The sequence below is a fragment of the Podarcis tiliguerta genome (assembly GCF_965153285.1).
Source record: "Podarcis tiliguerta genome assembly, chromosome: 14".
Lineage (NCBI taxonomy): Eukaryota > Metazoa > Chordata > Lepidosauria > Squamata > Lacertidae > Podarcis > Podarcis tiliguerta.
This window is the reverse complement of record NC_139547.1, coordinates 48,485,602-48,751,318: the sequence shown is the minus strand read 5'-3', so window position 1 is coordinate 48,751,318 and position 265,717 is coordinate 48,485,602. Positions and strand designations below refer to the sequence as shown.

Here is a 265,717-nt window from a genome sequence, read left to right as displayed (position 1 = left end):
GTATTTTATAAATTCAATCTGCGCGATGTTGCCCTCTTGTGAGCCGTTTCGAACCGAGATCTCCTGGATTGCCACTTGCCTGCCAAGTGAAAAGAAGGCACCTCCTCAAACTTTCCTCCGCCTCTGTGTGTGTGTGTGTGTAGGAAGGCAAACTCACAATTCCCCCCCCCCCAACACCCACACCCCGGATTTGGGACAGTTCAGTCTAGATCCAGGCTGTTCCCAGGGAATTTCAGCCCCAGGATGGCGTTGGTCCCCGAATCATAAGAGAGGAAGGCGGGGTGTGTGTGTGTGTGTGTGTGTGTGTGTGTGTATTCCTTCCTGATCCGAATCTCCCTTTGCTTTTTAGTTAAGACCAGACAAAACACCGGAAGGGGAGTCCCTCTCCTCCCTTACCCTCCAGCCCGCTTTTTTGTCTCCTGGATCAAAGGCGCGCACCGCAGAACGAGGCTTTAGTTATTGCAGAAACCAAATCGCTGCCCTTTTAGCCCGGGAGAGTCAAAATAATCATGACAGATAGCCAATAAGGGGAGGCAGGGGCGCTGGACGAGGGGAAGGCGAAAGCGGAGTTAAGCAGCTGCGCGGAGCGGAGGTGGGTCCTCGGATGCAAGCGCACGCGCACGCGCGCTCCCCCGAACGCGCGCAGATGGACAGACAAAAGCCACCAGTCCTGGATGCGCGGCCCCCTGAGTTCATTTCCGGATTCACTCCGGGGTGAAACCTCTCAAGGTTGCGAGTTAATTTTCCTACTCCGGAATAATTTCCTGGCACTCCAAGGGTTTCACTCCGGAGAAAAGGATCTGCTTCCTCCGCTCCAACGTAGTTCCCTCGAAATCTCTCTTTCCCATTTTAGAGATCCGAAGGCCTAGCTCAGGAATAAAAAGACCTGGGTTCGCCTTTCCCTAAAGGAAAGTCCTGATCCTTGTTCCCCACGTCGTTAAAACACCAGAGGCTTTAATGGGGCTTCTGGAAGCGCCTTTAGAGTAGAATGGGGAATCGGTTTAGCCGGCAGTAAACCTAGCCGCGTTCAGACGGCTTTGCCCCTAGGAAACGTGCGCCTTAATCGATTCTAATCTCCCACCCATCTCTGATTCACCCAAGGGTGTTCCATACAGGGTCTGGTCACAACCACACATTGCACAAAGGCCATTTGTTTGGAGGTGTAAGCGCCATTCATTTCCATGAGATTTCCTTCCGAGTAAAGTCAAGATAATATCGCTTCTCCAGAGGCCTAACGTTGGTCAGAATATTCACGTATGTGGATTCCTCAGTGTCTAATCCAGAAAACGCCTCTCGTGAGTAAGAGGACGCGCTGCATGGAATAAGGGCTGCATGCCCGTTTCCGACTTTCATTAAGAACAGTCACACGTGCACGCGGAAAATGGGGAGGAAAGGCATTTCGGGCAGCCTCACGTGTGAAAGTGCATATGACTGAATAATTCCTACAGGATTCCCCACCCCCACCCCCCTTCCTTCAGTTTATAAACAGTTTTGGATTTGGAATCCTTCGGGAATTTATTCTAACCCTGAGGCAGTTTAGCCTGAGATAATGTGTTTATAGTGCTTAAGGCGAACCAATTTGCTTTCTCGCTGCAGCAGGATTCGAACTCGCTTCTCTCCCCCCCAAAAGACGCCTCTCTATTCAGCCTGTTCGCCGACAGGCGCAACCTTCCTTCACGTAACCGGCAGAACCGACTTCTTTTTCGCAAGCGAGGCCCTGAGCTTTTCGTAGCCTCTGACGCCTGACTCCGGAAAGTCAAACTGAAAATGGCTCGTTTTCACTGAAACACACTTTCCAGGCGAATTGCTGCAGCGAATGAAATGTAAAATGTGAATGCGCGAGCGGGTGTTAGGAAAGACGCGTGTCATCCCGCTCAGGGGCCCACTAGGCTCCGAGAGCAAACCCTGGATGCTTCCTGCTGCGCGACTCGTGTGTGTGTGAATCGTCTGAGGGCTTTCCAAGGCGGCCGCAAAACAGCTCGGATGTGTTTTGGTTTGCAAAACAGCTGCAGGCCAGTTTTCACAAGTGACATTTAAATGGGAATGTATTCTTTCATTCACTGAATTCCTCGTTTTGTCATTCGCCTCGAATAAACCCAGGACCGGCTTTGAGGTTGAGAAACGGCGCTTTCCTGCATTGGCCCGGTTCAGAAAAGACGAGAGAGGAACCCCCATAACGTGTGAAAACGTCTTTTAGCGAGGGACGCTTTTTGCTCGAGTTTATACCTTCCCTGGTCGTTCGCCAGAAAGACTTCCAATTGCCTTTGGGTTTTTGTCATATATAATATATATACTCTGTGTGTGTGTGTGTGTGTGTGTGTGTGTGTGTGTTCCAAAAGGGAGAAAGCCTATTTATCTGCGGAATCTGATTCAGATTTGCTTGGGATTGGGTTTAAAAAAAGATTTACCCATGGTAAATCAAAGGCGAATCCCTCTCAGTACCGCTTCAATTCGTATCTGTAAAGACTCAACTTTCTCCCCTGCCAAAAGAAAATTATGTAGCCTTATTTCCATGAAAACAGCTAATTGAGATCAACAAAGTTCCCTTCATCCGTTAATTTATTTTTTGTGTGTGCGTGTGTTTTAACCAGCCTTTATGCAGGTCTTTCGTGGTCCAAACTATTCAGGCGCTGTCCCTTGTTGTCGTGCTTACAACAACCCCAAGAGGTAGGCCAGTATAATAAGGTTCCGTTTGACCAGAGAATGCAGATCTAGGGGAGTCCTCGACTGGCCCCTGAGTCGGAAGTTTCTCCCCACCTTCACTTCGCCCCGCCCACCCCATTTGCTCCTCCCACCGTCGAATTTCCGATTGTAAGCCCTGGCGGGGCAGAGACCCGATTCTGATTTTGCTTTTAAATCAAGTTATTTATCCTCGCGCCGCTGTGCAAAAGCGCCCTGTTTTATGAGCGTGGTGAATGCAGCGAGGAATGGTAATGATTAAGGAATAAGAAGACTGCTAAGAATTTATTAGGAAAAAAAAGGGAAAACTCCGTCTAACAGCGTGCCGCCTTCTCTGGCCGACCTTCTGTTTTCTTCTGACACCTCTCTCTCTTTGCCCAGAAAGGAGAGAGAGGGAGGGAGGGAAGGGAATAAAAAAATAAACCCTCTCTCGGACGTGTTCCCGGTTTGCACGCGCGCCCGGCCGTCCCCCCCCCCCCCGCTCCTCCCCGCCTTGTTTGGTGTCTGTAACCTGCACTCTAAAGGGTTAACAGCTCTTTGTTCGCCTTAATTTTAATCCGCGCCTGGGTCGCCAGCTCACGTTGTTCGGATCTGCTAGAGAGAAAGCGTTAACTATTATCTGCCTCTAGCTTGACCATCTGCTGTTGTAGAAAATTCAAAACCCTGGAGATCTACTTATATCCACATCGTAAACGAGAAAAGATGTTTTAATTAAGGGAAATCAGGTTAACTTAGCTCTAATTTACAAGCCGCCTGCCTAATGAATTGTCTGCGCAGTTCCCTCTTTGTAGAGAGTAAATCTGAGGATCTTTTTCCTCTGCAGTTCAGACACTAATTAAGTAACCAAGATTTTAGTAGCAACCCGACTTTTTCTCCTCTAATAGTTTTTACCTAAAGCCAGGCTGGTCATTGCTTATACAAATTGCCAATTAAATTTGATTGATATAATGAAATTGGATTTTATTTTCACTTACCTTATCCCTCACACTGTCTTGCTGTGCTCACCCCCCACGCCATCGCCCCCTCCCCCAGTTGCACACACGCGCACCCTGGCCTCCCTCGCCCAGGAAAACAGCATTTCTCTCCCCAAACCAAACCTCTTTTTATATCTTAGCCCAGGACAAAAAGTTGCCAACTTAAGTTTCTCTTGCAATAAAGCCAACATTTCTATCAGTGCGGGGGAGTTCGTGTGCGCATATATATATATATTTCTCTCTTACATCTTTTAAAACATATTTATCCTGGGTTTTTTCTAAAAGCTGTACTTTCTTTTTTTAAAAAAAAATTAAAAAATCATCTTGTTTTTTGAAGTTAGCAGCAAAAAGCAGAGATCTAAAGGAACCGTTCTGGAAAGATATTAACAGTTTCCAAAATCTATATCGCTGCTTAATTAAATATGTTATCCTGTTTATAGGATCTGTGGCTAATTATTTAGAGTCATTTAATCTACTCAATTTGCACGTTAATTAAACAGCACTGGGTTGGAATAGAGAAAGGGAGCGCGCGGGAGCAGCGCTGCTTTGAAGGGGTGCAGCGCCCCCTAGAGGCTGAGCGCGCGTCCTGCGGTTCCAGCATCCACAATTTCAAAACTTTGCTCTCACGCGCACGACGCGGATTTCATTTTATTTATTTATTTTGTCGAGATGAGCGGGAGCGAGAAGTATACAGAGTTTGAAAGTCTAATCTTCAATAGATTTGAAATTAAACTGCGAAAAAATGGGTGTGTTTTAATAGTAGGCAGTACATCTTAAACACCTCATAGGAAGAAAACGTGGAGATGGGCTTTAATAATAATAATAATAATAATAATGCTGCATATGGTCTCAAGCACAGGATTAAGGGGGAGAATAGAGCTTGGCCTAAATGACCTCCCTGCTTTTTTTCCTTCCACCCCCCTGCCCCCCCCCCCCCCAAGAATTTCTAAACTCCAGAAGGTTCAACACTGAAAGTCGTAATCCCCATCTCACGTACTTCGGAGTAAGTTCTGCTGAATTTAGTATTTTTTAAAAAATTACTTACATATATTTGTACTGTATTCCTCCAATGAGCTCAATGTTGTTTCTGTAGTTCTCCCCCTGCTGCATTTGATCCTCACAAGAACCCTCTGAGGTAGGTTAGGCCAGAAGACAATGACTGGCCCAAGGTCACCCAGTGAGCTTCATGGCTGAGTGTGGATTCGAACCCTAATCTCCCAGGTCCTAGTCCAACACTCTAACCACTACGCCACATTGGCTCAGTAGGACTTACTTCTGAGCAAGCTTAGCTAGGACTGCAGCGTAACTTGTTACAAGTTGGTACAAAAAATTTAAAGTCATAGATATATTCGTTTGGCCTCACTTTGGGGGGGAAAGCGAAGATATTTCTTGCTGCTTCCTTGACCGAGGCTACACATGTCTACCCACTTAGGTGAGGACTAAATGCATTTGGCAAAGTAGATTCAGACCTATGACGAACTGCTGGTCTGGCTCAGTCTAATGCAGGGGTCAGCAAACTTTTCCAGCAGGGGGCCGGTCCACTGTCCCTCAGACCTTGTGGGGGGCCAGACTATTTTTTGGGGGGGAATGAATGAATTCCTATGCCCCACAAATAACCCAGAGATGCATTTTAAATAAAAGGACATATTCTACTCAAGTAAAAACACGCTGATTCCTGGACAGCCCACGGGCCAGATTTAGAAGACGATTGGGCTGGACCCAGCCCCCGGGCCTTAGTTTGCCTACCCATGGTCTAATGTCATGTCATCAATGTGCTGGATTAAACCTTTGCTCGGTCTAGTCCAGTTCTGGATGTCCAAGATCTCAGGCACAGAGAGGTATTTGCAAGAAAACCTATCCTTTAATTCTGGGATTGCAGAAGATGTGGCTCTCCACGTGATTCCATGCTCTCCCTAAGGAGATTCTGTGATTCCCATCATCTCCCATTAGCATGGCCAATAGTCAGGAATAATGGGAACTGTAGTTCAGTCACATCTGGGGGGGGGGCACAGCTCCCCCATTATGTAGAGATGCTGAGCATTGATCCCAGGACCAAATGTACCGCCTATGTTCTTTGCCTATGTTCTCAGCATTTTTCATTAGATTTCTTTTGCAGAGTACTTGCACTTGCAAACAGCCGACTTCCTGGAGCAGAATACAGCCTGCAAGAGGCAAAGTGTAAACCAGGGAAGCACAATGTTCCTCGCTTCAGGCATTGAATTACTATCTGTCTTGAAAACACACAGGCACACACCCCTTTGGAAACAGGAGAGAGCACCCAGCAGTAATCAAATTTGAAGTGTAGAGTGGTACTCTGAACATGCCAACTAAATGAAATTCCAGTTTGTCACTGACCTAGTTAGAACTATGACGGCACCTCCTGGATCGGACCAAAAAAGTCCATCTAGTTCAGCGTCAAGCCAGCCAACTTTTATTATTTCAATTATAGCGCATCGGATATTAATCCTTATATTTTTGTAACATTCCCTGAAACCACTAGGCAATAACTACATTTCCATAGTGTTGGTTAAAGCCCATACGGCCTTGGCCCAGTATACCTGAAGGAGCGACTCTACCCCCATCGTTCTGCCTGGACACTGAGGTCCAGCGCCGAGGGCCTTCTGGCAGTTCCCTGCCTTCTCGGTAGTGGCACCCACCCTGTGGAACGCCCTCCCATCAGATGACAATGAAATAAACAACTCTCTGACTTTTAGAAGACATCTGAAGGCAGCCCTGTTTAGGGAAGTTTTTAATGACTGATGTTTTAATGTATTTTTAATCTTTTGTTGGAAGCTCCCCAGAGTGGCTGGGGAAACCCAGCCAGATGGGTGGGGTATAAATAAATTATTATTATTATTTGTTGTTTAGTCATGTCCGACTCTTCCTGACCCCATGGGCCAGAGCACGCCAGGCACTCCTGTCTTCCACTGCCTCCCTGGTCAAACTCATGTTCATAGCTTAGAGAACACTATCCAGACATCTCGTCCGCTGTCGTCCCCTTCTCCTTGTGCCCTCCATCTTTCCCAGCATCAGGGTCTTTTCCAGGGAGTCTTCTCTTCTCATGAGGTGGCCAAAGTTTTGGAGCCTCAGCTTCAGGATCTGTCCTTCCAGGGAGCACTCTGGGCTGATTTCCTTCAGAATGGAGAGGTGATGGTGGTTGTTGTTGTTGTTACTACTACTACTTGTAGGCTTTTCATTGGGGCATCAGGTTGACCACTGTGAGAGCAGGATGCTGGCCTAGATGGGCCATTGGACTGAACCACCAGGCTTGTCCTATGTTCTTAATTTTTCTGCTCCCAGAGGATGTCAGCCAGGGTCTGGGCTGTCCCACTGCAGAGAGGAAGCGTAATATAACTGAATGTTGCAACAAACTTTAAAAAGAAAAAAGCTAACATGATGAGGAGGCAGGTTCTAGCTTTGTGCTCTCCCTGACATGCTTGTTTTCTGTGTGCAGCCATTTATGTTATTTTATTGTTTGGAATGGAGAAGCATTAGGTCTAGTCGCTTTCTGAACGGGTCCAGCCCAGCCCCCATCTCCACAAGAAAGGGAGGCACCCAAGATGGGTGGCAGGGCACGTCCTTCCTTTGCGTGCAGAAGGTCCCAGGCTCCATCTGTTGACTACCCTTTGCAAGTTAGCAGACAGCTTGGAAGCTGGCTGCCTTCTGCACACTTGGTTGTATGCATACTTAACCTCAAGGCAACCCCACAGAGACTCCAAGTGTGGAAAATAAGAAAGCTGAGCTTATTTTAAGAAACACATACTAGATAGCAAAGAGTTCCCAGCTCTTGCTAACGAAGTTGGAGATGCTTGCTCTTTGTCATCTGCTAGAGAGAGAGAAAAGGAAGATGGCTCTTCTCTGCTCTGCTTCAGATGTCAGAGAAGAAGAGAATTGTGGGGAGCAGGAAGGGAGGTTAGCAACCCAGAGAATCGGGGCCCATAACCTGTTGATTACTTTGCAGAGTTAGCACCCAGCTTGGGCGCTGGCTGTATGCTGAATAACTTGGGGGAAGGGCCCCATTTTAAGTCTGGATGGAGACATACAGTCCACACATGGAAAGCACTGCTGTGCTCCTTTAGGCTTCCTTCTGCCCAAGAGTCTTTGGGAAGTGTAGTTTGCTGGGGGTTGTCAGGCAACCCTCATTTCCCTCACAGCGCTACAATTCCCAGAACAGTTAAAAAACCCTCCCTCTGGGAATGGTAGCTCCACGAGAGGGCTTCGCTTAGCAACTCTGAAGCATCTGTAACAGACTGCAGCTGATTAAAATGACACAATGCCGTTTTAAATGTATGGTGCAGATGCGTCCTCAGAAAAAGCAGCCTTTCTGAAGCAAGATGCAGAGACCTCTTGGTGTGTGTGCAGTGGCATAGCGTGGGTTGTCAGCACCCGGGGCAAGGCAAGTAATTTGGGCCCCCCCCCCGCTGCACTGTCCCTCCCCCAGATAGTCCCTCGCTCTGTCTCCGCACCGCACGCCTGGCACCCTCCCCTCCACAGTGGGCGGCGACCCGGCGGCTTGGATCGGATTCGCACAACCAGCACTGCAGTGAGAGAGAGTGAGCCAGGTAGGGGCAGAGAGCTGCGAGTGCGAGCGCGCGCCCCCCCCAGATGTTGCGCCCGGTGCGGCCGGACCCCCCTGCACCCCCCCACGCTACGCCACTGTGTGTGTGTTAGCAAGCATCAAGAGGTGTGTGTGTAATGATGGCCTCATCTGCACTTTACATTCGGAGCAGTATCAGATCACTTTGAACAATCATGTCTCGTCTCCCCCCCCCGCCCCCCCAAAGAATCCTGGGATCTGTAGTTCATTGGGGGTGTCAAGAGGTGTTCAGAGACCCCTATTCCTATTTAATAAATTTAATTTAATTCAATGCAATGGCAGAGCATGTAAAAGGCCCTGCGCATAAAAGGAAGCATTCTGCATACAGTCCAGCTTCCAAGCTGTGTGCCACTTCTGCAAAGTAACCTGCGTAATCCGCAGTTCGAAGGATCAGATAGCAGGAGACGGCAAAGACTTTTCTCTGCCTAAGGAAACCCCGGAGAGATGCTGCCAGCCAGAGGAGGCAACGCTGGGCTACGAGGACAAAGAGCCCAGCCTGCTAGAAGGCAGCTTGCTCTGTCTGGGCTGCACATGGGTCCAGAGTGCCCAGAGCCTTAGGCCCCCTGCCTTGCCTGCAGAAGGTCCCAGCTTCAGTCCTCAGTGAAAACGACTGGACCGCAGGTGCTGAAGGAAGGCCTTAGCCTTCCCCACAAAGGCTGGGAAGCAGGCAGCTAAGCTCACAAAACAAAGGGGGGCATGGGCAAATACTCTGATGGTATTTAAGGCATAGGATGGAGCCCAAATTGATTTCCTGGCCTTTGGGGGGGGGGCAGAGAAGCTTTCTTTTTCAACAATTCCCCTGAACCGTCTAATAATTTCACACCATTCCTGGAAAATGGCCTCCCCCTTGTGCTATCTTTGAATTTTGGGGTGCAAAATTTGATATTGCAAAGGGTTTGGTGCTCACCCCTCCGTTTGAACTATAGCAACTGCTTTCCAAACAGTTTAAATAAGCTGAAATTCCTCAGAAGAGTTTTCCGGGGGTGGGGGGTAGAGAAAGTGTTGGAGAATCTCACTCACTCACTTGCCCGCAAGGATATTTTGCAGAAAAGCCCTTCCTGTTTCTCACTGCCTTCTCCTTGAATGGCCACCTTGCAATTGCCTTGTTGATTTGGCCATATTTAGGTTTTGGTTCAGGGATGAAAGGTCGTTTGTTGGTCGTTAGTGCTGGTTTATTAATGCTTATGAGCTGCGATGGCACATCACATGCTAGCGTGATGATGTTCACATTGCACGTGTACATTTTAGAGGACTGTGAATAGTATGATGAAAATTATTGGGGGTTTCCCCCCACAACCTGTCTTGTAGGACATTGTTAGGGGGTAGCCCAGGTATCCCCAAGCCCCTAATATTTTGTAGCCAGCCCTAGATCTCCTGCCCCCTTTACAAACACGGTGGTGTCTCTTTGTTTCAAAGAAACTTTCCTAACAAGGTAGCTTTCAAATTTCTCTCTAGAAGTAGGTCACATCACACCAAACCGCTTTGAGGGTTTTTTTTTTCCTGCAAGCAAGCGGTATATAAATTTTATGAAATAAAATAAATACATCCATTTAAAGCTTTGGCTTCTCCTAACGAATCCTGAGAATTGTAGTTTGTTGAGGTTGCTGGGAATAATAGTTCTGCGAGGGGGAAAACTACAGTTCCCATGATCATTTCTGCTTTAAATGCATGGGTGCAAGATGTGATCGTGGCTTAGAGGCTCAGAGGCTTAGAAACCTGCAAGTGTGTTCTGCCCTCGGCCCTCCAGATGTTTTGGCCTACAACTCCCATGATCCCTAGCTAACAGGACCAGTGGTCAGGAATGATGGGAACTGTAGTCCAAAACATCTGGAGGGCCGAAGGAGGTTAGGGATGCCTGATCCAATGGCTGCAGGGCACCCTGAGCTCCAGATCTGGAAGGGAGGGGTCTGTATGTCTCCGAACCTTGCATGAATAAGCTCTCTTCCCGCAGAAGACTTTTTCCTGGCCAGGAAATGCTGACCCACACAGGGCCGGATTGAGGTTTGACAAGGCCCTAAGCTACTGACGCTAATGGGCCCCTTTCTATGTCCAGCTGTCCTTTGTCAACAACAAATGGTCGCTGTTTTTTGTGCTGAATATATGCTATATGTTAATTTATGGACCTAATAGGTATCTAAAGCCATTTGCACATGTTGCCGTGCAGCCAGTCCATGCAGAATGTAGGCACCCTATATACAGAAAGGAGCAAACCAGTGATATTTTAGGGAGCAAGCTAGCAGGCAGGGCCCATGACTTACATCATAGGAGCCGACACAGCACAACACAAAACACTGTTGCTTGTGTTGTGTTGTGTTGGCTCCTATGATGTAAGTATGTAGGTTTCAGTTTATTTGTTTTTTATCTTATATTTTGGAAATGTACATCAAGGTGTTTTTTTTCTTTAATATTTTTGGGGAACCCCCCAAAAAAGTGGGGCCCCAGTGGCGTAGCGTGGGGGGTGCAGGGGGGGCCGGCCGCACCGGGCGCAACATCTGGGGGGGGCGCTCGCAGCTCTCTGCCCCTACTAAAATCCACGGGTTAGGGGGCGCAAATCATTTGCCTTGCCCCGGGTGCTGACAACCCACGCTACGCCACTGTGGAGCCCTAAGCTATAGCTTGTTTAGCTTATACATAAATCCGGCACTGCTCTGAACCTTGCATGAATAAGCTCTCTAGGCGCAGGAGACTTTTTCCTGGCCAGAAAAGGCTCACCCACATGTATCTGAAAGAATCGAACAGGCCGACCGCCATCCCCATCGAGCTTGGGGGGGGGGGCTATTATTTGGGAGGAAAGTAAGTGATGCCTCTCTGCTCTAGAGGAAGGTTCGCTTTCCATAGGGTCCTTGCAACCTGGGGGTGGGGGACCTCAGGGCAGTGGGGTGGGGGGTTATGAAAAGGGACCCTCCCCAGAGTCTCTCTCTCTCTCTCCCAGGCTGAGTGGCCTCTGAGTTACATACAGCAAAGGCCAATGAAATTGACGAGGCGGGGTGGGGGTGGGGGCGGGCTGCGACTCCGGTCCCTCCCCCCGCCACCTCCTTTTGTTTTCTTTTATTCCAGGGAACATGTTCGGTAATAAAAGGGAGGGTGAAAAAAACCTGTCCGCCCCCGGCCTGATTAACTGATAAATGATAAAGCCTCCTCTCCTAATTGTTTTTCTCTATAGCCCCCTTCTCCCCCCCCCCCCGTGGTCTCCTTTCACTCCCATCTGTCTCTCTCTCTGCCTCCGCTGCCTCTTTGTCCTCCGATCTCTCCAGGGACACGTCCACCGCGCCCGGCCCGCGGCTGTCGCCGGCCCGGCCCCCCCCCCTTTCCTCCCCATTAACCCATCGGCACGAGCCGCCGGCCACAAAAGACCCGCGAGCGGAGAGCGCGCCGTCGCCGCTGCTGCTCGCATCCCTCCGCCGCTCGCTGGGAAGGGGCGCCCGCTTCTCGCTAAAGCCCCCCAGCCCCGGAGCAGGCACCTTAACCGAAGCCCCCCCCCAAAAAAATAGAGGATTTGTTTATTAAAAAGTCGTATTATAGGTTTTGTTTTAATGGGGGGGGTCAGAACATCACCCCCGCCTCGTTTACTCCGAAGTAGGTTCCATTGAAGTGAATGGGGCTCCATCTCAGGAAAGCCTCTAGATTTCCAACCCCCCACCTCTAAGGGGTGTTTACTCTGAAGTAAGTCCCATTGAAGTGAATGGGGCTCCTTCTTAGGAAAGCGTCTAGAGTCCCCACCCCACTTCTAGGGCGTGTTTACTCTGAAGTAGGTCCCATTGAAGTGAATGGGGCTCCTTCTTAGGAAAGCGTCTAGAGTCCCCAACCCACTTCTAAGAGGTGTTTACTCTGAAGTAGGTCCCATTGAAGTGAATGGGGCTCCTTCTTAGGAAAGCGTCTAGAGTCCCCACCCCATTTCTAAGAGGTGTTTACTCTGAAGTAGGTCCCATTGAAGTGAATGGGGCTCCTTCTTAGGAAAGCGTCTAGAGTCCCCACCCCACTTCTAGGGCGTGTTTACTCTGAAGTAGGTCCCATTGAAGTGAATGGGGCTCCTTCTCAGGGAAGCCCCATCTAGAGTCCCCCCCCCACCTCTAGGGTGTGTTTACTCTGAAGTAGGTCCCATTGAAGTGAATGGGGCTTCTCAGGAAAGCCCCATCTAGAGTTCACCCCACCTCTGTTGTTGTTTAGTCATTTAGTCGTGTCCGACTCTTCGTGACCCCTTGGACCAGAGCACGCCAGGCCCTCCTGTCTTCCACTGCCTCCTTCAGTTTGGCCAAACTCATGTTGGTAGCTTCGAGAACACTGTCCAACCATCTCGTCCTCTGTCGTCCCCTTCTCCTTGTGCCCTCCATCTTTCCCAACATCAGGGTCTTTTCCAGGGAGTCTTCTCTTCTCATGAGGTAGCCAAAGTATTGGAGCCTCAGCTTCAGGATCTGTCCTTCCAGTGAGCACTCAGGGCTGATTTCCTTGAGAAAGGATAGGTTTGATCTTCTTGCAGTCCATGGGACTCTCAAGAGTCTCCTCCAGCACCAGAATTCAAAAGCATCAATTCTTCGGCGATCAGCCTTCTTTATGGTCCAGCTCTCACTTCCATACATCACTACTGGGAAAACCATAGCTTTTACTATATGGACCTTTGTTGGCAAGGTGATGTCTCTACTTTTTAAGATGCTGTCTAGGTTTGTCATTGCTTTTCTCCCAAGAAGCAGGCATCTTTTAATTTTGTGGCTGCTGTCACCATCTGCAGTGATCACGGAGCCCAAAAAAGTAAAATCTCTCACTGCCTCCATTTCTTCCCCTTCTATTTGTCAGGAGGTGATGGGACCAGTGGCCCTGATCTTCGTTTTTTTGATGTTGAGCTTCAGACCATATTTTGCGCTCTCCTCTTTCACCCTCATTAAAAGGTTCTTTAATTCCTCCTCACTTTCTGCCATCAAGGTTGTGTCATCTGCATATCTGAGGTTGTTGATATTTCTTCCGGAAATCTTCACCCCACCTCTAGGGTGTGTTTACTCTGAAGTAGCTCCCATTGAAGTGAATGGGGCTCCTCAGGAAAGCCCCGTCTAGAGTTCCCCCCCACAGCCCCCCACCACCACCTGTAGGGTGTGTTTCTTCTGAAGTAGGTCCTGCTGAGGACGGTGTTTCCGTATTTATTTTTATTGCATTTAATACCTCACCTTCTCTGCCAAGGAGCTCAAAGTGGCCTATACGCTTCCAAGGTCACCCAGTGAGCTTCATGGCTGAGTGTGAGGATTTGAGCCCCAGTCTCTCCCAGGTCCCGTTCCGGTACTCTAACCACTGCACAACACTGCCACAACAGGCTCCCCCTTCCCGTTTTAAGTGGGTATAGGATTGCAGCCTGATCCTCCCCAACATGCTAGATTTCTGTGTGCAGATTCTCATGTGTTTTTATTTTGATTTGGTGCAGCAGGCAATTATGGGGATCCGGTGCCAGTATCTTTCATGTACACAAGTGCCATGAATCTGGGAGGTGTCCTTAAGCAAGCCCCATCGTCTCAGCCTCAGTCTCTGCCCCATTCTTCTGCGATTTGCGGGCGCTTATAATACGGACCTGCCTTCCAAAGTTATAAGGCTGAGAACAAGAAAAAATGGTTGTGGAAGAAAAGGGTTGTGGAACATTTTGAGGACTCCAGAGCGCTGCCTGAGCTTTGAGGGCTGGCCAGAAAGCAAAGTTCAGGGGGGCTTGCTTCTGAGTAGACAGCCATAGGATTACACTGCACTGCCACACTCCTGTGCATGCTTACTCGGGAGGAAGCAGTGGCGTAGCGTGGGTTGTCAGCACCCGGGGCAAGGCAAGTAATTTGCGCCCCCCCCCCCGCTGCACTGTCCCTCCCCCAGATAGTCCCTCGCTCTCTCTCCGCACCGCACCGCACGCCTGGCACCCTCCCCTCCACAGTGGGCGGCGACCCGCGGCTCGGATCGGATTCGCACAGCCAGCACTGCAGTGAGAGAGAGTGAGTGAGCCAGGTAGGGGCAGAGAGCTGCGAGTGCGAGCGCGCCCCCCCCCAGATGTTGCACCCGGTGCGGCCGGCCCCCCCTGCACCCCCCACGCTACGCCACTGGGAGGAAGTACCATTAAACTCCATAGGACTTCCCTCTGAATTAAACACTAATAGGATCAAGCTTTACAGCTGTGATCCTGGGCACATTTGCTTGGGAATCAATCTCACTGAAATGAGTAGGATTTTTTTACTTTTAGTTGGCATGAATGGACTACAAATCTCTTCTCTTCTCTTCTCTTCGTATTTTACCAAGGTGCTTACTTGCAAGTAAGGTGTCTGCAGAGAAGACGATTGCAGCCTTCTAGTCTTAACTTGTACACATTTACTAGGAGATGGAAGGTCCATGATGTTCCGTGGGGCTTTACTCAGTGGGAAGCCACCAGGCCCTGTCCACAATCTTAGGGACATGTACAGTGGTACCTTGGTTCTCAAACTTAATCTGTTCCGGAAGTCCGTCCCAAAACCAAAGCGTTCCAAAACCAAGGCATGCTTTCCCATAGAAGGTAATGCAAAATGGATTAATCCGTTCCAGACTTTTAAAAGCAACCCCCCAAAAGGCAATTTAACATGAATTTTACTATCTAACGAGACCATTGATCCATAAAATGAAAGCAATAAACAATGTACTGCAGTCACACAGTCAATCAATCGGTAGCGGAACTGGGTTCCATATAGTCACAAAAACAAAAGAGCCACAAAAATGCAAAATAAACAGCAAAAACAGACAAATCTCAACGTAACATTCAAAACGGAAGTGTGGCACTCAAAATGGAGCATGTTCGACTTCTGAAAAAAGTTTGCAAACTGGAACACTTTCTTCCGAGTTTGCAGTGTTTGGGTTCCAAATTGTTTGAGAACCAAGGCGTTTGAGAACCAAGGTACCACTGTATTCAGAACTTACAATGCAGATTCTGGCCTCTTCTGCTACCAGCCAGAGGAAACTGGGCCGTTTTAGACAACGTAACGCCCTCCAACTGTTTTGGACTACAACTCCCATGAGCCTCAGCCAAGTTGCTGAAGGCTGGCCTTCAGCCATTTGGGAGGCTGAACCCATAATATACCCAGGAAGGTGGTATTTTGGATCCCATCCCTGATTTATCTCTGAGCCTCTGCTGCAACACTTGCTTTTCTCTTCCCTCCCCATTCCTCTTTCCCTTTTCCTTTTGTGCTGCGTCTCTCGAAGGATGAGCCTGCAAAAGGGGGGCTGTGTTTACTTCTGATACTACACGCAGCACTTGGAACACTTTAAGCCCTTTCAAAGTGTTAAAATTGACAAATGGGGCAATAAAAGTCTGGCTGGTGTTCAAAGCTTGCCCCCAAGTAACCAATGGATTTAATTGAAGACTTATACAAACTCGCAACATATGAACAACTTGCATATAAACGCAGACTTGCCACGGACAAACTCAATGATATTTGGAATCCATTCTTACAAATACAGTAATAGGTTAAGATCTGGTGAAGTACAATAACAACTTTGTAAAATAAATAGTTTTATGACCCTCCCCCCTTTATTTTCCCTTGTACACGGGTTCTGTTTCTCTTTCTTTTTCTCTCTTTTATTTATGTCTCACCATGTTTGGTGCACATATAATTGTGTGCTTTTTGAATTTTCAATAAAGATGTTATTTTTTTTAAAAAAAGTAACCATTCAGCAGAAATATCCATACAGAAAAAGGTACTGTACAAAATTGTATAATAGGGAGATGATAGGTTTGTACCTAAGGAACTTGCAATCTACATACACACAATTCTATAATTCTATGCCAGTGATGGCCAAACTTGGCCCTCCAGCTGTTTTGAGACTACAACTCCCATCATCCCTAGCTAACAGGACCAGTGGTCAAGGATGATGGGAACTGTAGTCCCAAAACAGCTGGAGGGCCAAGTTTGGCCATCACTGTTCTATGCATTTAAATGACCTTAGAAGAACATTTCCCCCTTCAAACAATTCTGGGCATGGTACTTTATCCCTCACAGAGTTAGAATTCCAAGCAACCCTTAATAAACTTCAGAGCCCAGAATTCTTTGAGTGGGAAGGGAAACGTGCTTCACAATGTGCTTTAAAGGAATAGTGTGTGCACAGCAAAGCAGCTGAATGGGCTGGCAGATTCCCGAAAGCACTAGGTTGGTGCGCTGGTTAGACTAGGACCTGGGTTCGAATCCCCAATGAGTCATGAAGGTCACTGGGTGACCTTGGAAGCTGGTCACCAGCTCTCTCGGCCTAACCTACCTCACTGGCCTTGTTGTGGGGTTTAAATGAGAAACTGGGAGGGCAGGAGAGATAAGCACATATATCTGCCCTGAACTCCGTGGAAGAAAAGGTGGGATGTGTAAATGCGACAACAGCAGCATCAACAACAAAAGTTTGGGTCATGGTTCCAGACTGCAGCTGTGAAAATCACAATTTTGAATGGGGGGGGGGGGACGGCAAAATTAATTCCTTCCCGAAAGCAGACCACCAGCCAAACAGGGAGGAGACTTTGACAGAAGGACTGCAAGAGAGCTGTCTTCTCGCTTGCATTGAGGGCCTGGTTTTTAAAAAACAAAACTAGGGAGCATTGAAAAATGGCGGGCGCAGCCTTCCCTGACACAGTCCACTCTGCTGATTCAAAATTCAAAGATGGCGACGAAGGCCTTCGTCACCAACATCCCTTTCCCTTTGTATTTAATAGGTTAGAAAGATTTGTCTTGCGCCGAGGGCATATGATGAGGTACAAACAATAGAGAACAATCGTGTCCGACGCTCTTGGAATATGCTTCTCTTTCTTTCCTGCAATCAGTGTACCCGTCAGTGGGTCAGTGGGTCTTGCTGAAAACGGCCCTCTCTGTATCAAAATATCTTGACCCCCCCCTCCCCGCCTTCCTGCACCCCCCCCTACTGAAATCTAAAATTACGTCCCTGGATCTAAGAATAAATAAGAAGAGAAAAAGAAAGAGGTTTAATTCTGCTTATCGCAACTGGGGAGCATCTCTTGAATTCCAAATTTGGGTCCAGGCAAAAAGAAGAAAGGGGTTTTTTTGCGGTGGGGGGGGTGGCGGCAGGGAGAGAGGTGGGGGGAGGCAAGCCAAGCATGGCTCCAAAGCCCCGTCAAGGAGAAATCACACAGCTTTTAAAGAAGGGATTAGGGAAAGTGGTCACTTTTGACTCAGTGGGAAAAATCTTTCCCTGACAGTAATGAAAGCTTGGATGATATAAGTATCTTCTGGTTCACAATAGCAATTAATATGGTAATATTCTCCCATTAAAGATGCTAACTGCTAAGATGGAAGTGGCAACATGGATAAAACATTGAATTGGGGGGGGGCGGGCGGAGGCGGGATGCGTTTGTAAGGCATCAGGTAACAAAGTCAAAAGAAAGATGAGGCAGGAGGGTGGGGAGGGGGCCGGGAGAAGACCCCTTTCTTCTTCAGAACTGTATTCCGCAGGCCTCTTGCGGAAGAGGCTTTCCTTTCCTCAAGGACACAGAACAGTAAACCACTCGGCCACATTAGTACCACTTCATCCTTCCTTTACATCCCCATTCCTTGCCTCTCACAGCACAGCTGGTTCCAGTCGAGGGTGTGTAAGCTCCTCAGGGGCAGAGGCCTGCCACTCTGGGGGTGGGGGTGGGTTTGTTTGTGTGTGTGTGTTTTGCAACTGATTCATTCCAGTTTTAGGGTTTGTTTTGAGAATGCTGGCTTTCACTGAGTCAGGCCCTTGGTCCATCTAGCTCAGTACGGCTTACACTGGCTGGCAGCAGCTCTCCAGGATTCCATGCAGGGTCTACTCCTAGCCCTATTTGCCACTGAGCTACAGCCCTTCCCCAAACAGACAAACCCGACCGCAAACCCTGAAGTGGCTTTACAGCCAATAAAATGGAAGGAAGGACCCAACGTCAGCAAAGGGCGAAACTGTAAGGAAATTAATGCAGAAATTGGAAAAAAGGAAAAGAAAACACTCACCATCTCTGCAGGAACTCCCGAAATGCAGAGCGGAAGAGTCAACACCAAGAGCTATAAAAACGCAGACTGAAAGACCTTGCAGTGGTACCTTGCTTCTCAAACTTAATCCATTCCAGAGGTCCGTTCCAAAACCAAAGCGTTCCAAAACCAAGGCACGCCTTCCCATAGAAAGTATTGCAAAATGGATTAATCCATTCCAGACTTTAAAAAACAACCCCTAAAACAGCAATTTAACATACATTGTACTATCTAACGAGACCATTGATCCATAAAATGAAAGCAATAAACAATGTACTACAGTCACACAATCAATCAGCAACTGAAGTGGGTTCCACACAGTCATAAAAACAAAACAAAAAGAGCCCCAGAAACAAAAACGCAAAATAAATAGCAAAAACAGAAAGACCTTAGCGTAACACTCAAAACAGAAGTGTGGCACTCAAAACGGAAGCATTAACACTCCAAATGGAGCACATTCGGCTTCCGAAAAAAGTTTGCAAACCGGAACACTTACTTCCGGGTTTGCAGTGTTTGGGTTCCAAGTTGTTTGAGTAGCAAGGCGTTTGAGAACCAAGGTACCACTGTATTTTGAAAAAAAGCAAGATTTAGGATTGGCATGTAACGTTGAGGCTCAGTAGGCTTCCTGGGAAGAGAGTTCCATAAGACAGGGGCCGCCACTGAAAAGGCTCTGCTGTTACTCCAGTCCTACATGAACAGTGGTGGTTGGTGGCCACTGGGACCGATAGGGTGGGAGGGAGGGAGCTCAACAGTAGGTGGAGCCAGAGAGGCAGCGAAAGCCAGAGCCAAGCAAGTCTAGACCCCACTCTCCTTCCTGCTGAGTTCTACAAGGGCAGCACTGAGACTAAGGAGGGAGGAGTGAACAGCCAGGGCTACCTCCTGGGCTGGTTGTAAAAGTCAAGCAAGCGGTTGGGCAGTGCCCCACTTGCCCTGGTGGAACCAGCCTCCACTGTGCATGATCAGACATGCTCGGGGCTATAGCGCGGTAGTAGACCTCATGCTGTCCATGTGCAGAGAAGGTCTCCGGTTTAGTCCCTGGCACCTCCAGGTAGAATAACAGAATCATAGAGTTGGAAGGGATTCTGAGCGTCATCTAGTCCAATACAGAGCCGGATTTAGGGTAGGATTACCAGACACCCCCAGTTCGCAGGGACTGTCCCCGGATTTGCAAATCTGTCCCCGGACAAATACCCAGATTTGCAAATCTGTCCCTGGGAAACGTGGCAGCCTGGTAGCGCAGTTGGCTCTGGCTGGCTTCAGGAGCTACTCGCTGCCGTGGCACCCGCCATTTTTCCTCGCCGGAAGCAGTGGCGTAGCGTGGGGGGTGCAGGGGGGGCCAGTCGCACCGGGCGCAACATCTGGGGGTTAGGGTTAGGGGGCGCAAATCCACGGGTTAGGGGGCGCAAATTACTTGCCTTGCCCCGGGTGCTGACAACCCACGCTACGCCACTGGCCGGAAGGCCTCATATGATATGTCTTGTGCACAGATGATATGTCTTGTGCAATCTCCTGTCCCCTTCCCCCTTTGTTTTGACTGATCAGGGGAGGCTTGGGAGTCGTAGCCGGCCAGCCATTGTCCAGTTTTTAAAAAAACTCTGCGCATTTATGTTTCAGAGGGTGCGAAAGAAGGGCTTTGCACCTTTATACAATATGCATGTGTGCTTGGGCCCAGGGTCTTTTGCCTCACCATCCCCACTACTGACGCCCTGTTGTTGCTTCAAAAAAAAAAAAAAAAGTATCCCCGGATTCATTGAAAAAAATCTGGTAACCATAATTTAGAGCAGCTCAGCTGGTTTCCCCATACTGGGCGCCAGGCCTAGGGGGCGCCACAAGGCACCACAACTATGATTTGGTGGATTGGGAAGAATGGAAGGGGAGAAGCTGGGGGTGCGCGTGCCAAATTTTGGCCACGCACAGGGCACCACTGAAATCTGAAAGACCAAATTCCGCCCCTGCTCCCTGCAATGGTAGAATCACAGCTCAAGGATCCCAGACAGGTGGCCACCCAAGCTCTGCTTAAAAACCTCCAAGGAAGGAGAGTCCATCACCTTCGCATGGAGTCCATTCCACTGTTGAACAGCTCTGGTCAGACCTCACCTGGAGTACTGTGTCCAGTTCTGGGCACCGCAGTTCAAGAAGGACACTGACAAACTGGAACGTGTCCAGAGGAGGCCAACCAAAATGGTCAAAGGCCTGGAAACGATGCCTTATGAGGAACGGCTAAGGGAGCTGGGCATGTTTAGCCTGGAGAAGAGGCAGTTAAGGGGTGATATGATAGCCATGTTCAAATATATAAAAGGATGTCACATAGAGGAGGGAGAAAGGTTGTTTTCTGCTGCTCCAGAGAAGCGGACACGGAGCAATGGATCCAAACTACAAGAAAGAAGATTCCACCTAAACATTAGGAAGAACTTCCTGACAGTAAGAGCTGTTCGATAGTGGAATTTGCTGCCAAGGAGTGTGGTGGAGTCTCCTTCTTTGGAGGTCTTTAAGCAGAGGCTTGACAACCATATGTCAGGAGTGCTCTGATGGTGTTTCCTGCTTGGCAGGGGGTTGGACTCGATGGCCCTTGTGGTCTCTTCCAACTCTTCTATGATTCTATGATTCTACTGTCAGAAAGTCCTTCCTGATGTTGAGTCAGAATCTCCTTTCTCATAACGCAGCCATTGGTTCTGGTCCTATCTTCTGGAGCAGAGGACAAGCTTGCACCATCCTCCATGCAACAGCCCAGGAAGCGTCTCTAGTTGAGGTCCACCTCTGTTTTGGGGACTCCAAATCCCATCGGCATAGCCAACAGTCAGAACTGCTAGGAGTATTAGTCCACCCGCAGGATCAGAGGCTCCCCCATTCTGCTCTACGGTCCCTCCTGTTGAGGAGAGCTGTGGCGCTATCAGAGAAGGAAGAGGAAGGAGGAAGAAAAGGACTCTCTGGGTTACCTCCAAGTCCTATTCAGAGTCGCACACCCTCCAACATTTCTGCAATGTAAATAGGGGATGTCCTATTCTATCAACCTTGATGACAGAAAGTGAGGAGGAATTAAAAAACCTTTTATTGAGGGTGAAAGAGGAGAGCGCAAAATATGATCTGAAGTTCAACATCAAAAAAACGAAGATCATGGCCACTGGTCCCATCACCTCCTGGCAAATAGAAGGGGAGGAAATGGAGGCAGTGAGAGATTTTACTTTCTTGGGCTCCATGATCACTGCAGATGGTGACAGCAGTCACAAAATTAAGAGACGCCTGCTTCTTGGGAGGAAAGCAATGACAAACCTAGACAGCATTTTAAAAAGTAGGGACATCACCTTGCCAACAAAGGTCCGTATAGTAAAAGCTATGGTTTTCCCAGTAGTGATGTATGGAAGTGAGAGCTGGACCATAAAGAAGGCTGATCGCGGAAGAATTGACGCTTTTGAATTATGGTGCTGGAGGAGACTCTTGAGAGTCCCATGGACTGCAAGAAGATCAAACGCATCCATTCTTAAGGAAATCAGCCCTGAGTGCTCACTGGAAGGACAGATCGTGAAGCTGAGGCTCCAAGACTTTGGCCACCTCATGAGAAGAGAAGACTCACTGGAAAATACCCTGATGTTGGGAAAGATGGAGGGCACAAGGAGAAGGGGACGTCAGAGGACGAGATGGTTAGACAGTGTTCTCGAAGCTACAAACATGAATCTGACCAAACTGCGGGTGGCAGTGGAAGACAGGAGTGCCTGGCGTGCTCTGGTCCATGGGGTCACGAAGAGTCGGACACGACTGAACGACTAAACAACAACAATTCTATCATTATTATCATTATCATTTTATTTATACCCCGTCCATCTTACTGGGTTGCCCTGGCCACTCTGGGTGGCTTCCAACATATATAAAAACATAATAAAACATTTTAAAACTTCCCTATATAGGGCTGCTTTCAGATGTCTTCTAAAAGTCAGATGATTGTTTATTACTTTGACATCTAGTGGGAGGACGTTCCACAGGGTGGGGCCACCACCAAGAAGGCCCTCTGCCTGGTTCCCTGTAACTTCACCTCGTGCAGGGAGGGAACTGCCAGAAGGCCCTCAGCGCTGGACCTCAGTGGCCAGGCTGAACAATGGGGGTGGAGACGCTCCTTCAGGTATACTGGGCTGAGGCTGTTTAGGGCTTTCAAGGTCAGCACCAACACTTTGAATTGTCCTCGGAAACGTACTGGGAGCCAGTGCGGGCCTTTCAGGACAGATGTTATATGGTCTCTCCCAACATTTAGATTCATTGAATGTCCATGAGTTCTAGTGAGGGAGACAAAACTTTCTCTATGCATAGGGTTGCATAGTTGTTTATCTCCTTGGCTCAGGGGTCACATAATTACATGCTCTCCAACATTTCTCTGATGAAAATAGGGACATCCTAAGGAAAAGCAGGGATGCGGGTGGCGCTGTGGGTTAAACCAGAGAGCCTAGGACTTGCTGATCAGAAGGTTGGCGGTTCAAATCCCCGCGACGGGGTGAGCTCCCGTTGCTCGGTCCCTGCTCCTGCCAACCTAGCAGTTCGAAAGCACGTCAAAGTGCAAGTAGATAAATAGGTACCCCTCCAGCAGGAAGGTAAATAGCGTTTCCGTGTGCTGCTCTGGTTCGCCAGAAGCAGCTTAGTCATGCTGGCCACATGACCCGGAAGCTGTACGCCGGCTCCCTGGGCCAGTAAAGCGAGATGAGCGCTGCAACCCCAGAGTCGGCCATGACTGGACCTAATGGTCAGGGGTCCCTTTACCTTTACCTTAAGGAAAAGTAGGACATTGCAGGATCAAATAAGAAACCGGCTTCTGTAAATCCGGGACTGTCCTTGGAAAATAGGGACATTTGGAGGGTCTGCTACAGGGCTGCAAATATAGAAAGTGTGACTCATGCAAAGCAAAGCATGAGCCTTGGTTGTGTGTGTGTGTGTGTGTGTGTGTGTGTGTGTGTGTTTAAAATAAAACAAGAAAGCCCAGCCAAGCTCAGCTGCCTGGATCTCCAGGTCTTCCTAGACAACAGTTCGATTTTCATTAGCCGGGACTGTTGTTTCTTTTTTGCTTTGGTGGGCAGGCATTAATTATTTATATTTAATTTTCCGAGGCGAGAAGGGGGCACCGTCAGCGGGACGGGAGAAACCTCTCTCCCCAGCCAGGGCTGCTGTTAAACATCCTTCTTCCCGCTGCCCCCAGCTGCCCCTGGGGGCTTCCTCCGTGCAGCGCCGTGGCCTCATCTTAATTGGCCCGGCAGATCGCACCTTTGGCTCCATCTCACCTGGGTTCCTCCAGCTCGTAATTCCTGGATATTAAATGCGGTTATCGGGGAAGAGCCTGGTGAATTAAAGCCAGGAAGTTTTCCTTGCCCTCCTCTGACCTTTTCCCCTTTAAACTCCTTCCCTGGGGGGGTGCGGGGGCCCCGCGCAGGGCGGCTTAATTCATTCATATTTGTGTAGCGCTTTGAAATACTACAAGAGGCCAAAGTGTTATTATTGTTTCTGAACCCGACATCTTTGCGTGCCGGAGTAGTCAATGAGCTCGGTTCAGGTGCGTGGGAAGCTGGCCTTGCACCCGAACCTCGCGTTTTTATTGATAAAAATCGTTCTGCGGTAATTAAAGTCTGGAGGGAAAGGAGGGTCAGGTCTGGAGGAAACCGACTAACTTGCTGCATGGGAGATGCAAGCGGCTGCTGGGCTCAAATAGAGGGTGGTCCGGGGGTCCGGACGACCAGGGACCATTAGGGACAAAGCGGTGGAGAATCTCAGGCCCTGGGGGCCAAATATGACTCCTCTATCCGGACCTTGAGACTCTCTATCCTGGCCACACCCTCTCCCCCTAGGCCACACCCTCTCTGCAAGGGCCACTCCCCCTCACCTGCCCTGCCCACTCCTCAAGCTGAGCAGAAACCAGGATAATGCCCTCTGCTTAGCTGGATGATGGATGGAGAGAGGTGGTCGGTTGGTGTAGAAACCAGTGGCGTAGCATGGGGGGTGCAGGGGGGACCGGCCACACTGGGCGCAACATCTGGGGGGGGGCGCTCGCACTTGCAGCTCTCTGCCCCTACCTGGCTCACTCACTCTCTTTCACTGCAGTGCTGGCTGTGCGAATCCGATCCGAGCCGCCAGGTCGCCGCCCACTGTGGAGGGGAGGGTGCCAGGCATGCGGTGGGGTGCAGAGAGAGAGTGAGGGACTATCTGGGGGAGGGACAGTGCAGCGGGGGGGGGCGCAAATTACTTGCCTTGCCCCGGGTGCTGACAACCCACGCTACGCCACTGGTAGAAACACCTCAATCTTGAGCAGCGAGAAGGAACCATCCTGAAAGCTGCATCCGTTGCTCCGACTCAGCCTCAGTCCAGTATACCTGAAGGAGCATCTCCACCCCCATCACTCAGCCTGGACACTGAGGTCCAACTCCGAGGGCCTTCTGGCGGTTCCCTCCCTGCGAGAAGCCAAGTTACAGGGAACCAGGCAGAGGGCCTTCTCGGTGGTGGCACCAGTCCTGTGGAATGCCCTCCCATCAGATGTCAAGGAAATAAACAACTACAGTGGTACCTCGGGTTAAGGACTTAGTTCGTTCTGGAGGTCCGTTCTTAACCTGAAACTGTTCTTAACCTGAAGCACCACTTTAGCTAATGGGGCCTCCTGCTGCCGCTGCGCCGCCGCTGCACGATTTCTGTTCTCATCCTGAAGCAAAGTTCTTAACCCGAGGTACTGTTTCTGGGTTAGCAGAGTCTGTAACCTGAAGCGTATGTAACCTGAAGCGTATGTAACCCGAAGTACCACTGTATCTGAATTTTAGAAGACATCTTAAGGCAGCCCTGTTTAGGGAAGTTTTTCATGTTTGATATTTTACCATGTTTTTAATATTCTGTTGGGAGCTGCCCAGAGTGGCTAGGGAAACCCAGCCAGCCGGGCGGGGTATAAATTATTATTATTATTATTATTATTATTATTATTATTATTATGCCTCAGGCACCTCCTACCACTGGTGCGCCTCGTGAATTTGTCTGAATATGTTTCGAAGCCATCCAAGTTGGTGCTATCTCTTGTTGAAGCAGGTTCCATAATTCCGCTGTGTGAAGAAGGGCTTCCTTCTGCCTGTCCTGAAGCCCTGACTACGCACTACTCAGCATTTCATAGAATCATAGAATTGTAGAGTTGGAAGGGACCTCAAGGATCATCTAGTCCAACCCCCTGCAATGCAGAAATCTCAACTCAAGCATCCATGACAGATGGCCAGCCAACCTCGGCTTGGAGGCCTCCAAGGAAGGAGAGTCCACCACAGTGGCGTAGCGTGGGTTGTCAGCACCCGGGGCAAGGCAAGTAATTTGCGCTCCCTAACCTGTGGATTTTAGCACTGATTTTAGCACTGCGAGTACGAGCGCCCCCACCCAGATGTTGCGCCGGCCCCCCCTGCACCCCCCACGCTACGCCACTGGTCCACCACCTCCCAAGGGAGTCCATTCCACTGACGAACAGCTCTTACTGTTATATGTTTAGTCAGAATCTCCTTTCCTCTAACTTGAAGCCATTGGTTCGAGTCCTACTCCCAAGAGCAGGAGAAAACAAGCATGCTCCCTCCTCCATGTGACAGCCCTCTCAGTCTCCTCTTTTCCAGGCTAAACACACCCAGCTCCTTCAACCGTTCCTCATCAGGCTTGCTTTCCAGACCCTTGATCATCTTGGTTGCCCTCCTCTGCACACATTCCAGCTTGTCAACATCCTTCTTAAATTGTGGCGCCCAGAACTGAACACAATATTCCAGGTGTGGTCTGTGAAATATACTCAGAGTCGCAAAGTGATTTCATGCTCTTTATTCAGCTCATAGTGGTGAGGAGGAATGAATGAAAGTCCCCTCAAAGTATCTGCTTTATATACATTGTTTACACAATGGGCTGCACATGATTGGCTAATTCTGGAATTCTACTGTAAGCCAATCAGGTTGTGGATTCACTTATATCTGGAGTATGATTGGGTGGTTCCTGCCAACCAATCATACTGCTGCATTGTTCTAGGACCAATCAGACTGCTGCAGTTTGGATCCTATTCAGCTCAGTACATAACAGTCTGACACATCTCTCCCTACCCCAAGCAAGAACCCATTAACCAAGCAATGGCCAGAAAGTGTCGGTCCAGTGGCATCCCCTTTCCACAAGCTGCTTCGGAGACCTAGGGTTGAAATGCAGGGCTTTTAAAAAACAGTATTGCGGTATTTTAGGCATTGTAGTTTCACTGTCATTTTTATTTATTATCATTTAGTAATGATGCACCGCAATTGCGGAGAGCGAATTTCTGTTTAATTATTATTTTGAGAGTTAATTTTATTGTGTACTATTGTAACCCAACAGATTATTGAATATTACTCTGTTTATTTTAGGCCATATTTTTCACTATGGCTTATTCATGTTGGATGGGATGTACGACCTCGTAAGATGTACGACCTTGCATGTTTTGTTGTTTCTTCGGCTTGTAAACCGCCTTGGGTACAGCAATATAGAAAGGCGAGATACAAAATTAAAAGTGAAATGGAATGAAAGAAAAATGAATGATAATAGACCTCCTTCCTTCCAGCTGTGACCCCCTTCTTTGCAAAATGTCAGGACCGGGGACCTGACTGCCCTCTGGGAAAACAGTCGGTGGTAATAGACTGGTGCCTGGTAGGGTGAGAAACAGAAAGTTGGCTTTCAGACCCTCCAAGTGTCCCTATTTTTCAGGGACGTCCCTGATTTACAGAAGCCACCCCAGTTTCTGATTTGATCCCGGAATGTCCCGGTTTTCCTTAGGACGTCCCTATTTTCATCAGAGAAATGTTGGAGGGTATGGAGTTATCTGATCCCTGAGCCGTCCGAAGGCAACCCTGTACAGTGGTACCTCGGGTTACAGACGCTTCAGGTTACAGACGCTTCAGGTTACAAACTCCGCTAACCCAGAAACAGTACCTTGGGTTAAGAACTCTGCTTCAGGATGAGAAGAGAAATTGTGCGGCGGCAGCAGGAGGCCCCATTAGCTAAAGTGGTGTCTCAGGTTAAGAACAGTTTCAGGTTAAGAACAGACCTCCAGAATGAATGAAGTCCTTCACCCAAGGTACCACTGTATAGGCAAGGTTTTTTTTAATGTTTAAGGTTTTATTATGTTTTTATAGGAGGGACGCGGGTGGCGCTGTGAGTTAAACCACAGAGCCTAGGACTTGCCGATCAGAAGGTCGGCGGTTCGAATCCTCGCAACGAGGTGAGCTCCCGTTGCTCAGTCCCTGCTCCTGCCAACCTAGCAGTTCGAAAGCACGTCAAAGAGCAAGTAGATAAATAGGTACCGCTCCAGCGGGAAGGTAAACGATGTTTCCGTGCGCTGCTCTGGATCGCCAGAAGCGGCTTAGTCATGCTGGCCACATGACCCGGAAGGCTCCCTCGGCCAGTAAAGCGAGAGGAGCGCCATGACTGGACCTAATGGTCAGGGGTCCCTTTACCTTTACTTTTTGTTTTTATATATGTTGGAAACTGTCCAGGGTAGCTGGGGCAACCCAGTCAGATGTGTGGAGTATAAAATTATCATTATGGAATGGGATGACCCTATTTTCTTTGGAGAAATGTTGGAGGGCATGGGCTTTGTGTGTGCATGCCTAGCCTTGAGCCACTGAATCTGAGGAAGGAAGGAAGGAAGGAAGGAAGGAAGGAAGGGGGTTGGAAGGGGGAGGAAGGAAAGAGGAACGGAGGAAGCAAAAACGCCACTTCTCTCTCGATTGGCCTTGCTAATGCTGAGGCCTCAAAGAATATTCCTGTGCTAAGAAAGTTTCCTCCCCGTTATCATCACCGACGTGGAGGAGCCGCGTTGTTTCAGTTCTTCTCCCGGAGCCATGGATCGATTAAAGTTGTCAACACATAGGCCTCCCCTTTTCAAACACCCCACTGAGAGTTTCTGGGGTCTGCAGACTGCTTAAAGCAAACGGCGTCGCGGCAGCCGCGTTTTGTTATCTGCCCGCGGAACTGCGTGCATTTTTTAATACTTAATTGCATAATTGCTGCTGAATTCCTAAGCAGCGGGTTACTTGTGTTTGTTTTTTCCTCCCAAAAGGCACACTGGGGTTGGGTATTTTCTTTAAGTGCTATGGGGAGCAGGGATATGGCCCCCCGGAAGCCTTCGCTTGAAGAGCACAAAGAGGGAGAATTCAACCTCCTGATGACGATTGAAAAAAGTTTCTGAAAAAAGGCACGAAATGGTATAGGCAAGTGGTGCTGGGTTGTGTCATTTGTCTAATTGGTGATATCATGGGCACTATCCAATAGGTCCCCATGATGCTAATGATCTCATACAGCACTTGCGACAGCAATTAACAAGCCAGCTTAGGAATTACGCTTACCATTCCTAAATTGGGAACGGAGTAGTTGCTTTGGAAGATGATAATCAGGCATCCACACAACATGACTAGTCCAAGGAAGTTGATGTTGAAGAATCATTGCTTTGACACTGGTGATCTTTGCTTCTTCCAGGTCGCCAAAGAAGAAATAGCTTAGGAATGGAGTTTCCCCCTACCCAAAGTGACAATGTATAGGAGTTTGGGCGCAGGGAAGGTATCGATTCTCTGCAAGACGAGTGAAGTCTACATCCCAGGAAACACCTGGGATCTTGGATTTCCCAAAGGGGTTTGCACAGAGGGAGGCGAGGACATAAATTTTCTGGAGCATAGCTATTAGCAGCAGAATCCTAAACATGTCTACTGCAAATCCCATTGAGTTTAATGGCGCTTACTCCCATGCAAGTCGGTCTAAGCCTGGCAGTGAAAGTGATTGAATCAGTGTGACATTTTGCCCCTCCTATTGTCTCAAGAAGCACCCTCAATGCCTCTCAGACTCAGTTTTCCCATCCATGATATGGGGCTAATGATACTGAGTTTCCGTAGGGATTTCTGAGATAATGTATTTATACGCAGTGCTTTGAACACTCCAGGGCTGCAGTATCATACCCAATGTTCCAGAAGCAAGCCCCATTGAACTCCATGGAGCCAAGCAGAATTGTATAGGATTGGGCTGGGATACTGGGCACCAGTTCAAGAGGGTGGACCAAAACATGACTTTGGAGGCAGCGGATACAAAAAAGCATTTCTCCCTCTCTCAGAACACAAGAACTCGTGGAGACCCAATGAAGCTGCAGGTTGAAAGATTCAGGGGGTGAGAATATTTAAAGAATATAAAAAAAATATTGTAAGAATAAGAATCTCCTGGCAGAACTAGAGTGATTTTTGTAAATAAAAGGGGGAAATGATATTGGGTCTGGACGTACGAAAATAATTAAGCTAATTTGAGACTGTGTGTTATAAAGGAAAGAATAGATTTAGTAAATGAAAATATTTGGAAGTATTTTTTAGCTAATTCACAGTAATGTTTTTGTTCTTTTTTGTGAGTTTGTAAATAATGGCATTTACATATATGAAAGGTATAGTATTATGCTTTTTCTTTTTTCTTTCTCTTTTTCTCTCTTTTTATTTTCTTTCTTCTTTGTTTTTTCGCTTTCTGCCTGTATTAAATATCGTTGCATTTTGATATTTTTTTAATTCAAATGAATAAAGATTTAATTAAAAGAAAGAAAGAAAGAAAGAAAGAAAGAAAGATAGATTCAGGCTGGGTAAAATAACTTTGAAGCACATAGTTAAAGCTATGGAAGTCGTTCCTTCCAGAGGTGACGATGGTCACCAACTTGGATGGCTTCAAAAGGAGGTTGAACAAATTCACAGAGGAGAGGGATATCAGTGGCTGCTAACCATGGTGGCTACGCTCTTCCACCACAGTTGGAGGCACCAATGCTTCTGAATACCATTTCATACCCTCCAACCATCTCCCAGGACATTCCCAGAAATGCAGAAGGCACCCTGGCTTCTGATTTGATCCCAGAATGCCCCGGGGATGAGCTGCTGCTGCGCTTCTGTGTGAGCCAGCTGACTTGTGCAACAGCGCAGCAGCTGAAGACGTATGTCCCAATTTTCATCAGGGGAATGTTGGAGGCAATGCCAGATTTACGTATAAGCTAAACAAGCTATATCTTAGGGCCCCACTCTCTTAGGGGCCCCCAAAAAATTTAAAGGGGGGGAAAAAACCTGGATGTACCTTTCCAAAATATAAGATAAAAAACAAATAAAATTAAACCTACATACAGCAACAGTGTTTTGTGTTGTGTAGGCTCCTATGATGTAAGTAATAGGCCCCGCCTGCTCGCCAGCTCCCTAAAATATCATAGGTTTCAGTTCAACAATTATGTGAATAAAATACATACAGTGGTGCCCCGCAAGACGAATGCCTCGCAAGACGGAAAACCCGCTAGACGAAAGGGTTTTCCGTTTTGGAGGTGCTTCGCAGGACGAATTTGCTATGGGCTTGCTTCGCAAGACGAAAATGTCTTGCGATTCCTGGGGGTTTTTTTTCGCTCCCTACCCCCTTTATCCAAGGCACTAAGCTGCTAATAGCCTTTTAGCAGCTAATCCGCTAATCCCTTAAGCCTTTAATAGCCGCTAATAGCCGCTAAACCGCTAATAGCGCTAATCCGCTAATGGGGTTGCTTCGCAAGACGAAAAAACCGCTAGATGAAGAGACTCACAGAATGGATTCTTTTCGTCTTGCGAGGCACCACTGTATATTGTTATGCACAAATGTCTTTAGATACCCATCAGGTCCATAAGTTACCATAAAGCATCTATTCAACACACAAAACAGCGACCATTTGCTGTTGACAAAGGACAGCTGGACATAGAAAGGGCCCCATTACCTTCAGTAGCTTAGGGCCTCATCAAACCTCAATCCAGCCCTGATTGGAGGGTATACCAGATGGTTCCTTCACATCACACAGTTTGGGGAAAGCTACTTTAATCGGGGAATGGGCAGAAGTTAGACCAGACTCCTCTTGCAGACCTTTCAGTGACTTCCTGTACATCAGTATGGGCTTTTGATTTCCAACTGTTTAACTTTTAAGTTAGGCTGCTGAAATGAAGGAAGCTTGAAGGGAAAACCAGGAGTGGATTTCTATGCGGAAGGACTCTAAGCACAAGAGCTCTAGGGCTGAAAATAAATTTGTGGGCCCAGCATGCATTGAGACACTGTGGTCCTCGGTTCTACATTCTTACCCACCCCTCTGAATTTTGCACCTGGGTCCAGTCGGTCACCCTTGAGGTCTCTGATGGCCAGGGCTGCTGGGAATTGTTGTCCAAAACATCAGAAAGGCGCCAGGTTGAAGGTGTACTTTCATATGGACCCTGGTATGGATTCTGGTTCGTGTTCCTTGGACTTTCCTAGGGAAACAACTGCAAACTTCCAGAAATCCAAGATACTGTTATCTCCTAATATCTCTCTCTCTCATACACACAGGCTAAAAAAGCCACGAACTCATAAAAACAACCTAAAACAATAAACAGCATTAAAGTCAGATCCCCAAAGCTTAGGGAAATAAAAGGGGCTTGTTTGGTGCCAAAAGAACAATAACAGGGGTGCCACCACTGAGAAGGCCACGCTCTTCACCCTAAATGATGGGGACACCCATAGGAGGACTACCATTGAACATCTGATGGGCACCAGGTTGACGAAGGCTACTGTACTTTCATATACAATCAGGTATGGATTCTGGTTCATGTTCCCTGGGCTTTCCTGGACAAACGACTGCAAAGTTCCAGCAATCCAAGCTATTGTTATCTCCTAAGCGCTGCATGCATTATCTAGCTATCTCTATAGGCCCAGGGCACCTGGCTAGCCTGATTCCATTTACCATGTCCTTATATTTATTATTATATCGGTGCCCTGGAGCAAATTGCTTTACAACTCTGAGCATTAAATATAATTTGTCCATATTCCAGTCGGCCCAAGCTATTATGAATTTTTCATCTGGCGCAAGCGCCTCAAATTATCGGCCATCAGCAAAAGTTTACTGTTGTTGCTAAAATATCAATTTGGCAAGGAGGCCCGCAATATACTTCCAATCCAGCTCTGTGATTTACAAACTTACATTTTATGATTAGAGGGAGACAGGCAGCATTAACCGGAGAGGCATCTCGGGCTAAAGGGAAGGCGCTGCTGCCACCTTTTGGCCAAATCTCTCTCCTCTTTCCAGTGGATCAGTTTCTGCCCATTGGAAAGCAGCTAATGTGGGTTAAACCACAGAGCCTAGGACTTGCCAATCAGAAGGTCAGCGGTTCGAATCCCCGCGACGGGGTGAGCTCCTGTTGCTCGGTCCCTGCTCCTGCCCACCTAGCAGTTCAAAAGCACCTCAAAGTGCAAGTAGATAAATAGGTATCGCTCCGGTGGGAAGGTAAATGGTGTTTCCGTGCGCTGCTCTGGTTCGCCAGAAGCGGCTTAGTCATGCTGGCCACATGACCCAGAAGCTGTACGCCGGCTCCCTCGGCCAATAAAGTGAGATGAGCGCTGCAACCCCAGAGTCGGCCACGACTGGACCTAATGGTCAGGGGTCCCTTTACCTTTGCTACCCATTGGAAAGCAGCAACACACATCGTGCTTTGGGTTTCTCAGTGTTGAAGCAACGATTCTTCAACATCAACTTCGTTGGACCGGTCATGTTGTTTGGTTGCCTGATGATCATCTTCCAAAGCAACTACTCAATTCCGAACTTAAAAATGGAAAGCGTAAAGCTGGTGGTCAACAAAAGAGGTTTAAAGACTGTCTCAAGGCAAATCTTAAAAAAGGTAGTATAAACGCCGACAACTGGGAAACACTGGCCTGTGAGTGCTCCAGTTGGAGGACAGCCTTCACCAAAGGTGTCATGGGCTTTGAAGACACTCGAACTCAGGACGCAAGGGAGAAACGTGCTAGTGTGGAAGGACGTGTGGATCCAGAATCGGCCTCCGCAGTCACTTACGGACTCATTGTTAAAACCGTGTTTATGGAAGACAATCTTACTCGGCTACGAGTCATTGCCAAAGAAGTGTGTTTGTTAAAATTGTTCACAATCCATCTTTGGACCAAACTTTTCCAAAGATGGACCCTTTCTCTCATGGAGAATAGCCTTTCCATTCTGGAAGGTGTGCAGAGGAGGGCAACCAAGATAATCAAGGGTCTGGACTTATGAGGAATGGTTGAGGGAGTTGGGTTTGTTTAGCCCAGAGAAGAGAAAACTGAGAGGGGACAGAATAGCTATCTTCAAATATCTGAAGGGCTGTCATATGGAAGAGGGAGCAAATGGCCAGAAAGGAGATTCCAAATAAATATTAGGAATACCTTTCTGATGGTTAGAGCAGAATGGACTGCCTTGGAAGGTCCTGGACTCTCATTCTATGGAGGTTTTCAGGGGTTCTTGAGCTGTGATTCCTGCACTGGAGAGGGTTGGACTAGATGACCCTTGACGTCCCTTCCAATTCTACAGTTCTACGATTCACGGAATAGAATCTTCTACAGTACAGTAGCCTTCGTCAACCTGGCGCCCATCAGATGTTCAATGGTAGTCCTCCTATGGGTGTCCCCATCATCTGGGGTGAAGAGCGTGGCCTTCTCAGTGGTGGCACCCAATTATTGTTCTTTTGGAACCAAACAAGCCCCTTTTATTTCCCTAAGCTTTGGGGATCTGACTTTAATGCTGTTTATTGTTTTAGGTTGTTTTTCTGAGTTCATGGCCTTTGGCCTCTGTCTGTGTGTGTGTGTGTGTGTGTGAGAGAGAGAGAGAGAGAGAGAGAGAGAGACCGAATTTTTCCGTGTATAAGACTAGGTTTCCCCCCCTTAAAAATAATGTCAAAAATGTGGGGGTGTCTTATAAACAGAGGCCATCTCCCCCTATTTTCTTAAATCCAAGTTCCCCAAAATAGGGGGTGTCTTATACATGGGGGCGTCTTATAGACGGAAAAATATTTTTATTGTTTTAATATTTTTGTAAACTGTCATGGGGATAGATTTGAAAAATACCATAAACAATACATGAAAACAGATTATTGTCAATATGATCATTTAAAAACTGAAGCAGTTAAGATGATGCGAGGATGATAACTGCAAAGGTAATGCCAATACTTTATGATAACCAATGACAATAAACCAATATGTTCATACCAATATGTTCCTATTAAACAGAGGCAAGACTTTAGAGAACCCATCAACAATGAACTGGCGACACCTAGTGGGTGATAGGTGCAAATGCAATGTACACACTCATGCGTGGTTCCTCCGCTTTCAGGCGTCTATCCTGTAATAATCATTCAGTGGCCTCCAGGATCGAATATTAACTGGGTGAAAAAGGGCAGAGCAGTGCCGTCCCTAGCAGAAAGCTTTTATACAAGAGCACACAATTTTGTGACGTTGTTCAAGCGAAGCACATCTTAATTTGCTCAGTGTCTGGATGTTTGAGTAAACAGGAGCCCATTTAAAGCAACACTGAGGTTGCCGAGGAAAATTCAGATTGTAGCCCTATCGCCAGTTGCCGGATCTCTAGGGCTGATCCAAAGTCTCTGGGTGGTAAGCAGAGGACTTGAATCTCTAGCTTGGAATTTCAACTTTTTAAAAAATTAAGAGGACCATGTTGCAGGAATTTATGTATGGGGGGGTGTTTGCCCCTCCAGCAGATATCATGCACATGCAGCCCACTACCAAAATCAGCACAATCGCTTTTCTGACTTTTGTGATTTGTCCCCACAAAACACTTCATCACAGTTTCTTCCGATCTATTCAAAGGGCCTCTGCTGCACGATACCAAATGTAAGAATTCACTGATAGATGTATCTTTGTACTGGCTCACTGGGAAAACTTCAGAAATTCATATAGACATGTGAGCTCAGCTACTCAGCAGCCCCTCTGCCTGAGTGATAATCCCTGGCATCCTGATACCTGAGTGCCAGACAGGCAGTGGCGTAGCGTGGGTTGTCAGCACCCGGGGCAAGGCAAGTAATTTGCGCCCCCTAACCCGTGGATTTGCGCCCCCTAACCCGTGGATTTGCGCACCCTAACCCTAACCCCCAGATGTTGCGCCCAGTGCGGCCGGCCCCCCCTGCACCCCCCACACTATGCCACTGCAGACATGTAGCCATTCCAGAAATAACAAACCCAGATGAAGACAAAAGGGTGTGATGAACTTGACTGGGAAACAGGGAAATGTAAATATCATTTTTGTTACGCTTGATGGGTGTTTGGTGGAGGGCAAGGGGAACCATGGGGCAGGGTCCAGGATGCTCAGATTACTGCCACCAGACATCCCCTTTCATGAGGTAACCATGATGTATTAGTGATGTAGTTTTGGGGGGGTGTAACATGGGGATTAGTAGCTAATAAAAATTTGGGGGCTCTTTTGTTCGGGGCTTCCATCTTGTTCCACCTTGTGGCAGGTGGGAGTCCTGTTGCGACAGTCTTCAATAAAGACCAAGCCTGCTGGCTGCTGTTTTGCTCTGGTATTCCTGGCTGGTGTCCTTGTTTTTTGTCCAAAGGAGCCCTCAGATTTCTCCGTTAACAACCATACTCCCCACTTGCAAGCTTCAACCCTATCAAAAGCCAGTTGCAAATTATTTCATAGACTCTCACGTGCGGAAGGCCTGCTCTCCTCTGCGGCCTTCTCCCCAATTAACCTCCGTCTCCACGGCGAAGTGGTGAGAGGGAGCACAGAGCGAAAATCACCAGGGCCCTCCCCTAGGTCTCATGTTTGGTCCCCAAGATCTCAGGTTCTGGGAGGCTCCTGGCCTTTGCAACCCTGCTGATCAAACACATCTTTAGGCTACAGCCCTATACCACTCAGTTGGCTAGAGTGTCGTGATGATAGTGCCAAGGTTGCAGGTTTGATCCCTGTAAGGAACAGCTGCATATTCCTGCATGGGGGGGGTGGACTAGATGATCCTCAGGGTCCCTTCCAACTCTATGATTTCAATGGGAATGTAATAATAACATTTAAGGTCTTATATATATAATAAATGTTCATAACTGTACCAACTAAGCACGTACATAGATCAGCACAGGAAGACAGTCCTGAAACCATTTTGACTCCCAAACTGACCAAATGTTTTCTCTGCAAGGAGAGAGGGGATCAGAGAACATTCCCATTGACTCAGGAACTGGGAAATCACCATCTCAAAGGTATGACCAGACTACCAGGGAAGGCAATCAGATAAGGCATTATCAGATAACCTGGCAGACAGGAAAAACCACAACACTCAAATTTCTGTTGTAGACCACCTTTTCTGTGATGTAGGTATGATGTTTGTGGGGGGTGGTCTTGGGTTACACCCCTTCTGTGATGTGTGTATGATGTATGGAGGGGTGGTCTTGGACTCCAGGGTGGGCAATTTTAAATGTCTATATAAGGGCGGGCACACCTGGGTTCTGGGTCCTCCTCCTCTCCTGCGTGTGAGGGGAGCACTCTGTTGCAACAGATCAATAAAGATCAGGCTTGCGAGCTGCTTTGCTTCTCTATATTCTCTGGTTGGCCTCTGTTATTTTCTCCTACCAATAGGGAACCTATGTAAGGACTCTATACGGTCTCTTGGATACCCCATAACGGAAAAAGGGCAGATTTTGTTTACAACAGGAGTTACTTTTAAGTCCCACGCTTAGGATTCCACAGCTAATCTCCTCTCCAAGGCCCTTCTTTTTCTGAAGCATCTGCTCACATGCTTTGCTGAAAGTCAAGTATTCAAGTGCTTGCTCCAGGGATAAGGAACTGGTGGCCCTCCAGATGTCGCTAGACTCCAATTCCCATCATTCCTGGCAATGGGTCATGCTGGCTGGGGCTGATGGGAGCTGGAGTCCATCAGCCACAGGGAGGCGACAGGTTCCCCACCCCCTGGGTTAATCAAACCATGTCCCTGCTTCTAGATTCAGGTAGGTAGCCGTGTTGGTCTGACACAGTCAAAATAAATTAAAAAAATTGTCTAGTAGCGCCTCAGAGACCATCTAAGTTTGTTCTTAGTTGGTCTCTAAGATGTCCCTGCTTGTTTCAGCTGTCCCTGAGAAGTCAAGTTCCCTTTCTGTTGCCGCCGCTGTTAGGTGATAAATTACACTCCCTTGTCCAGATGCCGTCCAAGAGCTTCTGTCTGCAAATTTGTGGATTTGTGTGTATCTAGGAGGGGGGAGAAAGAGAGAGAGAGGAGAAAAGCTATTTTCAAAATAATGAATCTTAAGAAGGCCATTAAAGTTGTAGAACTCCTCTTCATTATTTCTCTTTAAGGTTATTTATTAACCCAGAATTGCTCTTCTCATATTTCTCTTTTATTTGCAATCTTCCCCCCGGGCTAAAGTGTTATATATTTATCCTGCAGGTTAGCATTCTTTTTATGGTGTTACTGGAGCTATATACTGCCCTTAATTTTATTAGTTTGTGTTGTATTTTAAATTATGCTAAGCAAAATGTGCGGCAACAGAAAGGAATCTGTCGTCACTCCTCCCCTAAGCGTAGGTCTGATCCTGTTTTCCAGTTACTGCTGATCAGGCAACCTGGAGGCCATGCCTAAATTTACAAGGGGTTGGGGGGGGGGGACAAATAAAGCCCACCCAAACAACTTTCCCTCCCCCCCTTGAGGCTGGAACCCCATAAAGCTCACCTTAATAATAATAATAATAATAATAATAATAATAATAATAATAATAATAATTTATTTGTACCCCGCCCATCTGGCTGGGTTTCCCCAGCCACTCTGGGCGGCTTCCAACAAAGATGAAAAATACACTAAAATGTCACATATTAAAAACTTCCCTGAACAGGGCTGCCTTCAGATGTCTTCTGAATGTCAGGTAGTTGTTTATCGCTTTGACATCTGATGGGAGGGCATTCCACAGAGAGGGTGCCACTACCGAGAAGGCCCTCTGCCTGGTTCCCTGTAGCTTTGCTTCTCGCAATGAGGGAACCGCCAGAAGGCCCTCAATGCTGGACCTCAGTGTCCGGGCAGAACGATGGGAGTGGAGACGCTCCTTCAGGTGTACTGGACCGAGGCCGTTTAGGGCTTTAAAGGTCAGCACCAACACTTTGACGTAACCCCCACTGTAACAAATTACAGCATGATCCAGGAGTGGCAGTGACTTCTCTAAGAGGAAAGGCAGAGGCTGAAACTAGGGGTTGCTGAAACTGGCCCATGCCAAGGGCACAGGATTGGGTGCAAAAAATCACCATATCAGACTATGTAGTGTATGACCTAATTGTGCATGGCGACATGACACGGCTGTCGTGGGCGAGGTCAAACACAGCAGTAGCACCCTGTGCTTCTCACCCCACAGCACAAAGGCATGCAACATTTTCCCACCTTTCCCTCACCTCGCCCTCCCTCTGGGCGCTTCAAGTACTCAGGTCATGTAAAGGTAAAGGGACCCCTGACCCTTAGGTCCAGTCATGGCCGACTCTGGGGCTGCGGCGCTCATCTCGCTTTATTGGCCGAGGGAGCCGGCGTGCAGCTTCCGCGTCATGTGGCCAGCATGACTAAGCCGCTTCTGGCGAACCAGAGCAGTGCACGGAGACGCCGTTTACCTTTCTGCTGGAGTGGTACCTATTTATCTACTTGCACTTTGATGTGCTTTCAAACTGCTAGGTTGGCAGGAGCAGGGACTGAGCAAAGGGAGCTCACCCTGTTGCGGGGATTCGAACCGCCAACCTTCTGATCTGCAAGTCCTAGGCTCTGTGGTTCAACCCACAGCGCCACCCGTGTCCCAGGTCGTGTAAAAGGTAGCAATTTCTAAGTGTCATGGGCCAGAAGTCAGCTTCACCTGCTGAACAGCTGCCTGAAGGGGGGAGAAGGCCAAGTGACTCCACCTGCAGCCTTCAAGGACTCAGAGGAGAAGGCACTGATGAGAACCAGCTGGCTTCAGCCTTCATAATAATAATAATAATAATAATAATTTTTTATTTATATCCCGCCCTCCCCAACCGAAGCCTGGCTCAGAGCGCCTAACAACCCTAAAAACAACACAGTTTACATAAAATCACAATCAATTGATCAATTGATTGAAATACATTCTAAAATCAATTCATTCTAAAATTAATTCACAGTCAAATTAACAGCAACCATTGGGCTAGAGTTCTATGGGGATTACAGAAGGAGGGGGTCAGACTGTGCCTTGGCCAAAGGCCTGGTGGAACAGCTCTGTCTTGCAGGCCCTACAGAAAGATGTCAAGTCCCGCAGGGCCCTAGTCTCTGGTGACAGAGTGTTCCACCAGATTGGGGCCACGGCCGAAAAAGCCCTGGCTCTGGTTGAGGCCAGCCTAACCTCTCTGTGGCCCAGCCTCAGTTAGATGCTAGAAACAACACTCGCTGTTCCTGGCCCGACCTTGCTGCTTCTTGCTCCTTTTGATCACCGGCTTCCCTGACCCCTGGACTGTCTGACCATGTGAACTGCTGTTTCCTGACCCTAGGACTGGACATGACTTTGGATACGGACTCTGCCTACAGGCAAGTGCGCTGTGGTCTAAACCACTGAGCCTCTTGGGTTTGCCAATCAGAAGGTCAGCGGTTTGAATCCCCGTGACGGAGTGAGCTGCTCCTGTTGCTCTGTCCCAGCTTCTGCCAACCTAGCAGTTTGAAAGTATGCCAGTGCAAGCAGATAAATAGGTACTGCTGTGGAGGGAAGGTAAACGGCGTTTCCGTGCGCTGTGGCTTCCATCACGGTGTTCCGTTGTACCAGAAGCGGCTTAGTCATACTGGCCACATGACCCGGAAATCTGTCTGTGGAGAAACACCGGCTCCCTCAGCTTGAAAGCGACATGAGCCCCACAACCCCATAGTCGCTTTTGACTGGACTTAAACATCCAGGAGTCCTTTACCTTTACCCCTGAGACTCTGTTGCTTGGCTGGTCTCCCACTCGCAAGCTGACTCACTGTTGCTCAGCACGAGACTTAGACACTAACGGGGCTATTGCATTAAAGTGATTTCTTTTTCTGGAGCCGGGGGTGCTGTCAGGGACTGGCTAGATGACAAAGAGTGCTGGGAGGTACCAGGTGGGGAATCCCCAAGGGAATCCCTAGAGGAGGAGGGTTCACCGCCCAGGGCTTGGTGGTGGGACACTAAGGAGAGAATTTTCTGTAGACTTTCTTTAAACTATTTCTATACCACTTTTCCATAAGAAGTTCTCAAAGGGAAAGGTAGGTTACAAACATGTTTCCATTGCTCTTTTATAGGCCAGGGTAAAAGTTTACTTCCAGGCCCAAAATATATGGGACACCTTGTTCTAGTGGGCTACCTTGCCTGAAGGAAGATTGACTTCCATTTAGAAGCAGGGCCTTTTTGGTTGTGGCACCTCCACTGTGCAATGCTCCCCTGCCTGATAAGTTATTGACACCCTCCTGGGCTCAAGTCAAAGATGCCTTGTTCCAACAAGTATTTAATTGCCTGCTGTCTTTTTCTTCCTGTGCCCACTTCTCATAGACACCATCTCTGCAAGGTCCAGGGGCCAAGGCACCTACAAAATTTTTACTGTGGGTGCCCAGCCGAGCGACCCCATGCGGTGTGCGCATGACATCACATGGTGCGCCGAAGCCCAATGGGGCTAGTCACAGCTACACCATGTGATGTCATGCATGTGACATGCTGTGTGATGTCATGAGTGTGACACTTGTGACGTCACTCACGTGCCCTAGGCATCCACGATGTGCGGGAGAACCCGGCGTGTCTGCCACCTCCTGTCGCTGAACAGATCTGACATGTTTTAAAATTTAGAGGAATATCAAAACAAAAAACAACTAGAGAATGGATAGTATTCAAGAATTATGTAAAACTTTATTGTACAAATAATTCCACATTAGCAGAAATTGAGTGATATTTGTAAAGAGAAAGATTAAAGGAGTGTATACAAACTAGAAAGAAACACTATGACAAATACAAATCTGTGTAAAAAAAGAATGTTTATATAGCAGTATAATGAGAAGGATGGGAGGATTGTGTCGATGACATACTTTTACTATGTAAATAATTTTGTCTTGTCTTTTTTCTTTTTTGACTTCTCTACTTTTTAATCTTCCTTTTTTCCTTATTCTCACTTCTTGTTTTTTCTTTCTTCTTTTTTTAATACTTCATCATCTATTTTCTATATAATTTTCTTTTTCTTTGTGTATTAGAGATAATACACAATGTTTGTATAGACATGCAAATTTTTAATCAATAAAGTATATATATTTTTTTAAAAATTAGATTTTATGAAGCTGCCACCTGGACCCAGTGGATAAGGGCTGCATCAAAGAAGAGACAATACAAGGACACATAAATTCAACCTCCCTAATGCACCTTCTACCTACGCAAATACCCCTCCAATACTTGGGCGCTTGTTAGGTGCAACTTTCCCCCTTCTAAATTCAGGCTGCCTGCCGCTAATTAAATTCTGCTTTTCAGGCACTTTCCCCCTGGCTTAAATCCCTGCAAATCATTTCTAACTCTTTCTCATTCCTCAGCCGCTAAGCTAGCCAGCCTGTAATCCTTCACCTCGCTGTGTGATCCTTTCCTGAATGAAGCCGGGTCTGGAGCTTTTTCCTCTGGATCTCAGGAGCCCAACCTGTCGGGAGAGGGGAAAGCATCTAAAAATACCACTTAAGACCTCAGCTAATTTCTAAATCCTCCTTTTTCTCTTTAAGATGCCTGCTTCTGCCAGATGGGTTCCTTCCGCGCTTGGATTTGCAGTCTTCCTTAAGAATCGCAAATCCGCCGCACAACCGTTCCCTTTGTTATCTGCATAGGGGCTCCTCCTCTATCAAACCCCACAGGCCGTGATCCAGGTCTTAGCCTGGGTAACAACATAAGCCAAATAACTTTCTCGCAGCCGCTCCACCTCCTTTCTCTTCCCTCTCTAGGGGGACGAATTTAGGCTGGATTCAGGCAATTCCCCCATCAGCTGGGTGTGTGAGTCTCTGAGCCCAGGGATGGGCCACTGTGTCAAATTTGGTTCCTCTGCCCTGGTCATTTCCCCGGTCTTGCATTCAAGTTCTACACATTGCCAGATCTCACGGACGTCCTCCTAGAAATTCATCGGCGCATGAGTGCAATTTTTATCCTACCGCATTCATTTTTGCCTAATATGCACACTTCTGCGAAGCAATTTCCCCCAGCAGAATGCATTTTTGCATATTGTTTGCATATTGAAAATACTTTTTGCATATTGAAAATACTATTTTGCATATTGAAAATACCAATGTATTTTCGCTAATGTACACTCTTTTACCCCCGGTATATGTGCTTTTTGGCTGGAGACATGGCTGGCAAAATTCATCAAATGCGAATTTAGAAGGACAGCCAAGGTTAAATTTGCATATTGTTTTAGAAAAAGTGAATTGGGGAAAATGGCTTTTAAATAGGGCTTGGCTGAAAGATTGTATCTCCCTATATCAGGCACCCCCCAAACTCGACCCTCCAGATGTTTTGGGACGACAACTCCCATCTTCCCTAGCTAACAGGACCAGTGGTCAGGGGTGATGGGAATTGTAGTCCCAAAACATCTGGAGGGCCGAGTTTGGGGGTGCCTGCCCGATATAAGGTTGGCATATCTCAAAAGGCGAAAATCTGGATACAAAAGCTGAGCCTTTTTTTTTTTTGCCAAAAGACATTCCATACTTCCTGCCCAGGTGTCAAGATCCTCAGATGAGCACCTTTCTCAGTAGCACTGAGGGCCACAGGGTCATTTACAACAGACAAACACGGAAATACATAGCACAATAATAAACAAAAACAATGTCCCACCCAGTTTAAAAGACTATAAATTGTTTCATCAGCCAGAGGCTGAACAGAGCAACGTTTTTGCCTGGCATCTAAAGATATATAATGAACCTGACAGTTGAGCTCCCACGGGAGAGCGTTCCACCAGTGGCGTAGCGTGGGTTGTCAGCACCCGGGGCAAGGCAAGTAATTTGCGCCCCCTAACCCGGGGCAAGGCAAGTAATTTACGCCCCCCCCGCTGCACTGTCCCTCCCCCAGATAGTCCCTCGCTCTCTCTCCGCACCGCACGCCTGGCACCCCCCCCCCTCCACAGTGGGCGGCGACCCGGCGGCTCGGATCGGATTCGCACAGCCAGCACTGCAGTGAGAGAGAGTGAGTGAGCCAGGTAGGGGAAGAGAGCTGTGAGTGTGAGCGCGCCCCCCCCCAGATGTTGCGCCTGGTGTGGCCGCCCCCCCCTGCACCCCCCACGCTACGCCACTGCATTCCACAAATGGGAAGCCACTGCGGAAGAGGTCAATATTCATGTATCTCTTCTTGTGGGGCACATGAGGCAAAAGTGGGCTGCAAATTATAGCACAGACATGGGTGGGGGGAGTAGCTGCCCCCTCAATCCCATTGTAGCATTTTCCCCCTTCTGCCTCCAGGACAGTCTTCCTCCCCAATAATCTGATTGGGAACCTTAGACATGGGTGCAGGAATTTACAGTGCCGGATTTACGTATAAGCTAAACAATCTATAGTTTAGGGCCCCACTCTCTTGGGGGCCCCAAAAAAAATTAAAGGAAAAAACCCCTGGATGTACATGTTCCTGTTGTTCCGTCCCAGCTCCTGCCCACCTAGCAGTTCAAAAGCACGTCAAAGTGCAAGTAGATAAATAGGTACAGCTCCAGTGGGAAGGTAAACGGCATTTCTGAGCGCTGCTCTGGTTCGCCAGAAGTGGCTTATTCATGCTGGCCACATGACCCGGAAGCTGTCTGTGGACAAACGCTGGCTCACTCAGCCTATAGAGCGAGATGAGCACACAACCCCAGAGTCGTCCACGATTGGACCTAACGGTCAGGGGTACCTTTACCTTTTCACATTTCCAAAATATAAGATAAAAAACAAATAAAATAAAACCTACATCCAGCAACAGTGTTTTGTGTTGTGTGGGCACCTATGATGTAAGTCATGGGCCCCGCCTGCTAGCCTGTTCCTTAAAATATCACTCGTTTGTTCATTTCTATATATAGGGTGCTTACATTCTGCATGGACTGGTTGCATGGCAACATGGGGAAATGGCTTTAGATACCTATTAGGTCCATAAATTACCATATAGCATCTATTCAACACAAAAAACAGCGACCGTTTGTTGTTGACAAAGGACAGCTGGACATATAAAGGGCCCCATTACTGTCAGTAGTGTTGTGTACTGAAGTTCTCACCCTGGGCCAGCAGGGGGATGCTGTAGATAGTTTTCACTCAGGTCCACATATGCAAATAAGGGATTGAAAGTGATTGAAAGTGACATTCAGTGATTGGATTACAGAAAGTGGTTACTGTTGCCTTCTAGTGGAGCTCTATATAAGCAGTCTGGCTGAACCCTTCAGTTCAGTTCTGTTCTGGCCTGTGAATAAACAAGAGCTGTTTGGAGAATCGCTGTGTCATCTGATATGTTCACCCACAACTTAACAAGTAGCTTCTTAGGGCCTCATCAAACCTCAATCCGGCCCTGGTAGGAAATCATGCTGGGAGGGAATGGAATGGAGTGGTGGAAGTTTAAGAAAAATGGAGGAGTTTTGCAAGCTAAAATCTGGATTGAAGACAGAGCTATATAGATTGACAAAAGGGGCTTTCGCCAACCCAGTGGTGTTTTTGGTTCCCTCACCACCCACCGTGTCTTAAATATGGAGCTTGGAGAATAAAGAGAGAGTGTGTGCGTGTGTTTCTTTTGAAAGTAGGGACTGGGAAGGGTAATCTACTTAGTGAGTTCCCACTCCCTGCTTCCGCCACATTGCTTAATACGCAAGGCAGGTAGATGTGTATATTGGTGATCTTGTATATCAATATTAATAGTATGTGTTCCTGGGAACTCTTTAAGGTGTTTTCTTTGGGGGACGGTTTTCTGAACAAGCAGCAATGTCTTATGGCAACTTAAAGGGTATGATTCTATGAAATTGTATAATATTATAAGTACTGGTGAGGATGGTGCAGATAGTGAGGTCAGGAGGAAATTAAATGCATCCAGAACTGACCAGCAAGTGCATCGTTTACACTACTGTTCACAAGAAGACGGGGAACAACCCCCCTTTAGCTAAGGTTTCTATCTTAATTTCCAATCAGTGACACATTTGCTGATTTGTTAGATTTTGGATTTTGCTCTGGTTATCTCCTGCTTGGACTACTACAATGCGCTCTACGTGAGGCTACCTTTGAAGGTGACCTGGAAACTACAGCTAATCCAGAATGCGGCAACTAGGCTGGTGACTGGGAGTGGCTGCCAAGACCATATGACACCAGTCCTGAAAGACCTTCATTGGCTCCCAGTATGTTTCTGAGCACAATTCAAAGATTGGTGCTGACCTTTAAAGCCCTAAATGGCCTCAGCCCAGTATAGCTGAAGGAGCGTCTCCACACCCATTGTTCTGCCCGGACACTGAGGTCCAGCGCTGAGGGCCTTCTGCTGGTTCCCTCCCTGCGAGAAGCCTAGTTACAGGGAACCAGGCAGAGGGCCTTCTCAGTAGTGGCACCCGCCCTGTGGAACATCCTCCCATCAGATGTCAAGGAGATAAACAACTACCGGTATCTGACTTTTAGAAGACATCTGAAGGCAGCCCTATTTAGGGAAGCTTTTAATATTTGATGAATTATTGTATTTTAATATACAAGAGTGGCTGGGGAAACCCAGCCAGATGGGCAGGATATAAATCAGGAACAGGCAAACTCGGCCCTCCAGATGTTTTGAGACTACAACTCCCATCATCCCTAGCTAACAGGACCAGTGGTCAGGGATAATGGGAATTGTAGTCTCAAAATATCTGGAGGGCTGAGTTTGCCTATGCTTGGTATAAATAAGTAAATAATGTTGTTTATTATATCTCCATGCCGCTTTTCATTCAAATGAATCTCAAAGCGCCTTACAGACAATAAATAACAATGGCACGATAGAACATCACCAATACAGCACAACCACAATCTATAAAGCACTGTTTAAAAAGCAACAACTAAAAAAAACAACCTCATGCCTGTTATCTGTTTGCTCAATGTGAAGACATGAGTCAGTGTCTTGTGAGCATGATGTAAGGCCATAGGGAGATCACATGACCCCCGTGCCCTGATTTTACACAGCATCCAGCTTGGTCAGCGTCACTGAACACGCTGTCCTGGTCATGGTGACTTCCTGACACCAACTAGTTTAACAAAATATTCGTAGAAGACTGTGCTTTCAAGGGAAGCTTGCTAACTGCCCAGAAAATGACAGCCTAGTCTGCTCTGAAGCTTTTCATACCTTTAACCTTCTGCTTAAAAAACCTTCAAGTAAGGAAAGTCCACCACCTCCGTTCCACAGCCGAACATATCTTACTGTCAGAAAGTTCTGCCTGAAGTGTAGTCGGAATCTCCTTTCCTCTAACTTGAATCCATTGTTCGGGCCTTACCCTCCAGAGCAGGAGAAAACAAACTTCCTCCCTCTTCTATCTGAGAGCCCTTTAAATATTTGTAGATGGCTTTTATATCACCTCTCTGTCTCCTTTTCCCCCAGGCTAAACATACCCAGCTCCCCCCCCCCAACAGGTCGCCCTCCTCTGCACATGTTCCCGCTTGTCAACAACCTTCTTAAATTGTATTGCCCAGAACTGAACACAGTATTCCAGGTGTGGTTTGATCAAGGTAGAATAGAGTGGTACTATTACTTCCCTGAATCAGGACACTATACTTGTGTTGATGCAGCCTAGAATAGCATTAGCTTTTTTTGCTGCTGCATCACACAGTTGGCTCATGTTACGCTTGTGGTCCACTAACACCCCTAGATCCTTTTAACATATACTACTGACAAACCAGGTGTGCCCCTTCTTATATCTGTGCAGCCTGTTATTCCTGCCTAAGTGTAAAACCTTATATTTGTCCCTATTGTGATTAATTTTGTTAGTTTGGACCCAGTTGTCCAATCTGTAAAGGTCATATTGATCCCCAATACTCTTTTCTCCAACATTAGCTACACTTCCCAGTTTGGTGCCATCTGTAAACTGGAAGATCTCTCCCCCCCCCCCCCCAATTCCTTCATCTTAATTCAGGTAGGTAGCTGTGTTGGTCTGAGGTAGTGTATATATATATATATATATATATATATATAATTAGAGGCAATTAGAGATCACACTAGACAAGTGTTTCAAAAAGCATGGGGGAAATTCAGAGAATACTTCACAAAACAGTGCCCTAAAATACATACCTGGACTTGTTTTGATTAATGTATGCAGGAGACTTTGTGGATATTTAAGTTATAATTAGAAAAACCTTAATAATTATTCATAAAGGGAACAGTTTATAAGAAGTAAATAATGAGGCCAGACACAGGAGCTTTTATTTGGTGGTTTGTATGGTTGTATGTTATGCTCACTGTATGTTATGTTCACGTTTAATCAGGGTAGATTTGTGTATGTGGGGTGGGGTGGGGTTATGTTATGTTGTAAATAAAATTCCAATAAAAAAAATATAAAAAATTGTCCAGTAGCACCTTAGAGACCAACTAGCGAAAGCTCATACCAAGAACAAACTTGGTTGGTCTCTAAGGTGCTACTGGACAATTATTATTATTTTTAAAAATATATTTCTCCTTCATCTTAAGTTGTTTATAAAGAAGACATTGAACAAAACAGGCCCATGACAACTCTATGGTGTGGCATTCCAGTTGTCACTTTTTCCAGGATGATGAGGAATCGTTACTGGGTTTGGTCACTCAACCAGCTACAGATCCAAAAGTTACCTCAGCCAACCTACATTTTACCAGCTTCTCCACCAAAACGCCATAGGGAAACTTTGTATAGTTGCACACTTTACGCAGAAGGCGGCCCTTGCACCCTGAGATCAACAGGATTTACTTCCGAGTAGGTGCGCGCATGTGCAAAAGGCATGGATGGGATCAGTGCCGGATTTACGTATACTGTTGTTGTTGTTTAGTCGTTTAGTCGTGTCCGACTCTTCGTGACCCCATGGACCAGAGCACGCCAGGCACTCCTGTCTTCCACTGCTACCCGCAGTTTGGTCAGATTCATGTTTGTAGCTTCAAGAACACTGTCCAACCATCTCGTCCTCTGTCGTCCCCTTCTCCTTGTGCCCTCCATCTTTCCCAACATCAGGGTCTTTCCAATACTTTCCAATATAGCTAAACAAGCTATAGCTTAGGGCCCCTCTCTCTTGGCCCCCCCCCCCCAAAAAATTAAAAGGAAAAAACCTGGATGCACATTTCCAAAATATAAGATAAAAAACAAATAACATAAAACCTAAATACAGCAACAGTGTTTTGTGTTGTGTAGGCTCCTATGATGTAAGCAATGGGCCCCCAATCATTTTAAGTTAGAGCTTAATAATTATTTCACTATTAATATATTTCTTCTTAATTGTATTCCAGCTCAACAATTACTTTGATAAAATACATATTTTGTTATGTGCAAATGGATTTAGATACCTATTAGGTCTATAAATTACCATACAGCATATATTCAACACAAAAAACAGCGACAATTTGTTGTTGAGAAAGGACAGCTGGACGTATAAAGGGCCCCATTACCTTCAGCAGCTTAGGGCCTCATCAAACCTCAATCCGGCCCTGGATAGGATGCCCAGCCACGTCACGCGGATTCCCTAACTCGCGTGGAGGGCTTGAGAAAGCAAGGCTGACTCAGCGCAATTCCCCCATCACTGCCACGCCGCCCGCGGACAATCAACACTTCCGTGATTCAGCAGAAACCAGGCGGGACGAGCGACGTCTCGATTGGTCGGGTGGTGCAGTGACGTCAAAGCCGGCTACTTCGGATTGGGGAACCGGGAAGCGGAAGAAGCGAAGCATGATTCAGCATATAGAATCCACCTACATAAAGCTCTGCAGAAGTCGAAACTTAACAACTCTTTTGGAACTAGAAACCAGAGAAATATAGAGTTTGGGGCATCAGGGTAAGTAAAGTGCTGCCGTTGGTTTGTCAGCTGATTTACCCATTAACTCTTCCTTTATTTTTAAAGAATCTGTTCGTTTCTTCATTCTTCTGTACTGCTGTCATTCTGTGCCTTAAATTATACGAGGCCGGAAGGAGGGATTTTTTTATCGGTAGGTGAAAAAAATATTCCCATTTCCATGCAGCTGGGGTGAAAAGGTGCTTTGATTTGGATTGTACCAGTCCTTTTTTCCTCTCAGAAATATAAATACTATACAAATCATTGTTAATGCTGTCTTGCTATTAACTGGTTTGTCTAACTTCCTTCTCCAACCCTCTGAAACGGCATAGGAACTGCTCCCTCTGTGCTTATGATGATCTCCACCCCTGCCTCTTCAGATACATTTTATTAAATGTTAATAACTATAAAACAGATTACAGAGAAAATATTTTTATTTTTATTTAGGGGGAAAATAAGCTGTCACAATTGCCAATAAGGAAATGTAAGATACAGCTATACATGACTTTTTGAGTCAATACAGTTGTACCTCGGGTTAAGTACTTAATTCGTTCTGGAGGTCCGTACTTAACCTGAAACTGTTCTTAATCTAAAGTACCACTTTAGCTAATGGGGCCTCCCACTGCTGCCGTGCTGCCAGAGCCCGATTTGTTCTCATCCTGAAGCAAAGTTCTTAACCCGAGGTACTATTTCTGGGTTAGCGGAGTCTGCAACCTGAAGCATATGTAACCTGAAACGTATGTAACCGAAGGTACCACTGTATTCCGCTTTTTCTTCTGTGTTTTGTGCCTCCCTCGGCACCTGTAATTCAACCCTTTAGATATTGGTGTCTTTGTTCAGCTGGGTGAGAAACTGGTTTTCTCTGATAAGTGTCCCAAATGTCAATTAGGCGGTTCTCAAGGGTAAAACTTCCAGCTTACTTGAAATGCATCCAGGCCGTGGCTGATTGGACGCTTGCTCACACCTCTAGCTCCTTATTCCTATGGAATTAACAGGGACTTCTAACAATGCTACTATGCACCTTGTTTACTTAGATATCATTTAGCCTTGCAAGCATGACCATAGTGATTTGTCTGAATAGAAGACCCTAGTCATTTGTGGCTCGGAAGATAAACACCTGACTTTATATTGCCTATTTTCAGGCTTCTTGGAAAACCTGATGCATTTAAACCAGTAGAACCTCCTCTTACAGGTAACAAAGAACTCTTTAAGAAAAGCAGGCTGCTTCCTAGAAATGGAATTTCCAGATTTGGGGAAACACTGCTCTGAGAATACCTGCAAACAGCTAGGTGAGAAACTGCTCAGGGGGGTGTTGATGCTGTGTTTGGACCTTTAGAATCATAGAGTTGGAAGAGACCCCAAGGGCCATCGAGTCCAACCCCCTGCCAAGCAGGAACCGCCATCAGAGCACTCCTGACATATGGTTGTCAAGCCTCTGCTTAAAGACCTCCAAAGAAGGAGACTCCACCACACTCCTTGGCAGCAAATTCCACTGTCAAACAGCTCTTACTGTCAGGAAGTTCTTCCTAATGTTTAGGTGGAATCTTCTTTCTTGTAGTTTGGATCCATTGCTCCATGTCCGCTTCTCTGGAGCAGCAGAAAACAACCTTTCTCCCTCCTCTATGTGACATCCTTTTATATATTTGAACATGGCTATCATATCACCCCTTAACCTCCTCTTCTCCAGGCTAAACATGCCCAGCTCCCTTAGCCGTTCCTCATAAGGCATCGTTTCTAGGCCTTTGACCATTTTGGTTGCCCTCTTCTGGACACGTTCCAGTTTGTCAGTGTCCTTCTTGAACTGTGGTGCCCAGAACTGGACACAGTACTCCAGGTGAGGTCTGACCAGAGCAGAATACAGTGGCACTATTACTTCCCTCGATCTAGATGCTATACTCCTATTGATGCAGCTCCCATTGTTGCTCGCCATTGTCTACGGTGAGAGGAAGTGGGAGCCCAAGAACATTTGGAGGGCAGCAAAGTCCCCAGCCTTGGCTTATTTCTCCCCCACTTTTCCAACTTGCCAAGGTGGCTTGCATTGCAAAAAAGCAAATATAACTATATTGCTTGCTTACAGCGTTTCTATACTGCCAATAACCAATGCCTTTCTGGGCAGTTTACAATAAAACTGGCCACAACAGGTGCTTCAGGGCTTGGATAATCCAGTTTAGAGCTCCTCACATGGTGGAATGGGAAGAACAAAGGCTTGATAACCCTTCCTCCCAGGGGGAGGTGGAGTGACCTAGCTAAGCCTGGCAGAACAGCTTACTCTATGCCCTTAACCCCTTCATGCATTAATTAGACTTGAGTATGTTGGTTATAGGGACATGGGTGGCACTGTGGGTTAAACCACAAAGCCTAGGACTTGCCTATCAGAAGGTCGGCAGTTCGAATCCCCACAACAGGGTGAGCTCCTGTTGCTCGGTCCCTGCTCCTGAGAGCCGAGCAGTTCAAAAGCATGTCAAAGTGCAAGTAGATAAATACCGCTCCGGCGGGACCGCTCCGGCGGGAAGGTAAACGGTGTTTCCGTGCGCTGCTCTGGTTCGCCAGAAGCGGCTTAGTCATGGTGGCCACATGACCCGGAAGCTGTATGCCGGCTCCCTCGGCCAATAAAGCGAGATGAGCGCCGCAACCCCAGAGTCGGCCACGACTGGACCTAATGGTCAGGGGTCCCTTTACCTTTTATGTTGGTTATATGTGACTCCTCATTCCACATTTCCCTTGAACTAGGTGTGTTTTCTCTTTTTTTCCTTGTAGACTTTCTACCTCTGAAATGCAATGCATGCGGTGAGGTCTTCTGCAAAGACCACTTTGCGTATAACCGGCACAAGTGTTCCTCTGCATACCAGAAGGTAATGTAAACTGCAGAAAGGGTGAAACGACTAGTGTGTGTGACATGAAGAACAGCGCTGCAAAACTGAATAGCTGGCATTTTTTGAAAAGAAGTAGCTGTAGATAACAACACACAGCCGTATTTCCTCGCTAATATCCAGTTGCTTTTTCAGGATGTGCAAGTTCCAGTCTGTCCTCTCTGTAACACTCCCATCCCAGTAAAGAAGGGAGAGGTGCCGGATGCTGCTGTTAGTGCCCACATGGACAGAGACTGCAAACGTGATTCTGCTCAGCAGAAGCAAAAGGTTAGGACCTTTTCCCAGAGCTATACTGGATGTACACAGCAGTTCAAGATGAGGTCCCTGCTCTGTATCCCGTTTATCTTTAATCAGGAGATGCTCAAACACTTTCCTAGCTGGCAACCCAACTTTGGGGAGGACACAGATTTCCAAAGTTCCTCTTTGAAGGCCCCTAAGAATTTCGAAGAAAACAGCTATATTTAAGTTGTTTCATAAAAGTTATACTGTAAGCTCTTCACTGGATCAAGAGTGCTTTTGGCTGGCTGGGAAGTGTTCTTAACTGCGATACCTCTCGTTTGCCTGACTATTATTGTTTATTAATTTTGTATACTACCCTTCGTCCGTAGATCTCAGGGTGGTTCAATACATAAAATTATAATATAAAAAACACAAAATACCTATAATAAAAACAACAGCAACAACAAAAAATAATCCCTCTCCCAGAAACACATGTTAAAGGCCATAGGTTATTTAATCAGCCCAAGGCCTTATTGAAGGAAAACACCTTGGTTGTCGAACGTAATCTGTTCCGGAAGCCCTTTTGGCTTCTGAAATGTTTGACAACCGAAGCACGGCTTCTGATTGGTTGCAAGAGCTTTTTGCACTGTATTCTAACTTGTATTTTAATCAACTGTTTGGTTGTGTTTTTAATGTTTTTACTCTATTTATATTTGGGGTTAGCCGTCTTGGCCGGGGAGGGCGGGGTATAAATAAAAATTTATTATTATTATTATTCAAGCGGAAGCCACATCGGACGTTCGGCTTCCAAAAAATGTTTGAAAACCAGAGCATTTACTTCCGGGTTTTTGGCGTTCGGGAGCCGAAATGTTCCATAACGGAGCCGAGGTTTGACTGTATAATGAAGACATCACACGAACCTCCCTGAGGAGAGTATTCCACAAATAGGGAAGCACTGCAGAAAAGGCCTTTTTTGTGTTGTCATCCTCCAGCCCTCTCACACACTAGAGAGCCAGTGTGGTGTAGTGGTTAAGAGTGGTAGTCTCGTAATCTGGGGAACCGGGTTCGCGTCTCCGCTCCTCCACATGCAGCTGCTGGGTGACTTTGGGCCAGTCACACTTCTTTGAAGTCTCTCAGCCCCACTCACCTCACAGAGTGTTTGTTGTGGGGGAGGAAGGGAAAGGAGAATGTTAGCCGCTTTGAGACTCCTGAAGGGGAGTGAAAGGCGGGATATCAAATCCAAACTCTTCTTCTTCTTCTTCATGGAGGAGGCACATGAAGAAGGGCCTCAGAGGATGATCATTGGGACCAGATAGGTTCATATTGGAAGAGTCGGTCCTTGAGGGATTGTGGTCCTGAACCATTTAAATATCTATAGGTCAAAATCAGCACTTTGAATTGAGTCTGGAAACTTAATTGGCAGCCAGTGCGGTCAGGCTAGGAATGGTGTAATATTTTCAAGCTGTCTTCTTCTGGTGAGCAACCTAACCCCCAAATTCTGTGATTTGTATGAGGAGAGACAGTCCTTAAGGTATTGTGGTCCTGAGCCTTTTGGTGTGTGTGCAAACCTCCTTTTTGTGTGGCTGGAATGTAGCTTACGTAAAGGTAAAAGTTGCATCCCTTGACCTGCCCACCCCTGAGTGTGTGGCTCCTGGAAGCCTGCCCTCAAGGGAATGTGGCCCTGGAGCTGAAGAAGGTTCCCTTCCATTGCACTACAGGGAAGCCAGATTCTCTTATTGGATTTAGTCCTAGACCAGTTCACCCAAGTCCCTCTTAGCTAAACGGAGTTTGCTCCCAGGTGAGCATGCCGTGGGATTGCAACCATTAAAATGGTAGGCAGTTGTGGAATCTTTGTGAGACGGTCAAATTACCTGGTCCAGTTGTAACCTGACTTCCTTCTTAATCTAGATCTTCACAAACAAGTGCTTCCAGCCAGGCTGCAGAAAGAGGGAGATGATGAAGCTGGTTTGCGACCAGTGTCAGGGGAACTTCTGTCTGAAACACCGACATCCTCTGGACCATGCCTGCAAAGGACAAGCCCGGGCCATTTCCAAAGCTGGGTAAGGCTAGAACCAGGGGCGTTGGGGGAGGGGTTCCACCCTGGGTGTCACCTGACAGGGGCAAAAAAATAGTGGGTGGCACTCACTGCGGGGCCTACAGCACGTCTGAGCCACGCGTCTTGGGCACCCGCAGGCTCCGCGCTGTCCACCTGCTGCCTCCCTCCCAGCTGTAGGTCAGCTGAGGCCCCACGGCGCACCCCATCCCTATGGGTGCCATGCGCCCTGTGCCGTCCCTATGGGTGGTTCACCCCCTATGGGCATGCTGCCCCAGGCGCTGAAGAGGCTTCCTCCGCTGCTGGCTAGAACTTCTCTGCCGGCTCAAGAAGCTGCCTGCAGAAAATATTAAATGTTTTAAATCCTCTTGAGGGTTTTAAAGCCAGTGTAGCCTTGTGAACTTCTGAGGCCTTCTGCAAGCCAGCTCCCATGCATACATCATTTTATTTGTATGCTGTCTTGCCAAAGGCTTGCATAAGTCTAATGTGATCAATAGACAGCAGTGTGGACTTAGACCTTAAAACCTGTACAGTGGACCCTCCAGATACGAATGTAATTCATTCCAGGGGTCCGTACGTACCCCGAAATTCCTCAAGTAGAGGTGCCGCTTCTGCGCATGTGCGTGGTGTGATAGAGCGCTTCTGAGCATGTGCGCGTGGCAAAACCCGGAAGAATACACTTCTGGGTTTGCTGCGTTTGCAACCTGAAAGTTACGTTACCCGAAGGTAATGTAATCTGCAGGTCCACTGTATTGGTCTTTCTGAATAATGTCAGCTTTTCCCCCTTCTTCTCCTGTGGCAAAATGTCCTGTCCCCCGCAGGCAAAGAGACCTTTGCCTTGTGCAGTGAGGCTTCCTGAATGATGGAAGGGGTAATCCTGCACAAACCCAGAAGTGGCACAGCTGGCAGGTGCATGCAGAACGCTGAGTGTGGCTGTTTCCTTGCAGATGTGCAGCTCTAATGAGATCGCTGGAATCAAACAAGATGTCTCTCAACCACCGGGTTCTGCAGAACAGGTAAATAACAACAGAGTAGCCCCAGCCACTCTGGGCGGCTTCCATCAAAGTATTTAAAACACACACAAAAGAAAACCTCAAACATTAAAAACCTGAACAGGACTACCTTCAGGTGTCTTCTAAAAATCATGTTTATTTCCTTGACATCTGATGGGAGGGCGTTCCACAAGGTGGGCACCACTACTAAGAAGGCCCTCTGCCTGGTTCCCTGTAACCTCACTTCTTGCAGGGAGGGAATTGCCAGAAGGCCCTTGGAGCTGGACCTCAGTGTCTGGGCTGAATGATGGGGGTGGAGATGCTCCTTCAGGTATACAGGGCCAAGGCCGTTTAGGGATTTAAAGGTCAGCACCAAAACTCTGAATTGTGCTTGGAAATGTACTGGGAGCCAGTGTAGATCTTTTAGGACCGGTGTTATACGGCCCTGGCAGCCACTCCCATTCACCAGTCAGGCAGCCACATTCTGGATTAAATGGGGCTGGCGTGCTTCTCCAAAGTCTGTTGAACCTAATAACTGGAGCAGAATCTCATCTGACACGTACCAGAGAAGTGGGCAGACCCAGACTTGTAGCATCAACTTCATTTTGCACTTGGACTTTTGAGGGCCACTAGCTATATGGCTTGGGCCAAGGCTACCTGAAAGAGTGTATCTTAGTGGGAGAACGTATGCCTACTAGTCCCAGAGCTGGTGTGCTGAGTGGATCTTGCCTGGGAAGCAAGGCCAAGAGCTTAAAAGCTCTTTTCTCGCCAGGTCTGCTTGGGGCTATGCAGTGCAAAAAAAATAGCTTTTAAGCACTCAGCCTTGCTTCTTGGCAAGGCCCACTCAGTACACTGGCTTTAGGAGTGTACAGGATGCTTTCGCGAGACAATCCAGCTTCCTGCGAGATCTTGTTGAGAGCTTCCCAACCTTGCCCATATATAAAGAAATACTGCAAATTAGAAGTACAGGTGAAACTCAAAAAAATTGAATATCGTGGAAAAGTTCATTTATCTCAGTAATTCAACTTAAAAGGTGAAACTAATATATGAGATTGACTCATGACATGCAAAGCGAGATGTGCTTCTACTTAGAGGTCCAATCTTGCTCGATTTGCAATCCTTGTTTTGCTGATTTGATTGAATATTCTAATTTTCTGGGATTGTTAATTTGGGGTTTTCATCAGCTGTACGCCATGATCATCATAATTATAACAAAGAAAGGCTTGACATATCTCGCTTGGCATGTCATGAGTCGATCTCATATATTAGTTTCACCTGTTAAGTTGAATTACTGAAATCAATGAACTTTTCCACGATATTCTAATTTTTCGAGTTGCACCTGTACGTAAGATGTGGGCATACTACAAAGGTAGAGACATGTCTTCTGAGAAATGGGTGGTTCTTCGTTAGCGGCAGCTTGTTGCTAACTAATTGCTTGTTGTTTTTTTCAGCTGCAAAGCAAAAAGCTGAAGTTTTCACAGCCTGGGTCCCAAACTGCCTTGTCCTGTTGACTGCTGTACAGATTTAGCTCTTAAAACTTCTGCGTATTTTCTATATTACTTTTCTATGTCTATTTCTTCAATAAAAACCGATGTCTTTACAAATAGAGGTGCTTCTCTGGTAGTTCAGTCAATGGAAAAGCTGAAACCAAGTCCTATACTTGTTGGATAAATCTCCCAAGAAGCAAGGAGGAGATTCGTTGCATTGCCCCAAGTTTAATGGCTTGCAAGTACGATGCCTTGAGCCATCCAGCTTTTGCCAATCTGGTGGCCTTCATATGTTTTGGCGTCCAGTTCCCATCAGTGCCAGCCAGCATGGCCAAGAGTTAGGGATGGTGGAAGTTGCAGCCCAAAATACAGTGGTGCCTCGCAAGACGAAAAGAATCCGTTCCGCGAGTCTCTTCGTCTAGCGGTTTTTTCGTCTTGCGAAGCAAGCCCATTAGCGGATTAGCGCTATTAGCGGCTATTAGCGGCTATTAAAGGCTTAAGGGATTAGCGGATTAGCTGCTAAAAGGCTATTAGCAGCTTAGTGCCTTAGAAAAAGGGGGTGGGGAGTGAAAAAAACACCCCAGGAATCGCAAGACATTTTCGTCTTGGGAAGCAAGCCCATAGCAAATTCGTCCTGCGAAGCACCTCCAAAACGGAAAACCCTTTCGTCTAGCGGGTTTTCCGTCTTGCGAGGCATTTGTCTTGCGAGGCACCACTGTACCTAGAGGTACCAGTTTGGCAAAAGCTGCTTTGATAAATGAAGCCAAGTCCTGTGTTCATCCTTCTCTTCTCTTCTTCCCTGCCATGCCCCACCCCAGATCCCTCCTCACTAGAGAGGAGGAAGACCTTTCCAAAAATGAAATACTAAAATGACCCTACCCATAAAATGCTTCATTTCCCCCCTCTTTGTTAGAGGGAAATTTTATTTATTTATTTCATAAAATTTATACCCCGTTTGATTGTAAGAACAAATGAAACCTCAAAGCAGGTTGCAAAAAAGATAAAACAATAAATCACCGATAAGAAAAATGAGCAATTTAGAACTTTCAAAAAGTAAAAATAACAATCGACTAAAAACGTCAAAACTTGCACCGGCTTTCTCTAAACATTAGCTCTGGCTTGTCTAAACAATATTTTTAGCACGTGCCAAAAGGGGTACAGTGAAAGCGGCTGCCCGAGTTCAATAGTGTTATCAAGAACATGGAGGCCTAAATTTTTCAAATGTGAGATTATGGCTTTAAAGTTGGGCAGTGTCCCTGCGAAACCTGGTGTCTGTGAAAGTCTTGGGTGCAATATCAGATCCAGCCACAGGGTGTCACAGCTGAGAGGTTTGTTGTGTACTCTGTCAAGTCTTATTCCTGCCTTTAAAAGGAAGGAATGTAATTTTGTGCGTCTTGTAAATATTCCAGCAGATGCATTTCTTTCGAGAGCAAAATGTGGAAATGATCCCTCTGACAGCTGACCAAAGGGAGTCACGGCTCTTCCCCTGTACTGGTCACCATATTCTTGTCCCACTAATAATACCTCAACGATTTCTTAATCATTGAGAGACAGTGTAGTGTAGTGGTTAAAGTGGCGGACTAGGACCTGGAAGACCAGGGTTCAAATCCCCACTTGGCCATGAAGGTCACTGGGTGGCCTTGGAAGCCAGTCACTGCCTCTCAGCCCAGCCTACCTCACAGGGATGACAGCTTCTGGGAGCCACAGGTGAGAGCCAAGTGCAGGATAGGAACCAAAGGTGGACAAACTACCCCAGAAGGAGCATGATGTACCAGAGGGGATGTTCCCATCCCCTATAAATAAGAATCACTCAATTTCACTCAAATATAATAGGGAAAACACATTAGTCCCTGACCTGAAGAATCACATTTAGGGCAGAAAATGCTTATTTTCCCTGCTGCTCTATAATACTAGTTAGTATTAAGAACAGACTGACAACACCTCACTCCCCACTATTGTTTTACTGTATTTTTAAATCTATTGCAAGCCACCTTGATAGCTCTAGTTCATGGGTAGGCAAACTAAGGCCCGAGGGCTGGATCCGGCTCAATCGCCTTAACTCCGGCCTGCGGACAGTCCAGGAATCAGAGTGTTTTTACATGAGTAGAATGTGTCCTTTTTAAAAAAAATGCATCCCTGAGTTGTTTGTGGGGCATAGGAATTCGTTCATATATTTTTTTCAAAATATAGTCTGGCCCCCCCACAAGGTATGAGGCACAGTGGACCGGCCCCCTTGCTGAAAAAGTTTGCTGACCCCTGTGCTTGACTGATCACTGTGGCAGAATACCACAAAGTTAATGCTTTCACTGAAAACAATTGCGCTGGCTCCCTAAATTTGCTGGGCCACTTTTTAAAAAAAAATTTTAAAGCGGCTACTAAACTGAATAAACAATCACAATCATAATCTACTTCTCCCTGGGTGTGGTCTGAATTGGAGCCTGCCCCAGTTTTGCGCATCTCCCTATGGCGTGGTAGTGCACTGAACCAGCCAGAGACAAAGCCACGTGAATGCAACGGCGAACGTAGACGTCACGCGCGCTAGACGAGGCGACGGGGTAACAGGTGGGGCGGGAGGAGAAGAGCGACGGCCTTTGAGCCCAATAGGAAGTGAGAAACCCAGGGCTCGCGCATACTTCACGTGCTTGCTCCAAGCCCCGCCCCGCCTCCCCCCCCCCACAGGGCGCGACGGAGAAGGAGGGCCTGGGTTCCGCAGCATTCGATTTTGATTAGCTCCGCTACTTGATTGAAACCCGGAAGGTCCAATGCGAGCGAGCGCGTGGCCTCCGGGCACCCAATGGGAGCGCCGGGGCGGTCTGAGGCGCTGGGTTGAAACGTGCGCGAGGAAGCGCGTGAGCGGTCGCAGCTGAGGAGGCGGGCTTGAGAGTGAGGTGGGTGGCGTGAGAGGGAGGCGGCCGCCTCTGAGGGGACCGGGGCGGGTGTGGGTGTCGCGGCTTAGGGTTCCTGTGGGGAAGAGGAAGGTCCCTACCCCACCCCGACCAGAAGGGCGCCGGCGAGGGGGTGGCGCGCAACACGTGCCTGTGTGAGGGAAGGACTCTTCCCCCCTCGCTGCCCTGCTCACTCTCCTCACGAGCACCTTCATTTCCCTCCCCCAACCGGACTCACAACAGACCTGTGAGGTAGGCCAGGCTGAGAAAGAGAGTGGCTGGCCGCCGACTCTCAACCCCCACCCCCCAGTTTAGCCTCACAACAGACGTGACATAGATAGGCCAGACTGAGGAAAAAACATTAAAAACGTTCACTGTACAGGTTTGCGTGAATTACGTTTAGGTATTGCCCTTGCCGTAACGGGTGACGCTGTGGGTTAAACCACAGAGCCTCTTGGGCTTGCCGATCAGAAAGTCGGCAGTTCGAATCCCCGCAACGGGGTGAGCTCCCATTGCTCGGTCCCTGCTCCTGCCAGCATAGCAGTTTGAAAGCATGCCAGTGAAAGTAGATAAATAGGTACCACTCCGGCGGGAAGGTAAACAGCGTTTCCGTGCGCTGCTCTGGCTCGCCAGAAGCGGCTTAGTCATGCTGGCCACATGACCCGGAAGCTGTACGCCGGCTCCCTCAGCCAATAAAGCGAGATGAGCGCCGCAACCCCAGAGTCGGCCACGACTGGACCTAATGGTCAGGGGTCCCCTTTACCTTTACCTATTGCCCTTGCCAACATCTGACAAAGCTGTTTTTCACCCGTGAAAGCTTATATTGTAATAAATTTATTGTAAACTCTCACTTTTTCTTACCACAGGGTAATGTAGTTGCTCCTCTTGAGGTGGTTACTCAGGCCACCTGAGGGGTACCGAGGCCTTGCAGAGGTTAAGACCTATTTAATTGTAAACATTTCTATACGGCCGCAAAAGGAAAAAAAGAATAAGGGTGGCAAACAAAATAGTCACTTAAATTACATCACTAGCAGCAAAGTTTATAAGTCAATCATCAAATTAATATGCAATCAACTTTACTGGATCACACAGTGAACAGTGAACGCCTGAGAGAACAAACGTGTTTTAAGCTGGTGTTTAAAATCCAGTACTTTCAAGTGCCTGTTTAAATACTTGCTGAACGTGAAAAACAAAAGAGGTACCCCATGTTCTCTTAGTTTGGTACATTAACCATGGTACACATAACACCTGCCAACTCAGGGTAGCCATAGGTGCGTATGGTGACATAGATCCTAATCCATGAAAGTTTAAACTACAATAAATCTGTTAGTCTTTGTGGAGTAGTCTATGTGGTACTCTCCAGATGTGAACTGCAACTCTCATTCCCAGCCATCATAGTCAGTGGTCAGGGATGATGTGAGTTGTCCAGAATATCTAGAGATCAGGTTGGCTGAACCTGTTTTTAGGTGTCCAAAATAATGTTTTCCAGATGTAGCCTGTATTTGTTGCATCAGAAACAAAAGAGTCTTATGTCACCTTGAAAGACTGCTGCAAGATTTCACAGACTAGAGTCCATCAAATGTTGCAGATTGAGACAGCTAATCTTCTGGAGGATCTAATGTATGCACATCCCTACTTTAGAAGGGGAGGGGGTGCTATGCAACATTTCACAGAGGAAAATAGAAACACCTCAAGGTGCAGCTATGTTAAAATGGCCACAACAAAAACAATGGGACAGCCTTTTGTCTCAAAGATTACATGTTCTATTCTGCCTCTCTGTGTGAGAAAATATTTGCTTTTTAATTAATGCTGTATCCTGACAAGATATATGACTTTTTATGAGGTGGATTATATTTCAAATGAAGGTTGGAGCCTATTGTCTGCAAAAGTGACTGATCATAGTATCCGTTATAGTCAAAGGCAGATAGGGCATTTCCTTGAAATGTTCTAGGTTGTTTCTAGAATCAAGTAGGATACCTTTTGATTTAAAACACCTGTTACTGCTAGGCCGCATATAGGTTTCTAGGATTTATGTTCTGTACACTTTTGCAAGAGGCTTGAAATTAATTCAGGCAGAGGATATTTTGTCTAAAACCCAAATGTCTATATATTTGTCCACATTTTCTAGTGTAGTGTGCTGTCTTCAGAGTACTGTACTCTCTGCCATCTGTTCTTGTGGAGCAAAGGAACAACAAACTAATCTAGATGCCTCTAGCAATTGCGCTGTATACCACATTATAGGGGAAATTAATCCCCAGCTCACTCTCAATTTGCCTGGAGGACAATTAATTCCTGTTTTCAAATGCGGCGATTAATCAGTTGTATGGAAGTAAAGTCTGTCCACCAAATCTTTCCAAGAGAATTTTTAATAGCTCTCTTATGCAATCCTACCCCCATTAGAGTTGCCAGATTAATTACAGAACTAGGCTTTTGTAGTTACAATAAGGGGGGGGGGGGAGAGATGGGTGGAGCCTAGAAAACAGGGAGTTTGACACCCTGTTGTATTTTTAGCTAGGAACCAACTCTTCCCTTTTTTCTTGTAGTTCCTGTAGGACTGTGAAAAAGTGAACATACTTGTATGTTGATCATTGCAACTATGGACGCAGCGTGGCCATATATTGAGTGATACAGGCTGAGAGAACCAGTATATATTTTTTCTGGCGTTAAATATAATATTCATACAACGTGATAGTATATTTAACTCATGCAGATATAAGAATGCAGTTCAGGTTGTAATTTGGTAATCCATGTACTTAACTATGTAATGCACTTATTAATAGTTGAGATTATGTATAAAAAGTCAAAACAAAAAGTTGTACATTTATTTACTTAACAGTAGTTTTTATACTAAAAGATGACTTGCCCACCACTACCAGGTTGCATGGGAGTGTTAGTTGTGTTCTATGATACTCGCTTGATGCTCGGATAATGCTAATGACTAGTCTGAGCTGAGTACTTGGCCTAGGCCCTAGAACAGGCATAGGCAACCTTGGGCCGCCAGATGTTTTGGGACTACAACTCCCAAGCTAACAGGACTAGTGACCAGGGATGATGAGAATTGTAGTCCGAAAACATCTGGTGGGCTGAGGTTGCCTATGCCTGCCCTAGAAGAACCCAGCTCAACACACAGGGCTTCCATGATGCAGCCTCAAGGGTTCCACATCAGATGAGACAATGGAGAAAGAGTTCCCCTAAACCAGCCTTTCTCAACCTGTGGGTCCCCAGATGATGTTGAACTACAACTCCCATCACCCCTAGCTAGCAAGGCCAGAGCTCGGGGATGATGGGAGTTATAGTACAACAACATCTGGGGAAACGCAGGACACTTTAAAACTACTTGCTTTCAGGACAGGAGCTTTGTGAAAAACATTTGTATGTCTTGCTAAATTTTCAAGAAATAAAGCAATGGTGGTGGTTCTTATGTACAATGAAATGACACATAGATTCTTTAACAAAAAATGCACATTTCAGTTGTTTGTTAGAATGGCAAAGAAAAGAAAAGCTGCCGACATGAAGTCAGAAAAGAAAAAGGAAGAAATGAAGCATCACTTGGCAGAAAAGAAAAAGGAAAAACTGAAGCATCTCATATCAGAAAAGGAGCAACAGGTCGATGAACCTAAGTTGAAAAAACAGAATCTGGAGGTGAGTGAACAAGTATGAGTTTGTTGAACTTGCATATTTTCATATTTGCAGGAGAAGATGCACATCTTGACACTGGAAAATATTTGCAAAATGATAACTTTATTGGGATAAGTGCCATGCAAAGCATGTTATCAGTTCTGGAAATAAAAGGATTTGCATCAACACACAGATTCTGAGTGAGGGTGCATATAGTAAAATATACATGTGGGCAATGTTACTTAAGTTCTACAGTGTGTATGCACACATTTCTCATAACTGTAAGTAAAATGTTACATGTGGCATGCTTGAAATCTAAGGGAAGTTGGGAGTCTGTTGCCATTTGCTGTCCAGACACTATTGGAACAGCTCACACTTGAAGAAAATGGGTGGAAGATGGTTGACTCTCCTCAAGTGTTTTCTGCACTGTCTATAATAAAGTTATTTATATTCACCTTTTCAGCTACAAATTTTGCTCTTTTTGTTCACTGAGTAATTTGGTGATGTCTCAGAAAGGAAAAGTGGAAGGAATACTCTTACCACACATCAGATGGTATAGTGCACATCTGTTTACCTAAAATAAAATGTGTATGCATTAAAAATGTAAGATGTGAAGCAGCCCTAAGATGCTGCCCTTCCTTCCACAATCTGTCCCTTGTTATCAGGACCTGACTACCCATCCCAATGTTCCTGCTGAGATAAGAGGAAATTCTTCATATGCCCCCTACTTCCCAGCTCTGTAGGCTGTGTCATTTGCTAAACAGAAGAGGCCAAGAGGTGCTTGATATTGGCATGTTGTTTACAGCAAGGTTATATGCTGTGTAGTGGTAGCAGTTTTGAAAACTGCCAGTATATTACAACTGGAGTATAAGATTAGTTAGAGAGAATGGTGGTTATATAGCTGAAATTCTTGGTTGTCATTGAGGAAACGAGGTTTGCTCTTTGGTTTCTATAAATGATGTTTTTGATTGATTGGCAAAAAGTCAACATTACTATTTAATTTTAAAGTTGGGAAATGCATTGCTATATGGTTCATTTTTGATGGGGAAAGATGTTTCACTGATTCATTAGGTTGCTGCATATAGCTGTGATTTACACAGCTTTTCTGTCCTCACATTTCCAATCTCCAAAGTGTAAAATGCAAATTTCTAATTGATTTTGGTGCAGAGCTGTTTAAAAGCAAGCTGAAATATTTCGTAAGTGAAGAAGTTCAATATTATGTTGACCATACTTTTAATGAAATTTGTTCCAACAAAAATTTTGCTCAAATAAGACTAGTACATTTGCCTGTAAGACATGTTGACCTTTCAGAGCAATCTTTCTTTATTGATTTTTCATCTATTCATTTCCTTCCTTTTACATTAAATAGCAACAAGCAACTTAAGTACTTTGCTAAGCATTAGTATGAATGGCTTTAGAGGCCACATTGGGTTGAGGTAAATAATGATCCCGATCTTGTAACAATGCTTAAGAGATAAGGAGTTGGTTGTGGGGCCATGTGTTCCCTTCCGCCTTGAGCACAATTTCTCCTGCCTTTTCCTTGCTAGCCTGAACTGTGATTAAGTGTTAACATCAGCACTGCCACTGACTAGCTGAAAGCAAGTTAACCAAAGTTTGCTAATCAGTTGCAAATTCTGACTAAAAGGGAACCTTAGTTGCTGATAACAGAGTTAAAATATGTCTGTTATAGGTAGTTGGAGAGGGCATGCTTGTATACCCTCACACAAAACTAAAATTTCATGCAATTGTAGAGAAATATCAGCCATGTCTCATTTTTAAAAAGCACAGTAAGAGGCACTTAAGTGTTGTGGTAGGAGTTATAATTGTTCCAGTCTCATCCCTTATTGAGTCAGATTACAGGAAAAAAATTGATGGTTGACTGCAGCTTGTTATTAAAAGGTTTGCATTATTTTTCATCAACAGAAGTTGATCTACCAAACATAATTGCATTGCATAAAGATGTGTCTTGATTTGCAGCACCAGCATGGCAGTTGCTTTCATAAAAAGTTGGCCATTTGTGGAGTTTTAATTACTTCTTTTATCTCTAAACATGAATTCTAATGGGAGCCTTGTCAGATACAAGCAGCTGGAGGCTTTGGCTGCAGTACAACCATAACCTGGAGAATTTGTGTTATATTCATGTTGTTTGACCTTTACACAGGCCCTGATGTCATTGACTATGATAAATGTTTGTGGGATTTGGCCATATTTGTGTAACTACTACTGCTTGGCAGGGTTGAGGGGCGTTGATGGCTAATAGCTCATCACCTCTGGCAGGGGGTTGGACTCGATGGCCCTTGTGGTCTCTTCCAACTCTATGATTCTATGATTCTGTAAGACTTCCCCAGAGGAGTCTCACAAGGCTCCCTTTTTGTCCCCCTCTCTGAGATCTAGCAACACGTTTGTTTCTTCAGAACTGCTGAACTACTCTATGCTGGGTTGTGCTTGAGGCATCTCTAGCTGCATTTGGTACAGAATCCAGTGGTTGCCTACTTCATGATAGGGTTGTAGGGCTGTGCATTAAATCACCATACCTTTGAATACCAGTTTTGAAATAACATTCTGATGAGTGTTTTAACAAGGCAATATGCCATTGAACAATAGGTGGACACTCAACAGCTTCCCAGGGGGTAGCTCAGCTGAACAGATAGTTTACAGATACTTTGCAGATAATTTGCAGGCAGGGTGTCTCCAGCTTTGTTTGTTCTCTCTCTCCTAACAGAGAAGAAATGATGATAAGCCTTCCCACAAACCAGCAAACTATTTCATCTTCACCAGTATCTTTCCACTTAGAGCTCAGCTAATTATGCAGAGCCTGCTAATAATCCATCAGGAACTCCCCCCCCCCCACACAGCTGGACAGAGATCTACTGGCAAAGTAAAGAAAGAACAAAGAACCCCATTAAAGTGTGAGCAAAGGATATTTTTGTATAAAGTATTCACTATTCATTTTTTAAAATGTTTGAATTGCTACGACACTGTTCAGGAGAGGCCTACATAATTGGGGATCTGGGTATGGGCAAGCTGCTCAGGTGGAGAGATCAGCTACATCTGTCTTGTTTCCAGTCATTGATGTGAAGCTTTTCTTTTCTTTTTAATATAAAAAAAGTCAGCTTCCGAAAATGAAATTTCAATAAGGAATATGGAAGGGTGGGGCTTCTTCCCCCTTTTGTGTCACTTGAAAACAAAAACAAAACAAAGAACTGGAAAGCTCTTCTCCCCCCCCCCCACACTCACCCCCCTCTGGTGAAAAAAAGAGGGGGAAGAGTTTTTATTTTTATTTTCTGGTGGTGTTTATCTTTGTTGTTCCCTCTAGATAGCTTTCCTCCATGTAAAAAAGGAAGAGTTATTTTTCTTATTTAAAGGGGACTGCCTTTTTTCTTGCATGCCCTCCCTCCCTCCCTTTCATAAAAAGGGAGAGATTGGTGGAATGAGGACTTGGGGGGGGGGCTTCTGTGGGGCGGGGAATGAAGGTGAGAAGATTTAGCTGGATGCATTATGCTGAAATGGGAGGTTGGGTCTTATGTGAGAATGATGGGGAGGGTGTTTTTCAGGTAAGCAGTGAAAGCAAAGGTGTGTCTACTCACAAGCAAGCCCTACTGAATTCAATGGGGCTTACTCCCAGCAAAATAGGTTTAGTTTAACTCAGTGGGGCTTACTCATGCACAGATTCCACTTAGACCTCTGAGTGGGAAAGCAGATGCAGCTTGACTAGTAAATCACTTAAACTACTCTTAAATTAGTTGAAAATATATTACTGTAAATATATTACAGTTGTACCATGGTCCTCGGAACGGCTTAGCTCCTGAACAAATTGGCTCCAGAATGCCTCAAACCTGGAAGTGTTCCGGTTTGCGAACGTTTTTCGGAAGCCGAATGTCCAACATGGCTTCCGTTTGAGTGCAGGAAGCTCCTGCAGCCAATCAGAAGCCACGCCTTGTTTTTTTAATGGTTTCGAAAGTCGAATGGACTCCCAGAATGGATTAAGTTCAAGAACCAAGGTACCACTGTACATAAAAGTTTATTTAGTATGTTTTTTAAAAATCTACTACTTCTTTACATTTTAAGGCCCTCCACAGCCGCAGGAAGCCTCGTCAAGGCCCTCGGCTGCTGCAGGGAAGCGTGGCGCACCCTTTGCTGCCACAGAGAGGCCTAGTAAGGCCCTCCACCACTGCAGATATTTATTGTGATATATCGAGATAGCGAGATATTTTGCTGGTGATATATCACTGTAGAGATATATCATGAAAATCAGATATTGCCCAGATACTGCTCTGTAGGGTTGTATGTATAGCTTTTGATCTAAGAACCCTAAGTGGCTTGGGTGTTGTATATCTCTGTGTCTTCTGAAAACCATTAAAATAATTTGAGAGCATCCTGTTAGCAGTGGCAGAAAAGTTTTATATGGTTTTGTTCTTGTTGTAACTATGTTATCCTCCTTTAGTCTTGATGAAAAGGAAAACAAAAGGCAAATACTTCCAGTAGACATAATTTATATATTGCACTCATTCTATTCAATACCTGAAGTATTCTTACATTCTTCACTAAGATCAAGCATTTCTTTTTGTCCACCCACATCTTCCGTGGACTGAATCCTCACCTGTTCGTTCAAATAAATGGAAGAAGCAGATGGGGGAAAGAATGGGAATAGCTGGGGCTGCTTTATTGGTAATCTTTAAAGGAACTGAGTGAATATTTGGGTTGCAAACCACCATCTTTAGTAACCTGCTATTTATCCCATGTTAAATGGCTGTTTATAGGAGTACATTCAACTTTCTTAAGACCCTGGAACCATTTGAACACCCCATATGAGGGAACCTGCTTTCTGTGAACAAAACTTAAGTTACTCATGGGGGAATCTGGATTAATTTGGTACATAAATTGGCAACACGTTTATTTGTTGTTGCTTTGCTTTACTATTAATGAAGTATTCTGTCATGACAGCAAATTGAAGAAAATGTACAAAAATGTGTTTGAAATATTTGTATGCATAGATAAGAATGAATAATTTTGCATTCCTTTGAATATTTTTGTAATGGGCTGAACAAATTTCCCAGGAAAGCATATTCACAGCTGGGAAAACAGCTCCTACTTTGAAAATGGTTTTCCCAGGCAAAAAGCTTGCATCTCCAACTGTTTCTGGTATAAACACAATATTTTGTGTACTATTTAGCAGGGTTTCAAAAGGTTAAGAATTCTTCATTGGGCATTAACCAACAGAATGCAGCAGCATCTATATAAATGTTGTGCTGTAGTTTTGGTTTCTTTCTTCAAGCTAAGATCAAAGTATAGGGAGATGGGTTGAGAAATGTAGTTCCCTTTTTGTGCTAGACATGATAGTGCGTTCATTTTTTAAATCCCTGGAAATCAGTCAGTTAAACATTGTCACTTTATATACATGTTTTTATTTATTTAAAACTACTATAGCCCACGTTTCTCTAGGGAGGGGAAGGTTCAAGATGGCTACAATAAAGATAAAAATACAATGATGCAGTCAGTCAGAATTGAATTACTTAAATTCAAAGGCTATAGCTATATTCATTCATATATTCCAGCTTAAGTGAGGTTTGCATCCAAAAAACAGCCCATTGTATTGTTGACATTGAGAGAAAAAGGCGTTTTGCTGCCAAGTTTTCAAATACATTTTATTGTAACTGGTGATTGAATGCTGCCTTTCAGACATTCAGTGGTTACTCTTGTGAATTATCTTACATTTTATTTACTATTACTATCTAAACCCTTAGCAGCAGCCATCGAGTAGTGATATGTTGGGGGTTCTGGATGTCCAAGAAACAGCTATGAGCAAAACTTGTCAAGGTTCTTTCCATTTCTGCTTGGGGTCTGCGGTTCTCATCTACCTTAAATGATCAAAGAGTTTAGTTTACAGTTTGAACAAGTAGCCTCATATAGGAAGGTATGTGAAATCTTTTGAATGTCTAAATATAAGACATGTGACATTTAACCAAAAGATTTATTTTAGGAAAGAAAAAGCAACCTAGAATCGGCATAAAAGTTGCATAAGGATATAAAACTGTTCCTTCAGTTGAACAGAAGTTCATTTTTAGAGCAGGACGGAGTGCTTACTTTTCTTAACCAATTTTAATAGTCAAGAGGCTGAAAATCAAGATTCCTGCTTTTGGGAGCCAGGAAGCATGCTGGACTCTTCAGAGCCAAAAGCCCATAGAAACATTAATGGATAAAGGAGGAGCAAATAGCAATCAATCTTGATAGGCACACCCAGAGTTAGCCTCAGACCAAGAAGTAGCACTGGCTCTGCCTTATGCGGGAAATCACTGTACAGTCACACCTTGGGTTGAAGTAGCTTCATGTTAAGTATTTTTGGGTTGCGCTCCGTGGCGACTCAGAAGTAATGGAATGTGTTACTTCTGGGTTTCGCCGCATGCGCAGATGCTCAAAATGACGTCACACGCATGCGTGGAAGCGGCGACATGCGCAGTCACGTGTTACCTTCTACTCAGGATGCGAATGGGGCTCCGGAACAGATCCCGTTCGCATCCAGAGGTACCACTGTATGGTGTAGTGGTAAATCCTTAAGTGTAGGCTATGTTCATGACAGTCCCCATAGCCATGCCCCCCACAAGACTAAAAGCAATATTTTATCCAGTGCAGACTCTCTTGCTTAGCCCCTCATCCCCTTGCTTAACATCTAGCATGACCACTATTTTGCCTCAGGTTGGTTGGCCAGAATAAAATAATTTTGGTTTTCTAAAAAATAAAAGTGGCAACTTTTACACATACTTGGTAATGTAACCCTTGGCTTATTTGGTTCGTTTCTCTCTGAAAAAAAAGCCTATTTATTTGGTTTGTAGAAGATTGGCAAATAACGTCCCAGGAGATGACGTTATCATCCCTGCTCTATTGCATCACTGCTTATTACAAGACAGAGAAATTGACGGCTCTCTGCCTCCTGCCATGTTGGTCATTTGCTACTTTGTGTCACAGTGACACAAGACTGGAGAGCCAGTCCTGACATTTCATTTTAGGGCCAAGGTTCCATGTCCTGTGCATATGAGGGTTCATGGCAGGAAGAGCTTAAACAGCATCAAAGATTGGGAAGCCAGGCAGTCAGCTTTCCTCCTGCCACAGGAGTGTCTTGCACAGATACTTAATTCAGTAAGGAAACTAAGGAGGCTCAAGGATGAAGTGCTATAGAAATTTGCAGGTTATTTATTTCTCTCAGTTGCTTACACGTACAAAGTACTGAAGGGGTAAATATATCTTTTTTATATTCCAACTCATGAGATTGGACTACAAGGCCCCTGGGGTCCCTTCCAACTCAGAGAATGGCAACCAAGATTTATTTATTATTATTTGTTTATTAAATTTATATACTGCCCTTCCCACATATGCATTTAAAAGGTTGTAGAATAATCAGCCAAAGCCTGGGAGAAGAATGTTTTTGCGTGGCGCCTAAAATATATATAATGAAGGCGCCAGGCAAACATTCCTGGGGAGAGCATTCCATAAATGGGGAGCCACTGCAGAAAAAGGCCTGTTCCCGTGTTGCTGGCCTCCAGACCCCACTTGGAGGAGGCATACAAAGAAGGGCCTCAGAGGATGAACAGAGTCCAGGGCAGTTTATATGGGGAGAGGCTGTCCTTGAGGTACTGTGGTCCTGAGCCTTTTAAGGCTTTATCAGTCAAAACCAGCACTTTGAATTGGGTCTGGAAGCTAATTGGCAGCCAGTGCAGTTGGGCCAGGATCGGTGTAAAACGATCAAAAGTCTGGAAATCAAGGCTTGTGAGGAACAGTTGAAAGAACTGGGTATGTTCAGCCTGGTAAAAAGGAGACTGAAATGAGATATAATAGCCATCTTTGCATATCTAATGGGCTGTCACATGGAGGACGGAGCAAGCTTTTTTTCTTCTGCTAGGGAGGGTAGACCTGAACCAGTGGATTCAAATTACAAGAAATAAGATTCCAACTTAACATCAGGAAGAACTTTCTGACAGTAAGAGATGTTTAGCAGTGGAATTGACTTCTTCAGAAGGTGGTGGACTCGCCTTCCTTAGAGATTTTTAAGCAGAGGTTGGATGGCCATCAATCATGGATGCTTTAGTTGAGATTCCTGCATTGCAGGGGGTTGGACTAGATGATGCTCGTCTCCCTTCCAAGTATACAACTCTATGATCATAATAGCAGAAGTTCCACAAGGCCCACTCTCACATTCTTGGAATATCAGACAATTTTTTATCAGTGACAATATTTGATTGGTCAGTTGATAAGCATGCCAACCCTAGCTGCTTTTAAATCTATTCCTACATTTCTTACAAGGGGAGATCCATTTTAAGAGGGGGAGAGAGGTGAATGTATAAGGGATCTGGAAAGGAAAAAGCTATTTTTTCAGTCTTGATAATGAAAATTCCTGTGAAATATGATAGCATCAAAAATAAATGTGACAGTGGTTTAAAAATCAGGGATTTTGAGAAGAAGCATTGTATTGGCACTCCTGAACTATGGTTCATATTATCATCCCAAATACTATAGAATTCACCAGAATTGCTTGTAGTAAGTCAGAACAGCCCCCAAGAGCTAATAAGATGAAACTGTGCTGTCTCAGTTCTTCTGAACAAAACAGAGCTGGCAGCTTCCTCTGTTGCCACCTAGGATAGCTGGCTCAGCAGACTGATGTTTATTCTTAGCCTCTAGCATTGCTGTATCCCTAGGTGAGGAAAGGAGAAACTATAGTGAAGTGTGAAATAAAGGGTTGAACTGTTTATCATATATGTTTGATCCTTGTATTACTGTTTAAATGGGAACACATTTAGAATCAGTCTAAATTTAGATGAGTGGAGAGTATATATAGTTCAGGGACAGAGCATCTGCTTTGCATGGACATCGTCTTATGTTCAATTCTTTACACCTCTAGTTGAAGATTCCCAGGTATTAAACCATACTGGATAGCTGGGCCAATTGTTATATGTTCTTAATCCCAGGGCCAGTATCTCCCATGTTGAAATGCATCTGAGGTCATAAATGATATGATTGAAACCCTGCTGGCATTGTAACTTGAGAGCTCAGTCTTGCACCCATTTAGCATACCTGTGAAATGGAAACAATTTTTTTAAAAAATTATTTTGTTTCGACTACGGCAGACCAACACGGCTACCTACCTGTAACTGTGAAATGGAGAAATTGTTGCTTCATAGTTTATACTTGCTACACTGAAGACAAAGCTAGACCTATTATTACTCTCACAAATACTCTCACTATAGCAGGCAACAGAAGTTACCAGCTGATACTCAGTGGATGCATTGGAGAACATGTCAGCCTGACGCAAAATTAATGCATACTTTTTACCTTCCAGTAAAAAGATGTTGTTTATCCGCGTTAGCAGAGGCCATTACCCTTTTATACAGATTTCATTGATTTGGCTGCAGGCTTTTAACACTCTGAGAGGTCACCTTAGATGCTATATAGAACATTACCTCTGGCATCTATTGTTGGCTGCTTATTGGCTCCACAAACAGTGCCCTTTGATTTTATTATTATACTGGGGAAATTTCCGTAATTAGTTCTGCTTCAGAGTGAAAACCGTATATAACTGTTGGTTGTCCTCATGGATAAGTGTTCAAAAACTAGCAGCTTCATTTAGCTGGTCTCTTGACATACATTCTGAATGTTTCTACTTCTGTGTTGCTTTCAAGTGGCATCAAATGTCATTGCATGCTTGTTTTGTTGCTTGAGTGCCAAAAGGCTGACTTTGAATGACATCCCACATACCAGACTTTCCACAACTTCAGGCATCTTTTTGCACAGAGATTTTCTCATGGGCTGCTTCCCTTGCTGTTCTTCCAAGTTGCAGACATAGCTTTGCTACCTCATTCACATCCATGTAGTATCTTTGCATTAGCAATAGCAGTTGTGTTGTGTATAAGTGAGTTTTTAATATTGTTGGAACTTAATTATTGTGTTCTTGTTACCCTCTGTTGACCAACACACTCTGTTCTGACGACTTTCAAGTGTTCCACAAACAGCTATAACTGTGGGTGGGAGAAGAGAGCATGCTGTTGTTTTAACTTTTACTCCTCATAAAACTGGAAAGATTCCAGGCAAAATCAGCTAAATACATCATTTTTTCAGCAACTGTACAGATGCTTATGACTTTCCCACAAAAATTCAAAGGTTGCCTTATACTTTATAAGAAAAGAAGCAGCAACACTTAGCTTTCATATCTTGACCTGTTCTAATCCAGCTCGGGTCAGGTCTAGTTATTGGACTGAATAAGCCTTGGTTGCCCTGATAAATTACCTTTCTATCAGAAGATGGACAAACGATTGCAACCTTGTTATCCTTTCTTGATCTGTCACCATCTTTTGATACCATTGACCTTCATATCTTCCTGAACTGACTGGGGCATTATTTTACAGTAGTTCTGGTCCTATTGTAATAGTTGATTTCAGAGAATAGAATTAGGTAATGAACTCTTGACCCCCTGGCAGTTATGCTGTGGGGCACCACACCAGAAGGTACCATTTTGCCTCCAGTGCTATTTAACATCTACATGAAGCCACTGGGAGTAGTCATTAGGAGATTTGGGTAGGTAATCCCTAATTTTATTTCTTTGTAACATATGAATTTGCACCGTTGGCGAGTGCTTCCTGGGTCCAGATAATTGGTCAATTGCCTCCTTTGGATGGGATTGTATTCTCTCTGAAGGAGCAGGTACAATTGTCTCAGCGTGCTTTTGGATCCATCTTTCCAGGTGACCTCGGTGGCTATAAGTGCCTTGTAGCAGCTTCAGCTGGTAAGACAGCTATTATTGCCATTTCTGGATCAGGATAGCCTGGTCACTGTTGTCCATGCATTGGTAACTTCCAGATTATTATATTTTTCATTTAAAAAGTTGTAACTAAAAAATTTTACAACTGTAATTTAAAACATACAGAAGGTTAAAATTGCAATAAAACAGATAAAAATGCATTGAAACATCTACAAAATTTCTAAACATTTGGGTAGGCTTGTCTAAATAAGAATGTCTTCAACAGGCCTCAAAGACTGCAATATACTCCATGTGGATCTGTCCTGGAGATTGACCCAGAAGCTGCAGCTAGGGCAAAATGCAACAGCTCAGTGGCTCTCTGGGGCAGCATATCAGCATCATATTATGCCCTTGCTGAAATAATTTCGCCGGTTGCCACTTAGGTCCCAAGCCAAGTTCAAGGTGCTGACATTGGTGTTCAAAGTTTGCTTGGGACATGACAAGGATACTGTTTCATTGCTTATATATACATCATATCACTGCATTATTTAGAAGAGGGTAACCTAAAGGTACCATATTATTAGGAGGTCCTTTCTGAACCATATTGCAACCAAGTCTTTAAGTGTGACAGCACCTACTTTTTGGAACTCCTTCATGTTTCATATCAGACAGACACTGTCTTTAATGTATTTTCTGTGCCGGTTGAATACTTTCTTCTTTCTATAAGCCTACTAAGTGGACTCCCCCCCCCCCTCCCCTGTTCATTTCTGAATTCATTTGAAATTCTTTTAACTTTTTATTTATTGTAGTAAAGTAAAATTACTATGAGATGCTTCATAGTAAGCAATTTATAACTAAAATAAATAATAGCAATCATAATATATCATTTTAGACCGTTCTAATGCTTCACACCTTTTCAACATCCCTGCAAGGTAAAGCAGCATTATTATTCATATGTATTGCAGTTTTAGGGTGCTGAAACTCAAAGGATTGACTTAGAGGATTGTGCCTCACCTGAGCCCACCTGGGAAATTCATGGCATGTTACTGGTTTACTCCTAGTAAATTCCTAGAGAGATTTGGGTGGGAGTCTTCTTTGTTCAAGTTAGTCTACTAGCCCTGCTGCAGAACCAATTGTATGAAACTGCAAATTAGATAATGCATATATGTACATGTAATGGTGATCTGGGAGGGATTGAGCCTATGCCTTTGCATCTTTTACACATGTATCTTCTACTTATAAATTCATTTGTACCCACAAAAATATAACAAAGGGTCTGTAAATTAGGCAACAAATATTAATTGATTGATTGATTTTAAATTCTCACTAAGCTTTTAGTGTTTAGTGCACCCTTAGTTTAAAGTCTTATCGGCAACAACGAAAAGCTTCATAAACTTTTTAAAAAAGTATTGTTTGTTGTGATCTTACTTGGGACCCTCATTCAGATTATTGGCACTTGTCTATCTCAAGGGGCAATGGAGTGTGCCTCTGGGGGTGAAGACTAACTGCTGCATTAGCAGCACTGAAGTGATGTCGCCGTAGCATAAGCCTTTGCTGTGTGTATGGAGCTCTTAGGGCTGCCCAGAAAACAAGACCCCACTCTCAGCCTTGCTGATGTGGTCCAAAGGAAAGGAAAGCAATACATTTGACACCAGCTGGGCTGCTGGAGTTGCTGGAAGGTGGCGTACAAGGTGCCATCCAGCTGTCTTAGGGATTCCACTTTGGATTTGTGTAGAGTCTACTCCTTAGCCTTTTCTCCTCCCAAAGATATCCTGCAAGGCAGCAGAGGTTTAGGATCAGAGTTTTCCTTCTCCCAGATGGGCTACCGTCATAGATTGACAAGCCCCATCGCCCCTCACTTGCCTCTACAGCATGTGTAGAAATCGCCTTCTTTGCCATTAGACCCAGTATTGGTCTCGTCCGCTCAATCCGCCAGAGCCTGTCTTCACGTACAGGGGAAGTCCTGGCCTAACTCATGGAGTGTTTGAGACCCATCGGCTACCCTCACCTGGTTTAGCTGGCCTGTCGAAGCCATTGCCAGGTTGTCGCTGCTGTTGCATGCTGACAGCTTCTAGGAGCCACAGGTGAGAGCTGATGGGGACCAAAGGTGGAGAAACTACTCCAGAAGGAGCACAGTGTGTTCCGTACCAGAGGTATTACCCTTTCCTAACGCTCCATACACCCCATATTAATCATCCAGTTTACTACTCAGAATTATACCTGCTTGGTAACTTTGGTAATGCTGCCTGGATCAGTTGCAAGTGACTCTGATCCTCTGTGTGTGTCCTGTATGTGCATGTGAGACTGTGGGGTGACCACACCTGCTGCTGATATGCAGCTCCTGGACCCCAACATGTTAGTCTCCTTGAATTACTGGCTCCATGGGAAGCTTTATAAATTTAGATTTTTTTAAAAAATGAAACTACATCTTGGAAATTTGTAGTGAAACTTTTTGCTTTTTTGTTAGCTATGTGCCGCAGCCAGGATCTAAGTCTTCCTGTCCTGCAGCAGGCAGAGCATGTCTTCTGTAAGATCTTTGTGGAGGTCATAATATAGCACAGTTCTGGAGGGTACAGAGCCCTTCATAGAGTATATATCCTAGAAGGGATTGAAAGTCAATCACATGGGAAAGATAATCTTTTGAAGCTCCAAAATGCAATCAGAATTTAGTTCCATGCCTAGCCTGTAATCAAGGGTATGATCAGGCAATAATAGGAACATTATCTAGCTTAGTGCAGCATCTCTGTGATTATCTTAACATTGCTTGAAAAGGAACTAGAGCATGCTAAACCTGGATGTACAAGAATGTTGTTTTTCCACACTCCAAAGTAGCTCTCCAATACTTTCTCCATGTTGCTTTCCAAAGCTCTCAAGACCTTGCAGCCTGTTAGTGACAAGCATGAGGAGGTTGACGTCTAGGGAGCTAAGCCCAAAGGAGGCAGTCAAGGGTCAGCCAAGGTCCACTTTTCCCTTAAACTCAAATTTCTTTTCCCGTAGAGTGGTCAAAAGGGAGTGATTCAAGTCCAGTAAGAAGCAAACTTTTCTCCATCCTGGCAGGAAAGGATGAAATCATCATAGTATGCAAATTGTCTTTACAAATAGATGTTAATATCCATATAGGAAAAGGTCGCTTTGATTCTGACTGTCCAGTCTCTGAGCCAGTTTAGATGATAGCCCTCCTTGTTCATGTGTACCTCCTCCCCTCCTTGCATATAGAGTGCAATTTCTAAATTTGGCAGTGCCTTATTTATTGGCAGTGCCAGCTTTCCGTGATACCATGATGAAAGATTTTAGATAAGAGAATTAGGGAGAACCTGCAGTAAATTGCAATTCATGAGACATATTCTATATAACAAATAATATTTGTTATTTTCAAGGTATTGTACAGTAAATAAAATTAAAGGAAGGTGAAAGTGAAATAAAAGCCAATTCTATTTTATGAATGGAAAGGGAAGTGGGGGAGGGAGCCAGTTTCCCATTGAATCTCCTGATTGCAGTGTGAATACAGATATTGAGAATGAATATTGCTTGAACATGCCCAGGATCCAAGTATTCTGGAAAAAAAGTTGATTCGAGTTAGTGGCTATTGCAATACCCACTAGCAGTGTATTTCCCTACCCTGTAAGAAGAATATCCTCATTCAGGGCTCCAGATTGCTTGGACCAAAAGATGTGTAGTGGTATTTGACATCTGGGAGAGTTTCAGGAGAAGAAAAGTGAAACAAACACCTACCCACTTGGCTTTTCTTTGCTACCCTAAAGCACTAGACAGCTCAGGGTGATCTTAAGCATTTAATTGCTGTATAGTGCAGGAGGTGTTCTGAAGAGTGGAACTGGAAAATGTGTTCATTTTCCTTTTCTTGGAAACATTCCTATATAGTGCAGGAAGAGAAATATTTTCTGCTTTAAACTGATCTCACACATACCCTTCCAGAATACTTACTAAAGGCTACATTGAGCTAGTAATTTCCCGCTTTTCTCCCGGAGTACATTTTCCTCAGTGGCGTAGCATGGGTTGTCAGCACCCGGGGCAAGGCAAGTAATTTGCGCCCCCTAACCCGTGGATTTTAGTAGGGGCAGAGAGCTGCGAGTGCGAGCGAGCCCCCCCCCCCCCGATGTTGCGGCCGGTGCGGCCGGCCCCCCCTGCACCCCCACGCTACGCCACTGATTTTCCTTCCCCCACCTTCAACTGGCACACTAACATTTTGTGTCTCAGCTCACTCACAGTCTGTCCTGGTTCTTTTAGAACTTTTCCTTTGTCTCCTGAGGTGGAAGTGAAATCTACCCATAGGGAAAAAGCTATAGGATTTAGCACAGTGGGGGTTATGCATCATTTGCCCCCACAACTAAAGCATAGTGAATACACAGGAACTCCTATCTTTTATGTTAAATGTGGTCATGGAAATTTCATCTTCAGGTAACAGAATGAGTAATAGAATATTTCTTATTTCTGTAGGCACAGCTGTCATCCACATTCCATGAGTTAAGGAAGTTCACAAACCTTTGAGCCATTTTCAGTTGTTTTTTTTTAAATACTGTTCTTTCCTGCTGCAAACTTATATAGTTCTGTATAACTGGAGAAGTCCCTTGAGTATGCACCATTACCTTATTTTTGGGTGGCCCTGTTTCAATTACAAGCTGATAAGCACTCAACTGCCTGAGTCCACTATTAAAGGCGAAGATTCTTGGTGATTCAGGGAATTTGGAAGTAATAAAAGCCTAGTAGCTAACTGTAATAATTAAAAAACAACAACCCAGAAAGAGAGGTCCATTGTAAATCTAGATTGAATTTCTATTTTCTTAATAGTTTGTGCAACAGTTTGTGTCTATTAATATACAGTACCATGCTTTCTAGCTGTTTTCTTCAACAGGTTTGCAAGCTGATATTCTTGGAAGGAAAATCAACAACTCTCTATATCTGTGTCTTCATCTCTGTATCAATATGTTCTATTGAATTTCCCTATTCTTACTGCAGTTTTACTATTTTGTTCAGGGCATCTAACATATGGCAGAAAAATAACATTATTTGATAAGTATATTATAGTTAAGTTCTTCCTTAGACAGTTTTCTGCTACCTTATTGTTCACAAGTATGCAAATACAGCTGCCCCCCCATGAGCCTTTTATTAGTTTCTAACCTTAATGAAATGCAGATTTGAGTAATGTGTAATCTTTTACATATCATCATAAAAATAGTACAAATCTTTGTGCATAGGACAAAGTATATGATTTTTCTATTAGCATTGTGATCAAGTTCCATTATGGTACCTTTAAATACAGGCTAAATTAAACTTCCGATTGCTCGTTGCTATCAGGAATAACAGATTTCAGGGTAGCATGACAAAACCGGTTTAAAACAGAGACTTTTGTTTTCTGTTCAATGTACAATTTCAGTTTCTCTCTGAAAGTTTCACCTAGGAAGCTGTAGATAAGAGGATTCAAACAGCTGTTTGAGAAGGCTGCAAGGTTCACAATGTGTCCGGTTAAGGGATAGTTGTGTCTGAAAGACTGGCCCCTTGATGAGGTTTGCTCTGTCTTTTGAAGAAGTTGCACACTTATGAAGACATTTTCAGGAAGCCAGCAGATGAAGAAGACAAGGACAACAACAAAAATCATGCGAAGAGCTTTCTGTCTGCGTATCCGCAAACTTCTATGCTTGTGGGCTCTTATCAAGACTCTTACAATTAACGAATAACAAAGGCCTATAATAGCAAAAGGGATGATAAACCCTAAGGTTATTTCTAGCCACTGAATTTCTTCTACATCTGCAAAGCAAAAGGAAACCTCCCCAGCATGTTGCAAATGTACAGCTGTGAAGGGCACTAGTGCTGCCGAGATAGATGCCAACCAGATGAGGCCACAGCTTAATCTGGCATGTTCCATGGTGCGAAATAAGTTGGACTTCATTACTTTTGCTAGTGCTATGTATCTGTCAAAACTCATCCATGTTAGGAAGAATATGCTGCTATACATGTTGATTTGAAGGAACAATGACATAAAAGTACAAATTATTGTGATATCGTAATACTTTTCGTCGAGATTAAAAACTTCGATGAGAGAGTCAGCCACCAAAATGAGATCTGCTACTGCAAGGTTTATGAAATATAAGTCTGGAATAGTCATCTTTTCACGAAAACTTATGTTCACCACTAAAATAAGAATGTTTCCCACGAAGCCAATAGGAAAAAGGAATATTGTGTAAAGGCATGATAAGAAAAGACCTATAACGTATTGCTGGTGTTCTGATTTATCTGAGAGGCTGACAGTTTTGTTTTCATTGCATAGATATGATCCATTTCGTTCAAAATATGTGCTGTTACAAAGTAGTTGAGATGTGGATGCTGCGAAAATTTCCATGGTATGCGCCTCTCTTGGGTATATCGCTTAGAACTTCAGTACCAAAGTGCTTAAATTGTTGGTGAATCCAAAGAGATCTGTAGAAGTCATATTTTGTATTCTGCAAAAGCAGAATCAGTTTAGGTCAAGACTTGCAGAATTTCTATAGTACCTTAAGAAAAGTGGTAAGCAAGAATCAATTGATATGTTCTATAACACAGGAACTTTTGTATGGTAATGATGATTTCAGGTGTATACATATTTCTTCTATTGTAATCTTGCTTACAATTTGAAAGTTGCTGAATCATAATAGTTCTGTTTACTTCAGTTTAGCAACTAATGAATCTTGTTTGACCTGCAATTAATAAAAGGGAAAATAATTAATCTCCTTCCTGTAAAAATGAAAGAGTTCATTGTTTATTAACATGAATGGCCTTAACATCTGTTCATGTATATCCATGATGCTGTCTTTGTGAATTTAGTTAGATGAACCACAAATATATGAATGTACATGTTCAGTGTAAATGTTTTTGGGATCATTTTAGGATCTATATAGTGGCAATGAGCAAAACATCTTTTTGGCATTGCTCTTATGAGAAAAGGATAAATATCAGGACTAAAGCCAGTTTTGGAAGAAATAAAAGATCAACTTTCTGTTGTATCATGTTCTTTGTTTGCATAGATAATTATAGAAATCTTAACATATAACCCCTACAGCACATGCTTTGGCTGCCAAACTGATAGCTAGAGGAAAAGTATGGGACCCTTCTGATTCTTACAGAGGCTTAAAAAAAGAGAGGCTCTTATAGGTCTTATAGGTTTTCAATTGTATAACAGAAGTCTTTGGGAAAATAATATTTATTTCTTAAGCAGTTACTTTTTCTAACTATGTTGTTAAATGATTTGTGAAATTATAAGGAAATAAAAATAAAGCAGATTACCACAGATGATTAAAATCTTGAACTGGATTATGTAAACCTTGTTGCCAAAAAGCCATGAGCAGCTAAGATTCTCACAGCATTTTAAGTATATGGAAGTGGAAACACATGTAATCTCTGACCTAATTTTTGAGCCAGATTGAAATATTACATTTGATTATTGAGACCTATCAGCCTATCAGCCTCTTCCATCGCTGTGTGCAGCTCTGGTTGCCTGATCTGAAAAAAGCTATTGAGGGGATGGTGAAGACAATAACTGGTTTAGAATCTCTATGAAAATAGACTAAAGATAAGCTGTTTTTAGTATAGAAGGTGGAGGATCAAGGTGGCAGTGGCAACATGTTACAGTTTTATAACATGAAAAGTGTAACCAGAATACCTTTCCAAATAGTTCTCTCCATCCGGTTAAATTGATTGACATTAATAAGTGTTTCTTCTTACAAAATTTGTTACCACAAGCTGTGGAGATGGACACCATCTTAGATGTCTATAGAAAATAACTGGAAGGATACATTTATTAATAGTGATTAGCCATAATAGTTTAAAATAAAAAGCCCAAGTTTTGAGGTTGTATACCTCATGAGTACTAGATCCTGGGAACATGCATCAGAGAGATACTTATTACCCTCTTGCTCGGCTTTTGAATATCCAGAAGTAACCGGTTGCTGTTGGAGACCAAATACATGCCTTGTGGAACTTACTCCCAGGTAAATGTTCATTGGATTGCAGCCTTAGCCTGGTCTTAGTCTTAATTCTTACTATTTTATATGAAGGCATGCATAAAGTTGTTTCAAGGGGTTTGTCATGTTTATTTCCAGAAAGAAAATTTATTTTCACTTGTCCAAAATAAAATACTGTGTTGTTGAATTACTATGAGGCTTGTAACAACATATTTTTAGATTACTTTTTGAAAAAAAATGCATAATCTTGTAAAAAAAAATGATTTTAGTAGTAGAGGGTTTAAGAATAACTCAGCTATTTTTTAACTTGCCAATCTTTATAATTATTGTTTCTGCAAGGTAGAATAAATCACTTTTATACATCACTAAAAAGCAGGCCAATGTAAATATTGAAGGGAAAACTATATTTTAAATAGTAGTGCATCAGTGGCATTCTGATAATGCTCTGGGACTGCAAGAAATCTGAACGATTTCAACAATGTTCATCATTTTAAATTGTTCTTACCATCATGTGTTTTTAGGATTCATTTTACCTTACACTAATGTGTATTCATAGGTTTTAACTGGTCTTGAGCTGATTTCCTCCTAACCACTGGTTGGCTAATTTATCTTTAATCACATCACTATCACCACCACTAATTATAAAAATTAGTGCTATTCAGATTATTCTAGATTGAATTGAAGGCAGTAGTGTATTGGTACAGTTAATTTAGAACTGAATAAACACCTGCATTTTTAAAAGATTGTTTAAGATACTTAAATGGTTTATAGCAACAAATCCAGTTCTTCCTGCAAGTCTTACCACTATAATAAAGCTTTATAGATTCTTGTACTTTCTACAGTTTTTGTTGAGCTGACATCATTTTAAAGGCTAAAATTAACTCTGTTTCTGCTGGTTTATTTCTCTTTGCCAGTTCAATTTGTAAATTAAAAAAAAAAACAAAACAACATTTTGAGAGACGTGGGATGTTTGCCTATTTTCATCCCTCTTTTGCTTTTGGGATCCTACTTCAAATACAAAAATAAACTCAGATGCCAGTACACTGAGCACCATTTCACAGATTCAGCTAGAAGAAGCACCTTCAGCATATACCACTGCTTGGCTGTACAAGCGTATAGCAAATGCAATTAAAAGAAAAACAGAACTCAAACGTGAAGAATGATTCTTTAACACATGCTTTAATAACTAGAGTGAGATATTCTTTGGCTGTACAAGCATATAGCAAATGCAATTAAAAGAAAAACATTAAAACTCAAAGTGAAGACTGATTCTTTAACACATGCATTAATAACTAGAGTGAGATATTCCTACCCTCTTTCGGGAGTCCTGTTTTCCCTTCTTAATCGCTTGCATGTTTCGGTCAGCTCAAGAGGTATTCCCATCTTGATGTATTGCATTGTGGTGTTCATCATTGCTATCATTTTTCTGCAACAAACTTAGCAGAACACATTCAATGTGTCGGTGCTGCTTCTGAATCGTGATGCAGCAGGTGGAGGCTTGGGCTTCATCTGCTGCTGAAGGAAGCTTGTTGATAACTGCACAAACACCACCTGGCGGTTGCCAGAATTGCTCTGCTGACTGTGGGAAAAGAAGTCTTGAACAGCTACGTTAAATCCTGTTTTCTCAGTGGAAGGGACAAGACTATAGTGCATGTCCTCAGCAGACTTTTTACTCCACGTGTGTTTGTGTGTGTGAGAGAGGGGAAGAATAAAATACTCATTCCTTTCTTAAGCAGCAGCACCCAATGCCTCATTCACACTGCTTTTGAATGTTTTGAAGCAGTTAGGGATATTACACCAGGTTGGAGTGGGTAAATGCTGTTTAAAGGGGAAAAGCTCAAAATTCCACTTGGCATGCCTCCCAAGCCCATGGCAGCTTATTGGATCCTGGCCACAGTTGGGCATGCTGAATTAGAAAACTTAAGATAGAGGGGGAAATTGGGATTTCTGCGGATCATAAATGACCTATATTATATTAAAATAGTGCTTTAAAAGCACAGTATACTCGTAAGAAGTTCAGCTTTCTGAGAATTTTTTCATTTTAGAAAACAAAAAATCTGTCTAGTTCTTACGGTTGTGAAACTATGCTTGAAGGTTCTGCTGCATGAAGTTTCCATACCAACACCTACCCTAAGTGTACTTCAGTAATACCATTGTACATCTGGGTACAGCATGACTTTAATACACTGCGCAGTTTCCATTATCTGATCCTGTTGTGAATAAGCTTCTGGAGTTCACCTTGAATGCATTTCTCCACTGCCCCAGAAGTGCCTTACCCAACCTGGTACCCACCATACATTGTGGAATATAGTCCCATTATCCCCGAGCATTATTCATGTTGGCTGGGGGTGATGGGAATTAGGGTCCAGTTTCTGAAGGACAGCAGGTTGGGGTAGGCTGCTCTGGAACCATGGTTCAGCAAACCTTTCCCTTGTTCACTTCTCTGCCAGATAAGCGCTGTGTGCCTGCAGTGGAATCTTGGTGCATTGCAGAAGATTCTGAGGAATGTTATGGGGCGTGTTCTCTGTGCACCATCTTGGCTTGCTGGGCCTCACATTTGCCTCCCTTAACATTTCTAACCAGCTGCACATTACACAGAGAATATCGGGGGCGGGGGGAGCTGAATTTCAGAGGAGCTTGACGCAGTTTGAAAAGCATTGCTGCAGAACCCAGAAATCACAATTTTGGTCATTATTTCTGGTTTTTGATAGCATTTATTCTAAACTATGTATGCATGCATGCATGTATGTATGTATGTACAATCCGGTTTTTGGTCAGAAACCAAACGTGAAATTTAACGTTTACTAAATTATTCTGTATTTTGTAACATGTCCCAGTGCATCAGAGACAGCCAATATGGTGCCCTCCATATGTGAGCTCCAACTTCCATTAACCTCAGCCAGAATGGCTAGGGCTCAAGTATCAAGGGAGCTATAATTTCAAACTTTGGCTACCCCTGCTCTGCATGGCACCTCTTTATTATTCCTTATTCATGTTTGATGCTCAGAGTGACCTTTTCTAAACTCAGTTTTTAAAAACTACTTGTATGCATGCCTTTCAGGTTAAGAATCCAATTGTTATACAGTGGTATTGTGCTCTATATTTTACTGCGCGTCGATATTTTATAGTTGAAGCTAGCAAGACAGACGCTAAGTAATCATACTGCTGTGGGCATTGGTGGCTCCCCTGTCATACCTCAGAATCTCTGCTGTTGCTGAGATTCCACTTGCTGGCATTTGGTATCTCCACGTAGTAAAATGGAGTGAAATTAGGTCAGCGGCAGCAATTTATCAGAGTTCCATTTGTGACTAGGTAACAGTTATCGCTGTTCAATTTGGCATATGTTTCCTCACATTTTCAAAGAATGACCCTTGTTTTCGAATACCCAAGCTTTAGTGCTCATACTTTCTGAGCGTTTAACAGGTGTACTGGGTCTAGCTACAGGTTTCTGTCTTAAGTGCATGCAATGGCAAACTTACATTTCCCTCCATGTGATGTGTGAAGCATTGAATGTAACAGATGCTGGAGTGGGGAGAACAGCTCCATGGAGGCAGGGGCAGTCAGTGGTAAACCTCACATGACAGAGCAGTTTAGTTCTCGCTTGTATTGTACATATCACTGGTCTAATGCTCATTTTATTTTCTCGGTATATGCATTTATTGGGTTCTTTGGGCTATTCCTTTCACACAGTGAATAAGATAAATGGCTATTAGTCATGACGTCTATATGGAACCTCCATGATCAGAGGTAGTATATTGCTAAATACTAGTTGCTGGAGTGCGCAAGAGTTATTTCGTTATTGTATTCATAACTTGTTTTATTCCAAGACACCCAAGAAAAGACTTAAAATTTCAAAATACTAAAACAAATAATAAAAAACGTAAAATTGGCCTTGTGAGTTGAGGGGCCAGTCTGACTGGAGCAAGTCCTGATGTTTCCTTTGTCTGTTTGTTTGCCTGCCTGCCTCACTCTCTTCTGCCTTCCCACAGGGTGGATGGCGTCCTTTGGATCCATAGGGGAAGGGTTTAATTTACTGGAGCAGGCCCTGATGTTGACCATGCCTTCCTTCCTTGCTGGCTTCTTTAAGCACTTTTGATACCCTGTTTCTGATCCCCAGTCCACTTCCCATACCTTTTCTAGTTCCATGAGATCCCTTGGATTCTCTGTAGTTTGCCCTCCCCCCCCCCCAAATCAGGATGCATCTTTCCTTTGGTGGATTCATTTGAGATCAGATAATGCTTAGAGGGACGCGGGTGGCGCTGTGGGTTAAAGCCTCAGCGCCTAGGGCTTGCCGATCGAAAGGTCGGCGGTTCGAATCCCCGCGGCGGGGTGCGCTCCTGCTGTTCGGTCCCAGCGCCTGCCAACCTAGCAGTTCGAAAGCAATCTCGGGTGCAAGTAGATAAATAGGGACCGCTTACTAGCGGGAAGGTAAACGGCGTTTCCGTGTGCGGCTCTGGCTCGCCAGAGCAGCGATGTCACGCTGGCCACGTGACCCGGAAGTGTCTTCGGACAGCGCTGGCCCCCGGCCTCTTTAAGTGAGATGGGCGCACAACCCTAGAGTCTGTCAAGACTGGCCCGTACGGGCAGGGGTACCTTTACCTTTTTAATGCTTAGACTCCCCCCCCCCCCCCAAGTCTTAAGTGTGGGTAGATGTTAAAGAATCCCCTCTAATCCCAAAAGGCAAAATATGAAAACTGTTTGAAGAGGCTTGGAAATGTCTCCAGCTTAATAGAAGCTAAGGATCAGGCACTTGTTAACTACACAATTAATTATTTGTTTACAGTGTAATGGTATACATGTCCACTCAGAAGTAAGACTCTTTGTGTTTAATGGGGCTTATTCCTAGATAACTAGGTACAGGATGGTAGCATAGGCTTCAGTTTAGAGTTGGCATTGGGCTAAAACGGGGTTCTTGTGCCTTTAACAGTTGTATGGCAGGCAGACATTCAACAGGTTAAGCCTTTTATAGAATGGAAGCACAATTACAGAAAAAACTTCACCATGACTGTGCTTCCTCTAGTTTTGTGTATACTATGGCCTCATGGCAGCCATGTTGTGACTGGTGCCCACAGCACTCTCTCAAAATTTGAAATCTGCCCATGTATCCAAAATAGTTGGTGACTCCTGTTTTATGCAGACAAAGGCACTTGCGGAGGGCGCAAAGCAGGACTATGGCCTAGGTATGTTCAAACATCCCGACAAAGAGGCTTGACGGGGCTTTTGGTCAAGGTGGGCCTGAGGTTCCCACCCCTGTCCTAGAGGCAGCTAGTTGGTTGCTCTGGGAAGCAAGATGCTGGAGTAGATGGTATTTTATATTTGATCCACTAGAGCAGGCATAGGCAAACTCTGGCCCTGCAGATGTTTGGGACTACAATTCCCATAATCCCTGACCACTGGTCCTGTTAGCTAGGGATGATGGGAATTGTAGTCCCCGACATCTGGAGGGCCGAGTTTGCTTATGCCTGATTTATACCCCGCCCATCAAGCTGGGTTTGCTTGTGCCTGCACTAGAGCTCTTAGGCTTTTATAGGCAGTGCTAATCAAACGATTAAATAATATTGTTGGATTAATCAAATGCATTCCAGTAGATTAAAATTTCATTTGCATATGAATAAGAATAATTACTTGGAATAAAAAGGCATGCTTTCTTTGGTTTTAGACATTAGAAAGGCATCCCCCAGGTCACAGCACCTTAGCCTATGAATTCCCTCCTGTATGAGGTGGAAGGAGAAATGCTACTTCTGATGGAACTTGCAGTCTGTGTGGTGTTATATAAAAGATAATTTTAGAAATCTATTTCCTGATTAAATTTTTAAATGAATTAATCTGAATGAATTGACTAAACATTGCAGCCCTAGCTTTCATCTCTTGTGTAGAACACAACAATGTACTTGATTCTGCCACAAGTATCAGTCATAGTTCCTCTTCAAGCCTACTGAAATTTAAACCATAGCTTTCCATTTATATTTTTAAAATGCAGAGACTACAGAAAAATGGGATATTAAAAGCACATCAGATCTCCACAGGCTCCGGGTAAAGAGCTAATGCAGGCTTAGAATACTTTCAGTATACTCTAATAATTCTCACTCATCTTTGTTCGGATATGGGTGATGTTCTTTTCCATTTGGCTTATGGTTTACTATAATAACATTTCCTTAATTGCTGCAGGAAAAAAACACTACTGTATCTGAATAGAAGTAGACAGCTTTTCCCCATGACTGGAACAAACATCCATACACTAAAATGCTTCTAATATCCTACTTGTGCTTGCTATAAAAATGAATTATATAATAATTGGAAGATCATTTAGACTGCTGAAATATTTTTAGAAACATTTATTAACCATATGCATTGAGAAAACTTGAATTTGGTTCACATTTTGATAGCTGAAAAACAGTTGTTGATTCTTGTTGATCATATCATCATAAACATAATCTATATATACATAAAAAATAGCTTCTAGCATTCTGTCACACTCTAGTGAGATCAAGAAATGGAACACGGGGCAGGGCTATGCAGATGAAGGTTTGGGGAAAGTTTTTTAAATCAATGGCTGGGATTACTAGGGGTGGGGATCATGCTTAATACCTCCCATAATAACAAGCCTGAGTACATCCTTTATTGTTTCCCAATTCAGGGAAAGTGTTACACTTGGAGGTCCTGTTGTAGTCAGGGCAGACCTTAGCCTCAGCCCCCTAATATTAGTTGGTCTAATATTGACTGGCATAGATGTTGAAAGGCTCTGATGTGTCTTCACTACAAAATCCCTTCTAACATTTTCCCAACAACTATTGCAATGTATAAGCTCACAGTGTTACAATATTTTCTTGCGAGCTATCTCAGACATAGAATCCCCTGAGTTCTTTCCAGGCACATATGTTCACTACATCCCAAAGTCCAGCCTGTGGCAGTAGTTGATGTGTGATTTTGTTGTAGGATGTTGGTGAAAAAAAGATACCCTTTGTCATTACCAAAAAAAACAGTCCAAAGCAATAGTTTGCCTTGGATATACATTTCTCTTTTCATTTCCAGAAGTACTGTATTTGGAATAAGCCAGTCTTCTTGATGAGAAATCAAAGTATCATTATTAATAGTGATTATTATGTTGTACATGGTGCCATAACCATAGACGACACTTTACAGAGTAGCATATGGGAGAGAAAGGTTCCTGCCCTAAGACACATCATTCCTGACCATCAGCCAGGGTGGTTGGGGTTTATGGGAGCTGGAATTCACAGCATTGATGGGCAGCATGTTGCCTACCCCTGCTTCAAGGTAAGCCTTGAACCAGCAGATAACGCTCTCTATGCATGAAAAGAAAAAGGCTCCAACGCCCTGTTATATCTTTCATGCCTTGCCTTACATCCATCTCATTTACTGTTAAGAAACTCCTGGGCTGTTATTTATTACCCATCTTAATGAAAGAACTACTGTCCTCCTTGCATTTTTTTCTTGCTATGTCTTTCGACATGATTTTATTTTTCTCCAAAACATTTAAAGAGGCATGATTCACCATGATCACATGGACACATTTCATCTTACTATACCACATTATCCCCAATAGCACCATTCTCATGTTAAATCTTTCATGTTGTTGGTCATTGTTACATCAATTAGATCTTTTGGCAAAGGGGTGCCCAAATGTATTTAACACTTCCTGCACCCGAAATAATTAATTTACCTCAAGCCCAGAACAGCTGTTCTGGTTTATAGAACCTGTATTCATGTCCCATCCCACCCTGAAATATGACTTTTCCATTTCCACTGCACAGCAGTTAGGCTGTCTTGAATATACTGCACACTTCCAGCAAATAGCAATGCCCTTTTGCAACCCCTTGTTTTTTAAGGGAACTTACAGAATGATATAATTGTATAATTGGAATGGGCCCAATTCTAGTCCAGCCCCCTGCAATGCAGGAATCTTAACTAAAGTGACCATGACATATGGCCATCCAGCCTCCAATGAAGGCGTGTCTGCCACCTTCTGACGAAGTCTATTACCATCAGAAAGTTTTTCCTAATGTTTAGTCGGAATTTCCTGTCTTGTAACTTGAATCCATTGGTTTGGGTCCCACCCTCGGAGCAGGAGAAAACAAACTCCATGTGGCAACCCTTTAGATATTTGAAAATCCTCTAGTCTCCTCTTTTCTGGGCTAAACATACCCAGCTCCTTCAACCTTTCCTCATAAGGCTTAGTTTCCAGTCCCTTGATCATCTTGGTTGCCGTCCCGCGCGCACTTTCCAGCCTGTCAACATCCTCCTTGTGGTGCTAAGAATTGAACACAGTAGTCCAGGTTGGTCTGACTAAGGCAGAATATAGTAGTGATTTTCTCTTGATCTGAACGCTGTACTTGTGTTGATGCAGCCTAGAATAGCATTAGCTTTTTCTGCTGCTGCATCACACTGTTGTCTCACATTAAGCTTGTGGTCCAACAAGACCCCTATATCTTTCTGGCATATCCCATCTTATATTCTTGCAGCTGATTATTTCTGCCTAAGTGTAGAACATTACATTTGTCCCTACTGAAATTAATTTTGTTAGCTTGGGCCCCGTTCTCCAATCTATTAAGATTCTTTTGAATTCTGATTCTGTTTTCTGTGGCATTAGCTACCCCTCCCAGTTTGGTGTCATCTGCAAATTTAATGAGCATCCCCTCATTTCCTTTATCCAAGTCATTTATAAAAATGTTGAACAACAGACCCAAGACAGAACCATCCCATGTGGTACCCCACTTTGTCCCTTTGTTCCAGGATGATGAGGAACCATTAATGAGCACTCTTTGGGTTTTGTCGGTAAATCCACCTAACAGTAACCTCGTCCAACCAACATTTTACCAGCTCCTTCAAGAATATCACAGGGGACTTTGTCAAAAGCCTTATTGAAATCAAGATACACCACATCCACAGCATTCACCAATCCACCAAGCTTGTAACTTTATCAAAAAAAGAAATGAGTCTGGCATGACTTGTTTTTGAGACACCCATACTGGGTCTTCGCAATCACAGCATCCTTTTCTAAGTACTCACAGACTGACCATTTAATTATATGTTCTAGGATCTTTCCTGGTATCAAAAAGCTGACGGATTGGTAGTTACCTCAATCTTCTCTCTCCCCCCCCCCCCTTTTTGAAGATGGGTACAACTTCTAATCTCAGAGCCTCAATGTCTATAATTCAGTAGAACTAGTTTGCCTGTTGTTCCGTGCAGTGCTGTTCTGTTCTGTACACTGGAAAGCCTTTTAGAAGCGCCCACATTCAAGCAGGCTGGATTCTGAAAGCTGGACTTCTTAGGCTAGACAATTCCATGGGTGGTGTTTATTGGTCCAGGATTGGTGAACAGAGAAAAAGAGCCCCCCTCTGCAAGTGACTTGTATCCCTTATGAATGTATGTTGGGAGGGGGATAAAAATGTACGGACTGAAGGATTATGGTGTATGATAACTAAGTTAATTTTGTTGCTGTAAGAGTCACTTGTAGAATAATACATTAACTTCTAGGTGATGCACTTCTTTATCAAGATCTCCCTTCACTCTCCCATGCAGTCTTCTATATTCATTACCCCTTTGTTGATCCTGAAAAAGTTTCTTTTTATACAATCTCTTGACCATGTTGATGTCCTGTTGTTCACTCTGCTATCCATACATCAGCACACAACAACGACGTGCAATAGCAACACAGGAGGAACATTAAGTAACCATGATTGTAGCTTTCAGCCCCAGCTGGAGAATATTTGTTCCTCAGGTTGTAAGAATAAATAAGCTTGCAAATCTTTTATTCCTTCAGGTTCTGTATGTTGGCAGATTTGTCGCTTTTTTCTTCAATGCTAATATTTTGGAAGGCAAAGGTCAGTGTGATCCATTTTCAGAGGGCCCAGATGAGACTTCAGCACGAGTCTCTGGTATTTCAAGAGGACTGTTACTAGCATGTCTCCTCCTGCAAACTTTTGTGAGATTAGTTATAACATTCAGTAAGCCGATTCTGCATGGTTTATGAAGGCAAAGAATGATAACTAAACTAACACAGCTTTCGCTGAACAGCAGGATCTCTGCAATATTCATTGTCAGCTCATTTTGGGGTGTCCCTATTATCCTCTGTATCTTCAAGCTGGTCCTAGAGAGAATCATACTGTTGTAAAATAGACGACACACAAACATTGTTATTGTAATAACCAAAACAGTCAAATATGGGTGAATATTGTCTCTAGAGGGATGGATTTCCGGCTGAACTTTTTTAACAAACATTAGAATAAAGCAGAGAAGCTTGGCCAAAGATGGAATGCAGAAGCCAAAGGTAAATTTAATAATCTCGTATTCAGGCCATGCAAATAAAGGATCTAATTGGCAGTCTGTTTCTTTGTGGTAATTCTCCATGCCCAGCAGTGCCACCACTATTAGTGTAGCACAAAAGGCACATATCAGTGCAAATGCAACAGATACCATAGGGTTTTGATGTGCCTTACTAATTAAAGCATTTTGGGGTGGGTGCCTATAAAGAAAAAAGCTAAGCACCATGAGGACAAGAAGGTACTGAGAGCTGAAGTAATTCAAATTGAAAAAAAACGACAGTGTTCCACACTCAAAATAGGATACTTTGAGGTAGGCAGGCCTTGTGATGATGGTGAGCGATAAAAGAATCATTAACATATTGCTGATGGTGTGAGCAAAAAGCATTATATCTAATTTCTCATTGGTGTGCTGCATATGGTTCTTGATGAGGATGCCTAAAATAACAATCCCAGCGAGTAGACCAGTTGGTACAAAGAGCGTAATATAGCAGTGCATAAATCTTGATATTACATGTTGTGAGAATATGATGTCTTCAAAACTTGTGAATGAATCTCGGCTCTGGCTTGGGTACTTCATCCAGGTCATATTATGAGAGACCATTCTTGTGAAGAACTTTGGTTGCTTGGTGTTTCTGCAAACTGGAAAACAAACAATCAAAGGACTTGAAATGTATAGTCAAAGCAGAAGAAAAGTGAGGAAGTACCACTGCATATCTTTGGATTTTTTAAATGTCAAAATGTGCTTACAGTGCACCCCAGCTGAAAACCGTAGAGCCATGTGCTTTGTCAGAAAGGAATGTAGAGTTGCTGTTGAGCCTGAGTACAATGTTACTTACTTAAAAGTAACTAGGGCAACCTAGCCAGATGGGTGGGGTATAAATATTGAAATTATTATTAGTAGTAGAAGTGGGAGGTGGTCTTGAGACAGCTGCACAAACAATAGAAAATGGTGTTTATAGCCTCTATGGGGGAGGGCTTAGTTATTATAATAACTAGACACACAACCATAGCCCCAGTAAAAGGATAGGGTGCTCTATTGTCATCTGGTCACTACACTGGTGTATCTTTGAATTCCACTATCACAAGTAGATTCAGTAGCAGTTCTACCTTCTTAGTGCACATTGTGGCTATTGGGTTACTATGTTCACAGTGATTGTTTCAGAATAGTTGTGAAGACTACAAGACTGCAGCAATAGAATTTCAGCAGTAATATTATGACCTTTTAATTTTAAATAGGGACGCGGTGTGGCACTGTGGGTTAAAGCCTCAGACCTAGGACTTGCCGATCGAAAGGTCAGCGGTTCGAATCCCCGCAGTGGGGTGCGCTCCCGTCGTTCGGTCCCAGCGCCTGCCAACCTAGCAGTTCGAAAGCACCCTCGGGTGCAAGTAGATAAATAGGGACTGCTTACCAGCGGGAAGGTAAACAGCGTTCCGTGTGCTGCGCTGGCTCGCCAGATGCAGCTTGTCACGCTGGCCACGTGACCCGGAAGTGTCTGCGGACAGCGCTGGCTCCCGGCCTCTAGAGTGAGATGAGTGCACAACCCTAGAGTCTGGCAAGACTGGCCCGTACGGGCAGGGGTACCTTTACCTTTACCTTAATTTTAAATACCCCCAGTCTCATGATGGAACTATTGGAGATTGGGGAAAATAATTGTTTTTAAAAAACTTCTTTTTAACACCTTTATCTGATTATATTCTTTTGTTAGCTTAGAAATGTGTGTATGTGTTTATAGCAGTTATAAATTCCTAAAGATAGGGTTTTTTAAGGTGAAGCTGACAGGGAATTAACTGTAATAGCTCAATCATGTGATGCCATCATGATTCTGTTACCATGAAAAGACATCACTTTCTCTTTTAAACAAATAATAGACTGTGTAAAAAGATACAATAGTTGTTTGCTCTGCAGAAAATGACTGCCATAAATATGGAATGTGTAATTTTATAGGCTACCTAAAAGCACGATTTGTACGTTATCAAAAAGGTGATTTCCATATACTTTGTTGAAAGAAATCTGTTGCTAATATTATTCGGAGGTTTTTTAAAAAAGGATTGTGCTACAATAGGATAAACATTTCATATTTTAAATTATGTAGAAAACTATATGGAGCTTTTGGAGTGTAATTATTAGTGCATTTTAAAATATAGCTTCTATTTCCCAAGCTTTGTGCTCATATTAAAAGATGTTTTAGCATATCTGCAATTAAAAAATATAGCATGCTATGTTTGCTATTTCGTCTTCTGTTTCCTTTGTAACATAAGCATTTCAGTTTTCACATTAATCCCCAGATTTAATACTGTGGTTTCTTCAAATCATTCAATAATATGCAAAGCTGATCCATTCAGGCAGAGTGTATATGTACAGTGAATTGCAGGGACACTGCAATGTCTTGGGTCTCTTATCAGAAGTTTCCATAGAGCCTCATCTAATAATGGAATAATGTTTCTCCCTAAGACTTTTTTCCATAGCTTATATGTTGTTAGTACAGTTCTGTCAATATTAGAATGCTGTGCTTTAAGCTACAGTGTAAGTTTAAGGCTTTGGTTGTATGCCACATTTAAGACTAAGAAGAGCCCTGCTACATTAGACCAAATATTCATCTAGTTTACCACCTTGCATCTTATGTCCCTTAGACACTTAGAAACAGGACATGAAAACAATAGTCCTTGGACTTTCTTCTCAATAAACATGCACAGAATTAGTCTGTGAGTATGTTAGACAGAGCTGAAATATTAGCTTATTCACACACACACCCTGACATCCAGCCAAAAATGGCACCCATGTTGACTTTCAAACAGTTGAGATCTACTATAAAAATACAGTATCAATAACAAATATTTCTGGTTGTTGGGATATGGGTATGTATGTGCAGAGTGGTGTAATAACATGGGCTTTTAATTTATTTATTAGACTTCTATCCTGTCATTCCTCCCTCTCCCCTTGTTCTCACAGTAGCCTTCTGCTGTACACTAGGCTAAGGAATTCAGGTCCCTCTGTAGGGGCCATGCTAGACGTGAAGTAAGTAGGTCTTGTGTTGCTTTCCTTTCATTGTGAACAGCAAGATGGATTGACGATCTGATTCAAATAAGGACCGTGGTAGGGGTGAATACCCCCTCCCCATAGTCCTGATTCAGCCCCCACCCCACCACTGGCTGTTAGTTAAGGGGGGGGGGGAGGAAGAAGCCCTGCAATAAGAGCAAAGCTATCACAGAAAAAGCTATATATGTCTCCTGCCTTTCACCCAAAGAACTTGAAGCAGAATATTTCTTTCCCATTTCCTTCCTATAAATACCTTGTGAGGTAGAATTAGGCTGAGACAGTGACTGCCTTGGTTTTATAGCCAAGAAGGAATTTTGATCCCCACTTTCCCCAATCCAAGGTGTTCAAGATTGAGAGAGCCATGGGATATAATGGTTAAAGTACTGGCCTTTGATGCTTGGGCTTTGACCAAGAAGACACAGGATTGAATGCCTGCTGTGCCACAAATCTCTCTTCATGAACTGCAGGCCATATTTTTGTCATGTAATTTGGTCCTGAACAGTTATGATCCCTAGCTAGCAGGACCAGTGGTCAGGGATGATGGGAATTGTAGTCTCAAAACATCTGGAGGGCCGAGTTTGAGGAAGCCTGTTCTAGAGCATCACAAGCAGCATGGTTGCAGCATTGGCTGAATTATGCTAGATGAAATCAACAAAACCCTTTCCTGTACTGAGGCTTCAGCAATAAGTTTCGGGGGCAGCTTTTTCAATTAGGTCTCTTTGGAGCAAGAACCCACAGCTTACAGTAGAAAGGTGGAGTTGGCTAAAATGAGGTAGCTTTGAAATTGGGATTTGGAGCACCCAGAGCACCAGATGCAAGAAAGGGAAGGTGGGCTGCACACAAAGGACATTAGACTAAATTGTTAAGTGGGAGGGAGGGATTTATCTGCTCCACTGGCAATAGCTATCTAGCACTCAGCATGGATTTTTTTAAAAAAATAATGTAAAAGGGATTAGTTCCTTTCCATTTTGCTACCAGAATGAACTCTGTTTCATTAATGTAAGTTGAAATGAAACTCACTTGTGGGTTAGAAGAAGAAGAAACAGATTGTTTGCTAACAGAAGAAAAGCATTTAGTGAGAGCAGCACATCCGCAAAAGCCTGAGAGCCACTAGGTTATTACAATAATTATACCATTTATAAGACACTGAAAGAGTGTTCAAAGCACATGACATATTATATCAGTGACTCTTAAAAAGCAACTTTATGATGTAGGCCAGTATTAGTATCTGCAAGTGTTTGTGTTGAGCTTAGTATTAGTACTGTCAATGTCTACCTTTCTGCTTCCTGACTCACAAGCAAGCTGTTAGATAAAGTGGCATTTAATAAGCATATTTGTAAGTGGCAATAAGAGTTGTGATTGTTGAGCTTTTTTAAAGGAAGACCTCAATTATTTTTTTAAAAAATCCCAGAGTTTTCCAGTTGACTTGCCTAAGAAGATCCAGGACAAAGCGTCGCCTTTCAGAAATCCCCCCCAGACATCAATTCCGCTTCTGAAATCCCAGTAATGTCCTGGAAAATCCAGACGTGGGGTAGCCCTGCTTGTGATAGAATGGATCTAAGTTCTGATAGAATAATATAGGAGTAGTCTACAGCTTGAGTGTTGAAGAAATGCTTTCCATTTGTGAACTGACAAGAGTACGTTCAACTAGAATAATAGAATTGTAGAGTTGGAAGAGATCCTGAGGGTCATCTAGTCCAACTCTGCAATGCAGGAATCTCAGCTAATCTTGAATGCATCTTGTGGATTTGAATTCTAAGGAACTCTTAGATTCCATGCATTTTGTGTTGCCTGAAAAACACTCAGCAGGCAGCAAATGCATCAAATGTACATTACTACATAGTACATTCTTAGGAAAAACCTTATAATGGCATTGAGAATTCCATTTTGTAAAATAAAATGAAAAACATTTATAACTGGAAAGAGTACCTTTTCTGTTAGTGAGGAAAAAATTACATGGAGGTATATAGATTGTGAGGTTCTTTAATTTCCATTACTCTGGGAAAATAATTTTTACCACCACCTTTCTCTGATTACCTAGCATAACAGCAAATTTACTGCAGCAATTCTAGCAAGCTGCATGGCTTGTGCATCCCTTCACGTTGTTTAGTGGCTTCTGCAGAATGAAGTGTCTTAGAATATCATCATTTCATGACAACAGCTGAAATTACAGTCAGAACGCATTAGGTTTAAAGCCATGGATTTCATACTTTTTGCTTTAACGCAGTCCTTCTCATATTACCTTTTCTGCTGAGGATCTTCTGCATATCTTCCATTAATGGGTGTTGCAGAGCATTCTGGGAAGTATTGTGAGGTATGCAGTCAGTTTATCCAGGGCACTAACCTAGACATTGGGCCTCATAGTTACCACACGTGAAGGGAATGTCTGTCCTATAACAAACCCAACATTCTTCATTGGATGCTTGTTGCATGCAAGGGAAAGCATGTTGTAGTAGGCAAGCTTTTAGGGGAGTCTCCCATATTACAGATTTTTCCCAGTGGAGAACCTCTCTTTTGCTTCCAAGGAACCCCCAGGGTTTATTTGGAACATAATTTGAACAAGGAAATAGCATTTATTCCTAACACACACACACACACACACACACACACACACACACACACACACACTTGTCCTGGCTTTTGGAATATAACTAGATTGGAGCCTAATAGTTAAAGGTTTATTGTTCACTATGTTATGTTTTAATAGTTGGATTTTGTTGATGTTTTAGTTTATTGTATTTCTATTTTAATGGTGGCTGTTAGCTGCCCCAGGCAGGAAATAAGACAAATGAATAAACACAATTTTTTAAAAAGTATTTTTAAATAATAATCTGTATACTGTTCACTTCTGTTTCTCAACTTCTTTCTGATCTTTTCTTTCACTGATGATTCTTCCCCTTATTTCTTTCTGACTTTTTCTGACTCCTCCATTTTAAAGAAAGCCCTTCTCAGGCATTGTGCTGCTAGTATGTTAGGCTTTATTTGTTTTGGCAGTGAATACAAAAATGTTCTGGAATCCTGTTCTAAGGCTCAGACACACAGCTAATAAATTATCCTTGCCTCCAATAGATGGAGCTGAACCATTCCCCACAACACGCAGGAGAGAACTACAGGAGGGCAAGTACTGCGAGGGAAATCTCTTGAGAAAGGCAGAACTTGAAATTATTTCCCCCTTGCATGCGTTTGCTTAAAACACTCAAGTCTGGGCATTTCAGTTTAATGAATTAAACTGACGACTTATTTGAAAGCTTCCAAGCCGCATTACTATGTTTTGGAATCGTTGTTTTAGAAACCAGATCTATTTTTGTATAGATTCTTAGCATATGACAGCCCTTCCCTGGTTTCTTTTCCCAACAGGAGAAAGAAGTTTCTTTTATACAAGCGAGCCTTGTGCGCAACTGGAGTGTTATTGCTATTTTAGCTGTTTAGTGTAAATGTGTTTATAATTCTTTGCAAAAGATGGTTCTAGGGATTCTGACATAAGTTAAATTCAGAGACAGGATTTCTAGAGGCAGAGAAATAAAAAATGGAGTTACCAGTTGATTACAGTAAGAATTTAACTGAAGGAGTGCAGTTTTTACAGAAACAAATAAATTGAGAAGAGATTTTTTTTCTTCTACACAGAGGAAGAATGTCAACAGTGTTGTGTTTAAAATCTGTTATGTGTGCAACTCTTGCTTTAGTCTTATTCTAAAACAGTAGAAGGCAACATTCCGGCTCAGTAGAAAGTTTTGATTCCTCCTCCCCACTTCCTTTTGTTTAAATAGTTGAAGCATCTGGCTTCTTGCACATTTAAGAATTCTGTGACACTTTAATTATTTATAAAAGGATTCTAGCAGAACAGAAAAATCCCTGTCTCTTTTGTTTTCATAACATTTTTTTTAGATGTGATATTTTGCTGCATTTTGTGCAGCTTTAAGCATATTACTGAAATAAAGAGGTTGAAAGAACAGAGCTCTTCTCACACTGTTTTTGGTCCTTAGTGATGATGAAAACATTTCAAATTTAAAACAAAGTAGGTCACTTACCCGTGAAACAAAATGCAGATGCAACAGGCTGATTCTGTCTTTATGATCAGATTGATGAGAAAAATAAGTTTTAATGCATACTTGGCTTCCTGCGTGTGGTGACGTGCTCAGTTCGAAAACTCAGACAACAAAAAACCACAGTTCTTCTGTAGGAAACAGGAACTTGGTTTCATGTAATTCAAACCATACACGTTGCAATTTTAGCCCACGTATGGCTCCATCATGTGACTTTAAAGTTTGAGTTGACCTACACAGAGTGATGTTTTGGTACTCCAGAACAGAAAAGTAGTGTTTAGTCATATATTTCTGAGTCTTTGAGGCCATCCAGTGGCTTCTCAGTTATTTTAAATCATGAAGCCATTCTACCCCTATTCACTAATACTGGAAGTATGTTTTCACATGTCCAGATGTTTAGCATTTTCAAAATGCTGCACAAGTAAATATAAAATAAAAGTATTTTATACAAGTAGGACCTGCAACAAAATATTATCTTATGGATTGCTTCCTGTCCAGGATTCCAGCCAGTCCATTCCATTCACCCCTCCTCTCCCCTGATCTCCCTCCCACTAACAGTCAGCTTTCCATGCCCACTGAACGTGCTCAGTGATTTGGCTGTTGTGAAAGTTCATTTCCCATTTTTTTGAAACATATTTTTATGCTCCTTGAAACCTTCGAGTTCTCTGGCCTGCTGATAGTTCCCTCTTACGCATAAGCAGTGTTGATTAGGCTGCATACGGACTAGAAGAAGTGAGATCACTAGAAGTATAAATGGTAATGATTAAAACACTCACACCCTTACCTTCCCCCCTTCCAGAAGCTGATGCTGAATACATTGCCTAGAACAGGGGTCTGCAACCCGTGGCTCTGGAGCCGCATGTGGCTCTTTTACACCTTTGCCGCGGCTCCGGGGCGGATACTAGCAAGGGGAGGAGGCGCATTGTGTGTCCCGTCACTCCCCACTGTGGCGGGCACTGTACTGGCCGTGACATCGCATGGGGGCGGTGCGTGTGTTAGTTTTGCGGTTCTCAGTTTTTTTCCTCCCTTCGGAAACAGGTCCAAGTGGCTCTTTTTGTCTTAAAGGTTGCAGACCCCTGGCCTAGAATCAAAAGTTTGGAAATAAAGGTTCCTACCTTCTTGCTCGGTTTGGAGGCATAATTGTGGTGTGTCCATGAAATAGCTTGTCCAAAATACCCTATGCATTAAGAGGTTATATTTAAGACAGGGTTTCCCAAACTTGGGTCTCCCAAGCTATTTTTGGACTACAACTGGAAACCCAAGTTTGAGAAACCTTGGTTGAAGAGATAGTCTATTTAATCTGCTCACTACTAACCTATAGTGTGCAAGATTGCTGAATACAATTGTAATTAATGATAATTCTAAACATTTTACACCGTGTAATTTACACAGTGCTGTAATTTTCACGCACATTTCCCTCTGACAGTTACTGTTGCTATTCGAAATTGATTGAGGAAGAAAAAGTGGGCATTCTTTTCAAATGTGGTTTCTCTTGAACATTTATTTTTATAGTCTCAATTTGATTCAGTTGAGCAATCATAGGATACAGTCATATGAGCTCAGTAAGAAAGTAAACTTTATTCGGATAGCACACAAGGGGCTGTTTTAGTGTGAGTTTTCTTTTTAGTGGTTGGTCAACTGATTTAGGGCTAACTTTCTGCAGTTCTAGGAGGTTGCAGTCTTTATTAAAGCGAGCATTCAGCAAATTTAAGAGTTTAAATCATTTGCGACTTGGGTGCATAATCCTTATGAGAAGCCTGTAGCAAACAGACTAGTGTTTGCAATATAAAGACTTCCTAGTTAAGAAGGAGCTTATGCATCAGCTGACAGCCCTTACACCCCTTCTGACAGTGAGGTAGCTGAAAACAAAAATCCCACTCTCAAAGTAATGATGTGTGCTCAATTACAGACACACAGTTGTCTGATGCATTATTGGAGAAAGCCTTAACAATGGTTGATTACACTCAGAACTAGCTGTTCACAATTGCAACTCAAATGACACCATTTGGGTTTTTCATGGTATGAAACCTAAGCATGGGTGTAGCCAGGAATTTTGTTAGGGGGGACAGGACTTTTGTTAGGGGAGCAGAACCAATGTGATTTGTCAGTGAGTATTTTTATTGTTTTACTTGATATGGGGGTGGGCAGCTGCCCCCCTGTCGCCGCCCCCCCCCCCCCAGGCTACACCCATGAACCTAACCTGGATCATTTGAGAGTGTTTGGTTGCACAGCATGGGTGCACATCTTGGCTGAAATGTACACCAAGATGAGTCCCAGGGGAAAACAGGGTGTGTTCCTCAGTTATGACAACAAATAATAATAATAAATAATTATAATAATAATAACCACCCTGCCCATCTGGCTGGGTTTCCCCAGCTACTCTGGGCAGCTCCCAACAGAATAATAATAATAATAATAATAATAATAAGTGATAAAACATCAAACATTAAAAACTTCCTTAATAGGGCTGCCTTCAGATCAAACCAAATCAAAAGGTTACTGGGTCTGGTTGCCTAAGCAAATAAAGATGCTTGTCAATAAGAGTATCAGCTTTCAGGAGCAGAAACGTGAAAATTGTAGAATAATTTTTCTCCTTGTGAGCAGTGGCGTAGCTAGCCACTCGTGTGCCCGGTGCAGTGCGCGCGTCCTGCAGCTGGGGGCGGGGCGAGCTGCATGGAGCCTCTGACCACCTCCCCCTCAGCTGTAGGGCGGCTGAGGGAGAGGCAGTAGGCAGGTGCAAGCCCCATGCTGCCCTTTCAGGCAGCGTGGAGCCTGCAGGCGCCCAAGCCATCACATCACTCCCAGGAAAGACACGTAGCTCGGGCAAACTGCAGGCCCCGTGGTGTGGTGCCCATTGCCAGCCGTGTTTTGTTACGTTTCTTGACTGAACTAAAAAGTTTAGTGAGCCCATTTTTTAAATAAAAAAAACCCACTCATATTTTTGTCACCCCCCTCAGTGATGACACCTGGGGCAGCCTGCACCCACCACACCCTCTTCCTCCACCACTGCTTGTGAGTGATGATGCACAGCAAGTGCCTTTCCCCTTCCCCTGCTCTGATACTCTCTGGCCTATTCCTCTGGAGCTGCACATACTCCACTGATCACACTGGTCATGGTATGCTATAATAATGCTATAACTGGTGGCTGCCTTGTGCCTCGTTCAAGCTGAGCAAGTTGCTGGAGCTCTGTACAAGACCTAAGTGATGCACAATTTTTTTTTGCAAAACGCTAGGAGCCAGTGAATTTTCTGGGAGCCAGGCTAGAAGCAGAGAGAAGCAGGGAGACCTGAGCATGCCAATGAGAAAAGGGATCCTGGTCTCACTAGTGCATTTTGCTCTGCTCCTCCACCCCCCACCCTGACTTTCAGATAAGCTCAAGTAGGGAAGTGCTAGACCAGGCATAGGCAACCTTGGCCCTCCAGATGTTTTGGGACTACAACCCCCATGATCCCTAGCTAACAGGACCAGTGGTCAGGGATGATGGGAATTGTAGTCCCAAAACATCTGGAGGGCCAAGGTAGCCTATGCCTGTGTTAGACCTCAAGCTTAGCAGTGTTAAAGTGGTAACCTAGGTGCTCCCAAGTAAGGAAGGCTGGTACTACGGCTAGTAGATAGCTCTGCATTTTGTTGGTAAAGCCTGTGTTAATGTGCTTATATCAAAAATAATGGCCCAGCAGAATGGTTTCTGCTATTGTAATTAAAGGTGACTTTGAAGCAGGCAGTGTAGTGTGGAACAAACTTGTTTAGTGGTTCTGCACCTCGATTTCCTCTGAGGTTTCAGCAAGGATTAGGAGCATAATGTGAACTCAAGACCTCTTAAGTAAAGGGGACAGGGTGTGCCGTCTGCTAAAGGCACAGCTGTGGTATAACTGGTTGGCCTAATTGTAACTGATAAGACTTATGCAAGTCATTATATGTGTTCCTGATGCATATGTAGAGTACAGTGGTACCTCGGGTTACAGACGCTTCAGGTTACAGACTCTGCTAACCCAGAAATAGTACCTAAGGTTAAGAACTTTGCTTCAGGATGAGAACAGAAATCGTGCTGCAGCGGGAGGCCCCATTAGCTAAAGTGCTGCTTCAGGTTAAGAACAGTTTCAGGCTAAGAACAGACCTCCGGAACGAATTAAGTTTTTAACCCGAGGTACCACTGTATATGGATGCCATTTATTTAGCTAAATTTTAGATAAGCAACCTGAGGCACCAACAGGGAAGTGGTCTGTGGCGCTGCAGGACTGGAGCAGAAATGTAGATCTACTACTGTATTAATAGGCATTATTATTTTCTTACTATTTAAATTATTATTTACAGCAGGACTACTGTTTCATTAATTTCTATACAGCAAGCTCATATAAAAATATATGTATACAGTGTACAAAATATTGTGTTATCACTTGCAAAGTAAGTCTGTACTGTATGTTAATTTATGTTTCAGTTTCTGTGCATGTTTATGTTATTATTTGCTTACATTATCTGTTTTGTTACTACTTAACTGAAAACCTCAAAAACATTTTTTAAAAAAACTTTAAAAATGTGACAAAAAATAAAATACACAGAGGAAACAAGTTTGTCAGCTGACAAGAAGGGTATTAAAAATAGTAAATCTCAAGTAGAATGGCACTATCTTAAACTTAAGTAGTGTATATAGGTGTATATATAGTTTCTCCCTTAAATTAGTGCTCCTCAGAGTATTCATTATGAGTTCTCCTCAGAGTATTCGTTATTCATTCTAGAATGAAGGTAATTGATGAGAGAATGTTGTATTGCAGTCTATAGTTAACCACAGGGTGGCGCTTCTGAAGGAACAACAATAGCCTGGTATTTCTAAGGGTGAGCTGCTCATAGAATCAATTGTAGAGATAGAAGGGACCTTGAGGGTCATCTAGTCCAACCTCCTGCAATGCAGGAATCTCAGCTAGATCATACATGACAGATGGCCACCCAGCCTCTGCTTAAAATCCTCCAAGGGAAGAGAGTCCACCGCCGTATCTAGGAGTCTGTCCCACTAGCAAATAGCTTTTACTGTCAGAAATCTTTCTCATAACTTGAAACCATTGGTTAGAGTCGTAGCCTGTGAAGCAGGAGAAAGCAGGCTTGCGCCATGTGGCAGCCCTTAAGATATTTGAAGATGGCTATCATATCTCCTCTCAGTCTCTTCTTTACTATGCTAAGCATACCCAGTTCCCTGAACAGCTTGTCAGTATCCTTGACATGAGCACCAAGACGCGAAAATTGTGATTGCAGCCATCAGCAAGGCAAAGAGGTATTGTTTGTGAGGTCATTTCCCTCCATGGCACCTGAGGCTGCAGCCTGAAATGAGTGGGGAGATCCTGTGTGTGCTTATGTCACTTACTTGGTTCAGGCAACCATGGTTTATATTATATTTATATTATCATGAACAAGCGGCAGTGATACTTGGTCTCACATGCTCCCTTCTTTTTTGTCCAAGGGGAGAAGAGTGAATAATCCCACTTCCATTTTTTTTACTAAAACACAGTTCTTCCAACACATTCCAACTTGTAGAACTGTGGTTCCGCAGTGATTCCTGGAGGACATTCAGCTATTTGGGGTGGCTCCTCCCTCTGACTTTATCAAGCAGTGCACAAAGTTTTGACCACCTTGTCTGGGAGAGCAACCATCTCACACCCTCCAAACTGGTCCCTGCCTTAAACTGTGAGTGGTTGGGTCCACGGCTGCTTTCCCTCTTTCTGATCTCTCTTTCTCCTTCATGGATCTTTTATTCACTCTATTGATCTTCAGCCTTTCCTCCCTCCCCTTCCTCTCCCCCATTTCCTAGTATAGGGCAGAGCACCCAGCACATGGCGAACAAGAAGGCTGCAGAACCAGCAACGCAGCGAGGGAGCCATGGGTTTTTTTAGTGGTTTGCATCTTCTCCATACAAGGAGAGGCCAACTGTGCTTAGAGACAGCCCACAGTAGTCATAGTGGATTGTATTTTCCTCCCTCTCAGATGCAGAGGGGGAGTAATGCTTGGTACTGAGTAAAGGAGGCTGTAACTTGCTATCCAATCCCTTCCCACACCTGCCTTTGGGTCAGCCAGGACCTTCTCACCACATGATGACTCGCAGAAAAGCTACAGTGCCCTCCAAGCAGAGCCACTTGGAAGAGTGCAAGCAATCTTCCCATTCCCAGCACTCATTTTTGGTAGAGCCTAAAAGCAGGCCACTTAGCACTTTCTATTATGGGAGCAGGGTGGGGAGGAGTTCTTCAAGTTTCTCAAGTGAGGCTGGTGGTCAGGGAAGTGAAAGCGGTAGAGTCCTCACAAACAGCAGGCCCTTGTACCCCCACAAGAAAAAGAAATCCTCCTCAAATAGCTACAAAAAGCTGGGCATAAGAAGAAGAGGCATGGTAAGTTAAGAGATGCAAGAGCCCAGAAAAGGGGGACACCTCCTTTTCCCAAAGCCTTTTTTTTGTTTGTTTTGTTTCCCCTGCAAAAAATTGAAAAATCAAATTATTGTTATTTGAGGGATTATTAAATACTTTCTTTTAGAATGATGAACAAAATGTTGAAGACGAAGTGCTCATATATTTACTTGCCCAAAATAATTTCTAATACTGTGTAACTGGAAGACTTTTATGCAAGAATGTTGGTAGTTAATGTTTTATTGTTGGGACCCATAGGTATTTTAGGAGAAATTGGCACAGTTTTCCTTCTCTTAACTTTGGACCCCTTTAAATAAATAAGCAAATGAAGGAATAACAGCAGCAGCCTTGATGGGTCCCTTGTGTCGTTGGCATTACCTTGAGGGTATTGTGTTTTGGTGCCAGGCGATTGGGATGATGTGGCGATGATGAGTTAACAATCTGATTGCTGGGTTCTTCAGCAGCTGAAGCTTCTTGACATTTTTAAAACACAGCCCCTTATAAAGCACATTACAGTAATTATACAATCCTAGCTTTTATTAGAAGTTGAATGACTGCAAACTTAATTTAGTGAAAATACCTCTCCTCTTGTCTGCCTTCAGTATATTGTAGAGTGACTGGTTTGGTGTAAGAATTTAAATCCAGGTATGTCTCGGGATACAATGGAGGAGTGCGTCTTTGAGGGTGAAGTCAAGCTGTTGTAGAGACTGATACAGGAGAGACATGTTTTGTTGCAGTTGCGACAGATGAAGATGATATAAGATATATGAAGAATTGAAACAGAGAATTGTAGAGTTGGAAGGGATCATGAGGGTCATCAGGCCCAATCCACTGCAATGCAGGAACCCTTTTGCCCAGTCTGGGGCTCGAACCCATGACCTTGAGATTAAGTGTCTCCTGCTTAACCAACTGAAGATATAAAAACTTTGGGAAAAGATGACACAAGTTGAGGCGGGGATGGGTTTTTATTAGTTTATTGATTTGACATAAATCTCTCCCCATTTAGAGGAGATCTACAAATCATAAACCATTTTCAAAAATACTAATCTTTACTCTGAGAAAAATAATACTGTTAATAATGGCACTGTTGTGCTGACTTTCAGAACACATATAAATCATATACAGTACTCTTTAATGATCTAGAGAAGTTTATTTTTAAATGATGATAAATTTGTATCTTAGGAAATAATTTAATAAATTCTTTAAAATGTTCTTTTTACATCAGTAGATTGCTTCTCTCTGCATATATACAGTAATATTCATTGTAATGTCAGTTTGGCTCATATATACAAAGTAACTGGAAACCTTCAGGCATTGAAATGGAAAGGCCCCACATTTTATAAGTAGAAAGTTAATATGCTTTAAGAAAGAACATAATTCAATTTTAATTCTTTAGAATTCTTTACCTTCACTGCTTTATATTTCCCCTTAGACTCACAGCTTTTTCTTGGCATAAAGGTGGCAGACCTGTTGTCTTCTTAGTTATTTATGTGAAAGCTTATCTGAAAATCACATGTGATGCAAAGTTTATGGAAGTGTGTTTGCAATTCCTGTTCGGCATTGTAGAGGTAAAAATAGCACAGGGTGGTTTTGTGGAACATTATCTGGAAAGCAGCTAAAAGATCAGGTAATTTACATGTGTTACACACACACACACACACACACACACACACAATCTTTAACCAGTTTAAGAGAGAAAACACAGAACTGGGAAATAACCACAAATGAAAAATTTGCAAACATTTTGAACAAAAGTGGCTCAAAATGTAGAACAATCTTCATATTAATGACTTACAGAGTTGATTGCATAAAAAGTAACCTTTCCATATATCTAACATGCTGCCCTTTTTGATTTTCAAAGTACTGTTGCTTTTCTAGAACATTGCACTGTATCGTAACTCAATTGAATTTGAGCTTACTTCCAAGTAAAAAGCATGCCTGAAGTGCAGGAGGCAGGAGATTCTGTTGACTACACAAAGGCAGATAGTCAGGCCCTTGATATTTATATTGGGCCTGATCAATCCAGGGGCTTCATGGTGTCTGCCAATCACAGGGACTGATGCTGGGGTTCAAGCTTATATCTAAAACGAAATATCCAATGAGCTGAAATGAAAGTCCCAGACATATTGTTGAATAAAGCTCATGAAACTAACTTCTGAAAAAGCATTAATTCAAATCCATTGTGATGTTTTAAGTGTTACAGAGCAGACCAACAAAAAGAAAAAGAAAAAGAAAAGAAAACTTCCTAATGCATTACAGTGGTACCTTGGTTCTCAAACGCCTTGGTTCCAGAAATCCGGCAGTAAGTGTTCGGTTTTTGAATGTTTTTCAGAAGCCAAACGTCTGATGCGGTTGTTGGCTTTTGGTCCCAGGGTGCCTGCACCAATAAGAAGCTGCACCTTGGTTTTCAAACATTCGGAAGTCAAATAGACTTCCAGAACAGATTAAGTTTGGCGCTTTTGTTTTTGCTATTTTGCGTTTTTGTTTTTGAGGCTTTTTCAGTTAATTGGTTTTTATGACTGTGTGGAACCCAGTTCAGCTACTCATTGATTGATAGTGCAACTACGGAAATGGATAAAAGCACCCCATCCAAACAATGACTATTATCAGTGCAGGTAAGAAAAAAATTTAATTTTAATTTTTATCATCTACAATACTGTCTTATTTATTTTATAGTACAGTAAATTGATTATTGCTTTCATTTTATGGATCAATGGTCTCATTAGATAGTAAAATTCATGTTAAATTGATGTTTTAGGGGTTGTTTTTAAAAGTCTGGGACGGATTAATCTGTTTTGCAGGACTTTCTGTAGGAAAGCGCACCTTGGTTTTGAAACAGACTTCTGGAACGGATGAAGTTTGAGAACCAAGGTACCACTGTACACATGCCTCGTTTTGTGGATAAATTTACATTTTCTGAAGCAGAGAATTTTGTGAGTGGCAAAAGAAATTACTGATATTCTGTCTTCTGAAATTTAAGAATGTCTATGGAATTTACAAAGGAGATTATTCCAGTACCAGTTCACTATGCTTAGATTCGTTTTTAGAACACACCTGGCAATATTAATAGACCAGATGTATTTGGTTAAATATTTCTCTACTGAGAAGGAGTCTCTACTTTGATAGGAACAGATTTGACAATATAAGGGTTATAGCCTTCTGGGCAGTTTCAGTGCTTAAAATAATAAAAGGCCATTCTGATTTTATAATGCCTACGCAGGACTGAAACACCAAGTAGATACTGTAAATCAGAACATCAGGTCCTGAAGTCATGCAATTTCAGCTTTGTTTTGTTTGGCTCTTTTTACAACTTGTGTAGCACAAAAAAGCTGAATATAACCTAAGTGAATCTGATTTTTTGATAGTCGAGTCTAAAGACCTAAACTAAGAATTGTGAAATATCCTGTATTTTAGTCCACTCAGTTCCAAGAACCACTGTCTTAGAAATCCCTTCCAGTACTACCTTGACAAATGATGTTGTGTGGCAGCAAGAGAAGAGAGCAATCACCCCAGAGGTCTTGCTCACTCATTTATGCAGTGGAAATAAGATGCTATGTTAAGTTCTTGCCAAAACTATCTTATTAGTGCATATCAGGACCAAATGGGGCTAAATGTCCAATTCTGATGTAGAATTGGTATGCTTTCAATTACTGAACCTATGGGGTTTAACTGGAGCTGCAGTAGGAAGTAAATAGAGTTTTGCATTAGTGGAGAAGATACCAGGGGAAACCTTGCATCTCTGGTACTGATAATAATATTTTGGTAATATTATGTTTAATATTTAAACATACTTGGACCTTGGACCTTGGACCTGCAGTGAAATTAAGACTCTGAATATGAAATACTGAAGGACAAGTCACTTATGAGACTAAACATGTGAATAATTCAGAATCATGTACTCTGTCAAGGGGATTTGGAGAGCATTGGGGGGAATATACTGTGATGGTATAAATAGTGTGAAAACGTAGTGTGCCATTAACTTACATTTATGTGATCCTGCTGGATAGTCCTTTATGTGGACAAACTGCAACAGAGTGAAGTTATATTAAAGAGAGTTTGAAGAAAATACACGTAACGGAAATATGTATTCAATAAATGAATGTAACTATATTTAAAAAGTAACTTAGGATGTTTCTTTGAAAAAATATGTATTACTAATAGAATCAGAATCAGGCTGTGAAGAACAGAATGTAGCTGTATTAAAGTGTGGATACGAGCAAAAATATTTATGTGCATGATTATCCATCTCTACAGCCTGATTTCTCCATGTATAGTGCACTCTGTGTGTTCATGAAGCAAAACAAGTTTTTTCTTAGGCAAAAATGAGCAGCCATTTGCATATATCTGAGGTGCTTCTACAAACCCACTAAGATTTCCAGTTTCTTCCTTCCACCTGCAATGCCCCATACTGCACTGAATGGTGTTCTGGATGGTCTTTGACCTTCTCAGATGCTATGTCTGGAGACAACTGGAACTGTAGCAGGGGCGGCCTGGGATGTATTGCCGCTTGAGGTAAAATAAAATCCACTGCCTGAGACTGCCACCTCACCTCATGGGTGGGCCCTGAGCAGCAGTGCCTGTGTGCACAGGATTTCTTATGTGGCCCTTCAGAGCCTAACCTTTGCCTGCTCTTTTCACTGACTTGCAATATGTGACAAGAATGGAAGAAAAGCAGCACCATCTAAGGAGGAAGTGGGCCAAATCAGCTAAAAAACTAGGGCTAGAATGATCAGAATCCTGCTCCTGATGCATTTCATAGGCTGCATATCCACACAAGTTGCTGTTCTGTGGCACAAGTGAATTAGAGTTCCCTCTCTTCTGTCTTTCATTTAATAACGAAAAGATAACAAACACTTGTAAACCTTTAAAGTTACTCCTTTCCATTACAGAAGTAATACTTTTAAAACCACAATTATTCAGCCCCTAAAATAATGTAGTTAATTCGCATGAATATTTGGGGACCATAACAATTAAATACACACTGTTTAACCCATGTGCTTTTTAATTTTTTCATATTAAATTTGTCCTTCATTTTATTAGGTAAAGCAATATTTTTGTTTTTCTTACTTTTTCTAAAAGTCGCTACTTCTGACTGATTGAAATGTTTTTGTGATACAAAGTAAGAAAAAACATATAAATGCTTCTTTTGATGCATTGCTAAATGTAGGAAAACATGAATAATTAAAGATACATTAAAACAAATATTAATTTGCAAATAATCTGTTTTAGAATTGCAAATAGACCCTCCTTTTACAATACGATTTTGCAAAATAAGCAAGAAAATATAATTAAATACTAAAGTAATTTTATCCTTGATACTTCATTGTTTAGAGTGCTACACAGTTGGACCAGTATGATCATTAGTGGAGAGTATCTCAATGAAAAGGTACTCTCCTCATCTTGAAATAAAACCACTTTGTAGAATTAAAAATCATGTTATTTTATATGGAACATAAAAAATACCATATTTGTTTAGCTCTAGAAGATTACAAAGTGCTAGGTGTTCAGTCAAAGCTTTTTGGCCCTCTAGTGATTTTCTCCAGGCAGAATTCTCAGAACAAAGCTCATATAGTGTAACTGAATCAGTGCATTGAAATCTCAGAAATCAAAGGGTAACCTGCAGATGGAATCTGAACAATTTTCTAACCATCTTCATTACCTGTATAGTTTAAAACTGAGAGCTCCTGATTTACAGTGTAAACCCCCTTTCCTGTCATCCTTGCTAGGTGACCTGCACAAAAGAGAAACTTGGAGAATAAGAGAATAAGCTTTCCAAACTAGGTTCTGGCCCACTGGCATTCATTCATACCTACGTTATAACTTGCTGAACAACCGTGCGTTCATGAGAGCATCCTTGATTTCCACAGTGCAGTTTTTTAAGCAGCCTTCGCAATTTGATTGGAAAGTTTTTGTTGATGTATCGGTAAAGTAGAGGCATGACAAAACTGCTTGAAAAAGCCAAGAATTTTGACAGTCCCTTGGTAAAATGTAATACTCTAGTGTAATTTTCATCCGTGACTTTTCCTTGCATACTAGTTAATGTGTTTACTAGAAGAGTTACATAATAAGGTGTCCATAATGTGAACTGTGTACAAACAGTAGCAATCAAAAGCCTGTGTACTGATGGATCTAATCTTCCAGTGTCTTGGTCCAGCGGTGTTGCCTCTTTGCGTATTCGCAGAATTAACACAAGAGCATACAACACAGCAATGGCTGGTACGACGTATCCAATAAAAACCATGATGGCATCTGCTGCTTCTTTGTTCTGCATTTTGGAACATTCTATTATTTTAGTGGAGACATGGTTGCAGACATAAAACAGAAGAGATGAAAAGCTGGTAAGCATAGCTCCTCCCCAAATAAATCCACATACATGTTTTGTGTTGTATACACTAGACATGTAAGTTCTTGGCAAAGCACGTTCAATGTAGTAGTCCAGGCTGAGCAGTGTGGTAGAATACATGATAACCAGAGATGATACATTGAACAAGATAAGCAAGGTAATGTAGACTTCATTGTTGAAACTCCAGATGGCCCATTTTGTACTGGCAGGTCCTAGAAGGTACATTGGTGCAATAGCATTGATGATGAGGCCAGCAATTGCAATATTGACAAAGTAAACATCTGGCATGGTCATAGTTGCTTTGTTGTATAGGTTGACTAGCACCAGTAGGGCATTATAACACAGGCCAATGGGGAAACAGATGATGAGGTAGAGCAATGAAAAAATGGAAAGTACAAGATGGAAATCATGGCAAAGATGCTGGTCCTCTATGCTTTTGGTACCATTGAAAGATTCGCAGTTCCACATAATGACCTTAACGTGTATGTCTTCTCGGCTGGTCACCAGCTTTCCTAAACGGGGGGGAAAGACAGTATATATATTTCTTTTTTTTAAAAAAAGAAGAAAACAATTCATCATTTTCTTTCATCTAGATATAGTGCTATTTTTCTAGAAAAGAGGTACGGAACTCAACATGAACATCTCACTGGTTCTGTTATAATGGCAATGGTGCCTACCTGAGAGGTGCTGCAACTGAGTTACGGATGAAAAAATGCCCTGTCTAATTACCTACACATTATAGAAGTTTAAAATATCATTTAGAGTACAGTGGTACCTCGGGTTTCTTCGCTTCAGGTTACATACACTTCAGGGTACAGACTCCGCTAACCGAGAAATAGTACCTCGGGTTAAGAACTTTGCTTCAGGATGAGAACAGAAATTGTGCTCCGGTGGCCCGGAGGCAGCAGGAGGCCCCATTAGCTAAAGTGGTACTTCAGGTTAAGAACAGTTTCAGGTTAAGAACAGACCTCCGGAACGAATTAAGTACTTAACCAGAGGTAAAAAGGTAAAGGTGCCCCTGCCCGTACGGGCCAGTCTTGACAGACTCTAGGGTTGTGCGCCCTTCTCACTCTAGAGGCCGGGGGCCAGCGCTGTCCGGAGACACTTCCGGGTCACGTGGCCAGCGTGACGAAGCTGCTCTGGCGAGCCTGCACCGGCGCAGCACACGGAAACGCCGTTTACCTTACCGCTAGAAAGCGGTACCTATTTATCTACTTGCACTTTAGGGGTGCTTTTGAACTGCTAGGTGGGCAGGAGCTGGGACCGTAGACGGGAGCTCACCCTGCCGCGGGGATTCGAACCGCCGACCATGCGATCGGCAAACCCTAGGCGCTGAGGATTTACCCACAGCGCCACCCGTACCACTGTATAATTTTATAATTTGAAGACTGGAATATAAAGTCATCAAGACTGGAATATAAAGTCATCAATTTTCTTGTGCCTGTCTAGTATGGCATGCTTCATGACAGCTTATTTTCTGCTTAGCATGGCTGTGATACTGACTGGATAATAATTGCTGCTGTTTAACCTAAACATTTCCTTCCTCAATTTAAGGTGTTTTTCTCTTGGAACCACAGCTAGCCTTTGTTCTTCCTGTGGCTTATAGCAGCTACATAGGCATTCAAAAATTGTTTTTATGTTGAACCCCTCCTATATTGTGCTCTTGCTCCTTTCAACTGATCTGGCCATTCTGTTTTTCTTCTCTATGTGTTTGGAATGACATTCGATGAGACCTAAATGGCATTACCTTTCTCCCTTCTTTTAAACGCTGCCTCAAAACTCTCCTCTTCTATGAAGCCTTTGGCTTAACCATACAAGTTCTCACACCCAGTTGAAAGGAAATCTAAGCAGTATAACAGTACTTGTACATATTTTGCCCCTGTGATCCTTGCCTCTTTCCCCTGCTGTCAAAGCATACATCTTAAACTCCTTGGGCCAGGGATATAACATTTAATCTGTGCATCCAAAGAACTCTGATATGAATTTACCAACAAGCAAACTGAGGTTGAGACCTATATAGTGGCAGTAGCTGTATCCCAGTTCTTAGCCACATCTCCACAGGAAGATGCTTCTTCAGTTAAAAGGTGCACAACCTACTCTAATAGAGTGCTGCTGCCAGCAGAACAGAAAAGCCTCTAGTCTCACTGGGGCTTCTGCAACGGAGTCCTCTAAGGACAGCAGTGCCACAACTTTGAGGACAGTTCCAGCTCCACATTTGGAAGGGCACTAACTACAGACTCATCTTGTGGAAGTGCATCTGTGGCTGGCACTATTTTCCCTTCATCTTCTGGTTTGGAGATACCGACTTCATTCCCAGAAGAATTGCTGGGGGTGGAATGCTTTGTATTTTATAATTTTTAACAGTGTAAGCCACCTTGAATCCCAACTTGGGAGAGAAATGTAGTATAAAATATATTAAACAAATAAATAAGGGGATTCTTAATTCATGGTCATGGCACCTCCTCTCCCCCTCCCTCCCTCCTCCTGCTCTTTCTTTCTTTCTTTCTTTATTTCAAAAAAGCAAAATCAGGCTATACCCTTAAAGTACATTCAGAGCACATTTCCCCATCAAAGAATTCTAGGCAGTGTAGTTTGTTAAGGGTTGCTGGGAATTGTAACTTTGTGTCCAGAATTCTTTGGAAAAGTTTGTAATACTGATTGACATGGTTGCCTCTTAGCTACACAGGAATAGCTTGGCTGAGGTGTGAAAAGGAATTGCGTGGGTGTGCAGCTGGAGAACCTGGCCCCAAATCAGCTTAGTTCCACTGCTGTTGTTTTTAAGCACATGTGTTTTGTTTGTGTTTTCAATTATGCACCCCTAATCTATCTCAGGAATCAAGCGAGCTCCAAAAATTTTATCAGGCACAGAAGCGGCTGGATAATTTATAAGAACTGACCTCCCTCTCATAAGACAGTTTTCCCTTCTGGAGCAGCAAGCAAATGCTTTTGCAATTGCTTTGATCATAGCTTAATTTAAAGGTGTGTTATTTCTGCATATAATGATTTCCTATTTTATTAAACTGAAGGATTAGCATAGCATACCTTGTGACACTTAAATAACGTATGTTTATCTTGAAAATCTAAAGCACTGCACATAATTCAACTGAAAAAATATTAAGATAATATTCAATATTTTAACATCATGTGCACATGAAACTGATTTCACTGAGTCAGGATATTGCTCCATCTAGCTCAACAAGGTTTCAGGCAGAGACAGCAATACCATGTCAGTTCTCAGTCTCCTTTTTTTAAACTAAAGATGTCAGGAATTAAACCCTGCAACCTTCAGGTTGCAAAGCATATGCCATACCCCTGAGTTGTGGACCCGCCACAACTGAGTCCAAGCAGAAACCCAGGAAATTTGAATATGACTTTCTTTGATCCAATTTACCAAACACTGCTACTGTGCAACTTCCTCTCAATTCAGTGGAAGAAGTCAGTTCTAAGGAAATAAAGTGATTAGGCAGCAGCCACTGGTGGATTGCATCTTTTGAGTTCATCAGTACCATAGACTTACGTGTAAACCTGCAGTCTTCGCTACCTCTCTTTTGTCTTTTCCAAGACAGGGGCAGGTTATTAATTCATACCCTTAGACTTAGTCCCACATAGCCATTATTTAAACAATATTATCTCTCATCATATTTCTTCTTATGCAGTGAAAGTGGCCCCAGTGTTTCCTATATAAAGCCAAGATAAACCCTCCATAATCCCCAAGATTAACTGGGTTGTTTTTTTTGAAGAACATAAGACGAACACTTCTAGATGAGGCCAAAGACCCATCTCGTCCAACTTCCTGTTCTCACAGTGACCAGTCAGATACTTATGAGAAGCCTGGAAGCAGGACCTGAGTGCAGCAGTGCTCTTCCCACTTACGATCCCCAGCAACTGGGATACCGTGGAGGTAGAGCATAGCCACCATGGGTAATAGCCATGATAGTAACTGATTTTTGGTGAAATTATCATGGTTATTCTTTCTGTTACATCATTTGAGTAATAAAAAAATTACATCATTTGAAAGCCCACAATAAAAATTTATCTAGGGGGTAGTAAGACATCCCTACCCCTATCCCAATGAAATCGGGGTTTCAGTCTGAAAAAATTATATTTTGCTAGATAACATGTCATTTGATTCGATTTTGTTTATTTTTCAGATAAAAAATGCAATTTTATAGTACCTAGAGAGCAGTTATTCCTGGTCAGGTAAAGTACCATGTGTTGCTTAGTACAATAAAAACCTTTGTATGAACGTGTGTGTTTCTCCAAAGGCTTATACTGTATTAAGTTTTAAATAAATTTTTGCTTCTTTAGACTATTGTATTACTAAAACTTTTTGCATAACATTCACTCTGTTTTGATTCTCAATTCTTACAGCTGTCATGTCCACTGCCTTACCTCAAACTCCCCTTTCCTGCTGCTACGAAACCTCTTAAACTCCTACCTTCAATTCATGTAGCATTTTCCTTTGTACTTCGGAGTCCAGATATGGCTGATAAATAACATCTCAGGAGAAGAAAGCATGCCGAAGGGTGTTGTATTTTCCCTCTTGGAACACATAGTGATCTTCTGCGATCACCAGGAGCCTTACACAGCTTGGTAGTTTTTCTGCATGTGTGCTGCACTTGTTTTTCCTCTAGTAAATTACTCACAAAGTTTCTGCTTCTCTTGGCAAGCCAAGGCTAGCTCCTCCCTTTCTCTGTTTACAGCCAGTTTCAAGAAACAGGAGGCTGATCTCAGAGGGGAGTGTTTCCTGACATTACACTCTGCTGAGTGTTGGCTGCTTCCGATTGATTGGTAGAAAGAGAGATGTTCCTGGAAGACTCCAGTTTGGTGTTCAGTTACAGTTGCTCTATCTCTCTCTCTCTCTCCCCCCACCCCACTAGCTGCCTGCCTTTTTCCAATTCCGCCGGGTTAGTTTACTGCATTCTCAGTAGAAAGCAGTTTTGCCCTTAGCTGGCAGATTCCATTGAAGGTATGAAATGTCTTACGGGAAACTGTTATTGGGAAAATCAGTTTTCTCTTTTGATTTTTTTGAGGTTAAGATATTCTGGGCAGCAGGGCTTAATTCCACTGATTTTTTTTTCATAATTAAAACATATCTTAGCATTGTATATATAGATCTTGACAATGGACAATTCTAAAAGTTTTTAGATATGCTATAAGCCGCCCAAATTGGCTGAGGTATAAATAATGATGATGACAATGACAACAACAACTATATTATATATGGCTATATTAACTCTTCTGTTGGACGCAGTAGGTGCCTCTGGATACAAGGTGCTGGGAATTATAAACAGGGCAAATCTTTCTATGATGGTTTTACTCTGTTTCTCTGTCTCTCTCTCCACCCCCTCCCCGCCTCCCATTTCAAAATCACTTTGCAGAATCATTATGAAAATTCATCAGCATTTTACTGTGCATTTCTCCTAATATAACCCTTTTGTGTGCAATTTACAAGGATAATATAATGCATTTTTGTATGTTGTTCATAACATGCTTATAGGCTTATCAGAATCAACTGGTTGGCCATTGTGAGGGCAAAATGCTCAGCAATATATGATATGGCTTTGGTCAGATTCACCAGGGCTCATTCCATTTCTTATTTTAGTAATTTTGTTATATTATCAAGAGTACTGTATATCCAAGTGTATCTACAGAGAATTACTAGGAATGAAAGAGTTGCACTGACTCCCTTAAGGGTCTCTGTTTATTTGTTTAGAATATTTATATAGCACTTTTCTACTTTAAAAAAAAGTTATCAATGGTTTACATGGTACAAGGTGGCATTAAAAAATGTTTCAATGAAGTTGTTTACAGTCTCAGCATGGGCAGGCTTCCACATGTAGATCCTCCGCCCTAGAACAAAGAAGCAGACTCCCTCACCATATGCCAGATGTTTACTCAGATTCAGGATGTCTTGGCCTTGGTAATGGGGCAAAGAGCAAACCCTGGTAGAAAGAGCTATTATCCCCTTGCCCCACACCAAATCTGAGAGGCAGCAGCAGTGTCTAGGTCAGGAAGTCAAGATTGTTCCAGACTCACAGATCTTCTCACGGACAACTGATTTGAGGACAGTTGATGAAGTTGCCCCTTTTCCTTGCTGACGTCACTGGCTGTTTCGGTCTGCAGTGGAATTAACAGTAGTCCCTCGCTCGACATACACCCGCTTGATTAGATCTTGCACTAGTGAAAATGGAATTTTGGGCTTTGAATAGCTGACAACTATGCCACGTCATAAACCATTTCTGAAACTACTGACCCTTTCAAACTGAGCAGATTGAGTGTGGTATGTTCTGCTCTTTGAAAAAAGTAGTCTAAAGTTTGTTTAAAGTCATGGAACTCGTTTCATGATTCTTCGTAGCCTGACCAATGTCCAGCTAATGTCGTTAAACCTGGCTCATACAAAACTGTTGCTGTGCTTTCATGTCACCCACAAAGCAGCCTAATCTTAAGATTGCAAAAGATCGGATTTGCCAAGGGTTAGACAAGAGGAATGGCACAAAAGTCACTGATATGCTGGTGTTTCAGAAATGGCATGAAAGGGTTTTCAGCAGAAACATGCATGACAAAAAGGTTAGAAACTGGTTGCCTGATAGCGCCTTATAATTGTTCGGGCTAATTAAAACACTTACTGAAATGCAGCTGAAAGGTTTACCATTAAAAATGAAGCTAATAATCATTAAAACACAAGCACAAACACTGCACTCTTTATTAGGCAATGACACAAGGCTATGAGAGAATTTGCTTGTTGCTGTGTGTGTGTGTGTGTGTGTGTGTGCTCTGTAGCATACTAAGCAGACTTACTATTCAACCTCCAAATCATGGATAATTTTCAGGATAGTTGTTTAACAAAAGCGAACTCTCGGGATTTTTAGCTGCATGATCTTTAGATTCTTTTGACTTTTATTTAACCCTCACTTAACAAACATATATTTTACATGTAGTACTCACTAGAGAATTAAAAACATTAAATGGCAAACTTGTAGCTGTGCTCAAGTATGTCATGTATTCATGTTTCCTTCCAGTTCACTTTCTTTGTACCCATTGTTTTACATCAGAGACAACCAATGTGGCACCCTCCAATTGTTGGACTGCAATTCCCATTGTCCCTAGCTTTGCCCTTACTAGCTGGGGCTCATGGGAGCTATACTCCAGCAACATCTGGAAGGCACCACATTGGCTACCCTGTTTTACATAAATAGTGAATTTTCTTTTCCTGCCTTGTACAGAACCTAGTCAATTTCAGTTGCTATAGGGCTCTGTGGTACAGCACATGTTCTGTGTCATGTAATAGGGAGGGCAGATTGGGCAATAGGATAATCTTTCACTTGCAGATGGATGAGTCACAATTACTTATAACACAGGTATTTAATAGATGAGTTTTTTTTATTTTAATAAGTGCAGTAGAAAATCCTGCTTGGTCAAGGGTGTTGGCATGAATAACCTACAAAACTTTTTCCCAAGCCTGTCATTTATTATTGCATGGTGGCGCCTGTGACCAGTTTTACTGGTGGAAGGTTGCAACCATCAGTATCATATAATGGAGATTGTGCAGTGTGGGTGAAAGCAAACAAGCTATTTTCCAGTGTAGTATTCCATGGTTGTTGTTTTTTTAAAAAAATATTGCCAAATTATGCCTCCTCCTTTTGTTAAAGGTAAAGGGACCCCTGACCGTTAGGTCCAGTTGCGGACGATTCTGGGGTTGTGGCGCTCATTTCACTTTACTTGCCGAGGGAGCTGGTGTACAGCTTCTGGGTCATGTGGCCAGCATGACTAAGCCGCTTCTGGCGAACCAGAGCAGCTCACGGAAACGCCGTTTACCTTCCCTCTGGAGCGGTACCCATTTATCTACTTGCACTTTGACATGCTTTCAAACTGCTAGGTAGGCAGGAGCAGGGACCGAGCAACGGGAGCTCACCCCGTCATGGGGATTCGAACCGCCGACCTTCTGATCGGCAAGCCCTAGTCTCTGTGGTTTAACCCACAGCGCCACCCGCGTCTCTTCCCATTTTTAATTTTGTTTGTTTTTCATCCTTGGGGAGCATCCAGGAGCACGGAACCCAATACACTTAGAACTTAATGAGGTTAATGGAACCCAGCCTGAAATTGTTGTGTGGTGAAGAGCGGGTAAGAAATGCTTTAAACAAACAAACAAAAATAACTTAGAGGGGATATGGATTGGAGTAACGGCAAGTGAGAAGAGTTAAGCACCAGTTCTGTGCTCTAAAGTTCTCCCTCCCAAAGCAGATTTTCATTTTTAACCAGTGTTTGGACTCAGCTACATGTTTGTGTAAATGTGTGATTACACTTTAGGAGTTCTCATTATCTCCTTGTCCAATCTTGGCAGGTAAATTTGGTGTAATTTGCTGTTAACATTTGAAATCACCTTTTCCTGGTTGTTGATCTCTTTAATCTCCTTGTGCATCTTCCACTGCTCCTTAATGAGGTTGGCCTAATTCTATGATTCTATGAACTGTCATATACATGATACGGAAAGGGGGGGGCATGTCTTCTTCACCTCCTTCTTCGCTACAATATATCCATTTATTTCCAACTGTCAATGACAGAAGGGACTAAAATCTATAAATCATAGAAAATCAACGTGCCAATTTGCTCAATTTCTCTAGAACTCCATGACACCTTCCCTGTCCTCCATAATCCCTCAAGCAAGGTGTTAAGACCCTAATCCTGTCAAATCACTCTGCCTGGCCTTTCCTCTGGGCAATGCCAGGTGGCAGACTATGCATACATGGACCATTGTCTTCTCATCACCGGTACTCAGGATGTGCTTATCTGCGCATATCTCCAGCTCTGCATATTCCCCCCTCCCTCCTCCATATGTTAATCCTGTGTAACCCAACCTCTTCTTAATATATTCATGATGTAATCTGTGTAACCCAACCTCTTCTTAATGTATTCATGATGTAACTGGGATGTATTTTGCACTGTATTCTGGGACATGGAGGGAAGTTTCAAAAGTTCATGTCACCCTTTTCTCGCTGTTCAATCTCGCCTTGAACCTTGTTGCGCAATAAACATGGATCTTCTGCAGTTTGCTCCTCTCCGGCTGAACTCATTTTCCTCCACAGGGACCCGCGGACTTAGTCCGACGAGCTGGGTGGCAGAGCAGCCTCGCACCCAGATTTTGCCGTAACAGGATGGCGCCCGAACGTGGGGCTGGAGGTTCTCCTGCGTTGCTGACCGGGGGCCCCGAAATCTTCAGCCGGCTCCGGGCCATTTTGCCTGGGAAGATCCTTTGGACCCCCGGCCATCTTCCAGGCGGTAATCGAAAGCCCCAGGAGTTCAGCCGGGGAGCAAAGAGGGATCCAGCCGGCTTATTCATCAATCCAGGGATCATAATTGAAGACGCGTGAGTATAAGGAAAAGGGAAATTAAGTGCACTGGTGGAAAGGGGTGGAAGTCTCCTGGCAACCGAATTCTCTGCCCTCCTCTCTATCGTTCTTCTCACCTTTCTCTTGGTCCGGTTAGTGAGAGAGACCGTGGACCGCTGCTCAACCCGAAAAGGGGGTCCTGAGCTCTATCTCTTCCTCTTAAAATCTCCAGCCAGCCGCACCAATTGGGAGCCCGAGCGTAAGACGGAGAGACCCGACTTGAAAAATAGCCGACTCCCCGCAACGGGCATCCCAGTTGAAAGCAAGGGGTTGGAGCTCTCTTTCCGATCTTCCCTAGCGTCCTAACAAGGGGGCAGGAAGTGGTCTTGCTTTCTATCATCAATCCCAGCCGCACTGGTCAGTGCCACGTAACACGTGTATCGTGCGTGAGCCTGCTTCCAAAAGCAAGGGGGATTTTCGGTTCAAAACTCTATCCAGGGATCACCCGATCTGGCACCGCATGGTGCGGGCGTCCAGTAGGGCCCCTTTTCCTGAGATTGCGACGATAGGTAGGAGGTTGCCAGGAAGGATAGCCCAGAAGGATTGGGTGGGCAGAGTGGAAAGGAACCCCAGATTATGGAATAGTAAGTAAGGATAAGGAAAAGGAATAGAATAGTTAGAGCTCGTTAAAAACCCCCCATAGGAAGTTGCCAAGCAACAGGAGAAACCCCAAAATAAACCCCTATACAGGTTACCCCAAATCCTAATCAACCCCTCTCTTTCTCCCGTCCCTATCCCAGACACCCCCCCCAAAAAAGGAAAAACCACAAAAAGCAACAACAGCAATGCATGCATATATAAAAAGGGGTACCCAGACAACCAAGCGTTGTGAGCCCTGCCAGTTTGATTAACTGGTGGTGTGTTTGAAGAGGCAAGGAGGCTCATAAAACCATGTGGGACCTTCCTACTAATTTCACTTAATGAAGCCAAAGGAAGCGGCCCAACTCCTTGCAATAACCAACTAAAGGATGAGAATATATATGTTTACATGTTGTCTGTTATATGTGTTGTCTGTTAATTCATATATGAGAATATGTATGTTTACATGTTGTCTGTTACATGTTGTCTGTTATGTGTGTTGTCTGTTCCTTCTGTCTCTGACAGACTGCTTTTCCTAAGGCTGCATAGTTAAACTACAAGCTTGCTCCAAAATTTTAAATCTAAGAAAGCCATGTTGGGCCTTATCAATCTTAAACAAGACAAAAATGTGAATGAAGTGTGCAAATGTTTGTTATTTGGGAGAGGCTCTAAAAGAGGGTTTTCCTCCCAAGTGGTAAAATCCTGTATACGTGCTACTTGTATTCTGAAAGGAGGATTACCCCACCTCCTTCCTCTAGTTTAAGTGAGGAGGGTGATTTTAAGTCTAATGGTAAATGGTGTTTTGTTGTAACTTTTGAGTTTGTGAGTACACCTGTGTTCCAGTCTATTTTGGAATGTGAAGTTAACCTAATGTTTCTGCTGCAAAAGCGTAATTGAGCACAACTGCTCTCAAGCTAAAATGCAGTGTATGTACTTCATTAAGCATATTCCTATGAAAGTATGGTGTTCCTTCTAAGAAAATATCTGAGTCCAGTTTTAACTTTGATTTGGTTGGACAGAAGAGTTATTGTAAGGCTCCTGATATCAGTCTCTATAAGACTGGCCTCTTTTCTTAGAAAATGCCCCCCCTTGTTTCATTCTGTCGCTTTCAGGATTTTTTTTCTTCTTCTTACTTCTGTGCCAGGTAAATTTACTCCCGCGTAAGCTTCCTTTAAAGGAAACTGCAAAAGGGGGGGGGGGCATAGATTAGGCTTACTATTCCTCTGCAAGTTTAGGAAAAATGTTCACTTCAATCTTCCTTGCACTCTTTAATCTAAGGAAGTAAACTCTCACTCAAACTAGCTTCAAGATCTGCTAAAAGGGTTCTGTATAAAGTTGGATACTTTTATTTTCCTCTTCCTTAGTACATGATAGGAGCATGGCTTGTGGTCTCTTCCCCAGTTGTGCCTGTGTACATAAGTATGTGTGTGTCTCTTTGGTAGTACAAATCTTGCTTTTCGGGTTGGACTAGATGGCCCCAGGGTCCCTTTCAAGTTTCCCCATTTGTGGCTGTGTGGAGGGCCATGTGTCTACAAGCATGTGATGAGTTGAAATTCAGCCCAACTTTGCTCTTTGTTTTTTTTTTTAAAAAGGTGAGAGGTGAAAGCCGTGATGTTTTGAAGCAGAACTGGTGAGGTCAGGCATTTAAGTGATTACAGTATTTATCATTTTGTCTATTATTTAAAAATCAGACTTAAAAGTCTACTCAAAGTTTAAGCACATACAAATTCATAATCAAGCAGCATCAGTCTTTACCATCCTGTAAATAAAGGGCAGGAAAATTTGTCTGCAAATGGTAATGCTGAAATGAATGAGAATATTAAGATCTTATGAATTCTGACTCTCTGGCCATTTTCCCCATATATAAGGGCGTGGCATTGTTCCGCGAATGACCAGAGGGAAATCACACAAAATGATAGCCCTTTCCTGTAAATAAAGGAAGCAATCCATTGCTTGGGCTGAAGGAAACATGATCCCTTAGAAAACTGCTAGCTTTGGTGAATACTTGCATTGCTGAGGTATTTTTTTTTTTTTGTTTGTTTGTTTGTTTTAAAATCTAACCCTATTTTTTTTAAATCTACTCCTTACCCTTCCCTTCCTTTATTCTAATTTAGCCAAAAGATGCAACATTTCAATGGTGTAAATTTTTTGCTGAAATATGAACTCTGCACATGCACAGAGGTTAGGTCAGCTTAAAAAAAAAAAGAAGAAAAGAGAGAGAGAGGAAGGGGGGGAGGAGGAGGAGGTTTTTTTTTTGAGAGCGTGGGCTGCAGGGAGAAACTCATGCAAATTTCCTTATGTAAAACTTGGAACCATTGAGGAAAATCACCCTTAATGTGTCCTTTCCTCCAGGGGCTACGTAAGACAAAAGGCTTAAGTACTCGACCATCAAAAGTAAAAAGGTTTCCAAGTTTCAAATCTTAACATGCCAAATTCTTTTCACAGGTAAATATCAAAGCACTCCCACTGTGAGCTCCTCTCAGTAGTTTCCCCAATCTAACATGCAAAATTCTTTTCACAGTTTTCCCACTGAGTTTGTCTTTTATCTGGTTTTGTTTTGTGAGTACTATATACCTATGCATTATAGGAACAGCATTCCTGACAGAGATTTTCACAGGAAATAAAAATTTCCCTTTCAAACAGGATACTGAAGAGAATTCGGACCCACATAAGCAAAATGTTTAATAACTTGCCTATTGTGTTCAAATTAACAAAGGTTCTGTCCCTTCGTTTCTTGCACAGCCAAACTAAGTGAAGGAAATTAAATGTAAATGATTATAATATTTAAATGGATAAAAGGCTTTTAACTATGAGTTTGTATTCACAGCTTCCCAAGAAAGAAAATTTTAGAATATTCTCTCCCTTCTTGACTATTATCTTCCTCCTAAAAACAAAACAAAAAAACAACTAATTATGTCTTCAGATCCCAACCCCCCAACCCCTTTGCAGGCCTATTTCAAAGGATTTTTTTTTTAAGCCAATGCCTCACAGTGGCCACAACAATTTCTTCCTATAAAAGACTTGAGAAACTGACTAATTGAATTTTGAGGAACATTTTATCTTTTGACTACAACCCAAGAAGGAAAGGACTTAGAAAGCTATAACATTTCAGCGACGTTTGGAAGGGCTGCTAACTTCCTCCCGTTGACTCAAATGCAGGCAAGAAATGCCCTTGTGCCCAAGTTTGGAAATACATGTAAAAGCAGCAAGAATTGTCTCAAGATCACATTATTGCCTCAAGATATGGTGTAGAATTAATGATTTGTATGTTTTGTGTATTATGTGTTATTATGTAGGGGTGATAGTGCATTATCTCCACAAAGGGGGGACAAAATTTTTGTGTGTAATTGTTTCTGTATAATGTAGGGTACATAACTATGAACAACAGAGGGATATGGCTTACACCCCAAGTTTTTCATGGAGGATTCTCATATATTACATGCTTTCCGATAGAGCAGGCTATCTTTAGATTCCGGAAAGAGAGTACCTTTTACTATTTCTTTCTTTCTGTTCCAGAAAACTATTTCAAATCTCTTCTATGACTTCTCTGTATCTCTTGCAGATTCAGTACTGTCTTTAAGTAGCAATTGTTCTGTATTTATTTATTAATCTTGGGTTTCCCGTATAGCCGTGAAATTAATCTAACCACAACCAAGTATTATTCTTGGAACCATATTTTATCAGGTAGTTTTGAAGCAACACTCTTTTATTATTATTTGAGATGTTTTGATTAGAATGCCAAATGAAAATGGGTGTAGATCACGTCCCGAATTTTATTTATTTATTTGAGGACACGACTACCATATGTGGAATAAGGTCCCTTCACTTTCCTTACATCTCCAACATATTATTACTATTATTGATAACAAGAAACGTGTATATGCCTTGATGTAGCAGGAATGGTCCCTTATAGAGTTAAATTGACTCATTTGGAGAAGTGCCCCTTTTAAGAATGGTTTTGTTTAACATATTGGTTTTGAAAAGTTGAGAACCATGGGGCAAGATAAATTCAAATTGGACTCTGTTAGAATTGGGCATGTGTATCCAGGCTGCAATTAGCTTTTGGTCCTTAAGAGCAAGCGATCAACTTTCCATGAGTGCAAGACCAGAGCCTGCAATAATAAAACCCCATTGAATGGCCAAGGCAAAGACGTTTCCCTCACGATATGTCCGAAACCTGTGCCAGCTATGATGAGTGACAGGCGACATGGTTAAATGAAAGCCCTGAGGGGATTCAACAGGATGTGTTACTATACCACTATGCCGGTGTGAGACCATAGAAGAGCTAGCTTGACACCTGAGAAACACACAAAAATGGCAAAGGACAAACCACCAACTGTATTTTTCAGTCAGTAGTGGACCTTCCTGCTAAATGTAAAGCATAGACACTATTGAGAAAATGTTTCTCCCAAGAGCCAGAATGGCACAAGTAATTTAGTAACAAAATACAACAGATGTTCCCTTTAAGTAATATCCTATATCCAGCTATCTGCACTGCTATACTTGCAAATGACCATAAGAGGCATGGCTTGCAAGTCCCTTTCAGGTTTGCATAAACCCACACATCTGGTACGGTTGATACCAAGTCATTATTTAGCGCATATCTATATAACACACGTACATTGTATTGCTCCATGTTGTTCCCTCCTTCGCTGTCCTCTTCTACCTTCCCAGACTATGTACAAATGCGGCAAATGGGGGAAGGGTAGTACAAGATCACCGAAATCTAGGATGCGGAGAAAATATTTGCAAGTTCTTACAGAACTTTAATGCAAATCTATCTCCGAATGGGGGACTGATACGGAAAGGGGGGGGCATGTCTTCTTCACCTCCTTCTTCGCTACAATATATCCATTTATTTCCAACTGTCAATGACAGAAGGGACTAAAATCTATAAATCATAGAAAATCAACGTGCCAATTTGCTCAATTTCTCTAGAACTCCATGACACCTTCCCTGTCCTCCATAATCCCTCAAGCAAGGTGTTAAGACCCTAATCCTGTCAAATCACTCTGCCTGGCCTTTCCTCTGGGCAATGCCAGGTGGCAGACTATGCATACATGGACCATTGTCTTCTCATCACCGGTACTCAGGATGTGCTTATCTGCGCATATCTCCAGCTCTGCATATTCCCCCCTCCCTCCTCCATATGTTAATCCTGTGTAACCCAACCTCTTCTTAATATATTCATGATGTAATCTGTGTAACCCAACCTCTTCTTAATGTATTCATGATGTAACTGGGATGTATTTTGCACTGTATTCTGGGACATGGAGGGAAGTTTCAAAAGTTCATGTCACCCTTTTCTCGCTGTTCAATCTCGCCTTGAACCTTGTTGCGCAATAAACATGGATCTTCTGCAGTTTGCTCCTCTCCGGCTGAACTCATTTTCCTCCACAGGGACCCGCGGACTTAGTCCGACGAGCTGGGTGGCAGAGCAGCCTCGCACCCAGATTTTGCCGTAACATACATTACAAAGGTAGTGGAAGATTGATGCAAAGAATGCATTTATCTTTCTTCAGATTAGAAAACTATTCAGAAAATATACTGTTACAGATCTGGAGTAACAGGTTTTTTTGGGGGGGGGGGGCGACGACCTATAACTGCTAGAGTTAGTGAATGTTAGAAATAAATAAATGGTAGCATTTAGATAATGTTTGGAGTAATGAAAGGAACATGCCAGACCAGTGAAGAATATGGGCTGAACTAGTTTTCCTGTTCAGGACATCACTGAAAAAGTGACCATGCAGCTGCTGTTTGTTCCCCTCCCATCTGTGTGTTATTTAGCAGAAGAAATACCAGAGTTAGGAGGGGGAGGTTACAGGAGGTGTGGTATCAAACAGGAAGAATATGGTTCTTTTGAAAAAAGAGGTCTGGATAAGGCGGGGGGGGGGGCGAGCAGACACAGGGGGAGGAGTTGCTTGGACCAAGGGTTCTTGGGAAGAAGGGCAAAGCCAAAACTCCAGGTAGAGACCCTGTGGGGTAGAACCAGATTGACAGGCTAGGAAAGAGACCCAGAGATGGTGTGCAGGATGTTTTGGACTCCAATGCTGCATGGCTGTGGGGAACAAGCCCTGCTTCAGATGTACTACTCTGAACTCTCTCCAAAGTAGATCCAGATGTAAATATGTGTACAATAAACCATATTTCTTAAAGACACTGCCTTGATCTCCCAAAAGAAACACGACCCCAGGTGAGCACCTGGACCCCCCTGGAATTTCGTTACCACTTGGCAGAAATTGGGGGGTGGCACAGAACTTTAGTAACAATACTGTTCTGCCCTCATAAATTTAACTTTATTGCAAAAACTTCACAGAAGCAAAACGGACAACTGCTTTAGCAAAAGAGCAGGTGACTGAGACAGCCTAGCAACCTGAAGTACAAATGGATAAGAACGAGCCAGATTGATCTCTGAAAGAGATGCTGTAAGCAACAAATAATCTGTATATTGTAGGATTTTTCTTCTTTTCTCCGAATCACCTTTCAACTTTCAGTTTCATTAATCTGTATTAAAAATAGATGTTTACGTGAAATCTGGTGAGATCTGACATGGTTCACTTGAGATGTGTGCTGACACAAATCATCATTCCAAGGCAATTCAAATCTCCCAAATTGTTGGCCACATTAGTTTCAGTGTGAGAAATGATGGTACTGTTGATTTTATTGCAGCTTGGCTGTTATTTCAGAACTGAATCTGCCTCAATGAATTTGGCACAACAGAAGCAACAGTTCATTTACTAACCCAAACTCCATTTGTTGAAACTTTGTGAGTTTAGACTTTGTGAGTGGGGAAAGAAGTCAAACTTGGCATCATGGGAACATTTTCCATAGATATTCTTTTGCCAGTTGGAAAAGATTCACAGGCGGCACAGATGGTGCTTCTCCTGGAAACCATTATGCTGTGCTACTTCCTGTCAATAAAACAAGTGAAAGTCGACCTAGTGACTTATCAGCGGTGCATTATGCTGGCTGCAGTGGAGTTTCCTGTTGAGAAACAGGCTCATATTCTGTGGCCTCAGAATGCCAGGACTGGTAATGCATAAATATTTCCAGGAAATGCATTGAAACAGGATATTTTCTCCCGTTGGTGTTCATAATAAGGATGGTTGCTTTGGTTTGCATTTCTGGTCTTGAATGTTCAGGGTAGCTACTTTGTGGCTAAAATTACTAGGAAGCGTGCTAATTCCCAATCAAACCATACTCTCTTTACTTAATCCCTAGCAGAGTTGGTAGCCTTAAGTGTTCTTACTTTATTAAAGTGTGTAACTGGAAGTTACCGTAGTTTCATTGATTTTACTGAACATTTCTTCCTATTATATTTACTAGGCTACACCTTTAGTAACTTTTGACAGTGAATTAGAGTGCAATTTTCCTAGCAACTATTTTTTGTTCTTCATTATTTCTAATGATGCAGACAATAGCAACATAATTAGGAAGTAACGTTGTCGCCTTTGGTCGGGCAAAACAAAAGGTCAGGCAAAATATGGGACATGTTGGGGCAGGGAATTTGGGGGTTACAAATTACCTGGTGCAGAAATGACTTCAAAGCAATCTATTACAATGGCACACAGGGGTTACAGTGGTTTATTCAATTAAACGAAAAAAAAACCTTTCACTCTCCGTCCCACCCACCTCTGCCCATGCAAAAACACTCATACCCAATCCCTCTGCTCTCCACCGAATGGACAGACCAGGCCCATGTAACCCCTCTTCACTCTCTGACACTGTGTCTCTGAATCTCCATCTCTGATGCACCTGCCTCTGCCCCTGCAAAAACCCTTTCCCCCCATTCTCCATCAGGACTGTGCAAACCCCTCTCTCGCTCTCTGAGTCTGACCCATCCTATCCCCTCTGTCCACGCAAAAAACTTTCTCTCCCACACTGGACCAGGGCCCTGCAACCCGTCCACACAAAACCTGAGACTCCACCACAGCAGGCCTGTGCACAGCAAACCCCATCTCTCATGTTCCATGACCCATCTCTACCCATGCAAAAACTGGCCCCACCCTCTGCCCATGTCCTGCGACAACTCTCTCACTCTTGGCTCTCCTCCTCCTGGACCCATCCTCTGCTCGCACAAACTCCTGCTCAGGCTCTCACTCCTCTCCTCTCACTGGACCCATCCTCTGTCCAAGCAGTTTTGAGGAGGAGGAGGAGGAGGAGCTGGAATGCATGAAAAAGGTGTCCCGTTTGATTGTCCAGAAAAAGGACAAACCACATTTTTCTAGGGATGGGTTGCAACCTTACTGGGAAGCTGATTGAAATGTTTCTAAATGTTAGATCCTTGAAGCAGGGACAGTTGGTGAAGTTAATCATCCAGTATTAACCATTTTCTTTTTCAACAAGTCTCTTGTTAATGTTATTCATGTATTTATTATTATTACTTGAAATTTCTTGTGCATCTTCTTTTCTACTGTCGGTTTAACTGAAGTCCTTCGTAATTTATGCCCACATGTTATTTCACTAGTTGCATAGATGTTCTTTGTCCATGAGCACTATTATCATTATTATTATACCCCACCTTTTCCCCTGATGTGGAATATTCCCCTGATGGGAATATCTTTTCATTAAAGCATAAGCTTAGTATTTTTATATATAATTTTTACGTAATGGGGGGAATATCTATGCGGCTTCTGGGCAGTGTGCAGAAACTTAGATATTTAAGTATTGCTTTCCATTCACCAGAGATTAAATAGTACTCAGTGGGTTAACTCCCAAAATCCAGTCGCTTTCAAGCTTTGAATTAATATAATAAAGAAATTTGTTATAGCTGTTAGTCCTCACAGGATGGTTGTGGTGTAATTAGGATGTATACTATGATAGATATATAAATCAGATTGATATCGATGCTTAAGCTGTCAGACTTACACAAACCTATATTCCTCCATTGAGAGGTATGTGGAATTTTACCTGCTAAAGAGGTATGGTATTGTTGGTCTGCAGTAGTTGCTAAGTTCCAAATTTTCCTTTACAAAAGGGCTTCATTTGTAAACTAGTTTTGCAGGAGTGCATGGCTCCTGTCAGGCACATTTTTATTTTAGAAAAGAGCTGTTTGTTTCAGACACAATTGATTTTCTGCTACCGATCATTATTTGAACCAACAATCCTATAATGTTTACCAGTAAGACTATTCATATCTGCATTTAAACATACACAAATATTTCAGTTCATTTTTGACTCCTGAAGTCAGTTAGATAATATTTCTGTATATTTCAATTGGAAACTAAGAAGCAGGTATTCAGAACATTTTTTTACTTTTGTCTCTTTTTTTAGGATTTATATAGAGTATCTAAGGTTCTGTTATTAATTGCTTAGCTCAGACCACTTCTGGGGGGAGTCTGCTGTACCAAAAATCACAAAGATGGCTTTGTAGCACCTTAAAGGGAAAAAAATTGATTATGGTACAATGTTTTGTGGACTAGAGTCATAGAATCATAGAACTGTAGAGTAGGACTAGATGAGGGTCATCTAGTCCAGCCCCCTGCAATGCAGGATTAATTTATTAGTTGACTTAAAAATTAATCTTTAAGGTGCTACAAGATTTAGCTGTTTCAGCCAATACTTCTTTTGAGTCTTGCTTAATATTACAGTAGACATGCAGATACCAGACTTAAATGAATACTTCATATCTGTGTCATATATTCATTCATATATATTGCAAAACAGGATTAAAAGTTCTTTTGAATCTATGTTAGCATTAAAATACCAAGCCAAGTCTGTTACAATCTAATGAAGTTTCATCTTTTACTAACCATCTCTTCTAATGACTTAATAAAAATGCAGCTGGATTGCTGACTCTAACTTATTGCAACATAAAATGTAAAATCACAGCTTTGTAATATTTTGTGTACCATTATACTTCTTCCTTAAATCTGTTGGTATAACCTTGTATTTTATGAATGACAAAATAGAAAGTATTAAAGTTACTGATCCATTTAAATGTATACAATACATATTTCTAGAAAAGTTGCAGTAAAGGAAGTTGATAAGGTTAGATGAAGTTTAATTAGATATAACATCCATAGTATTGAAACAAAGATATCTACATACACAATTTCCTAACAGATTACCTTTTTAAAAAAATTATGAATCGTCTCACAGGTGCTTACTGCCTTCTGATGCAGAAGTTCTATGCTTTTGCTCATTAACCGTTTGCCTGTATTATAGCAAAAACAACACCCTTTAATTCCCTTTGTTTTAAAAAGCAAGCTACAAAGCAACGCAGCTGAGCACTCACCTGGTATGCACTACCTTGCCTCAGAGTGAAGTATGTAGGCTTCTTGACAGCAGGCAGAAACATTTTGCTCCTCAAATTGGAACTTTCTCAGAGTAAGTTCAGCAAAAGCTCCAGTGTCTCATTTCTGTAAAGGGTAAACAATAGCTGAGCTTAGGAGAAGAACGCTGACTCCACCACATCACTGTTGTTAGTGGCACTGAACTCCATGTATTCACGTGACCTCCCCCAACACATACATACACAGCATAATCCTTTAAGCTTCAGCTGTACTCTCCGATTGGCAGAGAGGTCTGTTACAAAATCAAGCCCTCCACAGTGATATCTCTAAGTGATTAAGTCAGGAGGGTGAAGGGGCATTAATCATGAGGTCTGATTACTGCCCTGAGGCTGATTTGCCTCTGCAGCAGTGTAGAGAGAGTCCTGAACGCTCTCTGTATTTTTTTGAAAAGGCATCACATTTAAAAGGCATTTTTCTAGTTAGAGAACTGTTAAACCTCTAAGACAGTTTCATAAAAAAAACCATTATCAAGTGCACACAGGCCACGGGACCACAATAGGGAATAAGCATTGAAGCTGTCTTAACTGAGTAGTCTTGTTAAAAAAAAGGAATACTGAGGCATGTACATTTCCTTTGCAGATTATTCCAGGAAGGTTCTTTTTTTTTTTTTAAGTCAAACATAGCAGCATTACCTTATTAATAGAAACATAGCCTTAGGAAGAACAGTATTCTAAAAAGGAACTTACAATTTTACAGTGTAACTAGGATTTCAAAGTACAATGCAGTACAACAGCAGGATTATTTAAACCAAGACTATACTACTGTATATTATTTCTGCTTATTAAAATTGCCTTTTTGTGGGTTTTAATTTTACTGTAGGCTGCCTAGAAGCTCAGTTAAGCCTCTGGAGGTTTCTTGTTTGGCCCTCAATAACCACCACTGCTGTCAGAAATATGCTGCCTCTTCTTATGCACCTTCAGGGGTTCCCCCCACCCCATTGCCAGAACTCACTGGAACTCAGTTCCGGCATCTCTCAGGGCGATGCCATTGCCATTAAAGAGTATGAGGGAGGTGTTCATGGTGAGTTCTGGCACCTCCTTTTCTAGAAAAATAGCACTGTGCACATCACTTGCCATTGCCATACCTTGAATGTTGGACAAAGCATCCTCAGTAGATCCACTTCATGTATTGTATATGAGGAGTGGAAACAGAATTTTCCCTCTGACCTCAGGTGCTCCATGCAAAATGAAAATGACTGTGCTGTTGCAATGGCTGGCATTTGGCAGGTCTTGGTGCCTTAGAAAATACCAACCCTTGGCACTGTCTGGAGACAGGCATGTGGGTTCAGACATATACATTGCAACAGGCCCTGTCAGTGGCTTCTTCCTCAAAAGCTCTGATGCACAGGCTCTTTTACTGCCTTTTATCCTGCCTGAACACCAGCAGAAGACTGGCTCCCTTTTGCCTGCATCTTGGCTCAAATAGGGAAGCAATAAATTGAAGTGTATAAGGAGTGGGCATTGTCAGAAGCTGTGTTGTTGTTCATGCTGGGAAGAGGGTGTTAAAAAAGCCAGTGTCCTTGATCCTTGAGTCTTTGCTGCATTGAAAATATGGTCCCAGTTTAAAAATTAGTTGCCAACCAGGGCTTTAGAATAAACTCATTCCTTTTTTATTGGATTCCATATTCCCAGACTCAAGCTTTTCCAGACAGATTTTAAAATGGAGCAGCATTGCATGCAGAAGGTCCCACATTTAATTCCCAGCATACACAGTTTTTAGAAGAAGGATTTCTGAAAGATAGACTTTCCGGCCCTGCTATGTGACACCCTGGAGAACCATTGTCAGTCAGAGTAGATGGTACAGAGTAGATGAACTAATGGTTTATATGCTCTTCACATGTTGGTTTTTCAGTTGTTTAAAATGGGAATTAAGTTGAACCTCTAACATATTTTTGTGTGCAGCTTATTCTACCATTCTGACAGTTTTACTTACTCTTAAGCCACGTCTTCACAATATGAAAATTACCAAAATGTGCTGGGATGTGTTCAAAGGGGGGAGACCAAGATGATAAAGGGTCTGGAAATCAATGGTTGAGGGAGCTGGGTATGTACTAGTCTTCAGTTATCTGAAGAGCTGTCACATGGAAGATGGAGCAAGCTTGTTTTCTGCTCCTCCAGTGGATAGGACCAGAATCAATTAATTCAAATTTGAATTAAAAAAGGAGAGAGATTTTGTCTAAACATTAGAATGAATTTTCTGACTATGGGAATTGTCAACATTGGAAGGCTCCTTCATTTGAGGTTTTTAAACAGAGGTTGGATGGCCTTCTGTCTGGGATTCTTTAGCTGTCATTTCTGCATCGCAGGGATTTGGACTAGATGACATTAGCCAATGTAGTAACATTGGCTTCCTGTTCTTTGGCATTATTTGATTTGTGTTGGGAGAGTTTAGGTGTTGGTGTCAATTTTGTATCATTAACAATGATTTGTGAACAATCAGTTGTGTAATATAACATCCTCTGGGTTTTTTTAATTGATGCAAACATTAATTACACCATATAGACTTTTAGGAATTGTAGTAATTTATATATGGAGAGAGAGCGTGTGTGTGTGTGTGTGCGCGCGCGCGAGCTACTTCAGTATTACAGGTGGGGTTTAAAAATTGCCCAACTATGTTGTTGCTCCATGTTTTGAAAGAGGCATATTGATATGAAGGATGCCATCGTTTGTGGTATTCTGCACAATGTAGATGAGGTGGCAGTAACGAGGGGTGGGAACAGGAGTCATACTCCCTTGACAACTATTGGATTTGAAACTACTGCTTCTTCTCCTAACAACAAACTAGATGATGTTTGTTGACTTTTTTGTTTTTGTTTTAACAGTTCCATCATTTGTTTTAATAGTCCCATAGTTACCTCACCTCTTGAAGCAGTCACTTTCTAAAAGTATAAGTGAGGCTGTGCAACAAAATATTGCTGTGGTGAGGATGCGTTTCTGTTTTCTGGCTTCTCCACAACTGGAAGGATGGCTGGGACCCTTGAAGGTGTCCAGAGTGGAAAAACTGTCCCAACTAAGGAACCCTTGAAGACCAAGGTCATGTTGGCTGTCAGTAGAGTCTTTGGCCATGTAATGAGCTCTGGCTGAGACTCAGGTCATGGCTTTGTTTGACTTTGATTCTGAACTCCTTCTTTCCATCCTCTTGTTTTCTCAATTTGGGAGGTGGGGTGGTATTCCCTCCCTTTTTTGTACTGCAAAGCTCAGCATTCACCTGAGCCTGCTGATAATTTTCTTTTGTGAGTAGGTGGTGCTGTTTTGGCTACATAAGGATCGGTGCTAACCCCAAGATTGCATATGTGCTGGGAAAAAAGTAATAACTAGAGTCTTGTGGCTACCTAGAAGATAAGCAGATTTAGTGTCAAGCTTTTATGAGAAGCATGAAGTGTATCCTCAGTTGGCAAATATATATCCACATATGTGCATAAAGGGGGCAGGAAGTCAACAATAAATCCCCAAAGCCAGGAAATGTATTGGATAGTGGTGGGTCTGTAACATTTATGTACAGCTCAAATCCCTGCAAGAACACATTCACAACACTTTGCTAATACTGTCTTCTCCAAAGGTTCACAGAGGGCATTCCTAATCCTCAGGATGATGCCCCCTTCTGGAGCATGTAAGCAGAACCATTCACATTTACTTCACCAAGGGGTAGGGTGACTTTGACTCATAAACTGACTCTACCTAGTTAGCCATAATGTTGGACCATATTGGTGATTCTAGGAGCCAAACTCTGTAGCTCCAAGCCCTTTGAACAAGTGGTCACATTTTTCCTATTTTGCTCACATCTAGATGTTTTTTTTAGTGGCCATAACACCAGCCCACAAAGACTCGGGGCTGAGAGTGTTGTTGGTGGACCCAAAACCATGTGTCTTCCGCATGAAAGAGATAGGCCTGCAGCCATATTTTGCCTGCAGCCATAGATTCTAGATTTCTCTGCTGTCCTTTTGCACCAAGCCTGTTCAACAGTGGAACAGACTCCCACAAGAGGTGGTGGACTCTCCTTCCTTAAGGGTTTCTAAGCAGAGGTTGGATGGCCATCTGTCATGGATGCTTTAGCTGAGATTCCTGCATTGCAGGGGTTGGACTAGATCACCCTTGGTCCCCTCCACCTCTAGGAGTCTATGATTCTGTGATCCCAGGGAATAGAGCTGGCACAAGCTAGAAGTATGTGGTGCACTGTCGGTGTGGGTGTGCACTGCGCTTCTGTTTAGATTGCATGAAGAGTACAAAGGTCAGAGGCTAGAGAAAGTAAAATTTCCAAATCCATATGGATTAAAGAACACATACTCTTAGCCTATAAAGTGTTAGTGAAAGACCTACTAATGGGGTTATTGCTGCCTACTTTTTCTTGCAGGCAGCAGCTTCAGCGGCCTTTGAGGGTGATATCCCTATTCTCAGTAAGTCAGTGTCTTATACTTAGTAGCCAATGGCCATTATAATATAAATCATTAAAACAAATAACCGGAAGAGAAAGTTAAAACATACTGTTGTGAGGCTTTTTGGTGTGTGTGTGTCAGACCCCTCTAATCCCTTGATCCAGCAAGTGTTAAAAGCTAATCAAGCCTTCTAATTCCTGAAATAGGCAAGGTAACTTCCTGGTGAGGCAATGAGGAATTAAGGGACTTGGTGCAAGATGGCAAATGGGTGGAGGGCCCTCCCCCTACAGAAAAAGCCAGAATGGAGAACAGAGTTTGGCAGTGATGTGACCTAGAAGAAAAGCAACAAGCTGGGGAGAGAGTCAGCGCAATCTTTGAAAGCAAGGTTTGATTTCTGTTTGAATCCAAGGCTTCGGCTGTGGGATAAACAAGACCCTTTGGGGGGTGTTATTGCTGTGAACACCTCCATCACAGGCTCAAGTTGCATAAGTGTGTAAATAGACCATATACAATGGTACCTCGGTTTTTGAATGTAATCCGTTCTGTAAGACTGTTTGACTTCCAAAACATTCAAAAACCAAGAACTGAAAGCGGAAGCCTCAATATAATAGGGAAACTCAAAACGGAAGCTGTGAGGCACATTTGGCTTCCAAAAATTGTTCGAAAACCAAAGCAGGTACTTCTGGGTTTTCGACGTTCGAAAGCCAAAACATGCGTCAACAGAGAGGTCAACAACTGAGGTTCCACTGTATCCTAAAGACACCACAGTCTCCACTAGGCCTTGTTCCAAAAGGAAGCACAAACCCTGGGTATGTGTCTAGAACCCCTGGAGTCTCACACCACTCAGAGACGGGTGGCATGCAACAATACATTTTCAGAATTGCAAATTATTAAAGCTTATAATCACAAGGTTCCTCAAATCATTTAGATGAAAAAAGAACTCCTCTTTGGAAGAAAAGTTTGGATTTGATATCCCACTTTATCACTACCCGAAGGAGTCTCAAAGCGGCTAACATTCTCCTTTCCCTTCCTCCCCCACAACAAACACTCTGTGAGGTGAGTGAGGCTGAGAGACTTCAGAGAAGTGTGACCGGCCCAAGGTCACCCAGCAGCTATATGTGGAGGAGCGGAGATGCGAACCTGGTTCCCCAGATTACGAGTCTACCGCTCTAACCACTACACCACACTGGCTCTCTGGAGCTTACTGTATACTGTTTTAGGTCAAAAACATATCCTGTGGTTTTCCTTGCTGCTAGCACATATAAAGGGGCCTTATAGGTAACAAACCTGTCTGCATCAACCAGTAACTATCTAATTTTGAAATAATCTGATTAACCTTCTAGAAAATTCTGTAGTGAATAGAAAAATACATCCCTAGGTGAATTATACAAAAGGCTATACAGGATATGCTGTGCAGTGTTTTTGTTCTGGCCTGATTTACACACACAAAGATGGTCATTGGTTGGCCTATTAAAGAATTTACCAGTCCAATATTCTGTGGGCATAAGTTGAAATGAAGCTGAGTAAACATGTCTAATGGGTGTGAAAATTAATTCCCTTAGATAAGCAGCCTTTTGTGGTTTGTTTGAATTTTCATATACAAACCGCTGTACAAATCTAATAATCTAATCTAATCAAATCATGAATCTTAACATAAGAAATATTATATAAGATATTACAGCTGAAACAGTTACAGCATTGTTTATAGGTTTCTCTGTTCTGGAGATCTAAAAACTACAGCTTTGCTAGATATTGATTTGGCCTTACTGAGAGTTTGTTTCCCGGTATAGAATCATGGATGGATGGATTTATTTATTTATTTATTTATTTTGTATATCACCAGTCATCCATAGATCTCATTGTGGTTCACAACATAAAAATACAAGAACAAAACACATAATAAAAACAAAAACAAAAACAAAAACAAACCAATAAGAAAGCAAGAACTTTCCGCCCCTATTAACAGGGTTGCCTCCACCTAGGAGATCTTTGGTGCCTTTGAGAAAGGGCATGTTATACACAGTTCTCAAATACAGGACCATAGGATTGTAGAGTTGGTAGAGATCATCTAGTCCAACTCCCTGCAATGTCTGCTCTGCTTTGTTTGTGTGCATTAAGAGAAAACTTTTAGATTACTTCAGTTTTAAGTAATACACTAGGTTTCAGCTTAGATATGTATATTGTTGCATCTTTGGCATCTGTTCACATGTTTACTAAACATTACTAGTAGAGTTTCTTGCTCTGCAGATGGAACACTTGGCCACTGAGTTCTGCAGCAGTTGTTGGGACAGTATGACTGGTCCCCAGGAAGCCTAGGAGTATTACTGCTCTGTGAAATCAGAATTATTTATGCACTCCAGGAGCCTCTGAAGAAAATGGAAATGTTTTTGCCATGAATTTCTGTTCTCTGAGTCTCCCAGACGACATTCCACCCACCCTTCTTTCTGGGGCCGGCATATAACTTTCCACTAAGAATTGAAAGTATGGATTCTGCAAGTGCCATACACGTGAGAGGGGCCTCTACGGACTTCTGGGTTCAATTCCTTTCTCACTCCTCTTTTCATACATTATATTCATCATTAATAGTTATGTATATGGGATTTGCTTTGAGGTAACTCACATACCAGTCATGTGTTTTGATTCCGCGACCCCCTTCCAGTTTGGGGTTAAGAGGTTGCTTGCTCTTCCAGTCTAGACTAGAAGTCAGGGGAGCAATGGGAAATGATCCTGCCTAGGTGCTCCAGAGGGCGATGCCATACTGATATGGACAACCACAGTTACCCCATGTCATGGTCTTTTGGCCCCACTAGTTACAGTTTCTTTCCTCTGTACCTGTTTCTTTCCTCTGTACCTGTCTGCTAGGCTTTAAATTACCAGTGTATTTACTAGTCTTTAAGCTGTTATAAAACTCTGTTTTGTTTGTGCTTATCTAAGTGAGCCCTCACATTTCTTTACCTACATAGCTTTCAAATGCAGCTCAAGGCAATTTTTTTTATCTCCTATGCCTTTTCAGCTACACCATAAACTGCATTGGTCTTGCAAAAGTTTATCTTTGCTATTTTTTATGAGCCAAGAGCATGCAAAAGTGGTAGCATTTGCTTCTCTGATTTTTACAGTGGAGCATTGCCATTTCCCTTGATATAGCACAGATAATGCTCCCAGATATGTAAAATTTCCTGTTGATGTGGCTTTTACACATACTATTCAATAGTATAAGTGTAATGTAAATTCAGTTACATCTGAGCAAATGTCTGCAGGAATACATTCCATACTAGAATTTTACAAAACCACAACGGCACAAATCAGCTGAGCTGAAAGCTATCCGAGCAGCTTGGATGATCTTATAAATGGCTCTTGTAATGGTTTAAAATTCATTAGTGGCCTGTATTATAACATAGTGCATGTGCACAATTTGAGTCCATTTCAGTAGCGACTGCAAGTGCATATCAAAAGAAAAACACATCATTCTGCCTGGAGTTTAGATATGAGTATTGCTCAGCAATTGAGCAATGCCATGTTTCTTCACAGGTCTTAAAACCTAGGATTTTCCTTTCCTTAACCTTTTTTTATAGTCTTAAGAATGTAAAGCAATCTCTGGTTTTATTAGAGTAAAGGCTGATAAGATACTTTTATCTTTTTTGGTACATTCCATTGACTTGGAAGTGTGCTAAATAGTTGGAGATCTGAGTGCCTCTATCTCTTGTACTTAAGGACATATTTGCATTTCTAATCTTGAGTAGCAGACCTATGAAAGTTCACTTATAGGTCAGTGGTTCTATGGCAGATGTGTTCAGAGGCAGCGGTGGCTGCTCAGTGTGCAGCTGCACTTCTGCATTCCTTGTGCAATTCTGTGCTGCTTTATATAGAGGGTCACTTGCCTAGCTGCACCTTTATCTCTTGCTACTACAATGCACTTTTATATGGGGCTGCCCTTAAAAACAGTCTGAAAACAACAGCTGTTGCGTGATGCCATAGCTTCTTGCCCAGTGACAGCATTTGCATTTATGAATGAGAGAGGAATTCACTTCAGTTCACATTTAAAGGAGAATATGTGTAATTCACACTTTCTAAAATGCTATGCAGAAGGGACGCGGGTGGTGCTGTGGGTAAAAGGCTCAGCGCCTAGGGCTTGCCGATCGAAAGGTTGGCGGTTCGAATCCCCGCGGCGGGGTGCGCTCCCGTTGTTCGGTCCCAGCGCCTGCCAACCTAGCAGTTCGAAAGCACTCCCGGGTGCAAGTAGATAAATAGGGACCGCTTACTAGCGGGAAGGTAAACGGCGTTTCCGTGTGCGGCTCTGGCTCGCCAGAGCAGCGATGTCACGCTGGCCCGGAAGTGTCTTCGGACAGCGCTGGCCCCCGGCCTCTTTGAGTGAGATGGGCGCACAACCCTAGAGTCTGTCAAGACTGGCTCGTACGGGCAGGGGTACCTTTACCTTTACTTTAAAATGCTATGCAAACCAAAACGCAGCACTCCTTTGAAAGTCACACTTCTCTGAATTTTGCAATACAGTTCTCCACACAGATAAGTAAAAAAAATGCACACACTAAGGTAGACTGTACATAAAAATGCATATGTTGGTGAAAGTAACATAGAAAAATTGCATTATATTACTGAAATTTGCTTTGCAGAATTTTGTATATTTGTCAAAATTGCATACAAAAAGTGTATATTAGGAGAATTTGCACTACAGTGCCAATGAATTTTCATGATAACTTTTTAAAAAACAACGACACAAGCATATGGAGAACTGAAGATTTGAAATACTAGAAACTGTGACACCAAAATTGAAAGAGTCACCCATCCCTGTTTGCCTGCCATGGTAAGCCATGGTGAATAGAGTTAGCTCCCTTTTTACTCCTCCCCAGTGTGGGTGGGAGCAGCAAACCACAACCCCTGACTCAGCATTATGTCAGAACCAGGGGTGATGGTTTGCTTTGCAAAACACAATATAAAGCCAAGCAAAGTTTGTTTTTGGCTTACCAGCCATGGTTTGAGCAAAACAAACCATGACAATTCAGACATAAGCTAACCCAGGAATCACAATTGATTTATTCTACTTTGTTTTTCACTTAGTACAAGGAGGATCAATCTCCCCATGCCAAGGTAAACAGTTAACTGTGGTTTGCCATAATGTGCAGACTGGGCCAGTGAATTTCCAGACTTAAGCCAAGGTGATATTTTATGACCTTTAAAGCCTTTAATAGCTTGGAACCCATGTATCTCAGGGGCTGGGCTGCCTTGCATATCTCAGAAACACATCTACTTTCTCCTCTTCCCCTATGTGTCATCAGTAAGAGCTCTGCTCCAGATACAGTCTTTGGGAGAGCGTAACACCAGTGCTGGAAAGGAAAGGGCTTTTCTGGTAGTCTCAAGGCTTGGGCAGAGTTGTCTGAAATAAGTCTATTGCTATGGTTACCCATCAACCTTTTGTTTTAAAAAGGGGCAAATGCATGGTCTTTTGTTTGTAGACACCTTGGAGACTGAGAAAAGAGTAGTAGGTGGGATCTGTTCTGTTTTGACTGCTTTTTAATGTCCTAGTAAGTGGTTTTTGTACATTCTTTTGCCTCTTGATATTTTATTGCTATTGGTTGGTTATTGTGGGCCTTGAACGGCTGCCAGTTCTCTCTTTCACCTGTGTAGGTGATGCCACTCTTGCCAGGCTTTGTATTAAGAGAAACAGAGAGCGTGCTCTCAGAATGACTGCCCCACCTGCTCTTTTTCTCTCCCTTCTGTCTTTAAAGGGGGATGGTAGTCCTTTAAATCTGAGAGAGAGACAGACAGACAAATGAGTATGAATATGTAGCTGCTGTGGCAATCTTTCTCATTAAATGTCAAGGTTTAGAGAAAGTTTAGAGAAAGTGGTTTCATGTTCCAGAACATGGGTTGTGGGAAGGAGATAAGAGGAGTTTCAGGCAACAGAACTGTGTTTGGATGATGTCCTCTGCAAAATTATTTTGTTTTGCAAGATACATGTGAGCAATGGGGAAACCTTGAAAAGTAAGTGGGAACTCTGGTATAGGGGCAGGAAGGCTTCCAACGTTTTGTATGCGAAAAACAAGCTGGCCATAAAGCTTGGACATGAAGCTTGGATTAGGTCAGAACTTTCAAAACTTTTCTTGGTGGTGTCACACTGTTTTTAGACATGCAACATTTTGTGACACAGTAATTCAGTTTTACTAGCGAACTGGGGTTTAAACTAACCTCTTTCCACCTCAGGATGTGTGTGGGGAGCATTCAAGTGATAGACCTAGACACTGCGGCCGGCACATTAATGTGTCACGGCACACAGTTTGGAAAGCTCTGGATTTGGTGGTTCACTAGACTGTGAGTGTAGTGATCCTAGAACCAGAAGTGTGCAGAGTTCAAGCAGATCTACTGTATTTTCCTCTCTAGGCAATGCTATACGCAAACCTGTCCTAATAGTTTACTTGTCAAGGTGAAATATATATAAAACCCAAAGCAGAAAACCTAAGGGAGAGGACACACCCAGCATAGTAATAGGCAGAAAATTTCTTAACCTTCTAATCTGTTTTACTGTTGCAATCCCTTGAAGCAGACAGACAGAGAGGAAACCTGTCTTGGATTTAAGAAACTGCAAGTGAAGTTCATTTTGATTGCACCATACACAGTTTCACTCAATCTTGGTATTTCCCCCCCCCCCTTTGTAATCAGCTTCTTATAAATTGTTTGCTACCAAAGGAGAATAAGTTATTTTCTTCAGTTCTTCTTGGCAACCAGTTAAAATATGTTATACCGTACTTGGTAAATTCTCCAAAGAGAAAAGGACTAGACAAAGGCAAAGACAAAGATAATTTGCACCCTGTGTGAATTTAAACACTCTGGACCGTCACTTCAGCAAAGTTATTTCAAGAGAACAGCAGATACAGAAACTCATTGTGCACTTTTATTTTATACCTTCAAGAGCTAACGTCATGTGGTATTGAGCTATGAGTCCAGAAATCCTGGTTCAAATCTCACCTCAGCTATCAATTCACTATTTGCCCTTAGGCAAGAATAGCCCTCCTTCCCTCTCTCTGACTACAGACACACCATACATTTAAAACACATTGCTTCCCCCAAAGAATGATTGGAACTATAGTTTAAGGGTGCTGGAAATTGTAGCTCTGTGGTGGGTTAACTGCAGTTCCCAGGATTCTTTGGGGGAATTCAAGCATGTTAAATGTATGGTGTGTATACAGCCTCTCGCTCTCGGCCCTTATGCATTATGGGGATATTAATACTGACCTGTTTTATAGGTCGTTTGTAAGGATTTCTGAGGAAAAATAATCTGTGAAACACTTTGAACTCAATAAACACTATATGAACTTACAGTATTTTGCAAGACCCCTCTTGCTTAGTTGTTTTCTACATTTTTTCCCCTCTACTAGGTAAAACTAAGCTGAAGTCGCAATAATAAAAAGGAGGCGCTAACATTTTAAAAACAACATTGCACATGATAAATTTTATCAAAACAACTCTTCGGTTATCTTTTCAAAACATAAATGAGCATACACCAAAACGAAGTTTACATGTCAGTTTCTGCAGTTTACCTAATGTCTCATATCTGTGCAGCTGCTGAGAAAGTAACTTCTGTTAAAATGCAGCATGTTCTGTATTTTTAATCATGGTTGCCAGATAGGCTAGTCCAGTGGTTCACTTTTTTGGGGGGGGGGGCAGTAGTGGGACCCTTCACTTTAAGGAAAACTTTGGTGGAATCTTTTTAAGGGGAATAAGTTCACTTTTGGCAGAGCAGCTTTGAAAAACTTTGCTGTCTCCTGATGTCCTCTGATGGCAGAAGCTTTTGTTTTGTTTGCTGTGCTTAAGACTGCCTCTTATTAGAGAGAGTTCTTACCTCTTTCAGAGTTAGAGAAGCTGCATATTTAACCCTTGCTACCAAGTGGCAGTTCAGTGGAAGGTGCTAAGTGGAGACGCGGGTGGCGCTGTGGGTTAAACCACAGAGCCTAGGACTTGCCAATCAGAAGGTTGGCAGTTCGAATCCCCGCAATGGGGTGAGCTCCTGTTGCTCGGTCCCTGCTCCTGCCAGTACTAGTAGTTTGAATGCACGTCAAAGTGCAAGTAGATAAATAGGTACCGCTCCTGCGGGAAGGTAAACGGTGTTTCCGCGCGCTGCTCTAGTTTGCCAGAAGCAGCTTAGTCATGCTGGCTACATGACCCGGAAGCTGTATGCTGGCTCCCTGGCCAATAAAGCAAGATGAGCGCCACAACCCCAGAGTCGGCCACAACTGGGGTCCCTTTACCTTTACCAAGTGGCAGTTCAGTGGAAGGTACCAAGTGGAGACCAGGAATGACAGTTGTTTGGACATCACATTTAACCAGTAGCAGAGCAGCACTGGGAGGGCTGTGTTGCTCCCCCCTGGTTTTCCAATTCCACACTTGGTTACCAAGTGGGTTGAGGCAGTGGGGAGAGATGGATTGGCAGTGCTGCCATGCTTGTATTGCACCTAGCTCCCTGCTGCAGCCTCCTCCTCCCTCTTGGTAACTAGTGGTTGGCATTGGGAACCCAGGTAAGCACTGCTGCCTATCTGTGTTGTGTTGCCCCACCAGCCACTATTTATTTAACCCTTGTAAAATATGGCAAGGGAGGAAAGAAGAGGAAGTGATTCCCAGGACCGTTGCCTGAGTAGTACACTTAATCCCCATGGTATCCTGCTTATAAAAGGAATTGCTGCAACCAGTGGCTGTTCACAGTTGTGTTGCATAGTCTGTGTTGGTCTGCCGTAGTCGAAACAAAACAAAATAAAAAAATAAAATAATTCCTTCCAGTAGCACCTTAGAGACCAACTAAGTTAGTTATTGGTATGAGCTTTCTTGTGCATGCACACTTCCTCAGATACAGATGCTCAGTATTGTCTACCCTGACTGGCAGTAGCTCTTTAGGGTTTCGAGCTGGAACCTAGGACGCTCTCCGTGCAAGGCAGATGCTCTACCATGGAGCTACAGCATTTCCCCCAGTTAAGGTGAGAGTGACAAAATTGTGTTTGGGGTGGGAGGGTCTGTTGGCAGAGAGCATATAATCCTCCATCTTGGTTCTGATCTCTTAATCACAGTGAAGAGAGAGTCAACATTATCTTTACACTACCTCTAAAAACAGTTTGTTCATTAGAGTTTTAAAAAAAAACAATTATGACTGTTTAAATTCGGTTTAAGGATTTTTAAAATCTATATATTTGCAAGTAGTTTCTGCTTGCATGAATAGAGCATTTACTTCTGTCTGAAATATTTTACAGTATAGCAGCAAACAGTGTCTCATATTCCGTTTGTCGGACCAAAGAAAAGGTGCATTCAGGATGTAGTTGAAGTCATACATTTTTGCCAATGACACGAAGGCTGATCAGAATTTTAATTTTAAAGGAAGGAAATGGTTTTGGCAGATACCCACAGTCCAGAGCTGTCCTTCTGTTAATGCACAAGTGCATTACTGTGCTCTTGAACTCTGCCTTCTGATCCAGGTTATTGCTTGGGCCTAGAAATAGCAACCGCCACATTTTCCTTTTAGGATCTTTGATAGTATACAAAATACCTAGCTTGTAGGGTTTGACCTCAAATACTTTGAATCCAAATCACTTGATAGTTTATCTCTGAAACTGAATTAAAGGCAGCTTATTTTTACATTAGTAAAAACAGAAGTTTTCAACTTTCCTATCCTCAGGGAACTCTTTCCATATTGATTTGCCTGCCAAGGAACTCCTCACTTTTTTAAACAGGAAACCTGTGTATTACAGAGGTGTTCAGGTATTATTAAAGGAAAGAAATTGTTTTGGCAAATACCCATAGACCAGAGCAGTCCTTCTATTAGTTAATTAGTTAATAAGGTGCTGCCCAGACTGGCCTCTTGTACTGAGTGATTGAGTGGACTCTTAAGATGTGTCCAGCACTTTTGCTGTGGCTCTGCTCTGCAGGGGTAGATCAGTAATCATGGACAAGTTGTATTTCAAGAAACTTCTCCAAAATGACTGATCTTCTCAGCAAGGAACTTCTCCATGAAATGCCAGGGTTTCTATGAGGACAGTTTGATTCATACTATAACTTGCTGGTCTTCCCTAATACAGTATGCCTTTTCAAATTAAATTCATCTAAGAGGTTTTCTATATCAAGATGTGACCTCATTACTGCTTACTGTACTTAGTTCTCTGTAAATCTTTGATAGAAAAATTAAACCTAATGGGAAGACAAGAATACAGACTGCAAGAACTACTGTCTACAGCAATGTTTCATAGCCACAAGTAGGAGATAAATTCCTAGGAAACCTACCAGAACAGTTACAATAAGCTACAATAAGTCACAGTAAGGCAGCAGTTTTTCGATATTAAAAATTGGCTTTGCTGTGACCCCATTATCTCTCACAGATAATGCCATTAGTATTATTTCTTCTCTCTGTTAATAATGCCTGCTTGTTCATTTATCACAGAAACATACTTCTAAATCCGCAGCCCTAAAATTAGTCACACTGATTTTGCTTTCATTCTCCCCCTTCTCCTCATGCCACCAAACAAATTATAATTGTAAAAAAAAAAAATCCTATTCCTTTTCATGGTGTAATAAAGAAGCTTACCTTTGCTTTTCTTTCAGAAGGTACTCAGGCATTTCTTGGGCCAGAATAATCCTATTATGATTTTAGAATGCACCTGGGTTACTTTGGCTGTCTCTTTATTTTCTGTATTCCATTTCACTAGATGTGAATTATTGGTTAGCCCATCGTTTGCATGGCATGTCACTTTAGAAATTGATATGACATGGTAGTTTTCTGTTGGAGGAGCAAACCCTTGACTGTTGGAATAGCAGCCATTGCTTGTAGAGAGTGGTCAATTGGTGTCAGGTCTACTCTCATACTAATTTTCCCATTTCCTGAGATTTCACACACCCATCCTGAAGAGGAGATGTACAGGTGAAACTTGAAAAATTAGAATATTGTGGAAAAGTTCATTTATTTCAGTAATTCAACTGAAAAGGTGAAACTAATATATGAGAGAGACTCATGACATGCAAAGCAAGATATGTCAAGCCTTTGTTATAATTGTGATGATTATGGCGTACAGCTGATGAAAACCCCAAATTAACAATCCCACAAAATTAGAATATTAAATGAAATCAGCAAAACAAGGATTGCAAATAGAGCAATATTGGACCTCTGAGAAGTAGAAGCATGCATGTGTACTCAGTACTTGGTTTGGGCCCCTTTTGCATCAATTACTGCCTCAATGTGGCATGGCATGGATGCTATCAGCCTGTGGCACTGCTGAGGTGTTATGGAAGACCAGGATACTTCAATAGCAGCCTTCAGCTCTTCTGCATTGCTCAGTCTCATGTCTCTCATCTTTCTCTTGGCAATGCCCCACAGATTCTCTATGGACTTCAGGTCAGGTGAGTTTGCTGGCCAATCAAGTACAGTAATCCCATGGGCACTGAACCAGGTTTTGGTACTTTGGGCAGTGTGGGCAGGTGCCAAGTCATGCTGAAAAATGTAGTCAGCATCTCCATAAAGCTCATCTGCTGAAGGAAGCATGAAATGCTCCAAAATCTCCTGGTAGATGGTTGCGTTTACCCTGGATTCAATGAAGCACAGTGGACCAACACCAGCTGATGACATGGCTCCCCAAATCAACACAGACTGTGGAAACTTCACACTGGACTTCAAGCATCTGGCATTGTGTGCCTCCCCATTCTTCCTCCAGACTCTGGGTCCTTGGTTTCCAAATGAGATGCAAAAGTTGCTCTCATCAGAAAAGAGGACTTGGGACCACTGAGCAACAAACCAGTTCTTTTTTTCCTTAGCCCAGGTAAGACGCTTCTGACATCGTTTCTTGTTCAGGAGTAGCTTGACAAGAGGAATACAACATTTGAAGCCCGTCTCCAGAATCCGTCTTTGTGTGGTGGCTTGATGCACTAACTCCAGCCTCAGTCCGCTCCTTGTGAAAGTCCCCAACACATATGAATGGTCTTTTCCTGACAATCCTCTCCAGGCTGTGGTCATCCCTGCTGCTTGTGCACCTTTTCCTTCCACACTTTCCCCTTCCGCATAACTTTCCATTAATGTGCTTCGATACAGCACTTTGGGAACATCCAACTTCTTCTGCAATTACCTTTTGAGACTTTCCCTCCTTATGGAGGGTCTCAGTGATGGCTTTCTGCACAACTGTCAGGTCAGCAGCCTTCCCCATGATTGTGCTTCTTACTGAACGAGACTGAGAGACCATTTCAAGGCTCAGGAACCCATTTCAGGTGTTATGGATTGAATAGCTACTGTACCTTTTCACAATATTCTAATTTTCTGAGATTGTTAATTTGGGGTTTTCATCAACTGTACACCATGATCATCACAATTATAACAAATAAAGGCTTGACATATCTTGCTTTGCATGTCATGAGTCTCTCTCGTATATTAGTTTCACCTTTTAAGTTGAATTATTGACATAAATGAAGTTTTCCATGTTATTCTAATTTTTCGAGTTTCACCTGTATTTTTCCCTATCTCTCTGCTCCACCAAAAAAGAAAGAAATGCCAAAACAATTCTGGACTGAATACTGTGCCCTTTGCTAGTTAAATGGTGATACAGTGGTGCCCCGCAAGACGAAATTAATTCGTTCTGCAAGTTTTTTGGTTCTACGAGTTTTTTCGTCTTGCGAAACACCAATGTGTATTGACGGTTTCCCATAGGAATGCATTGGCGGTTTTAAAAAAAAAGGCGCAAGACGTTTTCGTCTTGCAAAGCAAGCCCATAGGGAAATTCGTCTTGCGAAGCAACTCAGAAAACGGAAAACCCTTTCGTCTAGCGAGTTTTTCGTCTTGCGAGGCATTCGTCTTGCTGGGTACCACTGTACTGGTAGCAATACGTTAAGCAGAAACCTTTCCCAGGACTCTGCGCTGCAGCTTGGACAAAGCAATAATTTGATCATACATTTTAAATAAGGCATGCCTGGATCATCCAGAATTGTTCCAAAGACAGACAGAAACCAGGACAAACCACTTGGAATGAAGACTAAATATTGCAGTTAAAGGGACATTGGCATTTTTTATTTAATCTCTCCATTTGCTAGAACAAGAGTCAACAGGAGGTAGATAGCAGTCCATCAGTGGTTCACTGGCCAATTTCTGGTGGGTGATGATCTTCTAGCACTTCCTGGTTTTGTGATTCTTGCCAAGCATGCTGGATGATAAGGGTTTGTTCCAGAAGGCGCTTCTCACATTCTTAAGCAAGAGTGCATATTCTGGACCGCTTAAAGAAGGTTCCTTTTAAAAATCAAAGTATACGTATATGTGCTGCTGTTTTACTTTATCAAAGTTTGCTATTCTGTGACTGTTAACCAGTCCTGAGTATACACCTTTGCTTTATAAATTTATCATAGATCAATGAACTACAGAGAACTACAGAGCAAAACATTAAGAATCTAGCAAACTGCCTTATATGAAGTTGAACCATTGATCCATCTGGCTCAGTATCTTGACTGACATTGATAGGTCTTCAGGTTTTCAGACAGGGGTCTTTCCAAGCCCTGCCTGGATATATTGGGGAATTGGGCTATGCAAACATGAAGCCAGCTCAGCTCATGGGGTACAATGTACATATGCTTTACCTTACCTTAAAAGCATTCAGTTATTTGCTCAAATAACAGGAGTGAGTTTTGAAGTTGCTCCTTATGTTTTGTGTGAAAAATGTGTTTTATAAATTCATGGGTGCAGATTAAAACATCACAGTCTAAAATAAATTCTGGAACTAGTTTCTGAAAACTTGTACAGTAATTGAAAACTTACAAAATAACATTTCATGCATTTCAAGCTGTATAATTTGAATTTACTTTGAAGTAAAATTGATTTCCCCTCCTAGCCTGGATGATAGTGCCAGTAATCACTCACTGTCTTGGTAGATGTTGCTTTTCATACCCCATTAAAATGCCCGAAAAGACCCAATACTTAAATGATCAAGGGCCAGTAGATTTAGAGAAGAGATGATATAATGAGTCCTTTGTTGAGAACAGAGAAGCATTCAGTCTCTGCGCCTTCAAATTCTTACAGTAGAAATTCACTACTGTTTTCCGTTTTACTGTCAGATTGAATCACTTTTTGATAAACATATATCTGGGTATGGGGTGGGGGAGCGGGTTGAGACTGGGCCCCAGTCTTTGTAAAACGTCAAATTGTTCATATTTCAATTGACATAACTTTTCTAGGGGGAAAAAGTACTTTAACCACATTTGCAACTGGATTACTAGCTGCATTATTACTTCCATTATTGAACACACAGATGGCCTAAAAGGTTTGTTTTCAGTTTGTTTTCAATTGTTTATATACACTCTAATCATGTGAAGCAATTTTGTAATTGGAAACCATGAAAAATGTGGAAGTTGTTGGGACATACTAGATACAGCTTTTAATGGAACAAAAGCTTTTATTGAGGAGCTTTTTCCAGTGATTTTTTAAATCTGCAGATGTCATTATTTTATGCTACAACTATTACTTAGCATTTTCATATCTTTTGTTTTTGGTATTCAAAGGGCATTTGCAAATTATGTTAACATCCATCTTTGCATTAGCACTTTGACTAGATAGGTGATAATGAAAAATCTTGACTTGCCTGAAGCCATCTAGCAAAACTTAGGGCTGACCAGAAAAATTGGACACCAGCCGGTCATCCAACAGGCAGCAGATGTCCACAGACAACCAATAAATATAACATGTTTCACAGAATCTTTTTTTTTGGGGGGGGGACCTATTGGGTATTTTTAGACTGAAGTTTAATAAGATGCAATTTCATAGACGTTCTTTTACATATAATCAGGTGAATATACAAATGCACATTAAGATTCTGAGTTTGCATATTATAATAAACCATGGTTTAGCAAGATGCACATGAACTACAGTGAACCTTTGGTTTGCATGCTTCCCTCCTCCTGTTTTCTTTTCCCCAAACCTGGAGAAGGATGTTTTTGAAAGCTTTTACTTTTGGTTTAGCATAATCCATGCAATTGAAGTCATGTCCCTGTAACAATTTCAACTGGATTTCTGGTTACTTGTTTAACCATTGCCTATGTGCATATTTGTTGGTAAAAATGTTTGAGTAGTATCTTTAAAGTATATTGCATAGTGCAAATCCTGTCAAAAATATTTGCTCAGAAGGTCCTGGGTTGAATCCAAGGAGGACATTGCAGTTGTGCAATAGAATGTTCTCTCCCCCTCCTTCCTGTGTGTCCCCTGCACTCACCCAAATCTACTCTAGAGAGTTGGGAGAACCCCGGCCTAGAGCATATTGGGGAAGGAGCGGGAGTAGACTTGCCATTGCGCAAGCAGAAGTCATTCCTCGCACACAGTTACAGTACTTCGTTGACTACAACAAGTATCCCCATTTAATTTTATCCATATAGGCCCTGGTCTTACCCACACAGATTTATTTTTATAAAAATCATGTGGGTGCAAGCCTCCCTTCTTCTTTACCAGTGTGACAGTAGAACGCGTGTAAACTTGGGAGCCTTTGTCAGCAGCCATAGCCCTAATGCTAAATCCTCCCCATTTCTGGTGGTGGATTTTGCAAGTGCTTCTTCGACCAACCACAAAATCTTCGGCTCTCAATGGGGAAGCACCAGCAGTAAATCTATCTATGGCCACAGATTCCTTTGATTGCATTGGATTTGCTAGGACTTGGCTCTTTGTGCTTGTATGTGGTATATGAATGTATATGTGGTAATACAGGACTTTTGTGTACTGCGTCCATAACAAAAATGGAGCCCACAAAGTTTTGACGTCAATATCAAATCCCCACAATGGCATTTCCAGATGTTATGCCATGCTCTGTATGATTTTAGTGTTTACTAGTTCATGCAAGAAGAGTTTAATGAAATTGCAGTATCAGTTTACTACAAAAAGAGTGGTAATTGTTTTAAATGCCTTGGAAATGTGCAAGGATGGTTACAATTTCCATTCATTTGTGAATCCTAGATGAAATAAGTTTCATATGTTTAATGTTAGATTTACATGTAAAATGCATTGCAATTGCTGTGATTTCAGAGCTATTTTAAGGCAAAGAATATTTTTAATGAAGTTGCTTTGTTTGTGTTGAACGTATTGCAATTTTTTTGCATGAATTGTCTAATAATATCTCAAAGACTTTTGCTCCATTTTAATATTTTTCCTTTATCCATGCTCTCTTTAAGATACAAATGTATGGGGTTAAGGTGTTGAACTGTAAATATTCTGATTCATTGGGGTTTCTCCCCCATCATCCGAATACTTGAATCAAATAGGTTACTTAAAATGTAGAATTCCATGCTTCTTACAAAACTGATTTTTTTGTTTTGTTTTTGACTGTGAAAACAAAACAGTCCAGGTGATCTTCAGAATCTTGTGAAATGTTGAATTTCTGGGAAGATATGATTTGCAGCCTAGAACATAAATAAATTAGTGCAAATGTGCTGCACAGGCAATTAAGCGATGTCCCCTCACCCCCCCAGCTTCCTATTAATACCAGTTGCTGCCTTCTAGCTTAGATGGTTTTGAGAGATTTGGGTGGGATGGGGCTGAGTATTCCTAGAGTTCTCTGCTGTAGCAAATTACTCAAATTTGCCTTCTAGCACAATCTGCTTCCTGGGTACAGAACAGAAAGAAAGAATGTTACATAAAAGAGAGAACATATTTAATTTCTTCATGTAATTTTAAAAATAAATATTGAAACTTGTTCATAGAATCGGAAAGCTTTGATATCTAATTATCCCTAATACATCAGATTAACAATGTCATATGTGATTGAAGTTGAAGGGGAGAATAAGATGGACTATGCTATTTAAGTAATATATCAATTTGAGTGATGATGCAATTGTTCCAACACAACATAGTGGTTCAGATGTAATTCCAAACTATGGCCTGGTGGTTGTGAACAAGGAGTTAAGGCCTTGGAGTCATTCAGCCTTGCATACATCTATTCCCTGCCTAGTGTGACCCTCGTTTCCAATCCTGATTTGCAGGGCACTGTCAAACCTAGGACAAAATGGCAAATTACATTTTGCTTCAAAACACGACTGGAGGCAGGGAATCAGTGCTTGGCTCAAAATTTTGAATAGTGTATTCACAAATTTAGAAGGAAAACACTAAGCATTGTGTTTCCAAACTAATCAAAAGCAAAAGCTTCCTTTCCTTTTTCTTATCTTGTGAGTATTAAGAGCAAAAGGCAGGGAGTTGATGAAGGTTTTGATTTATAGGCACATTATAACATACAGGATATTAACTAGTATCTCACACCACAAAAAATACCTTATTTGCATCCAGCAAGGTTAGGCCCCCTTATGATCTTTTGGCTGGTGGCACTTCTGTTTCCTGATTTTGTTTTGTCTTTTTGAACAGGAAGTCTGTACAATTAAAGGTAAAGGTACCCCTGCCCGTACGGGCCAGTCTTGACAGATTCTAGGGTTGTGCGCTCATCTCACTCTATAGGCCGGGAGCCAGCGCTGTCCGCAGACACTTCCGGGTCATGTGGCCAGCGTGACAAGCTGCATCTGGCGAGCCAGCGCAGCACACGGAACGCCGTTTACCTTCCCGCTGGTAAGCGGTCCCTATTTATCTACTTGCACCCGGGGGTGCTTTCGAACTGCTAGGTGGGCAGGAGCTGGGACCGAACGATGGGAGCACACCCCGCCGCGGGGATTCGAACCGCCGACCATGCGATCGGCAAGTCCTAGGCGCTGAGGTTTTACCCACAGCGTCACCCGCGTCCCTTGCGCCACCCGCGTCCCTTAGCGCCACCCACGTCCCACAATTAAAGAATGCTAAAAACACTGTGATCTGAGAAATAATAGCTCCTTCAGCCCAAGTAAATTATGTAAAGAAGGATTCCCAGGGTTGGTTGTGGTGTGAGCACTTAGCACATTGTTTTAAAGTCTTATGTTTTGCATGTGGTTGCATATAAATAAACAATTTATTTTTAATTATTGCTGTGATCATTTTTAATGGAAAGGTGGAGTATAAATATGATAACTAGTGAATAAATGTACATGAAACATGTAACCAGAGTACAAGAGGCACATGTTTTACATGCTGCTGTGACATATATGGACCTTCTTTGAAGAAGCATCCCCTCCTATTTGAGAATGAAAGTAGAATCCCTTTGTTAATATGGTGCCTATCACCTGCAGCTTGTGGAACTTACATTAAAAATTAAAATGCCTGACCAACTGGACAATGGAAATGGTTTTTTAATTATTATTATTTAATTGATTACAAGTTGCAGATCCAGTTTCTAAGTTGATTTTAGCCTCATCACTTGCTTTTTAGAGTGTGTTCATGGAACGCAACACTGAGCCTACCACAGCAAACCAATGATAATACCAAAGCTGCTTTTCACATTTTCACATAATAGCATTGAATGAAATAGTCAAGAGCCTCAGATTGACCAAGGGTTATTCATGCACTTATTCCTGTAAACAGATCAGTGCTTGATGCAAGTTATGTGCAGAGCTATGTGTATTTAAAATCTTAAATCTGCCAGGGTAGTGGCATTTTCTTGCGTTAAGAAAAACTGAATGTTATTACTTATATATATGGTGTATAACTTGTACAATGACCTAGTTTGCACATAATACTAAGACAAACATTGGCTTTGTACAAACCATGGCATAGCTCCTCCCCCTGCTGCACTACCCAGGGCTAAGCCATGGAGTGGCTTATGGATTGGTTTGCAGGTGGTTGCTCGCGAGTAAACAGCCAGGACTTCGACCTGTCTTTTACAGGTTTTATTTAGTGCAAACTATGTACAGTGCAGAAACCCAAAGTTCATGTCTGTCTCAGTCACTTGCAGATTCCGGGACTGGCCCCTTCCGGTTTCTCCCCCAATGTGAGAACTTAGGCACCCAAAATCTCCACCTCCCCTCCTTCCGTTTCATCCCTGGGCGACGGAAGCGACATGCTTGTTTCCTGACCAGCCTGGCTAAGCGAAGCGCTTGGGCTCACAGTAGCATCTGTGAGCCTTTCCCTCACCTCGCCCCTCCTTTCCCCCTCTGCTTCACTGGAGGCGTGGCTCTCTCCACTGCCTGACGAAGAGCTACTTCTGAGCAACGGTCGGAGGCTCCCTGTATTCTTGTGCCCCCCCTCCCCCCTTTCAATGGCAGTTCCATGACAGCTTAGCTTAGCATGTCCAAACCCAGACACATGGCTTGTCAGATAAACTTTTACAGCTCATATCTGGAGGAGCCAAACCATGGGTTTTATGGTGCATTGCCAGCCTGAGGACTAGAAAATTAACTGGAGACTAGAAAATTTCCTTTTGAGATTGCATCAGGCATTGGCCATCCACTTTCAGGCTACTCTTGGTTGCTGCAAATGTAAATTAGGACTACGTATTTGAGGATTATAAATTTATTGCCTGCCTAGAGTTGTAAAATCTTGCAAAAACAACCTGGTCATGAGCCAGGATAGTAATGGATGTATGGTAAACAGGACATATAACTCCACAGAAGCTTAGTGAGGGACCTTATCAAAACTTTAAAAATACAATTCTTCCCATATTTCATAGATTGGGAGATGCTACCTTCTCTGGCTAAGCCAACATGTAGACAGAGGGAGAGATTTAATTCAGGTTTAAGACTCAGGTTTGATGTGCACAGATGTAGGTTGCTCAATTCTTCTCAGAGGAAAGTATGCTGAATGTGTCTTTGTCAGCTTAATTCCTGCTTAGACACATTGGGCAAGCATCTTCACTCACTCTCTATTATTCTCCCCTCACCAGTGCTCTTTTTCTTAAAAAAATGCTTAGGAGTACTCTCATTTTCCTACTCATATTGAAATACTGCCCCTTAATGAGGCCAAACTTAGATTCACAATATATTTAGGGGTGTGCATACCCCTGCGTACCCCGCAGATAAAAACACTGCCCCGCACCTCCTAGTGACTTATTTTTTCACTTGTTGCCTTTACTTACTTGGATAACTCTTTTCCATAGTTACAATTCATCTCTTTTTCAATGAAGTTTGCAGATTCTCATCTGCTCCCTATGTTTGCCTTATTAGAAAATATTTAAAGGAGAAAACACTACATTTTGACAACAAACTTAATTATTTAGTGTGTCACTGAAATATATCTGAAGTGAACAAATAGGATAAATGGGGCCAGTGTAGCGTCAACATATAATTTCCTGTGGTTCCAGAAATGAAAACTAAACTGGCCTGATTCTTTTTATATGCACATGCATATGTGGTCAAGTGTGTAGGTGTAGGAAGGGAGATGTGAAAAGCAGAGCTTCTGCACTGGCATTGAATCTGAACTGTTAAGCAGCTAAGTCACAGCTGCTTAACATATGCCCCCTGGTTGAACTCATTTTATCGCCTGACACTTGATATCAGACTTCTCTCAATGCAAGAAAAGATTGTTGGAATGGAATACTTTTCATTGCTAGCAATTGGATGACATATAATTGTGCAGCTTCAATAATATGGAAAGCTGAGGAAGAAAGTGTGTCTGCATGTGAGTGTGCACAAAGCCACTCAACAAGCTAGCTTAAGGCTCCATGTTTTGTGTTCTTAGAGTTGGTGGTTTTCTGTGTGTCGCTTCTTTATATGCTTGGCCAGTGAGAACTCCATTTGTGCAGAGGTTATGCTACCTTTTGCATTTTGTACAGCCTTTTAGGGTCACTAGTGTGATTTGTGAAGACTGGAGCTTGATTACCAATGCAATCTGTTATGTAGGCTAAATCTTTTCATTGCTTGAATAAGAAGATCTCCTAACTCCAACAGATAAGAGTTATATTTCAGGATTTTAGCTTGTTGTGCTGCTCCGGGGCCACTACTAAAGCTGGTACAGTGGTACCTTGGGTTACAAACGCTTCAGGTTACAGACTCCACTAACCCTGAAATAGTACCTTGGGTTAAGAACTTTGCTTCAGGATGAGAACAGAAATCGTGCGGTGGCAGTGGGAGGCCCCATTAGCTAAAGTGGTACCTCAGGTTAAGAACAGTTTCAGGTTAAGAAATGACCTCCAGAACGAATTAAGTTCTTAACCCGATGTGCCACTGTAGTTCCTACCAGCTCACTACTGGCAGAAAGAGAGAGGGTGCATACAGGTTAGCATCTTCACATTGTGACAGGTTGGCATGTGTGTATGGTACTAGTTGTATGACCGGAAAATGGAATATAGTAGTGTTGCTTATCAATGAAACTTTGTTCCAAACTTGAACGTGTCTATCGTTATTTCTGTATGGTGCCTAAGAACTATGATGAATGAGCCACTTGCCAGTAGTGTCATAATGGGTTGATTTTTTTTTTTGGTTTGCAGCCGAATCTAAACATGTTTTCTCGCAAATAAATTCCAAGGATTTCAATGTGGAGAACGCTTGAGGCTGTAGGCTTGGATAAATTTATAGCCAAAAAGATGGTCTGACAGAGTATTTTTTGTTTGTTTGTTCAAAGTATCTGTACTATTTTGGGATTGATATGAGTGAATGCATAGTATCAAGGGATCTGTGCAAATTGTGCTCAACTGAAGGATATTGAATGGCTTACTATCTTCAGACTTATTCTTAAATTAGTCTGGTTGTTCAAATAGATGATTCATAAGCCTTGTGGTTGGCCCTAGAGTGAATTTCATTCTCAGATAAAGCAAAATGTGGATTAGCTAATGTAATTTGACAGTGACTGGAAAATATTCCACTGTTCTTGTGGTGAAGGCAAGAGGCGTATCACCTGAACCTTGAGAGTCTGGTGCCAATGCATACCCCAAGAGGGACTTTGTGCAGCCAGAAAACATTGAGTTTTTGGCAGTATGTCAAGATGGATGACTAGACAAAATAAGTTTAGCCTTCAGCGACAGGCAAAAGGCAAACAAAAAGCTAGTAGAAGAAAGGTACATTCAAAGTTTTGCCATTGTACACTTGCTGCATTCATTTTTCATTATACTAGACTTTCATTTTACCAGCTACCTTTTGAATCACCATTTAAAAAATGTTTTGTTTTGTTCTTATTAGCCAAACTACCATATTTATGAACATTTCTTTTGAACCAGGTATAATATGCTTGAGGCTGGTGCAGATCGCAGGATACATAATAAGTGGACCCATCGGAGGGTTGCCAAAGTGGCCAGGGTAGGGAGGGCGGGAGCAATACAGCTGTTTTTCTTTTTTACTTCTGGTCAGTTGCTTTTTCAAGTAAAAGCAGCATCATTTTCACAATTCCCAGGCTTAAAATGTGTATCTAATGTCTGTGCCATGTTGTTGAGCTCAGTCCAAGCTCAGCACCAGCTCAGCATTTAACATACCCCTGCCTGTGAGCCTGTAAAGTACATGTACGTATCTGTTTATTCCATAGTTCTCTTTCCACTTCCCCCAAATAAGATTTTTAAGCTGAGGCAGATAGGGTGGGTGGTGGCAGAGCAACTTGGCAAGTTCTCAGTGGCAGCTGGGGAGTCGGGATTGTTCTTACACCTGCTTCCCTATGCAGCTTTTTCACCCCACCCTAGAATGCAGACATGGGCTCAGTCCACTGTATTTGGCAGGAGCAAATGGAAAGCCTTTACTACTAGCTCTACCCTCTCTGGCGTCCAAGAGACTCCACCTTCTGACCTTCCCCTGGCTCCATAATTTTTGAAATCAAAAGTTGGTACCCTATCCACCATTCTTAACTACAGATAAGAATTATGTTGGTACGGTGTGTACTGGGTTAAGACTCATCAAGGTTCTCTCGATTAGATAGGAGTCCTGTGGGTATCATGGTCAGCTTTAACTGTGGTTATATTTGGCACCAGATTAATTGCAGCTTTTCTGCTCATAAAGTATTCCTGAATTGTTTGTCCCTTCTCCCACCCCCACTGAAACATAAAACTTGTTGTTTGCTGAATCAGAATATGCTGATATTCTGGCCCATCTAACTCACTGTTGGCTGTACTGACTGACAACAGCTCTTTGGGATTTCTGACAAGTTCCAGCCCTACCTGGAGACGATGGGACCTGGGAAATCTGAATACAAAGCCTGTCTGTCCCCTCAAAATAAAACATCAACTATGGAATCTCAAAGGTTCTACTATCCCTGGTGGTTTGCTGTTGAATCCCCTTACTATAGATTCTGCCCATCCACTACCTTTTGCCTTTGTTGTGGGCAATGGGAGGAGCAGATGGCATCTGTAAGTGGCCCATACTTGGCCAAGGAGTTGTCAACTTCTGATCTGTTGCAAGTCAGTTTCTCTATAGACCATGTATGACATGGAGTTTAATATACAAGACAATTTGCAATATCCATATGGTGTAGTCAGTTTCACGAGTCTTGCCATATTTTCTTAGACTCAATCAGATATTTGTTTTTAATCAAGTCAGTTTCCTTATTAGTACAAAAACATTACAAATTAATCCCTTATCAATGCGAAAAAACCTGAGGTGAAGTAAACATTCAGAGGATGAAGGGGAAATTCACTGTGTCCCTGCAGACAACCAGTTTTACAGTTTTTGAAGTAACAAATGGTTCTGGATTTTGTATATCTGATCATAAAGAAATTGGGAGAAAAGTTGATATAAAAGCCTGATTTTACTCATTTTTCATACCATTTCCTTTAAAAACAATGCTCTTTCTTTTCCACTAGCTTTTGGATATTTTCCTCTTTTTTGCCATGGATTTGTGTAGTTCTGATTTCTAGTCTGTTCACATATGGGAAGTTCTTTTAATGGTGGGAGCCGTACAGACACCAGAATTCCAGGTCCAAATTAGAGGTCTTTATATAAAATTCATTTATAAATCATCAGTGATGTAAAACAATATTTCCCCCCACTTACATACTCTCTGACTGTTCTGTTTTCTGGGATGATAAATCACTCTCTCTATTTTTGTGTTCTTGATATGTCTTTTTAATAGTGTGAGATTCTAGAGTTGTCATCATTCTGGCCTTAGTTCCCTCTCTGGGGTGGCTAGAACTGAAATCTCTTGCATGGATGACACCATGTAGTGCTCAGCCTATCATTTCACAGACTGCAGCTGCTGAGGTGTATTTTAAACTACTGATAACATCATGTAGGGCAATAATGTTTTTCTAGCATATCTTTAGCCAAAAGAACAAGGACCTTAGCTTTTAAAATTAATGGCAGTTAGGCTGTTTAAAATAATAAATGAGGCAGAGTAGAACCTTCAGAAATGTGTAACAGTGGAAAGGGGCGGGGGGTCTTAGCTAATGATCCTTACTATGGAAATAGGAGTGTTGGAAGCATGTCCCTATTTTCATATGGGAATTGTTGGAGGATATGCACTTGCTTTCTTTGTTTTCAGCCTAAGATACTATTGACTTGTATCAAGTGTTTTCCCTTCTCTCTGCAACCATTATGGGGAGCAAGATAAAGTTTTCATGATTTCAAGTTTCTCATCATATTAAAATCATGAGTGTTGGCAGCAGAACTTGCTGCCCTAGTCTCCTATACATTCCTTAGCAACAGTTTCTCTCTCTCTCTCTCTCTCTCACTCTCTCACTCACTCTCTCTCACACACACTTACACACACACTTTTTAACTTCTCCACATGAAAATAAAATTATTCAGCTGCATTCTGTCATAATTGTTTAGGGAACAACAGATACTTTAATATCTCTAGTTTTAAGAAGCATGCAGACTGCTTACATGCTCCATGTAGCTCTCTATAAAACCGATCAAGTGGATACATACTTCATTTGAAAATCATTACAGAAACCTTCAGAAATGAGCTTTCTTTCTTTCAGTCTATGGGCTCCCTGATCTTTCACAATGAAAACAACAAATCAGGTTCCCAAACGCATGGAACACAAAGTCCTTGGGGGAGCGGGTAGAGTTACGTAATGGCCGGACTCTGGTCAATAAATCAGATTACACAAAAACACAATGACAAGAATAAAAAAGGAAATTCCACAGTCTTTGTGCGTATTCGCCATTCTTTGTGATGATTGGTGTCCTGGCAGAATTTTCAAAATGTCTCATTTCAGATTGCTAAAATACGTTGCATTCAAATATCCTTTAAAGAGTTAACAGGAAGGCACATTGAAAACATTTTTAAGTCACCATGAAGATAAGTGTCTTTTTAATTTCAGATTTTCAACCAGAAGGCTAAAAACTGCTCAGAGACTTACCTGAGATTGATCCTGAACTCTTAACTGAACATGAATTCCCAGGTTTTTCTGCTTTAATATGGAATCAACCCCCTTCAAGGCTGTCTCTTCAGCAGCTTCACAATTCGCCACAACAGCAGCTGACATGCTATCCAGACAGAGAGCTTTCTTCTGAACAAAATTCCATGTTTTACTTCCTCTTTCATTTCTTCACACGTTTTTCTGTTACAGGCTTCATCCTCTCTGCCCCCCACCCCCACCCCAAGTCGTAAGATCAGGCACTTGTCCGGAGGTGTCCTTCTCAGCAGGTTTCACGTTCAAAACAATCCTTTCATTGCTGCCCACGCTGTAAAAAAGAATGGAGGGGGTGAGTTGGAAGGAAGCTTAAAGCGGCTGTCCACTCGCCAGGCCCCTGGACCAAAAATAATTTTTAAAAAACCTTTAGAGTCCTGCAAGGAGTAGCATATAGTTTTTCAAAGTTTAACTTCTGAAGGAAGGGGGGAAAGTGGAAAGCAAACTGAGTCCTGGAGTGTAGATTTGGTTCTCCCCCCACTTGGGCCCCTTGCCGACTGTTTTTATTGATTTCAATCACTGGAGGCTAGCTTAGCTCTCTGAAGAAACACTGTGTAATGTGTTCTTTCCTGGCTTTCATTAAAGAAACTCAATGCAGCTCCGTCACGCTGCCGAGCTCACTTGGCAACCTGCCTACACTCTGTGGTACTTCTTCTCCTTTCATTGGCGGAGACTGCGTTCTTGTTTCCTTCTCCAGCGAAGGACCTCAAAAACATCATATTCTCTCTGCCACTTCTTCTCCCCCCCCCCCCCCCCGCCCAATACTCCAGTCCTTCTGAGCCTTGGCTGGTTTACCCACAGCCTAAAAAAAGAAATGATTTTGCTGGAGCTAACATGGCTGCAGAACTTGCACCAGTTTAACAAAAACACACATATTCAGCGTCAGAAAAGCCTGGATGTAGCTGCATAAATTAGGGGGCTGGGTGGGGAGCAATTTTAAAAGTTCCCTCCCCCCTTCTGTACTACAATTCTTTGGCATTTATCTAGCAGTGCTGGGGAATAATTTTAAAAGCTTTTCCCCCTCTCTGTACTACAATTCTTTGGCATTTATCTAGCAATGCTGGGGAGCAACGAGCTGACTTAGAAGCAGCCAGTTGCCTATCTGGGCTTTGAGTGGGACCACAGAGTGGCCTCTATACCAGGCTTAGAAATTCAGGATCAGCCAATGCATCAGGGAAGAATAAAGCTGTACCTTTTCTTTTCCCTTATTCAGAAGCACAATGCTCCTGAAGTTGCTGGCGTGGGGTGAAAAGAGTGGGGAGGGGTTGGGGCTCTTAAGGACATGTAACATTGGTGTTTTAAAGATGAATGTCTGTTCACATTTTGTTCTGGCTGCTTAAGGAAACACAGGTGTAAAAACTTTGTCTGCAGCAAACACGGGCAATAATAGGTAAGGTAAACTTGGGGCACGGGACGCGGGGCACTAGGACTTGCCGATCAGAAGGTCGGCAGTTCGAATCCCCGTGATGGGGTGAGCTCCCGTTGTTCGGTCCCACCTCCTGCCACCCTAGCAGTTCAAAAGCACGTCAAAGTGCAAGTAGATAAATAGGTACCACTCCGGCAGGAAGGTAAACGGCATTTCCGTGCACTGCTGTGGTTCACCAGATGCGGCTTAGTCATGCTGCCCACATGACCCAGAAGCTGTATGCCGGCTCCCTCGGCCAGTAAAGCGAGATGAGCGCCGCAACCCCAGAGTCAGCCACGACTGGACCTAATGGTCAGGGGTCCCTTTACCTTTACTTTAAACGGGGCACAGGCCATGACAGAGTTTTGCATCTGCAAAAGTTAAGCTGGCTGGAGTCCTCCCAGCACGGTGCTTTGCAGCATGCCCAGCCATCCTGTAAACAAAGTTTTTATAAAATTAAAGGGCGTGGAGAGAGGCATGAGATATAGGTCCCATGGCAAAAGACCCAGGCCCACTAGGCCACTCCCTAAACAATATTCCTGAGAAAACGCATTTGAAGTGTGCAGATGCTCCCACTCTGTATCATGATAAGGTCCAGCTTAGCAAACGAGGTGATGAGAAGCAATACGAGAGATGGGGCATGGTCTGCCAAGCACTCCTGATGGGTAACATATTCCTGTTTCTGTCTGGTTTGCTTGGGGCTCTCCTGCATCCTATTGTAGCAAATGGAGGTGGTTTTATAGTCACAGCTTGGAGAACGTGCATCCCTGTACAGATGTCATGTTTAGGGGTGAAACTGTTGCCTTCAAACACTCCTTCAGAGGAAGCTTTATATTTCTATCATTCCTTGGAAGGATACATATTGCAATTTCTTTAGCAATATTTTATCACTTTTCTGTACCCTGTATATGTTGTCAGTTCCCAATTTGGGTAGCTCCATATACCACTAATTAGGCTTTATTTATTAATTAAAATTCTGGTGTTTATAATTTAGTATAATCTTCTTGGCATTTATGAGACTGATTGGTAACTCCTGGCTGTCCCTTCTTTTGTGCTGTTTAAGATCCTGCTGCCTCTGGCAATATGTTTTATTTGATTGATTATGTTTAATTGTATTTTTAACTTTTTGCTGGATGCCACTTTTTAATGAGAAAAAATGTGGCTTATATAAATAAATACACTCACAAATTACTCATATACAGAAGCTTCTTGTTCTCCATACTTAAGCCATTCATTTCAAAAGAGGAGGTGATACTGACATTCTACCCATTTTCCAGACAACATTGGTTGAAAACAAGCAGATGTTTATATTGTGGCCTGAACAATTTACTCATCTTTTGAATTTCCAGACGAATAATGGTCGTGTTAGTCTTTGGCACCGAAAACAGCAAAGAATCCTATTCACCTAGGTGGGCATGAGAAAGTCACTTTCTCAATTTAACCTCCTTCACGGGACCTTTGTGAAGATAAAACTATGCTCAGTTACTAGTATGAAAGGACCGGGGGTGCAATCATTTTTTTTTTCTCCTGCATTTCATTTTCTTCTGACCTTTCTATGCGCAACCCCCTCCACCCTGAAACTCTGGACATATGTGTTTGTGTGTATGTATATATCTTAGAATAACATGTGCCATAATCAATTTGTTAGTCTTGAAGGTGCCATACTCTGCTGTTTTCCCTTATTTTTTTATATACACCAGCTATTATGGATGATTATGTGTTGTTCAGAAAAATGTTTAGTTCAGTATGAAGTGGCATCAGGGCTAAATAGAATTTTAATTGAGTACATGCTGGCTGCTTCAGTGTGCATCGTAGGAGTAACAAACACGTGTGTGTGTGTGTGTGTGTGTGTGTAGATGTACCATTCTCCTTTTTCTTTCCAATGGTTGAAAGTTTTCCTAGCTCAGAAAGGTACAAAGGCTTTCATTTAAATTTAGCTTCCTGGAGAACGTGTTTGGGGGTTTACTGCTTGAGTTGCATATAAAGCAACCTTTCTAACTCTCTAGCTAATGTAATTTCTTTCCAGTGTTTTTCCTCCTGCCAAGCATTCTGTGAGATATTTTTGAGGAAGGCTATTTAAAGTATTTTGCAAAGGATGACACTTGAAATATTTTCCTTCATTAGTTTGAATATCTTATTCGTTGTTCCTTATTTGTTAATTTATATCTGGCCATTTGGACCTGGGGAGAAAACAGCAAAGACCTGATGAAGAGAGCACAGCAGAGATGATATTTTCTGAGAATCCTCCAGAAAAATAAAATCTCAAAGGACCTGTTGATGGCATTTTACCATTGTACTGTTGAGAGTGTATTAACTTATGGTTTGGGAGCTGCACGGTCAGGGGAAAAACAATGTTGTCCAGGGTTGTAAAGACTGCAGAGAGAACAATTGTGTGTGCTCTCCCCATCTTGGATCAAATCTATGCTTCCAAGTGCCGTAAGAAAGCTGCAAAGATAGTGCAGGATAGTGCGCACCCTGGAAATGATCTCTATCAGCTTCTGCCTTCTGGAATAAGGTACAGGGTTATAAAGAATAGGACTAGCCGCCTGAGAATAAAGATTAACGTTTCGTATTGGACTGTATCTAGGCCTACAAGGCTACTATTAACTCCACCCCCCCCCCCAAATAAAATATTCCATACAATTTTTTAAAAATTGCCACACTCAAGAATAGTTATAAAATCAGTTTTAAAACCACAGTGATGAGTAATAAAATCAAGAACCAGCATATACCTAGGAACCCACAGATCATCCAAAGGCATTCTGAAGCAGAAAGTCTTCACTAAACATGGAAAAACTGGCAGTGAGCCAACCATCCTAATGAGCTCTCGTGAAGGAATCCCAAAGAACCCGGGATGCCACCCAGAAAACCTGCTCCTTGTAGACAGTAGGCTCATTTATGATTGCTTGAACCAAGGCGCAGTGTGTAGTGTTCTGGTTTATTATTCTAACCAATCAGCCACATTTTCCTCCAGGCTACTCCTTTTCTTTTCCCTCCCACCTAGTTTTGCATGCCCGTCCGCCAATAGTCTGTTACCCCACTCTCAGTCCACATTGGAGATTTGGGGGTTAGTTCTCCCATAGGAATCCCCTCCAAGATTTTTTTGTACTTCTCTAAACCTTGGGGTTTCCTGCAAGTCTACAGATACCAGCAGCACGACCCCTGAATCCAGCAGCAATCAAGTTCAGCCCTCTGAACTTGCATATGTAAGGACAGGCACTAATCTCTGAACTTAAGAAATATGGAAAATGTTTGTTTTTGAACCAGTTATGTTTAATTTTCCCAACAGTAGATTTTTGAACCAGTGATGTTTAATTTCCCCAACAGTAGATTGATGGGGGGAAAAGGAACACAAAGAGAGCCATCCTTTGGGAGGGAATGACCATTTTATTGGGAAAGCATTACTATTTGGAGTGCCAGTCTGTTTCTATCTTAGTGAAATATGAGGTCTGAGATATGTTCATCATACTCAAGAGTAGATCATGGAAAGACCACTTAAATCAGTGGATCTGCTCTGAGTATGACTAACATTAAGTATCACCTGAAACTCTTTATGAAATAACAAAAGTGTAGTAAATATATGGAACATGATGACTTCACATGGTTATAATCAGTAACGTATCAGTGCACACACCCCAGGTCATCTCTAAAAAAAATTGGGATTTTCAGGTATTTCGGTAAAAGACAAAACATTTTGGAGGGGTTTTTGAGTATTTCTGAAGAGCACAAGTGGGTGAAATGTTGCCCCAGAAGTCCCACCCAAGGGGTGGTGGTAACAGATGGTGCTGAGGGTTCTCTCTGAGGTGGTGAGCTCACCCCACCATTTGTTTTCTCTTTCCCCCAAAGCACAGCTCTCTCCCCTTTGGTGGGCTTTGCTGTCAGGGGACAGTTTTATAGCTGCAAGGATGCAGAAGTGGAGATCCCATTTTGAATCAGCATAGCCCAAAGGAGCCTGGTCCTAACTTGAAATGGGGCTATTTGAGGGGTTTGTATTCTGAACTCCACATACACATGGTGTTTTGCACTGTCTCTAGTTTTAATTGTCTTGATTTGATTTGTATGGCGGTGGGGCAGTTCTTTGGCAGAGCCTCCGTTAGTTAATTATCAGTGAGCCTTTCATCATTAATATACCACCTTGAGATCTGCATAATTTGGCAAAAACTGTTTGGACTTCTGTTCAGCTGTTCTGTATTTTAGCTGGAGTATTGCTTTCCCATCCATTTATGGGACTCAGGAGAAGGAAGGGAATAGCTCAAATGTTTTCTTGTCATGTCTTTAATAAGTGGATGGAGACTGCTTATGGACAAATATGAAAAAGGCTTACCAGGTGAACATCATCTTAGCACATTTTGATGAGCTAGCACCTGGTAATCTATATTCAGGCACTGTATAGAATGAACATCAGTATTCTTTGAACTAAGTGCAGGGCAATGAATCTTTCATTAATTTATTTTCTTTCACAATCTCATCAAATTGTCATTTGCCATAAAAAAATTCACAGTAGTCAATAGTATTTCCTTAAGGGTGTTTGCAGTGTATTCTTTCTTAGATATTTCGCAGTTTTCAGTTTCTTATTCTGTTCTCCTCTTCCGAAGAATAGTTTTATTTTACCTATGTACAGTATGAGACTCAAGGTGGATAACAAATCCATATATGACAACAATATTGAAATAAATAACAGTCCCCATCAAAATATTAACATGGGGGGGGGGGGGAGCAAAGTAAGAAAACATCAAAAGATAAAGCATAAAAATAATCAGGCAAAGGCCTTTTTAAATAGCCATGCTTTTACTAGCCATCGAAAACAAAGCAGCGATGCAGTTTGTTGCTACCTTCCCTTTTTGAGGTATTTCAAGTAATAGAGCACATGCCTTGAATGTAGAAGGGCCCAGCTTCAATGCCTGGAATCTCTAGTTTAAAAGTATCAGGTAACATCTGATTGGAGAATACTTCTCTCTGCCATTCTAAGTAGACAACACTGAGGTATGCAGACAAATAAGCTGACCTAGCTTCATAAGTTTCTTTGCACCTTTTAGCAGTATGCTAATTCTGTTCCTCGAGCCTTACCTGTTCTGTAGCCATAAAATCCAGCTTTCTAAATTCACTGTTTTCTCAGCTTAGACTCCTTAAAGGCCTGCTATGGTTAGGGCCCTTCATTGGAACTGGTGAATCCCAAGCAGTTTGCAAACTGACACAGTCCTTGGCATACCAGTTAAGAAATCCTTGCATATGTGACATATTTGGTGTGTGTGTTTTGCATGGTTGTAGTTGCTGTGAGTCTACAGGGTTATTACCTAGTCAAAGTCTAATTTGGAATCGTGGTGCAAAGTGTGTGGCTAATTCGCAAAGGCAGATCATAGAAATAATGCAGCACAATCTGTTCTTTTATTCTCTGAAGAGGCTGTATTCCAAAATAAGGAGTAAGCAATATTTGTAGGACTGGCCCTAGGCGTTAGAGACAAGCAGATCCCACTGTTTTGATGCTTCTAATAGTCCTGCCCAATAGCTACCCATATTGTCCATCTATTCTCAGAGGTACGCTTCCTCCCCTCACACTTATGCTCTCCTAGTGTGCACTCCATAATGACTTTCTTGCCACTTCTTCATAGGCATACTTCTCAGTTTGAAAGCCCACGTAGGCCCTTTGCGAGCTTTCACAGCAGTTAAGATTGTTCTTCTTGCTCAGGTAAACTGCAGGCACCTTCCCTGGAAATTAGTTACTGATTGATGCAGCCTTAATAGGATTTTTTATGTGAGCCCAATAAAAGTGGGAGAAAGTATTGCAGTAGCATAACCTAAAAGCTGGCTTATGTAGTAGACCAAGATTCTGTGGTACCTTGGGTTACATACGCTTCAGGTTACAGACTCTGCTAACCCAGAAATATTACCTTGGGTCAAGAACCTTGCTTCAGGAGGAGAACAGAACTTGTGCTCCAGCGGCACAGCAGTAGCAGGAGGCCCCATTAACTAAAGTGGTGCTTCAGGTTAAGAACAATTTCAGGTTAAGAACGGACCTCCAGAATGAATTAAGTACTTAACCCAAGGTACCACTATACTGTTCAGGAAATCCACAGTTTGCATCTTGCCTCAGCCAAGAACTCTCTCGAGTAGCCGCTTTCTCTCAATCTCTACTTCCTCCATCTAGGATGATAATACCTACTTTGCAGAGTTATTGTAAGAATTACTGAGCTAATGCTTATGCCATTATTTATTATGGCCTCTAGCAAGCCACCCTTTTCCAAATCCAACAGCTTCATTTGTGCAGTAGTGCTAGATGTCTGATAGGAAGGAATTACAGTGGTGCCTCGCAAGACGAAAAGAATCCGTTCCACGGGTCTTTTCGTCTTGCGGTTTTTTCGTCTTGCGAAGCAAGCCCATTGACGGAGTAGCGCTATTAGCGCTATTGGTGATTTAAGGGCTAAAAACGGCTTTTTAAGGGGTGGGGGATTAGCGGTTTTGCTGCTAAAGTGCTTTTAGCAGCTTAGGGATTCAAAATAAGGGGTTTTGGAGCAAAAAAAAAAAAAATTCGTTTTTTTCCGTCATTTTTCGTCTTGCGAAGCAAGCCCATAGGGAAATTCGTCCTGCGAAGCGCCTCTGCAAACGGAAAACCCTTTCGTCTTGCGGGTTTTCCGTCTTGCGAGGCATTCGTCTTGCGGGGCACCACTGTAGTACTTCTTGCTCCAATAATCCAAAAGTTGCCACTTGCTGGGTTTTAAACTCACCTGTCCATATATTATTATTTTTTTGCCCTCTCCCTTGTTGTTTTGGGGTTTTTTCGCTTTAAGCTTCTCTGTGGCCTCTGTGTGGACACCTGTGCAGAGCCTTGTCATGGAACTTTCTGGAGCTAGTGCAATGTTTTGGCATTGACTGCCAAAACTCTGGTCATTCTTTTCTACCTTTGTATTTTTATTTTATTGTTATTCTATCTTACATTTTGTTATTTGCTTTATTTGGTTAGAATATAACTGCTGCTATGTGTACCTGTAAAAAAAAAGCCCATCTTTTCTGAACCACTGTTGCGGATACTCTCCCAGGGTTTTGGATAAATGCATCTCAGAAAAAAGGCTGGCTCAGCCCTGAATTCAGCTACAATCTTCACTTTGGTGGAAAGAGACCCCCTTGTCGTCACTCTCTACCAAAGCCTTAAATTGTGGGGAAACAGTCCACCAGGCCAACCTAGAACTGTATATTACTGAATTAAATACAATAATAATATGCCACAATATGCAGAAAAGTGGATGAGGGTATCATTAAGAGCAGAAGGCACAGAGCAATTAGTGGTGCTTGAAAAGTTATAAAAATATTTCACATTCTCTTAAATACTTGCGCTAGGAAGCTTGAATCTGAAAGTTTTGTACGTCTTGCTTTAATGTAGTTGAAATACTGACTGTTCCCTTGTAGGTTACCTGGATGAAGGAATCCTTTACTCACTTGGGTAAACCTCATGACAAGGGAGAACAGCACATAGCTTGTATAGATATATGGATGTGATTATCTTCCAAATGGAGGTGTTTACAAGGGTTGGTGTTTTCTGCTGGGGTCTTGCTACAGAACAACAGTTGCTTGTATAGTTTTGGTTGTTTCCCACTGGGGGAGGAGGGAAACAGAGGAGGACTGCAAATAAAGAGATTTTTGATAATGTGAGGAATGTGGAGGAGGGAGAGAAGTGATAAGCATATACTGTAGTGGAGAGAAGGAAGGCCTATGTTATCAGATACATTCTTATGAAGGAATTAGTCTCATTTTAATTCAAACGCTTTGCAGCTGAGGCAAATACAAACAATTAGATTGTTCCACAAAGAAGACTTAAGTCAAGTGTGTCTAGCTGTTAAAATAATCTTTAAGAAACAGTTTGGCTATAAGCAAACTTCTTGCTGTTCCCTCCCCACACCCACTTGGTTCTCGTTTCGTTAAATAGCATTCCCTAAACAATGGCTTATTGTCTGAACATTCTGCATCCTGTGATACAATTATTTCCTTACTTTTATTTGAGATCTTGATTCCCCCCCGCCCATCTTCAGTTATTAAATATTCTGCCAACAATTGCAGCCCCTGCTTTTGATGCTTACAATCAATCCTAATATCAGGTAAGAAGCCAGTGGTGAAACTCCTGTGGACTTTGATCTCAATGTGGCTTTGACCTCAGGTGTTTTATCATCTCCCTGTGCAACATGTGACGGGTGAATCTTTGTGTCACGCTTTTGACCTCTGTTCAGTTATTTATTTAAAAAGTGTCTCTTTCCCCCATCTCTTTGAAAGTTGCGCTGTAACAGACTGAGGAGGTGAGACACGGGGGAAGGCAGAGTGAACATTTAGCACTAAGAAGCTGGGTTAACATCCAGCCAGGCTCAGGAACAAGGTATCTGACATCTAATCAATTCTAAAAGGAATGGGCATCGTCTTGTTTTTCCTGCTTGTACTAAAGATTTACAGCGAGGGTTGTTACAGTAGCTACAAGTAGGGTGTGTGTAGGGCATTAGTCATAACCTCCAATGAGGAGGCTGGAGTGTGGTTTTTTATGTGTACCCTTAGAAATGGAATGTGGGAAACTGAGTTATTTAGAAAAGGTGTCCTCTGCCTTTTTTGCAGTTGCAGCGCTCAGGGCAGCTTGCAACTATCCACAAGAAACAACAAACAAAAAATCAATATAGCCACAAAACCTTTAAAAAAACACGCAAGGCAGCAGATCAAAACCCTTTTAAAAAAATATGATGCTAGTCTATTAAAAACACGCAACCTGACATGTCAGAACAAACATTTTGACCAAATAAGAGATGATTAAGAGTAGGGGCCAACTGAACATCTTAGAGAAAGGGATGCCGCTGTTTGGGCACAGCACTTGCCATCCTAGCCATTCACTCCTCCACCACTATCAGAAAGCAAAGAAGAGCCTCCCCCTTAGATCCTAATTTCTGGCTTGACAAGTGGGGTGCCGCAGGGTTCTGTCCTGTGTCCATTGTTGTTCAGAATTCAAAATAACCTTAACAGATTGGAGAACTGGGCCTGAGCTAACAAAATGAATTTCAGTAGGGACAAATGTAAGGTTCTACACTTAGGCAGGAACAATCAGCTGCACAAAAATAAGACTGGGTACACCCAGCTTGTCAGTAGTACATGTGAAAAGGATCTAGGGGTCTTGGTGGACCACAAGCTTAATGTGAGACAACAGTGTGATTCAACAGCAAAAAAGGAAATGTTATTCTAAGTGACATCAACAGTAGTGTCCAGATCAAAGGAAGTAATATTACCACTCTATTCTGCCTTGGTCAGACCACACCTGGAATACTGTATCCATTCTTGGCACCACAGTTTAAGAAGAATGTTGACAAGCTGGAACGTGTGCAGAGGAGGGCAACTAAGCTGATCAAGGGACTGGAAACTAAGTCTTATGAGGAAAGGTTGAAGGGGCTGGGTATGTTTATCCTGGAAAAGAGGAAACTGAGAGGAGATAGGATAGTTACCTTCAAATATCTAAAGGGCTGTCACATGGAAGATGGAGCAAGATTGTTTTCTCTTGCTCTGTAGGCTAGGATTCAAACCAATGGCTTCAAGTTACAAGAAAGGTGATTCTGACCAAGCATCAGGATAAACTAGTAGGAGCTGTTTGACAGTGGAACGGTTTCCCTTGGTTCTGAACTCTCCTTTCTTGGAGGTTTTTCATCACAGGCTGGATGGCCATTTGTCATGGATGCTGTAGCTGAGATTCCTGCATTGCAGTGGTTGGACTAGATGATCCTTCCAACTCTATGATTCTATTCAGTATTTTGTCAATTTAATCCCACAATTGGATTAAATTATTAACAGGGAGCAGGCGTATTTGCTGGATATAAAATATTTTGGAAGTCTAAATCCCTAATTTTAGCCTGATTAGCAACCATTATTATCAAAGCCTCAGGTGAAAAGCCCAATGCATATATCTTGTTCCAAAGCAGCTTTCATTGATGCAAAGCATAGTTGGCCAAAAGAATGTACAACTGCATTACAGTATAATCAAATCGAAAGGTTCAGGGTAATGAGCGCTAAAGCTCACTGGTTGAAATCCAACTTACAAATAAAAATCTGAAGCCCCAACTCATTTAAGAACGCCAAGAATAGACCAGAGGATGAGTGCCTGCACGGCATCCACATATGGCCCAGCATCTTTAATCCAGATTGCAGCTCCAATCAGCAACCGGATAACAGAGTTAGCCTTTAAAAAAATCTAGAGCTCAGTGTTTGTGGAAACCACTGTTACTGTAACAAAAGTGGACAATTGCTAAAGTAAAATATCACTTTTAAAAGAGTGAACAGAAGTGGAGAAAACACACATCCTTGATATACTCTTCTCGTAGTTGAAATTGGATCAGAGAGGTTCTCACTTGTCCACAGTGAACCTACATTTCAGTTTGACTAGACATTTTACAAATTCAAAACAAAGGCCTCTTGTGAATAGACAGGGCCTCCAGCTTTACACATAACAAATTCCTTGGAACTAAATCAAAAGCATAGAAAGGTTAACGCCTCCCCCACTTTGATTGGAGTACTCTGCTGCATGATGGTACAAAAAGAAACAGTGATCTACAACTGTATGGCTTGGTCTGGAGCCAATTTATTCATCTCCAAGACTTTCAACTTCTTACTTCCATATCTCCCCCCCCCCATAAACACTACAATTGCCTTATGATATATGGGGAGCACAGCTCATCTTAACACACAACGTGTAAAATGATGCTAAAAGGGGCACCTGTCGACTCAGATTCTCTTTTAGTACAGATAGAGGAATACTATCAAGCCTGGATGCCTTGTTCAATTCACGCTGTGAAGTTAAATCATGGACATCGTGTTACATTTGTGCAAGTGTGTCCACACTTGAACCCTAAAACATGCTTCCTAGAGAGGTGAGGCCTTTTGTGTGAGACAGTCACATGCTTCTCTGAAAATTTGTCACACCAAAGTATCATTGGACACACAAGCGACACATACGGTTATTGCAAGAAAGCCTGTACAGTGAGATGAGGTGGGAGTTGGAGGCGCAGCGTTATGGTGGTTCCACTCGTACCTAAAGGTTGATTTCAGAAAGCAGCATTCAAAGACGTCTGCTCAACATTTGTGATGCAGGGTCCTGTAAGCTTTCAGTTCTCCTCCCATGCTTTTTAACATTTCTGTGAAACCTCAGGGTGGTGTCATTAGAAGATTTATAGTGATGTGCAATGAATGTGCTGGTGGCACTTGTCCCTGTTTTTCATTGTCAGCTGAGTCAGGTGAGGTGGTCCAGGTGCTTAGAACTGATAATGAGCTGAATGAAGGTTGAATCCTAACAGCATGGAGGTGTTGACAGGTGGTTCCATGCTTTTAATGCTTTTTGTATGTGTATTTGCTCTTTGCATTGCTGAATGTTATTGTTTTTGCTTGTGATATAATTATTCTAAATAGAGAAACAAAACTGATAAGAAGCAAATATCACTTAAATCACAGTAGGATTTAATTCTGAGAAAACATGCTGCTAGCTTTCTGCTGTTATGACCAAAGCAAGCCTATCTGTCTGTTTTTATTTTATTTCTAATTTCATTTCTAATGTGTGTGAGATATATGTATGTATGAGATGAAATCTTCCTTGGGCACCACTAAACTGATGTGGGTAACCCAAGTAAAAATGTTTTTAATTTGTAAATGAATATTTAATTTTATTTATCTAGGGCATGTATGTCCAATGCGTTGACCACAATTGACTCGGGGATCGCTTGAGAATTTTGGTCCATCATGGCTGCTTCAAGCACCCCGCTCGGCCACCGGCTTTGCCCGACACCCAGTCAGCTGGCCGGCCCAGACTGGTGCAAGGCTCCTGCCTCTGCCCCCTGCAAGCTGCAGCCCCGGGCAGGGAGGCAAAGATGAAGTGTGTGGGCTCTGCATGGGCTGCAGCTGCAAAGGCGCCCAGTCAGCTGGCCAGCCAGAAAAGGCACAAGGTGCCTGCCTCTGCCCCCTGCAAGCCGCAACCCTGGGCAGGGAGGCGAAAATGAGGTGTGTGGGCTCTGCATGGGCTGCAGCTGCGGAGGTGTCCGGTCAGCTGGTCAGCCACGAAATGGAGCTGAGGGAAGGGGAGCACGCGAGAGAGACCATGACGTTTCTCCTCCTCCCCCCTCCCGCCATTTCCCATGGAAAGAAAACCCTCCCCTTCCTAGTTCTGCATGGATGCTGAACTTTCCCCACCTTTCCAGCTCCAGCCTAGCTGCATTTATTTAAAAGTTAGACGCTGCTACCCCTTCCCACATTGCTCTTTCATCTGGTAAAGGGGAAAGTGGACATTCTGGGGCGTGTTGGCTTCCCGTGTGCACCAACGGCCCTGTGAAGGGGCTGGTGTGGGGGTAATAATTTGTTATTATTGTATAATCATAATTTGTATAATATGATTATTGTATAATCATACAATAATGATTATAATATGATTATTGTATAATATTATTGTACAGTGGTACCTCGGGTTACATACGCTTCAGGTTACAGACTCCGCTAACCCAGGAATAGTACCTTGGGTTAAGAACTTTGCTTCAGGATAAGAACAGAAATCGTGCTCTGGCGGCGCGGCAGCCGTGGGAGGCCCCATTAGCTAAAGTGGTACTTCAGTTTAAGCACAGTTTCAGGTTAGGAACGGACCTCCGGAACGAATTAAGTACTTAACCCGAGGTAGCACCGTATAATCATAATCTGGCTGGGTTTCCCCAGCTAAATATAATATGTTTAAGTTGACGAATGACCATGGGAGAGTGTGGTAGATCACAGCCCTTTTTTTATATTGGATGGTGGATTGCAACCTGTTGGATGTTGGACGCACCTCAGCTAGGGAGCTTTCAGCATTCATTTTGCAGAGGTGCTAGTAGCGGCAAAAGCCACAAAGAGTATTGCGTTAAAGACTAAAAGGTTTATTATGGCATAAGTTCTCTCTCACTTTCATGAAAGCAAAATGCTGTCACACTGTAGCATCATGGGAAGGAATGGAAGCCACAGTGAAGATAATGTAGGTGAATAGGTGGGGTTTTGCAAATGAAAGCTTGTTCAATTTTCAGTGGCTGTCACAGTGTGCTGATTATGCTTTAACTCTGCCTTGGACTATTGTCTCTCTTTTATTTGTGTTATAATTTTAATGCGGAAGGCAGTACAGTCAAACCTCATTTGTTGAATGTAATTCGTTCCGGAAGCCCGTTCTGATTGGCTGCAGGAGCTTCTTGCACTCAAGAGGAAGCCGCATCGGAAGTTTGGCTTTCGAAAAATATTTGAAACCCGGAGCACTTCCGGGAGCCGAAACATTCCAAAATGGAAGCGTTTTGGAACCGAGGTTTGACCATATAAATAAGTTTTTAATAAATAATTAAAATTCAGTTTGATGGAATGAAGTAATAATAATAATTTTTTATTTATACCCCGCCCTCCCCAGCCAAGGCCGGGCTCAGAGCGGCTTACAAGCAATAATAAAAACAAGACGAATGATTACAACTTAAAAACAAAAGTAAAATACAACATTAAAATAATGGAACATTAAAATATTAAAATGTAGCCTCATCGCAGGAGGAGAAGGAAAAGAAAAAAGAAAGAGAGGGAATCAAATTGGCTCCAAGCCAAAGGCCAGGCGGAACAACTGTAGATGGGCTGTGGAGTGAAAAAAACTCACCCCTTACTCCAGGAGCAGGAAGCTTGTTTGTTTTACTCACCTCAGTGGTGTCTCTATATGCAGCCCTTTTCTTTTCTCCCATATAAGTGAATGGCTGCTTTTCATTCTGCACACGGGAGCATTGCTGTGTGAGGTAAAGATGTCTCCTGACAGTGGGTGGTTCTGCCTCCATTGACAAGGTGGGAACAAATATGTATCTGTGTGCTGTTCATAAAGATATACCATACAGCCTACTCTGACGTTTCTCCAGCATTTAGGCCCTCCCCTCACATGCACCCTGTCTATCAACATAGAAACTGGGACATTTTCTAATAAACAGTAGATTGAGTATTGTACTTTTGTTATTCAGGAAAATAAACTGGAGGAGGATTCAGATGAAGAACTTTCTCCAGAGGAAAAGAGGACGTTGGAAAGAAAGCTGAAGAAAGAGCGCAAGAAGGAAGAAAAGAGATTAATGCGAGAAAAGGGGATCGTAGTTAAGAAAGTAGAATCTAAGAAACCATCACCGTCAGAGTTGGCACTAAACTATTTAACTAGGTAAGTTCAATAGCTTTGAAGATTCCTCAAGAGTTGTTGGCTTCCATCTGTCTCAGAAGACAATGGAGTGTGCCTTTGGGGTGAATGTTCAGAATATGTCATCTGTTTTGAACTTGCTACCAAATTTTATTCCTGAAGCACCAAGTAGAGGCAAATTCCAGTTATTTCAAGGAAACTTGTTTCCAGGAAGTTTAGGATTAGGTTAAAATGGTGATAACTTCAACAGGTTGGTTAAAGTACAAGTTCTTAGAGTTAAGGTTAATATTGGGAGACCTACTTCAGTTGGTGTGGGACTGATGCAAGCCAGACTTTCTGACAATCCTTTCAACAAGAGCATATAAAATCTATGCATAGAGTGATACAAAATGAATGATTGGGTTACAAATTGTCTCCCCATATGCATATGCACAATATCGCAAACCACTTGTGATCACAAACCACTTGTGATCACAATATCACAAACTCCTTGCAATTTCAAAAGCAACGTCCCATGTGGCAGTATGAGGAGCGGGACTTGTGTTATAGAAAAGCAAATTTAAATCCCTCACGGGCTCATGGAACTGGTTCTGTGTATGGATCCTGGCCTATTTACTCCTCCCAAATTCCTGGTTTATTTTGTATAGTTGTCTCCCACTCTCAAGCTGGCATTTGTAGGATGCACAGGTCGCCTCCCATCCAGGTACTGACCAACCACAGATCTGCTTAGTTTCAACATGGTTGTTGTAGCACATACATGGTCTGAAATTAAGTGGGAACCCTTGTTCAGCAAGTAACTGCAGGGAAGTTGAGTGCTGACATTTCCTTTAACCACAGTTAATGCAGAAGAGGCAATTCACTCGCAAGAGGGAATGAGAATGGGAAGGGGTAGGGTGTAAATCTGGATGCTGGCTCTCAGTTTCTGAATAGTACTTAGGAGGGAGGCAACGTCATGTCGGCACTGATTCCATAACAAGGTGACATAAAGCAGGCGAAACCAATTATATTCAGGCCAGACATCCTCCTGCAAAAGTGGGCAACACTATTTGTGCCTTGAATCCCAGAAGAGGTTTGCAAGTGAAGAAAAAGAGAGAGATCAGAAACCCTAACCAGACCTTTAGAAACACATATCAAAGCATTAATAAACCAAAAAGGTTGCAGCACACACTTTGAACATTCACACAACCTTCGTGCAGTTAGTTATTTTGTATTTAATAAGATGATTAAATGGAGATAAGTCATTGTTTTTTCCATATGCACTGAAATTGCATGAAGTGTCTTAAAGTCATGCAGCTTTAATGATTCGAGGCAAAGTATTACATGACATTTGGTTGATAGAAAAGAGCTAAAAGGGTTGTACATTTTAGAAAGTTTGGTGAAGAACAAAGCCTTATATTTGAATGCCAGGGTTTTATAATTATATGCCAGGGTAAGTGAGTGGTTCCAGACTTCAAATAATGATTTACTGTAATTAGATATTGGGCCAGGGTGGGGGGGGGGACAACTTAGAATTCCAGTAGGGGATAAAAGGGAGAGGGGGGTGGTTAAAAGTAAAAAAGCTTCCATAACAGGCTACAGCCAATTACAGGACCCAGATAAACACAAAGGTGGTGTTTATTTTTTCCCAACAGCAACCCAGTTTCCACTCTAAAATCCAGAAGACTAGCATGTTATAAAATATAGGTTACCACTTGAAATAGCTCCAGTATCTGATCTCCAGCAATACATAGGACTAAAACACACAGGCAGGCTAAATGGTTGCTTATAACTTTTTAGTGTGGAGGGAGGAAATTAATTGCCTTCCAAGCTGGGGGAACGTGTGTTTTTTGTGACTTAACCCTCATAATGGAGTGATAGCAAAATGACAGCAATATTCTCAATATGGAGCATAGCTGGGATTCTTCACCATTGTTTGAAATGGCAATTGGATGGGCAAGTTATATGCCATCTGCTCAAAAAGTACTCTGGAATGTACCGGTAAGTGATTACTGCAGTATTAGCAGTCAGGTTTGATGAATAAAGGATGAAACTGTGGCCTCTTTTAGTCAATGTTTTATCTATTTTGAATATAGTCCTATTTTGAGGACTATTTTGAGTATCATTTTCAACTGACATTAAACAGGAAATCACTCATAACCAGTGTTCGAAACTCCCATTGCTTTAGGCGCATTTTGCGACAGGGAATTTCATTAGCGTGAGCAGTTTCTGAGTTCTGGGCTCAGTACTGCACCTAAGATTTCAGATTAAAACTGCAGAGTGGAAGGAAAGGGAGAACCTTTTTCTGCCTCTCCACATCCGGCTTCTCTCTGAAGACTGGAGAAGAGACCCTCTTAAGAATATTGGGGGGGTGGGCAGGGAAGGACTAAACCATATGAAAAATGAACATAATATTTTAACTGCAGTTCATTCATTTTCAGCTTTGTATTCTTGTTATAAAAAAGTGCCCCTAGACATTCCGCTGATGTGCTAATAACCTAGGTTTAAGAAAGCTCCTAGATTTCATATCTCAATTTCTAACACTGCTCTTAACATATTAGGATTGGCTGGCATTGTTACATCTTGGGAGACAATGGAAGAGTGTACCTTTGGGGTGAAGTCAAACTATGGGATAGTTCCATGCCTGCTGTCGCTATAGAGACCGATACGGGAGAGATAGGTTTTGTTGCAGCTGTGGCATATAAAGGCATTTGGTTGTGTTGATGCAGGTGTCCATGACATTTTCACAATGTTTAAAAAATGCCATTGTACACGTGCATCAACACAACCAAAGGCTTTTATATGCCACAGCTGCAACAGAAAACCTACCGTATTTTTCGCCCTATAGGACGCACCGTCCCATAAGGCGCACCTAGTTTTTTGGGGGGGAAATAAAGGAAAAAAATTATTTCCCCCCCAGGCGCGGGGTTGGGGAAGCCCGAGCTTCCCCCGACCCCAGCCCCCAAACAGGCAGCTCTCTGCAAGCCGTGGGAGCCCAGTGCTGGCTCCCGCTGCTAGCGGAGAGGTCCGCGAAGCCTGGGCGCGCTGAGCTCAGCGCGCGCAGGCTTCAGCATGCAGGCACCTCTCCGCCAGCAGCGGGAGCGCTCCCGCTGCTGGCGGAGAGGTCCGTGAAGCCTGGGCGCGCTGAGCTCAGCGCGCGCAGGCTCCAGCATGCAGGCACCCCTCCGCCAGCAGCGGGAGCGCTCCCGCTGCTAGCGGAGAGGTCCGCGAAGCCTGGACGCGCTGAGCTCAGCGCGCGCAGGCTCCAGCATGCAGGCACCCCTCCGCCAGCAGCGGGAGCGCTCCCGCTGCTAGCGGAGAGGTCCGCGAAGCCTGGACGCGCTGAGCTCAGCGCGCGCAGGCTTCAGCATGCAGGCACCCCTCCGCCAGCAGCGGGAGCGCTCCCGCTGCTGGCGGAGAGGTCCGCGAAGCCTGGACGCGCTGAGCTCAGCGCGCGCAGGCTTCAGCATGCAGGCACCCCTCCGCCAGCAGCGGGAGCGCTCCCGCTGCTGGCGGAGAGGTCCGCGAAGCCTGGACGCGCTGAGCTCAGCGCGTGCAGGCTTCAGCATGCAGGCACCCCTCCGCCAGCAGCGGGAGCGCTCCCGCTGCTGGCGGAGAGGTCCGCGAAGCCTGGACGCGCTGAGCTCAGCGCGCGCAGGCTTCAGCATTCAGGCACCCCTCCGCCAGCAGCGGGAGCGCTCCCGCTGCTAGCGGAGAGGTCCGCGAAGCCTGGACGCGCTGAGCTCAGCGCGCGCAGGCTTCAGCATGCAGGCACCCCTCCGCCAGCAGCGGGAGCGCTCCCGCTGCTGGCGGAGAGGTCCGCGATGCCTGCATTCGCCCCATAGGACGCACCCAGATTTCCCCTTCATTTTTGGAGGGGAAAAAGTGCGTCTTATAGGGCGAAAAATACGGTATATCTCAACAAAAGAGGTTTAAAGACTGTCTCAAGGCAAATCTAAAAAAATGTAGTATAAACACTGACAACTGGGAAACACTGGCCTGCGAGCACTCCAGTTGGAGAACAGACTTTACCAAAGGTGTCATGGACTTTGAAGACACTCGAACTCAGAACGCAAGGGAGAAATGTGCTAAGAGGAAGGCATGCTTGGCAAATCTACACTGTGATCAACTCCCACCCGGGAACCAATGTCCCCACTGTGGAAGGACGTGTGGGTCCAGAATTGGCCTCCACAGTCACTTACAAACTCATTGTTAAAACAATGTTTATGGAAGACAATCGTACTTGGCTACGAGTGATCACCAAAGAAGAAGAAGAAGACCATGGCATTTATTCTTTCTGCGCTCCTCCCGGCGGTCATTCTTCCTCTTGTCACTGCTGTGAATACACAACCTGACTGTCTCCAGGTGCTGTAGTAGCCTATAAGGGATTTCCCCATGGTGGGGTTAATGTTGCCAATCTTCATGTCACTTTTGCAGACATCTTTGTAACACAGAATTAGTCTGCCAAAGAACCAGGTGCCTGAAGCCAGTTCCCCGTAGAGCACTTCCTTGGGGATCTTGCCATCTTCCATCCTGTGGACATGACAAAGCCAACATAGACGTAGCTGAGGCAGGAGTATGAACATGTTGGGAATGTGGGCTTGGGAGAGCACATCATTGTTTGAGGTTCTGTCCTGCCATGTGATGCCCAACATCTTTCTGACGCAGCACACATGGAGGGCATTAACGCATTGCTCCTGGCGGGAGTAAGTTGCTCATGTCTCACTACAATGAAGCAGTGCGCTCAACATTCAAGGCTGGTAGACCTTCATCTTGGTATTGGTCGTTAGCCTAACATTCTCCCATGCTGTTCTGGAGAAAACACAGCCCTGTTCCACACTGCTCTTTAAAGGGAAGGCATCCAAGGATGAGCTGTCATAGTGGAAGGACAACCGTCTTGTGGCGCTTAGGTGGGCATACTATCATATTGAGTAATGAAGCGTCCTTTTCAGTTGACGATATCAAAGTCCTTTGTCAAGTCTTTGGAGGTGATGTACAAGGGGCGACTCTGCTCTCAGCATTTCTCCTGCAGCTGATGCAGTGTGAATATCACTGTTGACCTCTGAGCTTTAAACCGGCTTTGTGACTCAGGATAAACCCTGTCAGTGAGTAACTGTAATTTGTTGAGAACGACATGGGCGAAGACTTTCCCCACAGTACTCAGCAGGGAGACTTTTCGGTAGGTGTTGCAGTCATAGTGGTCACCTTTGTTCTTGTAGAGGGCCGGAATGCTGGAGTCGCACTTGTCTTGTGGCACAGATCCTGTTTCCCAGCATTGCAAGGGAAGGCCGTGGAGCTGCATCATGAGGGAGGAGTTGAAGCTGGCTTTCAGCACTTCACTTGAGATTCCTTCCTGTCCTGGGGCTTAATCACATGCCTGATAGTTAAGGAAGGGAGGGACATCCAGCTCTTCCAAAGACAGGCAGAGTCTGGATGCTGTCAACTGCTGTGTCAGCAATCATGTTTTTCTGCAAGGGCTGTTCTTGATAGTGCTCATCTGCTTGCTGCAGTCTGTGATGATCTCTCCAGACAAGGTTTTCAGTGGTACGGTTTTCCTGACTATTGGTCCAAAGGCTTTCTTCATGCCTTCATACATTTTGCAAGTGAGTTGAATGCTCTGACACAGCTTTAGCCAATCATCATTGGCATACCGTCTGGCAATCCTCTGGGCATCACTCCTTGCCTTTCTCAGTGCAGACTTTAAACAGGAAATCACTCATAACATAATGGAATAGTCATTACAAATTTCCATGGTTGAAGGAAACACCTTAAAGTGACTTCCGATGCTAATAACACCTTGTAATTGAAGGAGTGTGAATACCTGCAGTATAAAGAGCAGATTAATGAAAGAACTTGCATGACTATTTAGATGAGAATCCACCTAACTTTTCAGAAGCCATGTCAAGCAGCAGCTTTCCACAAAGAAAGCCAACTGGAACCTGTGTTTTGGTATAACTAATGCTAAAAGGGTGGTGTATAATTTTAATAATAAACAATAAATAAAATAAAATAATATGATGAATTAAGTTGCGTAGTGTGGTGTTTGTTCATTCCAGGTATTGTTTACTTGTGTTTAGTTATTAAGCAGAAATATCTGGCATTGCTTTCTATTGGCATCATAATCTTTGTCTTGTTGAGCTACACTCTCTTTAAGTCAATTGAACCTTTGGAAGGGCTGAAGTTGAAGAAAAAAAATCAACCTCAAAATTTTGAAAAGCTTCTCTCAAGTTATTTGGTTATCTACATTTATCTTGTTTTTTCCCCAAGAGGAGAAGATGGAAGACTTCTAAGAACTGATCCAGCTAAGACTTCCTTATTGGGGGGGGGGGTGTATTTTCAGGAACGAGAAGACTGATAATTCTGCTTTTGATGTAGAAGAAAACAGGAAATACTGAGATAACATTCTTAACAAGGAAGTAAAAAAAGAAGGGTTCGCCCACAATTTCCCAAATGTTCTGTTTACTGTTTTATTTGGGCTGATTGTTTTGGATAGATCCTTATGGACAAGCATGTTTAGATGTTTTTGCATCAGCCGCAAAGATAAAAGTGAGTGGGTGGGAATTGCAAATGTTAGTCAGCACATGGTACCTTATCTAAAAATGGTCACTTCTGACCTGGGCCATGTAAACAACTCTCCAGTATCTGAAAGAACCAGCAGAGGGCATAATTAAGTTTTCTCCGGCTCCCTAATGAAATGAGAATATGTTTGTCCCTTAGTATGCTTTGGCCAAAATGCTCTTAACAGGAAAATACTCTCAAAAGCTTCTGGTGCATTTTATTTAAATATTTCTTATTATTCCTCTTCAGAAAGTGATTCCTGGGTGGTATACAACTGAACTGGGAAAATATACTGTACCGTGAATTGCCTATACAACACACCATAGAAAAAAGAGCAGGCAACAGCATTTGAAAATCCTGAGTTAAATTTGCTTTTTTAAAAGTTTTAATCTGGAGTCTAAAAATAGTATTGGATGCCTCCTTAGGTTTTCACCATGCCCTGCTACTAATTTTAAACCTTTTTTAAAAAAAGAAAATCACATTTTCAAAATAATTGTTACATGCTTCCAGTGTTAGTGAAAAATTCCTACAGATGTCTGAATAGAATTCACTTTAGGTAAAGATGGTGAAATGTGTGGAAGTGTGAATTGCAGCAAACATGTACCTAAATGACCTCCTTCGCAGCTCTGTGTGTTCTAGGGAGGTTCCTGTCTGTCACATTTAGCAAGTTCTCTTGTTTCCTGGGGGACGCGGGTGGCACTGTGGGTTAAACCACTGAACCTAGGGCAGGGGTCAGCAAACTTAGCGTGCCTTGGGCCGGTGTCTCCAGCGCCTATTGCGCGGTGGGCCGGAGGGCAGGGGGGGGCGCGTGCCCATATGCATGAGCACACACTATTTCGGGCGCACCTCCAGGTCGGAGGAGCACCGGAAATAGTTTGTGCACAGGCCTCCTCCGACCTGGTTGTGCACCGGAAATAACGCTTTCGCATGCGCACAAGCTATTTCCGGTGCACCTCTGACCCGGAAGTGGGCAGCCGCTCAGTGCAGCGCTGGTAAGAGCAGGCGGTGGAAGCAGGCGGCGGGGGTCACTGCAGGCTGGATAAACGAGTCCCTCAGGCCTTATCCAGCCCGTGGGCCTTAGTTTGGGGACCCCTGGCCTAGGGCCTGCCGATCAGGAGGTCAGCAGTTCGAATCCCCGCGACGGGGTGAGCTCCTGTTGCTCGGTCCCTGCTCCTGCCAACCTAGCAGTTCAAAAGCACGAAGTGCAAGTAGATAAATAGGTACCGCTCTGGCAGGAAAGTAAATGGCGTTTCCGTGCACTACTCTGGTTCGCCAGAAGCAGCTTAGTCCTGCTGGCCACATGACCCAGAAGCTGTACACCGGCTCCCTCGGCCAGTAAAGCGAGATGAGCGCCGCAACCCCAGAGTCATCTGCGACTGGAGCTAACGGTCAGGGGTCCCTTTACCTTTACCCTTTACCTTGTTTCCTGGAGATTTATATATCCACTGTTTTCTCTGGGTGTGATGCCATACTTGTAGTGATCAAATGAGGCATAATACGGGGGGCGGGTAGGTGGGTGAGATGGCCATGTTGCTGATTTAAGCATTCACACTGTAGATCAGCAATAGTTTGCCCTGTCTCCTAAATCAGGGTGGTCCAACACATGGCCCAAGGGCCGCACGTGGCCTTCGAGGCCTTTTGAGGTGGCCTTCAGCAACATTTGATTCCCCACAACAGCCATTGCACTGCCTTCCCAAAGCTGGGCTTTGGGCAGGAGTCACAAGGCTCTGACAGGGTTCTAGAGTCCACCTTCCTCCTTCCCAAAGCCTAGTTAATGCTTTCCCAGCTTTGGGAAGGAGGTAGCAGGGTTCTAGGACCCTACCAGAGACTCGCGCCTCCTTGCCAAAGCCTAGTGCCAACATCAAATTTTGGCTTCGCTATCCCCTCCACCTCACAGCAAACTATGGCAAGTTCTTAAAGAAATGGGAGTGCCTGATCACCTCACCTGTCTCCTGAGAAATCTCTATGTGGGACAAGAAGCTACAGTTAGAACTGGATATGGAACAACTGATTGGTTCAAAATTGGGAAAGGAGTACGACAAGGCTGTATTTTGTCTCCCTGCTTATTTAACTTATATGCAGAATTCATCATGCGAAAGGCTGGGCTGGATGAATCCCTAGCCGGAATTAAGATTGCTGGAAGAAATATCAACAACCTCAGATATGCAGATGACACAACCTTGATGGCAGAAAGTGAGGAGGAATTAAAAAACCTTTTATTGAGGGTGAAAGAGGAGAGCGCAAAATATGGTCTGAAGCTCAATATCAAAAAAACAAAGATCATGGCCACTGGTCCCATCACCTCCTGGCAAATAGAAGGGGAGGAAATGGAGGCAGTGAGAGATTTTACTTTCTTGGGCTCCATGATCACTGCAGATGGTGACAGCAGCCACGAAATTAAGAGACGCCTGCTTCTTGGGAGGAAAGCAATGGCAAACCTAGATAGCATTTTAAAAAGTAGAGACATCACCTTGCCAACAAAGGTCCGTATAGTAAAAGCTATGGTTTTCCCAGTAGTGATGTATGGAAGTGAGAGCTGGACCATAAAGAAGGCTGATCGCCGAAGAATTGACGCTTTTGAATTATGGTGCTGGAGGAAACTCTTGAGAGTCCCATGGACTGCAAGAAGATCAAACGCATCCATTCTTAAGGAAATCAGCCCTGAGTGCTCACTGGAAGGACAGATCGTGAAGCTGAGGCTCCAATACTTTGGCCATCTCATGAGAAGAGAAGACTCACTGGAAAAGACCCTGATGTTGGGAAAGATGGAGGGCACAAGGAGAAGGGGACGACAGAGGACGAGATGGCTAGACAGTGTTCTCGAAGCTACAAATATGAATCTGACCAAACTGCGGGTGGCAGTGGAAGACAGGAGTGCCTGGCGTGCTCTGGTCCATGGGGTCACGAAGAGTCGGACACGACTGAACGACTAAACAACAACAACATCCCCTCCACCACGTAGCAAGGCGTTGTGCAGCCCATGGGTTCATGTTGAAGGACTCCTGCAAGCCACTTGGTAAGAAAGTTGGCCCGCCCTGTCCTAAATGGATTTCCTGGTGTAAATCATCATAGCACTATAAATCACTAGGAAGTCCCCATTTCAAATCTCCCTGTAGACATCAGGTCAGTAAGCAGATTTAGGCAACCTGCTCACTCAGCCTCCACTGCTGATAAGCAATATGTGGATAATTGTACCTTGTAGGGTGGTTGTTAGCTTCATTGAGCTTGTATTATCTCAAATGCTTTGGATGTTCCACAGCACTATATAAACAGTAAATATTACTGTCATATTTTGGACTCCTCCATGGGAATGGGGTTGCAGTCTGGACAAGCCACCGATGATCTCCAGGCCCTAGTAAAGTGTACTCTCTCCCTGTGGGCCCTCATGTCCACCACACCACTGTGTTGCCCCTGACTGGTTAGTCTACTTTGGGGCTCTATTAAAAAACAAAGTAGATTCCAGATGTCTAAAGTCTTCCCACCCCCGGATCAGGCAGGAGAGCAGTGAAACCAAATCTTATTACAGTGGTACCCCGCAAGACGAATGCCTCGGAAGACGAAAAACTCGCTAGACGAAAGGGTTTTTCGTTTTCTGAGGTGCTTCGCAAGACGGATTTTCCTAAGGGCTTGCTTCGCTAGACGAAACAGCCCTGCCTCTCCTGTCATGGCGACGGTCAATGCACGCACGCACGCTCGCTTCCCCGCTCCTCCGGCTCCCTCCCACCTTCCGGCTGATGGCTCCTCCGGCTCCCTCCCACCTTCCGGTTGGTGCCTCGCGCCGCGGCCCACCCCCCTCGCGCGCTCCCCTCAGAGAGCCGTTGCCGCCAGCGCCTCTCTCTCCCTGTAGTCGCGCTCCTGAGCCCCGCCGCCCTCCAGCAGCCACGTCGCACGGTGGCCACAATGCGCAGGTGAGTCTGAGGTACCGGCTGCGGCAGCTGCCCTGCTTCTCCCCGCCCTTCCCCGCCGTTGTCAGTGTTTAAATGCAGTGGTGCTTCGCAAGACGAAAAAACTCGCACAACGAAAAAACTCGCGAAACTAATTAATTTCATCTTGCGAGGCACCACTGTATTATTTATTTTTCTTTGTTTCCTGCCTCTTGCATGTGAAACTCAAACCTTCTTAGGACCTAAGTGTGTTGGTTGGTTGGCATACCAACATTGTCGGAAGATGATGTTTGGCTGTACTTTGAAAGAGGTGCTTATATGGCAGCAGCTTCAGTTATCCTATAATAATGTCTAGGAATGCCATATCTTTTAAACAGGTATTTGATCAAATTGCCCCAGTCAGATAGCAAAATTCAGTAAGATTACCTTGTATTCCCTGCCAAGTAGGTGGAGAATTTGCAGTCTCCAACATAGAGGCAGCAACCATTTTGCGAGGGTTCCCAGCCCCGATAGAAGTTGGTGGAGTGCATATAAATTTTGTCCCCCATTCCACCCCTGTTCTGCCTTCTTCAATTGGCCTAAAATGGTTGCCGCCTGTATTGTAACTTTGCAGTGACCAGTAACGTTTATATCAGGCAGATACCAATACAAAATCTTTACTGTATCTGTTGAAATCAGCACTACTTCAGAAGGCCAACCAGGTCTTGGCTGTAGCACAGTGAAGGACAAACAGAAGCTTGACTAGTTTGATTATCTGAATCCAAATCTAAGCATAAAAATGCCACAACGGAAGCTTAAATGTTTGTTGATTAATCCGATAAATTATTAAAAACAGCAGACCAGTCTACAGATTTAAGATTATAAATACCACACACAGAAATACCTAACTACAAATGCCTTGCATTGTTTTAGGAGAGAGTCATTCCCCCGAATGAGAAGGGAAACTTCTTTCTCACACAAATATACCGTATTTTTCGCTCTATAGGACGCACTTTCCCCCCTCCAAAAATTAAGGGGAAGTGTGTGTGCGTCCTATGGAGCGAATGCAGGCTCCGGAGGCTTTGCGTTGCTTTCGCTGAAGCCTGGAGAGCAAGAGGGGTCAGTGCGCACCCACCCCTCTCGCTCTCCAGGCTTCAGGGATAGCTGCCTGAACCCTCCGGAGCGCAGCGGGAGGTTGCACTGCGCTCCGGAGGCTTCGGGTTCCTTTTGCTGAAGCCGGGAAGCAAGACTCTCCTGGCTTCAGCAGAGAGGGAGAGCTGCTCAGCGCCCCTTCAGCAAAGCGGGAGGAGAAATTGAAGGGTCTCTGTTTCTCCTGCTGCTTCGCTGAAGGGGCGCTGAGCAGAGAGGAGGAGAAATTTTTTTTCTTGTTCTCCCCCTCTAAAACAAGGTGCATCCTATGGTCGGGTGCGTCCTATAGAGCGAAAAATACGGTATGCAGTTTTCATTAATCATCTAGAACTAATATGATTTATTAAGATTTCCTTATTTGAGTGACAGCCCTAGTAACAAATGATTTTTTCAGGGTGGGGTTGGGGAGGTTGCCACAGCTGACCTGGTTTCTCAGATCCCAGAAAAATTTGCTTTGTGGCACAGAAACACAACACTCTTTCCTTCCTCTGCCCCTTACTAGCAGGAAATATGAATACATATTTGTGTGTGTATTATAGTTCTTTTAAATAGCGTGTTGTTTCATATTTTATTGAATGCTTTGTAAAGTCTGGATTGAGCTTTTTTCCCTGTCCTAGATCCATCACAGCTATCATGCTGCCTTGAATTATTGTTGTTTGCCTGCTTGAGTCATGGAAATTTATCTAATGTTGTGTGGTTACATTTATATAATGCAGCATATTTTAAAACATGTCAACAGTTTATATGACCGGACAAGAGGCCCATGCTGAGAAAAATCTGGACTTAATTATGTAAAGCTAACTCAGTCTCAGCAGGTGTGTCTAACAATATACTTCTATCAAAATTTTGGGCCCCTGTGGGACTGCTTTCTCTGCCTCTGAGAACATAATTTTTTTGGTTCTACTGACCTTTCTCAACTCAAGTTCGTCAGTGAGGAGCTTCTTGTGAAAGATGTCAGTTTATTACACTTGAATCTATCAACATTTTCTTGTAATACTTGTTTCAAGAAAACTTATGTTCTAGTCTAAGAAGTTAGGATAAACTAGTGTTTTCTTAACTAAGAAGTTAGTAATCTGCTGTAAATCCTAATATCCAATTTCAGTATATTTTGTCTCAAGTTCACTGCAAAATAATTTTGTGTACTGGTGCTTTTCTTTTACAAAACAGATTAGCAATCCCCATGTAAGTAGTACAATACAGTGAACAGTAAAGCTGTATCTGAATCAACCCTAACACTCCTTTGAAGGGAGGGACTAGAGAAGTAGACACACTTAATAAAATCTAGTCAGTAATTTTGGACAAACTTCCGTTCATTTGGTATCACCACTGGATTATTGAAATAAATCATTTTTGTAAAGAAACAAAACAAAGCTAAGGATCCTGATTACCAATAGCTGGATGGTTTTCTCCTTACACAGATTATTTACTGAGCCTGAACCTTTCTGATGAGGGAGAACCATTGACCAGCCTAAGTGGGCAGATTCACACTGAGGTCTAGCCCCAAGGGCGTTCTGACTGTTCCCTCACTGCGAGAAACAAAGTTACAGGGAACCAGGCAGAGGGCCTTCTCGGTAGTGGCACCCGCCCTGTGGAACGCCCTCCCATCAGATGTCAAGGAAATAAACAACTATCTGACTTTTAGAAGACATCTGAAGGCAGCCCTGTTTAGGGAAGTTTTTAATGTCTGATGCTTTAATGTATTTTTAATATTTTGTTGGAGGCCGCCCAGAGTGGCTGGATTTCCCAGCCAAATGGGCGGGGTATAAATAAAATTATTATTGTTGTTGTTGTTGTTGTATCTGAGAAGCTGGCAACTCACCTCATGTGCATTGAGTGGTGGGTTGCTTTTGAAAGGAAAATAGTCAAAGGGTGTAGTCCACTTGAAAGTTCTCCTGCAGAGTAGTGTTCTTGCACACACCCCATTCATTTCAATGGTACTTGTAGAAGTTATCTTCAAAAATTCCACTATGTGCTCCTAAAGTAGCTCTTTGTGCTTAAGTAGTATCTCATTTTTAAAATAACCAGAAAAATAAGAAACTAATATTTCTTTATACTTGTTACCAGATTTGTTTCCCATTTTCTGATATCCAATTAATATGGGGCCACAGGAAATTAAATTACCAAACTGAATGCATGTTTAACTGTTGGAGATGCTGAGTTATTTATTGTCTGCAACCTTGTTCTCCTACCATCGTGTCTGCATACAGCAAAGCTGTCACAATATTTATGCAGTTTTTTTGGTTCAAACACACTCTTTGGGGTTGCAGCATACAATAGTGAATGGTATGAAGAATAATAATAATAATGCCTTAGGTCTCTGCGTGAAAAATACCTGCTGCTTGCAGAGTCAGCTGGTGTTGTTTCTGTTGCTAATAGGAGGGCCCTAAGGCCAAAGTACAAGAGAGTATGTGTTTTGCAAAACACCATCAAGGCTTGGATCTCAAAAAATCATTTACTCGGGTTAAGTCAGTAAGGCTAGTAATGCCAGGGTTGAGGACAGTGTCCTACATTTCATTTCCTTTTCCATATTCCCAGTGCTATTTTCTAGAAAAAGAGATGCTGAAGCTCACCACCCGGGAAAACCTGGACTTATTTTTTGTCCGGAAACTCATTTTTGGGAATATGGCAACCCTATGTGCCACAGTTGCCCAGAGATGATTAGTAGTAGGAACACTGGAGCCACTAAGACTATTTTTTTGGTGTCCGACTCTTCGTGACCCCATGGACCAGAGCACGCCAGGCACTTCTGTCTTCCACTGCCTCCCGCAATTTGGTCAAACACATGCTGGTAGCTTCGAGAACACTGTCCAACCATCTCGTCCTCTGCCGTCCCCTTGTGCCCTCTGCCGTCTCCTTGTGCCCTCCATCTTTCCCAGCATCAGGGTCTTTTCCAGGGAGTCTTCTCTTGGAGCCTCGGCTTCAGGATCTGTCCTTCCAGTGAGCACTCAGGGCTGATTTCCTTCAGAATGGAGAGGTTTGATCTTCTTGCAGTCCATGGGACTCTCAAGAGTCTCCTCCAGCACCATAATTCAAAAGCGTCAATTCTTCGGCAATCAGCCTTCTTTATGGTCCAGCTCTCACTTCCATACATCACTACTGGGAAAACCATAGCTTTTATTATACGGAGCTTTGTTGGCAAGGTGATGTCTCTACTTTTTAAGATGCTGTCTAGGTTTGTCATTTGAGAGTGCATTAAATTTTGAGCTTGGTAATCTTACCTTTGGTTTAAAAAAATAAATCGTTTTACTGTTTGCACTGTGAATTTCTGTTTGAAGATGCTGCTGAAGGATATTCTTGATAGGGATGATGCCACCTACAGGAAGGACCAGGCAGAGTCCCCTGAAGCCTTTTGCCTCCTCTCAAGGGGAGAGGCTAAGCCGCCCCACCCTGCAGACCCACTGTTGAACAACCCCTTGACCCCTAAACTTGAGAGTGGAGCAACAGCCTTCTAGCTACAGAACTAGCAATTCATGCGCAGCATGTCTTTTACCGGAGATCATCTGGGGCGGGGGAAGGGACTGAAGGCTTTATTGCACAAGGGTGCAATTAACTGCCTGTTGGTGAGGAACAAACTGCACATCTCCCTAGTGCACCTTCTTTCCCAGAGAACTGATTACTTTATTTGTAGATCATCTTGCCACCTTCCTTAGGATATAAATATGCTGCAGGCCATATTAGAAATGAGCAGGAGAGAGAAGCAAATAAGAACAGATTAAGAGCAGGTGCTAGTTCTGTATGTCCTTTAAGAAAAATACTTCCACAGGGTTGGGACTTTTAAGCAAAACTATATTGGAACCTGAGCAAACTGGAACGTGTCCAGAGGAGGGCAACCAAAATGGTCAAAGGCCTGGAAACGATGCCTTATGAGGAACGGCTAAGGGAGCTGGGCATGTTTAGCCTGGAGAAGAGGAGGTTAAGGGGTGATAGGATAGCCATGTTCAAATCTATAAAAGGATGTCACATAGAGGAGGGAGAAAGGTTGTTTTCTGCTGCTCCAGAGAAGCAGACACGGAGCAAAGGATCCAAACTACAAGAAAGAAGATTCCACCTAAACATTAGGAAGAACTTCCTGACAGTAAGAGCTGTTTGACAGTGGAATTTGCTGCCAAGGAGTGTGGTGGAGTCTCCTTCTTTGGAGGTCTTTAAGCAGAGGCTTGACAACCATAGGTCAGGAGTGCTCTGATGGTGTTTCCTGCTTGGCAGGGGGTTGGACTCGATGGCCCTTGTGGTCTCTTCCAACTCTATGATTCTATGCTATGAGACAATTTTGCATGATTAAAAAAAACAGGTCTTCCTCAGAGCTCGTTCCTTGCCCTACTCCTCAAAGGCTCTTCCTCCTTGAAGGCACCTGTGGCTGTTAGGGAGAAGGCACAATCTTGCTACATTTGCTCTCCTGTAGTAAAAGAGGAATTCTGAGTGAAGATGGTGATGTGTAATGTTGCTTGTCCTTGAGCTTTGGGATCTGTTTTAATTTGTTTTTATTTTGAATAGTTCTAAGGTCAGTTGCAACATACTGGCAAAGTGGATCTGTTGTTTTGGTTTAATTATTTACTTGTGTTTTATTTTGTATTTTATTCTGTGAACTGCCCTGGGATCTCTTGATGAAGGGCCATATATGAATTTAATAAATAATATGTTTAGTTTTACATTTAGTTTAAGTGGTCTGGTTTCATTTGAATGACAGTAATGGCTGTATAGCACACAGAGTGGCCCTCTATGCACTAGCTGGGGGGGGGGGTGGGAATCAGGAAAAAATCTTGAAATAAAATCGCTATAAATAGTAGTAGTGATTTGGAGGTTTAATTTGAAATCAATCTGGATTTGAATTTGTTGGTGTTTCTGGTAACCTCCCTCTTACCTCGTGGCTGTTGGTTCATATTATGGATGTATGATCTGTATTGCTTTATTGGTACTTTTGCTGCAGGTTTGTCATTGCCTTTGGCTAGAAGAATAAACTTATATTGAAAATGAATTGTAGTAGAGGAGGTTCTGAGGATGTCTGAAAAGCGACTACATGTTGCTTTATTAGACATTTCAAAATTAACTTACTTTATTAGGACTTCATTTTTTTAAAAAATACAATAATCTGGTATTTCCTCCCCCTGCTTCAGTCTGGTCCATGAGTTTATCTAATCATAAACATTCTCAGATAAAATATAACAGCTGTAAAACTGAATTAATATTGAAGCTAGCCATCCTGCTGTGAGCACTTCCTCCAGCACATAAAAGTACGTAACAGGTGTTAAATATCTGAGTACAAAGCTCATATTTCTCTGCCTGAATCCTTCCTGCAAAATAGCAGTTTAATTTGCAAATTTAATTCCAACAAAATACTTTCCTTCTTAATGATTCTCATTTCCAGCAAAATAAAATGTTGTGTAAGTGAATTTTCTTAGCGATTCATTAAACTTCAGGATATGTAGTAATTATGTTAGTTTAATTGACATTTGCACTATGCACAATGCAAGAAGCTCTGAAGCTGTTAAGCATACTTGATGTGGATTTTCTGTGTCTCTGAACAGTTCTTTACTAAACTTGAAAATGTCGCAAAAGGGAAATGAATCAGCATCTGGCTAAATCTAGAAACTGACCTTCAGTTTGAGTGTTCACACTCTTAACATAATCAGGGACACTTAACAAATGGCCATTGCGTATTTGCATCAGACTTCTCTTCCCCTTCATACAAACAGCTCCATCAAATCTACTTATCTGTATGCAAATTTTCTTTTTATATGGAGGTGCACTCCATCTATGAGTGTCATACTGCAGTCTTGACACTAGTTTATCTCATCTGTTATTAGTGAGAAATAGGGCAGAATATCACTGTCCTGTGCTATAGCATAACCATATGAAATACTGAACTTTGATTACTGGAGGGATTGCTCAGTTGGTAGAGCATGAGACTCTTAATCTCAGGGTTGTGGGTTTGAGCCCCACATTGGGTTAAAGATTCCTACACTGCAGGGGTTTGGGCTAGAACAGGGGTCAGCAATCTTTTTCAGCTGTGGGCCACTCCACCGTCCCTCAGACCATGTGGTGGGCCAGACTATATTTTGGGGGGAAATATGAATTCCTATGCCCCACAAATAACCCAGAGATGCATTTTAAATAAAAGCACACGCGGGTGGCGCTGTGGGTAAAAGCCTCAGCGCCTAGGGCTTGCCGATTGAAAGGTCGGCGGTTCGAATCCCCGCGGCGGGGTGCGCTCCCGTCGCTCAGTCCCAGCGCCTGCCAACCTAGCTGTTCGAAAGCACCCCCGGGGGCAAGTAGATAAATAGGGACCGCTTACTAGCGGGAAGGTAAACGGCGTTTCCGTGTGCGGCTCTGGCTCGCCAGAGCAGCGATGTCACGCTGGCAACGTGACCCGGAAGTGTCTTCGGACAGCGCTGGCCCCCGGCCTCTTGAGTGAGATGGGCGCACAACCCTAGAGTCTGTCAAGACTGGCCCGTACGGGAGGGGCACCTATGAATTTCTATGCCCCATAAATAACCCAGAGATGCATTTTAAATAAAAGCACACATTCTATTTATGTAAAAACACTTGGCAGGCCCCACAAATAACCCAGAGATGCATTTTGAATAAAAGGTCACATTCTACTCATGTAAAAACATGCTGATTCCCGGACCATCCGGCGATTGGGCGGCATCCGGGCCCCAGGCCTTAGGTTGCCTACCCCTGGACTAGAATGATCCTTATGGTCCCTTCTAACTCTACAAGTGTGTGATTTCTTTTTCTTTCTTTCTTTCTTTCTTTCTTTCTTTCTTTCTTTCTTTCTTTCTTCCAGAGGAGGGTCAAACCACACTTCATGTGGGAATACTATAGCTATGATTCTTAACAGCTTTTTAATTTACAAATAGTAGCTGGAAAGACGTAGCCCTTATCCAAACTGGTGTGTCCCACGTCAACTGCCCTTGGCTGATTTTTGTAATAGAAAAAGATACTGGGAGTTCCAGTTATAGAACACCCACATCACATGTGCTTTGACCCTAACTTGGGCAAGAATCCAAGGGGCTGGTTTAGATTGCCCAGTGGGATTTTAAAAAAACTTTAAAAAGTTATAGTCTTTAAAGAACAGGCACCACTCTAACATATGGGGTCTATGTGTGCGTGTGTGCATGTGTGAGGAAGAGAGAGAGAGCTGTCCATTTAATAAATCAAATGCTGGTCAAGTATTTAAAAGAGTAATTTGTCCAGATTATAGAGAGCTCATAAACAAAAACATTAGCCCCGCTGCCAAGATCCTCAAAAACAGTGCATCTCTCTTTCTGGATCCTTGCCCAAGTGTTCCTTTGCAGATACTGGTTCCAGCTGCATTTTCTCTGCATTCCAGTACATATTGTTACGTATTGTGAATTATTAAATAATGAGGGATCTCTGTCTTGCCACTGGTGCTTACATATTTCTCTGAGCTGCTCCAGTCATCGACCCTTTCCACTTTCTGCAGGAAGTGTTTTCGTGGCACACAGGCTCAGTGTGTGGAGTGGTGTAAAACACTTTAAAACCATGTTGGCAAATCAAATGGGTAAAATAAAAATTTATCTGAAAAGATATTTGTTGACTTAGTGTGATTTACTAACATTTTCCTTGTTGAACAGTTTTATACTACGTCTTGTAAAGAATTAATAGCTCTGACTTACTCCTGGGAAACATGAAAGCTCCTCGTTTATGGCCCAGCCCTGTGAAATACACTAGTCCATCCTTGTTCCAGTGAAGCATTTAAGCTTGTCAACCAAAGATAAAATTAAAATTTAAAACAGCTGAACATGATTATTAATCATTCAGCTCCAGGGAGTCATTAAAATTTCCCAACCTCTGAGTACAAATAATAGATTACATCTATAAATACATGAAGAATTTTCATACGATTATTACTTCTTCCATTTTTCATTAAAGGGGTGGTGCCAGAAAAGGTGTAGTTAGTTTTAGAAATGTAGATATCTTAGTACAAAGTGTTCCTTCTTTTTCTTCTGAGTTCATCTGCCACTGCCACAGGAACAAAGATGGGGGGGAAATGAGATTTCTCTTTTCAGTTCGGGAATATTTTTGTGTTTAAATTCTTCGATAAACTTTCAGGCTGCTTGAAAATTTCTTATGAATGTCTGCTGCATTACTTTCTTTGTACCTTAACATTTTGGAATTTGAGAAGTGAAGGAGCCTAGGCCAGGGAGCACACATCAGCTCCTGAAAGAACCATCAAGGACCTGAAAGAGATCATAGAATCATAGAACTGTAGAGTTGGAAGGGACCCTGAGGATCATCTAGTCCAACCCCTCAATGCAGGAATATGCAGCTGGTCCATACAGGGATCGAACCTGCAACCTTGGTGTTATCAGCACCATGGTCTAACCAATGTTGAGGCAGTTCCTCTTCCAGCATCCCTGGGGCTGCAACAGACCAGGGAGACACACACTAATGGGTCCCAGTTGGCCTGAGAGACCTCTGTCACTCTAAATTTGTCTTTGTGCGTGTTTCAAAATTCTATATCACATTGGGTGCCTTGGCAGAAAGGCAGTGCATAATTCCATTAAATAAATAATTGCAGGACCAGATCTGTATGTAGCATAAGCTCTATTGAATTCATGCCTGAGTTCCCTGTTTGTCCCATTTTGCTTGGGAAGTGAAAGAGAAATGCAAAATAGGTGAGCCACTGTGTTTTTGAACAATGTTTTGTTGACGCTGGAGTGCACCAAGTTTTGAGCGACTCAGAACTTCCCATCAGTTGCCGTGGCTAAAAGTTGTTTTAAAAGTTGCCTCAAAAGCTAACAAGCCACATTCAGGGTTGCTGAAAATTAAAGATTGGTCTGGTCTGTACCATGGAAGGTGGCTTGCTAGTTATCCTGGCCCCAGGTTGTTTTCACCTTTAAGATCTTTTCAGGAGACCCTGCTATACCACAGGGATGCCCAACCAGTCAACCACGATCGACAGGTTGATCCTCGGGTGATTGCGGTAGATCGCAGGCTCATTTTCCTTTGGAGGGGGGAAAGAGCATCCATGTGCATGTCATCCTGACCTGGTGAGCATCTCTCATTGCTCGCCCACTGGCGCTGGCGCCCTGCTACGCTGGTGTGTATGAAGCCCCTGCCAGCAGGCTGTGTCAACTTCACTCCAGCAGGAGGCTTCACGGATCCCTGGGCGTGCTGGTCTACCCATGTGATTGGGCATTGGTAGACCGTTCCTGGTGCCTGTCCTCTTCCCCGTGACGGCTCTACCGAAGGCCTGCCTAAGTGCTGTATCGGAGGTGAGGTGAGAGCGGCGGTGTGTACAGTGGTACCTCTGGTTACGTACTTAATTCGTCCCGGAGGTCCGTTCTTAACCTGAAACTGTTCTTAACCTGAAGCACGACTTTAGCTAATGGGGCCTCCTGCTGCCGCCACGCCGCCGGAGCACGATTTCTGTTCTCATCCTGAAGCAAAGTTCTTAAGCCGAGGTACTGTTTCTGGGTTAGCAGAGTCTGTAACCTGAAGCGTCTGTAACCTGAAGCATATGTAACCCGAGGTACCAGTGTATATTATTTTGTAAGTGATCTATGGTGCCCCCCCCCAAAAAAGCAGAAGAACTGTGGCGCCCACCCCAAAAAAGCTCAACAATTTTGGCCTGTCCACCCCCTCCAAAAAAGCTCAAGAATTGTAGCCTGCCCCCCGAAAAGAAGCTCAACAGTTTTGCTCCCCTCCCCATGGGTAGATCAGTGTCGGTTTTTTATTCCGGGAGTAGATCGCAGTCTCTTGGGAGCTGGACGTCCCTGCTGTACCACAACCAACAAATTATCACTTGATGACAACACAGAAGCAGGCCTTCGTGTTGATACATTCAATCCTCTAGAACACCCTCTTTCAGGTAATTTGTGAGGCAGAGACAGTAATGACCATTAAATGATACTTTAAAACTTTTATGTATACCCAAGTTTTCCTGCACTCTTAGTTTTTAATTTCTTTGTTTTATATATGGCTCAGTTTTATTTGTAAGAATTGGCTGCATTTTGTTTTGTATCTCATTTTTAGGAAATGTTATTTAAGATTGTGCTTTTATGTCAACTTCTTAGATATTTTTGTTAAGTGATAATTTTTTTATAAATAAAGCATCAGCAGCTGTCAGTACAAAAATATTATCATTTCTGTTCTGCATTCTTAAATAATGCATGCTGCTTATCACCAAATAAGTTGTTAAAATTTGTCCTAACTCTCAGGATACAGAGCAGGTTGAAAGTCTAAAGCCACAAACACACTTATATAGGGTAAGTTTTGTGGAGTCTGAGTAAACATGCTTGGGGTATTGCTATAAATAAATAAGGGTCCTGCAGCAAATTTACCATCTTCCATATGAACTAGAGTTGATAATGTATTTCACTTGAATGCATTTCTGCAAAATGTGCCTTCATGAAGATGCAAGAACTGGGTGCTTTCTTTTTTTACCATTATAATCCCTAGTTTTCCCTTTGTCCATTATGGTGGAGGAAGGACTGACTAATAGAAGAATACACGGCCTAAAATTTTATTAGAAACATCTGTTCATTCATATTAGGCAGTGCCTGATTACCAGTAAGTCTTAATCAGGGTGATGTACCTTCTAACAGCTACCCAGTTTCAAATCTCTTAAAATAGACCAAGCATGAGAGTAAACAGCACAAGTTCCTTACGAAATGTGCCTGGTTGTAATCTGGTCTTTGGCATCCTAGCAACGCCCAAAGTCATCTGAAGAGTTTCAGATCTCCAGTTGCTTTATAGCTCCTCTGTTCTTTTTACTCAGTTTTAACTTGAGTGGTGTTTTTTTATGATACAGCAGAAACACTTCAGAAAGTTATCTTAATAATTTTGCTGTAATGTCATACTGATGGTGAGATGCTCATATTATAATGCTACATTAGATCTTGTAATGACAACATCAGACAGCGTCAGATTATTAACGTTCTTCTGCAGGTTTCTGTTGGATAGAATATCTTTGCTAGAGATTGTGTGTAGACAAGTTTGATACTACCTGGGTTAGTATCAAAAAGTATCTTAGGATTTGTTGGCTGCATTCGTAAGTAATGGTTTAGCAAGACATGAACAAGCCTAACCACCTTCCAGGCTAACACACATTCTCCTCATCCTCCTGCATGGCTGGAAAGGGGTAGTTCAGAAGCTCTTCAGCCAAACTCCTTGTTCTGAAAGATTCTGGGAGGTGTTCCTGCGCTTACATTGCACAGGGTGCTGTTGTGTCTCACCATTGTGACCATGGACTGAAGGTGTGATTTTGAGCACCTAATACAGAGAGAGAGAGAGAGAGAGAGCACTTCATTGCGGTCCAGAGACCCAAAATACACAGTACAACAATAGAATATATTAAAAGTTATTAAGGTGTAAATTCGCTCTTGCTAGCCAACGGGGGAATGTTTAGCCAGTACATACTGTACAGTGGTACCGCCGGTTACGAACGTAATCCATTCCGGAGGTCCATTTGTAACCCGAAACCGCTCGTAACATGAGGCGCACTTTCACTAATGGCGCCTGCTGCGCTGCCGGTGTGTGACTTCCGCTCGCATCCTGGGGCAAAGTTCGCAACAAGGGGCATCTACTTCCAGGTTAGCGGAGCTCGTAACCCAAAGTGTTCGCAAGGAGGGCAGTACGTAACACGAGTTTCCACTGTACATATAAGCCAAATTTCTCCTGTGACACTGCATTTTAGGGAACAATCTGTAATAGCATTTATATAGTGCTCTGGGGTGAGTGTTCAAAGCACTTTTCATATATTATGTTGTCCTTTACAACAACCCTGTAAGCTAGGTCACTATTATCCCATATTGCAGTTGGATGGGGGCAGGAAGAGCCAAGGCAGAAGGAGTGACTTGCCTTGGGATGCCTGTCATGGGGCAGACTACAGACATGGGCTACTTCACATGTTACAAGCAGCTTCTAATCCAGGAGGGAGGCATTTTCATGTGTGACACCATTGCATGGGGTGAGCTATGTGTAGATTACACATTAACACCTTCATAGAAGAAGCTTTTGTGTGAGGATTTTGTGATGTGCAAAGTATTCCCTGTGCCTTTTTCTGTCATCATCATTATCCAGCTGCATATTATATCCTACATACTGCTTAGACACTGCGAATTATTGTACAATGTACAATGAAAAAAGCAAAAACTAACTTGCTTGTTTAAAAAGTCATCTTTTGAGATTTCAAAGAGAAAATGGTGAAGCCGAATGAGGGGGACACTACAGCACTTGGGACCTTAGAAGCTGTTCAGATACATAATATGTGACATGAGCAAATAGTTTGGTTTTGGGTGTTTTAATGAGAGCACTTTCCCCTCCCATATTCTTCCATGTTGTTTTTCCTCTTAAAACTCAAATGAGGCCAGGAAGAAGGGGGGAGGGTGGAATCCTCTCCAAATGAAAAATAAATAAAAAATGAAACCAACCAGAAAACCCTCTAATCCGTTGGAAACATCCAAAATAAGCTGTCAAGCTTAGCCAAGCTCAGATCTGCTCCCCACCAAGAATATTTTTAATGCATGTATCAGACAGTTTGTGACATTGTGGTATTGCGGGGGAAGAAGAAAATGAGACAGTATTATGCCTCTTTTCTTTTTTTTTTTTACATTCCCCTGAGGCTGGTAACATATCCATCGCCTGGTGGTTGTTTTAAAAAAATGTGTATAAATGAGAGGGATTAGCCACCCTGTTTGTAAATGATCCCGCATGCTTGAGCGATACTCGTGCCAGCAGTTGGGGCCCACTTTCCCCTCCTCAGCTACCCCCCAAGATGTTCGTTGTGGGAGGGAAATGAAAATAAGTTGCTTTTCCTCTTTCATGTTGCAGTGTTGCCTAATCAGTGCTGACCTCAACCCTGAAGCTGACCAGAATTAGGTGTAAGATAACATGGACATCTGGACAGAAGTATTAGCACATCTGCATTGTCTCATAGTCAGCACAGAATAAAAATAAGTAGTCTGATAAATATTTTAACGCTATGCAGATAATGGCTTTACTAATTCTGCACAGCCAGGCTGGGATAGCAGGCTTGTTGGTTTTTGAATGTCTGATGTAGATTTTTTTCAATTTCATTGTTCTGTATGGGACAATGACAATAAAGATTATCATATTGTATCGTATGTAGTGGGGACACAAATTAGCACAGGACTGGTCCATGCAATGAGACTGGGGCACACCTCTCATATGGCAGCCTTATCAGTCCTTTGCATGCCCCTGTTTGGACATGATGCTCAGTGCATAGGTCTCTGATGGAGCAGCTGGCTTTCTCCCAAACCCACATGTAGGTTTTACACAGTGTTTGCACAATAATGCCACACACATGGGCAGCCTATAAGCTAAATGACTTCCAGTTGAAGGAGGTGGGTGATCGGAGGCATACTGACATGGTAATGTAATCATTTCCCTGTTAAATTTCCTTGGTTTACTTTGTGCGGGTCTTTCTCTTAAGATTGGACCTAGTAGCTACTGCTGTTGTTACTAATCACAGAAGGTAGAAGGTTTATATTCAGCGTTCATCCTTTTTTATGCCCTTTATGCCCTTCTTTTTGCAGTAACAACAAGGAGCATATTTGCAGGGGGGTCAGAAGGAAGCAGAAAGCTCCAGAATCTATTTGCAGTGTGAGGCACTTTGCTTAGACATGTCCATCGTTGGTTGGATGTCAAGATTTGTATTGTATCGTTTGTATCTATTTTCATGGATCTGTTTATTCTTGGCAGCCTTCTTGGCTGAAAGGTGGCATAACTTAACAAGATTGGATACTCACTTTTTCTTCTGTTCTGAACAGAGGGTAGGAGCAAATCTTTTCACTCTGTGAGCAAGTGCAGAGATGGCTGATGTAAGTGCCTCTTTTCCCGGTGGAGGGGGGCACACCTGCACCACCTCATAGTTCTGTCTTTTATTCTGCTCTTTTATATGTCACAGCCATTTTGTGTTATGCCACAGTCCCACAACAGCCATTTTGTGACCAATGCTGGTGGCCCTTTTTCAAAATTTCAAATGCGCCCATGGGCCCAAAAAGGTTCCCTGTTAACCTTTGCTTTGAATTCCAAGCTCAATATTGAAATGAAGGGTTGCAGTGATTGACATTTGCAAGACTGCTCTGCTTGAAAATTTATTTTGGACACACCTGGAGGCTTACATATGTCCAATAAATTGTGGCTTTTGCAACTTATTGATTCAGTAGTAGAGCTGTTGTTGGAGCTGCTGTTGGAGAGAGAGAGAGTTTGTTGTGTATGGCACCTTACAGACCCCGATAAGCTTACAGCACAGTGGTACCACGGGTTAAGTACTTAATTCGTTCCTGCGGTCCGTTCTTAACCTGAAACTGTTTTTAACCTGAAGCACCACTTTAGCTAATGGGGCCTCCCGCTGCCGCTGTGCCGCCGGAGCACGATTTGTGTTCTCATCCTGAAGCAAAGTTCTTAACCTGAAGCACTATTTCTGAGTTAGCAGAGTCTGTAACCTGAAGCGTATGTAAGCCAAGGTACCACTGTATAACATTCTACATAAGGCAAAAGACAGAAAGGTGGAAGCTGGGGAAGTATATGCATTTATTTCAGATACACATATTTTGGCTTAATTAGGATATAGTGTCTAAGGGGCTATGCCAAAGACTTTTCAAACTTTGAATTCAGTTAATGTTCTGAAGCTATTTTTTGTGCTATATTATATATTTCTTTCCTCATTGTTCCCATTGTTATTTAAGATAGATATACATTGATTGTATTGTGTAAGTGCTCTGGCTGAAAATGCAGCCCAATCAACCCATTTTCTGATAATTTTAGGGACTTTTGAGTCTAGAAAAGGAAGCGGATATTTTTATATTTAGTTCTCACAAAGCCCTCCTGGCCAAATCTTGCGATTATACTGAGTTCACTGAGCCATTTATTCACTAGGGTAGAACAAATTTAATTTGTGGTCTGTTTCAGTGTATCAGACTTGACAGCGTTTGAACTATATTAGCACTCTTGCAGAATTCCCTTTCCAATTTATTTTTGAGTTTAATATTACTATGTCAAGTGAAGAATCATACACTAGATCTTCCTTGCACCCATACCTCTACAAAATAGTGGTTGAGGCTGTAGGAACATTCAATTTTAAAGTTTCGCATCTTTAAGTTTTACATTTCACCATCCTCTCTCACACACCGATAATATAGACAAAAAATCTATACTAGAATATTTTGTAATGAGAGTTCAACTTCAGTTCTTTTCTTCTCTCTATGAGCTTGTCCACATGGGAGTTTAATGTGCCTCAGCCTTTTCCCCCTGGTGCCAACATAATATTCCCCACTCATGCAAGTGGCAGCCTGCACCTTTTCCCCAATTCAGATTTTGCCAGTCAACAGATGGTCCAATGTGGGGAGAGAGGGATCCAATACGTGTTACCTGGATGTAGATGTGCTGAAGCACATTATAAGACCACATTTTGGTGGGTGATATATGTGGTGGTGTTTCATTGGGTGGTCTCTATCACCACGCCCTCTGCTTCCATTTGCTTCTCACCTGAGCACATCCTAGACATTTTCATTTTGTCAACCACTTCCGCTGTTGGTGAAGCCACTTTCTCAGTAAATGCACACATATATTCATTTTTAATGCAGCTGTTTTTCACAAAACTGGCCTTTCAGGTCATAAACAAAAATCTATTTGTTATCCCATCCTGTTTTGGCTCTGTGTGTGTGTGTGTGTGTGTGTGTGAGAGAGAGAGAGAGAGAGAGAGAGAGAGAGAGAGAGAGAGAGTCATGCTTCTTATTTTATTTGTAATACATACCGTAGGTTTTGTGCAGATTTACAATGGCTGTTGAAGGCAACCTCCTCTAAGCCATCCCCTCTGCTTTCTGTGTGTGGGGAGGAAAGGGTCTAGAGCATGGGTAGGCAAACTAAGGCCCAGGGGCCGGATCTGACCCAATCACCTTCTAAATCTGGCCCACAGATGGTCTGGGAATCAAAGCGTTTTTACATGAGTAGAATGTGTCCTTTTATTTAAAATGCATCTCTGGGTTATTTGTGGGGCATTATTTTTTCCCCCAGAATATAGTCCGGCCCCCACAAGGTCTGAGGGACAGTGAACCGGCCCCCTGCTGAAAAAGTTTGCTGACCCCTGGTCTAGAGAGTGAAGGTACCTCCTTCCACCTGTGCACATGCCCTCAAAGGACCTCAGGTTTCTCTAACAGAGAAAGCAGTAATTGAGGGGGAGGACAAGGGTCTACCATCCTAATATAGCCCATCAAGCACTGCCCACTAGTGTGAATGGGAAATGTCAAGATAGATTTGGGAAGCTTAAGGCTGAAGGTGCTCATATGTGGGCAAAGTTAAACAAAAGTGCATACAGGAAAATCAGTTCTGTTCAATCCGTGTACATAGCACATGGTTAAACTGTGCAACTCACACAGGAGGCAGAGATGGCTTTAAAATAAGATCAGACAAATCAGTGGAGGAGAAGGCTCCATGATGGCTGTGCTCTGCCTCTGCAGCTGCAGCAATGCTTCTGAAGAGCAGTTGTTGGAAACCACAGGAAGAGACAGTGCTCTTGTGCTGAAATCCTGCTTGCGGTTTTCCTACAGGCACCTGGTTGGCTATTGTGAGAGCAGGATTCTGGACTTGATGGACCATTGCCTAATTCCAGCAGGCTCTTCTTAAATGCTAAAGCCTTAGCATGGATACAGCCTCAATTTCCAGCAACATGCATTAGCTTTTAGGCCATGTTTCCTCTGTAGCAATTGCACAGAAAGCAGCTTCATGTTGACACCTGAAACCCTTGAACTATTTCTGTATATTTAAAGTTTGCCAGTGAGATAGTTTGGAAAGCATTTGCAGATATTGCAAATAGTTTAATATGTACAGTGTGTAAAATAAAACAGCTAAAAAGACCACATCTCTTTGGGGCAAAAAATAAATACATACACCTGGAAACACAAAGCGCCAATCAAACTGTGTTGGCAATTGAACTCCTTGAATTTCACACAGCTGGGAAGGGACTGAAACTTCTGAACTGTTTCTGCACTCAGGGACAGCACCAGAGGAGTTTTCCTCCCAACAATGTTGGTGAACCTGTGGCTACTTGAAGGAAAGGTACTTTTCACATGCTTCTATCCTCCCAATCTCTGTGTTCTCCAGCGGTTTTCCCCCTCCCTAGTGCAATCTCTGTTTGAACTAAGGTATGGTTTTGGAAGGTTTGAGGCTCTCATTTAAGGTTGCATGAGAAACAGAAGTTCATTTTCTTTTTTTATATTATAATGTTGAATGACTTCAATTTATTTCTCTTCTTTCAGCTGGTCTGAAAATCCCAAAGAGTGGAAGTTTCAGAAGACAAGGCAAACTTGGCTTCTTTTACACATGTATGAAAAAGACAAGGTATGTTCTGGTGCCCCCCCCCCTTTAAACAGCAGCAAAATGTGCATCTTTATATAGTCACGGGGCTGAGCAAAAGTCTTGTTGCATGTTACATGATAAAACAAACTACCAGCACATAGTTAATCATTAATTTGTTAGATTATACTGCATATTCCTAACCCATGGCGCAGCACCTCCTCCTGTGCAGATTGAGCAGAGTCACTTACAGCCTTTTACATCCTCTCCAAGGGGAGGAGGCATCCTGCACTCCAGAGTGAGCCGAAGGTCAAAGGAAGTTGGGTCTAAAAAGTTCTCTTTAGAGGCTTTCCTTTTGTGAAGTCTCCCACCCTCTGTTTTATCTGCAATCTACCCTTCATTCTGACACTTCATTTTGAACTTTTCCCACAGTCTGTGTTGTCACGTTTCCACTCCTTTTTGTGTGTGTGGTTCTATGTCGTCTTTCCCCTAACCCCTAACCCCTCCCTGTTTCCAGTTTGGGCATGGGGTGAGCTGGCTACTGGTTTCTTAGAAGGCACCCCATGGGTATAGTTGGAAATTAAAAGCCTGGGATCTATGCTATGCCTTTATATCCGACTTCCAAGAATTGCATCAACAGGAGAAGAAGGAGGGGGTTGGCTTAATGTGAACTCTCCTAGCCCTCTGTATTCAGTTCCTTTGAAGACTGTTGGTCCAGTGTGGCAGCAGTGGTGTTTTTAAGGAAATCGCCATTGTGTACTTTGTATTTTTATCCCACCCTTCCTCCAAGGAGTTTAAGCCATTGTTCCATTTTAAAAACAAGATGTGAGGCAGGGTATGCTGAGAGATTTGGACTGACCTCAGTCATGCAGTATATTTTATGGCTGTGTACTTGTATAAGGGGGTTTTTGTGTGTAGACAAGAGCAAATAAAAAATAAATCAGTTATCCAGCTAATACTTAGCTCACATATGACCACGTGGAAGGTTCTGAAAAATGTTTTCTTGGGGTGGTGGTTGCTCCTCATGAAGGTGATAATATTGAAAATCTTAGAATCAGTCCTGTTGCCTGCACAGTCGCCATGAAAAGTCTTCAGTAAAAAAGAATTTTTTTTCCCCAATGGGAGGGATGGTTTAACTTAAACACCATTCTGTCGGTGTTGCTGGTGTCTCAACCCAAAGTCATTGAGTAATGGGTCCTTCACTTTCTCTTCCTTTTCATCATAAAGGTCCCTGATGAATATTTTTCCATTTTGCTGCGGTACCTTGAAGGACTCCAGGGCAGTGCGCGAGACGTAACTGTGCAGAAAGCAGAAGCTGTCATGAAGGAATATGACAATTCTGAAAGAGAAGATTCAAGCCAACTGGAGAAATGTGAGCGGATCCGAAAAGTTCTACAGTTGTTATCATGAAAACATCATCCTATCAAGCCTTCCCACACCCATATATCTGCATTTTATTATAGGACCAGAGCTGAATATAGTTCCTAGCCTTTAAACAGTCCTGTGAAATTCAAACTCTCTTTCAAAAGCAGTGTTTACCCCCATCTTTGTCCTCTCTCTTTTTAAGCAAATTTATTCCAGTATTGCAAAGGTGATGAATAATAATTGATCCATATTAAAACAGCAGCAGCTACAAGACTTTGACTTCTACCGGTATTTTTCTGCTCTTCTTTTGGGAACCATTTCCTTTAGCTTTTTCCTATATAATTATTATTAAGGGCTTTGCATCTGTGGCAATTCCCTCCATAATAATGGTTTTAAACCCAACTGAAATGATTAACTTCCATTGAAGCAGCTGAAATCTTTAATTGCTTGAGGCGTCTTTAGTCTGTTAACTGCAGGTTTCCTTACTCAACTTGTAGTCAAAGTTGAAGGTCTGGAAGCTGTTTGCTTATGTTGGTCTTCCTTTATTTTTCTTGAAAGTTTTGTTTCTTTTAATCAGCAACCACAAAATAGTGCTGAAATGCACACAACTGTAAAAACAACAATTATGAGAAGTTTACAGTAAAGTAGACAAAATATCATCACACTTGCAAAGTACATTTCAGCAAGGCTTACAAAGAACCATAAAGCACAAAAGTAATTGTACTGTATTGAAGAATGCTCCAAGCATTATTTTAAGCTGACAGCAGACAGGCTTCCAGATAAGGTCCTGTTTTGAAGATCTTCCTCAGATGATAGATAATCACCTCAAAAACATTTCAAGGCCCTGATTGCAGTTTTCAACTGGGAGGACTTCAGGAATGTTTTTTCTCCAAGAAGGTACCTGATTCCCAGAGGATAATACCACTTCAAGGGTCCAAAATTCTGGCAGATTTTTATTTTAATTACCTACATGCTCATGTGAGATAACAAAATTATGGACTCTTTCATGTGTTATGATCAATAAAAGGATACATTGTTGCCATTTTGGTGCATACCTGGCCTTCATACTGTCCTTGTGTGATTGTTTTCCTGATGAGTAAATCTTGCGTTCAGTTCTTTTGTCCGGCAGTCCATCCTTATCATAAGAGAGAAGACTTCTGCAAATAGTCATGCAGGAATAGTGAATTCAGAGAGCTGGAATGACAAACATATCTATTACTAAAATGTCACAGGTGTTAATTGAACTGTTGTCTAACTTTGGTTACCAGATTTTCGAAACCTTTTACTGTTTTTAATTGTAGCATTTGTCTAGGTTTTTGACAACCCATCACCAGCTTGACTTGCTAGAGTTCTTGGAAAAAGCATGGAAGATATTAGGAATTCTGAAAGTTGCTAACATATTGCATTCCCTTTAAGACAACTTCATCTGAGAGCCAAATACTTAAGTGAATCAATATGTGCTATGCTAATACAGTAACTATAATGGAATTTAATATACTGGAACAAGCCAAGGTATGTATGAATCAGAGAAAAAGAGAGAGACAGAAAGCAGTGGGAGGCAGCAAAACCCATCACATACATTTTCTGGACTACCTGACTAACTTTTCTATTGTTCTCTTTCATTTCCTCCCTTCTTCTGGTGTCTTATGTTCCTCAGTACAGTGGTGCCTCCAGTTGTGGATGGGATCAATTCTGGAGATCTGGTTGGATCCCGAGGTTTTCACAACCTGAGGACCGCTTCTGCGCATGCGTGCGCAACGAAACCCGGTCACATACTTCCAGTTTTGCTGCTTTCGCATCCTGAAGTTTACATAACCAGAGGGTTACGTAACCGGAGGTACTACTGTATATTGATTGCCAGTTCTTCAAAAGTTCATTTTTAAAAAGGAACTAGTTCTGAGTCAAGTTCATCCTCTCCAAAAAGGAACTAGTTCTGGTTCAAGCTCATCCTTTCACAAAAAGAATGGTTCAAGGTCATCTAAACATTAGTTCATAAAAAGTTCATTCTTGGCAGAAAAAGAAAATCAGCATTCAGAATTCAGTTGCTGTGCTGAAGTATAGGATTCAAAAGCAAATCAGGGCCACACACTAGCAATCAAATTTATGACAGACAGCTTTTCTCATAATTGTACTTACATACTAGAAAAAAGATTACCCTGCCTCTACACAGCTGTTAAAGGCACAAGCCGTCATCCGCTTTGTTCCTGAACCTGCTTTGTTCCGCTTTGTTCCTGAAGCCAGAGAATCCTTTCAGCAGGGAAGATGCTGAAAATACCTTCCATTGCTTCCTTCTGATTGCTTACCTACAGTGATTAAGTGACTTAAGAGACCGTAGCAACAGCGGTTACTCCATATCTGCCTAATAAGCTTTAGAAATTTGCCCAAAGTTTTGCTTTCTAACTTCCTTTATAGATATGCAACTGACTTTTTTAAAAATGAAAACTAATGGCTCAGACCAGCTGTGGTTGGATGGACGAAGTGAATCATAGAATCATAGAATCATAGAATCATAGAGTTGGAAGAGACCACAAGGGTCATCGAGTCCAACCCCCTGCCAAGCAGGAAACACCATCAGAGCACTCCTGACATATGGTTGTCAAGCCTCTGCTTAAAGACCTCCAAAGAAGGAGACTCCACCACACTCCTTGGCAGCAAATTCCACTGTCGAACAGCTCTTACTGTCAGGAAGTTCTTCCTAATGTTTAGGTGGAATCTTCTTTCTTGTAGTTTGTATCCATTGCTCCGTGTCCGCTTCTCTGGAGCAGCAGAAAACAACCTTTCTCCCTCCTCTATGTGACATCCTTTTATATATTTGAACATGGCTATCATATCACCCCTTAACCTCCTCTTCTCCAGGCTAAACATGCCCAGCTCCCTTAGCCAATCCTCATAAGGCATTGTTTCCAGGCCTTTGACCATTTTGGTTGCCCTCCTCTGTACACGTTCTAGTTTGTCAGTGTCCTTCTTGAACTGTGGTGCCCAGAACTGGACACAGTACTCCAGGTGAGGTCCGACCAGAGCAGAATACAGTGGCACTATAACTTCCCTTGATCTAGATGCTATACTCCTATTGATGCAGCCCAGAATTGCATTGGCTTTTTTAGCTGCCGCGTCACACTGTTGGCTCATGTTAAGTTTGTGGTCAACCAAGACTCCTAGATCCTTTTCACATGTACTGCTCTCAAGCCAGGTGTCACCCATCTTGTATTTGTGCCTCTCATTTTTTTTGCCCAAGTGCAATACTTTACATTTCTTCCTGTTAAAATTCATCTTGTTTGTTTTGGCCCAGTTCTCTAATCTGTCAAGGTCGTTTTGAAGTGTGATCCTGTCTTCTGGGGTGTTAGCCACCCCTCCCAGTTTGGTGTCATCTGCAAATTTGATCAGGATGCCCTTGAGTCCATCATCCAAGTCGTTGATAAAGATGTTGAATAAGACCGGGCCCAAGACAGAACCCTGTGGCACCCCACTAGTCACTCTTCTCCAGGATGAAGAGGAACCATTGATGAGCACCCTTTGGGTCCGGTCAGTCAGCCAGTTACAAATCCACTGAGTGGTAGCATAGTCAAGACCGCATTTTACCAGCTTCTTTACAAGAATATCATGGGGCACCTTGTCAAATGCCTTGCTGAAATCAAGGTAGACTACATCCACTGCATTCCCTTCATCTACCAGGCTTGTAATTCTGTCAAAAAATGAGATCAGGTTAGTCTGACATGACTTATTTTTCAGAAATCCATGCTGACTATTGGTGATCACAGCATTCCTTTCTAGGTGCTCACAGATTGTTTGCTTAATGATCTGCTCCAGAATCTTCCCTGGTATTGATGTTAGACTGACTGGGCGGTAATTATTCGGGTCCTCTCTTTTCCCCTTTTTGAAAATAGGGACAACATTTGCCCTCCTCCAGTCTGCCGGGACTTTGCCTGTTCTCCAGGAATTCTCAAAGATGACTGCCAGTGGTTCTGAGATCACATCTGCCAGTTCTTTTAATACTCTTGGATGCAGTTCATCTGGCCCTGGAGACTTGAATACATCTAAACTAGCCAAGTATTCTTGTACTATCTCCTTAGTTATTCTGGGCTGTGTTTCCTCTGCTGAATCATTTCCTCCAAATTCTTCAGGTCGGGCATTGTTTTCTTTATCGGAGAAGACTGAGGCAAAGAAGGCATTGAGGAGTTCAGCCCTTTCTGTGTCCCCTGTTTGCATTTCACCATCTTCTCCTCTGAGTGACCCCACTGTTTCTTTGTTCTTCCTTTTGCTACGAACATACCCATAGAAGCCTTTTTTGTTGCTTTTAACCTCTCTAGCAAGCCTGAGTTCATTCTGTGCTTTAGCTTTTCTGACTTTGTGTCTACACGTGCTGGCTATTTGTTTGAATTCCTCTTTGGTGGTTTCCCCCCTTTTCCATTTTTTGTACACATCCTTTTTTAATCTTAACTCAGTTAAAAGTTCTTTAGATAGCCACCCTGGCTTCTTTAGGCACCTTCCATGTTTCCGTCTCATTGGTATTGCCTGAAGTTGTGCTTTTACTATCTCCCTCTTAACAAACTCCCAGCCATCATGAACTCCCTTTCCTTTTAGTATTACTGTCCATGGGATCTCACCCAGCACTTCCCTAAGTTTTATGAAGTCGGCTTTCTTAAAGTCAAGAAATTGAGTCCTAGTATGCTTGGCTGCTCCTTTCCGTTGTATAGTAAACTTCAGAAGAGCATGATCACTTGCGCCTAATGATCCTTCCACTTCTACCCCATTAACCAGGTCATCGACATTGGTTAGGACCAGATCTAAAATGGCTGTTCCTCTTGTTGCTTCTCCCACTTTCTGGACAATGAAGTTGTCTGCAAGGCCAGTGAGGAATCTGTTTGACCTTATGCTCTTGGCTGAGTTTGACATCCAACAAATATCTGGGTAATTGAAGTCCCCCATTACTACTATCTCCCTTCCTTTTGCATGCTTGGCCATCTGTTCCAGGAAGGCATCATCTATGTCCTCCGTTTGGCTTGGGGATCTATAGTAAACTCCCACAATGAGGTCACTATTATTCTTCTCTCCCTTAATTTTGACCCAAATGCTCTCACTTTGGCTTTGAGGTTCTAAATCTTGGATCTCTTCACAGGTATACACATCCCTGACATATAACGCCACTCCTCCTCCTTTCTTGTCTGGTCTGTTTCTCTGAAATAGATTGTATCCCTCCATTTTTACATTCCAATCGTGGGACTTATCCCACCAGGTTTCAGTGATGCCTATTATGTCATATTTAGTTTGCTGTACCAAGAGCTCAAGCTCATCTTGTTTATTTCCCATGCTTTGTGCATTAGTGTACAGACATTGAAGTCCATTAGTCATTCCCCCGTGTCTCTTATTTAAGGATTTTTTCCTCCCACCACTAGGTCTGCTTGCTGTTTGCTCCATTTGGTCTATGACATTTGGATGATCATCTTCATCAATTAATAGACTCCTACCTTCAGGAGCACTGTCTCCCTCCCCCACATTAGTCAGTTTAAAGCCCTCCTGATGAGGTTTCTTAGTTTTTTGGCAAAAACATTCCTCCCAACCGTTGTGAGGTGCAGCCCATCGCTTGCCAGAAGTCCATCCTCAAGAAACTGCAGTCCGTGATCTAAGAATCCAAACCGTTCCTGTTTACACCATTTGCGAAGCCAGCTGTTTACTTCCACTATTTTCCTCTCTCTCCCTGGGCCACGTCGTTCAACTGGGAGGACAGATGAGATGACGATTTGTGCATTTAATTGCTTCAATTTCCTGCCCAGAGCCTCGTAGTCTCTTTTGATCTTCTGGAGGCTATTGCTTGCAGTGTCATTGGTTCCCACATGAACCAAGAGGAAGGGGTATTTGTCAGTGGGTTTTATGATTCCTTGCAGTCGTTCAGTTACATCTTGGATCTTAGCCCCGGGGAGACAGCACACTTCCCGAGACATCTTGTCAGGCCCACAGATCACTGCTTCTGTTCCCCTCAGTAGGGAATCCCCTATCACCACTACACGCCTTCTCTTAGGTTTGGTCAGGGTTCTTCCGTGAGCGGTCCGTTCCAAGGTCGCCTGCACATTCCCTGAGGACTGACTTTGCTGCTCATCTTCATATACGTGATCGACTGTAATGAGGGAGAGATCCTCAAATGGAGTCTGCTCTTCGTCTTCCATGCTAGGGGAGAGGACCTCAAAGCGATTGTGTATTTCTAGACAATCAGAGCGAACCCTGGGCCTCCTACTTCTTTGAGTCACGTTTCTCCACATATCGGGCTCCTGTGTTGGTGAACTAGCCTCCTTCTCAGGGGAGTCCCCTGTCTCCTCCTTGGTGGAGACGGTGTGCTCTGTTGCTTCCAAGAAGAGCTCCAGCTCTCTAATTCTTTGGAGCGTAGCTACACGTTCCTCCAGTTGCTGGACTTTGTCTTTTAGGAGGGCAATCAACATGCAATTGCTGCACGTAAAGCTGCCTGCAACCTTTGGCAAGATGGCAAACATTGCGCAGGAACCGCAGGCGACTGCAGCTGTTCCCTCCCCCTCCATCTTGAGAATGTGTCGTTGGGCTTGAGACTAGCTCCCCTAAATCTAAAAGATGGTTCAAACCAGGGAAAGCAGCTAATCAGCCACAAGAATCACACACACAAGAAACCCCTTTTGGCTCCTTCTTCAGCCGCTGCCCTGCAAACCAATGTGAACTAGAAGAAAGTTCTGCCCCAAAATGAACTTATTTCACCTTTAGTTTAGGCAGCAGTTATGAGAATGATTTTCGGGTGGCATTCACAGATTTTTGAACTTGTTAAGTGAACTTTGTTCAACTAAACTAAATAATCCCAAGTACTGTTGATCACTTAAAGCAGAAAAATCAAAGAACACAAAAATAACAGGTGATTTGTCTCCTATGTGCAATGCAGATCTTTATTAAAAACAAAACTGAGGTTTGTGTGGCACCCACAACCCTCAGATGTGTTCACTACCTAAGTTTGGAGTTTATTTGTTGGTAAAGCTGCAAATATTACAACATACAGAGTCTTCCTTTGGAATTGGAAATGTACCTGTGAAGGGTTCATAGACCACCCAGGATGACCCAAGTGATTATAATGTTCTGCTGTGAGAAGACTTTTAATTGTCATTAATTCAGCCATCTTTCTGTACCACTGTATCACTTTATGGTTGGAATGTGGATGGCATCAATTCCTTAATAGCATGATTTCACTATGTCTGAAACCTTAGATTCAGTCATGTGGAGATCCAGGAACTCTTTAAAAAAAAAAATTATTAACCGACCAATCAAATCAAATCACATAAATTACAAATTACAAAGCCGAATTTTAAATTTTTGTTGGGGGTACCCATATTTCAAGTTCCGAAGGGGATCTAATCATCTTATTGCTGCTGCTTTAATGTCCACAAATCTGTCCAAATAATGTTCACAATTCTATCCAGTCCTTTCTTGTTGTTTTCCACATCTCTTCTTGTTATTTTCATATATTTTTCCTTTCTCTTTGTGACCTCTGATAGTCTCCACAAGCGGGTTGAAACAAATTGTAATCCTGTGTGGGTTTTTCCATTCATCCAAGAGTCATATTCAAACGGCTACCGCATTTCATCGCTTCCATAAAGAAAAAACACTCTTACTGTCTACTCGTTAATCTTCACAGGTCTGTCACTCACTTTCTCAGTCCTCTGAGGAGGTTCTGCCAGGAATCCAATATGAAAACAAATCCATAGCTTCCTCCTCCCGCTCACCAATCTTTCGACAGAACCTGCCAACATGGCAACTCTTTTTATTGCTGCGTCATTCCAAAAGCCCTTGTTCTTTTCTCGATCGCCATAAGCCAAACTTTTGGTTAGTAATTCATTTCCACACAGTTTTTAATCATCCTGCTTAGGTCAGTTATGTGACGGTTCTTTCTTGGGGAGGGGTTATTGGTTAATCACATAGAAGAAAAGAAAAAAAGTTTCCCCCCCCCATACCGTCCTGCTCTGACATTACCGAACCTTTGATGTATCTTCTTCGTGATATATTCCTGTTAAGTCCAACCCGTTGCTCTACTTTCACAGAGGTCTCTTCAATTAGCAGTCTTCACTCCCGTTCTTCACTTGAAATATGTGCATTTGCTTCTTTCTAATTGTTTATTTCGAGCTGCTGCAACCAGAAACAGCGTCCGGGAGAGCCGGACCCACACAAGGGCTTTGTGCCTAGTGCCCTCACCCCCTTCTTTCGAATCGGGGGTGATTTATGGCCACAGCAGGCAAGGCAGCGTTCCCCATTTCCTTGGGGCAACGAGGGAGGCTGCATACTCCCATATCAGCCTCTTAATTACCTCGTGTGAGCCGGAGAGACGGTATTGTCGGCCATCTTCCAGTGGGCCCCTAGCGGCCCCCCGAGTTATCTGGCCTGTTTGCCTGCACATTTATATCTTCCAGTTATTTCTTTTAACATGGTCTAGTGAGAACTGGGGGCAGGGTTCAGCAAAATTATGTGAGTCAAATCACCCTGTTGTGTTAATAATAAACCTAAAATCCAAGACAAAGAGTATATGCACAGAGCACAAAATTGAATGGTCATTTGCCAACTCTAATTGGCTCTCGGATGAGTTAATCATTGTGTATGTGTTTTCTGGGAGAATTCATATATGGTAGTAAGAGAATGCTGAAGTCAGGGATTGATGCCGTATAAAACCAAATCATTGCTGAGGACTGCTGAACCCAGTAGATCTGCCTCTAATTATGGTGCTAATTGCTAAAAGCATTGTCAATGTAGTGGTCTTCCCTTTAATTTGACTGGTCTTTGCCACACATTGTAAATTTCAGAGATCTATGATGTCTGTTCTCATTTTTAATTTGAAACCATTGCTTTATAAATAAAATTGTACTAGGGAAATAGATCCATCATCTTAAATTGGGAAAGATGTATTGCGTATGTTGTGTATGTATTATTTAACCAGCACTTCAGAAGTCTGGCCCATTGCCATTAGTTGAACTGTAGAGAAAGGTGAAAGTAGATTAACCTCACACTTGGTCAGTCATACTTCAGTGTTTTATAAACTTAGCATAATAATCAAAAATGAGCAAGAAAATTAAACAAAATCTCCTTATTGCCATAGTTGTTGCAAGAACACAGACCTCCCACATTCTCCTAACATACAAAGCTGAGATATTGTTTGAACGCCAGTTCTGATTTTTGAAGCATTTTAAAAACAAAACAAAGCACCCCACTATTGAATTTTCTTAGGACTTGTGTAAAGTGTATGCTATGGAGCTGCTCATTTTTTTACAAGGTTGATGATATCTTCTTTGGCGATCACTCATAACCAAGTAAGATTGTCTTCCATGAACATGGTTTCAACAGTAAGTCTGTAAATGACTGTGGACGGTTTGCCAAGTGTACCTTCCTCTTAGCATGTTTCTCCCTTTCATCCTGAGTTGGAGCATCTTCAAAGCCCACGACATCTTTGGTAAAGGCTGTCCTCCAACTGGAGCGCTCACAGGCCAGTGTTTCCCAGTTGATGGTGTTTATACTTCAGTTTTTAGATTTGCCTTGAGAGAGTCTTTAAACCTCCTTTGTTGACCACCAGCATTACGCTTTCCATTTTTAAGTTCAGAATAGAGTAATTGCTTTGGAAGACGATAATCAGGCATCCGCACAACATGACCAGTCCAACAAAGTTGATGTTGAAGAATCGTATGATTAATTGTTAGAGTGAAATAATATGCATAAATCAGTCATTCTAATGTTTATCTCATCCAGTTGGCCACCCGTATGTGAAAGATATTATAGATCACTGCCAGGACCAGGCTAGAGCTATGCACAGCTGTACTCAATACAAATCTAAAAATGCATATTCTCCAGCACAATGTCCCTGAGGTCAGTCGTTTTGAGTCTGGGGCTGTAAGGCGGGTCTTGAAAGAGCAGCAAGGAAAAGTCCTGAGCTTTTGACCTGGCAATGGCAGAATGCCTGGTTTTGATGAGAGAAGACCAATACAGAGGATTTGTGCTGCCTGCACAGGTTTGAGTGTTGCCTATTGAGGTTCCCTTCTCTGCCTGTAAAGGGCTCTGAGGCTGGGGTTCACACAGTCCACCCAGGTGTCAACCACAGGCCAGACGCAAAGATCCTGAGAACCTAACAACAACATTTACAGGCATGGGCAGCCCTTGCATGATGCCAGTGGTGTGTGGGTCGCCTCAGGGGGCACTTATCTTTTGGGGCAGCACATCGGGCACAGAGTGGAAGGTGGCACGCAAGCCCGGGCGTCCCAAAATCCCAGTGCACCCGCTCACAAAAGCAGTGTGGGGCTGGGCTTGCAGCATGTCCAACCTACTGTTTCCTCCCCTACCCGCAGCCTCCCAGGCGCCTGTAGGCCCACCACTGACTGCAAAAGCAGTGCAGGGGCAATGCACACCCACTGTGTCCCCGGTGAACCATCCTCCCAAGTGGAAGGCACCCAGGAGGGATGTGGCAGCTTGTGCAGCCTGCAGGCCCAGCACTACCCGCAAAAGCAGCATGGGGCTGGTGCACTTACATCACATCCCCCCTCGGCCGAGCTGAGTAAGTTGCAGCTGCCCACTTGCCACCTGAGGCTGCAGATATAAGCCTCCAATTGTTACAGCCTTATTTCTTTCTGTGGGGATGCGGGTGGCGCTGTGGGTTAAACCACAGAGCCTAGGACTTGCCAGTCAGAAGGTCGGCAGTTTGAATCCCCGCGACGGGGTGAGCTCCCGTTGCTCGGTCCCTGCTCCTGCCAACCTAGCAGTTTGAAAGCACGTCAAAGTGCAAGTAGATCAATAGGTACCGCTCCAGCAGGAAGGTAAACGGCGTTTCCATGAGCTGCTCTGGTTTGCCAGAAGCGGCTTAGTCATGCTGGCCACATGACCCGGAAGCTGTACGCCGGCTCCCTCGGCCAGTAAAGCGAGATGAGCGCCGCAACCCCGGTGTCTGTCACAACTGGACCTAATGGTCAGGGGTCCCTTTCCCTTTACTATTTCTTTCTGTAGGCCACAAGACAAAAGCTGTGTGGGCATATTGGAAGCTAAAGCCCACTGTCAAGAGAATAGCTATGCAAATGGCTTCTCCTGTCTCTCTCACACTGTAGAAAAGGCGGCTTTTACATAATGATGTTGCTGATTGTTGGACGCTTTTACTTGTAAAGAAAAGAAAAATCCTGTTTTTCAAGATGCAATTCTCTTCCAGTGAAGAGTAGTATGCTTGCTAGAGGCAGCCAAGATGCCATGATGAGCCCGAGGGTTGGAAAGGCTGCAAGGAGCGTAACCCCACACAGGGCCACAGGCAAGACTCTTGGCTACCACAGGTTCCAAAATTAGGAATATGGCCGCCTTGCTACAAGAGCAGAGATGATTCCTGATACGAAGAGGATCGTTAAACATTGCTTCACCAGTTTCTTCAGTCCTCTTCCCCAAAAGTCACATGTAAGCTTTTACCCAGTTCTGTGGTGGGCAGGATGCTATTTTAAAAAGTTTAGTCAATTTTTGGAAAGGAAGGTGTAATACTCAGGTCCCATCACTGATTTCTCTCCATCTTCATTCTATCATAGTACAGTGTTGAAGAGAGGCAAATATAATTTAACCCACAATGGCAATATGAGAAGCAGCTGGAAGAGGAGAAGTGTGCAGAGGGCAGAGAAACAAGGGTGAGTGGAAGGGTGTCTTATTTGCCGTCATTGCCCCCCCCCCCCCCGGAAACTTGCCAAATCTGCTTTACCTTGGTACTGGTGCCTGCCCATAAAAGGCAAGCCTAGAGTGGGAAACCAGGGCGAGGTCAGCAGTTTACAGGAACCCTCTTCTTAGTGAGATTTTGTGGGTGACCTGTGAGCTTGTTTAGGTGCTGGGTGAGAGCCAGAGTGGTTGGGTGGAGCTCTGGGTGAGAGAGAGCCAGGAGGCTGAGAGTGAAGGTATTTCAGAAGGAAAAGCAATTGCTCTTTGCCTATATTTATTAGTCGGTTGTATGAATGTAACATTTGTATACATAGCTGTGCATTTCTGTAAGAAAATTGCAGCACAAATGGAAGTGAACCTTGTCTTGAAATGCTATCATTTCACTTGCAGCTAATTAGCCACCTCCCCAGCAAGGTCATTTCGGTGCAGTTTGACTTCACCCCAGAGGCGCACTCCATTGTCTCTCATGACAGACAGATGCCAACAACAACAAATTATCCACCTGCAGTCCTTGCTATTATAAAGCCTATGCAGGAATAACACTCCCAAACCTGACGCATGGCTGGAAGAGGGCTTTTATGGATGTATGCATTTAATTGCAAAAATCGTAATGCTTCAAGGTGGCTTACGATAATAAAGCACAGCACAATGCAATAACTGATTAATTAAACAAAATGAAAAGGCAAACCAGCAAGAAGAGGCTTTCTGTTACAAGATATCAGTGCTAGAACAGGGAACCTGCTGTTTTGCCTGTGACCACCTTAAGTGAAGTAACCTCAGGTTATGGGCTACTCTTTGGGACTTCCTAGGCAGAAATAATTGTAAATCAATTTGTCTGGAACCTTGCCGGAATAACTGCTGTCTTCCTCGCTCTGCTGTCTTTAGATTTTCTGTCTCCTGGCTTTGCTTCCCAACTCTGAACCCCCGGTAGAGCTCCTGGCTCTACTCTGACAGCTGTCTACAGATCAGCTCAGATACAGTTAAAAGCCCATAATAACAATATATACTTAATTTTGGCCTAAAGGATACCAGAGCTGCCATCAGAGGGATATGTCCATTATTAGGGCTCCACCACAGAAGAGACCTCTCTGCTAGCCTCCCACCTGGCTACAGAAGGTGAGGATACTTAAAGAAGGGTCTCTAGAGAAGATCTTAATTGACAGGCAGGCTCAGGTAAGAGAAGGTGGTCCTTCTATCCCTTCCCTTTCTCCCCAGTCCTTCCTCTCTTGCATGTGAATTCTCACAACCTAACAGTGGTTATATCTTACATTAGCACCACAGTTAACAGTGTTAAGAATGCCTGGTTGACACAAACGTGGTGCCAGTTGAAACCAGCTTCAAATCATGGTTGGTTTTAAGGACAAAATAAGACTCATGCTGGATCAAGCCAGTGACCAGTCCTCTGCAGCACCCTCTTCTCACAGTAGCTGACCAGATGCCTTTGGGAAGCCAGCAAGCAGGACAACATCACAACAGTACCCTTCCCTCCTGCTTTTTCCAGCAACTTCTATTCAGAAGCATTGCTGCCTTCAACTGTGGAGGCAGCACATAGCCATCATGGCTAGTAGCCATTGGGAGTCTTATCCTTCATGAATGTGTCTAATCTTTTTAAGCCATCGGCATTGGTGGCCACCACGCTTCTTGTTAGAACAAGTTCCCAAGTTTATGCACTGTGTGAAGAAGTACTTTCTTTTCTGTCTATCCTGAATCTTCCCACACTGAGCTTCCTCGGGTGTCCACAAGTTCTAGTGTTATGAGAAAGGAAGAAAAACAAAATCTCTATTTACTTTCTCCATGTCACACATAATTTTATCTATTATCATGCACCTCATACTCTCCTTTCCTGTAAGCTAAAAATCTGCAAATGTGGTACCCTTTCCTTAGGGGAGAGCTTCCTCCACCCCCTAATAATAATAATAATAATAATAATAATAATAATAATAATTTTATTATTTATACCCCGCCCATCTGGCTGAGTTTCCCCAGCCACTCTGGGCAGCTCCCAATCAAGTGTTAAAAACAGAACAGCGTTAAATATTAAAAACTTCCCTGAACAGGGCTGCCTTAAGATGTCTTCTGAATGTCAGGTAGTTGTTTATCGCTTTGACATCTGATGGGAGGGCGTTCCACAGGGCAAGTGCCACTACCGAGAAGGCCCTCTGCCTGGTTCCCTGTAGCTTTGCTTCTCGCAATGAGAGAACTGCCAGAAGGCCCTTGGCGCTGGACCTCAGTGTCCGGGCTGAACGATGGGGGTGGAGACACTCCTTCAGGTATCATTTTGGTTGCCCTTTTCTGAACATTTTCCAACTCTACAATACCCCTTTTGAAGTGAGGCAATCAGAACCATACACAGTATTCCACATACAGCCACACCATAGATTGGTATAATGTAGAAGCTTCCTGCAGCCAATCGGAAGCCGTGCCTTGGTTTCCGAACGTTTTGGAAGTCGAACTTATGGAACGGATTCCGTTTGGTTTCCGAGGTACAACTGTATATCAATTTTAAGATTTTTTTGATCCCAACTAGTTTGCAATGAGTCAGTCACAGCCAGTTCATTAAGTTTCCTGATGAATGCGGGGGGTTGCTAGGAATTCATACACACAGGAGAGGACAACATAGTCCTATTGCCCTCTTCTGATCCCTTCCTAAAGGAATTGAGAGCTTTGAATCTGCATAAGCTCTGTACAAATGCCAGTTGTTGCTTTTCCAGTAACCGGAAGGAACACCTCCCTGGTTTTGGTGCCTGTTAATGGTTGTGGGCAATACACAAAAGGAGGAAAAACGTGTGTGTTCCTATCTCAAGGTTTTATCACATGCAATGTGTTTTTTGTTTTATAACAATAGATAAATCTTTGACAAGCGGATGACTGCACTGAAAATGTATCCAGTCTCCTTTCCTTTCTTCCTGTACCAGAATTTCCTGAACAAATTAAAGCTAAGCCTAATTAGTAGGTGAAAAAATGTATCTAAGCAAATTTGCATGTGAGACCAGAAGGAAATTTTTTTATCAAGGTTATGGAATAATCCTTAGGCATTAAAGGCAGAAGTTGGCTTTGGCTTCAAAACAGCCTGGAGTGCTGTTTAGATTTCAAGTCTTCGTGGTATTTAAATAACTGAGGCTAAAAGTGACCATCTGTGCAATAATTTGAAACAAAGTTGTATTCTACATTATATTATATTTTAAAGTTGTGGTTGCAAACCATATATATGACATGAAAAGTACAGTAATTTTTGCTATTGTTTCCAGAAACTGGCTAAACTATATAAAATTCTCAGCCTGGCAGCTTTTTCTTTTCCAAAGGCATCCGTGTCTTTGTTTTCTAAATCCATTTGAATATTATTTCAGCTGTCTCTGAACAAAGCAAACCAAAAAACCTACAAATGCAAAGATCAAGAGTACAAAGTACATAAGAAAATACAAAGTTTTATTGGCTTTTCCATGTTAACGTATAGGAGTCAAATAATACCAAGAGTGGGGAAGAAACCAGAATGAAAGAAGTTGGAAGGTAATCCATTTACAGGTTTGAGGGCGTAAGTGGGGAAAAAAACTATTGGGAAAAGTTTTTCCAAGATACTTCTACTGCAGAGAAAATATTTGGGGTCATTTAAGAGAGTCAAGATGGCTTCAGGATTGCTCTGTGTACTCATATAAAATGTATTTATTTTTCAGGGAATATTTCCTAATTTTGAAGGGTGACTGGTTGGTTTTCTGTGGAGTGTGGCATACTGTATGTGTGTGTACCTTAAAATTATAATAATAATTCCGACTCCCATCAGCCCTAGCCAACATACTCAGTGGTCGGGGGTGATAGCAGTTGGAGTCCCAACAACCTCTGGAAGGCCACAGATGATGATGTTGTTGTCGTCCCCATTCCCCCGTTTATGGACATGAGTGGTGGACCCATTAAGATGGCCTTCCCCTGGAGGCCAATGGATTTCTGAGGATGGCTGCATGCAGATACAATCATACATTCTTAGGTGGGCATGGGAATTAACAGGTTAAGCTAAAACCTTTGCACTGTAAGTTTCGCAGAAATTGTGGTTTCTGAGCAAGCATTTGAAGGGAGAGGTGGCTCCACACAAACTCTTGAGGGCAGAGTTCCATATATAAAAGCATTTAAGGGAGAATGTATCCCATAAGTAGCAGAGTCAAATGTGTGTTCCATGGCACTGCAAAAAAGCAGCAGTGTTGGGAAGTAGGTTGTGTGCTGTGGGGTCTGATGTTCTGAGATCTGGGACAACCCTCTAGCATAAAATGGTCACCTAGCACTAGCAGCAGAATGGTCTACAAGGAGATAAACTTTCCATCTGCGTGCTCTCTCTCTCTTTCTGTGTGCAAAGATTTTTTTAAATAAACAACAATTTGGAATGTAGTGGTGATTGCACTGATGCAATACTAGAGGAGAAAGAAGAAAGGCCAGAGGAACATGGGGTGAGTGGGAGAGTGAGCTTCTTCTTCATCAATGCTGAAGTGCATCCAGCAGTTCTGGGCTGTTTTTCAAAATATGCTTTGTGATTGCTATCTTTGAAATGCCAAAATATTAAGAAGAAGGCAATAAGAGCTTGCTGGATCAAGCCCATCTAGTCCAGCATCGTGGTCTCACAGTGGCCAACCAGATGCCTCTTTTGGAAAACCCATGAACAGAACCCAGGTGAAAGTACCCCCCCCCCGTGGTTTCCAGCAACTGGTATTCACAAATATTACATCCTCCAACATCATGGCAATTTTTTTTATAACAGTAGTTTTGCATGCCTGGAGCATTCTAGAGCAAGCCCTTTCCCTTAAATTCCCATCGCTGTCAAAGTAGGAATTCATGGGTGATTTTACGAGACTCTATTCAATTTGGATTATCCATAATTCGGAGAGATTGTTTCACATCCAACATAATTAAAAGTTTTGATAGCGTCAAAGAATACCTTGTGGTAAAGGGAAGTGCATGCCTAAAATATTGACTGACTTTGGATTCCTGTAGTGTTCCTTATTCCCCCCCCTAAAAAAGCTCAACAACTTTGGTCAACCCTCCCCTAAAAAAAAAGCAGCTCAACAACTCCTGGCAATGACAATGGGTAGATCATAGCCAATATTTTTATACTGGTAGTAGATCGCAGTCTCTTGGGAGCTGGACGTGCCTGCTCTAGATCAGTGCTTTTCAAACTTGTTACCTACAGGGAGCCCTTTCCAGATTGCTTGATCTGCCATGGGATCCCTCTGTGTTGGAGGAACCCTGATAGATCAAACCAAAGCTCATCTAGTCCATCTTGCTTCCGGCAGTCGGGACCAGCCCAAGGCATTTTGGCACCTGAGGCGAACCACACATTGGTGCCTCCAAGGGGTGAGTGAAGATCTGCATCAGGAAAAAGAAATAAAGATCTACATTAAGAACAAGGGTGGGAGACCCGCAATGCCTCCTATTCACCAAAAGACAACTGCAGATGCAGCACTGCGGCTGCTGCTAAGGAGGCAGCAGGTCCAGCGCACCAATGAGCGCACCAAACCTGTTACTGCTACCACAGCAGCAGCATTGAGCGATATATTCCCTGGAGGCCAGATCTGCTGCCCCTATGGATCCTGCTGTCTGAGGCGGTCACCTCACCTTGCCTCATGAGTGGGCAGGCTTTACCTGGAGATGATGGTCTTTCCACTCAGGAGCTGCCATTCAGATGTGTGCTTCCTTGTGACATGAAACTGCTATGGTTCCATTTAGCTATCATATGGCAACTGGTATTCAATCTTCATAAAAACATCAGAAGAGCCTTGCTGGCTCAGACCAAAGGTCTTTGTAGTCCAGCATTCTGCTTCCTGTGGTGACCAAACGGATATCCCAATGGGAAGCCCTCAAGCACAAAGGGAACAGCCCTCTCCCATTCTTGCTCTACAGCAAATACCGTATTTTTCGCTCCATAAGACGCACCAGACCACAAGACGCACCTGGTTTTTGGAGGAGGAAAACAAGGGAAAAAATTCTGAATCTCAGAAGCTAGAACAGCAAGAGGGATCGCTGCGCAGTGAAAGCAGCAATCCCTCTTGCTGTTCTGGCTTCTGGGATAGCTGCGCAGCCTGCATTCGCTCCATAAGACGCACACACATTTCCCCTTACTTTTTAGGAGGGAAAAAGTGAGTCTTATAGAGCAAAAAATACAGTAGTTTTCAGCAGCATCCTAGTGGTTCCATGTCACCATCATAGCTAATAGCCATTGCTAGACCTCTTACCTCTGCATTTGTCTAACCCCCTCTTAATCCAATTTCAAAGCAAATTTTGGTAGTTGGTAGGCTGAGATGGTAGAAATCAGGCCTTTCCCAGTTCAAACTGCAGCACGTTTTAGCAAACTCCTTGCATGTAGTAGCTACAGCATTTGCTGAAGCCCTAGCTCTCCATATCTGCTAGCTTATTAGACGCAGGAAGTAATTAACATTTCCTGCTTCAGGAAATTAATTGCTTAAGACTTATAGAATTGTAGAGTTGAGAGGGACCCTGAGGGTCATTTAGTCCAACCCCCTGCACTGCAGAAATCTCAGCTAAAGCATCCATGACAAATGGCCACCCAACCTCTGCTTAAAAACCTCCATGGAAGGAGAGTCCATTCTACTGCCAAACAGTTCCTACCATCAGAAAGTTCTTGATGTTGAGTCAGAATCTCCTTTCTTGTAACTTGAAGCCATTGGTTTGAGTCCTACCCTCCGAAGCAGGAGAAAAAAACACGTTTGCTCCATTTTCCATCTGACAGACTTTTAGTTATTTGACGATGGCTATCGAAACCTGTCAATGATCTTCATTTTACTGTCGTTTATTAGTAGTTAAATAACGCTTTCGACTGACAAAATAGGACAGCTTTCCAGAGCATGTTAAAATCTGTAAAACATGATGGGACTGGGGATCTATTGCCTCTGGGAAGAAAGGGAGGCTTGTTCAGTCACTTGCTCATTGCTTGAGTGAGCGAAAGGAGTACAGAAACTCCTGTGGCTGAACAGTTTGTGTCGCTGGGTACATCTCTTGACTGCTTGTCATGATGTGGCAGTGACATCTGGTGGCACTAAGACTCTAACAAAGAAGTTAGAACTAAGTATTTTTGAAGTTTGTTTTTCTAGTCCTTTCTCCCTTAGTCGCAAAGTATATTAATTATACCAACCTCTGTTCTTCTTAGAGCTCTTTGGTAAAAAAAGTCATTTTTCATTTAACATTTAACTGCCCACAACTGCATTCCAAAAACCTCTACAAGTCCCCCCACCCCAGTTGCTGGATTGCTATTACCGCTGAATAGCTTACATTATGATATGATGATAATTTGATTTGACTCAACTTTGAAACTGTATTATTCTTTTTTTTTACTAGTATTATGTATATACTGCCTTTCTCCCTCGGCACTGAGGCAGTTTACAATCCCAAGACACCAAAATAAATACCGTATTTTTCGCTCTATAAGACGCACCAGACCACAAGACGCACCTAGTTTTTGGAGGAGGAAAACAAGAAAAAAAATATTCTGAATCTCAGAAGCCAGAACAACAAGAGGGATCGCTGCGCAGCGAAAGCAGCAATCCCTCTTGCTGTTCTGGCTTCTGGGATAGCAGCCTGCATTCGCTCCATAAGACACACACACATTTCCCCTTTTTAGGAGGGAAAAAGTGAGTCTTATAGAGCAAAAAATACGGTACATTATGTAAAATGAAGACCAAAGTTTTGGTGCGTGTGGTTTTAGTTTTTGCATGCACCGAAACCTGACTACCAAGCCGTCTCAAGAGAAAAAGCATCTGTCTGTGGCCCAGAAACTGCAGCCTTTCAAAAGGTAAGGATTGGAATGCATGCACTGCTTGTAGTAAGAATATGTCCTGCATTGTCCATCCCCCTTTGTTAAGAAAAAAACTGCAGTTTGAATTTCCCTGTGGAATTTGCTTTAATCTCGATTTTAACTGCTTATTTTCCAGACTAGTGCGAGGTTGAAAATCTGGTGATTTTGGTGCTTTGAACAACTTTTTTCCTGGAATATGTGTGGGTGAGAGAGAAAGAGAAAACCTGCAAATCGCCTCACGTGTTTAATTTGGAAACTTTTCAGATGCTGTGGTTTCGTAAAGGCAGTTGGCCTAACCATCAAGCACTGTGATGCTGTCAAGACAAGAGCTTCTAGAGGACCACCCACGTCTCCTGGCCTGGGAATTCATTCCCCTTTTGAGGCATTATTTTTCACACTCCATTTGCATCTCAACTCGAGCAAGCTTCGCTCCAATTCTCCTTCCCTGCCTCATGGCCTTTGGTGAGTATTGAGTTCCTCTGGAGAATCCTCTCCAATGTGCATTTTTGCAGTGGTGAGATGGAGGGTGGAAGGGAACTGGCAAGCTTTCATATCAGTCCTCTTGGCCCCAGCTGGACTAAGAAAACAAACTTGGCAACTATATTCCCAGACCACTTGGCAAATGCAAAATAATGAAGTCAGGGTACTCCATGGACACAGTATATTCCTATGCCATATATAGGGCTAAAAATAACTTTATACAAACAGTCGTATAGCAATGGCCCAATGAGATGTACAAATGCAAACAATCGTTTACAGCTTCATATAAAATAAATACATATGTTTGCACAGAACACGTTACAGTGGTACCTTGGTTTGCATACATTTTGGATTACAAACCCAGAAGTGTATGTCCCGGTTTGCAACCTTTTTTTGGATTACAACCCAATTTTTTTGGAGGCCCCGTTGGCAAAAGCACGCCTTGGGTTACAACCTGTTTTGGTTTACAAACGGACCTCCGGAACAGATTATGGTTGTAAACCAAGGTACCACCATACTTTGTGTGATTATATACATTCATTGTATTTTATTGATGTGAAGCTACACATTATTGATTGCATTTCTATGTCTCATTGGCCATATGACTGTTCTTGTGAAGTTACATACTTTCCAGCTGGAATAAATGTCTGTCTTTAAATTTTATTTTACAGAACCCCCTACCTTCGTACTTGTAGCACTTTATTTTAACGGTCTTCACAACAAGCGTGTCAGGTAGTCCATTTGGACGCCCCTCCTTTTACAGGTGCATTATGGGCACTGAGAACATTCCCCACTACACAGTGCCAATTCCATCATGTCAGTGCCAAGTCCACTGCTGTTGCAGCAGTTAATTTTTTTTGCAAGGGCTATTGGCTTCAAGGTTACTTCTCTCTGTTTTAATATTTAACCAGGGGCATCCACTTTGGTTTATTTTATGTAGGTCAGCCAAATTATTGAAGAGTCAGCAGTGCCCCTATTGGAACTGCCTCAAGGCCATGTGTGCTAGTTAGAAATTCACTTTCTATTGACAGTTCCCATCTGTTCCACAAGTGAACATAAGTGATTGGTTTGGTAGAGTCCTTTGGGCAGACCTCCCTTACATCATCCAGTTCTGCATCCCATAATATGACATATCTATGGGCCAGCTTGCTGTTGTCTGTAAGTGGGGAGGAGCTCTGGCTCTGTGGTTGTGAACTTGCTTCATATCAGGGGGTGGTGAACTTGTGCCCCCCCCCCCCGGATGTTTCTGGGCATCAGCCCCAGACAGCGTGGAACGTGGTTTGGAGTGATTAGAGTGAGGTTTCACAACAGCAGGAGAGCCATAAGTCCACTACTCCGGTTTTTTTACACAAGGCCCAAGATTCATTCTTTAGGTTTTAACCATCTGAAAAGGGCTTCCAGACTCTTCAAATGTCCATATTTTCCAGAGACAGTACTGGATTTACAGAAGCCATCCCGGTTTCTGACTTCATCCCAGAATAGTCCCACTTTTCCTTAGGATGTCCCTATTTTCATGGGAGAAATGTTGGAGGGTATGGTAGGATGTCCCTATTTTCATTGGGGGTGGGGGTGGTATGGAGTTACGTGACCACCAGAGATAAGTATCTATACAACCTTTAGAAGACATCTGAAGGCAGCTCTGTATAGGGAAGTTTAAAAAAATAATAATATGTTTTTATATGTGTTGGAAGCCACCTAGAGTGACTGGGGCAACCCAGTCAGATCTGTGGGGCATAAGTAATAAAACTATTATTATTAAAAATAATATTATGGAATAGGACATCCCTAATCATTGGAGAAATGTTGGAAGGTATGGGTTTTCAGTAGCAGGACTAAGAAAGACCTGAGATGTAGACCATGAAGAACAACTGCCAGTCCAAACACACAGTTCTGGCTTATAGGTGGACCTTTAGTCAGTATTTAGTTGCTTCAGATATAGATCAAGAGACAGAGAGATATATTCATATGCATGTCATGGTGAATTTATTAATAATTTATTTTATTATTAATTATTAATAATTTACACAAAAAAGAACAATACAACATTGCTCTTCCTCTGAGGTGCTCTGGACAGCAGACATGGAGTTTTAGACTTGATTTATTGATTTAACCGTCCTTCACAGGCATTTTGGGACTCGGGTGGCGCTGTGGGTTAAACCACAGAGCCTAGGACTTGCTGATCAGAAGGTCGGCAGCTTGAATCCCCCCGACGGGGTGAGTTCCCGTTGCTCGGTCCCTGCTCCTGCCCACCTAGCAGTTCAAAAGCACGTCAAAGTGCAAGTACATAAATAGGTACCACTCCTGCGGGAAGGTAAACGGCGTTTCCATGCGCTGCTCTGGTTCTCCAGGGGTGGCTTAGTCATGCTGGCCACATGACCCGGAAGCTGTACGCCGGCACCCTCTGCCAGTAAAGCTAGATGAGCGCTGCAACCCCAGATTCGGTCACGACTGGACCTAATGGTCAGGGGTCCCTTTACACAGGCATTTCAAACCTATTATATATCTGTCAGCCAACTCATTTCCTATAATTTGATGTGTGGAATGCCCATACCAAATTGACATGTACAGTTATGACCATAATAATAATAATTTTATTATTATTTCCCCCAACCCATCTGGTTAATCAAGATACATGCCCAGACTGCCTCACATCTGCTCAAAGGCCAACATTCCTGGACCACGAAAGCCTCGCCACAGTACTTTATGCCAGGGTTTCCAAAACTTAGGTCTCCAACTGTTTTGGGGCTACAACTCCCATCATCCCTAGCTAGCAAGACCTGTGGTCAGGGATGATGGGAATTGTAGTCCAAAAACAGCTGGAGATTCAAGTTTGGGAGACCCTGCTATATGTGCTGGTTACTTTCAGACTGGATTAGTGCAATGCGCTTTTTGTGGGGCTTCCCTTGCGCTTGATCTGGATGCTGCAGTGAGTGTAGAATGCTGCAGCACGATTGCTAACAGGCCTCATCACCATATAAAACCTTTGCTGTAGAGGTCTACACTGGTTGCTGGTTGCTACCAGGCCAGGTTCAAGGAGCTACTCTTGGTATATAAAGCTCTTAACAACTTGGGACCAGTTTACCTGTGAGATTGCCTTTCCCCTCATGTGCCCACTCATCTACTAAGACTGGTAAAATTGACATTTGTAAGAACTCATTTAGTGTGGTATCACCTACGCTTTGGAACGCCCTCCCTGTTGATAGCAAGCAGGCATCTTTACTGTATTCTTTTTGCCAGCTCCTAAAGAAAACCCAAAACATTATTGCTTAGGCACACCTACCCAGATGCTAAGAAAGTTGATGTGCCAAGGATAAAAAGGTGGAAGAATGCACTGGAACAGTCCATATCTTGGAAGCTCTAAATGGCAACTGGTGAAATCCTCATGGATGGCGTAGGCCTCTTTCAGTATTGCCTCATAATGTTTGGCTTTCAGCAGATAGGAAGACTTTGCCCAGGGCAGCCAAGTGGACCTGTAAAGTGGAGTGCAGAACTTAGATGTTATGTAACGTGCCCCCCCCATGCAAAACAAAACGCTGAGCAGATAAGCAGTATTTGAGAGTTGCTCCATCAATTTTTGCTCTCACTCTCTTCCTTCCAAGTCAGCCTCAACATGGCTCTGTGGACATTCATCCTCCTTGACCCAGTCTCAGTTTTCTTGCTGCTTGCGCTGATCTTCCTAACGACATTCTGGTTTCTGAGCAACAGCCATGGGAAACCACCTCTGCCCCTGCCTCCAGGTCCTCGTCCACTCCCAGTCATTGGCAATTTGCATTTGATAGATATCAGAAGACAAGATTTATCATATATGAAGGTGAGATGTGGTGATGGCTTGTGGTGGGAGGGGGGGAGGCGTTGGTTCTGTTTTTAAACCTTCCCATTTCAGTGCAGCCAACGTAGAGTTTAAGTAAAGGTAAAGGTACCCCTGCCCGCATGGGCCAGTCGTGTCCGACTCTAGGGTTGTGCGCCCATCTCACTTAAGAGGCCGAGGGCCAGCGCTGTCCGGAGACACTTCTGGGTCACGTGGCCAGCGTGACGAAGCTGCTCTGGCGAGCCAGCACCAGCGCAGCACACAGAAACGCTGTTTACCTTCCCGCTATAACGCGGTACCTATTTATCTACTTGCACTTAAGGGTGCTTTTGAACTGCTAGGTGGGCAGGAGCTGGGACCGAAAGACGGGAGCTCACCCCGCCGCGGGGATTCGAACCGCCGACCATGCGATCGGCAAGCTCTAGGCACTGAGGTTTTACCCACAGAGAGTTTAGCTTTCCGTAAATCCCTGAGTATCGTTTCACAGTGTGATTTTCAGAGCGGATCACTTGCGATTGTGATGGTGAAAATGTTAAACTCCTTAAATAATATTCAAGGTCCAAGGCTGTAGTCCTACATACCAGGGGCAGAAAACCAGGGTTCAGAATTAGAGGGCCGCTCCAGGTCTCCCCCACCTCAGAGACCACCTACCAATTTTGGCAGTGGCATGAAGAGAACCTGGGGCCTGACTGCCTGCAGCAGCACCTGATTTGCAGAGCAGAAGCAAATCAGTTACATAAGTTTTCTGGGGTATTTTGTAGCTTCATCCATCCTGACCCAGTGCTGTGATCAGCATCTGATGAGTCGTCCAATGAGATTGTCCCCACTCCCCTCGCCGACACCTTGGCCCTCTTGACAGCTGAGAGCGCAGTTTTTGGAGAGGTGACAGGTCACAAGGATCTAAAGTAGCCAGGGAAGATGCGTACTTGTTTCTCTGCCACCACCAGCAAGGCCTTTTTTCCAGCTGTGGGGCAGGGGAGATAAAATCCCCTCTTTTGCACTGGTTTATTTGACTGAAAATATTCACACACCGCTATTCATAAAAAATAAAAAAAGATGCCAGGGCAATTCACAATTGGAACAATAAAACCATACAATAGAAACCATATTTAAAAACTTAAAATTAGAAATCAGCTGACTATGGCGGAAAGATACCTTCTTCATTGCTTGCGTTTGTTTACAGCAGGTGTTTAAAAGGTTGAAACAGAAGGTGCCTTCTGAATCTCTATTGACACAGGACTGGACTGATGACAATGGCTCGGTTTCATGTTGTTGTCAAGTGAGCCTCACAAACTCGGGGAATGAAAAGAGACGCTCTTGCAGATGATCTCTGTGATCAAGCTGGGATATAAGGGTCCAGGCAGACCCAGAAGTACCTTAGACCCAAGTTGCGGAGGGCTTTAATGCAAGGACTTGAACCTGGCTCGGTAGCAGGTGACAAATGCTTTAATCATGGAGTCACATGGCTACTAATAATGAACCATATGATGTAGATATTACTGCAAATTTATTATGCTGTTTTTGTGATGCAGAAATGACATGAGGAGATTTGGTATACTTATTTGTGTCATTTATTATTCCTATGAGCTTTGTTCATGAAACCCATTAAAAAGTTACCGGTATTCAAAACAACAATCCTGCACCCATTGGAGCTTCCGAACAAGCTCCAAGGGCACCCACACATAGGGCGCATTGCAGTATTCCAGCCTCAAGGTTTCCAGCAGCAGTGGGGCTATCTCTGATCACTTGTTGTTCATGGGGGGTGGGGGAGCAGAAATCACTGACCCATTGAAGGTTGCGCACACACAATAAATCACATTGTGCACACAGAAATTCACATTGTTTATCAATTATTTATTAAATAAGGTGCATTTTCAGCTCCTAAAATTTCCTGGAAACAAACTCGCAATCAGCACAGCTGTGGTTTTGGTTTTTTTAAAAGTTGAAGGAACCCTCCTGCCCCTTTTAACCTGGCAAACTATTTTCTCTTATTGTTTTGAAATTTCATGAGGTTCTGAATACCAGAGAATGAGCACTTTAGCACATAAGGTATTGTTTGTAAAAAAGGGGGGAAAAAAAGATCTGTTGTAGACATAAACAGCCCTCTTGTTTCACCTAAATGATTCAGTGGAACTACTTAAAAAATATTGAAGTCTCCAGCACAAACTGAAATTTGTTCTTTTTTAAAAAACAAAAGTAGGATCCGTTTCAGTTTGGGCCATACCACTGTTTGCGTTGGGAACATCTTAAAACAGATTGGAAGCAGATTCTTTCTCCCCCAAAAAATTTTTGGGCACTTTAGTTTACCCCTCTCAGAGTTCCAATTCCCAGTGACTCTTAACAAACTACAGTGCCCAGATTTCTTTGAAGGAAAGGATGTGCTTTGAATGTGTTTTTAAAGGTCTAGCATGTACAAAGCCAGAAGCAGATTTAGGACTGCATGACCAGTTCCGCTGGACCGGGCACTGAGCCTAGCGGGTGCCGCAGGGTGTTGCAACCATGATGTAGTGAATTTAGCAGAATGGAGGGCAAGAGGCAGAGGGGTTCCACATTTTGGCCTTGCACAGGGTGCTGCTGAAATTTGAAAGATCAAACTTCCCAATCAATCCCTCTTCCCAGGGAACACTGGAAACTGTAGTCCTGTGAGGGGAATAGGGTGTCTCCTAGCAACTCTCAGCACCCTTAACAAACTACAGCTCCCATAATTCTTTGGAGGATGGGGAGCCATGACTGTTTAAAGTGTATCATAGTGCTTTATATGTACGGTGCAAATGTAGCTGCTTTTGATCCTACTTTTCCAATTGAGCCCTGCCTGTGACCATTTCTCATTCACACCCATGTTCCCCTCACAGAACTACAATTCCCAGAGTTCCCCCCTTCTCCGAATTTCTACCACCACCACCATTCTTGTAGCATTGCTGTGCTTTGGCTAGACTAAAAAAGAGATGAAAGATGGAAAGCAAACCATCGACATGCCCTGCCTCGTTGTAAAGTTCAACACAAAGGCAAAGAACAGTTGTGTGGTGATGTTAACAAAATCTGCTCCTTTTGCCTTATGGGGTATCCAAGAGCCTGTATACGAGGCTCGGTAGGAGAAATAACAGAGGCCAACCAGAGAATATTGAGAAGCCAAGCGGCTAGTAAGCCTGATCTTTATTGAACTGTTGCAACAGGGTCCTCACTCACCACACGCAGGAGGGAGGAGGAACCCAGAACAATGGTGCGCAAGCCCTTCCATAGACTTTTGAAATTGCCCACCCTGTAGCTCAAGAACACTCCCCAAAACATCATACATACCGCACAGAAGGAGGCAGTCTACAACAGAAATCCTGTCTACCAGGATACCTGACAATGGCCAGATTCTTTTGTGATGGTAAATACTTTAATTCCTGAATCCAGGTCACAGGCTCGCCCTATTCATACACAAAGATGCCCTAAAGACAGGTAAGCAAAAGACAATAGAGAGGCTTTTCCATTTCCTTCCTCCTTGCAGAGAAACATTTGAGGTCAATTTGGGAGAATCAGAATGGTTTCAGGATTGTTCTCCTGTACGATTTCAGACACGCGGTTTACATACTTATGTATATGTTTGCCTTGTAAATTTATGAACATTTAAATTATATATTTGAGACCTTAAGTTCTTATAACAGTGGCAATAAGGTGTTTTATATTTGCTTGGGCTTCTTCCCCCCACCCGAAGTGGCACCAAAGAATGATTATGAACGGAGATAAACTTTATTTCATCTTCACAGGAAGCTTCCATTCATCTTGCCGTATTGATTTTCTCATGTTCCGACAAGGCAGTGGATCCCCCTCCCCCTCACTGGAATAGTGGAAGGGCGGGGGGGGGGGCAAGAATGGACTATTGCAACCCTATTTCCATTCTCCAAGAGCCACACAACTGCAGAACTGTTGCACAACAGAATGCTTTTCACCACTTGGAAAAGTTGAAGAGTTTAGCTCTTGCATCCTCCTCTGGCAGCCTGCAGCACTGCATGTGAAATTTTTCAGCTTTCAAATTCCAAAAATGAGAGGCGCTGAAAAGTTGTAAAATGACTTGGGAATTCAAAAGATATTTTGGTTAAATTAAAATAATTTAGTTTCCCTTAGTAAGTAAAATGGATGTAAAATTGCATAGAAATAATTAAAAACAATTGCCAAATACTTGCAGCTCCCTCCCAAGGGAGTCTCTCCCACTGTCGAACAGCTCTTACTTTAAGAAAGTTCTTCCTGGTGACTTAAAATAAACAACTTATATAAAAGAAAGTAATATGCAACGATCTATTAGAGTGTAATAGCATGCTATAGAATTAACTCTTGAAACATCGACAAACAGAAATTCACTCTCAACAATTGCAATAAATCATTACTTAAATTATAATCAAGAAAAACGTAACAGCAAGCTCATCTTCTCTTCCAGCTTTCAGAAAAATATGGCCCAGTCTTCACGGTCTATTTAGGTTTCCAGAAGTTTTTGGTGCTGACTGGCTACGAGGCTGTGAAAGAGGCGCTTACGAGCAAAGGCAATGAATTCATAAACAGGCCTCCACTCCCAATATTCCAGCAGATGCAGAATGGACACGGTAAGAGCAACATGGGAAGAATACTTTCTGATGCATATTGTTCTTAAACGGTGCTGCAAGGGCAGCTGAAGGAAGGCAGGGAGAAGCACTAGAATTTGGGTGCTCTTAAAGGTCAGAATTTGTGTCTGTTCCTTTTAATTAGTTGTATCACAGAGTTTGAATTATGCTTTTGAATTATGGTGCTGGAGGAGACTCTTGAGAGTCCCATGGACTGCAAGAAGATCAAACCTCTCCATTCTGAAGGAAATCAGCCCTGAGTGCTCACTGGAAGGACAGATCCTGAAGCTGAGGCTCCAATACTTTGGCCACCTCATGAGAAGAGAAGACTCCCTGGAAAAGACCCTGATTTTGGGAAAGATGGAGAACACAAGGAGAAGGGGACGACAGAGGACAAGATGGTTGGACAGTGTTCTCGAAGCTACCAGCATGAGTCTGACCAAACTGCGGGAGGCAGTGGAAGACAGAAGTGCCTGGCGTGCTCTGGTCCATGGGGTCACGAAGAGTCGGACACGACTAAACGACTAAACAACAATATCACAGAGCTGGCCCCCACAGAGCTGCAATTCCCAGCACCCTTAAAGAGCTACATTTCCCAGGATTCTTTAGGGGTGGTGGAAATGTGCTTTGAATGTATGGCGTATATGCAGCTCATGTCCCATATCTGAAGGAGTACCGAAACCTGCCTAATTTTTCGGATCCTTTGCCAAAGCCCTGCTCCATGCGTCTGTGCGTTCCAGTGTGAGGTAGCTGGCTACTTGGGAGAAGGTCTTCTCTGCAGCCACGCCTCACATGTGGAATTTTCTCTCCAGACATGTTCTACTTTGCTAGCATTTGCGGGGGTGGGGTGAAGGAAGAAGAAGCCAAGTGGAGAGAGGGGCAGAAAGTGGGGAGCAAGAGGGTCTTCTCCCTTCCTGATTAACTCACTTGCTTTCCCAGAGTGGGTGTGAGAGAACAAGGGAGGTGCCTTGCATGTGTTTATGTGAGAAAGAGCTGTGGGTCTATGTGCATGTGTGTATATTTATACACACACACACACACACTTGCCTGCTTGTTCCCAGGGGCATCTGATGGGACCCTCTAGAGAGCCACTTGCCGGACTAGATGAATCCTTTGATCTTATCCAGCAAGACCCTCTTAGGTCTTCATGTTCTGATCACTTAAGCTCCCACAGAACTATTACTTGGATTCGATAACTCCCCCGAAAATTCTTCTTTGTGTCTTTCGTTTGTTAATACCCTCAAAGAATACATTTTTTCCTTAAAATCAACAACTCCCCTCTAACCTATCAAAAAGGATGTTTTTGGTTCAACCTTGCATACGGAGATCTAATTTTCCTGCTTACCCAGCAGCATACCTTCCTGGGTGTATTGGCTCGGGCTGATGGGAGATGTAGTCCACAACCTCTAAAAGGGCACCATATTGGCAAAGGCTGCAGCAGAGCAGAAGGAGCTGGGTAGAACGAAGCAATGCATCAGTCTTACAGCTTCTGTGGCCACTTCCTGGTGCCTTGGTAGGACTTCATGAAGAGCATGCCTCAGTTATTGCTTCCTGCTCCTGAGTTTTTTTTCACCGACAAAAGGCTTTGTGCTGGTTGGCAGTGGAGGCTGGTTCATTTGGAAAGATGGCGCACTGCCCTACCAACCTCAGCCAGCCTCCACTTGCATCCAATCACTGCCTGTCATCTTTCTCCTCCTCTTCTTCAGTCTCAGTGCTGCCCTTACAGAACTCAGCAGGGAGGAAGATGGGGGCAAATCTTGAATTAGTTGGCTCTTCGAGTCATCAGCTCGGGTGCCACCTACTCTTAGCCTCCCTGCCTTCAGGGTCAGACTTTGGGCTCTCACATTTCAGCGGCGCCCTGTGCGACACTAAAATTCAGCGACCCCTGCCTCTTGCACTCTGTTCTACAGCATTGTTGTGGTGCCCAGTGCAGCTGCACCAGTCACTCTACCCTAAAACCACCTCTGCTGTCCTCCACCCTACTAGTCGCATTGGGCACCATCCAGCACTGCTGCTAGGTGTGTGTTGGGGCTGCTGCTGATCTGCGGTTCAGCTTAGGCTTGGTACTGCGCCTGCTGCTGAGGGATGAGTGTGGAAGGTCAACTAGACCGTGGCAACTAGGCAGTGGCACCTGCAGCCTGGCTGAGAAGGGTCTTTTCCAGAGTGGGAGCTTCCAGGGGTAGGATATGCCATACGTTCAACTCCCCCCCCCCCCCACATGTGTTAGAGCCAGAGGTAAGAATATTTCCAGACAGGTGGGTTGGGATCCCAGTCCACACAGCTTCTTGTGGAAGAAAACTTCATCCTTGTGTTTCCTGGGTTGTGTTCCTCAGGTGTAATTTTCTCTGATGGGGAACTTTGGAAAGCCACACGTCGATACACCTTGGCCAGCTTGCGGGATCTCGGGATGGGCAAAAAACGGATAGAGGGAAAGATTCAAGAAGAGCTGCAATTCCTGGTTGAGCTGATCGAGTCTTTTAAAGGTGATGCATTTTTTTGCACTTTTATTGCTCCTTTTCTATGCCTGCCATCTGGCAAGTGCCACTGTGTTTATTCTCCATTCTTTTCTTCTTCTTTTATGTTTTAAAGGTGAACCCTTTCCACTGAAGACATTAACTTTAGCTGCAACAAACATCACCTATGGCATGGTGTTTGGAGACAGGTTTGACTATGCCGACGAGACTTTTCTCACTCTGTTAAAACACATGGATGACGTGGTGGTCCACCTGGGAGAACCACAGCTGCAGGTAGGCGATCCTTCCTGCATCTTCCATTGCAAAAATAATCCAGACTTGGCTGGTGGTTTTAGAAACTCCACATGCTGGCCAGTGGAAAAAGGTGCCGTGCCTTAGAAACTGGTTTGATGCAGTCTAGAATCCCGCAGATTTGTCAGGTACAGTGGTACCTCTGGTTAAGTACTTAATTCGTTCTGGAGGTCTGTACTTAACCTGAAACTGTTCTTAACCTGAAGCACCACTTTAGCTAATGGGGCCTCCTGCTGCCGCTGCACCACCGGAGCACGATTTCTGATCTCATCCTGAAGCAAAGTTCTTAACCTGAGGTAATATTTCTGGGTTAGCGGAGTCTGTAGCATATGTAACCTGAAGCGTATGTAACCCGAGGTACCGCTGTGTACACTAATCATTTTGTAGCAGTAAAACCACAACCAAGTGTGCTTTGTAAACACACCACAGGCAAAGCAACAATGTGATGGGCACTTAGATATCAACAACTTTTATTATTATATATGTTGACATCATGCCTTTCCCCCAGACTGGGACTCAAGGTGCCTTACAACCAAATTAAAAGATCATCGATAAAATACAAAAAGCTAATGACATTTAAAAGACAACCATTAAAAAGTAATGAAATTCAAACAGCATTAAAGCAAGCATGAATAAACTGCTTCTGGCGCATGGAACAATGTGATGAGTGCCAGTGTGCGTGCAAATGCTGTTTACCTTCCTGCCGCAGCGATACCTATTTTATCTACTTGTGCTGGTGTGCTTTCGAACTGCTAGGTTGGCAGGAGCTGGGACAGAGCAACGGAGCTCACACTGTCACGGGGATTCGAACTGCCAACCTTACGATCGGCAAGCCCCAAACGCTTGGTGGTTTAGACCACAGTGCCCCCTGCAGAGCAGCTGTACGAAGCTGGCTTTACTCTCCAAGTGGAAAACTGGAACTGTCCTTGAGTCAGGCTGGAAAGAAATGTTTTTATTTGAAGCCAAAATGAGTTTGGGCTCCCATCATCTCTCTCTCCCCGCTCTCCTTACTGAGCGGGGGCCTAGCCTGTAGGTTCCCGCCAACCCATCTACAAACATCAGTTTGTCCTGGAAGTCTTTGCAGCCCTCCCACGCAGATCCTGTTGCACAGTGCGTAGCTGGTGTTTAAATTAAAACCACATGTAAACGGAGCGAAGCCTTTTAAGGCTGGGATTAAGCCACTGTTGCTCCACCCATCAATAACCTTTCAAGCCCCAAATCTGAAAGTCTTTGTGAGGGTTCTCCTCACCATTCCCCCCCCCCACTTGCCCTGCCCTATCCCTCCCTTCAAGGGACACTAAAACGCTTCGGGTCACTGGGAAAGGAATGGAGGACAGAAGGCAAATCTGTGGTGCTAAGCTCACGCTATCTCTCCAAAATGTCAGATTCCAATGAGGCATTCCCATAGCCTTTCAAACGATTCCCCTAATTCAGTCTCTATCGCATAGCATGCCACTTTCAGGAACGCCACCAAGGTGACTCAAAGGCCCGTTGCACAAACCCAACGGGAAGAAATGGGAGTTGTGCAAGAGCACACTATCTGGCACAGAATTACTGTCACAATCTTTCTTGCATGCAATCTTTACTTGACTTTTCATTTACAGTGGTGCCTCGCAAGACAAAAAGAATCCGTTCCGTGAGTCTTTTCGTCTTGTGGTTTTTTCGTCTTGCGAAGCAAGCCCATTAGCGGATTAGCGCTATTAGCGCTATTGGCAGTTTAAGGGCTATTAACGGCTATTAAAGGCTTAAGGGATTAGCGGTTTAGCTGCTAAAAGGCTATTAGCAGCTTAGCGCTTTAGAAAAAGGGGTTGGGGAGCGGGGAAAAAACTCAAAAATTTTCGTCATTTTCGTCTTGCGAAGCAAGCCCATAGGGAAATTCGTCTTGCGAAGCGCCTCTGAAAACGGAAAACCCTTTCGTCTTGCGGGTTTTCCGTCTTGCGAGGCATTCGTCTTGCGGGGCACCACTGTACTTCTCTTTTTGGGTTCTTCTCTAGGTATACAATGTCTATCCGTTCCTTGGATTCCTTTTAAAACCCCACAAGATGATCTTGGACACAATGGAAAAGACCCGTGTCATTCTGAGGGAATACCTTGCAACAGGCAAGAAGAGTATCAATGAGAACCTCTTACAAAACTTCTACGACTATATGCTAACCAAGCAACAGTCAGAGGTATATCTATCTATCTATCTATCTATCTATCTATCTATCTATCATCTATCTAGATATAAGGCCAACTTTTCCAGTGCTTATTTGGCGCTTGGTGGGGTGTTTGTGTGTATCTGCATGTCTGTTCCCCAGTAAGTTATGTGCAGAGGATAAATCATGTCCCTAAACAGTGCATTAGCTGAGTTTGAAAGTGGTACAAAATTCAGGGAAAGGGACAGAAGTGGGCAATCCCAACCATGATGCTGAGTAAGTCTCAGAACAGCCTGCCAAGGTTAGCCGGTGGGCCAATGAGAGAATGGCTAGAGTGACAAATGAGAAATTGTTTATTTGCTTGTTGAGAAGATTCAGTATTTATTTTCCCAGGGCAGTTGTTGGTCAAGGAAACATATTAGCAGCAAATTCATCAGCTAAGATGACAACCCTAGTGGTCCCGAGCCCTAAAGAAGTTAGATTAGCCTCAGCCAGAGCCAGGGCCTTTTCAACTCTGGCTCCGGCCTGGTGGAACGCTCTGTCTCATGAGACCAGGGCCCTGCGGGATCTGATTTCTTTCCGCAGGGCCGGTAAGACAGAGTTGTTCCGCCTGGCCTTTGGCTTGGAGCCAATTTGATTCCCTCCCCCCCCTTTCTTTTTCCTTTTTCCTTTCTCCTCCTGTGATGAGGCTGCATTTTAACATTTTAATGTTTCAATATTTTAATGTTGTATTTTAATCTTGTTTTTAAGTTGTATTCATTCAACTTGTTTTTATTATTGCTTGTTAGCCGCCCTGAGCCCAGCCTTGGCTGGGGAGGGCGGGGTATAAATAAAAATTATTATTATTATTATAAGATAACCTTTTGGCTTATTTTCCATTCCTTGCCTTGAGAAGCAGATTTTGCCATTCTGTGGTTCATCGGTTCTGCTGTTTTACTGTGTTGTGATATTGTTGCACATCACCCCAATCTCTGAACATTGCAAGTTTCATGGGGTTCCAGGCACACTTACCCAGGGTTCGTGTTTCCTTCTGGCAGTGAGGCATCTTTTTCTGTCTCATTCACATCATAGCAACCCTAATTCTCTCTAAACTCTGGCTGTATATGTTGAGGGAGAGAGGGGCCCCTTCTGTTTGCCATCTTAGACAGAGTCCCTGGATCCTTTGTTCTTCCTAATGGCTCATTAGCCAGGGTATCACCTCATGAGGAAGTTAACCTGGCTTAATTAGCTCTTAACACTTGGCTTAATTAAAGGATTAGAGGTGTCTAACACACAGCTTAATGCACACTGGCTTAATCTATACGGGTCTGGCACCTAGTCTTAACATCAAGCCCTGATGAAATTCTAACTCCTGCTAGACCCAGAAATTTAGGGTGTCTAACACCCACAAACTCATAACAGTATTTCCCTGTTAGCCACTTTGAGCTTTGTGTCCTGGCTCTAACCCTGGTTGAAAAACTCAAGCTTGGAGCATGGTTCGTTCCATAATATTTAATAATAATAATATTAATTTATTATTTATACCCCGCCCATCTGGCTGGGCTTCCCCAGCCACTCTGGGCGGCTTCCAAAAAAAATATTAAAATACTATAATACATCAAACATTAAAAGCTTCCCTAAACAGGGCTGCCTTCAGCATGATATGTAGGCAAAGCATGGCTAATAATAATAATAATGATAATAATAATTTAATTTATACCCCACCTATCTGGGCGGTTTACAGCATATCTAAAAACATCAACCATCAAACATCAAAAACCTCCCGATACCAGGCTGTCTTCAGATGTCTTCTAAAAGTTGTGCAATTCTTTATCTCCTTGACATCTGAAAGGAGGGCATTCCACAGGGAGGGCGCCACTACCGAGAAGGCTAAGCAAGCTTGATCCAACAAACAAACATGCCTCCTGTTCTATGGGAATGGAGCAGGCACAACTTCAGCGCAGCAGCAGCAGCTGGCACCAAAGCCGGCATGTGACTCAGGGGCAGCGCAGCCAGGGAGATGGAGGAAGGAACACAGCAGAGCACTGAGAGACTGCACTGCTGAGACCCTCCCCAGAAACTGATTCCTTGTCTGTAACATAATGAAGGAGCAGGCCCACACCTTTGTTATATATCTTTAGGTGCCAGGCAAAAACATTTCTCTTCAACCAGGAATTCGACTGATTAACATTCTGTGGCTTTTTAAATGTGTTGGTGTGTATGTGTGTGTGCTATTTGTTTGTTTTTGTTTTATTATGTTCTCATTTTGTATTTTTCTGCTGGAAACCGCCCAGGGATCTTTGGATTAAGGGCAGTATACAAAATTCTTGCTGTTGTTGTTTTGTTTTGCTTTGTTTTGTTTAAATATAAATAAACCACAGCATTTGCACCTTGCTCTTCTTACTCCAAGGAAAGGAGCAAAGACAAGAACTTGTTCCACGACACCAACATTGTGGCAGCAGTCTTTGACCTGGTCCTAGCTGGGACAGAGACCACAGGCACCACACTGCAGTGGGCTATCCTGCTGATGATGAAATACCCCGATATTCAACGTAAGCCATACTTTTGTCTTTCAAAGTTGGACAGTGTTGCATTCTGATTTTTACCATGCACCAGCCAAACTCTCGTCGCCGTGACAAAGATGCACTGGGAGGGATGAATAAAAGGAGAGGTCCTATTGTGGACTGCGGTTTGAGTAGATCACAGGAAGCAAAGAGTAGGAATAAATGGGAAGATGTGGAAAGGGGAGTCCCCCAAGGATCAGTATTGGGACCTGTGGTTTTTAACTTGTTCATGAACTATCTAGAGCAGGGGTCAGCAACCTAAGGCCCATGGGCCACAAACAGCCCATGGGGGTCGTTTAACCGGCCCATGGACCTCTGCTGCCCACTCCTGCAGCCAATGGGAAGCTGCGCATGCCTCCTCCGCGCCAGAAGGAGCACCGGAAATAGCGTTCGCTCGCGCGCACACACACAGAGTCTCTGGCCCACCGGGGCGTCTGTGGGACCATGAACTGGCCCAAGCCACAAAAACTTTGCTGACCCCTGATGTAGAGTTAAGGGGGATCTGTGAAGTGGCCAAGTTTGCTGACGATACTAAATTGTTGAGGGTCATTAAACCAAAAAGAAATTGCGAAGAGCTGCAAGGGGGCCTCTCCAAACTATGTGAATGAGTGATAAAGCAGCCATTGCAAGTATAAAAGCCTGTGTTAAGTTGTTGCGTTCATACCTGGTTCCACCTCTTTTTTTATAATAACTGTCAGAGAACTCCATTTCAGGGCAGGCACGAGAGGAAATCGAAAGGGTGATTGGGCTGGAACGCCCGCCCACCTCTGAAGACAGGAAGCAGCTGCCCTTCAACAACGCCATAGTCCACGAGGTGCAGAGGTTTGCCAGTATCCTGCAGCAGTTCCCCCGCTGCACCGCAGTGGACACTTGCTTCCGCGGCTACTTCATTCCCAAGGTAGGAAGCTTGCCCTGCTGGTCCGGCCAAGTGGGCAAGGTAGGCCGGGAGTGCGCCGTGTCTGAAAGAGGACGTCTGGCGTCAAAGCTGACCTCCGAGGCTGCGTTCAGGCAGCACGTTCCTCTTTCCTGATCTTCCCTGACCTGTCAATTTCCATGTTTCGTGTGATCATTCACACAATGTCAAGTGGGGTCTAGCAGAAGCTTAGCACTCATTACCACAATAATGGTGTCCAGGGGGGAAATCCCGTTGCAACCCGATTAGCTCAGAAAGGTGTGCTTGTTTGTGTTGGAATCTCACGTAATTGGAATTTCCTGACATTTAAGCTTTAGTGCAGCATGGGAGTATATCAGTCAAAAAGGCCCAGTTCTGTAATGCAGCAGGAACTGCAGAGCAAAAGGGTTGTTAGAACTCAGTACAGAAGCACTAGCATTATAACCCAGAAAACAAATGCAATAAACTGCATGTCTGAATGCAGGCTGAAAAAGGAAGTTGTCTAAGGCCTTCCCTGTGTTCCTGCTGTGGCTTTTCCTTCCTTGAGAACTTGAGAGGCAATGTGGAGTAGTGGTTAGAGTGTCAGGATAAGACCTGGGAGACTAGAGTTCAAATCCTCACTTGGCCTTGAAGATCAATAAGAGGCTTTGAGGCAGTCATTATTTCTCAGCTGAAGCTGATAAAAGAGAGACAACCAGGTATGCCACCTTGAGCTGTTTGGCAGAATGGTGGGATTATAAATGGAATAAATGATAATAATAATAATAATAATAATAATAATAATAATAATAATAATAATAATAAAAAAGCTGTGGGCAATGGAATGCCTTCCCTCCGATTCCCCCCCCCCCCATTTAACAATGTAAACTCTGCTTGCCTCCCAGGGCACACCCGTGATCCCCTCTCTCACCTCCGTGCTGTATGACAAGACCCAGTGGGAAACCCCCACCCAGTTTAACCCCAACCACTTTCTGGATGCCGAGGGGAACTTTGTGAAGAGGGACGCCTTCCTGCCCTTCACTATAGGTAACACAAATTCTTCCTGCAGGCAAAGATGGTGCTTGATGACGACCACCCTGTCTTCCAAGGGTATAGCTATGCTCTGCCTCCACCGTCAGAGGCCTTGTGTCTCTGACTACCCATTGCTGGGAATCGCAGGTGGGCAGAGCGCTGTTGTGCTCCTATCCAGATCGCAGGCTTCCCACTGGGGCATCTGGTTGGCTGCTGCGAGAACAGGTTGCTGGACCAGGTGGGCCATGGGCTCGTGTTCTTACACAACAGGCAGATTCGCCTCCACTCAGTCAGTTCTAGGCATGAGACATGGAGACCACCTGGGAGTGTCGTGTATGTGACCTGGCTTTATTATGCACATGAGATGAGATCAGCTTCTTGCGGCCCCAGACACAGCCCTTGAGGACCAACAGGACCACAGCTAGCTAGGAGAGCAAGTGGCTGATTTGGTCTGAGTGGCTGAACCTCAGAAAGCTCCAAGGATGGCAGTGGAGTTGACCTGCACTCATATCCTCCCCTGGGCCTGGCTATCCACCCAGAGCTCTGTCCCCTCTTGTCAAGGTCTTTAAAGGGGCAGTCTGCACACCTGCAGCTTTGGGCCGCATCGCCACTCTGCCAAGGGTACCTGTGTGCGTTGCCAGGCAGGGATGGAGAACAAGGGTCTCTCAGTGGTTCTTCTGAAGGTTCCCTGCCAGGGGTGACTGGCTTGGAGCTGGAGGCTGCTAGGTCCTGCCTCAGTGTCAGAGTCTGTGCCACTTCCCACATCACAGCCCCTCTTGGCTCCCCAGGACTTAGGGCACCTTCTTATTATCAGTGCTCCAGTCACTGGGTCCCAGCGACACTCCCTTGGAGTATTAAGACAGGGCATGCACTCACCAAATAATTGATAATGTTGTGCTCAACCGTAGTCTCCTAGGGTTCAGTTTCCTGGAAACTAAAGTCCATGGAGACTGTGGTGTCTTTAGGATGTATGGTTTTATTTACACGTATATGTAACCTGAGCAATGGATGGAAGGGTCTTGCAGCATTAACACACCAGCCGGTCTTACCTCCCCCTTAGGGGTCCAGGGGATTCCCCCAACTCAGGTTTGGGTTCAGCACAGAGCAAGATGTGCCTCTGTTTCTTTGGCTTCCAGCATCAGTCCAAGTCACACACACAACTCTCCCATACACAGCACCTCCCCTGCCTTGGCCTTGTCGTTCTCCATCCTTGGATGAGAGTGCCATCCAGCCAGGTGAGGTGGGAAAAGCTCCACTCATTTGTCTCTATGACAACCTCTTGTGAATGGACATGTGAATGGTGGCACTTAACTGGCCGACTAAGACCGCTACAGTAACAAAGCAACCAGGTTGGCTGATTGACCAGGTTCTTTCCCAAGTTTGGAACTGACCCATGGGTATCATCCGGACTACCACTGCCCCGCCCCGCAAAAGAACTTACAAAAATAATATTGCAAACTGTTGGACTCTTGCTTCTATTTGCTGTTTTCATTGAAAGTCCAAACCACTGGTTTGTTGCAGGCCGTAGGAATTGTCCCGGAGAAAGCCTGGCCTTGATGGAGATCTTCTTGTTCTTTGTTGGGTTGCTCCAAAGGTTTACGTTTTGTCCTCCTCCTGGAAAGACCGTTTCAGATTTGGACCTCACCGCCGAAGTCACCTTCACACTGAGGCCCCAAGCTTACTCTACCTGTGCTGTGCACTGAAAGGGGAACAGCTTGTCCCAGTGGAAGTGTTATTTTGTCTCATTTGCCCAGGTGAATGTTCAGAATGTGGGAGATTACAATATGCACACCTGCTAGTTAGTGCTTACTAACTTACAGCACATGCTTGGAATTATATTCTGTACCTTCTGTCCAAGAGTGTTCTGCTTATGCTTTCCCCCGCAGCTGCATGGAACAACACATGTATCAGGCCTATGAATATGTAAGTAAAACATTCTAAACTTGCTTTAAAAAAAATATCTTTATTGAAAGTTCAAAAAGTACATAATTATATGTGCACTAAACACACTGAGACGTAAATAAAAGAGAGAAAAAGAGAAAGAAACAACCCATGTAGAAGGGAAAATGAAGGCGGGAGGGGAAAACCCAAAACTGTACTTTATAAGGTTGTTAATGTACTTCACCAGATCTTCACCTATTATAATATTTGTAAGAATGGATTCTAAATATCATTTGATTTCTCCATAGCAAGTCTGCATTTATATGCAAGTTCATATGTTGAGAGTTTGTATAAGTCTTCAATCCAATTGTAGAAGGGAGCTGCATTTTCAATTTTTCCAGTTCATCAGGATCAGTCTTTTTGTTGTGGTAAGGGCACGGAGAGACCACTCATATTGTCCTTTTGTAAGGTTCCATGTAGTGGGACGCGGGTGGTGCTGTGGGTAAAACCTCAGTGCCTAGGACTTGCCGATCGTCAGGTCGGCGGTTCATATCCCCACGGCAGGGTGCGCTCCCGTTGCTCGGTCCCAGCGCCTGCCAACCTAGCAGTTCGAAAGCACCCCCGGGTGCAAGTAGATAAATAGGGACCGCTTACTAGCGGGAAGGTAAACGGCGTTTCCATGTGCTGCGCTGGCTCGCCAGATGCAGCTTGTCACGCTGGCCACGTGACCCGGAAGTGTCTTCGGACAGCGCTGGCCCCCAGCCTCTTAAGCGAGATGGGCGCGCAACCCCAGAGTCAGACACAACTGGCCCGTACGGGCAGGGGTACCTTTACCTTTTTAAGGTTCCATGTGCTAGGTATATCATTCAAGAGGATATTTTGCTCTGTAAATGTTAGGTTGTTTCGTACAGTTCTGTTAATAGTTTTAGTTACCTTCTGCTTGGAATTATATTCTGTACTTTATATCCAAGAGTGTTCTGCTTGTGCTTTTCCTTGCCGCTGCATGAAACAACACACGTATCAGGCATATGAATATGTAAGTAAAGCATTCTAAACTTGCTTAGTAGTGTGTGGTTTGTTCCTTGAAAAAGGGATAGAAAGAAGAGAACATTGTAAATGGGATAAGAAGGGTCAAACAAACTATATTCCTAATGCTTCACAGTGCTGCTTAACTTTTGTGAGTTTAATATTTTTCCTACTGGGGGCTCTCTTGCGTGCAGGCCTTTTGTTTCGAATCCAGGCACATAGCTGATTCTTTAGTTGTTCACCCACACAGTGGGTCCACAGGGATTAATAAATTTCTTTCCTGACACAGAAGTCATTATCCTGAGACAATAACCCTTGTCTGTACAGAGAGGGGATTCTTGGAATTGGTGCTTCAGAAACATACCGGCTCTCTTGGATTATCTACAGGTCACAGCTTTCTTTTCCTTTATGGAGTGATGAACTCCAACCAGCAGAGGGGACATCCATCCTTTGTTCCTCGTGCCCAGAGCCTTCCTGCCCACTTCCTGTTCTCTTCAAACTCCTGTTCTAAATCTCCTTTTCTGTGCAGCCTTCAACCTAACCTCCGAGGGTTATTTCCCGTTGATGCTAAAACTGCACCTGCACTCCACCATTTCAGGCTGCTACATCACTCTTTGTAACTGGTGGTCCTCAGGGCTGGACCTGAGACCTGCATGCCAGGGACCTTCTGCCTTGCCTGGGGAAAGTGAGAAAAGGGCTGTGTGTGCACACTATACAGTGGACGCTCGGGTTGCGAACATGGTCCGTGTGGGAGGCACATCCACAACCTGCAGCATTCGCAACCCGCAGCGTTGCGTCTGCGCACATGCGGGTTGTGATTCGGCGCTTCTGTGCGTGCGCAAAGTGTGATTTAGTGTTTATGCACAAGCACCGAAACCCGGAAGTAACCTGTTCCGGTACTTCTGGGTTCGGCACAGTGCGCAACCCAAAAACGTGCAACCCAAAGCATCTGTAACCCAAGGTATGACTGTACATGGAAACCACATTCCTTTTTTTAAAATTAACATATAGAACGCATACATTTACATTTACATTTACACAATACATATACACAACATACTATCTTATTTTCATAGCATAAAACATACCTACATTACTCTATATAATACCTACCTATACTATACATAGCAGCATACCTACACACCTACCCCACATGGACACCCACCAAGTGACTTGACTTCCAGCCGTTCTTGTTATTTTATTTTTCCAATTAGCTTAAATGCATTTCTCTAATTTCTTTAATCTCTTCTATCTTACCAAACTGCGGGTGGCAGTGGAAGACAGAAGTGCCTGGCGTGCTCTGGTCCATGGGGTCACGAAGAGTCGGACACGACTGAACGACTAAACAAACAAACATCTTAATTTTACTCTCCTTTCACTCTAATCATTTTCTGGATTCACTCAATATCTGTCAAAGGTTCTACTTTTTCCACATAGATTTTGATGTATTCCTTAAAGATAGCACACTCCTTATTCACTTTTTGTACCATATCTCCTCTTATCCTCCCTGTTAATTCGGCAATATAAAAGTATTCCATCATTTTAGATAGCCAGTCTGTTTTAGTTGGGACGCTGCTGCTTGTCAATTAATAACCTTTCCGCCATAGTCACATACATAAATATTGGTCTGACTGTTTATTTATTTCCTCTCACATGATATCTAGGAGAAAGAATTCTGGGTTTTTTTCCAAATGAAAATTAATTGTATTGATTGTTATTGTTTTATGGATTGTTTTACCACATTCCTGGCACATTCTTCCCCTCAAAGAATCCCAGGCCCTGTAGTTTACCATGCTCAGAGTTACGATACCCAGCAATCCTCAATGAACTGCAGTTCCCAGAATCCTTTTGAGAGCGGAAAGTGCACTGAATGTGCTTTAAATATATAGTGTGTGCACAGCCTTAAGGGTCCACAGATATCAGTTTGGATTAGGAGTGGGGCCTTGTCAGAAAATCTGAAGCATCTACACTGGCTGCGCATCTGCTGTTGAACTAGATTCAAAGTCCTTGCATTAATTTACAAAGCTCTGAACAGCTGAAGTCCAGGCTACCTTAGTGATCACTTGAACCCTTACATCTCAGCTCGATCACAGAGGACATCTGCCGGAGCATCTCCTGTCCTTCCCCAAGTTGGTGAGGCTCAATTGACCACAAAGATGACCAGTTGTGTCATTGATCCAGTCTGGTGGAACTCCTTGCCAATAGAGATTCAGCGGGCACCTTCTGTGCCAACTTTTAATACATCTTTCCATAACAGTTAGCTGATTTGTAAATGTGGCTTTTTATCCAGTTTTTATTGTATGGTGTTACCGGAAAAATCCGAGGGCTCCCTTGGACAAAAAGTAAAGACACCAACCAAAGTAAATTGGAGCAAATCAGCAGCCTGTAGGCTTGGCCTTTATTGAACTGTTGCAGCAGGGTGTTCCCCTCACTTGCAGGAGAGAGGAAAGACACAGAAAATGGTGTGCATGACCTTATAAAAACTTTTGAAATTCCCATCCCCTAGGTCAAGCCCACCCCCAGAAACATCATGCATACATTACAGAAAGGAGGGGTTGAGGGAGGAGTTGTGGTGGTAACCTGAGTGTCCTGTCACCTGGCTGGTTCCTCCTTTCCCCCCCCCTCCCCATGAGTACTTCCCAGGTGACAAAGGGGAGCTTGCAGTTTCCTGCCCCCTGAGGGGAAATCCAATCACTGTTCTTTTGTTATAGTCCGTGTTGAATCCACTCCTGTATGCAGTCTGTAGTGTAGTTGATGGCCTTCTGTCTAGGACCATCAGGGTTGGCATAGCAACTGGGCAGGGCTCCTGTGGATGTGCTGCTATGCTCAAGGGATTATGGTGGCCTGTATATCAAACCTTCCCCATTTTGTAGTCCTTCCTTCATGGAGTAAAATAAAAGTGGAACAGTGCAAATCTGATGTATGGTTGATTTTCTATGAATTTATAACAGAAGTGTAGCGTATGTAGTGTGTGAGTGTGAGTGTGTGTGAAGTCTGTACAAACAGAATGATGGGGGGGTGTTTCCTGCTACAATGGTTTCATGTATAATTGTTGTAAACTGCTCCATATTTTCTTAAATGAATAGTGGAATACAGTCATACCTCGGGTTACAGCCGCTTCAGGTTGTGTGTTTTTTGGGTTATGGACCGCCAAAACCCGGAAGCACTGGAACGGGTTACTTCTGGGTTTCGGCAGTCGCTCATGCGCAGAAGTGCCGAATCACAACCCGCGCGTGCGCAGACACGCCGCTTCGGGTTGCGAACGCTGCGGGTTGTGAACATGCATCAAGCACAGATAACGTTCGCAACCTGAGCATCCACTGTACAAAAATTTTCATAACTAAATAAGATCCGAAGTTCCCAAGAGGAGACTATAGACATCTGCAGGAGGGTTTTATAATATTGTTTTATGCAATGGTTTTAATCATTCAAGACACACACACGGTACTAAGTGGAGCAACAGTTGCATTTTAAGTACACATTTTTTCTGTGCAAAGCACTGTATACCCTTTATGTTTGTGCATGCACCGTGGTGACTGTATGTCATTTATTGCATGACCATAATCTGTAACATCATAACATTGGGGGGGGGGGAAATAGACAGTCCTTGCTGGTCCTTTCCAACCCTACCACTCTGGTTATAAATGTTCCTGCCACAATCTTCTTTGTTTATCTGGTGCTTCCTTGCCTGTTTCACTCTGCTGCCACCTCGTGCCCACCTTAGGTTACAGCCATCCAGTTCCCTGTCTACTCTCTGCTTCCACCTATTGACTTATTCATTCAACAGGAGCTAATTTCTCCCAAATGGTTTGCTGTAAAAAAAGGGGAGATCATGGATAGAAGCCAGCCAGCAAGCAGGAACATACCGCTGCAAAATGCAAGTTATCATGCATGAGTGCGTCACCGGGTCAGAGGCTTCCTTCCTGAAGAAAGATTCGATCCTCATATGAAACAGCTGCATATTCCTGTATTCCAGGGGGTTGGACTAGATGATCCTCAGAGGCCTCCACGTTGGGGGTCTAGGCTCCCAGCTGGATTCCCCCAACCCGGCTCCCATCACTCCCAGGGAAAGATGGCAGCTTCAGATCCACAGGCAAAGGACTCAGCTTGCCCCATCATATGGGTTTACTGGGAGGAAAAGGATGTCCATGTAAACGTCTGCCTAGAAACAGGGCCTGCAAGTCACGCACGTCTCAGCTGAAGATTACTGGGAGGCCCTGCCATTGCTCTAGACCTTGGATCAGGCTTGATCTGGGGCTGAGGAGGCAGGAACCTCGGATGAGACTGAGTAGGGGGCCATCTCTGACCTCAAGTGTGGGGCAAGTGGACGTGCTTTGGATAAAACAGCCTCACAGTCCTAATGAGGACCCTGCCAGACTTAATTAGGTCCACGGGTGGGAGAGGCTCCCCACCACTGACCTACTGCAAGCCACTGAGACATCTCCCAGTATATCCCAGTCTACCTTCTGTTTGGTCCTGCTTCGTGAGTCTCAAAGACCAGCAATGAACTCAGGCTCGGGTCCCCAGTCCCTTGTCTCGTTAGCCCAAACAGAGGAAGCATCTTTTGTCACAAAGATGCGAGACTTGCTGGAACCTCACATGCAAATGCACGACTCTGCAAGATGCAGAACAGGCTAGTCCTGCTGCTCTCCGCTGCAATTTCGTCCCCTTCTCTCAGGTTGCTACAAGGCACCTGCAATGTGTCCTTTCGCCATCAGCCATTGAGCACAGAAGGGCGTGTTTTAATACGGCTGGTGGTGGCAGCAGCCCTATAGCAAAAGTCTGGCTACAGAGGCCAAGTCTTAGCTCAGCAGCTTTTAGCATCGCTCGGGCATGTGATGCTTAAATGAGAATGATTCATGGCCCTGTGAGTTCATTGGGAGTAGCTTGTGTGCCCTAGGGTGGCTCTGCCACCTTTTCCCCAGTGCTAGAGTGGTTGCAAAGCACCATTCACCTGAGGGATGCAGCTGTTTTGCATTTTCTTTAATTGCAAGTGCTTATTCTGCAGCCTTCAAATGCTCCCTCCTCCACAAAGAACCCCCCCTCCCCCCCAAAAAAAATTGGAGACAGTCTCTGAAAATTTTGCATGCCTGTTCTTACATTTTCTCAAAACATATTTTACCTGTTCCACCTTCAGGTTGCTCGCAATATTAGCCACCTTAGGTGCAAACTCCCTGGGGACCTGGGTGCTTGCGCGCACACAAAATTCCCCATGAAGGGGCCAGGCACCCACAAATTTTGGTGCCAGGGCCATGCATCCTGCATGGCACCCACGGCTCCGGGCACCCACGGTTGCTGGGCCATGCTGGCACTAGGGCAGAAGAGTGCTGTGCAGAGTTTGTTTAAATGACATTAGACACCTGGAACTGAATTGGCTGAATTATATCCCTGCCAGCAAGCATCTCATCTGATAATAACATTTTGCATAAAGAGAAGCTGCAACATCTGTGTTGGTTTAGGGGTGCCTTCAGAAGAAGAAGAAGAGTTTGGATTTGATATCCCGCCTTTCACTCCCCTTCAGGAGTCTCAAAGCGGCTAACATTCTCCTTTCCCTTCCTCCCCCACAACAAACACTCTGTGAGGTGAGTGAGGCTGAGAGACTCCAGAGAAGTGTGACTAGCCCAAGGTCACCCAGCAGCTGCATGTGGAGGAGCGGGGAAGCGAACCCGGTTCCCCAGATTACGAGACTACCGCTCTTAACCACTACACCACACTGGCTCAGAACAAATGTGCCTTCCTCTGGACCCTGTGCATTAATGCACATGTGGCACACGGTCTTTGTTCTTTAAAAAAAGGTCGTCAGAAATCTCACCTGAGGTGTAGGGCTAAGAGGACGCAACACCGATAACTGACCTGGGATTTGACGTGATGGGTGGTATGTCTGTTGTGTAAACTGCAAAGCTGGGACAAAGTAGGGCTCCTGCTTTAGGGGAAAACCTCAGGTTTGGGGGTGAAATGTGGCCCTCCAGGCATCTCTCTGGCCCTCAGGACTGCCCCCTGGGCTCACCCCCTGCTCAGCCACATCTTCTCTTGCCTGGAATTGGTCCTTAAACTCGTGCCTCTTGCTTGGAAGACTGAGAAGGGTGTCTGTGGAAAACAGCACACTATATAAATTTGTTGCTTTGCTCGCTTTTGCCTGTGGCCCCCGGAAGGCGGCACAGAAGGGAAGGGGGCCCTCAAGCTGAGAAATGTCCCTCACCCCTGCTGTAGGTGGGAAAAACTCCAGTTGATTTCTTTTTACATATGCCAGTCTTCTGCTTGTAACAGAATCCAATTACAGTGGTGCCTCGCAAGACGAAAAGAATCCGTTCAGTGAGTCTCTTCGTCTAGCGGTTTTTTTGTCTTGTGAAGCAAGCCCATTAGCGCTATTAGCGGTTTAGCGGCTATTAGCGGCTATTAAAGGCTTCAGGGATTAGCGGATTAGCTGCTAAAAGGCTATTAGCAGTTTAGTGCCTTAGAAAAAGGGGGTGGGGAGCGGGAAAAAAAACCCAGGAATCGCAAGACATTTTTGTCTTGCGAAGCAAGCCCATAGCAAATTTGTCCTGCGAAGCACCTCCAAAACGGAAAACTCTTTCGTCTAGTGGGTTTTCCGTCTTGCGATGCATTCGTCTTGCGGGGCACCACTGTACTTGACAGTTTGTTTGCTTATTGCATGTACATTCCACCTTTTCCTCCAAGGAGCTCAAGGTGGCGTACGTGATTCTCCCTCATTTAAGCTCCACAACAGCCCTTTGAGGTAGGTTCGGCTGAGAGGCAGTGACTGGCCTATGTTCACACAGAGAGCTTTACAGCTGGGTGGGGATTTGAACTCTGGTCTCTCCCAGGTCCCAATCCGATGCTCTAATGTTTCTCAAACTTAAGTCTCCAGTTGTTGTTGGACTACAACTCCCATAATCCCTGACCACTGATCCTGCTAGCTAGGAATGATGGGATTTGTAGTCCAACAACAGCCAGAGACCCAAGTTTGAGAAACACTGCTCTAACCACTAACCACCACATTGGCTTTCATATTTTTCACGACCGCCTGGCTGGGCGAACAGAGGTTTCCAGAGCAGCAAAATATCACTAAGGCCTCTCTCTTTCCTGCTTTGCATAGGGATCTCTGCAACCCCTCCTGCTTCTTGTGACTCCCAACGGCAAGAAGAGGCAGATAACCTTTCCCACCCTGTGATTGACGTAAGTTAGACGGGAGCTGCAAATTCAGCGATAACATGATTTCTCGAGAAACTGCCGCCTGTGGCTACTGGCATCAAAGATGCACCATTTCCAAACAGCAGGGGGTTAATGATAATCGAACAGAGTCAAAGTCCATTTCCTGCCTGTACGACAATTAGTCTGAGCTTTGAATGAGTGCATTCTGGCCTCCCAAATCTTCTTGGAGGAATGGTGGAATATGCATGTGAAGAATAACTTGTTTGCATATAACTATCATGTCAGGGATTCTTTAGCTATGATGTCTGCATTTGCAGAGGGATGGACTAGAAGACCCCTAGGGTCCCTTCCCATTCTACAGTTCTATGAGTGGTAATAGAAGAAGAAGAAGCGTTTGGATTTGATATCCCACTTTATCACTACCCAAAGGAGTCTCAAAGCGGCTAACAGTCTCCTTTTCCTTCCTCCCCCACAACAAACACTCTGTGAGGTGAGTGGGGCTGAGAGACTTCAGAGAAGTGTGACTAGCCCAAAGTCACCCAGCAGCTGCATGTGGAGGAGAGGGGAAGCGAACCCGGTTCACCAGATTACGAATCCACTGCTCTTAACCACTACACCACACTGGCTCTAAATAGTAATAGTAGTAGTAGTAGTAGTAGTAATAATAATAATAATAATAATTTATTTATATCCCGCCCTCCCCAGCCGAAGCCGGGCTCAGAGCAGCTAACAACCATAAAAGTAACACAACATTCTAAAATCAATTCATTTTAAAATCAATTCAGAATCAAATTAATGGCAACCATTGGGCTAGAGTTCCGTGAGGATTACCAAAGGAGGGGGTCAGACTGTGCCCTGGCCAAAGGCCTGGTGGAACAGCTCCGTCTTGCAGGCCCTGCGGAAAGATGTCAAGCCCTGCAGGGCCCTAGTCTCTTGTGACATAGCATTCCACCAGATCAGGGCCACAATTGCTGGCAAAGAAGGGCAGAGATGTTTGTATGTGTATATTCTTAAGCAGGCACTGCTTTAAAGACACAGATGTTCAGACAGTGGAAGGGAGCTATCGTCTTGTTTCGTTATTGCTCTTCTTATGTAATTTGTATTTTTATGCCACGAACAGCCCTGAGATCTTTGGATGAAGGGCAGTGTACAAATTTAGTAAACAAGACAAAACTGAAGCTATTCAGTTTATTACATTTTATATACAACGCTCCCCCCCAAAACAGCTCAGACTCTCCTTCTCTTCTGTTTGGTCCTCACAACAGCCCTGTGAGGTAGGTTACCCTGAGAGGCAGTGACTGGTCCCCAAAGTCGCCCCGTGAGCTTCATGGCTGGGGGGAGGCATTTGAACCCTGGTCTCAAAGGTCCCAGTCCGACGGCACTCTTAACCATGACACAGGTTAGAGTTGGACTCAAACTCCCATCCTCGCTGATCATGAATCAGGCTGGCTGAAGCTGATGGGAGTTGGGATCACCTAGCGACACCCATGAATGAATGAATGAATGAATGAAGAGCTGCTCGATTAACGTCAAACTCACCCAATGCCACATCACCTCCATGCTGCCTGACCTTTGCCACAGACAGCTGCTGGTGCAAATACTCATGGCAGATCAGTGAGTTGATGTCCCAACACTTTATTTATTAAATATTAGCTGGATTCTCTCTCACACATCATTGATTTATTGGGTTTTGGGGGGGAGGGTTCCCCACCCCCATGTTCATAACCCTGTTTTGCACCACAGGTCCATCGCCCTTCCCCATTGGTCATGCTGGCAGGGGCAGAAGGAATTATAGAGTCTTAAGAGTTGGAAGGGAGCCTGTGGATCATCTAGTCCAGGCTCCCTCAACCTCGGCCCTCCAGATGTTTTTGGGCCTACAACTCCCATGATCCCTAGCTAGCAGGACCATTGGTCAGGGATGATGGGAATTGTAGTCTCAAAACATCTGGAGGGCCGAGGTTGAGGCAGCCTGATCTAGTCCAACCTCCTGCAATGCAGGAAAATGCAGCTGTCCCATGCAGGGATCTAACTAGCAGTCTCTCTCTTTTTTAAAAAAATAGTTTTTATTAGGAATTTTCACATAACAATTTATCAAAAACATATTATCCTCATTCCCCCCCTAATTCCCCCCCCCCCAAGAAAAACTCACCCTCCCACCCTCACCGGACTTCCCTCAGCTCCTCTATCTGGTTTTTCAACACATGTTGTTCTCTGCATATTATAAAATTGTAAAGATCCTTAAATGATCTGTCTGTATGTTGCCAGTGATAAATTTGTGATTGTTTATTCAAAACCTGCCAAGGAGTCCAAGTCCAGTTTCTTTAAATACTTTGTAAAAGGTTCCCATTCTTCTTTTAAGTCACAGTTGTCCTTATCACGCAATTTGTTCCACATAGTCCATCAGTTTCCCTTGCCAGTTCTTTTGTCAGGGTTTCTTCGTTCTTCCGTCCTTGTGCTATTAAGACTCTTACCGCCGTTGTCGCATACATGAATATGTTCTTCAGTTTCCTTGGCAGGTCTTTTCCTACAATCCCTAACAAAAATGCTTCAGGCTTTTTTACAAATGTTAATTGGAACATTTTCTTCAATTCATTGTATATCATTTCCCAGAATTTTTTAGGGATCTAACTAGCAGTCTAGGCATCATCAACACCACACTCTAACCAATGGATGAAGTTGGAGCCCTAAACACCTGGAGGGCACAAGGTTGGAGAAGATAACATCTCTGATCTTCTGTGCTTCATAGCTGTGAATTGCTAGACGGCTCCAAGTTTCTTTTTGCATCCCAACTGATTGGAAAGAGGAGAATCGGCTAATGGGGCGGACAAACTGGCCTCCTCCAGATGTTTAACCCCCATTAGCTCCAGTTAGCACAGAGCAGGGACTGAGAGTAGCTGCAGACTCAAACATCTGGAGGGTTCTAAGTTGAGGTCAAAGGCATGGATAGAGTTGGAAGGGACCCCGAGGGTCATCTAGTCCAACCCCCTGCAATGCAGGAATTTTTTGCCCAACATGGGACTAGAACCCATGGCCCTGAGATTACGAGTCTCTTGCTCTACTGACTGAGCTATGCAGGTGGGGAACTTATTTAGGAGACCAAGGTTTAAATCTCCGCTTGGCCATGAAGCTCACTGGTTAACCTTGGGGGCCAGCCCCTGTCTGTCAGCCTAACCTACCTCGCAGGGTGGTTGTGTGGATTAAATGAGGCTAAGAACCATGCCTGCCACCCCGAGCTCTTTGGTGAAAAAGGTGGGGGAGAAATGCAATGATTAAAATAAATAACCACGAACCCCTCTCTCGGTATCAGTGATTCTCAAGCTTTTTCCCTCAGCCACACTTTCAGAATAAAAATCTGCTTGCGCCACTCCAGTTTTTTATTGAAAAAAAAATAAAGAAGCAACTTCAGCAGTTGATTGATTTATAACATAGAACACAACTACTGTATAATATGATCATGGGACGTCCAGTAAGTATAAAACAGCACAACTGCATAAAAACACGAATCATTCCCAAAATATAATATTGATTGTCCCTTGACTCTCCCCTCCGTAATTGCCGTCCTCTCCTGCCACACCAGTGTGGCGCATCACACCCTGTGAGAACCACTGGTCTATGTGCTTCTGCCGCCTAAGAGTTTTGAAAGACCTTATAACCCAATTCCGTGCTTCCCCTTTGAGGGCACAATTGGACCAGCTGACAGCCCACCTGATCCACACTTGCAAATGCACCTCTCCTTAAGTAGGAAGCTGCATAGCACGGGGGGGGGGGGGCTCCAGTCCCACCTGAAAGGGTTGTTGTAAGTCTTGCAGCCAAAGCAATGCACACCAGGTGCTTAGGACAAACACAAATGCTCTCCCAGTGCTCAATCTCGTGATTAATAGTATCGGTCATGCACAGAAACAAACGAGAGGTGGGCGGGTTTCAGGAGTTGCAAAAACAATCTTTCAGCAGAGCCCAGTTTGGCTCCTGGCTCTCAAAAAAATGCATCTTTAATTCATTTCCTGGACGCAAGCGGTTTCGGTGACTCACCCGCTTGGTGCCGGCCTGTGTGGTAGGTCTGACTCAGCTGAAGTGGACCAGAACAGGGGCGGGCAGAAGATCATACTAGCTAAATCAGCCATTGCCAACCTCATGGTCGCCAGATCTTTTGGACTACAAATCCCATCAGCTTTAGGCAGCATGGCCATGTTGGCTGGGGCCCGTGGTTGCAGTCCAAAACATCTGGAAGGTACCTGGTTGAAGTAAATCGTTGTTCTTCAGACTTGGGTCCTCAGATGTAAGCGGACTACAATGCCTATCATCCACAGCCGGCTTAGCCCAATGGTCAAGGATGATGGGAGCTGTGGTCCACCCACATCTGGGGACCCAAGGTTGAAGAATATGGGAGTAGATTGTGTGCATGCATGCACAGACTGCTTTAGAGCATGCGATGTTTGTGTGCCTGCATGTGCACATGCTGAGGATTTCCAAATATTGTGCTCTTCATAGGAGTGGGGAGAAAGCGGTCAAGGGAGATGCACACTCACAGAATCAGGGCACCAGGAGGGTCATCTAGTCCAACCCGCTGCAATGCAGGAATCTTTTTGCCCACCATGAGGCTCGAACCCACAACCCTGAGATTAAGAGCCTCATGCTCTACCAACGGAGCTACCTCCTCCTTCCCCTCTCTGTCCTGATGGGGCTGAGGGACAGGGAGGAAAACTATGAACACAACTCCCAGTCATGCAGAGCAGCAGGCTTGTGTGTGCCCATCATCATAAATACTTAACCCATCAAAGCAATATATTCTGTTGCCTGGGAAATGCTCGCACCAGGAACAGCAGGAGGTGGTGAACTATTTGGTAAATTGTACAAATTTCACCCTGGAGCAATTGTATCCTGCAGTTGCAAATACCTAAGTAGGCAGAGGGCCTTCTCGGTAGTGGCACCTGCCCTGTATCAGATGTTAAGGAAATAAACAATTATCTGGCTTTTAGAAGACATTTGACGGCGGCCCTGTTTAGGGAAGTTTTTAATGTCTGATGTTTTACTGTATTTTTAATATTTTGTTGGAAGCTACCCAGATGGGCAGGGTATAAATAATAGATAACTACGACTACTATGTACTACTACTACTAAAGGCTTCTAGATTGGGGTGTTGTTTTTTTAAATGAACAAATAGGGAAAATCTTTCGATTTAGAATTGATGTACTGTGTACTGCAATTAATTTTTGCTTGTCTATCTCGTCCCTGGGATTCTTTCCATAGGATGGCGTGAAATGCATCTGGAACACAGAACGCTCATAATTCTGACCCAAAACCATTCAGCAGAAGGTAACACTCAACAATATGTAGTGGTTGGTGCATTAAAAGTGTGCATTTTGCCTGTGGTAGCAGTTGCCTGTGGTATTCATCATGTTAAATTGTTTGTTAGTTTATTAACTGAATTTCTATCTAGCTCTTCGTCCCAAAGGTTCTCACGTCAGCAAAAACCAGCCCAATTAAAAATAAAATTAAAAAAGCAATATTAAAAAGCTGAAGCTTCTTCTTGCTGGCTGCTTTTCTGGGCTGGCCTTTGATTTTTGATTTTGGCAAAAAAATAAAAATTATTTTTTAAAAACGGCCCAGCAACTGGAGGCAGGAGTGATCTTCTTGCCCCTTCGTGGGTTTATTTGCCTTTCAGTGGAGGAGAATAAACTTCCGCCTCCCAGCCAGGCGCTGGTGGTTAAGACGGTGTGGAGGTGATCAAAGCCACCTTTGACACACAAGAGAGCTCCCTCCCAGCTGCAAACAAACCACAATTCTATTCATATTTATTTACCAACGTTATGACAATATGGAGGCAGGCTGGCTGGGGCAGGTCTCTGGGCCCTGCATCAAACAAGACAGGCAGCATCGCTTTAGCAAGATGTGTCAGCGAGATAACAGGACAGCATCTTCTGCAAGGAAATATAGCCTGGACTCTGGAGACTGGGATGTTGACGCTGCTCACGCCTCCTTTTAGAGGAGGGTGTAACAGTCCTCATCTTTTGGTGGCGTGGCATAGGATCCAGTCTTTTATTTCATAAAACTTGCATACTGCTTGATTGTAAGGAAAAACAGAGCAGTTTACAAACAACAAGAATTGTAAATAAAAACAGTTTAAAAATAGCTATTTAAAACACTCAAATAATAATAATTAAAATAAACAATAAGCTAAACACAGATTAAATCATGTCAGCATTTTTATAGCTTTATAATAGTAGTTTAGCCATATTTCAAGCCACTTTGTGAAGGATCTCCTCCCCCCCCCCACTTGAGAAACAGGATATTAATACCTAAATATGTAACAAAATCATGTTTTTAAGAAATCAGTGAAGGACAGACTGTGGCAGAATAAATAAAACATACGGTCGTACCTTAGATCCCAAACACCTTGCAAGTCAAACGTTTTGGCTCCTGAAAGCTGCAAAAACCCAGAAGTGAGTGTTCCGGTTTGTGAATGTTCTTTGGGACCCAAACATCTGATGTGGCTTCCGCGGCTTCTGATTGGCTGCTGGAGCTTCCTGCAGCCAATTGGAACCTGCGCCTTGACTTCTGAACATTTTGGAAGTCAAACGGACTTCTGGAACGTATTCCGTTCAACTTCCGAGGTACCACTGTGCAGGCTCCTGGTGGAAGTCTTCAACACTATAAAATTCAGCCAGGGAGGAATAGGAAAGAGAATGAGAAAAGCTGTCTGATGGAGTGGGGGGGGGGGGAGAGAGATGTCTTTTACTTTCACCTGTGAAGGGTGTGGGAAATACCTCTGAGCATGTACAAAGTGTCTTCCCATTTCCCCACTGACTAATCACAACTCATGAACATGCACCTGGGCTGTGTAGGCAACATACATTTAAGCATCCCCACCCCACACAAAAGAATCCTGGGAACGATAATTTATTCCCTCCCAGAGCTACAATTCCCAGCACCCTTCACAAACTATATTTCCCAGGATTCTTGGGCATGTGCTTTAAATGTATGGATGCACTCCTGGCTTTAGGGCAAATGCTTCCAGGAGAGCAGGTTGCATTTCTTCTTCCTCCTCCTCCTCTTCCATCCTTCCTTCCTCTCCGTCTCTCCGATTATATATACTTTCGAAATTAAGCCTTGGGTGGATCTTGGTGCTTTGCCACACTGTGGTTAAAACAATCCCCTAAACTAAAGCAAACAGGAGGTTCCAGGCTGATGGTGTTTGTAATGTAGGAGGGAGTCATTATAGCACAGAGCAAACTCAGGGCAGGGAGCGGCCGTCCCAGGAAGGAATTTTTGCAGAGCCCTCTTCCCAAGAAAGCACCTTGGACCTTAAGGCTGAAATGCTCTCGCGGGGTGGTTAATGAGCCGAGGGGCCAAGCGAGCACAAAGGGTGCCTTTCAAATTCGCAGCGTTGGCCCCCAGCCAGAGCCACCACCCTTGGGAGCAGGCAGCGGGAACTGGATGAAAGGGAGCTGAAAAAAGACCAAAAAAACCACCCCTCCATGTTCTGCACCTGCTGTCCTGGCAGCAAAATGGGCCTCTCTCTCTTTGCACCATTATGAAAGGAATCTAGCACGGCCTCCGCTAAGTCACCCTCCAAAATTTCACAGCAATTGTATAAGGAGAAGTCTGGTTTCAATGTACTTTTTTGGAAAGCAGCTATGAGATTTTCTTTTTTAATGACAGAGTGGTACAGGTTATACCGTATTTTTCGCTCTCTAAGACGCACCAGACCACAAGACGCACCTAGTTTTTGGAGGAGGAAAACAAGAAAAAAAATATTCTGAATCTCAGAAGCCAGAACAGAAAAAGGGATCGCTACACATTGAAAGCAGCAATCCCTCTTGCTGTTCTGGCTTCTGTGATAGCTGCGCAGCCTGCATTTGCTCCATAAGACGCACACGCATTTCCCTTTACTTTTCAGGAGGGAAAAAGTGAGTCTTATAGAGCAAAAAATACGGTATACATGTAAATAAATAAAGGCTACGTACATGTTAAGCCTTTAAAACTCACTTGAATCACATTTCACCCCCTCAAAGAATTCTGGGTGCTGTAGTTTGTTCAGGCTTGCTGGGAAGGGGAACTCTGTGAGGGGTAAACTACAGCTCCCAGAATTCTTTGAGGGAAAGAGTGTGCTTTAAAGCTATCATATGCACATAGAGAGAAGAAGGGAGAGGGAAATGATAGCAATGAATGCCTTGGCAGTTAAGCTTGGTTGAAGTGTATATAGCATATGCATCGATTTAAGGGTAATGGGGTAGCTCAGCGGCAGAGCATGAGATTCTTCATCTTAGGGCCTTGAGTTCGAGCCCCACGTTGGGCAAAGATTCTTGCATGGCAGAGGGTTGGACTAGATGGCCCTTGGGGTCCCTTCCAAGTCTATGATTATATGAAAGGGGGCCTGTAGCCCTCCAGAAGAGGCTGGACTCCAACTCCCATCAGCCCCAGGTAGCATGGCCACTGGGCAGGGGATGATGGGAGGTGAAGTCAATCAACATCTGCATACTGCAGGCATGGCCAAACTCAGCCCTCCAGCTGTTTTGGGACTACAGCTCCCATCATCCCTAGCTAACAGGACCAGTGGTCAGAGATGATGGGAATTGTAGTCCCAAAACAGCTGGAGGGCCAAATTTGGCCATGTTGTGTACTAGTTGAATGTGGCCCTCCAGGCTTCTCTGCCCAGCGCTCAGAACTCTCCCCAGGCACACCCTCTTAATGGCCTGCATTGCACTCTCCTGGAGTATTTTGGTCTGCTGGGATGTGCCCGTGGACTCAGACAAGGCTTCCTGCTTGCTTGGAGGATAGAAAGGGGAAATTTGCATTCTATTCATTGCTCCTCCCGCTCTTGCCTCTCGCCCCGCCTCCCCTTGGAAGGTGGCCCCTGGAAGGCTGCCTAGCGGAGAATGTGGCCCTCAGGATGGAAAAGGGGAACAGGGATGAGCATACTCAGGGTTGTTTTTAAATAGAAATTTCTAACTAATATATTTGTGCGTTTCAGAAACAGAAATGGTAAGCAAAACGCAGCGACTGAAATCTTGCATCTTTACAATCCAGGGCGCATATACTAGGGAAGCAATCTGATGATGCCAAGGTTGCAGGTTCGATCCCCACATGGAACAGTTGCATATTCCTGCATTACAGGGGGTTGGGCTAGATGACCCTGAGGGTCCCTTCCAGCGCTGCGATTCTACGATTCCATTGTGCTCAGTGGGGCTTACACCCCTATGAAGCCTGCTTAGGATCACTGTAGGGCTACTGAACTGGATGGACTTGGTACAGAACGGCTCCCTAAAATGTTCATAAACGCTTTTCTTGGTGGCATTGACTTCTGCATAAACACGTATTGCAGATAACATCCAAGGAGAGAGAACACATTTTTTAATCAGCATTATTGGGACATTTCCCCATCTGTTGGTTAACGCTGCGCTTGATAAATAGCAACACAAACGTTTGAACACTTCTTAATTCAGAACTAATAAAAATAATAATAATAATAAATTTTATTTATACCCCGCCCTCCCCAGCCGAAGCTGGGCTCAGGGCGGCTAGCAACAATCAAAATAATCCAACATTCTAAAAACCTTTCATTATAAAAATTAATTAAAATCAAATTGATGGCAACCATTAAGCAAGATTCTGTGCAGATTGCCAGAGGAGGGGGTCAGGCTGCGCCCTGACCAAAGGCCTGGTGGAACAGCTCTGTCTTACAGGCCCTGCGGAAAGATGTCAGGTCCCGCAGGGCCCTAGTCTCTTGTGACAGAGCGTTCCACCAGATTGGAGCCGCGGCCGAGAAAGCCCTGGCTCTAGTTGAGGCCAGCCTAACCTCTCTGTGGCCTGGGACCTTCAGGATGTTTTTATTTGCAGACCGTAGGTTTCTCTGTGGGGCATACCAGGAGAGGCGGTCCCGTAGGTACGAGGGTCCTAGGCCGTATAGGGCTTTAAAGGTTAAAACGTTTTCCATCTTGCAAAGAAGCCAACGTTTCCAATCATTTCTGGGTTTTTTGTTTGTCTTTTAAAAAACATTTATATGCATAGCCCTTACATTTAAGCAGCATGGAATTTCTTCTTCCAGAGAAAACTCAGGATAATTTTATACAAAGCCAGAGCATCCATTTGGTCTTGTCAATGTAATACTGTTTTTGTAAGTTTGAAATTGCCGTAGTAGAACCGGACTGGGGGACCTGCTGCTGAAAAAAGGGTATTATTGTTATTATTATTCAGCACGTGACACAAGAACAGGGAACTCTGATACTTCTGTTTCTCCTTCTTTCTTCCAGGCATGTACCTGTAAAGCGAGGATTATCTCGCCAAGGGCGCCTGGGGCGAAGCCGTGACGAAAGAGCCACCCGTCCCCGCAGATGCCGGGCGCGCTTCGTCTTCCGTGGCACTTTCCGACGTGCAAACCACGCACCCGTGTTCCCTCGGGATGCGAGCGGCCTTGAACTCCAGCGGGCTTCCTGCCAAACAACTGCGCTACTTTTTATTTGCTTTGAAACAAGCAACCGAACAACGGGCGGTTCCGGCGAGACTGGAGCCGGGAAACCAGGCAGCGTGGCGTTTGCGCAAAGGTGTGCGCCAGAAGCGCGCTTTGCAAATGCGGACGGCTTTCCCGATTTCACTGCGAAGGAAGAAACCGCCGTTTGCAAGAGGAAAGGAACAATGAAGGAGGCCCTTTTCCTTTGCAAAAAAAGGGCTTTCAATCTCCAAATCATGCTGCTGCTT

At 43.6% G+C, this 265,717-nt stretch overlaps 5 protein-coding genes across 16 annotated transcripts; 3 read left to right on the top strand and 2 right to left on the bottom strand.

Moving 5' to 3' along the window:
- Positions 1 to 48,798: 48,798 nt before the first annotated feature.
- ZFAND2A (zinc finger AN1-type containing 2A) lies at positions 48,799 to 56,650 on the top strand. 3 transcript variants are annotated; one of them, XM_083413826.1, is made up of 6 exons: positions 48,799 to 50,199; positions 51,668 to 51,762; positions 51,916 to 52,047; positions 53,908 to 54,059; positions 55,000 to 55,068; positions 56,496 to 56,650. In XM_083413826.1, the coding sequence occupies exons 1-6, from the start codon at positions 50,145 to 50,147 to the stop codon at positions 56,512 to 56,514; spliced, it is 522 nt and encodes a 173-aa protein (XP_083269952.1). In that variant the 5' UTR covers positions 48,799 to 50,144; the 3' UTR covers positions 56,515 to 56,650. The 3 variants fall into 3 exon arrangements, 2 of the variants coding, with proteins under 2 accessions (XP_083269952.1, XP_083269953.1); XR_014504934.1 differs by having other exon boundaries at positions 50,018 to 50,199; positions 54,874 to 55,068; XM_083413827.1 differs by lacking the exon at positions 51,916 to 52,047 and having other exon boundaries at positions 49,644 to 50,199.
- Positions 56,651 to 59,220: 2,570 nt separating this feature from the next.
- On the top strand, positions 59,221 to 208,341 carry CHLSN (cholesin). 6 transcript variants are annotated; one of them, XM_083413811.1, is made up of 5 exons: positions 59,221 to 59,419; positions 62,899 to 63,058; positions 176,942 to 177,129; positions 205,898 to 205,979; positions 207,162 to 208,341. In XM_083413811.1, the coding sequence occupies exons 2-5, from the start codon at positions 62,900 to 62,902 to the stop codon at positions 207,342 to 207,344; spliced, it is 612 nt and encodes a 203-aa protein (XP_083269937.1). In that variant the 5' UTR covers positions 59,221 to 59,419; position 62,899; the 3' UTR covers positions 207,345 to 208,341. The 6 variants fall into 6 exon arrangements, with proteins under 6 accessions (XP_083269937.1, XP_083269938.1, XP_083269935.1 ...); XM_083413812.1 differs by having other exon boundaries at positions 59,283 to 59,419; positions 62,888 to 63,058; XM_083413809.1 differs by having other exon boundaries at positions 59,284 to 59,414.
- GPER1 (G protein-coupled estrogen receptor 1) lies at positions 78,960 to 83,462 on the bottom strand. Its single transcript, XM_083413707.1, has 2 exons — positions 83,022 to 83,462; positions 78,960 to 80,446 (listed from the first exon to the last, which is right to left on the bottom strand). The coding sequence occupies exon 2, from the start codon at positions 80,110 to 80,112 to the stop codon at positions 79,042 to 79,044; it is 1,071 nt and encodes a 356-aa protein (XP_083269833.1). The 5' UTR covers positions 80,113 to 80,446; positions 83,022 to 83,462; the 3' UTR covers positions 78,960 to 79,041.
- GPR146 (G protein-coupled receptor 146) lies at positions 106,414 to 162,246 on the bottom strand. 5 transcript variants are annotated; one of them, XR_014504927.1, is made up of 4 exons: positions 161,913 to 162,246; positions 161,495 to 161,819; positions 132,004 to 132,127; positions 106,414 to 112,310 (listed from the first exon to the last, which is right to left on the bottom strand). XR_014504927.1 is itself a non-coding variant. In XM_083413726.1 (3 exons), exon 3 carries the CDS (start codon positions 112,264 to 112,266, stop codon positions 111,265 to 111,267), a length of 1,002 nt encoding a protein of 333 aa, XP_083269852.1. In that variant the 5' UTR covers positions 112,267 to 112,310; positions 132,004 to 132,127; positions 161,495 to 162,226; the 3' UTR covers positions 106,414 to 111,264. The 5 variants fall into 5 exon arrangements, 3 of the variants coding, with proteins under 3 accessions (XP_083269852.1, XP_083269854.1, XP_083269853.1); XR_014504928.1 differs by having other exon boundaries at positions 106,414 to 109,896; positions 109,931 to 112,310; positions 161,495 to 162,226; XM_083413726.1 differs by having other exon boundaries at positions 161,495 to 162,226.
- Positions 208,342 to 218,373: 10,032 nt separating the features above from the next.
- On the top strand, positions 218,374 to 247,903 carry LOC310664549 (cytochrome P450 2W1-like). Its single transcript, XM_083413858.1, has 13 exons — positions 218,374 to 218,711; positions 218,837 to 218,932; positions 227,011 to 227,208; positions 230,830 to 231,037; positions 235,455 to 235,617; positions 237,948 to 238,097; positions 238,204 to 238,361; positions 240,374 to 240,550; positions 242,907 to 243,048; positions 243,774 to 243,958; positions 244,837 to 244,978; positions 246,485 to 247,313; positions 247,688 to 247,903. Exons 2-12 carry the CDS (start codon positions 218,883 to 218,885, stop codon positions 246,664 to 246,666), a joined length of 1,755 nt encoding a protein of 584 aa, XP_083269984.1. The 5' UTR covers positions 218,374 to 218,711; positions 218,837 to 218,882; the 3' UTR covers positions 246,667 to 247,313; positions 247,688 to 247,903.
- The last annotated feature ends 17,814 nt before the right edge of the window (positions 247,904 to 265,717 follow it).

What these genes read in the sequence shown, in the direction of transcription:
- GPER1 (XM_083413707.1), bottom strand. Translation starts at nt 80,112, where the DNA reads ATGGAAATTTTCGCAGCATCCACATCTCAACTACTTTGTAACAGCACA.
- CHLSN (XM_083413811.1), top strand. Translation starts at nt 62,900, where the DNA reads ATGGCAAAGAAAAGAAAAGCTGCCGACATGAAGTCAGAAAAGAAAAAG. An exon ending in TGAAAAAACAGAATCTGGAG is followed by an intron (nt 63,059 to 176,941) that starts GTGAGTGAACAA and finishes TTTGTTATTCAG; the next exon opens with GAAAATAAACTGGAGGAGGA. An exon ending in ACATGTATGAAAAAGACAAG is followed by an intron (nt 205,980 to 207,161) that starts GTATGTTCTGGT and finishes TTCATCATAAAG; the next exon opens with GTCCCTGATGAATATTTTTC.
- LOC310664549 (XM_083413858.1), top strand. Translation starts at nt 218,883, where the DNA reads ATGAGAAGCAGCTGGAAGAGGAGAAGTGTGCAGAGGGCAGAGAAACAA. An exon ending in GCTGATCGAGTCTTTTAAAG is followed by an intron (nt 238,098 to 238,203) that starts GTGATGCATTTT and finishes TATGTTTTAAAG; the next exon opens with GTGAACCCTTTCCACTGAAG. An exon ending in CTTCCTGCCCTTCACTATAG is followed by an intron (nt 244,979 to 246,484) that starts GTAACACAAATT and finishes GGTTTGTTGCAG; the next exon opens with GCCGTAGGAATTGTCCCGGA.
- ZFAND2A (XM_083413826.1), top strand. Translation starts at nt 50,145, where the DNA reads ATGGAATTTCCAGATTTGGGGAAACACTGCTCTGAGAATACCTGCAAA. An exon ending in GAATACCTGCAAACAGCTAG is followed by an intron (nt 50,200 to 51,667) that starts GTGAGAAACTGC and finishes TTTTCCTTGTAG; the next exon opens with ACTTTCTACCTCTGAAATGC. An exon ending in CGGGCCATTTCCAAAGCTGG is followed by an intron (nt 54,060 to 54,999) that starts GTAAGGCTAGAA and finishes GTTTCCTTGCAG; the next exon opens with ATGTGCAGCTCTAATGAGAT.
- GPR146 (XM_083413726.1), bottom strand. Translation starts at nt 112,266, where the DNA reads ATGTGGAACTGCGAATCTTTCAATGGTACCAAAAGCATAGAGGACCAG.